The 208,317-nt window shown below is 42.2% G+C and overlaps 4 protein-coding genes across 6 annotated transcripts; 1 reads left to right on the forward strand and 3 right to left on the reverse strand.

Moving 5' to 3' along the window:
• Positions 1–3,076: 3,076 nt before the first annotated feature.
• On the reverse strand, positions 3,077–15,991 carry LOC132897536 (cytochrome c oxidase subunit NDUFA4). Its single transcript, XM_060938798.1, has 4 exons — positions 15,822–15,991; positions 11,688–11,776; positions 10,947–11,007; positions 3,077–3,433 (listed from the first exon to the last, which is right to left on the reverse strand). Exons 1-4 carry the CDS (start codon positions 15,861–15,863, stop codon positions 3,377–3,379), a joined length of 249 nt encoding a protein of 82 aa, XP_060794781.1. The 5' UTR covers positions 15,864–15,991; the 3' UTR covers positions 3,077–3,376.
• A 3,425-nt stretch (positions 15,992–19,416) lies between these two features.
• rundc3ab (RUN domain containing 3Ab) lies at positions 19,417–61,072 on the reverse strand. 3 transcript variants are annotated; one of them, XR_009656342.1, is made up of 12 exons: positions 60,924–61,072; positions 35,538–35,653; positions 35,302–35,429; positions 35,079–35,164; positions 34,164–34,253; positions 31,732–31,812; positions 28,392–28,557; positions 27,331–27,488; positions 27,026–27,145; positions 26,815–26,924; positions 23,960–24,173; positions 19,417–19,632 (listed from the first exon to the last, which is right to left on the reverse strand). XR_009656342.1 is itself a non-coding variant. In XM_060938799.1 (11 exons), exons 1-11 carry the CDS (start codon positions 61,001–61,003, stop codon positions 24,031–24,033), a joined length of 1,278 nt encoding a protein of 425 aa, XP_060794782.1. In that variant the 5' UTR covers positions 61,004–61,072; the 3' UTR covers positions 23,163–24,030. The 3 variants fall into 3 exon arrangements, 1 of the variants encoding a protein (XP_060794782.1); XR_009656343.1 differs by lacking the exon at positions 19,417–19,632 and adding an exon at positions 19,755–19,881; XM_060938799.1 differs by lacking the exon at positions 19,417–19,632 and having other exon boundaries at positions 23,163–24,173.
• A 25,302-nt stretch (positions 61,073–86,374) lies between these two features.
• On the reverse strand, positions 86,375–189,333 carry pth3r (parathyroid hormone 3 receptor). The gene is made up of 15 exons (XM_060939512.1): positions 189,138–189,333; positions 188,829–188,993; positions 154,217–154,403; positions 137,745–137,850; positions 128,266–128,376; positions 107,337–107,461; positions 105,968–106,062; positions 101,156–101,306; positions 100,274–100,427; positions 99,946–100,006; positions 97,197–97,263; positions 96,989–97,083; positions 90,327–90,468; positions 89,966–90,007; positions 86,375–87,166 (listed from the first exon to the last, which is right to left on the reverse strand). Exons 3-15 carry the CDS (start codon positions 154,280–154,282, stop codon positions 86,723–86,725), a joined length of 1,659 nt encoding a protein of 552 aa, XP_060795495.1. The 5' UTR covers positions 154,283–154,403; positions 188,829–188,993; positions 189,138–189,333; the 3' UTR covers positions 86,375–86,722.
• On the forward strand, positions 177,079–202,138 carry LOC132898117 (translational activator of cytochrome c oxidase 1). The gene is made up of 6 exons (XM_060939513.1): positions 177,079–177,162; positions 177,448–177,687; positions 192,405–192,511; positions 193,210–193,343; positions 193,432–193,594; positions 201,768–202,138. The coding sequence occupies exons 2-6, from the start codon at positions 177,453–177,455 to the stop codon at positions 201,975–201,977; spliced, it is 849 nt and encodes a 282-aa protein (XP_060795496.1). The 5' UTR covers positions 177,079–177,162; positions 177,448–177,452; the 3' UTR covers positions 201,978–202,138.
• Positions 202,139–208,317: the final 6,179 nt, after the last annotated feature.

A 208,317-nucleotide genomic window follows, 5' to 3' on the forward strand; every position in this document is an offset into this window, starting at 1 on the left:
ACATACTGCTAAAGCTACACTGGAGTGGTTTAAAGGGAAACATTTAAATGTCTTGGAATGGCCTAATCAAAGCCCAGACCTCAATCCATTTGAGAATCTGTGGCATAACTTGAAGATTGCTGTACACCAATGCAACCCATCTAACTTGAAGGAGTTGAAGCAATTTTGCTTTGAGGAATGGGCAAAAATCCCAATGGCTAGATGTGCTAAGCTAATAGAGACATACCCCAAGAGACTTGCAGCTGTAATTGCAGCAAAAGGTGACTCTACAAAGTATTGACTTTGGGGGGTGAATAACAATGCACACTCCAGATTTCTTTATTTTTTCATCTTAATTATTGTTTGTGTCACAATAAAACAACAATTTGCACCTTTAAAGTTGTAGGCATGTTGTGTAAATCAAACAGTGTTAACCCCCCAAAAATCCATTTTAATTCCAGCTTGTAATATGACAAAACAGGACAAACACCAAGGGGGATGAATACTTTTGCAAGACACTGTACACTGGTTAAGACAAGGAACGTGTGAGAAACTCAAGATGGCCATGTAATAATTTTCTAAGGTGCGATCTCAAGACATCATAACACAACATATTTCATATCGCAAGATGAAAGTTAAATTTTTGGCTATTATCCTACTTCTGGTGCACAAGAAGTACTCTAGCAAGAGTGAATGATTCTCACGTTCATGTTCGTTAGTTGCAATCTGATTCCTTCAGTTCACCATTCACCAAAATTATGAGCACGTTCAATGAATGGTGCTCATTTAGTGTATCCATGCACAATACTGGCTGTAGTGATCTGTCTCATGGTTAAGAGGAAAACAATGGCATTCTGACAGCAGAGTGTGCATCATTGCAAAGAAAGATTGCAATGTAGGCTGAAACATTATCATTGTTATCCCTGTGTAATGAAAATTTGTAGCTTTTCTGGATGACAAAAGTCATCTAACCTCAGTCCTGTCACAGGCTAGCATGCAAATAAATAAATTAATCTCATGCCAAAATGTTTGTTCAATGATTTTGGTCAATGTGCGCTTATATGATGTGGCTAGAACATTTTATTCAATTACACACATACTCCACATTCAAATGCTAAGTGCACAGCAAACAAAAATACCAATTCTTGTATAACTGGGCTTTAAAGTGCATATTCTGGACCAATTTCGTGTTTTTTTTTTATACATATGAAAGTATGTCCCTTACACACTCATCCAGAAGGGTAATTTTGCACAAGACCATCTGTCTACAGCAGAAAAAAATAAAATAATAAAACGTGTCTGGAAAAATCCCAAGGGAGTCTGGAGCCAGATTCATGACGTTACCTGTGGAAGCGCCAGCAGGCTGCGTGAGCTTTGTACGGTTTCAGTGCACAGCCTGTGTAGACCAAGTGCTCCCATTTCTCTCTCATTGGAAAACGATGAGTACTAATCCCATCAAGATTGGTGTTGCTACACCCTCCGACGATTCATCTGTTAACCATTTTAATAATTACGTGATAACATTGAAGAAATTTGCAGAAAACCACCAGGTCGTTTTCTCATAAACAAACCAGCACTGACGGAGGACTCAGAAGGAGACGTCCCGCACACGACGTCACGAAAATCAATGTTTGCCGGGAAATCCAAACGCCAAGTTTTTTCAGAGGTGGACCAATTCGCCTCAAATGGCTTGATTTCAACTGAATTTTTCTGGTATTGTGCGAGGTAAAAAAAATTGCAGAGAATGCAGAATGTTACAGATATTTGACCAAAGTTTAGGAGAATTACATTGATCTTGCTCCTGAATTTACCCATGATATGCACTTTAAAGGAGACATGTTATTTAAAACCCATTCTTTCAGTGCTTGCATGCATCCATTTGGGTATCTGGAGTGCCTACCAACCCACAAATTCTGAAATAAGTCAACCCAGTCAATTTCTTTTCGGCTGCCTATTTCAAAAACCATGTGCTCCATCCATCTTGTCCGATTTGGCTCCTCTTTCACTCAGTACATTTACATGCACATCCAAATCGAGCTGCTGTCGGTAATCGAGCTAAGGGTCCCAGCAGGGGTGCCAGAGAAATCCAATCCTACATGCACACAAGGAAATCGAGCTATTGTGTGAGGTACATTGTGCACCTGAGCCACAGGTGGCGCTACACGCCCCATCGTGTTGGTACACTTCCGGTTGTCATCATGAAGAAGAGCTATTCAAGAGTGTAAACAAAGTTATGAGCTCCGTGTTCTCCATTGCGCGTTTTTCTCCCGTCCATGAATTTTAATATATTCAACTCCTTAAGCTGAATGAGCATGAACTCTGTCTCCTCATTGCTCCAGAAGTGCACGTTTCTGCTCGCCATTTTCTCTTCTTCGTTTGTTCCTCCTGACCTCTTCTGCTGCTCGCTACTACTGTTGTCATGCCGACCGAGGCTGTCGTGTTTCCCGCTTGTGGTCTCGTCACTCGTCACTTCCGGAAGGGGCAGTGCTGAAGTAAGTAGCTCGACTACGTAGCTCGATAGGGTATACATGCACTAAGTAGCTCAGCAAAAATCGCATAATCTAGGTCGTGTAGCTCAATTACGAGAAATCAAGTTCGGTTCAATTTCAGCCTAGCTAAGGTGTTTCCATGGCATTTAGAACTTCGATTTCAGTCGAGCAACGGCAGAAATTCGATTTTTTCTATGTGCAGGTAAACGCACTGAATGTCACAAATGGAGCTCATTAGAATGATGCCGCCCCCCTCATCTGAGTATCTCCACTCATGGCTTGAGAACTGTCTTTGTGAATGAATATTCATGAGGAGAGTGCTACCTGATTGGCCGTCGGAAGAGGGGTAAACAGTAACATCATTTAAAGGAACAGGCACTCAAATCGGCTGTTTTGAACAGGGCTGTTTAGACAGGGTGAGAAGGGAGCTGTAGTGCTTTTTACTTGTGGCATTTTGACCAAAGCATGTCACAGACATTTCATTAAGCCCTTAGAGAACTGTGTCAACTTGTGGAAAAGGGGTATAATACTTCACCTTTAAAAATTAATTGAACACAACCCAGATATACATGTTGTTGTTTTTTAAAATTATTTATTTCTGGTGTTAATTAAGAGACTGTGGAAGCCTGGCTAATACAAACTGAAAATAAACACGAAATCATTTTGGGAAAACAATATCAACCAGTATCATTTTAACATACCTTTTCCGTGATTCTAGGAATCATACATATTTTATACAGTATATTTCCTGACCAAACCATTTCTGGTTAAGAAAGCAGGTTGAAGTGTTTTCTTCTGTATGAATGTGTACAGCGTGTATGAAAGCATCGTGAATGCGTTCTTTCTTTTCTCAGAAATGGCAGCTCTTGGATTTCATACTGTGCCATTTATATAAACCTAGAGCAGGTTTAGAAGTCAGGTCTGTCCTTCTTCAGCTTGGAGTAGTCCATGTTCACTGTGAAGAACTGTGGAAAGAAAAATATAATACATGCTCCATCATTAAGCATAAGTTCATATCGTGAAGTGACAACCAACTTGCATTTTTTTTGTGACTGATATTGAACCAGGAACCGCATTACAGAAACACTGAAACTGTTCAGTAACCAGGAAAACTACAGTTACATTTACAGTTACATACAGTAAGTATTACATTTAGGAAAGGGCTATTACAGAATAGGAATCCCCTAGTATTTTGCCAAGCAGTGTAGGGAAGAATGAAACAAAGGAGATGCCAAAATGGTGTATAACAAAGGAACCTTCTTTATTAAACAGTAAAAAGATAAAATAACAAAAAGTGTCCTGAAACTTACAACTCGGGGGTAGTTTATATATAATATCAGAGATATTTTAATCTTTTATGATTTAGAGTTGCCTCAATTCCGTTCACTCCAGTGGATTTTTTTTTTTACAGCAATGGCAAACTGTTCTGGAAGAGTTGCAACAGAATAGACTGTGTGTATTGCAATTTTATAGGGTAAAACATTTTAGGAATCGGATTGTATATTAGGGGGCAGCACAGTGGTGTAGTGGTTAGCACTGTCGCCTCACAGCAAGAAGGTCCGGGTTCGAGCCCTGTGGCCGGCGAGGGCCTTTCTGTGTGGAGTTTGCATGTTCTCCCCGTGTCTGCGTGGGTTTCCTCTGGGTGCTCCGGTTTCCCCCACAGTCCAAAGACATGCAGGTTAGGTTAACTGGTGACTCTAAATTGACCGTAGGTGTGAATGTGAGTGTGAACAGTTGTTTGTTTCTATGTGTCGGCCCTGTGATGATCTGGCGACTTGTCCAGGGTGTACCCCGCCTTTCGCCCGTAGTCAGCTGGGATAGACTCCAGCTTGCCTGCGACCTTGCACAGGATAAGCGGCTACGGATAATGGATGGATGGATGGGTTGTATATTATCAGCATATCTGACTGAAATTAGCTTGTGCATTAAAACATGTTAATTAATTATCCCCCGTGAACTTGGGAGATTTAGGGAATGTTAACAGATGACAAAGTAGACTAATAAAGATTGTCTTTTCCAATTATATAAGATTTAATTTAACCTAATTAGAGATTACTAGATGTATTATCCCATTTTTCAGTTCATGTAATAATAAACATTTCTTTATTTGTTGATACTTATTCCTTAGTTTTCAACTTTTCATCTCATCTCATTATCTGTAGCCGCTTTATCCTGTTCTACAGGGTCACAGGCAAGCTGGAGCCTATCCCAGCTGACTACGGGCGAAAGGTGGGGTACACCCTGGACAAGTCGCCAGGTCATCACAGGGCTGACACATAGACACAGACAACCATTCACACCTACGGTCAATTTAGAGTCACCAGTTAACCTAACCTGCATGTCTTTGGACTGTGGGGGAAACCGGAGCACCCAGAGGAAACCCACGCGGACACGGGGAGAACATGCAAACTCCACACAGAAAGGCCCTCGCCGGCCACGGGGCTCGAACCCGGACCTTCTTGCTGTGAGGCGACAGTGCTAACCACTACACCACCGTGCCACCCAAATTAAAATCATGTTACTAATTTTGACTGGCAGCGTACATATAAAACAATTTGTGTAAAAAAATAAAATAAAATAAAAAATCTAAGACCTGAAGTCAGATTTTTCTATTTATAATTATTTATGATCAAAGTTGATGCCAAAATATATTTAATCTTTCAATAATGTTGTTAATGTGATTTCAGTGAGTGCAATTAAAAGCTTTTCTCTCTTTAAAAAAAAAAAAAACTCCTAAAGAGAGTGGAGCATGTGGTATCTAAAGTTGTCTGAAATATCCCATGTAGGATGAGTAAAGATATTGGGTTAATATTTTACTTTTCACTTCCACATTAATATTAATACAGTACACAGGAAGGTGGAGCTCTTAAACCCTTCATTTAGCTTTACATTCTGTTCTGTCGGAATTATTCAATAATGCTAATAAACATACAACCCCAAATCAGAAAAAAGTTGGGATGGTAAGTAAAATACAAATTAAAAAAAAGAAATCGGTATTTTCTAATTATAATTTGACTTGTATTTCATTGCAGACAGAATGAACCCAAGATATTTCATGTTTTTTTGGTCAGCTTCATTTCATTTGTTAATATACATCCATCCCTGCATTTCAAGCCTGTTACACATTTCAAAAAAGTTGGGACAGGGTAATTTAGGGCTAGTAATGAGGTAAAACAATTAAATAATGATGTGATTTGAAACAGCTGATGTCAGAAGGTGATTGTAAATCATGATTTGGTACAAAATCAGTATCCAGGAAAGGCCTAGTCTTTGAGGAGTAAAGATGGGCCGACGATCTCCAGTTTGTCAACAAATGTGTGAGAAAATGATTCAAATGTTTAACAACAATGTTGCGCAAAGAAATATACAAAAGGATTTAGACATTTCACCCTCTATGGTGCATAATATCATTAAACGATTCAAGGAATCTTGAAGAATTTTGGTACATAAAGGGCAAGGGCACAAGCCTAATCTGAACACCTGTGATCTCCGATCCCTCAGAAGATACCTTCTGCATCAAGAACCATCATTCATTTATAGCTGATATAACCACATGGGCTCGGGATTACTTTGGCAAACCTTTGTCAAGCTCTACAATATGGAGTTACATCCACAAATACCAGTTAAAACTTTACTGGGCAAAAAGGAGGCCTAATGTTAACTGTGTCCAGAAGCACCGTCAACTTCTCTGGGCTTGGATGCATATGGGATGGACCATCACACAGTGGAAATGTGTATTGTGGCCAGATGAATCAATATTCCAAGTCTTTTTTTTTTTAAGAAATGGATGCCATGTGCTCTGGACCAGAGATGAAAAGGACCATCCAGACTGTTACCAGCAACAAGTCCAAAAGCCAGGGTCTGTCATGGTATGGGGTTGTGTCAGTGCCCTTGGCAAAGGTAACTTTCACTTCTGTGATGAAGCATTAATGCAGAAAAGTACATTGAGATTTTGGAGCAACATATGCTGCCTTCAAGATGACATCTTTTCCAGGGAGATTTCAACAAGACAATCCAAAATCATATTCTGCACACATTACAAAGGCATGGCTGTGGAAGAAGAGGGTGCCTGTTCCCAACAGAGAATGTGTGGAGAATTTTGAAATGAAAAAAAAAATGACAACAGCGACCCTGTACCGTTGAACACCTTAAGACCTGTTTGCAGGAAGAATGGGACAAAATAACACCTGAAACACTTCATCACTTTGTGTCTTCAGTCCCTAAACATCTTTTAAGTGTTGTGAGAAGGAATGGCAACATTGTAAAGTGGTAAATGCTTTACTGTCCCAACTTTTTAAATTGTGTTCCATGAATCAAACTTGAAATGTGTTTATTTTGAAAAAAACTATAAATTTCATGAGGTAAAACATGAAATAATGTGCTGTTGTATTGTTTTGAGCGCAAAACAGGTCAAAGATTATTTACAAATCATTGTTTTCAGTTTCAACATACCATCGCAACTTTTTCTGATCCAGGGTTGTAAATAGCAATAATAATAATAATAATCTCATCATCTCTAGCCGCTTTATCCTTCTACAGGGTCGCAGGCAAGCTGGAGCCTATCCCAGCTGACTATGGGCAAAAGGCAGGGTACACCCTGGACAAGTCGCCAGGTCATCACAGGGCTGACACATAGACACAGACAACCATTCACACTCACATTCACACCTACGCTCAATTTAGAGTCACCAGTTAACCTAACCTGCATGTCTTTGGGGGAAACCAGAGCACCCAGAGGAAACCTACACGGACACGGGGAGAACATGCAAACTCCACACAGAAAGGCCCTCGCCGGCCCCGGGGCTCGAACCCAGGACCTTCTTGTTGTGAGGCGACAGCGCTAACCACTACACCACCGTGCCGCCCCAATAATAATAATAATAATAATAATAATAATTGTAACCTACAAAGCAAGTAAGGCTACCTGTTCACTCTAATTCTCAAATAGTACTGATTTTTACTTAAAAAAACAAAAACATTTATACACGTCAGTGTGCAATGTAAATATTGTAAATCAGTGTATTTTTGACTATTAACGCCCAAAAATTACAGTTCTTTCTCTCTGTGTTTATGCACTCAATTTGACCACCAACAGCTTCCTGAACCTACCTGAAGTCGACATGAATCATGTGACCATCAAGCATTTTGGACACCAATTGATGTGACTCTCCCTGTGTCTGAAATCACTCACTTGTTCACTACTCACTACTCGCTATATAGGGAATTACTATATAGAGGACTATATAGTGAGCTCATTGGTAAAATGAAAAAACACCTTCGGACACGACTCCACCGTGCTTTTATTAACATCATTACTGTAGCGCAATTAAAACGTGCCAGATCGGTCGGCTGGTGGGTTTTCAAAATAATAAATACATGCATGTATTTTTGTCATAAATTCATATTATACTGAGTGTATTTCCTACATTAATAAATACAGAGTACTTTGTGTCTGCAGCATCTTTCAGTTCTTTTAAGTCAAGGCTGAATACTTTCTTCTTTGATAAGTCTTTATTGTCATTGTCACTTTTTCAAAGGTACAGTGAAATTGAAGGTGCTGTTGAATCATGAGTTATAGAAAAAAAATAAAAACAAATAAAGTATAAAAATAAATAGTAAAGTATACAGAATTGCACTGGTAAAATAGTATAAACAGAATGTAAACAGAATTGTATTGTATTGGTTCTGTGTGTACACAGATTGCACTGATAAGAAAAAAAATACACACACACACACACACACACATATATGCCGCTGCGTTTTATTAAATCAAATTTGAGGCGTTTGATTAATTCCTTGCTCTGCACTGTAACTTTTATTTTTATATTTTATCTGTCTTATTACCTCCGCCAAGGAGGTTATGTTTTCGGTAGCGTTGGTTTGTTTGTCTGTTAGCAACATTACGGAAAAAGTTATGAACGGATTGCTCTGAAGTTTTTTCCAGAGGTGTGACTGGGCACAAGTAACAATCCATTACATTTTGGCGGTGATCCGGATCACCTTCTGGATCCTGGAATTTTTTAAAGGATTCTTGGCGGAGGTCTGCACTCTCCGAGTGCTTTTCTAGTTTAGCTTATTTCTGTTCTCTTGCCATTTTTAATTGTACTTGAATGTCCGTTAATAATGTGTTTCTCTTCCATCCATTCACCCCAACACCCTTTTTTTTTCAGCACAACTGCAATGCATGATGCTTGGTTAGTGACCATCAGTTGTACACTACTTTTCATGATGCATTGTGGGATACTTTGAGTGCACTATATAGGGTGTAATAATTCTCACTATACATTCGGACAGCACTACAAAATGGTGAACTCACTATATAGTGACTAGTGAGTGATTTCTGACACAGAGCCTGTTTCTACATGGCTCTGCTACAAAGGTGCAGTGACCAGCTGCTTCCTCGCCAGGCCTTAAAAATCCTGTGTGACAGGTGCATGCAGTCCAAATTAATCAGCCTGGAGGATTCTGGGCAACTGAGTTTTTCTGAATGACTGCTCTGACAGCGCACCTCTGCTGCCCACTGCTGGCTGTCAGCTGTATAGCATGGCCTCTTACAAAAGTGTTATGGTTTCACTAGTAATAGCTCTACTACTAGTAATAGTAAGAGTAGTAGGAAATAATGTCTTTTTTTTTGTCAGTTTTACAAACACCAGTTATTCTTTTATTACCACTCTCATTAGCTCTAACACTCTGAACTGTACCTGTGGAATAGAAATGTTTTATGTTAATTAGAAACAAAGCATCAAGCTAAGAACATAAAGACTTAACATTGGAAAATTATTTTAATGGCTATTCTATTTTTACTGAAGTTTTAAACTTGTCATATTTGTCATATTTGCTCAGGAAATTACAGTGGTGCTTGAAAGTTGTGAACCCTTTAGAATTTTTTATATTTCTGCATAAATAGGACCTAAAACATCATCAGATATTCACACAAGTCCTAAAATTACATAAAGAGAGCCCAGTTAAACAAATGAAGCAAAAATATTATACTTGGTCATTTATTTATTGAGGAAAATGATCCAATATTACATATCTGTGAGTGGCAAAAGTATGTGAACCTCTAGGATTAGCAGTTAATTTGAAGGTGAAATTAGAGTCAGGTGTTTTCCATCAATGGGATGACAATCAGGTGTGAGTGGGCACCCTGTTTTATTTAAAGAACAGGGATCTATCAAAGTCTGATCTTCACAACACATGTTTGTGGAAGTGTATCATGGCACGAACAAAGGAGATTTCTGAGGACCTCAGAAAAAGCGTTGTTGATGCTCATCGGGCTGGAAAAGGTTACAAAACCATCTCTAAAGAGTTTAGACTCCACCAATACACAGTCAGACAGATTGTGTACAAATGGAGGAAATTCAAGACCATTGTTACCCTCCCCAGGAGTGGACGACCAACAAAGATCACTCCAAGAGCAAGGCGTGTAATAGTTGGCAAGGTCACAAAGGACCCCAGGGTAACTTCTAAGCAACTGAAGGCCTCTCTCACATTGGCTAATGTTAATGTTCATGAGTCCACCTTCAGGAGAACACTGAACAGCAGTGGTGTGCATGGCAGGGTTGCAAGGAGAAAGCCAATGCTCTCCAAAAAGATCATTGCTGCTCATCTGCAGTTTGCTAAAGATCATGTGGACAAGCCAGAAGGCTATTGGAAAAATGTTTTGTGGACGGATGAGACCAAAATAGAACTTTTTGGTTGAAATGAGAAGTGTTATGTTTGGAGAAAGGAAAACACTGCATTCCAGCATAAGAACCTTATCCCATCTGTGAAACATGGTGGTGGTAGTATCATGGTTTGGGCCTGTTTTGCTGCATCTGGGCCAGGATGGCTTGCCATCATTGATGGAACAATGAATTCTGAATTATACCAGCCAATTCTAAAGGAAAATGTCAGGACATCTGTCCATGAACTGAATATCAAGAGAAGGTGGGTTATGCAGCAAGACAACGACCCTAAACACACACGTCATTCTACCAAAGAATGGTTAAAGAAGAATAAAGTTAATGTTTTGGAATGACCAAGTCAAAGTCCTGACCTTAATCCAATTGAAATGTTGTGGAAGGACCTGAAGCGAGCAGTTCATGTGAGGAAACCCACCAACATCCCAGAGTTGAAGCTGTTCTGTACAGAGGAATGGGCTAAAATTCCTCCAAACCGGTGTGCAGGACTGATCAACAGTTACCGCAAACGTTTAGTTGCAGTTATTGCTGCACAAGGGGGTCACACCAGATACTGAAAACTAAGGTTCACATAATTTTGCCACTCACAGATATGTAATATTGGATCATTTTCCTCAATAAATAAATGACCAACTATAATATTTCTGTCTCATTTGTTTAACTGGGTTCTCTTTATCTACTTTTAGGACTTGTGTGAAAATCTGATGATGTTTTAGGTCATATTTATGCAGAAGTATAGAAAATTCTAAAGGGTTCACAAACTTTCAAGCACCACTGTAAACATTTTATTCCTCACCTTGTATTGGTCATTAGGGCCAAGTTTGTTCCAGGGTTCAGGGTTATTTTTGCGATCCCACCTGTGGTGCACATTGTGTGGTTAAAAACTTGAAGTTATGAAGCATTATAGACAAAACTAAAATGTACACAATGCAAATCAGATGTCTGAAGTATAATGGAACTATCATGCTAATATTGCTAACAAGTAATGGAAGCTTATGGCCTCCAGTTAAGTATTATGCACAAAATTTGCATGCGTAAATCATCACGAAGCCACTTTCTGCCTCAGCACAGATTTAGGTGTCATACTTATTTGTCAGGTAGGAGGCATGGCCTCCTGATTTGCTCGATGAAATGCTTCATATTGCCTTGTATTTTGAATACAATTTTAATAATGTTTAATACACCGTGACTGGGCTAGTGATGAAACTGAACTAAAACATCAAATTCGATTGTTCATGTCGTGTCAATGCCACAATCAGAGATGGACTCCATTTCCCATGATGCTCCAGTCTACGACTCCAAAAGGACATGCTTTGCTCCTCTGACTTCTGATTGTACGTACCCGATTACAGTCACTACCCATGATAAAAAACTGATTTCAATATTGATAATAGGCATGATATCTAATAAAATTAGATCAAGACGTTTTATCACAATACTGGTATTAGATCGTCATATCACCCAGCACTAGCTATCGTCTTTCATTACTCCATAACTCTATAGAAGCAAGCTTTTGTTTTACTTTTAAAGCACTCACGAGCAGTCCGGGTTCTTGAGGGCCAGTCGGCCGAGATAGAGCACCGACATGGTTGCTCCGCCCCCGATGAATACAAACAGAGGGATCAACTACAACAAAAACAGAATGAGCATTTTTTTTTTTGCCATATTACATTACAGGCATTTAGCAGACGCTCTTATCCAGAGCGGCATACAACAAGAGAGTACATGACAGTGCTCCTGAAGCATTGGGCCTTGCTCAAGGGCCCGATAACCTTCAGATCAGTAACACAGAGCCATAACCGTTAAACCATCACTGCCCCCCTGCCATAATTTATGAAATGATGTAATTACTGAAACATTGTAAAAGGCAATTAAATAGTTCATTTTCTCTGGACTTTTTTTTTTTTAAAGAAGGATTCCAGTGAGCCTTAAGTGGATATGTGTGTTCATGTAGCCTTTTTTGAACGTTTCTACACCAAAATCATGATGCCAGATCATGTTGATGACCTTGTGTTGATGGGTATAATTTAATTTCTCAAATCTGATTGGTCAGAAGGCATTGCTTAATGTCCTTAATGGGTTCATTTTCAATAAAAGTTTTGGGGTAAAACAGCACATCTTGAAGCGCTTTATTCCTTAGCAGAGCAAATAGTAGCTGTAACAGCGGCTTTTTTATTTTCATTTTTTAATCCACTTTTTTTCTATGATTTGCATGTGCTGTCTCAAATAAGTAATAATCAAAACTGTAACTGTAATCAAACTCAGATGGCTACTGCCTTTTGAGTTTGACCTCCGCATCCTTGCACTACCTCATCTCATCTCATTATCTCTAGCCGCTTTATCCTGTTCTACAGGGTCGCAGGCAAGCTGGAGCCTATCCCAGCTGACTACGGGCGAAAGGCGGGGTACACCCTGGACAAGTCGCCAGGTCATCACAGGGCTGACACATAGACACAGACAACCATTCACACTCACATTCACACCTACGGTCAATTTAGAGTCACCAGTTAACCTAACCTGCATGTCTTTGGACTGTGGGGGAAACCGGAGCACCCGGAGGAAACCCACACGGCCACGGGGAGAACATGCAAACTCCACACAGAAAGGCCCTCGCCGGCCACGGGGCTCGAACCCGGACCTTCTTGCTGTGAGGCAACAGCACTAACCACTACACCACCGTGCCGCCCCGTACTACCTGCCTTTCATAAATATTAATGACAGAATTCTCGATCAGAAATATCTGTAGGCAAGTTAGGGAAGTTTACAGGTCTGAGGCACAATCCCAATCATCGCCCTACTACTTCCATATAGTGTGCTAAGCAGGCTGTGGAAGTTATTATTTCATATAATTAATACATTTAAATACACATTTATACATATACAATGAATACATTTAAAAAAAACAGCATGTCTTTGTCCTTCACTTTCCTTTTCTTCTGCTGAAACTTTGATTCATGCTTTCATCACATCCCGATTACACTACTGCAACAGCATCCTCTATGGTGCATCATTCAAAGTCCTCAATAAACTCCAATACATTCAGAACTCTACTGCACGCCTGCTCACTTACTCCTGCTCCTGTTATCACATCGACCCTGTCCTCCAAAAACTCCACTGGCTGCCTGTACCACAACAAATTCAATTCAAAATTCTTCTCTTCACCTCCAAAGCCATTCATAAGCAGGTCCCCTCCTATATCAGTGATCTGCTTCACCATCTTACTCCCTCCAGCACCCGCCATTCTTCTGATGCCAAACCCCTCTCAGGACTAAATACCAGACTTGGGGCGGTGGACCCTTCTCCATTGCTGCCCCTTCCCTCTAGAATTCCTTCCCCAAACACATTCGTCACTGCACCCACCTGTCTAGTTTCAAATCATCTTTAAAAACTCATCTCTTCAGAACTGCATATAATCCATCCATCCATTATCTGTAGCCGCTTTATCCTGTTCTACAGGGTCGCAGGCAAGCTGGAGCCTATCCCAGCTGACTACGGGCGAAAGGCGGGGTACACCCTGGACAAGTCGCCAGGTCATCACAGGGCTGACACATAGACACAGACAACCATTCACACTCACATTCACACCTACGGTCAATTTAGAGTCACCAGTTAACCTAACCTGCATGTCTTTGGACTGTGGGGGAAACCGGAGCACCCGGAGGAAACCCACGCGGACATGGGGAGAACATGCAAACTCCACACAGAAAGATAAGTCTTTATTGTCATTGTCACTTTCTCAAAGGTACAGCGAAACTGAAGGTGCTGTTGACTCATGAGTTATAGAAAAAATAAAACAAATAAAGTATATATATATACACTGTAAAAAATGTCCGTAGAATTAACAGTGAATTTATGTAAAATCATGACATAAAAAAAACTGTAAATACAAAAACAATGAAGCAGTGTGTAATTTACATCAATATACTGTAAAACTCCTAACCAAATACCACTGTTAATTTAACAGTAAGAATATGTTGAATTGATCATATTTTTTTGTATAATTTACAAATTGTTGTAGTTTAAACACAGACAAACTGTAATACTAAAACAGAATGTGATAGTTAAAATTACATCATTGCCCTGTTAAAAAAACAAAAACATGCCCACCATTGTGGCTCAGTCAATTAAGGCGTCATACAATGAATCTGGGGACCTGGGTTCAATTCCGACCTGAGGTCATTTCCCGATCCCTCCCCGTCTCTCTTTCCAGCTCATTTCCTGTCTCTGCACTGTCCTATCCAATAAAGGTGAAAAAAGCCCAAAAAAATTCTAAAAAAAAATATATATCTGTCTAGTAGATCATTGCTTGTAACCATCATTTTGAATCATTGTTTATTGTACAATGAATATCCGTAAAATTAACAGTTATGTACTGATTATTGTACATTGAATACCTGTAAAATTGAACATTTTCAAACTGTTGTTTTTACAAGTGTTGATATACCTTACCGTAAAGCCATATACACTGTCACTGTATTTTTTACGGTGAAAAAATGGCAACCACAGCTGCCAGTTTTTCACTGTAAATTTGACAAGATTTTTTTTTACAGTGAGGGCAGCACGGTGGTGTAGTGGTTAGTGCTGTCACCTCACAGCAAGAAGGTCCGGGTTTGAGCCCTGTGGCCGGTGAGGACCTTTCTGTGTGGAGTTTGCATGTTGTCCGCGTGGGTTTCCTCCGGGTGCTCTGGTTTCCCCCAAAGACATGCAGGTTAGGTTAACTGGTGACTCTAAATTGACCGTAGGTGTGAATGGTTGTCTGTGTCTATGTGTCAGCCCTGTGATGACCTGGCGACTTGTCCAGGGTGTACCCCGCCTTTCGCCCGTAGTCAGCTGGGATAGGCTCCAGCTTGCCTGCGACCCTGTAGAAGGATAAAGCGGCTAGAGATAATGAGATGAGATGAGATATATATATATATATATATACACACAAATTGGGGATGGGGCCAAGAATAGTTCTATTGCACATTTGAGTTTAAAGCCATGATTGCTTTGGGATAGAAACTGTTTTTTAGGCGGTTTGTCCTGGTTTTCATTGCTCTGTATCTCTTGCCTGATAGCAAAAGCTGGAAGAGACAGTGACCAGGGTGTGAAGAGTCTTTTGAAATGTTCATTGCTTTCCTGTGGCATCTGGAGGTGTAAATCTGTTCCAGGGTGGGGAGGGGGCAGCCTATTGTTTTCTCTGCTGCCCTAACGACCCTGTCAGCCGCTGGGCTCGAACCCAGGACCTTCTTGCTGTGAGGCGACAGTGCTAACCACTACACCACCATGCCTCCCATTATTATTATTATTATTATTACTATTAATTGATAGTCCACTTACTGTAATATTATGAGGATCATCGAGCTGCATCAAAACGTCTCTCCATTGGGGAAATTGTGCACTAGGTAGGCCACTATTTCTAGGCCCTTATACAGTATAGGGTGTACAGTACATTTGTGGCACAGCCCTCTGCTGTTCTGCATTGCAGCTCATACCGTTATACACATGAGAATAAATAGATAATAAATGTGACTGGTTCGTTCGATCTAACATATTTAGTTATTGAATATCAAAATGAAAATTGGTTTCATTCATTATTTCAAATCAGATCAAAGACTACTTGAGACGTTTCAATGTCAAAAGGTTGAATGAAAAATATCCCCAAAAAGCAAATAGAATGAAATGTACTTACAGCCGGGTGGCTCTTCAGCTGTTTTACTACCAGTTTTAGCATCTTGTCTTAATTTATGCACACACACGCACACAGGGGTCTACAGCCTGCCGCCTGGACTAACACTAAATTATGTCTTCAGGCTGTGATGTGCGCGTGAGGCGAGCTGTTTCCGGCGCGCTGCGACAGGAGTACGGAGTCGACTCATAGCGAACCGATTCTTTGAATCTTACAGACAACGTTTCAGCATCTAACTCCCTGGAGTCGACTCTTCATTTCACTCGTTTATTCATCAAGGGCATGCAAACACATTGTGGGTTTTTTTCTACGATAAATACATGCGTCTCGAGCCCATCACCTTTTTTTTTTTTTTACTTTTCACATTTTTTTTAAATTAACAAGTTTTATTAGCCTTACAGAAAAATCATGTATATTACAGTCAGTGGTTAAATTGGCTTTTGTAAGGATGGGGAGCCCTTCTTCACCCACAGTGGGCAATACCTCTCAAAACATTTTTATTTATCGCACCATCGGTTTAATACATATTTGATCAACTTATTAAGCCTACATTTCACCATCAATCTACACTGCAATTTGTAAAACTTATTCACAATATACACCACCAATTCACATATTAGCAATAGTTATTTACACGTCATCAATCTACACTATTATTTGCATTACTTGTTTACATCTCACACCATCAATTCACATATTAGCAATAGTTATTTACACGTCATCAATCTACACTATTATTTGCATTACTTGTTTACATCTCACACCATCAATTCACATATTAGCAATAGTTATTTACATGTCATCAATCTACACTATTATTTGCATTACTTGTTTACATCTCACACCATCAATTCACATATTAGCAATAGTTATTTACATGTCATCAATCTACACTATTATTTGCATTACTTGTTTACATCTCACACCATCAATTCACATATTAGCAATAGTTATTTACATGTCATCAATCTACACTATTACTTATACAGCATTACTTGTTTACATCTCACACCATCAATTCACATATTAGCAATAGTTATTTACACGTCATCAATCTACACTATTATTTGCATTACTTGTTTACATCTCACACCATTAATTCACATATTAGCAATAGTTATTTACACGTCATCAATCTACACTATTATTTGCATTACTTGTTTACATCACACCATCAATTCACATATTAGCAATAGTTATTTACACGTCATCAATCTACACTATTATTTGCATTACTTGTTTACATCTCATACCATCAATTCACATATTAGCAATAGTTATTTACACGTCATCAATCTACACTATTATTTGCATTACTTGTTTACATCTCACACCATTAATTCACATATTAGCAATAGTTATTTACACGTCATCAATCTACACTATTATTTGCATTACTTGTTTACATCTCACACCATCAATTCACATATTAGCAATAGTTATTTACACGTCATCAATCTACACTATTATTTGCATTACTTGTTTACATCACACCATTAATTCACATATTAGCAATAGTTATTTACACGTCATCAATCTACACTATTATTTGCATTACTTGTTTACATCTCATACCATCAATTCACATATTAGCAATAGTTATTTACACGTCATCAATCTACACTATTATTTGCATTACTTGTTTACATCACACCATCAATTCACATATTAGCAATAGTTATTTACACGTCATCAATCTACACTATTATTTGCATTACTTGTTTACATCACACCATCAATTCACATATTAGCAATAGTTATTTACACGTCATCAATCTACACTATTATTTGCATTACTTGTTTACATCTCACACCATCAATTCACATATTAGCAATAGTTATTTACACGTCATCAATCTACACTATTATTTGCATTACTTGTTTACATCTCACACCATTAATTCACATATTAGCAATAGTTATTTACATGTCATCAATCTACACTATTATTTGCATTACTTGTTTACATCACACCATTAATTCACATATTAGCAATAGTTATTTACGTCATCAATCTACACTATTATTTGCATTACTTGTTTACATCTCATACCATCAATTCACATATTAGCAATAGTTATTTACATGTCATCAATCTACACTATTATTTGCATTACTTGTTTACATCACACCATTAATTCACATATTAGCAATAGTTATTTACGTCATCAATCTACACTATTATTTGCATTACTTGTTTACATCTCACACCATCAATTCAGATATTAGCAATAGTTATTTACATGTCATCAATCTACACTATTATTTGCATTACTTGTTTACATCTCACACCATTAATTCACATATTAGCAATAGTTATTTACATGTCATCAATCTACACTATTATTTGCATTACTTGTTTACATCACACCATTAATTCACATATTAGCAATAGTTATTTACGTCATCAATCTACACTATTATTTGCATTACTTGTTTACATCTCATACCATCAATTCACATATTAGCAATAGTTATTTACATGTCATCAATCTACACTATTATTTGCATTACTTGTTTACATCACACCATTAATTCACATATTAGCAATAGTTATTTACGTCATCAATCTACACTATTATTTGCATTACTTGTTTACATCTCACACCATCAATTCAGATATTAGCAATAGTTATTTACATGTCATCAATCTACACTATTATTTGCATTACTTGTTTACATCTCACACCATCAATCTACATCAATCAAATCAATTGTTTGCTAAACTTACTTACATGTCACAACATCAAACCACATATCAGCAATAGCCAGTCATTACAATTTAATTTACAACTTTCCAAATAGGACTTAGATCAAGTTTGCCTTTCCTGTCTCTGTCTACATGCTCCCGGGGAGACTCCCAGAGCGTCCAGGAGACTTGGGATGTCTGAATCGTTTAATTGTGTTCTTTAGTCTAGTCTTCGTACCCCCACAACAACCTCATAACTTTGGCCGACCAACGCAACATTGGATTGGGAGTGGAGCGCGCCAGCCAATGGAAAAGTCCAGGCTGCCAGTTCTCACTATCATGAGGGCGGTTTGCTGATGTTCCATGTGCAAAGATAGGTTAGCAGGCATCCATTAAATTAGCTGACTCAATTTTCTGATATTTACCTAAAAGCTAAAAACACAGAAAACAGCTACAACTCAGTAAATGAAGATAAAATATGACAGAACTACAGACAAAAAGATCTGAACTTCAGCAAATGGAGGCGTGAATTTTTTGACTAACATTCTATGTCTGTCAATGTTAGCTAACGTTACTTATGTCATCTGCTGCACTAGTATATTTTTCCTGAGAAAGTTTCTCAACTCAAGACAAAATAAACAAAAGAACCATGACTTACCTCTGTCTACTTCGCTAAGGCATCGTGTTTAGCAGATAGTTACAACTTCGTACGACATATAGTTAGGTCCATATATATATTTGGACACTGACACAAATTTTGTTTTTTTTACCTGTTTACTGAAACATATTCAAGTTATAGTTATATAATGGACATGGACATAAAGTCCAGACTTTCAGCTTTCATTTGAGGGTATCCACATTAAAATTGGATGAAGGGTTTAGGAGTTTCAGCTCCTTAACATGTGCCACCCTGTTTTTAAAGGGACCAAAAGTAATTGGACAATTGACTCAAAGGCTATTTCATGGGCAGGTGTGGGAAATTCCTTCGTTATGTCATTCTCAATTAAGCAGATAAAAGGCCTGGAGTTGATTTGAGGTGTGGTGCTTGCATTTGGAAGATTTTGCTGTGAAGAAAACATGCGGTCAAAGGAGCTCTCCATGCAGGTGAAACAAGCCATCCTTAAGCTGTGAAAACAGAAAAAACCATCTGAGAAATTGCTACAATATTAGGAGTGTCAAAATCTACAGTTTGGTACATCCTGAGAAAGAAAGAAAGCACTGGTGAACTCATCAATGCAAAAAGACCTGGACGCTCACAGAAGACAACAGTAGTGGATGATCGCAGAATAATTTCCATGGTGAAGAGAAACCCCTTCACAACAGCCAACCAAGTGAACAACACTCTCCAGGAGGTAGGCGTATCAATATCCAAATCTACCATAAAGAGAAGACTGCATGAAAGTAAATACAGAGGGTTCACTGCACGGTGCAAGCCACTCATAAGCCTCAAGAATAAAAAGGCTAGATTGGACTTTGCTAAAAAACATCTAAAAAAGCCAGCACAGTTCTGGAAGAACATTCTTTGGACAGATGAAACCAAGATCAACCTCTACCAGAATGATGGAAAGAAAAAAAAGTTTGCCGTGGTACAGCTCATGATCCAAAGCATACCACATCATCTGTAAAACACGGCAGAGGCAGTGTGATGGCTTGGGCATGCATGGCTGCCAGTGGCACTGGGTCACTAGTGTTTATTGATGATGTGACACAGGACAGAAGCAGCCGGATGAATTCTGAGGTATTCAGAGACATACTGTGTGCTCAAATCCAGCCAAACTGATTGGTCGGCGTTTCATAATACAGATGGACAATGACCCAAAACATAAAGCCAAAGCAACCCAGGAGTTTATTAAAGCAAAGAAGTGGAATATTCTTGAATGGCCAAGTCAGTCACCTGATCTCAACCCAATTGAGCATGCATTTCACTTGTTAAAGACTAAACTTCAGACAGAAAGGCCCACAAACAAACAGCAACTGAAAACCGCTGCAGTAAAGGCCTGGCAGAGCATTAAAAAGGAGGAAACACAGCGTCTGGTGATGTCCATGAGTTCAAGACTTCAGGCAGTCATTGCCAACAAAGGGTTTTCAACCAAGTATTAGAAATGAACATTTTATTTACAATTATTTAATTTGTCCAATTACTTTTGAGCCCCTGAAATGAAGGGATTGTGGTTAAAAAATGCTTTAGTTCCTCACATTTTTATGCAATCATTTTGTTCAACCCACTGAATTAAAGCTGAAAGTCTGAACTTCAACTGCATCTGAATTGTTTTGTTCACAATTCATTGTGGTAATGTACAGAACCAAAATTAGAAAAATGTTGCCTCTGTCCAAATATTTATGGACCTAACTGTAAATCCTCATAAAATATAAAGTATGACGGACTGATAGAAAACAGTGGCGGCAATTTCTCAAGCTGAAGTCCATCAACGTTAACATTAAACGTATGATGATGCTGTGCGATGTCACGCATTCTCGCAGCGCATGCGCATTCAATGATAATTCCAATGAAAATGTTTTTTTAAAAATTGATGGGTGTAATTCACTTTAGCTTGTTTTTTTGTTGTCTAAATCATTATTGACAAACTCTCATATTGATGGTGTTTTTAGAATAGATGAAAATGAATAAAAGTATTATATTATTATAAACACTGAAGCAGAGGGAGCTCAGCTCCTGCTGGCTGTGCTGCCGAGGCGAGGAGGCGGAGCTGAGCTCTGGCTCAATTTAAGCTCTGATTACAGTAGTGGTGATTATGTATGGATGTCCCATTCAGCCACAAGAGCATTAGTGAGATCAAACACTGATGTTTGTGTTCCAGTTCATCCCAAAGGTGTTCAGGGGGGTTGAGGCGCAGGAGTGCAGGATACTCTAGTTTTTCCACTCCAGCCTTGGCAACTCAATCTTCATGGAGCTTGCTTTGTGCACAGGGGCATTGTCATGGTTTGGGCCTTTTCGTTCTATCCATCCATCCATTATCTGTAGCCGCTTATCCTGTACAGGGTCGCGGGCAAGCTGGAGCCTATCCCAGCTGACTACGGGCGAAAGGCGGGGTACACCCTGGACAAGTCGCCAGATCATCACAGGGCTGACACATAGACACAGACAACCATTCACACTCACATTCACACCTACGGTCAATTTAGAGTCACCAGTTAGCCTAACCTGCATGTCTTTGGACTGTGGGGGAAACCGGAGCACCCGGAGGAAACCCACGCGGACACAGGGAGAACATGCAAACTCCACACAGAAAGGCCCTCGCCGGCCACGGGGCTCGAACCCGGACCTTCTTGCTGTGAGGCGACAGTGCTAACCACTATGCCGCCCCTTTTCGTTCTAGTGAAGAGAAATGTTAATGCTGCAGTCTTTCATTTGAAACGCATGTTAATGATATTACAATGATGGCCTTCTTTCATCTCAGAAATATTGCTAAGATATATGATGCAGAAAAACTAGTTCATGCTTTTGTTACCTCCAGGTTGGATTATTGTAATGCCTTACTGTCTGGATGCTCCAGTAAGTGCATAAACAAGCTCCAGTTAGTTCAAAATGTAACAGCAAGAGTCCTTACTAGAACTAGAAGATATGACCACAACACCCCGTCTTATCTACACTGCATTGGCTCCCAATCAAATTTCGTATTGATTATAAAATACTACCATTGACCTATAAAGCACTGAATGGTCTCACGCCACAGTACCTAAGTTAACTTCTGGTCCTTTATGACCTGCTGAGATCAAAAGGTGCAGGCTATCTGTTGGTACCTCATATAGTGAAGGCAACATCAGGGGCAGAACCTTTTCTTACAAAGCCCCACAGGTATGGAACAGCCTTCCAAGTAGTGCCTGGGACTTGGACACAGTTTCAGCATTTAAGTCTAGGCTGAAAACATATCTGTTCAGTCAAGCCTTTTGCTAATAGCTTTTTATTAGGTAAAGGAGAAGATCTGGAGAGTCCTCAGGCATAGAGTGCTTTTGTAAACTGGGATGTATGGATGCTCTAACTTGTTCTAAAATGTTCTAACTTGAGTACTTGTGTTATGTGTTGTGTGTACACTACCGTTCAAAAGTTTGGGGTCACTTTGAAATGTCCTTATTTTTGAAAGAAAAGCACTGTTCTTTTCAATGAAGATCACTTTAAACTAATCAGAAATCCACTCTATACATTGCTAATGTGGTAAATGACTATTCTAGCTGCAAATGTCTGGTTTTTGGTACAATATCTCCATAGGTGTATAGAGGCCCATTTCCAGCAACTCTCACTCCAGTGTTCTAATGGTACAATGTGTTTGCTCATTGCCTCAGAAGGCTAATGGATGATTAGAAAACCCTTGTACAATCATGTTAGCACAGCTGAAAACAGTTTAGCTCTTTAGAGAAGCTATAAAACTGACCTTCCTTTGAGCAGATTGAGTTTCTGGAGCATCACATTTGTGGGGTCGATTAAATGCTCAAAATGGCCAGAAAAATGTCTTGACTATATTTTCTATTCATTTTACAACTTATGGTGGTAAATAAAAGTGTGACTTTTCATGGAAAACACAAAATTGTCTGGGTGACCCCAAACTTTTGAACGGTAGTGTATAAGCAACTGTAAATGAGGAGATACAACAATGTACACCTGGCACAAGGGGAAAAAAAGGGGAAGGGGAGGGGGGTTGTCCAAAACGAGGCAGTTATTTTATTGCAGTTAGAACAGGAACAGCCAGATTTCCAGTAGTGTCATAAACATGACTTTGCAACGTTAAAATGAATAAGAATTACAACTGAAACGACTGTCTAATGACAACCTCAGCCTCAATCACACAACAAAGGTTTAATTAGACTTTTTAATCCAATAAACTCCAAGTGTTCATAAGGAGGTTAGAACAGATTCTGATGGCACTAACGCAAAAAGACAACTGGCAGTTACATGTACAGTAGATTATATATGTACTGGTCTGTAAGAGTACAGATATACATATTTATTTTCAGTATGCATCTTTTTACGTGGCACCGAAATGGCTGTTAAATAATATTACCATCTTTTGGCAGTTCGGTTCATCTTCAGACAAAAATGGAACTAATTAAACGAGGCAAAAGGCAGCTATTCTAGTTATGACCACTTCTCAAAATGATGCTATAACCATACATTATATCCTTGTGCACTTTTTTTTTTTGCAGAAGACTCACTGATTAATTAAAGGGAAAAAACAAACATGGCAGGTGCTAAGAAAACATGAACTGTTTAGCTCGAGGTGTGTGTCAGGTGGTTAGGCAGTCGGTGCATAGTCCACAGTGGAGGAAAAGTGTATGGCAAAGACACCCAGAGACACGACAGCAAACAGTCAAACAGGAGAAAGGAAATAGTAAGTAGCAGAAATTAGGAGAGAGTGTGAAATCCTGTGCCAATAATTGGTTTCTGGAATATACTACACACACAATTTGCATTGAACACTGAAAATGGGAAAATTACCAGCCGCTGTGTCTTTGGGTGCCTTTGCTGATTAAAAAAAAAAAGTTTGGTTTGTGTGTTTGCGTGTGGCTCTAGCTGGGCGTGAGAGCAGGACTTGGCTCTGCGCTAATGTTCACCAGGCACTCTGTGGACCTCAGGCTGGGCAGAGACTTACAGCTGGGTAACGAGTTCAGGGAACCACAAAGCCCTAAGATGGAGGGCGTGAAGTCTTTATCTGTGGAAGACAAGAAAAACAAACATGATGTTCATCACTCCTATTCTAAGTGATGTGTGTTTCATTTAGATTTCCCTTCATTTAACTCGCCATCTTTTTATTGTTTGAGTTATCTGCTGAGCAGCCTTGTAGTACTTGAGTCCGACTCGTGACTCGACTTGGACTCGAGCACTGATGACTTGGACCCAGACTCGTGCATTAACTGCATTAGGACTCGGAAAATGGAGACGAGGACTTCGATTTTTTCATAACATGCCATCATAATTTGGCATAAGATATTTATATCCACATTAATTTTGTACCAATTTCGTGTAAGAGTGTCACACCTGTGCACCTTGGTGTGTGCATCAGATAGACTCTCAGGCGTGCTCTGGACAGCGCGCGCACGCCAAGCGGACTCTCACATGCGCCATAAACAACTCGCACCTGTGCAGGATTAAGGCGCAAACAGCGCGCCTCTATAAAAACTGTGAAAACACACTTACTTTGCGAAGTATTGAGTCGTGTTGCTGACACACTAACAAGCCTTATTTCCTTGTTTGGTTTCCTGAGCCCTGATTTCCTGTTTCTCGTCTTTGATTCTGCCGAGTCCACGATAGCCTGTTTGTGCGTCACTCGGTCTATTGCCTGTTTCACTGTTTTATGATTTTGCCTGCCGTTCTGGATTGTTTACGTGTCTTCACTTGTATTAACAGGGCTCTACATTAACTTTTGAAACCACTTGTCCTGTCGGGCAAGTTGAAAGGAAATTTACTTGTCCAAATGTGAAGTTGACTTGTCCGAAGAAAAATTTGAGAAAAAAACACAAAAATTATTTGTAATAAACTAATTTCACCAGAATTACCTTAACACAATCTATTCACTGCAGAAAAAAATTGGACTCCATCAATCATTAATTTATTTATGAGAAATTGAAAACCAGAAAATTAAAATTATACAGTATATTTTCATTTTTAAATTATTAACTTTGAATATATATCCTCCACTGATTAATTGTTGCTGTCTAATTATTCATTGTGGTTCCTGTATGGTATTTAATGGTTGCGATGAAAGTTGCGGTGTTTTTTAGGTTTTTGTTGCGATTACATTGCGGGAAGAAGTGAAAGTTGCGAGGAATTGTTGCGATTTTCTCTTTTTGTTTTTAAAATTGAGTGATATGTTAAATATTAAGTTATTACTGAAAAACTATTGATTAAAAAAACAGACACTGAGAAATGGTCCTATAAACAACTTTACCAATATAAAAGATTACCAGGACTACAAAAATGCAGAAAAATAGGCTTTACTTATCCAAATGCACCTGTTGGTTCAAAAGTTAAAGTGCATAGAACCTCACAGCACAACATGAAGTTACCTTAAAATAGAATATAAATGCCTCAGCTTTCATGTAAGAAAAAAAAAACCATTAATACTAGTACTGTGTGCAGGCAGTCTCTCCTGAAGACTAAATTAAACAATAATTATAAACTAATAAAATAAATGGCTCAGGCTTCATAGAAGAAAAAAACAATTTGAACAGAATCTCACAGTATGATGCTGAAGCTGCCTAAACAATGGAAAATAAAATACCATTTTGGCAAAAATGTTGGCATCCATTAATTTCTTGTATTAAGTAAAAAAAATAATGTAAAGTGCACACAGTCCTTCACTGTAAACATAACACACTTTCAGTAACAGAATTTAAGCCTACATAAACACTGACTCGCACATGCAGTGTTGCCAGATACTGCTGACGTTTTCCAGCCCAAAATATGTTCAAAAGCCGCCAAAATGCACTTAAAACCGCCCAATCTGGCAACACTGCGCACATGCTGCTTCTCTTGAACGTATACACGGAAGTAAGGCGGAAGGTAGTTTGTCGACGTCACCTCAAGACGACGCCAACGATTGGTCAAATTTGCAGGAAAGTTGCAGTGATTGGATATAATTGCAACACTGCCCTAAATTCGCGGGGATTGGTTGAATTTGCGTTGAAGTTGCAAATCACAACATCGTGAAATCCTGGAGGGTCTGGTAAATGACCGTTTACTTTTCAGCTCAAATACACGAAGCAGTATTGGCCGGTTTCACAAGTGGAATATTGCGCATGCGCACATCGCTCTTTCCGAAGAGAAACATCCGGCGATTCATCAAAACAATATGTCGAGTGAGATGCTTCGGAAATCATGTGAATAAACTGATAAATTTGATATGTAACCCGAATATCGGCGTATTTTGGCACTTGTCCGATCGGACAAGTAACTGAGACGATGAACTTGTCCGACATAAAGGATCACTTGTCTCGGACAAGCGTTAATGTCGAGCCCTGATTAATAAACACACCTTCTGCACTTACATCCGTCTCCCAACCATCTCTGACAGAATACTTCACACTCCCTGAAGCACATTCACCTGTTCATACGCCATGTTCAGGAACAAACTAATGTTAATGGCGCTAAAACAGCCACCGACAAATGGTGCGGTTGGAGTGTTGGACTCGACTCAAATTTTTTATTTTTTTTAAAATGATTTGGACTTGACTCGGACTTGAACACTGGGGACATGGACTCGAGGTTTAGTGACTCGACTACAACACTACTGCTGAGCAAAAAAAGCAGGAGGACTATCGTTTCCAAGTGAAATCATTCCTTTCAGGTTTTACCTGCTCTGCACCAAGGCTGGCCATTTGGCTTCCCCTCAGCCTTCTGGGAATCTGAGTCCAAGCTGATGTGTGCTGAGAGAAGCTCAGGACTCTGGAAGCTTCCACTGTGGCTTAAAGACAAAGAACAACGTTTAGTAAAGATGGAAACTGACAAATTGTAGGTACATTGGACGTATTGTCATCGTCAGTGCTGCAGATGTCAGTATCTTACCTGCAGTAGAGCTGGCTTTCTTCCTGGTTGTTGTAGGTGTGGAGTGATGGCCACTGGTTTACAAGAGGAATAGACATATCCTTAGACAAAGGATGAGCTTCACCTGGAATCAGACTTGTCCTGAGAAATAAAAGCACTAAAAATCAGCATATCGCATTATCTGTTCCCAGCTTCGCATTTTCACCAAGGACCCCCTGAATCCACTACTGCACTACTGTCGGAGCTGCCGTTACAGAAAAGTAATCAGCACCTTCGGATCAGTCAGAATCCTGAATATATAGACAAAAAGACTGTGTGGGTCTTACAGCTGCTCCTGGAGCTCCAATACAACAGACTCCAATTCTCTTTTCTCTTGATGGCTCTGAAGCTGAATTTCCTCCAGTTTCTTGTTTAGTTTCTTGTTTTCCATCTCCAAATTCTTCAGCTGCGACTCCCGCAATCGCACAAGCTCCTCCAGGTAGCCCTACACACACACCTCTGCAAGTTACTCCACGGCATCTTCAAATTTTTATTGCTTTGAAAGAACATGAATTCGTACAAAACTAGCACGACTGTGCATTTTTTTAATATTCCTGTTTAAATTGTACTTCACCTCCCCCTACTGGTGTAATGTAGTTCAGCGTTTGCCTGCTTAGTTTTGCCACTGTTCATCCATCCATTACCCGTAGCTGCTTATCCTGTGCAGGGTCGCAGGCGAGCTGGAGCCTATCCCAGCTGACTATGGGCGAGAGGCGGGGTACACCCTGGACAAGTCACCAGATCATCGCAGAGATGACACACAGAGACAAGCAACCATTCACACTCACATTCACAACTATTGCCAATTTAGAGCCACCAATTAACCTAACCTGCATCTCTTTGGACTGTGGGGGAAACCAGAGCAAACATGGAAAGAACATGAAAACTCCAAAGAGAAAGGCCCTCGTTGGCTGCTGGGTTCGAACCCAGAACCTTCTTGCTGTGAGGCGACAGTGCTAACCACTACACCACCATGCCGCCCGCCACTGTTCATAATAATGAGAATTCCAGAGCAATGTGCTTGGTTCACCAATAAGAGTTGACTCTTTCAGTTCCCAAATGACGCATTGCGATTTTGTTCTTGACCAGGCAAAAATATTTTGAATAAATTTACATTGCAAGTCCTAGGTTTCAGTGTTATATAAAAGTTCAAAGTTAAACATTGGTAAAAGAAGTTTTATTGGATTTAGTACTTTTAATCAGTGTAATCACTGGTAAATTGCTGGACAGGAAGAAAACATTCCCAATGTGCAGTTATGAGAAAAGAATTGACTTCCAGATGGGAACAGTAATTCTACTTCATTGTGTTCATTATTTTACGATAAACAACATGACTCTCTCTGCTCACCTTCTGGGCACTGACGATCTTGAACCTCTGCTCCATCCTGCGACATTTGTTCCTCCAGCTATCTTCGTCCGTGACCAGCGGGATGTAGGGATGCTCAGGAATGCTGTCGTCACTGTTACTGCTATCCACGCTGCAGCAGTCATCGTCATCGCTCAGGTAGTCATAGCTGAACAGATGTTTTTTATTAAAAATTTAAAAAGCATGAACAATACTTGAAGGTGAGCTGTACAGTGGTGCTTGAAAGTTTGTGAACCCTTTAGAATTTTCTATATTTCTGCACAAATTATCATAGTCATTATCTTTTCTCCGTGCTCTCACGGAAGGCGGTCACATTTCCCTGCCTCTCATCTCCCTTATCTTCCCTGCTTTGCTCCTCTTGTCTCGTCTGTCTACTGTCTATACTTTTGAGAGACTCTCTCTGCACTGCTCTCTAAACTAAAAAAATCATGGAATTGATAAACTGGTCTCTTAACGCAATTGACACAATTTTCTCGACGAGAAGCCTGGGTTTGGGGGAACCGGCCTGTCCTGCAGCTGGCTACATGATGGACGCGTGGGAGAAGTGGCGGGTCGTGTGCCTGGCGGTTCTTTCTGTGGAGGACATTGAAGACATCTACCTATTCGGAACCATGATTACAGGACTTTTGCTGATTGGATTAGGCATTGCCCTGGTTTATCGAGGAAATCAGAAAATGGTGACAGCTGTACAAAGCCCCATAAAGCTGCCCAACATGATTGAAGCGGTGGGCAGAGCTGTCGGCACTCAGACTGTGGCTATTCAGAACTTGAACCGCAACATGGATGACCTCATGGAGAAGCTTTTGGCTTTGCAAAGGAAATGGATCAATTCGGAGACCAGAATGGATAAACAGAGTAGTCGTGTAAAAGAATGCGTCTACTCGCCCCAAGACCAAACAATCCCAATCTTACCTGCTTTCGGCTCCCTCAGACAGCACTGGCCTCGGTCAAGGCCGTTGCTGGGACAACAACTCCCCCTGAAGATCACTGCAGTGAGACGCTCTTGCATTCCTTCCCCCACTTCCCACGGTCGCCGCTTTTACCCTCAGTGTGACAAGCGGGTGCGCGACCAGCGCCGTCATGGCTGCAGGAACGGACGGCTGCTTGCTTGCGCTGGGTTACCTCTACCTCCCCCCCTCAAGTCCCGAGTTTTCATGTTGTAAAGTGTACTTGTGTTATTTTGTGCTTATGTGCTGAGGTGTTTCCTAATGTTCCCACACTGTACTCCTCACAGGAGCATAGTGTGGGGGTTGCTTTTTTCTCCTCCCCTCCCTTCATGTTACTCTGTATTTTTTCTTTTCATCCCTGTCTTCCTGTCCTGTCTACTCCCCCTCTGTCAATTGTATGTATGTGTATATGTACGGACGGGTTGATGGTCAATTTCGCTGGTACTTGTGACTAGTGACAAAGGGTTGGTTCATTCATTCATTCATTCATTCATTCAAATATGACCTAAAAACATCATCAGATTTTCACACAAGTCCTAAAAGTAGATAAAGAGAACCCAGTTAAACAAATGAGACAAAAATATTATACTTGGTCATTTATTTATTGAGGAAAATGATCCAAATATTACATATCTGTGAGTGGCAAAAGTATGTGAACCTTTGCTTTCAGTATCTGGTGTGACCCCCTTGTGCAGCAATAACTGCAACTAAACATTTGCGGTAACTGTTGATCAGTCCTGCACACCGGCTTGGAGGAATTTTAGCCCATTCCTCCGTACAGAACAGCTTCAACTCTGGGATGTTGGTGGGTTTCCTCACATGAACTGCTCGCTTCAGGTCCTTCCACAACATTTCGATTGGATTAAGGTCAGGACTCTGACTTGACCATTCCAAAACATTAACTTTATTCTTCTTTAACCATTCTTTGGTAGAACGACTTGTGTGCTTAGGGTCGTTGTCTTGCTGCATGACCCACCTTCTCTTGAGATTCAGTTCATGGACAGGTGTCCTGACATTTTCCTTTAGAATTTGCTGGTATAATTCAGAATTCATTGTTCCATCAATGATGTCAAGCCGTCCTGGCCCAGATGCAGCAAAACGGGCCCAAACCATGATAATACCACCACCATGTTTCACAGATGGGATAAGGTTCTTATGCTGGAATGCAGTGTTTTCCTCTCTCCAAACATAACGCTTCTCATTTAAACCAAAAAGTTCTATTTTGGTCTCATCCATCCACAAAACATTTTTCCAATAGCCTTCTGGCTTGTCCACATGATCTTTAGCAAACTGTAGATGAGCAGCAATGTTCTTTTTGGAGAGCAGTGGCTTCCTCCTTGCAACCCTTCCATGCACACCATTGTTGTTCAGTGTTCTCCTGATGGTAGACTCATGAACATTAACATTAGCCAATGTGAGAGAGGCCTTCAGTTGCTTAGAAGTTACCCTGGGTTCCTTTGTGACCTCGCCGACCATTGTTACCCTTCCCAGGAGTGGTCGACCAACAAAGATCCTTGCTCTTGGAGTGATCTTGGTTGGTCGACCGACCACTCCTAGGGAGGGTAACAATGGTCTTGAATTTCCTCCATTTGTACACAATCTGTCTGACTGTGGATTGGTGGAGTCCAAACTCTTCAGAGATGGTTTTGTAACCTTTTCCAGCCTGATGAGCATCAACAGCACTTTTTCTGAGGTCCTTAGAAATCTCCTTGGTTAGTGCCATGATACACTTCCACAAACATGTGTTGTGAAGATCAGACTTTGATAGATCCCTGTTCTTTAAATAAAACAGGATGTCCACTCACACCTGATTGTCATTCCATTGATTGAAAACACCTGACTCTAATTTCACCTTCAAATTAACTGCTAATCCTAGAGGTTCACATACTTTTGCCACTCACAGATATGTAATATTGGATCATTTTCCTCAATAAATAAATGACCAAGTATAATATTTTTGTCTCATTTGTTTAACTGGGTTCTCTTTATCTACTTTTAGGACTTGTGTGAAAATCTGATGATGTTTTAGGTCATATTTATGCAGGAATATAGAAAATTCTAAAGGGTTCACAAACTTTCAAGCAATAATGATGGGAAAATGCATTTAAAAATCACACAGCAGTAAAGAGAGTATGAAATCTGCAAATATTATACTTGAATTATTATACTGAACTTGAATAAGTGCTGCATAACTATTTGTAATGTATAATGTACTGTACATTTTCCCATCATTCCCACCAAATAATAATAATAATAATAATAATAATAATAATAATAATTAGGTACTGAATGGACATTTGATTAAAAACTAAAGGATGCCATCCTGACTTTTGGACAGTTCTGTATATTTACTACTGGCGTAAACCTGAGCGCACCTCTGAGTGAACTTGAGATATGGCGTATAGTCAATCACCGCCTCCGTTTTTCCATCCAGAGCCTCTCCCTTTAAACAGAAACTGAGAAGACAATACAACTCAGCATCAAATATTCTCAACACACAATCAACCTGTCCCACCTTTCCTTCAAAGGTAGGATGAATTCAGTCTAATGTAACGTGCTATACTTACAGTGCTATACTCGCTGCTGTTGAATTCTGATTGGCCAGATGATGTTCATTAATTTTCTATAACAACAGCTCTGACAATAGCGTAGCTGCAAATCTTGGGTTTGTACTAATGCACTTATTCTTATACTGTATGTTGCTTTCATTTATGGAAGAAGTCTCCAGCAGTGGCGGCGCGGGGGTGGGGGGCAACCGCCCCCCCCCCCCCCTAAAATTATGTTGGGGGGGGCGGCTGTGCCCCACCAAGTTACGATGGGAGTCTTTTGAGTATTTACAAGGAAGAAAAGAGTAGTATGAATAAACAGCCCACTGTGCGCCTTTGTTTCCCCTTATTAAATCCCGCTGTGTCCCTTCATCCCGGCGGCATCCCTTTGTACTGTAGGTTGATAGCACCCATTCGCACTAAAACTGATGCAAATTAGCCTGGCCCTGACGTCACCGATTTCCTCCGCTTTCCAGGATTTTCCTTATTTGGCTTACGCAGAACTGCAAAACCCATCACTTTTAGTAGACAAGCTGATTTATGAATATTTTGTGGACTAACTAACCCATTGCTGTGGCAACTGTCTAGACATATCTGGTCTCCTTGGGTCCTCGCGCCAAAGCAGGGTCCCTGTGACAGCAAGGCTATGACAGTGTTGCTGCATTTGTATCTGACTGATAACTTGTGTCCTGTCCGGATGGCTACATCGCGTTCACGAGGCGTACAAGCAGTTTTGGGCGCCCAAAAACTTGATGCTGCTCTAGATCTACATGAATTCGCTTGCTGCCCTGACCAAACCCATTGTAAGAGGGTGTTATCCTGTCAATGATACTAAGTAGACGTAATTATGTGATAGTATCATTGGTTCTGTTTAAACTTCGCTTTACTCCACCAAAATTTGCCTCTCAAAATGTGGAAAATAGTGTTTTAGAGGGTTAAAAATTCCAAATTTCCCCAGGGGTGCATGCCCCCGGACCCCCCTAGATTTGGCATGCCTTTGACATGTGACACATCACACCCCCCCCATCCAAAACTTCCTGCCGCCACCTCTGTCCAGTGTCAGCTCTTTGCAGCAGTCAGAGGTAAAGCTAGAACTTTACATTTTCCAACATCTTCAGTAAAGAGGAGTTGATGTGTTTTGGTTTCTTGGTGACATGACAAGCTGTCTTATTAATTCTATAGAAAATAAGAGGTTGGTGAGGACTGCTATAATGTAAATAAAAGAATATTTAACTTGTTTTAAAGACACTCCACTTGAAACTAATTGCAATTACTCCTACATATATTAACCCTAATCAGTACACATGAGGTCCGTGCGGACCCCAGCACTACGTATTTTGTAATATATTTTATGTTACCAAATGTTTTTGCCTGCTATATTAGGTAGTTGTCACTCACCAGGTTGCCACTCTACACACTACAGATTATTACGTTGCACGCATTTATAGAGTTTCTATAAAATGGTGGACCCCAGCCGGACTCTCTAATTTTCAGCCACACTTTATTCAAACAATATACTCACCAACATTAACAGGATTCATTTCGCTATTTTTGTATAGTTTGTTGCAGATACCAAGGAGGTTTAAAAAAAAAAAAACTAGTGCTCAATAGGGTAATTTTGACAAATCAGCCAAATATATGCTTTACCTGTACTGTACATCTTTATTATATTTTCTTCTGCCTTATTATTACAGTACCACTAGGATATGACAACACCCTTCATGTAGCACAAAAATTTGTGGAAAAAGTAAAAAATATTGTGCATTTCTTTTTTCCTTGAATAAAACCACTATAACCAGCAAAAAAATTCTGTTTTCGCCGTGGATTTACAAGTTCACACATCATTCAAACAAATTTTGAGGCAGTTGTATCCTGAATATAGATACAGAGTACATTAAATAAATAGTGTTGGGGTCCCTGTGGACCCCAGGTGTATAGATTAATCAGTCTGGGCATATGTACCGGTGAGGATTAAATATAAACAGGTAAATATATTGTACCATTCTTTAATTAATTAAAAAAAAAAGAATTGGAATTGTTGGCTAATTGCTGTGGTATATGAAGAATAAACCACGTCGGGACGTGCTGTTACAGAAAAAAATATAATAATCAATATCAAGGACCTAGAACCAGAGAAGTGAAGAAAAAACAGTGATGATTATTCTGTGATACTCTATTTTATGATTGGCTAACCGAATTGACCATAAACCCTGGCCTTTTCGATCCAGTGACATCTGTTATTCTGTCAAATCTCATCTCACCTGAAGTCGATTGCTCCGAGTCCAATTAACATTCCTGTAAGAACGCTGGCTTCTTCTCTTAACATTATGGCCCCTTCGTCATAGAACCTCCTGTACACACACGACACACAAAATAAAGAATACTGAAGCATGCACATTAATTTCTTTTCTTTTTATTTTTTTTAAATGAGAACATTTTTGTCCCAAGAAACATACTTACTGCATGGCTTTTCTTTATCTTCAAAAAACTGTGTAATAATCTCATCCCATTATCTGTAGCCGCTTTATCCTGTTCTACAGGGTCGCAGGCGAGCTGGAGCCTATCCCAGCTGACTACGGGCGAAAGGCGGGGTACACCCTGGACAAGTCGCCAGGTCATCACAGGGCTGACACATAGACACAGACAACCATTCACACTCACATTCACACCTACGGTCAATTTAGAGCCACCAGTTAACCTAACCTGCATGTCTTTGGACTGTGGGGGAAACCGAAGCACCCGGAGGAAACCCACGCGGACACGGGGAGAACATGCAAACTCCACACAGAAAGGCCCTCGCCGGCCACGGGGCTCGAACCCGGACCTTCTTGCTGTGAGGCAACAGCGCTAACCACTACACCACCGTGCCGCCCTTGTATAATAATAATAATAATAATAATAATAATAATAACAACAACTTTATTTCTTAAAAAACGCATTTCAAAAAAAACAAAACGCTTTTTACAAAAACTACTGCATATAATAATGAAAAGTTGAAAAAACAAAAAAAGCTGCTTCTGAAGTGAAGTACAAGATGTTATTTTGCTTAAAGTTGATATTTTTCTTAGTTTATAACGGTGTCTGGGGCTTATTATGTGCCATATCAGATACTTTTCCTATAGTTAACTGCGTGTATGTCTGTGAAATTTCGATATTTGGTCAAATATTATTCAGACCTGGTGGTGCGGCTGTCTCTCAGCGCTGTGGCGATGTATTCGGACAGACGTTTTTCCATCAGTGCAACTCTTATCCAAGCTCTGCCCTACATACCGTACAACAACAGCAGCAGCAATTAAAAAAAAAAGAAACCAGCAAAAATAATAAGATTTACACCTATTTTCGTGAATAAAAACTTTGATACTTTGAGAATTCTTTACCGCTGGAACTCCTGACCCTCACCTTCGCTCGAGACGAGCTGATGTTCTCCATGTTCTCGATGCTGCCGATGCAGCTGTTCTGCACTTTACTGCAGGCCAGGCGGATGAAGTCCCAGAAACTGCGCTGGCCATCGAACCAGCTCCCTGCTCCTATCACAGAAGAAAACAAAATGTGTACAACAATACATTTCCACACTTATTGGTTCCACTGATGTAACTGCAAAGAAGAATGCTTTCGTCTTTATTTATTTATTTTACCTTTAAAGCGGTGGCTGAGGATGTGCTCGAGAATGGAGGCAAAATTGATGAATTCCTCTGAGGAGTCGTCGATTGGTTCTGCCGTATACTTCTCCAGCAAGGTCTTCACCGAAAACCTGCTTCGCAAAAAGACACCATGACAATTTCGCACACTGTTAGATGAGAGTATATTTATGTCCTATGACCAGCATCGCTGTATGTGTGTTACAACAGCAGCCTGATGGACAAGGAATAAAACCCTTGAATATGTGCGCCCTGAAGTTGATCGTTTTCCTATAACAGCACGTGTAGATGATCACACGTTTTTATTAGTTAAAGAACAACACATCGTGCAATTTATCCATTGACAGTAATATTTAGTATTGGAGTATATTCACAAACAAGCTCCTGTTATCCTGGAATCGTTTCCTCACCAGCCTCACGGTTTTTCTCCGCAGCTTGTCAAGTTACAGAGAAACCAAAAAGTGTAAACTCCTCTGTCCTGACGAGATTTCCATCTCTGAAAACCTTTTGTTATGAAGCACTAACACTGAGGCATCTTTTCATAAACGTTCGCATAAATGTCTCCTTCACTAGATCAATAATTACACACAATTTTAGTCCATTTATTCTGAGCATCTACCACACAAGTCCTTGTTGAGGCCATCCTTAAAAAAAAGTCCGTTTCCTGTCCACCGGGTGAGCAAAAAATATTTTCGGGAGGGAGGGAGGGATTTTTATATATATATATATATATATATATATATATATATATATATTAGATAGATGGATAAGAAATCGCAATGCTGTGTTTGCTTTTTCTTTCAGTACTTTTTTAATTACAAAAGCAGACACATTTAATAAAATATGACAGTTTAATCAACTGAAACTTGTACAAAAACTTTAAGTTAGCATTTTAAATGCTGACTGCAACATTTGCAAAACTTTTACAAAGGTACTTAAAATGTCCGACACTCCGGATCTCCTTCCTTCATGGTGGCTGCCATTTTTTTGTGCCGCACGGTGCATGCACAGAGCTGATTCAATTCTATATTCTGCGCGGAATGCAGGGCTTTCCACAAGCGCCGGCTGCTGGCCACACAATTAAGTCCAGCCGGCTCCTTTAATGACTTATTTTTGTAGCCCACAGGCTCTAAATATTAATTTTCGATTTTAATAAAATTAAATGTTTATCTAACGGACTGACAATAATGTCAAACTGAACCGCACTCATTTAAGTTGTGATTCGCGCTGTTTGTAATGATAATAACCACAAATTCCCCGCCGACTTCGTTGATCAAGGGAGAGTAACTCATCCGCGGTCCCGACATGCGGTGTGTGCGCGCACTCAGCGGAGGCAGTAGTGTGTCGGAGGGAACAGAAGCAGAGATGACACTTATTTTGTCTCCGGTAAACCAGTCTTCTCTCGTTCAATTACGTGCTGGCATCAAAAGACACCGTTGGTTGTAAATGAAACCAAACTGAGTCGTTGGAGTGTATTTTCACACACAAATGGAGAAATGTTCACTGAGTGTTTAATTGTGTAGCCACCACTGCAGACCGTTGTCGGTGTTAATTCATAGCATGCTCAGCTGCGTGAATGTGTCATGCACCGAAAATAAGAGATTTACAAGCCAGGAACGCCTCATGATGCAATACGCAAGAAAAGAAAGAAGATTTACTGCCATTTTACTTTGTATTTGAGTAAAGTGAATAAATAAATGGTCTGTGGAAAATACATTTAATCCTGGGAACTGCGTGCACAGGAGTTTATTTTGTGTTTACTCCCCCCGGCTGGCTACTTATTTGTCATGGCTGGCTAGTATGAGCCTTAGTGGAAAGCCCTGGGAACGCGTAAATGTCAAGTTCGATTTTAGATTTACGAACCTGAAAAAAATGTCGAAAAACCGGCGTTAAAAAAAAAAAATTTTCAACCGCACAAACGGCACTCACCCGGCCGGTGGACCGGAAACAGAACATGTTTTAATAATGGCCTGATATTTTTTCTATCTACGATAGAAATGATAATGTCTTAAAACAAGCACATTAATATCATTCGTGCAGATGGAACTACTTTCCGAAACGTGCGGTTATAGAAAATTAATATTAATATGAATAAAATCTTGGGAGATATTAATCGCCATATATGGTGCAGTACGTGGCTGTGAATCATTTGTAAATATTCGTTTCAAATCCAGTAACAGAAACTGAGAAAAGGACAGAAATCTGATACTGTGCTCCTGAGTGGCGTAATAGAAACTCACAATCCAAAGTGACACTAGGGATTTGTGGGTATGTTGTAGTTCATGTACGCTGAGGAGCGCAGATAGTGCTTTCCTTCAAGTGTCCTGTGACCCAGTATGAACAGTTGTTTGCAAAGATGTGTTTCAAAAGAAGGGCTAGCCTTCACCCTTCCTGCTTCGTAGCTGTGGTATAGAGATCTTGCAGTCACGTGACCGGAAAGTACACAGCCGCCATTTTGTCGGTAAAAAACACCGCTGAATACTGCTGCACTCATGTACAAAATGGATCAATTTCAACCGACGGACTACACGGCTCATTTTTCTAATGAACAGATAATTAGATATATGTCTAAAATAAACGACCTACGGATTAGTGACCCTTATGGCTTACCGGACGGAGTTTTCACGACCGTATCAGTGGATATGGAACTGCCAGAGGTGGAATACCCAGATGTGTATAATTACCTCAAACTTTCCCTCGCTGTTCAGTGGTGAAGCACTGTGTGCTTATAAATCTCTGGACAGTTATCTTTACAGAAATTCAGGATTTGTCAGCGACTCAGATGTGGCATCTTGCAAACAAGAAAATAACAATCCTCATTGGATGGGTAAGTCACTTAAGTATTGAGTACTAGTGCTGATACTAGATATATCAGTAGTATCCTAAAAGTATAAAATTATTTTACATCTAGAGACTACATTGAATGTCACACCACTAAAAGACCCAATCCACCCCCCCGCCCCAACCCTTTTCTCAGGTTCCCACTTCCCGTAATTTTTTATTAGAGCAAGTCATAAACTTATGTTGCGAATAACTACATGGATATACTGAAATAAATACATGGCAAACCTGAGATGAAATGCACAGGCGCCAGTGATCGTTCTTTCCAGTCGGTTCCCATGCCTTGTTCTTGTTGTTTGCATCGGCCCGGCTGATAGCAGCAATCCACTTTGCACGCCTGTCAGGGTCCCGTGGCAGCCTATGAAACTTTCTTCCTGATTTCTGACCTCTCCTGTTGTGGCATTTATATGCCATACAACTCTCCGGCATTGTGGTACGGTAATATTTGAAGATTTGGGCGAAAAAAAAAAAGAAAGTCAGTGTCGGTTAGATGGCGGAAATATGGCGTTTTACCGACAAGATGGCGACTGCTTACAATCTGGAGCGGATGTGACGTCACATACAAGTGCTCCATAATAGGGGAAAGTTGGGATAGGTGATCAAATTAGGAAGAAAAATTGAGAAAAAACATTTAAACCAAGATCAACTGTGAGCTACTGCTTACTTGCGTATCCCCCCACTCTCGCTTATATCAGAACGCAAGGAATAGGACACTTATTATGAATTTTGACTTCAACAAATTATTAACCCTGAAACAAGGAAGTAAAGAGCAGTGTCTCTCCCCAGGGATTCCAAACAGCATCCTGCTAAACTGTCATTTTGAAATAGCATTTTGCTTCTTGAAATAGCGTCAAAATCCACCCTATATGTTTTGTAAATACATTCAGTCGGTAAACAGGAAGTCGATGTGTGACACATCTGAAAACGGTGTACATGGTATAGAACCCCAAGCTGAAGCTCGGTACCAAATATCAAGCAGGTGTGATTTGTAGTTGCTGAGAAAAATGTTAGGAAATTTTGTAAATCCACGCGATACATTTAGTCGGTAAACAGGAAGTCGATGTGCGACAGACCTGAAAACGATACACACGGTAAAGAACCCCAAACTGAAGCTCGATACCAAATATCAAGCAGTTGTGATTTGTAGTTGCTGAGAAAAATGTTACAAAAATGTTGTAAATCCACGCTATATGTTTCATAAATACATTCAGTCGGTAAACAGGAAGTCGATGTGCGACAGACCCGAAAACGGTACACACGAAATAGAACCCCAAGCGCCAATGATTTGTGGTTGCTGAGACAAAGGGTGTTTCGGACGGACGGAGAGAGGTAAACCAGTACACACCTCCCCCCTTCAGAGCGGGAGAATAATAATAATAATAATAATAATAATAATAATAATAATAAAGAAAAGGGGAAGGGGAGAAATCTGATACTGCAAAGCCAAGCCATGACTCTGGCATAGCTTATTCTGAAAGAACGTGGCACTGATGTCACCTTCAGCCGTCTCCTGGAACAACAATGCCCCCTTGAGCACCACACAGGACTGTACCAAATGAGAAAAACAAACCAGCTGTGACATTCATTCGGCCTTTCAAATCTGCCAGACGTCAGTCACTGCTTCAGTGAAAATTCCAGATGACTCCCTGCACCTTATACAGCGCCCTCCACAATTATTGGCACCCCTCGGTAAGATATGTTCTTAGGCTTCTAATAAATTCTTTTTTTTTTTAAATAATATAGGACAACAATGCAAAAAAAAAAAAGAGAAAAATCCAACCTTTAATTCAAGTGCATTTATTCAGTGGGAAAAAAATCCCACATTAAGAAATAATTATTTTACATGAAATCATGTGTGCCACAATTATTGGCACCCCTGATGTTAATACTTTGTACAACTCCCTTTTGCCAACAAGACAGCACTTAATATTCTCCTATAACATTTCACAAGATGGGAGAATACAGAGAGAGGGATCTTCGACCATTCCTCTTTGCATGATCTCTCTAAATCATCCCGGGTCCTCTCCTATGCACTCTCCTCTTCAGCTCACCCCACAGGTTTTCAATTGGGTTGAGGTCTGGGGACTGAGATGGTCATGCGAGGAGCTTGATTTTGTGTCTGGTGAACCATTTTTGTGTAGATTTGGCCACATGTTTAGGGTCATTATCTTGCTGAAAGACCCAGTGATGACCCATCTTCAGCTTTCGGGCAGAGGCCACCAGATTTTGATTTAAAATGTCCTGGTATTTCAAAGAGTTCATGGTGCCATGCACCCTAACAAGGTTCCTGGGGCCTTTGGAAGAGAAACAGGCCCACAGCATCACCGATCCTCCCCCATACTTCACAGTGGGCATGAGGTGCTTTTCCGCATACTCATCTTTTGTGATTTATTAGTGTTTGTTGCCAAAAAGCTCTATCTTGGTCTCATCTGAGCAAAGCACACGGTCCCAATTGAAGTCCCAGTACCGCTTAGCGAACTCCAGATGTTTACGTTTATGCTTGCAAGTGAGAAAAGGCTTTTTCCGTGCATGCCTCCCTAACAGCTTGTTGGCATGTCGATAGCGACTGATGGTTGTTATGGAGACTTTGTGACCCCAAGATGCTACTCTTTGATGCAATTCTCTAACAGTGAGCTTTGGAGAACTTTTTACTTCTCTTACTATCCTCCTCACTGTGCGTGGTGGCAAGATAAATTTGCATCCTCGTCCAGGCTTGTTTGCCACTGTTCCAGTTGTTTTAAACTTCTTGATGATTCCTCTGACTGTAGATATGGGCAGGTGTAGGCGAGCGGCTATTTTCTTGTAGCCATTGCCTGACTTATGAAGGTCTGCCTTACTTGAATGGTGTGTTCGCTTGTCTTTCCCATGTTGAAGAGTGGATAAGAGAAATAGGCCTCTGTGTCACATCATATTTATACCCCAGGGAAACAGGATGTGATGAATTACTAATTAAAAGGTTCCTAGATACTCTGATCAACTTTATAAACTACAGTAGAAATGACAGAAATGCTTCAATTACATTTATTTTCTAGGAATTGTTATGGGTGCCAATAATTGTGGAACAGGTGATTTTATGAAAAATAATTATTTCTTGTCAGGGATTTTTTTTAAATTCACTTGAGTTAAGGGTTACATTTTTCTACAATTTTCAGTGTGAGATTATGCTTCTGCAATAAAAACTGAATTTATTTTAAAGCTTTTAACACATCTTAACCAGGGGTGCCAATAATTGTGGAGGGCGCTGTTTAAGTGCACTAGATAAGGCACGGGGGAGTTTAAGAGTCATTCAAGATTCAGAATGAAACACTGGCGTTTTCTTCCTCTGGAGAACAGCTTGTGATTCACAAAGGGTGAAATAATAGTGTTAATGCAGCACTATGTCCAATATTGAGCCACTGACAGCTTGCGATTCCCTACATAAGTGAAAACCACCCAATATGTCGGCTTCTACACCCTGTGTAGTGCACTGTATTCAAGAGATTCAAGATCGCTTTGTCATTGTGTAAGATACACAACAAAATTCAGTGCACTGCCTTACAAAACGGTCCTCAATATACTAGTGCATCTCAAAAAATTAGAATACCATGAAAAAGTTCCTTTTTTTTTCATAATTTAATTCAAAAAGGTAAACTTTCATATATTCTATATTCATTACATGTAAAGTGAAATATTTAAAGCCTTTTTTGTTTTAATTTTGATGACTATGGCTTATAGCTCATGAAAATCAGAAATCCAGTATCTCAAATTATTAGAATATTCCCTAAGATCAATCAAAAAAAAAGGATTTACAATACAGAAATGTCCAACTTCTGAAAAGTATATTCATTTATACACTCAATACTTGGTTGGGGCTCCTTTACCATGAATTACTGTATCAATGCGGTGTGGCATGGAGGTGATCAGTCTGTGGCACTGCTGAGGTGTTATTGAAGCCCAGGTTGCTTTGATAGTGGCCTTCAGCGTATCTGTATTTTTGGGTCGGGTGTTTCTCATCTTCCTCTTGACAATACCCCATAGATTATCTATGGGTTTCAGGTCAGGCAAGTTGGCTGGCCAATCAAACACAGTAATATCATGGTCAGCAAACCATTTGGTAGTAGTTTTGGCACTGTGGGTAGGTGCCAAGTCCTGCTGGAAAAGGAAATCAGCATCTCCAAAAAGCTCGTCAGCAGATGGAAGGATGAAGTGCTCTAAAATCTCCTGGTAGATGGCTGTGTTGACTTTGGACTTGATAAAATACAGTGGACCAACACCAGCAGATGACATGGCACCCCAAATCATCACAGACTGTGGAAACTTCACACTGGGCTTCAAACACCTTGGATTCTGTGCCTCTCCACTCTTCCTCCAGACTCTAGAACTGTGATTTCCAAATTAAATGCAAAATGTACTTTCATCTGAAAACAGGAATTTGGACCACTGAGCAACAGTCCATTTCTTTCTCTCCTTAGCCCAGATAAGACACTTCTGACATTGTCTCTGGCTCACGAATAGCTTGATATTACCGTAGGAATGCGAAAGTTGTATCCCGTTTCTTGAAGATGTCTGTTCGTGATGGGTCTTGATACACTGACACCAGCCTCAGTCCACTCCTTGTGAAGCTCTCCCAAGTTCTTGAATCAACTTTTCTTGACAATCCTTTCAAGACTGCAGCCATCCCTGTTGCTTGTGCACCTTTTTCAGCCACCCTTTTCAGCAATGACCTTTTGTGGCTTATCCTCCTTGTGGAGGGCATCAGTGATCATCTTCTGGACAACAGTCAAGTCAGCAGTCTTCCCCATGATTGTGGTTGTGTGTACTGAACTAGACTGAGAGATACACTGTGTTCATACTGTTTTACTCAAACTCGAAATGAAATATTCTAATATTTTGAGATTTTTTTTTGTTTTTGTACTGTATGCCATACTGATTAAAATTGAAATAGAAAAATGCTTGAAACATTTTAGTTTATGTGTAATGAGTCTATAATATATAACATTTTCACTTTCTTAAATAACTGATGGAAAATCTCATCTCATCTCATTATCTCTAGCCGCTTTATCCTGTTCTACAGGGTCGCAGGCAAGCCGGAGCCTATCCCAGCTGACTACGGGCGAGAGGCAGGGTACACCCTGGACAAGTCGCCAGGTCATCACAGGGCTGACACATAGACACAGACAACCATTCACACTCACATTCACACCTACGGTCAATTTAGAGTCACCAGTTAACCTAACCTGCATGTCTTTGGACTGTGGGGGAAACCGGAGCACCCGGAGGAAACCCACGCGGACACGGGGAGAACATGCAAACTCCACACAGAAAGGCCCTCGCCGGCCACGGGGCTCGAACCCGGACCTTCTTGCTGTGAGGCGACAGCGCTAACCACTACACCACCGTGCCGCCCCCTGATGGAAAATATTGAACTTTTTCACAATATTCTAATTTTTTGAGATGCACTAGTATACATAAAAGATACAAGATTTACAAACATGAAGATGTACAGGTATAAGGGTTTTCAAATTTATAAGATATGGACAACATTTACAAACAAGAAAGATATACTAATGTACAGACATTCACTGAGCACTTGTGAAGGGTATTGCACTAAAGTCCTTCCCGCACCGTATGGCGCATTAGGCGGAGCCAAGCTCCGTTTCTGTAGCCCTCAGCCTCTCGCCTATTACATAGCTAGGGTTACGGTGGGGGGCGGGTCCTCTGGTAACCACAAGAGTTTGATTCCCCGCTCACATCCGTATTGCAGCGTGCCTTGCCAGACGGCAGTAGGTACCATTTTTATGATGGTCTTTAGTATGACCCGACCGTGAGTAGGACTCGCGATCTCCCAACCGAGAGGCGGACACACTAACCACTAGGCCAACTCGCGGAATTGCACAATAGAGGATAATGCACTTGATAACAGATAAATAGCCAGAAGTATAAATATTGCACAAGACATGGGTCGATTGACACATTATTGATTGTGGTGTGTGTGTGACTTCAGAGCAGAGTTCAGTGTGGTGATAGATTTGACATAGAAACTGTTTTTGAATCTTGTGGTGCATGCTTTGATTGTTCTGTAACGCTTGCCTGAGGACAGACATTCGAACAGCTGATGGGCAGGGTGGGACGAGTCCTTTAGGACGCAGTGTGTTTTCTGCGGGCAGCGGGACATGTATGTCCTCAAGAGCAGGTAGCTGCTTGTTGATGATTTTTTCTGCAGTCTTTAGGACTCTTCGCAGTGCCTTCTTATCTGCTGCAGAGCTGTTATCATACCATATCAAGATGCCGTTTGTGAGGACACTCTCAATGGTACAGCGGTAGAAGGACATCAGCAGCTGTAGGGAAAGGTTGATTTTCCTGAGAGTTCTCAGGAAATATACAGTGGTGCTTCAAAGTTTGTGAACCCTGTAGAATTTTCGATATTTCTGGAAAAATATGACCTAAAACAACATCAGATTTTCACACAAGTCCTAAAAGTAGATAAAGAGAACCCAGTTAAACAAATGAGACAAAATTATTATACTTGGTTATTTATTTATTGAGGAAAATGATCCAATATTACTTATCTGTGAGTGGCAAAAGTATGTGAACCTTTGCTTTCAGTATCTGGTGTGACCCCCTTGTGCAGCAATAACTGCAACTAAACGTTTGCGGTAACTGTTGATCAGTTCTGCACACCAGCTTGGAGGAATTTTAGCCCATTCCTCTGTACAGAACAGCTTCAACTCTGGGATGTTGGTGGGTTTCCTCACATGAACTGCTCGCTTCAGGTCCTTCCACAGCATTGCGATTGGATTAAGGTCAGGACTTTGACTTGGCCATTCCAAAACATTAACTTTATTCTTCATTGACCATTCTTTGGTAGAACGACTTGTGTGCTTAGGGTCGTTGTCTTGCTGCATAACCTACCTTCTCTTGAGATTCAGTTCATGGACAGATGTCCTGACATTTTCCTTTAGAATTCGCTGGTATAATTCAGAATTTATGGTTCCATCAATGATGGCAAGCCGTCCTGGCCCAGATGCAGCAAAACAGGCCCAACCCATGATACTACCACCACCACCGCCATGTTTCACAGATGGGAGAAGGTTCTTATGCTGGAATGCAGTGTTCTCCTTTCTCCAAGCATAACGCTTCTCATTTCAACCAAAAAGTTCTATTTTCGTCTCAGCCGTCCACAAAACATTTTTCTAATAGCCATCTGGCTTGTCCACGTGATCTTTAGCAAACTGCAGACAAACAGCAATGTTCTTTTTGGAGAGCAGTGGCTTTCTCCTTGCAACCCTGCCAAGCACACCATTGTTGTTCAGTGTTCTCCTGATGGTGGACTCATGAACATTAATATTAGCCAATGTGAGAGAGGCCTTCAGTTGCTTAGAAGTTACCCTGGGGTCCTTTGTGACTTCGCCGACTATTACATGCCTTGCTCTTGGAGTGATCTTTGTTGGTTGACCACTCCTGGGGAGGGTAACAATGGTCTTGAATTGCGTCCATTTGTACACAATCTGTCTGACTGCGGATTGGTGGAGTCCAAACTCTTTAGAGATGGTTTTGTAACCTTTTCCAGCCTGATGAGCATCGACAACGATTTTTCTGAGGTCCTCAGAAATCTCCTTTGTTCGTGCCATGATGCACTTCCACAAACGTGTTGTGAAGATCAGACTTTGATAGATCCCTGTTCTTTAAATAAAACAGGGTGCCCACTCACACCTGATTGTCATCCCATTGATTGAAAACACCTGACTCTAATTTCACCTTCAAATTAACTACTAATCCTAGAGGTTCACATACTTTTGCCACTCACAGATATGTAATATTGGATCATTTTCCTCAATAAATAAATGACCAAGTATAATATTTTTGTTTCATTTGTTTAACTGGGTTCTCTTTATCTACTTTTAGGACTTGTATGAAAATATGATGTTTTAGGTCATATTTATGCAGAAATATAGAAAATTCTAAAGGTTTCACAAACTTTCAAGCACCACTGTAGTCTTTGTTGTATGTCCATGTCGGGCCTTCAGACATCAGCGTCACCAGACCCATTTTACTGGGGCACGTGCCCCAGTATACATCTGCTGTGCCCCAGTTAAATTTCCTGATCACATTTCAGAAACAGTAATGTCTTTGGCACTGCGGAATAACCGTATACGACCAATGCGTCCAAACCGCACCCATTCGTCTCTATTAAACTGCTTGCGGAATACTCATCATACAATTAACACACGTATATCACGTGAAACCACACGGCTTGAGCTTCCCAGCGGTGCCACCCACTAATTGCTGTGATAAACGGTTTGTGATAAAATTAAGATCAATGAATTCACATCAAATTTAATCACATTCTGCATCCAGCTCTGCGTCCATCTCCACACCCGTTCTTGTCAGCGCAATACCTCACTAACTCCTGAGTTTACACGACAAACCATAAATCAAAATAAACAGCAGTCCCTATCATTTCGAATGGTAGAAAGTATTCATCCATGCTTTTCACCTTTCTCAAGTAATCCGGTTTTGAAATTACAGCAACAGAAAATTACAGCAACAATTTGTCTCCAACTTCGGACTGATATTCTAATGTAGCTTACATTAGGCCATTATTAAAAAATGTTCTGTTTCCGGTCCACCGGCCGGGTGAGTGCCGTTTGTGCGGTTGAAATTTTTTTTTAACGCCGGTTTTTCGACATTTTTTTTTTTAAAGATATTTTTGGGGCTTTTTTCACCTTTATTGGATAGGACAGTGTAGAGACAGGAAATGAGCAGGAGAGAGAGACGGGGAGGGATCGGGAAACGACCTCGGGTCGGAATCGAACCCGGGTCCCCGGATTTATGGTGTGGTGCCTTATCCACCTGAGCCACGACGCCCCCAGATTTTTTGACATTTTTTCGGGTTCATAAATCTAAAATCGAACTTGACATTTACGCATTCCCAGGGCTTTCCACTAAGGCTCATACTAGCCAGCCATGACAAATAAGTAGCCAGCCGGGGGGAGTAAACACAAAATAAACTCCTGTGCACGCAGTTCCCAGGATTAAATGTATTTTCCACAGACCATTTATTTATTCACTTTACTCAAATACAAAGTAAAATGGCAGTAAATCTTCTTTCTTTTCTTGCGTATTGCATCATGAGGCGTTCCTGGCTTGTAAATCTCTTATTTTCGGTGCATGACACATTCACGCAGCTGAGCATGCTATGAATTAACAACGACAACGGTCTGCAGTGGGGCTACACAATTAAACACTCAGCCAACATTTCTCCATTTGTGTATGAAAATACACTCCAACCACTCAGTTTGGTTTCATTTACAACCAACGGTGTCTTTTGATGCCAGCACATAATTGAACGAGAGAAGACTGGTTTACCGGAGACAAAATAAGCGTCATCTCTGCTTCTGTTCCCTCCGACGGCCCCGACACACTACTGCCTCCGCCGAGTGCGCACGCACACACCGCATGTCGGGGCCGCAGATGAGTTACTCTCCCTTGATCAACGAAGTTGGCGGGGAATTTGTGGTTATTATCGGTACAAACAGCGCGAATCACAACTTAAATGAGTGCAGTTCAGTTTGACATTGTCAGTCCGTTAGATAAACCATTTAATTTTATTAAAATCGAAAATTAATATTTAGAGCCTGTGGGCTACAAAAATAGTCATTAAAGTAGCCGGCTGGACTTAATTGTGTAGTCGGCTGTATGGCCGGCAGCCGGCGCTTGTGGAAAGCCCTGCATTCCGCGTAGAATATAGAATTGAATCAGCTCTGCGCATGCGCCGTGCGGCACAAAAAAATGGCAGCCACCATGAAGGAAGGAGATCCGGAGTTTTCAAACATTTGCTTAAGTGTGAAATCGCAAAATGGTATTCTAGCGAACAACAAAATAGTAAAGATTCAGAAAAACAAATCATTCAGTGATCATTTTAATAGGGTAATTTCATCCGAACTAGGCCTAACGGCCGATTTAGAACTACAGAAAGTCCGTGTGTTGGACATTTTAAGTACCTTTGTAAAAGTTTTGCAAATGTTGCAGTCAGCATTTTAAATGCCAACTCAAAGTTTTTGTACAAGTTCCAGTTGATTAAACTGTCATTTTATTAAATGTGTCTGCTTTTGTAATAAAAAAAAAGTACTGAAAGAAAAAGCAAACACAGCATTGCGATTTCTAGTGGGGCGGTTTAGCTCGAATATTCAAAAGGATTGTGCATTTTGTGATACAAGCATCAAATTTGGCACAAATGTACATTGATATATGGTGAACATTTTCAGATATTGAGCCACTCGGAATTCTCCCTTCATGTCCGCCATATTGGAATTCAAAATGGCCGCCATTTGAAATCTACATTTTCGATTATCTTTGGGTCTAATGCTGCTATTGACTCGATTCTGGTGTCTAAATGTATGTTTTGGGGGGCAAGGAATCCAATGGTAACAATCTGCATTGCATATTTTGTACCAATGAGCCGCCATATTGGATTTCAAAATGGCCATTGTTTGAAATCTACATTTTCGATTATCTTTGGGTCTAATGCTGCTATTGACTCGATTCTGGTGTCCAAATGTATGTTTTGGGAGGAAAGGAATCCGATGGTTACAATCTGCATTGTGTATCTTTATAAATTAGCCAACATATTGGATTTCAAAATGGCCGCCACTTGAATTCTACATGTGTGATTACCTCTGGGTCAAATATTTTTATAGTACATGACAATATTTGCTGGTATCCATTTTTCAAAATGACATACTTTATTACAGTACTCCACTTAATTCATGAGAGATGAATATTCATCATCATGTATTTTTGACAAGACAACATTTTACTCAAAGTCTGTGAAGTAAAAATTGTTTTGACAAGTTTGCGTTATTGATTAGATTCTGTGTTGTTCTAGGTTTGATATGGAACCCGAAGGAGTTCCAACAGTTAAGCAATAGGCTAATTATCCTAAAGTAGGTGAAGGTGACGGGCAGCACGGTGGTGTAGTGGTTAGCACTGTCGCCTCACAGCAAGAAGGTCCTGGGTTTGAGCCCAGCAGCTGACGAGGGCCTTTCTGTGTGGAGTTTGCATGTTCTCCTCATGTCTACATGGGTTTCCTCCGGGTGCTCCAGTTTCCCCCACAGTCCAAAGGCATGCAGGTTAGGTTAACTGGTGACTCTAAATTGACCGTAGGTGTGAATGTGAGTGTGAATGGTTGTCTGTGTCTATGTGTCAGCCCTGTGATGACCTGGCGACTTGTCCAGGGTGTACCCCGCCTTTCGCCCGTAGTCAGCTGGGATAGGCTCCAGCTTGCCTGCGACCCTGTAGAAGGATAAAGCGGCTTGAGATAATGAGATGAGATGAAACCCTAATTGACACTTTTTCAGAACCTTGTCCTGCATGTGTTTTCATAGGTTATTGGTTTTCATGATGCTGTTTGCTTAAGTATGCTCTCTAATAAACCCTGGAGCTTTCTACAATCAAATCACTGTCTTTAGAATGGAAATCACCTCATAGTTTCTGGAAACTTTCAGCTCATTTAACCATAACTAATTTAGGGGTTTTACACCAATGGAGGGTGAATAGTTGACAAATTAATTTTTTTATTTGTAAATAATTTTGCAAACTATACTGATCAATCCATTTCTCAATAATATGGGCTATTTTGTGTAGAGACATGACATACAGCTCTGGAAAAAAAAGAAATAAGAGACCACTTAAATCTTTTCTTAAATCAGCATCTCTGTGTACGGCAGCCATTTCATTCCAGTGTCTGTGCTGGGATTCTAACACATCTCATTTTACTTAATGAGGTATTGATTAGGTCATCACCTGCACCAAATATTATTTAATGAGGAAAAGTATAAAATCCACTGATGTGGTCATCACTATCCTCTTGCAATAGGACCAGTCTGGATTGCAAACACAGTGCTAGTATTACCTTAAATTTAATTGGAATATAAAAATATCTATTCTTCATGTAACAGTCCACAGAATGGAAACAACAGGGAAGTGAAGTTTAGGTCAGATAAGCGCAAATGTAGATTTCAAATGGTGGCCATTTTGAATTCCAATATGGCGGACATGAAGAGAAAATTCCGAGTGGCTCAATATCTGAAAATGTTCGCCATATGTCAATGTACATTTGTGCCAAATTTGGTGCTTGTATCACAAAATGCACAATAGGTTAGCTATGCTGCCCCACTATTCTTATCCATATATATATATATATATATATATATATATATATATATATATATCCCTCCCTCCCGACTGAATTTTTTTGCTCACCCGGTGGACAGGAAACGGATTTTTTTTTAAGGATGGCCTTACATGGTTATGTCGGTACATGATATATTTTTATAAATTATTGCTAAGACATACAGTAGGCTGTCCCACTATCATGATATTTATGTTGCCAGATTCCAGACAATCCACACAAAAGTATAAAAAGATATTTCGGTTGCCATGCTTCCTATAGTGGCGTACATTCAAGAACATGGAAAATTCATCAACGCAAAATGTTTTTCCTTGATAGAAAAGCCTAATGTAATTATGCAAATATTATCATAACCTAGAATGTCCTGAAAAAAAAAAAAAAAACACAAACATAGATTATATCATTATCGCCTGTAGACAGATGGTCCTTATAATGACCATGAGCTTAAAAGTAAAGATAGTATAACCTGAAAATAGCCTATGGTTAATTAGATTGATAATATCAGGAATAGAGTGGATGTTTTTCTGCTTCAAGGTGCATCAACGTAGGCAACTTTCTGTCCCTAAATATAAGGCACACATTCTGTGCATCTGTGGTTGCTATTATTTGCATGCACATTTGCTTTACTTTGTTAAACCTGTTGAGGTTCATGTTTATTTAAATAAATATTCTCATATGTTCATGAATGTATCTTTGCATTTTTACCTTGACCAGTATGAGTATGGCAGTGACAATAATAATGAGCAAAGCGATGGAAGCTGGTTAAGCACATAGCCTACAATAGCACATTTCATATGCAGCAAGCTTTAAAAAACAAACAAAACCAAAAAAAAAAAAAACGATAGGGGTATAGGGATGGGTGGCACGGTGGTGTAGTGGTTAGCGCTGTCGCCTCACAGCAAGAAGGTCCGGGTTCGAGCCCCGTGGCCAGCGGGGGCCTTTCTGTGCGGAGTTTGCATGTTCTCCCCGTGTCCGCGTGGGTTTCCTCCGGGTGCTCCGGTTTCCCCCACAGTCCAAAGACATCCAGGTTAGGTTAACTGGTGACTCTAAATTGACCGTAGGTGTGAATGTGAGTGTGAATGGTTGTCTGTGTCTATGTGTCAGCCCTGTGATGACCTGGCGACTTGTCCAGGGTGTACCCCGCCTTTCGCCCGTAGTCAGCTGGGATAGGCTCCAGCTTGCCTGCGACCCTGTAGAACAGGATAAAGCAGCTAGATATAATGAGATGAGATGGGTATAGGGGGCCTGTGCTCCAGTAGAGTTTTATGTCTAGCAACGCCTCTGTCCTCCGATGTGTGTGTACCCAGAAATCTGAACCTGGAAACTCTCTCCATTTCTTCTCCATTTATGTTCAGTGGCAGATCGAACAGAATAGAATGCCTTTATTGTCACTGCACAAATGTACAATGAAATTTAGTTCATCATAGGAGAGCAAAGCCGGTGCATACATGTGCGCCGCCACTCTTGGGCACTTCAGCCCAATGTTAACCTAACCTGCATGTCTTTGGACTGTGGGGGAAAACGGAACACCCGCAGGAAACCCTTGCAGACACGGGGCGAACATGCAAACTCTACACAGAAAGGCCCCCATCGGCCGCTGGGCTCGAACCCAGAACCTTCTTGCTGTGAGGCAACAGTGCTAACCACTAGGGCTGCAACGATTCACCACGGTGCACCAAAAATCGAGTTCATACCCGCCATACCGATTATCGATCCATGTAGCTGTATTTTCGGCTCGATTCGGCGACATTTTTTTATTTCAATTTTTACTGATTTATAAATGCACTTTTACCGCGCAACAATTACACTTACATTGTTAAATCGATGCGAGAAAGCGATCAGCCAGAGCTTTGCTTCAAAATAAAATGTGCAATTTGATTGGTTTGGGTCCTTGCTCTTGTCCAATCAGAGTAGCCTATACTTTACATGGCAACGCCGTTGCTGGGCACCAAAATGGCGGAAGCCAAGTTTAAAGATTCTTCGTCTCATCTTAAATCGAAAGTTTGGCTACGTTTTGGGTTTCGAGAACACACGAAGGACATTGCAACGTTCCGCACATGTTATGTTGATGTGAAGTATAAGGGAGGGTCAACTACAAACCTCGCAAATCATTTAAAGTGAAAACGCAACTTGGATATAAATGAAGCAAGTCCCGCCGAATTGAAAACTGAAAGTGTTACGAAAGTAGTAAAACCAGGTATGTGTGGACAGTTAAAACTGACTGATGTGATTTACTTTACCTGTTACCAGTTAAAGTTTAGAGCCGAAGTTACAAAACAGTTTTACACGTTGCTGAGTTACGACTGTTCCTTGTACTAGTGTACTCACAGTACACTATGCATAAATATTAAATAACTCTCTTTGAAGAGGAAAGTGTTTGTGAGTGAGAGTACACTGCAAAAAATGGCCTTTCAAAAATAAGAAATAAAAGATTAAAACAAAGCATATTTGCTTGAATCAGGTGAAAAAAAATCTGCCAATGGAATTAGTCAAATTTGACTTGGTAAGATTTCTTAAAGTAAGATGAAAAATCTAACCTGTTTTTAGATGAAATAATTCCAAAATAAGATTGGGGAACTTATTATGCGAGATCTGATTAACTCAAAATAATCAAAATAGTTCTTATAACAAGATCGTACTTCTTACATTTAGCCATTCAAGTCATTTTTATTTATTTCATTTTAAGGGTATTTCACTTAAATTCATGACAAAGTCTTAGCAGTAAAAACTGAATTTAAGATAAATACAGTGGTGCTTGAAAGTTTGTGAACCCTTTAGAATTTTCTATATTTCTGCATAAATATGACCTAAAACATCATCAGATTTTTACACAAGTCCTAAAGGTAGATAAAGAGAACCCAGTTAAACAAATGAGACAAAAATATTATACTTGGTCATTTATTTATTGAGGAAAATGATCCAATATTACATATCTGTGAGTGGCAAAAGTATGTGAACCTCTAGGATTAGCAGTTAATTTGAAGGTGAAATTAGAGTCAGGTGTTTTCAATCAATGGGATGACAATCAGGTGTGAGTGGGCACCCTGTTTTATTTAAAGAACAGGGATCTATCAAAGTCTGATCTTCACAACGCATGTTTGTGGAAGTGTATCATGGCACGAACAAAGGAGATTTCTGAGGACCTCAGAAAAAGTGTTGCTGATGCTCATCAGGCTGGAAAACATTACAAAACCATCTCTAAAGAGTTTGGACTCCACCAATCCACAGACACAGATTGTGTACAAATGGAGGAAACTCAAGACCATTGTTACCCTCCCCAGGAGTGGGCGACCAACAAAGATCACTCCAAGAGCAAGGCGTGTAATAGTCGGCGAGGTCACAAAGGACCCCAGGGTAACTTCTAAGCAACTGAAGGCCTCTCTCACATTGGCTAATGTTAATGTTCATGAGTCCACCATCAGGAAAACACTGAACAACAATGGTGTGCATGGCAGGGCTGCAAGGAGAAAGCCACTGCTCTCCAAAAAGAACGTTGCTGCTTGTCTACAGTCTGCTAAAGATCATGTGGACAAGCCAGAAGGCTATTGGACAAATGTTTTGTGGACGGATGAGACCAAAATAGAACTTTTTGGTTTAAATGAGAAGCGTTATGTTTGGAGAAAGGAAAACACTGCATTCCAGCATAAGACCCTTATCCCATCTGTGAAACATGGTGGTGGTAGTATCATGGTTTGGGCCTGTTTTGCTGCATCTGGGCCAGGATGGCTTGCCATCATTGATGGAACAATGAATTCTGAATTATACCAGCGAATTCTAAAGGAAAATGTCAAGACATCTGTCCATGAACTGAATCTCAAGAGAAGGTGGGCCATGCAGCAAGACAACGGCCCTAAGCACACAAGTCGTTCTACCAAAGAATGGTTAAAGAAGAATAAAGTTAATGTTTTGGAATGGCCAAGTCAAAGTCCTGACTTTAATCCAATCGAAATGTTGTGGAAGGACCTGAAGTGAGTAGTTCATGTGAGGAAACCCACCAGCATCCCAGAGTTGAAGCTGTTCTGTATGAAGGAATGGGCTAAAATTCCTCCAAGCCGGTGTGCAGGACTGATCAACAGTTACCGCAAACATTTAGTTGCAGTTATCGCTGCACAAGGGGGTCACACCAGATACTAAAAGCAAAGGTTCACATACTTTTGCCACTCACAGATATGTAATATTGGATAATTTTCTTCAATAAATAAATGAGCAAGTATAATATTTCTGTCTCATTTGTTTAACTGGGTTCTCTTTCTCTACTTTTAGGACTTGTGTGAAAATCCGATGATGTTTTAGGTCATATTTATGCAGAAATATAGAAAATTCTAAAGGGTTCACAAACTTTCAAGCACCACTGTATACTAATATTAGGATTGTTAAATTCTACAACTAAGCATTGCTAGCTTAAAAGATTCTCCTTTTGTGACCTGTAATTAGTAAAATACTCTAGATATGAGACCAGAGACTATCTTGAATGAAGTTGACGACACGTGTAGCATTGCAACAAGTTTATTTTTTTCCCATTTCAACATTCAAACATTAAAACATCTCTTAAGATTCCACTTCCCCAGGACCTCAGGCACCAAAAAAAAAATAAATAAAAATAATAATAATAATAATAAAAAGTCTACGCATTTTGACTTACAGTGCTTACACAACGCCAAAGCAACAGTGCATTTTGGGGGCGCTGACTATTCATGTGTACGAGGGGTTTACGATCAGGCACAAAAAAAAAAACAACCAACCAACCAACCAACCAAACAAACAAACAAACACTGAACTTAACTCACAGCATTCCAAAAAGACCTCACTAAAATGCCCTCCACTCACTCATAGCCTTTTTGAAGGCACTTGTCTGGTCTAGAGTCTGTACAGCATCTAGAAGGAGCTCACTCTGAATGACTGAGAAAACAGTCGCAGTAAACTTAGGATATGTAAGGTGGAGTTGAATTGTAATGAAAGATTCAAAGATTTCAGTAAAGTTCATTTATTCCCAAAACAAGCATACTTTGTTTTTTTTCTTGAAACAAGATGAACCGCATTTGACAAATGTCCAAAATGTACTTGCTTGTTTTAAAAAAAACTTGTTTTATTTTCAAAGGTGCTCCAAATAAGACTTTTTCAAGACATTTTGTCTATTCAAGATTTAAGATGGACTGTCTAAAAACTAGCCTTTCTAGCTAAATGAGGTTTTGCTTGTTGGGCAATAATGTCTTATAATAAGGGTGGCTAGATGTTTTGACTTGAAAATAGACAAATAAACTTCCTAAGATTTTTATTTTTTGCAGTGTAACTGATACTTACTGCTCTGTGCTCAGGAATTCATCAATTCAAGTTGCCAAAATATCCTTATTTTATATATTTTGTTTTAAACATTTTACATGTACATATCAGAGACAGAAGAAGTTATAAGAATGTTTAATGACTGGAGAAGAAAGATGGAAAGGCGAGGTATGAAGGTAAACCTAGGAAAGACAAAGGAGGAGGTTGAGCTCAGTGATCAAGGAAGATATCCATGCAGTGTTTGTGGAAAGGGAGTAGGCGCCTACTCTACACCATGTACAGAATGCAGGAAGTGGTGCCACATGAGATGTTCTGGACTAAGGAGAGTAAATCAAGCAGGCGAAAACTTTGTCTGCTCTGCCTGTACAAGAAGAGGGGAAAGAAGAGAACAAGGTGCCGAGATAAGGAGACGTGACAGAATAAGGGTTGATGATGGCACCATCGAAGAAGTTGAAAGCTTCTGTTACCTAGGCGACACTATTGACTGCAGTCAAGGTGCAGAAAGAGCAGTTCGAACCAGAATATCAGCTGCTTGGTCAAAATGGAGACAGATATCTAGTCTTTTGACGAATCAAGGAAGTCCCCTAAAAAGTAGAGTACAAATGTACTGTGCATGTACTGTGTACTTATAGTATATATGGAGCAGAAACATGGCCGCTGACTAGGAACCTTGAAAACATGGTGAAGAGATGTGATTGCTGGATGCTCTGATATATGGCAAATATACATTGGGAAGACGGAATATCAAGTGAAGAAGCGATAGAGAGATGTCAGGTGGAAAGCATACGGAATTTAATGAGAAGACAAAGTTTGAGAGGCGGCACGGTGGTGTAGTGGTTAGCACTGTTGCTTCACAGCAAGAAGGTCCTGGGTTGGAGCCCAGTGGCCAGCGAGGCCTTTCTGTGCGGAGTTTGCGTGTTCTCCCCATGTCCACGTGGGTTTCCTCCCAGTGCTCCGGTTTCCCCCACAGTCCAAAGACATGCAGGTTAGGTTAACTGGTGACTCTAAATTGACCGTAGGTGTGAATGTGAGTGTGAATGGTTGTCTGTGTCTATGTGTCAACCCTGCGATGACCTGGTGACTTGTCCAGGGTGTACCCCGCCTCTCGCCCATAGTCAGCTGGGATAGGCTCCAGCTTGCCTGCAACCCTGTAGGACAGGATAAGCAGCTACAGATAATGGATGGATGGATGGATGGATGGATGGATGGATGGACAACGTTTGAGATGGTTCGGGCATATCAAAAGAAAAGAAGAGAGTAGTGTGGTACAGAGAGCAGCAGAAGCTGTAATTGATGGAAGACGCCCCTGAAAACATGGAAGAAGTGTATAGAGGAAGATCTGAGGGAACTTAACCTCGAAGAAGAGATAGTTTAGAACAGACTGAGATGGAGAACGCTCATAGCTCGACCAACCCCATGAAATATGGGAACAAAAGGACGTTAAACGAAGATGATGATATCCTGTTCTCATTTGGAAAGTTTTCATCTATGCAGACAAATTTCAATGGGATTTTGTTAATTAAAGTTTAAAATATGAGGTTTGTTTGCCCTTTATACTTGGTTGCAGAATCGAATCGAAGGGTCTGAATTGTGAATCGAACTGAATCGGTCTCTTAGTGAATCATTGCAGCCCTACTAACCACTACACCACCATGCTGCCCCCTGATGCCTTCTGAAATCAACCATCAGCTCCTGGGTCTTTTTGGTATTCAGAGCCATGGCCGTAGCCAGCTATAAGGCCACTGAGGTCCGGACCTCTGTCATTTTTAAGAGCTGAAAATACATCTCATCTCATTATTTCTATCTGCTTTATCCTGTTCTACAGGGTCGCAGGCAAGCTGGAGCCTATCCCAGGTGACTACGGGCAAAAGACGGGGTACACCCTGGACAAGTCGCCAGGTCATCACAGGGCTGACACATAGACACAGACAACCATTCACACTCACACCTACGGTCAATTTAGAGTCACCAGTTAATCTAACCTGCATGTCTTTGGACTGTGGGGGAAACCGGAGCACCCGTAGGAAACCCACGCGGACACAGGGAGAACATGCAAACTCCACACAGAAAGGCCCTCGCCGGTCACGGGCTCAAACCCGGACCTTCTTGCTGTGAGGCGACAGCGCTAAACACTACACCACCGTGCCGCCCTGAAAATACATTTGTACGCTGGATTCAACTGGATAAAAAAATAAAGAATAACATTAAAATGTCTCCGTAAAAAGTGCATTGTTAGTTATGTTAAACGTTGATTCTGTCTCCTGTGTCTGTTTCATGCGTGCGGCTCTGAGACCAAGAACACAAAAACGAATGAGTGTGCGACTCGGGGGAGGAACGCAGTGCAGTAGACACATTTTTTTCATGGTAACCATCAGCGCACTTTCATGAAGCTGTTAAATTTACATTTTCAAAGCAGCGCAGTTGTAGCCTGACTTGTTTGTGATTTTAAAAATAAATCATCCGATAAGCCAAAGCAACAGAGTAGAAAGTTTCAACTTATGTTTGCCTTGGATAACTTTGCCTTGTGATATGAGAGAGGGTAAGAGGATCTTGGTGGGATTGGGCCCTCTGCGTCTGTATCTTGCATGCGTCAGACTACATGGTTAGGGTATCTTTTGTCCTCATTGCTTGGGCCAGATCAAACCATTAAACAAGCTTAAATTATTCTTACTCTTGCGACATACATGTTTTTTTTTTTTTTCAAAACTGATGATATTCAGTTCAAACACCATTAAAAGTAATTTCAGTTATAGATCTCTTGTGTGGGCAGCACGGTGGTGTAGTGGTTAGCGCTGTCGCCTCACAGCAAGAAGGTTCGGGTTCGAGCCCCGTGGCCGGCGAGGGCCTTTCTGTGCGGAGTTTGCATGTTCTCCCCGTGTCCGTGTGGGTTTCCTCCGGGTGCTCTGGTTTCCCCCACAGTCCAAAGACACGCAGGTTAGGTTAACTGGTGACTCTAAATTGACCGTAGGTGTGAATGTGAGTGTGAATGGTTGTCTGTGTCTATGTGTCAGCCCTGTCATGACCTAGCGACTTGTCCAGGGTGTACCCCACCTTTCGCCCGTAGTCAGCTGGGATAGGCTCCAGCTTGCCTGCGACCCTGTAGAACAGGATAAAGTGGCTAGAGATAATGAGATGAGATGAGATCTCTTGTGTGACGTGTAATTCACCCCTCTCATTTAAATATGTCGAAAATTTTTCGGCGCGCGCTTTGGGCACGCATCACGGACCTCGGTGATTTTAAAATGTTGGCTACGGCCCTGTTCAGAGCCAAGTTCTTCTCAGCACACCAGTCTGTCAGCTTCTGAATCTCCTCCTCTCTGTAGGCAGACCATTCTTCAATACTGGGGCATTCAGAGCTCAATACTGCCTCGTAAATTGTACCCCGTCCTGTATATAGCTGCTCCTCCCTATGGAGTGCCTTTTGTCTCATTTAATCTCATTATCTGTAGCCGCTTTATCCTGTTCTACAGGGTCGCAGGCAAGCTGGAGCCTATCCCAGCTGACTACGGGTGAAAGGCGGGGTACACACTGGACAAGTCGCCAGGTCATCACAGGGCTGACACATAGACACAGACAACCATTCACACTCACACCTACGGTCAATTTAGAGTCACCAGTTAACCTAACCTGCATGTCTTTGGACTGTGGGGGAAACCGGAGCACCTGGAGGAAACCCACGGGGAGAACATGCAAACTCCGCATAGAAAGGCCCTCGCCAGCCACGGGGCTCGAACCCAGATCTTCTTGCTGTGAGGCGACAGCGCTAACCACTACACCACCATGCCGCCCAGTGCCTTTTGTGCTTTGCATAAAATGTACCTGTTAGCATTTTAGCCTGACTCAAGAACAAAGTGTTGAATGGGGGAGACAGGAAGGGGTTTGTCCTTTTTTTTTTTTTGAAACACATTATTATTATTATTATTATTATTATTGGGCGGCACGGTGGTGTAGTGGTTAGCGCTGTCGCCTCACAGCAAGAAGGTCCTGGGTTCGAGCCCCGGGGCCGGCGAGGGCCTTTCTGTGTGGAGTTTGCATGTTCTCCCCGTGTCCGCGTGGGTTTCCTCCGGGTGCTCCGGTTTCCCCCACAGTCCAAAGACATGCAGGTTAGGTTAACTGGTGACTCTAAATTGACCGTAGGTGTGAATGTGAGTGTGAATGGTTGTCTGTGTCTATGTGTCAGCCCTGTGATGACCTGGTGACTTGTCCAGGGTGTACCCCGCCTTTCGCCCGTAGTCAGCTGGGATAGGCTCCAGCTTGCCTGCGACCCTGTAGAAGGATAAAGCGGCTAGAGATAATGAGATGAGATGAGATTATTATTATTTGAAATTCATGAATAAATTATTAACAAATAAGAAAAAACAAGCCAGAATGATATTTTTATGACGTGTTTATTTTTGAAATAATTATTAAAACCCCGCTACAGGAAGCCACAGCTTTCTCTCAGCTGGTACCGACGGCTCCTCGCGCGCCTTTCACCCTGACGGAAGGTTGTCGTCATGGCAACGACCTCATCCGGGAACTATCATCAATCACGTCACCAAAAATAAATAAATAAAAAGAAAATAAATAATGCTCTTTTTTAAATAAAACAAAACAAATCAAACCCAAACAGAACTACGAAAAACCTTGTGAAAAAAAATTCTGTTTTTTATAAAATATACATATTTTTATATTTTTATATTAGCCTCTGTAGGCTAACGCCGAGGTCTGGTGCTACAATAAATTAGCTAATTAGCTATTATTATTATTGTTGCTGCTTGTAAAAAGAAATGTCTCTAGCGGACCATTTAAAAATGCGAGTTGTCGAATTACAAGTCGAAATAGCGTCGTAAGCATGACGTAAACCAGGTGATGCGGTCACTATGGTGATTTATTTATTTATTTATTTATTTAGGTTTGCTTTACTGTCCTCCAGATCACAGTATCTCAATTTATCTAAATGGAAACCGGAAGTCGCGCGAATACAGCCCGGGGGCGTTTGGGCGGGTTATGATGCTATTTTTTCTTGGTGCTTTGATTAAACCGGGAATCCCGACTCGAGGCGCACACAGTGAACAGTGTAGGGGGTTTAATAAAGTTTATTACCGCACCTGCAGACGGTGATCAGGTTCTTCCGTTCCACTGCTACGCTCCTCGAGCCTCCTTTCTTCGCGTGTGCGCCCATCGCCATCGCGGTGTGAGCGCGTGCGTTGCGGGAAGAGGACGGCGGCACCGGGCGCCGCTGTCCGTTCAGCACCACGGCCGGCCGCGGAACCGGAAGCGGAAAAAAACTCCTCCCTTCCGCGCTGCGTCACAGACTCGACACTCAACAAACCCTCACCAAACTGCGCCGGAGTCATGAGGTGGATTTATCTGTCAGATTGCATAAAAAAAAATTATGAAATTTCGGTTTTGTTTGTATTCAGAAGCAAAAGCTTGAGAAGAGAAAACGCCCATTCTTTTCTACTCACTAGGGCCAACACTTATGTACACAGTTTAAAATTGTGTAAAGATGATTATTTATAGCAGGGGTTTCCAAAGTGTGGGAGAGTCAGCCCCCCCGCCCCCTCAGAGAGCAAAGAAACAACAGCCCCCCCCCCCCCCCCCACACACACACACACACACAAGTTTTGTTGTTGCTATACTTAATGTTCCATTCGTATTTTTAAAAAATGGTTGTTGTACACATTTTTATTTTTTTCTTTTACACATTTTAAACATCTGTGCTTTTTGAAAAACATCTTTTTTTTACACATTTAAAACATATGAGCTTTATTAAAACATCTTTTTTTCACATCTTTTTGACATATGAGCTTTATTAAAACATCTTTTTTTACACATTTAAAACATATGAGCTTTATTAAAACATCTTTTTTTTACACATTTAAAACATATGAGCTTTATTAAAACATCTTTTTTTTTACACATTTAAAACATATGAGCTTTATTAAAACATCTTTTTTTCACACATTTTTGACATATGAGCTTTATTAAAACATCTTTTTTTACACATTTAAAACATATGAGCTTTATTAAAACATCTTTTTTTCACACATTTTTGACATATGAGCTTTATTAAAACATCTTTTTTTACACATTTTAAACATCTGTGCTTTTTGAAAACATCTTTTTTACACATTTAAAACATATGAGCTTTATTAAAACATCTTTTTTACACATTTTAAACATCTGTGCTTTTTGAAAACATCTTTTTTACACATTTAAAACATATGAGCTTTATTAAAACGTTTTTTTACACATTTAAAACATATGAGCTTTATTAAAACATCTTTTTTTACACATTTAAAACATATGAGCTTTATTAAAACATCTTTTTTACACATTTTAAACATCTGTGCTTTTTTAAAACATATTTTTTACACATTTTAAACATCTGTGCTTTTTGAAAACATCTTTTTTTACACATTTTAAACATATGTGCTTTTTTAAACATCTTTTTTTTACACATTTTAAACATATGAGCTTTATTAAAATATACTACGACAGATTTGGAGTCAAGGAAGGAAAGCCTGATAAACAGCCATCAGGCCCCAGCAGAAGGCAGTGGCGAATTGCCGAAATGCGCCAAGACCTGCAAGCATTTAAGAAGAGGTGGCGGAGGGCAGAACACCAGGAGAAGGAAGCACTGAGCGAGCTAAGCTCAGAGGTGCGGAGAAACCTACTCCAGTTACAAAGGGCAGAGGCAATTCGGAGAAGACAGAAAGAGAAGTGCCAGCAGCGGAAATCATTCTTTAACAATCCATTCCGCTATACATCTGACCTCCTTGGCCAGCCAAAAAGCGGAAGACTGGCATGTTCCAAGGAGGAAGTGGAAGATGCCGTCAAGGCAGAGCATAGTGACCCCAGCAGGGATCTACCACTGGGAGAGTGCCCCTTCCCAATTCCAAAGCTCAATCCAAGCACCCCTTTCAACATGGCAGACTTCACTTTTGAAGAAGTGAGCTCAGTGGTGAGACGGGCTCGTGCGGGATCGGCTCCTGGTCCATCAGGGACTTCTTATAAGATCTATAAGAACTGCCCGCAACTGCTAAGGAGGCTGGCCTCACTCCTGTGCACACTGTGGAAGAAGAAGCAGGAACCCTGGCTGTGGACACTTGCTGAGGGATGTTTCATTCCTAAAGAGCTAAATTCATCGAGCCTTGACCAGTTCAGGGAGATTTCCCTGCTGGATGTGGAGGGGAAGGTCTTCTGGGCAATTATTGCTAGAAGGTTAACCTCGTACTTACTTAACAACGGCTATGTTGACGCAAGTGTCCAGAAAGGAGGAGTACCGGGTTACTCTGGATGCCTGGAGCACACGTCGGTAATCAGCCAGATCATCAAGGAAGCGAAGAGGAACAAGAAGACCCTCTCAGTGGTCTGGCTAGATCTTGCCAAGGCTTACCCAAACATACCACACCAGCTCATCTGCAAGGCATTGGAGCATTACCAAGTACCACCAGAGGTCGTCAAGCTGGTGATGTCTCATATGGACTCATTGCAGATGAGGTTTAGCGTCCGGGATTTTACTACCAAGTGGCAGAGGCTTGAAAAGGGGATCATGGCTGGCTGCACAATATCGGTTTCCTTGTTTGTGGCAGCTATGAACCTGCTACTCAAAGCAGGAGAGTCACAGTGCAAAGGACCGATGGCAGGTGATGGGACAAGGCATCCAACCTGCAGAGCCTTCATGGACAACATCACTGTGATGACCCCATCCATTCTCGGGACACGATGGGTCCTGAGTTCATTGGAGAAGATGGCCACCTGGGCCCACATGCAGTTCAAGTCTGGCAAATCCAGGAGCTTGTGCCTCCTGAATGGGAGTCTGTCGGAAAACACCTTCAGCATCCAGGGGTTGGAGATTCCAACCATTCAGGAGGAGCGAATCTGGTGCTTGGGGAAGAGTTATGACAGTACCCTGAAGGATAGAGGGAACCTCGAGGACACCTCAGCCCAACTACAGGAGTGGCTGAGGAGAATCGACAAGAGTTTGCTGCTGGGCAGGTTCAAGGTGTGGTGCTTCCAGTATGGCATCATACCAAGACTCCAGTGGCCATTTCTGCTTTATGACTTCCCACTAACCAGAGTAGAAGCAATGGAGAGAGTCTGTAGTAGGTTTATCCGGAAATGGCTGGGTGTCCCTCCAGCGTTTAGCTCAGTCAACCTCTACAGCAAGTCATCAGTACTCCGTTTACCATGCTCCTCCATCGTCGAAGAATTCAAGGTAACCAAGGCAAGGGCAGCGTGCACGCTTTTACTCTCCAAGGATACAAAAGTCAGGCATGCAAGCACCGCTATCAGTTGCGGCAGGAAGTGGAAACCCCTGGAAGCGGTGAAGGAAGCAGAAGCCTACTGGAGGCATCAGGAAATTGTGGGCACTGTGTGTCGGGGACGTCTAGGGCTCGGCAACTACAGCGTCAAGAGCTGGGCGAAAAACAGCACACCAGATAGAAGGGACTTGGTGGTGCAAAGGGTCTGGGAGACAGCCGAAGAAGACCGTCGTATTAAAGCGGCGGGGCTGGGCTCCCAGGCGCGTTGGATGCAGTGGGAAGAGGTGCTCGAGAGGCCATTGTCTTGGAAAGAGCTGTGGCATACTGACCAAGGCAAGCTGAACTTCCTGCTGCGTGCTGTGGCCGATCTCCTACCCACACCAAGCAATTTGAAGATTTGGGGCAAGGAGCAGGAGGCATCCTGCAGTCAGTGCGGTGCCAGCCTCTGCACACTGAACCACATTTTGACCAGCTGCCCAAAAGCTCTCGCGGATGGGCGCTACAGGTGGAGACACGACAAAGTCCTCACCGAGGTCGCCAAGTGGGTCGAACTGCAGAGAGGTAACGTCAACAAACAGCCGCCAGCACCACCAAGATTCACAGGCTTCCATCTAGAGGGCAGCAAGGTTCCAAAGGGAAAAAGACCCAACAACCTACCATCTCTGCTGCACCGTGCAATAGATTGGGAGCTGCATGTGGATCTCAAGAAGAAGCTGGTCTTTCCTCAGGAGGTCGTGGCAACTACCCTCCGACCGGATATGATCCTTCTTTCTAGGAGTTCAAAGTCCATCATTCTAGCCGAACTCACTGTTCCCTGGGAAGACAGGCTAGCCATATCCCATCAGGCAAAGAAGGCTAAGTACCAGGACATAGTGGAAGAGGCGAGCCTTGCTGGGTAGCATGCCACCCTCTATCCAATCGAGGTCGGCGCTCGGGGTTTCCCTGCAACGTCGTCGCACAGTTTCCTGCAGAAGATTGGGCTTGATTCCAAGCAACTGCGGAAGGCTATCAGGGAGATAGCCACAGTAGCCGAAACCAGTTCCAGGTGGCTGTGGCTGTCAAGGAATCATAGCTGGACCCCTTCTGCAGGTGAAGGCTAACTCAGCCTTTGCTGCCCCACTCAGGAGAGGTGTACAGGTTAAGGGGCGAAACACCTGTGACCCTGAGATGCCTGCTGAGGATGCAGAAGGGGTCCCTAGGAACACCACAACACTTCACCAGTTCGATCTTTAACTTCCACATCCTTAGTTGCTCCTGCAGTCTCTGCTCGTAGCAAAGCATCTTCGGTGTTTATTTCATCTTAAAACATCTTTTTTACACATTTTAAACATCTGTGCTTTTTAAAACATTTTTTTACACATTTTAAACATCTGTGCTTTTTAAAACATTTTTTACACATTTTAAACATCTGTGCTTTTTGAAAACATCTTTTTTTACATATTAACATCTGTGCTTTTTTAAAACATCGTTTTTTTACACATTTTAAACATCTGTGCTTTTTTAAAAACATTTTTTACACATTTTAAACATCTGTGCTTTTTATAAACATCTTTTTTTACACATTTTAAACATCTGAGCTTTTTAAAACATTTTTTTACACATTTTAAACATCTGTGCTTTTTAAAACATCTTTTTTACACATTTTAAACATCTGTACTTTTTTTAAAACATCTTTTTTACACATTTTAAACATCTGTGCTTTTTTAAAACATCTTTTTTTACACATTTTAAACATCTCATAGCATCGTTAGCTAGCACCTCTTGGCAGACAACACACTGTGGCAGTGGAGCATCTTCAGATCCAGTCCATGAAAATCCAAACTTTAAAAAATCGTGGTCATACTTCCTTCTTTTTTTGCTTGGCCCAGACTCTGTCTCCTCACTCACTGTAGCTTTAGGTACTAAAAATCGATCCATTTTGTCTCTGGCAAAGGCTAGCTGAAGTTCGCTAAATGTCCGCAATAGTAACTTATTCTGGTTTATTTTTCCTCGCGTTGCGCCCCCTAGGGGAGGCACGCCCCACACTTTGAAAAGCCCTGATTTATAGCATAACAGTGTTTTGTTCCTCGAGCTTTATACAGTGGTGCTTGAAAGTTTGTGAACCCTTTAGAATTTTCTATATTTCTGCATAAATAGGACCTAAAACATCATCAGATTTTCACACAAGTCCTAAAAGTAGATAAAGAGAACCCAGTTAAACAAATGAGACAAAAATATTATACTTGGTCATTTATTTATTGAGGAAAATGATCCAATATTACATATCTATGAGTGGCAAAAGTATGTGAACCTCTAGGATTAGCAGTTAATTTGAAGGTGAAATTCGGGTCAGGTGTTTTCAATCAATGGGATGACAATCAGGTGTGAGTGGGCACCCTGTTTTATTTAAAGAACAGGGATCTATCAAAGTCTGATCTTCACAACACGTTTGTGGAAGTGTATCATGGCACGAACAAAGGAGATTTCTGAGGACCTCAGAAAAAGCGTCATCAGGCTGGAAAAGGTTACAAAACCATTTCTAAAGAGTTTGGACTCCACCGATCCACAGTCAGACAGATTGTGTACAAATGGAGGAAATTCAAGACCATTGTTACCCTCCCAAGGAGTGGTCGACCAACAAAGATCACTCCAAGAGCAAGGCATGTAATAGTCGGCGAGGTCACAAAGGACCCCAGGGTAACTTCTAAGCAACTGAAGGCCTCTCTCACATTGGCTAATGTTAATGTTCATGAGTCCACCATCAGGAGAACATGGAACAACAATGGTGTGCATGGCAGGGTTGCAAGGAGAAAGCCACTGCTCTCCAAAAAGAACATAGCTGTTCATCTGCAGTTTGCTAAAGATCACATGGACAAGCCAGAAGGCTATTGGAAAAATGTTTTATGGATGGATGAGACCAAAATAGATAAGAACCTTATCCCATCTGTGAAACATGGTGGTGGTAGTATCATGGTTTGGGCCTGTTTTGCTGCATCTGGGCCAGGACGGCTTGCCATCATTGATGGAACAATGAATTCTGAATTATACCAGCAAATTCTAAAGGAAAATGTCAGGACATCTGTCCATGAACTGAATCTCAAGAGAAGGTGGGTCATGCAGCAAGACACCGACCCTAAGCACACAAATCATTCTAGTCAAGTCAAAGAATGGTTAAAGAATAAAGTTAATGTTTTGGAATGGCCAAGTCAAAGTCCTGACCTTAATCCAATTGAAATGTTGTGGAAGCAGTTCATGCGAGGAAACCCACCAACATCCCAGAGTTGAAGCTGTTCTGTACAGAGGAATGGGATAAAATTCCTCCAAGCCGGTGTGCAAGACTGATCAACAGTTACCGGAAATGTTTAGTTGCAGTTATTGCTGCACAAGGGGGTCACACCAGATACTGAAAGCAAAGGTTCATATACTTTTGCCACTCACAGATATGTAATATTGGATCATTTTCCTCAATAAATAAATAACCAAGTATAATATTTTTGTCTCATTTGTTTAACTGGGTTCCCTTTGTCTACTTTTAGGACTTGTGTGAAAATCTGATGATGTTTTAGGTCCTATTTATGCAGAAATATAGAAAATTCTAAAGGGTTCACAAACTTTCAAGCACCACTGTATGTGATTTTAAGCATAAATTCATCTCATCTCATTATCTCTAGCCGCTTTATCCTGTTCTACAGGGTCGCAGGCAAGCTGGAGCCTATCCCAGCTGACTACGGGCGAAAGGTGGGGTACACCCTGGACAAGTCGCCAGGTCATCACAGGGCTGACACATAGACACAGACAACCATTCACACTCACACCTACGGTCAATTTAGAGTCACCAGTTAACCTAACCTGCATGTCTTTGGACTGTGGGGGAAACCGGAGCACCCGGAGGAAACCCACGCGGACAACATGCAAACTCCACACAGAAAGGCCCTCGCTGGCCACGGGGCTTGAACCCGGATCTTCTTGCTGTGAGGCGACAGCGCTAACCACTACACCACCGTGCCGCCCTTAAGCATAAATTAATTAAGGAAAATTATTTATTCAGTCAAACTTGTTTACTCATCCTACTTCACCCTGTATCCATCTAATTATTTTAAACTTGATTTTAAACTGTATTAAAATTTTATGTGAATACCCAAATTATCTGTTTACTTCTGCCTGCCGGGGCGCTGGCCAAATTATTGTGTATGTGGCTAGACAAACTTCTGGAGATCAGGTGACCTGAGGCTGCACTTTAATTGGCAGATTCAACATTTGGCCTGGGGTGCAGCAAAGTGTGCCCCAGACACACCTTCTTTTATTAGCAGCCAATTGGATCTGTTTTTAAGGGATTTTTCATGTGATTGGACAGTTTTCTATGGATATTTGTGGCTGTCACTCACTGCTGCTCGGGAGATCGGAGCTTTCACAAGATGGCAAATTCAAGTGGACCCGAGGAGAAACAAAATTCTGTTATTTCATTACAGAAACATCCTTTTGCATGGTGTACACTGGAAGAAAAAAGAGAATAAAGGAGCTTGTACCATCCATTATCTGTAGCCACTTATCCTGGGTCGCAGGCAAGCTGTAGCCTATCCCACTGACTATGGGCGAGAGGCGGGGTACACCCTGGACAAGTCACCAGGTCATCGTAGGGCTGACCCATAGAGACAAACAACCATTCACACTCACGTTAGAGCCACCAATTAGCCTAACCTTCATGTCTTTGGGGGAAACTGGAGCACCCAGAGGAAACCCACTCAGACACAAGGAGAACATGCAAACTCCACACAGAAAGGCCCTAGTCAGCCACTGGGATCGAACCCAGGACCTTCTTGCTGTGAGGCGACTGTGCTAATCACTATACCACCGTGCCACCTGGAGCTTGTACCAGACCAGCCCAATTTAAACATTAAGCAGCAGGCAGGTGATCGAGGACAGGCTTACACTCAAGACTTCTCCCACTCTTGTTATGACAAACATTGCTGACTGGCTAGCTGGATGCGGTGTGAGTAATGCCTTTTATTGCTTTTCCTGTTTGCTTTTTCAAAGTGTTGGCACCTAAACATTGTGGAAGACGACAAGTGTGACCTTAAACACCTTTCTGAAAAGTGCAAACAGCATGAAAGTAGCAGCAGCCAGAGCCATCTTGACAACTGTTTGAAGTTAAGTTTCTTTGGCAGGTTTAGTATTGCTGAGCAGTTAGATGCAGGAGAGGCTGAACGCATTGACCATGCTATCAATAGAAAAGAGAGTTACTCAGGCCAAGTTTACATTAGACTGTATCTGTCTCGTTTTCTTCGCGGATGCACTGTCCGTTTACATTAAACCGCCTGGAAACGCCGGGAAACGGGAATCCGCCAGGGTCCACGTATTCAATCCAGATCGTGTCTGGTCCGGTGCTGTGTAAACATTGAGAATACGCGGATACGCTGTGCTGAGCTCTAGCTGGCGTCTCATTGGACAACGTCACTGTGACATCCACCTTCCTGATTCGCTGGCGTTGGTCATGTGACGCGACAGCTGAAAAACGGCGCGGACTTCCGCCTTGTATCACCTTTCATTAAAGAGTATAAAAGTATGAAAATACTGCAAATACTGATGCAAATACTGCCCATTGTGTAGTTATGATTGTCTTTAGGCTTGCCATCCTTCCACTTGCAAGTGGTAAGTGATATGCGCTGGGATCACACACACAGCGGCTCAGTCCCGAATCACTGCTTGTGCACTCCACTCGCGCGCTCTGTGAGCTGCGCAGGGCCGGAGTGCGCACCCTCCAGAGGGCACTCGCTGTTCAGGGTGGAGTGATTTGGAGCGCAGGATGCCTGCGGAGCCGAGCGTATCCGTGTATTGGTGTTGCTGTGTGCACGCAAATCGTGTATTGGCGTTGCTGTGTGCACACTAATCGTTTTAAAAACGTTAACCTGATGATCCGCTGATACGGTCTAATGTAAACATGGGCTCAGATTAGTGACTTTAACCCGAAGGTCATTAAAAAAATTTGCAGGTCAGAATGAAAGGAGCGAAAAATTTATGTTCAAGTAGTGCTTGTTTTTAAACCTAAATATTGGCATCTGGCAGCACGGTGGTGTAGTGGTTAGCACTGTTGCCTCACAGCAAGAAGGTCCGGGTTCGAGCCCCGTGGCCAACGAGGGCCTTTCTGTGTGGGGTTTGCATGTTCTCCCCGTGTCTGCGTGGGTTTCCTCCAGGTGCTCCGGTTTCCCCCACAGTCCAAAGGCATGCAGGTTAGGTTAACTGGTGACTCTAAATTGACCGTAGGTGTGAATGGTTGTCTGTGTCTATGTGTCAGCCCTGTGATGACCTGGCGACTTGTCCAGGGTGTACCCCGCCTTTCGCCCGTAGTCAGCTGTGATAGGCTCCAGCTTGCCTGCGACCCTGTAGAACAGGATAAAATGGCTAGAGATAATGAGATGAGATGAGATATTGGCATCTTCTGTGTACTCGCTCTGATCAGTAAGAATTTACTTTGATTACATTAGTAACCACCGTGAGCTGGCCTTGTGGTTAATGTGTCCACCTCTCGACTGGGAGATCACGAGTTCTACTCACAGTTGGGTCATACCAAAGACTGATATCAAAATGGCACCTACTGCCATCTGACGAGGCATGCTGTAATGTGGATGCAAGTAGGAAGTCAAACTTTCATGGTTACCAGAGGACCAGTCCCCCACTGTAACCCCAGCTATGTAATAGGTAAGAGGCTGAGACCTACTGAAATGGAGATTGGCGCTGCCCAATGCACCTCAAGGGCCTGGTTAGTATTGGGACAGGAGACTGCCTGGGAAGACTAGGTCCTGGCACAGGAAGGGACTTTGAACTTTTTGATATTATCAATAGTTGATATTGATATTATCAATACTTTCTTTCTTTCTTTCTTTCTTTCTTTCTTTCTTTCTTTCTTTCTTTCTTTCTTTTATCTTCTGCTTGTACTTTGAGGTGTTGCAGGGAGTTGGAGATGCTGATCAAGGGCTTGGTGGGCAGCTTCTGTAGCAGACAGGTCATAGGTTCTGAGGGTTTCCTTCATGCCATCAATCCAGCATTTGTGAGGCTGCCGTCAAGCTTGGGTCTCTGAGCTTCTTTTGTTGTAGGCTATCAAAGCAGGATGATGGATTGACATCCTATTGAGATGGTCAGACTTCACTCTTTACGTTACTTTAATTTGTGTGTTTACACTTAACATCTTTCACACTGTTAACTGCTTGTTGGCTGTCGAATTGGACTCCATGCATTCTGTATGCTGCTGTTGCAGGGTTTCTGGACAGTGCTTGGGCAACATTAGTGTCTTGTTGTTTTTTTTAAAATAGTTTTTAAGGCGTATAATATGGGACCTTTTAATAAACAACAATTTTTTAGATCATATTTAATGGCATGCAGTCATTCATCCTACCTGTTTTGGCTTCTTTAGATAAAGGTTTTCCTCGTAACGTGAATATCTCTTAATACAAACTAAATAAAAAGTCAACTAAAACTAGCTCTTAATTGATCAAAATTAAAGACTAAACTGAAACTACATATGCACTTCTTCAACTAGACTGAGATGAAAAACCAAATTGAAAGACTCTATGATAAAAACTAATGAAAATTTCAAAACTACAATAACTCTGCCCCCAATACTGCACTCCCACCCAATTTTTTTTTTTTTTTTAGCACCAGCCACCACTGGGTTGTACATCCATCCATTATCCATTATTATGCATTATCCTGTGCAGGGTCACGGGCAAGCTGGAGCTTATCCCAGCTGACTATAGGCGAGAGGCGGGGTACACCCTGGACAAGTCGTCAGATCATCACAGAGCTGACACACTTAGAGCCACCAATTAGCCTAACCTGCATGTCTTTGGACTGTGGGGGAAACCAGAGCAAACCCACACAGACATGGGGAGAACATGCAAACTCCACACAGAAAGGCCTCCGTTGGCCACTGGACTCGAACCTAGAACCTTCTTGCTGTGAGGCAACTAGTGCTAACCACTACACCACCGTGCTGCCCCACTGGGTTGTACAAATTATTAAATGCAGGGGTGCTAGTAATAGTGGAGGGCACTGTATAGTGAGATGTATGGATGGATAAGGAAATAAGAATAACTATGACAGTAATGAACACTAGATGGCGAGCTACTCTGCTTGTTTGTTTTTTAATCACTGAAGCTCTTCAGACCCTCTGTGTGCTACAAGATAGATCATGTTTGCTTTTTTCTTTTTCATTTTCAGTATAAACCCAACAGCAGCCCCTTTCACTGCCCTTGAAACAAAACTTAGGAGGACTTTTAGTGAGAGGGCAGCAGTCACAGAGATTTCACCACATCTGTGTTTTTATGAAGAGTCCAAAATAACTAGATAGAACTCGACGCCAACGGCGTCGATGGGGATGCCTCCGCCTGGTAGACTACATGCCTTATTAAGTTGTGATTTGGGGATGGACATTTGACCTCACAGTAATCTTAACCTGTGACCTTTTAACCTCAAAATCTAATCAGTTCATGTTTGTCCCAAAGCGCACAAATGGTGAAAGTTTGGTGAAATTCCTTTCATTTCCTTGGAGATATTGTGTTCACAAGGTTTTCGGACAGACATTTGACCTCACAGTGACCTTGACCTTAGACCTTTTGATCTCAAAATCTAATCATTTCATCTTTGTCCCCAAATGCACAAATGGTGAAAGTTTGGTGAAATTCCTTTCATTTGCCTTGGAGATATTGTTTTCACAAGGTTTTCGGACAGACATTTGACCTCACAGTGACCTTGACCTTAAATTTTGAGATCAAAAGGTCTAATCAGTTCAGGTTTGTCCCAAAGTGCACAAATGGTGAAAGTTTGGTGAAATTCCTTTCATTAGCCTTTTTTGAGATATCGTGTTCACAAGGTTTCGGGAAGGACGGACGCACGGACAGACGGACAACCCGAAAACATAATGCCTCCTGCACCTTAAGGTGGCGGAGGCATAAAAAGCGCAAAGTCAAAATTCCTACTGTCTCTGCAACTCGTCAGCTAGCCACAGTTGATAGTAATCAGTGGTTGGTAGAAGAGAGCAACTGGACTTGCTTGAAGATTCTTGAAGACGTTTCGCCTCTCATCTGAAAGGCATCCTCAGTTCTGTCTGACTCTGTTCAGTGACGGCCGTTCCAGGTTGACAAAAATGAACGATCCTCTCTGGCTAAGATGTCTGCCAGTTTTCTGGAAGTCCTCTCATACTCCCGCACCAGTCGGGAGCAAGTCCAGTTGCTCTCTTCTACCAACCACTGATTACTATGTACCTGGATGACTGAGTATCCTCACAGATATGTTTCTACGCACTTTGGGATGAGATCCCTTCGACTGGTGCGGGAGTATGAGAGGACTTCCAGAAAACTGGCAGACATCTTAGCCAGAGAGGATCGTTCATTTTTGTCAACCTGGAACGGCCGTCACTGAACAGAGTAAGACAGAACTGAGGATGCCTTTCAGATGAGAGGCGAAACGTCTTCAAGAATCTTCAAGCAAGTCCAGTTGCTCTCTTCTACCAACCACTGATTACTATGTACCTGGATGACTGAGTATCTTCACAGATATGTTGATAGTAAATCACACTTATATTTATTAATGAACAATATGTCACACATTTTATCCATATATAGTTGCATTTAATGTTGTTGAACATCCACAAGTCACTTCCTTTTGTCACTTAGGTCATAGCAGCTATAAACAGCTGTTTCCTCACCATCCTCCCTTTTTTTTAACCTCACTTGTCATTAAAAAGACAAAACAGCAGCTTGTCATGTTACCAAGAAACCGCAAAGTGTAAACTCCTCTGTCCTGAACATGCCAGAAAAATTTCCAGCTTTGACGGTGATGCCAGTGATAACACTGGAGGCTGTTTCCATAAAATGTTGAAAATGTTGAATAAAAATCTCATCACAGGAAACTTATATCAACCATATCAACAAGTATGCATATTTTTGATCCTTTTATTGTGGACTGTTCATTGGTCCAGTTCCTATAAATGAGTTTTTATTATTAATCTTCTGATCAATCAGAATCTAGAATTACACTGAGCCTGTTACATTTGACACTTTACTTGGGTATTTGTGATATTGATCTGTTTAGTATAATCATGTTATGTTAGGTGTGTGTGTGTGTGTGTGTGTGTGTGTGTGTGTGTGTGTGTGTGTGTGTAAAACTGCTCTGTGAAATTCCAGACTGCAGTGAGAGGCAGCAGAAGAAAGGAAGAGCGCAAAAGGAGCTAAAGTTGGCATCATGCTCACTAGAGGGAGGAGCTGAGGATAAATCCTCAAAGAAAAAAAAAGAGATGTGCCATTTTCGAGATGCTCAGACTCATTCATCGAGCCATCATAATTCGGCCCTTTAGTTTAGGATCTGGCTTAGACATGTATGCACGTAATTTAGGAGAGGATAACTCAACTGTTATACTGTAGGCTAATTTGACCCCAAGGAATAACTTGGGATTTGTGCCAAAAATCGCTATCCGGGGCGAACAGCCTGAAAATTACCAATCCAAGATGTCCAGCGGGGGTGGCACGGTACGGTGGTGTAGTGGTTAGCGCTGTCGCCTCACAGCAAGAAGGTCCGGGTTTGAGCCCAGCGGCTGGCGAGGGCCTTTCTGTGTGGAGTTTGCATGTTCTCCCCGTGTCCGCGTGGGTTTCCTACGGGTGCTCCGGTTTCCCCCACAGTCCAAAGACATGCAGGTTAGGTTAACTGGTGACTCTAAATTGACCGTTTGTTTGTCCCTGTGTCAGCCCTGTGATGACCTGGTGACTTGTCCAGGGTGTACCCCAACTCTCACCCGTAGTCAGCTGGGATAGGCTCCAGCTTGCCTGCGACCCTGTAGAACAGGATAAGCGGCTACAGATGATGGATGGAAGATGTCCACCAGTATTATGGTATTATTATTATTATTGTGTTACTCTTCATGTTCCTGACCCTGGTTTATGTGACACATAAACAGTAATAATGTGATGTTAAAAGTTGTATTGTTGGCTGTTAAACATTTAGGTTCTCAAGATATCGCTGTCTACTAAAGTAATAAGTTTTGTATTTTTCACTTTAAGTTAACATTCCATTGATCATAATAGTCTCATCTCATCTCATTATCTCTAGCCGCTTTATCCTGTTCTACAGGGTCGCAGGCAAGCTGGAGCCTATCCCAGCTGACTACGGGCGAAAGGCAGGGTACACCCTGGACAAGTCGCCAGGTCATCACAGGGCTGACGCATAGACACAGACAACCATTCACACTCACATTCGGTCAATTTAGAGTCACCAGTTAACCTAACCTGCATGTCTTTGGACTGTGGGGAAAACCGGAGCACCCGGAGGAAACCCACGCGGACACAGGGAGAACATGCAAACTCCACACAGAAAGGCCCTCGCCGGCCACGGGTCTCAAACCTGGACCTTCTGGCTGTGAGGCGACAGCGCTAACCACTACACCACCGTGCCGCCCTGATCATAATAGTATGATTGAAAATACAATTTCTTTATATTAATCAAATGCTTGCTTTCTTATACTCTCCTAAATTATGTGCGTAGGTCTTCCAAGTCCATGATTTCATGTTTGAGGTAGGGTTATTCTGTTTTTCTCATGTTTTCTGTGAAGCTGCAATTTTGGCCAATTTTTGGTGTTTTTTTTTTTTTTACCTTGCCCTTGGCCATAGCTTGTTCCCTTTTCCCTCAGTCATGAAAATGATGTCACTAATGGAGTCCCTATACCCAAAAACCCATAAAATGAGGTATTGCATATACTTCTGTGGTGATTGGTTCAAAAATTTATATTTTCAATATGGCTACCGGCAGCCATCTTGGATTGGTAATTTTCGGCCTGTTCGCCCAAGATAGCGATTTTGGCACACATCCCAAGTTGTTCCTTGGGTTCAAATTAGCCTATAACAGTTGAGTTATCCTCTCCTAAATTATGTGCATACTGTACATATCTAACCCAGGTCCTCTACTACTTGTCAAAGTCACTCAGATCCTTACGCTTGCCCATTTTTCCTGCTTCCAACATGTCACCTTCAAGAACTGACTGTTCTCTTGCTGCCTAATGTATCCCACCACTTGACAGGTGCCATTGTAATGAGATAATCAACGTTATTCACTAAACCTCTCGGTGGTTTTAATATTATGGCTGATCGGTGTATTTTTATATCAGTTACATGCATGTCCTGTCAGTGTTGCCTGTTTTAAAAACATTTTTGTGAGTGATGAAGAAATTTTACATTTCTGAAATCATACATTTCGACCTCAGGGAATTGTGTCTAAGACAATTTCTGGAGAAAGTACTCAAAAATATTGTTTGGTTTTGTCTAGGTTGTGATGTACAGTTCATCTGCATTCATTTGAAGTATTCTATAGTGTCAGTTGGTGGCACGGTGGTGTAGTGGTCCTGGGTTTGAGTCCAGCGGTTGATGAGGCCACTTCTGTGTGAAGTTTGCATATTCTCCCCATGTCCGTGTGGGTTTCCTCCAAAGACATGCAGGTTAAGCTAATCGGTGGCTCTAAATTGGCCGTAGGTGTGAATGTGAGTGTGAATGGTTGTTTGTCTCTATGTGTCAGCCCTGTGATGACCTGGTGACTTGTCCAGGGTGTACCCCGCCTCTCGTCCATAGTCAGCTGGGATAGGCTCCAGCTTACCCGCAACCCTGTAGGTCAGGATAAGTGGCTACAGATAATGGATGGATATAGTGTCAATCATTTTGATGAAGTTTTGAATGAAAACGAGGCATTCTTCTGAGAATAATTTTTGTTAGAAATCTGTCATTTGTATTTCAAACTATTTGAGTGGAAAAATTTGAAGTTTGATCCAATTTAAAAGTATGCACTCTTCTTCACTATTCTTCATGGATGGATGGAACAACATTGAAAAGGGGAGAAAAGACAAACATGAGTTAAATTTAAAAAAAAAAAAAACTTTTCCGCTTTCTGCTGTTAGCAGAGTGAGGCAAATATTTATCCAGGATCTTCACAAGAATGCTGGGATGTCATTTGCAGTATGAGTGAGTATCATAGGAAAAGGAAAGGAATTCTGAAGAGAAGGAATAGTGTGTGTAAAGGGAAAGAATTTATTTGACCCGTTATCAAAAATGAATACAGTTTTTGTACATTTCAAATGAAATTGCATCATTCTTCAGTAACACTGTATAAGTTTAAAAAGTATGTTCTTATCAACTGGGCAAAGGTTAATACCTTGACTGGGACATCACAATTGTGTGTGAACAGGAAATTCTGATATTTCCTATGAGGATTTCAGATGAATTTTCTGTCCAACTTGTTTTTTTTTCTACACCATACATAAATGACAGAATAGAGATTCCCATACACTGTACGTATCTACATTACAGATGTAAGCAAATACAAATATATTATTCAGAAGCAACAGGAAATGTGTTCTACCGTACATGCATACAGACACATCAAGACTGGAAAGGTGAAGGACCCAAGAATGCAATGTGAGCAGGTACAGACAAAAATAATAACTATAATAAGTGACTGGGATTAAATAAACGGTTTCTAGTTAAGAGCAATGATGTAGAAGAACTGTCAGAGCCAGAATTCACACACCATGCTGACAATGCTAATATTTCTACCTCTGGGGTTTCATTCAATTAATTAAAGAAAAAAAACTTCTGGTTGAAGGACGGATGCAAGGATACGAAATGCTACAGGGTAGGCTATGCAAGCTTGTAATCTCACAAAAATGGTTTGATTTTCATGCAACCTTTGCAGGATTTCCTAGTATGCTCTTTTCATATTAGACTTTTTTCTCTCCTCAACTTCCAACACAGCTTATAAACACGGTTTAAACAATTGTTTTTAAAATTGTTTCTTTGGTCACAGTAGAACTTCCAAAGTTGAAAACGTTCAAATATTCAGAAGAGCACTGACCGACGAGCGTATATACACTACAGTACTGTGCAAAAGTCTTAGGCACATGTAAAGAAATGCTGTTGACCAAAAATGGCTGAAAAATAATGAAATGAAATGTTTCAACATTAAAAAAATACTATAAGCAGTAATCAGTAAGCCATAATAAATGAAACAAAGTCAATATTTGGTGTGAGATGACCCTTTGCTTTAAAAAAAAAATAGTACTCTCAGGTATAATGAGTGCAGTTTTATGTGGAAATGAGCTGTAGGTTTTACTGAGCATCTTACAGAACCAGCTACAGTTCTTCTGGACACTTTGACTGTCACACTCGCTTCTTCGTTTTGCACCAAAACCCAGCAGCCTTCATTATGTTTTCTTTTTTCACCTGAAAAGTGCTCTCTTATGGAATATGCTGCTCAGATACAAACTTTTTTTCTGTAACATTTAATTTTGTGCTGGAAAATGAATGTTTGGAACTCTAAAATGTTTTTGTACTGACTCAGTAATGTAGAAGTCCATCCATCCATTATCTGTAGCTGCTTATCCTGTACAGGGTCACAGGCAAGCTGGAGCCTATCCCAAATGACTATGAGCGAGAGGCGGGGTACACCCTGGACAAGTCACCAGAGCTAACACATAGAGACAAACAACCGTTCACACCTACGGTCAATTTAGAGCCACCAATTAGCCTAACCTGCATATATCTGGACTGTGGAGGAAACCAGAGTACCCGGAGGAAACCCATGCAGACACGGTGAGAACATACAAACTCCACGCAGAAAGGCCCTTGTCAGCCACTGGGCTTGAACTCAGAACCTTCTTGCTGTGAGGCGACAGTAACCACTACACCACCCTAATGTAAAAGTCATAAAATAGAAATCTACAACAAAGTTTGTATGAAAAAAATCGGGTGCCTAAGACTTTTGCACAATACTGTATCATCCAACCAAACATAACATCTAGGACAAACTGGAGGTGAAAAAATTAGTAAATGAAAAAGTTGCATGAGGAGCCATTTTGAAAAATAGCAGCATGTTTATTTTCGCGACATTCACTGGTGAGTGATGTGATGTCCTACTTTAACTGGGGCTACAGCAAATTCTCTCGATTTCCTGCCTCTACAGTGAAGGTACAGCGAAGGCAAACAATCTCCTCATCTTCATGACTGAATGTAATACATCTAACACAGCAACTAGGCTAGTTATTTAGCTGATACTAGCTTGGACTGGTAATGGCGTTGTTATGATTAAAGTGTGCACATCGTATGGCCCATAATTTTCCGGTTTAAAAAAAAAAAATCACCAAGTATATAATTTGTTGGTTGGTTTGTATGTGTGTGTGCTTGCATTTGTCCTTTTAAAATCGAAAAAATATATACTGTATATAAAAATAACTACACATTCTGTATTTACTAAAGCACCAATTGGGGGAAGTCATAGCCTAAAGGTTAGAGAAGCTGCTTTAGGAGTAAAAGGTTGTTGGTTCAATTCCCTGGACTGGAAGGAATGGCTGAAGTGCCCTTGAGTGAGGTATCGAACCCTCAACTGACACCCAGGCTGCTCTAGGTAGGTTGCATGTTGCTCTGGATAAGGCAACAGTGTCTGCTAAAGGGTCCAAGACATATTCACAGCAAAAAAAGGTGGAACTGAGTCATCTCTTTAGTCCTTAAATACTGAAACTGCACACATGGAGAGATGATGTCCTTTTATCACCCTCTAGTCATTTCTCTCTCCATTTACAGAGTCTGGAACTCTACACAACTCACTTCCTGTATTCCTCAGACCAGGTTCGATTTTCCTGCTCTGATTCCCAGCAGCGTTTGTTTGGAGAGCAGAAGTTCAAGATCAATGGTGGTTTGAGTAAGCGTGTGTAATGTGTGTGTGTGTGTGTGTGCGTGCTTTCAAAGCCGCCTTTGATTTTCACACTAAGTGAAAGGGTAAGTAAAACTGTCTCAGTGCTGTGTCCTGAATGATATAGTGCTTGTCTTGTCTTCTCAGGTTTAACTTCACATCAGGCTTCCTGTCCTGTTCCTTTCCTAAAATGCACAGCCTGCCAGTAGATTGGAGGAAATTGGAATCATTTGGTCATTTGCTTTGCATTGAATACTTAAATTCTCAGTTAATATACTGTATAAATAAAGAGAGAATGAAAAGAGTAAACTGGGAGAGCAGAATACCAAACAAATATAATACTCCATGAGCAGCATAGTTAGCAGTGTACACATTACATTCGTGATATTGATCTGTTGTTGAAGGTGATGGAATGAACAAAACGAAAAGGGACCTCTACAGTATGTTATAATCATTTACAAAAAAAAGAATATATATACATACACAGTGTGTGTATATATATATATATATATATATATATATATATATATATATATATATATATACACAACCCAGTGCAAATTGTAAAAAAAAAATGGAATGCAATAATTTACAAATCTCAAAAACTGATATTGTATTCACAGTAGAACACAGACAACATATCAAATGTCGAAAGTGAGACATTTTGAAATTTCATGCCAAATATTGGCTCATTTGAAATTTCATGACAGCACCACATCTCAAAAAAGTTGGGACAGGGGCAATAAGAGGCTGTAAAAGTTAAAGGTACAAAAAAGGAACAGCTGGAGAACCAAATTGCAACTCATTAGGTCAATTGGCAATAGGTCATTAACATGACTGGGTATAAAAAGAGCATCTTGGAGTGGCAGCGGCTCTCAGAAGTAAAGATGGGAAGAGGATCACCAATCCCCCTAATTCTGCGCCGACAAATAGTGGAGCAATATCAGAAAGGAGTTCGACAGTGTAAAATTGCAAAGAGTTTGAACATATCATCATCTACAGTGCATAATATCATCAAAAGATTCAGAGAATCTGGAAGAATCTCTGTGCGTAAGGGTCAAGGCCGGAAAACCATACCGGGTGCCCGTGATCTTCGGGCCCTTAGACGGCACTGCATCACATACAGGCATGCTTCTGTATTGGAAATCACAAAATGGGCTCAGGAATATTTCCAGAGAACATTATCTGTAAACACAATTCACCATGCCATCCGCCGTTGCCAGCTAAAACTCTATAGTTCAAAGAAGAAGCCGTATCTAAACATGATCCAGAAGCGCAGACGTCTTCTCTGGGCCAAGGCTCATTTAAAATGGACTGTGGCAAAGTGGAAAACTGTTCTGTGGTCAGACGAATCAAAATTTGAAGTTCTTTATGGAAATCAGGGACGCCGTGTCATTCGGACTAAAGAGGAGAAGGACGACCCAAGTTGTTATCAGCGCTCAGTTCAGAAGCCTGCATCTCTGATGGTATGGGGTTGCATTAGTGCGTGTGGCATGGGCAGCTTACACATCTGGAAAGACACCATCAATGCTGAAAGGTATATCCAGGTTCTAGAGCAACATATGCTCCCATCCAGACGACGTCTCTTTCAGGGAAGACCTTGCATTTTCCAACATGACAATGCCAAACCACATACTGCATCAATTACAGCATCATGGCTGCGTAGAAGAAGGGTCCGGGTACTGAACTGGCCAGCCTGCAGTCCAGATCTTTCACCCATACAAAACATTTGGCGCATCATAAAATGGAAGATACGACAAAAAAGACCTAAGACAGTTGAGCAACTAGAATCCTACATTAGACAAGAATGGGTTAACATTCCTATCCCTAAACTTGAGCAACTTGTCTCCTCAGTCCCCAGACGTTTACAGACTGTTGTAAAGAGAAAAGGGGATGTCTCACAGTGGTAAACATGGCCTTGTCCCAACTTTTTTGAGATGTGTTGTTGTCATGAAATTTAAAATCACCTAATTTTTCTCTTTAAAGATGCATTTTCTCAGTTTAAACATTTGATATGTCATCTATGTTCTATTCTGAATAAAATATGGAATTTTGAAACTTCCACATCATTGCATTCCGTTTTTATTTACAATTTGTACTTTGTCCCAACTTTTTTTGGAATCGGGGTTGTGTGTGTGTATGTATATATATATATATATATATATATATATATATATATATATATATATATATGTGTGTGTGTGTGTGTGTGTGTGTGTGTATATATATATATATATATATATATATATATATACATACATATATATATATATATATATATATATATATATATATATACATATACACACACACACACCAGCCTACTTTATTAGGAACACCCATCCACCTGCTGTTTTATGCAGTTCTCTAATCAGCCAATCCCCTGACAACAGCACAATGCATCAAATCATGCAGATACAAATCAAGAGCTTCAGTTAATCTTCATTTCAAACATCACAATTGGAAAAATCGCGATCTCTGTGACTTTCAGTGTAGCATGGGTGTTGGTTTGAGCCAGATGGACTGGTTTGAGTATTTCAGAAACTGCTGATCTCCTGGGATTTTCACACACAACAGTCTCTAGAGTTTACACAGAATGGTGTGAAAAACAAAAAAAAATTTTGAGTGAGCGACAGTTCTGTGGGTGGAAACAAACACCTTGTTGAGAAGAAAGGTCAGAGGAAAATGGACAGTTTGGTTTGAGCTGCCAGGAAGGATCTAGTAACTCATATAATCACTCTTTACAACCGTAATGAGCAGAAAAGCATTTCAGCATGCAACAGCAAAAGAACACATTGGGTTCCGCTCCTGTAGCCAAGAACAGGAATCTTAGAATTAACAAGAAGTTCCTTTTAAAGTGGCCGGTGAGTGTATGCAAGAAGTTATAAAAAGGAAACATGAGCATTTCCTGCAAAAAGGCAATCTAAATTCTAAAGCAAAAATATTTTGAGACTAGATTCTGCTGATTTGAAGAAGGGAAATTTCAGTTTTTAGCAGAGTTGAAACAAATAATAATAATATTTATATTTATAAAACATTCATATTGCATACAGAAAACCATTTTTAACCTATGTTTTATCTAAGGGTGCACAAACTTTTGGACTTGACTGTACAACAGGTTCCAATAAAATTAAAGTAGTGTGATAGCTATACATGACAATGTAGGTGCAGCTAAACAGCGTCTGGTTAAATGGGTTGTTGTAAAAGAAGTTATATAAAATTGCATCTAATATTAACAGCTAGTAAATTAAACAGATCTGTTTCGTGTCGACAGCACAACATTCTATAAAAAAATTAAACAATACACTATAAATGATAAAACAATTATATTATATCCTCACTGTGTGTTGCTTTAGGGATTTTCAGTTGGGAAAAGTCGTTAAAGCGAACCAGCAACGTTATTCCTACCAGGACCATTGCCATATCTTCAGCACATTATACTGCGAGGTACATTTAAGAATGATGACTTCATGCAGATACTTAAATATATGATTTTTTTCAGTCTCGATGAAAAATGTTTTGTGCTCATGATCTAGCATTGTTTAAAAAATAACTAGCAAAAATAAATAAATAAAGCCACCTACATATTTCTGTCTTGCAAGATCATTACCATGATTTTAGTTGTATTTTGTTTGACTTTTTGTGATCCTAAAAATGAAATATTTACAATGTCTTACACCAGTGGCGGCTGGTAGTCTTTCAAACAGGGGAGGCTGGTCAGTTACGATATTTCCAGATTTTAAAAGAAAAAAGAAAAAACACATCAATTTTGCCCATACTCTTACCTCTGATCTGGCTGATTGTTGGCAGGGTCACAAACTGTGAAATAACAGGTTCTTTTGGCCCATTAGCCTACTGTCCAATATACATGATGGTGGTGTTGGGGGGGGGGGGGGTATATTTTAACATTTTATATTTTAAAATTGTGGCATGTTGTTTAAAAATTGATCATTATTGAAAGCAGCTCTTTGTCAGGAACCTCAGCAGTAACAGCAGAGTGTTCTGGAATAGGCACAAGCACTGACCTTGGGGAGCCAAACATAGAGCTGGGTGCCACACATTTCATTCAATGACACTTTCCCTATATTTTACTTATTTTGACTGAGAAATGTTTTATTGACAATTTTGACAACGCTTCACTTTTAATCCAGGTCTGTAGTGTGAAATGTTCTCGGCTGTGTTTTTGTTTAAAAATGTTTTCCAAATTGTAGCTGTGTTTAATTCATATCCAGAAAAATATATATTCCAATATAATATACTCATTTTAAATAGATTCTATATTTTTGGTCCATCCATGACATATTACTAAAGTAGCCTATTTACTGTTGTTGATGTGGGTCACTTGCTGTTAGCCAATTCACTTTCTCGTACCAGGAGAGCTGAAAGGAACGAGTATTATTCCCTACCTTTTTCACCAAGTCAATTTGAGGCGTTGGTCTACCCTGCTCTTTAATTTTAATTTTTTCCTTGAAAGGAAGACTGGCAAATGGCTTCGCCAAAATTAAATCAGCAATGCTTGGCATCCGTGCGCAGCTTTCTTGCTAGCTGACTAGCCCCCTCAAGTTCAAGTTCAGTCACTCAGATAAACGAAATTTCTGGAACTAAGATAGCAAGCTTGACAACACTATATTTACACTTTATTTACAATGAAAATATATACAAACTAAAAAAGCTGGTAGAAACTGTATGTAATGAATGAAATCGAAATGTAAGCTGATCTCTTACAATACACCACAGCGCTTGCGAATCCGCATGGGACTGAACTGAGATTCACCGCTGCCTGTCTATATTTGAAACGAGCTGTCAATCAAAGAATATATCCGGCCGCTTTCACCAATCACCAGTCTCCTCGCGGAAAGCTTTGCCATGTCCCTCCCACTGTGAGGCTTGGAGTCCGTGGGCGGGCATTTTCGCAGTATTTGTCCAATAACCGTCTTGCATTTTGAGATTGAAAAGTGCATAGCTCCCAAATGCCATTGAAGTCCACTGAGGCTGGGAGTCCGGTGGGCGGGCGGTTTCGCAGTATTTGTCCAATAATCGTCTTGCATTTTGAGATTGAAAAGCGCAGAGCTCCCAAATTCCATTGAAGTCCACTGAGGCTGGGCTGCATCGCGCTGTCACGAGGGGGAAAAACTCACGCACACATTAGGCGAACTGGGGAAAGTTATAACGGAATGATTTCGCACTGTAGTTGGGTTGAGCACATATATTTCTATGATTCTGGATCTGAAATAGCAATGTTATAAGGTCGGCTATAACATAAGCCTAGCGCAATTCATCCTACACGATGTTCGTCATTTTTAGAGGAGGCTGAGCCTCCCTCATTGTCTTAGAGCAATCGCCCGTGTCTTACACAAATATGGAATGGAAATGGATTAAACTGGGATTGTACATTATAAAGCTGCACAGTAATTCCCATAATGTTGAAGATTGAAGTATTGAAGTGAGGGCAAAAATCAATATGGTTTGAAAAATAATTTACAAATTAAAAAAAAAAAAAAGTACCAGCTGCCACCAGAAGTCAAATAATTACATGAATGGAGTCGACCTGTGTGCAATTAAAGTGACATATGATCTCAATATAAATGCACCTGTTCCTGGAAGAATCCAGAATTTGTTAGAGAACATATCTAAACAAATAGCGTCATGAAGACCAAGGAGAAATCACAAGAAATCTGGGACAAAATTGTGGAAAAGACTCACGTAGAGTTTGGTTATTAAAAAACAAACAAACAAACAAACGAACAAACAAACAAACAAACAAACAAACAAGCAAAAAAAAAACCCCAAACTTTGAAAATCCCACAGCATGCCGTTAAATCTGTTAATACAAAAAGAGAAAGAAAATGGTATAACCATGACTCTTTGCCTAGAGGAGTTAGCTAGACCAAGGGTATATCTGACATAGCTGAAAAGATCCACTGCTCAAATTGCAGAAACGTTTTACAGGACCACAGCCCAGACATATCACAATGCTGGACTTTATAGAAGAGTGGTGAGAAGAAAGCTGTTATTTAAAACATTTGGAGACTCAGGAACTAGGTGGGAAAAGGTTCTTTTGTTTGATTAGACCAATTTACTTTTTGGAACAAAGTGCTCAATTTGGTGAAAATCCAACACTGCTGTTTCACTGACAAAAACTTTCCTATGGTGAAGCATGGTGGTGGTAGCATCATTTTGTGCAGATGCTTTTCATCAGCACGGACTGAGAAAGTGGTCAGGATTGGGGGTAAGCTTGATGGAACCAAATACAAGAAAACGTAATCCGGTCTGCAAGAGACTTGAGCAGCACTTCACTTTCCATACTTTCCAACAGGACACTAACTCTAAGCATTCTGCCAAAGCTACACTGGAGTGGTTTAAAACCAAGAAACTGAAAGTGTTAGCATCTCCTAGTCCTCAAACCTATTGAGAATCTGAAGCAAGACTGTTGTTCACCAATGGTCTGCATCCAATCTGACAGTGCTGGAGCTATTCTGCCAAGAAGAAGAGGCAAAAATATCAGGATCCCGATGCAAAGCTGATAGAGATCCAAGAAGACAAAGCTGCGATTGCAGCTAAAAATATAATTCTGCTTATTTATTTAATTAGCCTTTTGTGTCACAATCAAAATATTTTGCATGTTTGAATGTTAGACATACAGTATTGTGCAAATCAAATGGTAAAATACCAATTAAGTCCATTTCGGTTCCGGATTATAACACTACAAAATGAAGAAATGTTAACGGTGGGTTTGTTACTGTCAATGCTTTCAATTAGTTATGACTAATCTTCATATAAATATTCATAACTAAATACAAATGCTGGTCACTTTTCAGTAGTTTTGACTAAGTAAATAATAAAAAGATGATATACATTAGTTCCAGACATTTAACATCACAATTGCTAGAGAAAACAAAACCTGCTCGCCAGCCAAGGTTTAATAACATATCACACAAAGTTTTTCAGAGAATCGTTTCCAAATCTTTCAGCGACACCAAGCCGGAATGATCTTCAGCTATAAAGTATAGCGATGGCTCTTTCTCTAATTCCTCCTCCACTTCTTGAGGTCCTACAATTTTTTGCCCATTCTGATCATACAGTGCCCCCATGCTGTCAGCACTTCTGAGCTCTGACTGCTGAACTCTGGGTAATATGGTCTCTGGAGTCTCACTGGGTGTGTACCCTGGCAAGTTAGCAATGTGTGATTGGCCTCTGACTCCTACAGTCACACCCCGAGCCAGGACTGGTCCATGGGCGCCAAGGCAGATGCTCTGAGTGGTGGTGTGTGATGTCATGCCGCCATAGTAACAGCTCCCACCCCCGGTGCTGCTGACTACACGTGCCTTTTGCTTGATATCCAGAGCGAGGCTCCGCCGTAGCCACACCTTTTTCACCTCTGCCTGCACCTGTGATCAACAAATACAGTTCTAGTACTTTTCTCAAGATGTTACTGATGAATGAATGAAAGAGTTTTATCAGGATGCTTTGAGCTACGACACACCCCTTGATGTCTTTTGCTTTTGATTTGTTTAATTACATGCAATGAGAAACCAAATCAAATGAAACAGCAAAGGAATGAAAAGGATAAAAGCGCACTAGGTCAGATCAAAATCAAATATACATCCGAAGTTCCAGTTTACACTTTTTTCCCCCCATTGTTCACTGTCTTACTGGGAAACGTCTGCTTATCAGGTCGTTAGTGACACTGACTTGATGACACTTTAAGAGGTTATCAAATGAACTTTAGTTAATCCAGACTAATGGTACAGCCCTTTCTATACAATTTCACATTTCCTTACCTTCCGTTCTGACCTAACCTCTGAATGACATCGTATTTGATTTTAAAGTTAAGAAAATGGCTTTTAAAAGGATTTTAAAAGTTCAATTGGATGCAGAACAATATTAGAACATCTCATCTCATCTCATCTCATTATCTGTAGCCGCTTTATCCTGTTCTACAGGGTCGCAGGCAAGCTGGAGCCTATCCCAACTGACTACGGGCGAGAGGTGGGGTACACCCTGGACAAGTCGCCAGGTCATCACAGGGTGGACACATATGCCGCTTTTCCACTACCAACGCGGCTGAGCCGTGCCGTGCTGAGTTGGGCTGAGTCAAGCTGAGCGGGGCTGTTGGAGTTGCATTTCGACTACAACCGCGCTGAGCCGTGCTGGCTGGAAGTGGGTGGACACATTGGGTGGAGTTAGCGAAAGTGGGTGGACGTTACGTGATGTCGTTAGGCGGCGCAAACAGTGACATCAGTGACCTTTTAAGTGGTAGTCTCATGACCCGGAGAGTAAACAATAAACATGGAGGACATGGAGTTGTTAGTGTTGCTGGTCTTGGTGCTGTGGCTTGTTGTCACCAACAACGCCAACAGATACTGGCAAGAGTGTATAGATGAGGCGAGGCGCATAAGGCTTCAGAAATTCTCGTAATTCGTAATTCTTCTTCTTCCGGGTTTACGGTGTTTACAGATCCCAGCGTGCTCGCGGGGCGTGTGTGGGCATGTGAGGACACTCCTCCTCACCAATCAGTGCACAGGGGAGTGTCTCCTCACGCCCCTAGCCCCACTCGGCTCGGTTTGGCTTGCTTCAGCCCTACTCCAAAACCGTGCGAGTTTTGGGTGCTGAGTAAGGCTGAAGCGAGCTGAGTCGCGCCACTCTGAGGTAGTCGAAACGCGAGCCGTGTCGGGCTGAAAAAGGGTAGTGGAAAAGGGCCAATAGAGACAGACAACCATTCACAGTCAATTTAGAGTCACCAGTTAACCTAACCTGCATGTCTTTGGACTGTGGGGGAAACCGGAGCACCCAGAGGAAACCCACGTGGACAACATGCAAACTCCACACAGAAAGGCCCTCACCGGCCACGGGGCTTGAACCTGGACCTTCTTGCTGTGAGGCGACAGCACTACACCACCATGCCGCCCATATATTAGAACATATGTACATCATTTTTACCCTTAACTGTCAACATGGTGGAAGTTGCAAACAAGGCAAAAAAATCTAATAAGATCTGTCTATGGAAAAGTAGGCGTGTCACTGAGTTGATAAACACCGATCAGCCATAACGTTATGACCACTGACAGCTGAAGTGGATAACATTGATTATCTCATTACAGCGGCATCTGTCAAGGGTTGGGATATATTAGGCAGCAAGAGAACAGTCAGTTCTCAAAGTTAATGTGTTGGAAGCAGGAAAAATGGGCAAGCATAAGGATCTGAGTGACTTTGACAAGGGCCAAATTGTGATCGCTAGATGACTGGATCTGAACATCTCCAAAATGGCACATCTTGTGGGATTATAGAGCTACTGTAGCACAACCTGCTGAAAAAGTTAATTCTGGCTAAAACAGAAAGGTGCCAGCATTAACTTTTGCAGCAGCTTGTGCTACAGTAGCTCTTCTGTGGGATTGGACCATATGGGCTAGCCTTCGTGACAATGGCCAAATTGTGATGGCTAGATGATTGGATCTGAGCATTTCCAAAATGGCACATCTTGTGGGGTGTTCCTGGTATGCAGTGATTAGTACCTACCAAAAGTGGTCCAAGGAAGGACACTGGCGAACTGGTGACAGGGTCATGGGTGTCGAAGGCTCATTGATTCACATGGGGTACGAAGGCTAGCCCATATGGTCCAATCCCACAGAAGAGCTTCTATAGCACAAACTGCTGCAAAAGTTAATGCTGGCACCTTTCTGTTTTAGCCAGCACGAACTTTTTCAGCAGGTTGTGCTACAGTAGCTCTGTAACCCCACAAGATGTGCCATTTTGGAGATGCTCAGACCCAGTCATCTGGCCATCACAGTTTGGCCCTTGTCAAAGTCGCTCAGATCCTTACGCTTGCCCATTTTTCCTGCTTCCAACACGTCAACTTCAAGAACTGACTGTTCTCTTGCTGTCTAATATATCCCACCCTTTGACAGGTGCCATTGTAATGAGATAATCAATGTAATTCACTTCACCTCTCAGTGGTCATAATGTTATGTCTGATTGGTGTATGATGAGGTGCTTTTAGAAATGAACATTTTAAGGCAGCCTGAAACCAACCTCAAGAGGCAAAAATAACAACATTTTTGATTTCAAGCAAATATTTGAATACGTAAAAGGATGGAAAAAAAAAAAACAAGTCATGCATGCACTTGGATTTCCATAAAATCAATATTACTTTTAATTAGAATTTCTGGTTTTTTAAGCATTTATAGTACCTCTCCATTGCAGAAACAGTAGATGAAGGCCACAAAAAAGCCCTTAAAGGAAGAAAAATAAAACCATCAATCCAATTATGTTTGAAACATGAATACAATATCAATAAATTTGCTTCCATGTACAAACTGATTTTCAGTAATAACTGCTTACTAACATGTACATAGGCACATGCTTAATTTTATTTTGCCAAGTAAAATATGTAATGTACCAAACCCTGATTATTGGGCTCTTCCAGCAAGTTAACCTTCATCTTAACTCAAGATGTAAAGTCCTTTGTAGTGTTTTCTGCCTTTTTGTATATTATAGCAAAAAATAACTTTTTTTGTAGTGTGTGGTAAAGAGCATGGGGTCAGGTTTTACCTGTAACGAATTGAAGAATATCTCATAGTGCATCTGGATCTGCCAAAGCAGCCCGGTGACCTCGGTGTAAGGAAGACCCATAAACACCATGTAGTGCACCCCAAAGAGTGGCATCAGCACCAGCGTCGACTTCAACAGCTTCCTGCACAAAAAAAACCCTCGTAATAACAGTCTGTACTTTCACCTTGTTTCTATTTTACGTGAGTACGTTTTCATACTTTCACCTTGTTTTAGGGTGACCAGATTTCCCTAGTCTGAAACCGGGACACTTTTGCGCGCGACCATGCTCGTGCACGCACACCTTTTTTTTAACGTAAACGTGACACTCAGAGAGGTGCTCTTATCATTTTGTTGAAGCTCACATTTATCAACATCTCACATGAAATAAAACAAACAGGCATTTTGTTATCTAGTAGCATAGTGGTATACAGATCAGTTAAATTATGGTCAGACAACAGATTTTGTAATGGCTGAGAATAGGCCAGGCTATGTCCATAGGCCAAATTTAAACTGATTTATTTCACCTGTTTGTGAGAACGCCAAGAAGAATGCATATGCACATGTAGGCTATATCTCTACAATTGTATGCACTATAGCATGAACTTAAAGTAGATATGTGACCTCAACATAGCCTAGGCCAGAATCAACCTTACTAACCATTCCCCACAACTGAATGAATAAAGCAAGAAGATGTGTACAAAAGTGAACACTTTAATGGAAGGTGCAACAAGCTGTTCAACACAGCAATATGGCCAAACTGTCAGAATGGTATGTTAAACAGAAACAAAAAAGAGACAAGTGATTTGAGAACAGTGGCGGCTGGTAGTCTTTCAAACAGGGGAGGCTGGTCGGTTACGATATTTCCAGATTTTAAAAGAAAAAACACATCAATTTTGCCCATACTCTTGCCTCTGATCTGGCTGATTGTTGGCAGGGTCACGAACTGTGAACTAACAGGTTCTTTTGGCCCATTAGCCTACTGTCCAATATACATGATGGTGGTGTTGGGGGGGGGGGGGGGGGGGGTATTTTAACATTTTATATTTTAAAATTGTGGCATGTTGTTTAAAAATTGACCTCGGCTGTGTTTTTGTTTAAAAATGTTTTCCAAATTGTAGCTGTGTTTACTTCATATCCAGAGAAATATATATTCCAATATAATATACTCAGCATAAACATTTTAAATAGATTCTATATTTTTGGTCCATCCATGACATACTACTAAAGTAGCCTATTTACTGTTGTTGATGTGGGTCACTTGCTGTTAGCCAATTCACTTTCTCGTACCAGGAGAGCCGAAAGGAACAAGTATTATTCCCTACCTTTTTCACCAAGTCAATTTGAGGCGTTGGTCTACCCTGCTCTTTAATTTTAATTTTTTCCTCGAAAGGAAGACTGGCAAATGGCTTCGCCAAAATTAAATCAGCAATGCTTGGCATCCGTGCGCAGCTTTCTTGCTAGCTGACTAGCCCCCTCAAGTTCAAGTTCAGTCACTCAAATAAACAAAATTTCAGGAACTAAGATAGCAAACTTGACAACACTATATTTACACTTTATTTACAATGAAAATATATACAAACTAAAAAAGCTGGTAGAAACCATATGTAATGAATGAAATCGAAATGTAAGCTGATCTCTTACAATACACCACAGCACTTGCGAATCCGCATGGGACTGAACTGATGTTGCCAGATATTGCTGACATTATCCAGCCCAAAATATGTTCAAACCCGCCAAAATGCACTTAAAACCGCCCAATCTGGCAACACTGTTGCCTGTCTATAGTTGAAACAAGCTGTCAATCAAAGAAAATATCCGGCCGCTTTCACCAATCACCAGTCTCCTCGCGGAAACTGCCATGTCCCTCCCATGTGAGGCTGGGAGTCTGGTGGGCGGGCGTTTTCGCAGTATTTGTCCAATAACCGTCTTGTATTTTGAGATTGAAAAGCGCATAGCTCCCAAATGCCGTTGAAGTCCACTGAGGCTGGGAGTCCGTGGGACTCCGTGGGCGGGCATTTTAGCAGTATTTGTCCAATAATCGTCTTGCATTTTGAGATTGACAAGCACATAGCTCCCAATCCACTGAGGCTGGGCTGCATCGCGCTGTCACGAGGGGGGAAAACTCACGCACACATTAGGCGAACTGGGGAAAGTTATAACGGAATGATTTCACACTGTAGTGGGTTGAGCACATATATTTCTATGATTCTGGATCTGAAATAGCAATGTTATAAGGTCGGCTATAACATAAGCCTAGCGCAATTCATCCTACACGATGTTCATCATTTTTAGAGGAGGCTGAGCCTCCCTCGTTGTCTTAGAGCAATCGCCTGTGTTTGAGAATATATACTACGGAAGCCGAGAGAGGCCCTTTATATAATCCTTTTTTTTATTCACCTTGTTATCCCGAGATAACGACATAATTAATTCAGGATCTCGAGAAAACAACACAACTAATTCGAGATCTCGAGAAAACAAAACAATTATTCCGTGATCTCGAGAAAACAAAATTATTTCTAGGGCTGTCAAACGATTAAAAATTTTAATTGCGATTAATCTCATAAAATTATGTAGTTAATTGCGATTAATCGCAAAAAAATCTTTAAAGGACCCAAGGCATGGTGGTTTGTTGATGCTTTAAATGGGCTCGTGGAGGTTTCCGGATGTTATATCCGCAGCCTTTCTCGAAATGAACCCTCAGCACGTAGATATAGCCTCCTGGGAGAAAGCCCCATTTCAGCCCTTTTCCCAGTGCGTCGTTTTGCTAATGAGAAGCATGGAGGCGGGGAAGGGTAGAGGGTGAGGGCGGGCCATGGGGGGAGGGGGAGGGGCTTGACCAAGCTGCGCATACACATACTCACTGCTATCAGCGCCTGTAGCCACGCTGCTAAGACAAAACCCCGTTCTCCCTCGGACTCCTTTCGTAAACTCAACGTGACACAGAGAACAGAGAGTGAGAGTGTTCGGAGTGGTAGTTTACAAACGTATAATACCCTAGGCTTGAACACGCACTCCATAACCAAAGAGGATAGAAGCAGCAACTACAGCAACATATCGCTTATCCAACAGAAGACATGCATTGCGGAGCAATAGTCAAACATAAGCTCATAAGTTACAGTCAATTTCCAGACTAAACTCAGTTTAAAAGAGCATGCTGCATGCTTTTTGGTTTTGTAGCGCAGAGTACCTGGCTAACTGCAGGAAGCGGTTAGCTGCACAGCTAATGTAGCCATTGCTAGGCTAACGCACCGATTTTAAAACACAGTAAAACGACTTAACAGTTATATACTTACTTGTTCGGTGTTTGTGGCTGATGTGGCAGGGATGCTTGGTACGGACCCAGACTTCAGTGACAGTTGATGTGCAAAACCTGCCCTGTACTGTCCCAAGTTGTGGAAACATTCATCAGGAAAATGCTTCCGACAAACATACACCGTCTTAGGTAGACTCGACGGCGTATTATTGGAGTAAATAAAATTAAGCCACTGCGTCTTCAGGGGCTCTCCCGTCGGCAGTAAAAACAGACTCTTTTCTGTGTTGTCACATCCATGTACAGCGCAATTTCCATGTTTCGCTCGCTTAGGTGATGCCATGTTGTTGTGTCCTCTATGGTCTCCTCACTACAAAATTGAAGTGACGTATCTATGGTGGCAACTTTTGAGCTGAGCGGGCAATCCATACAGTGGGTGGGAATCCAGAAGGGGGGCGTGGGGATCATCTCCCTTGCTGACGTAGTAAAGGGAAGAGCTTATCAACGCGCCATTTTGACACGCCATTCTCAAATGTTGACAAAGGGTGGGCATAGTTTGGTTTACACATTATGACATTTCTAGCCACTGGGGTGACTTAAGAAGGTCAGAGGAACTCATTTTAACGTTAAAAAACCTCAGAAAGTGAAAATTTCATGCTATGGGACCTTTAAACATCTGTTTAAATTGTACTCAAATACATTTCTACATCAGAGCAAACATTTGAATATATGCTCTGATGCTCCATGTCAATTATAAGGCTCATCTTCTTTATGATAGACAATATATCGGCCTAATGCACAAATATTTGGCATTCGGGTTTTGATATTAGATCTAGGCATGCAGCATATTCTTTCCAGTGTAGCCTATCAGACATCTGTTGGGCATACTGTAGGCTATGTGCAAAATACAATTTGGAGAAATAACAGACTGTATTTTTTTTCTCAACTGTAATGGCTGCAAGCTACACTTCGAAGAGCAAAGAGGAAGTAGTTTGACTCCTGCAAGTTCATTCAAGTGAAGCAGTAGGCTATTTGGAAATCGCTAGAATACCTACAATCTACAGGTGGAGAAAAGGGAATGTGCGCATTCCCGATCGTAGCCCGTCAGATATCAACACATTTCACCCGATAAAGTGAAAGTAAACGGAACTCGCACCGCATCGCATATGCAGACTACAATTTAACTGACCATGTTGCGGGTTTATTTGACAAGTTGTAGAGCTACGTTTTACCACAAAGTTAATGTTATAACTAGCTTTATTTTGCATGCTAGTCACCCGCGAAAATCTGCATTGTTCCTTACCAAGATGAACCCAATTCACTGTACCCTCCAATAACGCGTCATTTTTTTTAATCGCAATCAAATTAAATTGCGTTAACGCACTAATAACGCGTTAACTTCGACAGCCCTAATTATTTCATGATCTCGAGTAAACAGCTGAGAAATGGTTCATTCAGGTGCGCCAAGAGACTTGTGATATGCTGACTTTGGGGCTATTTCTCATTCTGTATAGATGCAACTTTGGTCATTAGAATGTCTGGAATAATCGATCACCTAATAAGGCAATATTTTGATCAGGGGTTGACACAGGGAGAGATTGCATTAAGTCTTTTAATAAGGGATAATTTCAAAATTAGTCCGCGGCACCTCCGCAGAAGACTGGCCCGGCTTCGTCTCTACCCACGGAGATACAGTGATCCAGCTGAGATCATGAAATAATTGTTTTGTTTTCTCGAGATCACGGAATAATTGTTTTGTTTTCTCGAGATCTCGGAATAACGGTTTTGTTTTCTCGAGATCTCGGAATAACGGTTTTGTTTTCTCGAGATCTCGAATTAATTATGTCATTATCTCGGGATAACAAGGTGAATAAAAAAAGATTATATGAAGGGCCTCTCTCTGCTTCCGTAAATATACACTCAAACAAAACAGCAGTAAAGGAGGAGAGGGGCGACAGCCCGAGGAAAGCCCCCACAGGAGCGCACAGCATTTGCAGCATAGGCTACCCAACTCAGTACAGGAACAAAGCACTTACAGTGTGTGCAGTAGGCTTCGTGCGCATTGTTCTGCGCCTCTCGGAGGAAGGGGTAGGTGCCCTGTAAATCTTTGGAAAAGGTACATTTTCTTTTCGGCATAATTGTTGCGGCATTACTGCTGCTAGACAAAGAACATTCGCGCCAGTTAATGTTTATTTTATTGTTGCATGGCAACACGTTCTGTTGTCTGGAATAATGTGACTAAATAAACACCCATGCCACAGGGCCAGGGGGCAGTAACCAGGAAAGTTTGCGATTCCTGTCAATTCATCAAAATAGTAAATGCAGGCATTTCTCCGCTAATGATTCCCACACTGCTCAGTCGCAAACGTCGCAAGTGGCGAAAACCGGGACATATCCGTGTCCCGACAGACTTTTGTCGGGACTCGGGACACACAACCCCAAATCGGGACTGTCCCGGTAAAACCGGGACGTCTGGTCACCCTACCTTGTTTACCAAATTTATGTGATTGATTTTTGCATGCCTTCAACTAGTTTACAATTCTGCATTGGTAATGTTTTCTTACATGCATGCATTGTTCATTATTGTGTAGGTCATTTTTTCTTATTGTCACCTTGCTTACTGATACTGTTCACGTTGACTGTTCACTGTTTTGTGTTCACTCATGTTTATTATTTTGGTGTTACGTACTTAGCAATCTTAGCCTTACAGCTCTGACACCAAACACATCTCGGTCCCTTAACTACATTTCAGCTGCATGGGAAATTGCATGTAAGTCTTTTGAATTAAAGCTTTAAGATTACATCAAACTGTCCCCATCGTGGTAAATCATATACACTTAGTGGCCACTTTATTAGGAATACCCATCCACCTGCTGTTTTATGCAGTTCTCTAATCAGCCGATCCCTTGACAGCAGCACAATGCATCAAATCATGCAGATACAAATCAAGAGCTTCAGTTAATGTTCACTTCATATGTCAGGAAAATTGTGATCTCTGTGACTTTAACTGTGGCATGGGTGTTGGTGCCAGATGGACTGGTTTGAGTATTTCAGAAACTGCTGATCTCCTGGGGTTTTCACACACAACAGTCTGTAGAGTTTACACAGAATGGTGCGGGGGGGAAAAAAACTGAGTGAGCGACAGTTGCTGAAAACACCTTGCTGATAAGAGAGGTCAGAGAAAAATGGCCAGATTGGTTCGAGCTGCCAAGAAGGATATAGTAACTCATATAATCACTGTTTACAACCATGGCAGGCAGAAAAGCATCTCAGCATGCAACAGCAGAAAACCACACTGGTTTTCACTCTTGCAGCCAAGAACAAGAATCTTAGAATCAACAACAAGTTCCTATTAAAGTGGCCGGTGAGTGTATTTTGTTTTCGGTATGTTTCTGGAATGATAGTGTTTGACCTGTACTGCTGCCTTGGGTCTAGTTTCCCCGTGTTAGTCTCCCACAGCTTTGATGCCAAAACCCTGATGATGTTGAGGAAAAGAAAGAAGTTGACCTGGAGAGTAAGAGAGAAATGCAACACAGTAAAAGGTTATGATATAGAATTGTGACAGCTTCAAAAAAAAAAAAGCAGAATATTGATTGAATAAGGAGCAATGGTTTGCTTACAGCGATGGCTGCAAGGATTGGAACTTGAAAAATCCATTTCACATTCCCTGCACTTATATCCCAACATCTGAAAGACCAACAATGACATTAATTCATGCAATCATGGGTGCAGATCCCGGGGGGGACATGCCCCCCCCCATTTCTGAAAAACATGAATTGTCCCCCCCCAATAAAAATCCCCTAAATTATTAAAAATTGCACAAACAAATGTATTTTCAGACTTCACATTCTAGATAGAAATGGTGAAACAAATAATCTCATCTCATTATCTCTAGCCACTTTATCCTGTTCTACGGGGTCGCAGGCAAGCTGGAGCCTATCCCAGCTGACTACGGGCGAAAGGCAGGGTACACCCTGGACAAGTCGCCAGGTCATCACAGGGCTGACACATAGACACAGACAACCATTCACACTCACATTCACACCTACGGTCAATTTAGAGTCACCAGTTAACCTAACCTGCATGTCTTTGGACTGTGGGGGAAACCGGAGCACCCGGAGGAAACCCACGCGGACACGGGGAGAACATGCAAACTCCACACAGAAAGGCCCTCGCCGGCCACGGGGCTCGAATCCGGACCTTCTTGCTGTGAGGCGACAGCGCTAACCACTACACCACCGTGCCGCCCATGGAACAAATAATATTTGACAAATACAGTGGTGCTTGAAAGTTTGTGAACCCTTTAGAATTTTCTATATTTCTGCATAAATATGACCTAAAACATCATCAGATTTTCACACAAGTCCTAAAAGTAGATAAAGAGAACCCAGTTAAACAAATGAGAGAAAAATATTATACTTGGTCATTTATTTATTGAGGAAAATGATCCAATATTACATATCTGTGAGTGGCAAAAGTATGTGAACCTTTGCTTTCAGTATCTGGTGTGACCCCCTTGTGCAGCAATAACTGCAACTAAACGTTTGCGGTAACTGTTGATCAGTCCTGCACACCGGCTTGGAGGAATTTTAGCCCATTCCTCCGTACAGAACAGCTTCAACTCTGGGATGTTGGTGGGTTTCCTCACATGACCTGCTCGCTTCAGGTCCTTCCACAACATTTTGATTGGATTAAGGTCAGGACTTTGACTTGGCCATTCCAAAACATTAACTTTATTCTTCTTTAACCATTCTTTGGTAGAACGACTTGTGTGCTGAGGGTCGTTGTCTTGCTGCATGACCCACCTTCTCTTGAGATTCAGTTCATGGACAGATGTCCTGACGTTTTCCTTTAGAATTCGCTGGTATAATTCAGAATTCACTGTTCCATCAATGATGGCAAGCTGTCCTGGCCCAGATGCACCAAAACAGGTCCAAACCATGATACTACCACCACCATGTTTCACAGATGGGATAAGGTTCTTATGCTGGAATGCAGTGTTTTCCTTTCTCCAAACATAACGCTTCTCATTTAAACCAAAAAGTTCTATTTTGGTCTCAGCCATCCACAAAACATTTTTCCAATAGCCTTCTGGCTTGTCCACATGATCTTTAGCAAGCTGCAGACGAGCAGCAATGTTCTTTTTGGAGAACAGTGGCTTTCTCCTTGCAACCCTGCCATGCACACCATTGTTGTTCAGTGTTCTCCTGATGGTGGACTCATGAACATTAACATTAGCCAATGTGAGAGAGGCCTTCAGTTGCTTAGAAGTTACCCTGGGGTCCTTTGTGACCTCGCCGACTATTACACGCCTTGGTCTTGGAGTGATCTTTGTTGGTCGACCACTCCTGGGGAGGGTAACGATAGTCTTGAATTTCCTCCATTTGTGCACAATCTGTCTGACTGTGGATTGGTGGAGTCCAAACTCTTTAGAGATGGTTTTGTAACCTTTTCCAGCCTGATGAGCATCAACAACACTTTTTCTGAGGTCCTCAGAAATCTCCTTTGCTCGTGCCATGATACACTTCCACAAACATGTGTTGTGAAGATCAGACTTTGATAGATCCCTGTTCTTTAAATAAAACAGGGTGCCCACTCACACCTGATTGTCATCCCATTGATTGAAAACGCCTGACTCTAATTTTGCCTTCAAATTAACTGCTAATCCTAGAGGTTCACATACTTTTGCCACTCACAGATATGTAATATTAGATCATTTTCCTCAATAAATAAATGACCAAGTACAATATTTTTGTCTCATTTGTTTAACTGGGTTCTCTTTATCTACTTTTAGGACTTGTGTGAAAATCTGATGATGTTTTAGGTCATATTTATGCAGAAATATAGAAAATTCTAAAGGGTTCACAAACTTTCAAGCACCACTGTATATTTCTGACTCTGGACAAATAAACAAGAAAGGTAAGCACAAATGATTCCCTGTGCAGTACTTTTTGAATGATGTGGTGAGCCTCTACGAAGTTGTGATTTATGGTTGCATAGTATGAGTTGCATACGGGCAAAAAAAAAAAAAAATCACTTTTGTGTCCCCCCCCAATCCTGACATCGGATCTGCACCCGAGCATGCAATGTCTATAAAAAAAATGACTCTCCACTTAACCCACTCCACATGACCTAGAATTTAGATTACAACATTACATTTCTTATATAAGAAAAATAATAAAGTGTCCTCACTGAAAATGTTACCATATCAATGATTACACAGATTTTTTTTCATCTGTTTCAGTAACGCATCTGTGGTACAAGTCCCTGTGAATGAGTTATTATTATACAAACATTATGTTCATTTCTGATGTACAGAGTCTGCATGTGAGGAGGTTTGAAATAGAAAACAGTTGGGTTTAAACTTACTGTGTATCAGCCAATGAGGCTCGAACACTGACCCAAATCGAGACAAACACAGCAGGAACACCTGCAGCAAAGAAAAGGTGGAAAATTGATAACTCTTCTGCTCAGCATGTGATGAAAAGTGATGACCAAAATATAACCCACCATTTTTATTTCTGGATATTTCTATGCATGTTTTACCAACCCAAGCATATTAAGTAAGCATGAAATGCTTGCGATGGGCAACAGTAACTTTAAGAAGCATAAGGAAATGCAGGATGTCTCAATTTTTCCTCTATATGTAGATCAACTCTGACCACAAAACCGATTTGATGAAAAGTAGGCAGCTCACCCCAACCTATGATGGTTAGAGCCCACAGGTAATTTTTATCAGACAGGAAAGCCATGAAGATCAGACTATGCAGGTACAGGCCCTCCACCAGGATCCAGTAGTGATTGGTCGCCAGGAAATAATGGAAAAAGGTCACGGCCACTTTACAGCCCACCTGATCCCAAGCCATACAAGTATGGAAAAAAAAGTTAGAAAACAAGTTGGCAAAAACTGAAAGTTTTTTTATTGTTGTTGTTGTTGTTGTTGTTGAGAAAATACAAATTCATATAGATTTTCCAATAACGTCAAACGCTGTTGTTGTTCAGTCAAAGTCAAACCGTTTGTTTCTTTAGTTTTAGCACAGGAGTTAGACTAATTCGCAAAGATAAGGATGTTTATGACCAGGGTCATCTTCCATGGATTTTTTTTTTGTTACTTCCACTTCAGTAATCATTTTATCATTTTGTTTTGAGTAATTTTTGAAATTACTCAACTTTTTTGCCTTTTGTCTGGGTAATTTTTCTTACTTTTGCCTATCGGTTGTTTTTATTACTTTCATTTTTTATTCTTTTACATGAGAAAATTGTGTTAATTTCACCTTCTTTGGCATTTTCTATGGGTGCGTTTTGTATCTTCTACCATTGTACATGTGTAATTTTACTTATTTATGCCTGATTTATTGTTTTCTATGAGTAACTTTTGTTACTGCCCAATTAAATAGCCTATGGAATCAGAATATATAAATAACTGCAATGTTTTTTAATTCACTTGCATTTATATCTTTTTTTTTACACAATATTTTAACATTTTGATCAGTTACTTATCCCCACTAATAGAGTCATAATGTGTGTGTGTGTGTGTGTGTGTGTGTGTGTGTGTGTGTGTGTGTGTGTGTGTGTATACCATCTGAGCATGGGTTCCCACTTCTCCGTACTCTGCTTCGGGGTCTTCCCCTGTGTACAGCACAGCGTCTTTCACGAAGATGCTGACTGCTCGGCATATGAAGGAGGTGAACAGGTGGGTGTGGATGTAGTTACGAGTGCAGTGTAAACGTCTACAACAAAGGTTAAGAATGTGTTAAACTGTGCAAATCATCACACATCATGTGGTTATGGGTGGAAGGTAAATACAGTACTATGCAAAAGTTGTAGGTCCCCTATTTTTTTCATGCAAACTTTGTTATAGATTTCTATTTTATGACTTCTACATTATCGAGTCAGTACAAAAACATTTTAGAGCTCCAAATGTTTGTTTTCCAGCACAAAATTAAATGTTACAGAAAAAAAAGTTTGTATCTGAGCAGCATGTGACATAAGAGAGCACTTTTCAGATGAAAAAAGAAAACACAATGAAGACTACTGGGTTTGGGTGCAATATTAAGAAGCAAGTGTGACAGTTAAAAGTGTCCAGAAGAACCGTGGCTGGTTCTGCAAGATGCTCAGTAAAACCTAGAGCTCATTTCCTTACTGTACTCACTGTTCTGGAGACTACTATTTTTTTTTTAAAGCAAATGGTCATCTCACACCAAATATTAAGCCACAGCATTTCATTACATGTGCCAAAGACTTTTGCACAGTACTGCATATTCCTGAATTTGCACCCACAAGGGAAATATATGGCATGGAGAAACCAATCTCATCTCATCTCATCTCATCATCTCTAGCCGCTTTATCCTGTTCTACAGGGTCGCAGGCAAGCTGGAGCCTATCCCAGCTGACTACGGGCGAAAGGTCATCACAGGGCTGACACATAGACACAGACAACCATTCACACTCACATTCACACCTACGGTCAATTTAGAGTCACCAGTTAACCTAACCTGCATGTCTTTGGACTGTGGGGGAAACCGGAGCACCCGGAGGAAACCCACATGGACACGGGGAGAACATGCAAACTCCACACAGAAAGGCCCTCGCCGGCCACGGGGCTCGAACCCGGACCTTCTTGCTGTGAGGCAACAGCGCTAACCACTACGCCACCGTACCGCCGGAGAAACCAATGGAACCAATAATTTTTTTCTCATTGTTTGGAGTAATTACTGTTACTTCCACCTCAAAAAGTATTTTTTGTTTATCATTTGGCCTGGTTAATTTTGTTATATTTGATGTTGATATGCATGGGTAATTGTCATTTTTATTACTTTATTATCTGTTTCTTATGTCAGTTTTGTGACTTCAGTTTTGGTTATCATTTAATGTGGGCAATTTTTTGCTACAGTAGTAGTTTATTGTTTGGTGTATATAAGTGTAGTATGGCTCTGACATGGGAGGAATGCTGAAGCATGGACAGGCAGAAAATGGTGTCAATACAGATTTTATTTTTACTATTATTGCTTTTTAGCTTTACTAAACTTATTTTCTCTCTCTCTCTCTGTCTCTCTCTCACACACACACACACACACACACACACACAGGTGCTCTGGTTGGGAGAGCCCTCGCCTCTTTGCTCTCTCTCTCCTTTTCTCTGCTCCGTCATGACTGCAACAAACACACACACGCAACATTAATTAACAACAGGTATAATGACTTTGCCACTCACCTTCCCTGACCCCACCCTCAATTCACAAACTGACACTTGACCATGCCCCCATTGCCACATACCCCCACCGCCTGACTCAGGCCCGGGAGCCATCTGGCCTGCAGTGGACTTCTCCCCGATGGGACAGAAAGTCCGCCACCACCATCTGCGCCCCCGGCCTGTGGACCACCTCAAATTTAAAAGGCTGGAGGGCTAAGTACCAACGGGTGATCTGCACATTGGCATCTTTCATACAGTGGAGCCACTGGAGCAGTGCATGGTCCGAACAGAGGGTGAAAGGGCACCCCAGCAGGTAGTACCGGAGGGTGAGGACCGCCCACCTGATGGCCAGGCACACTTTCTCGATGGTGCTGTATTTACTTTCTCACATCGAGAGCTTGTGACTGATGTACAGCACTGGACATTCCTTGCCCTTCACCTTCTGGGATAAAATGGACCCCAGCCCTCTGTCCGACTTGTCTGTCTGTAAAATAAAAGGGAGAGAGAAATCAGGGGAGTGTAAAAGTGGCCCCCCACACAGTGCAGTTTTTACCTTGATGAAGGCCTGTTGGCACTGCTCTGTCCACTGGACCGGATCTGGTGCTCCCATTTTTGTGAGATCAGTCAGCAGGCTGGTGACATCTGAATAGTTAGGTATGAACCTGTGATAGTAGCCAGCCAGCCCCAAGAACTGTCTCACCCACTTTCTGGTCTTGGGCTTCGGGCAGGCCGCAATTGCTGCAGTCTTACCAATTTGGGGACGCACCTGCCCATGACCCTAGTGGAAACCCAGCTACCATACTTCCACCCACCCAATCGCACACTTTTTTGAGTTAGCCATAAGACCCACACGCCTCAGTAACTCCAGGACAGCCCTAAGGTGTTCTAGGTGCTGCGGCCAATATGATATATAATGATTTTGTCTAAGTAGGCCACAGCATAGGCGGCATGGGGGTGGAGGATTTTGTCCAGGAGCCACTGGAACATAGCGGGAGTGCCAAATACTCCGAAAGGAAGCATGACGAATTGATCTAAGCTAAACGGTGTGGAAAAGGCCATTTCCTCTTGGGATAGAGGAGTCAAGGGGATCTGCCAATATCCCTTTGTCAAATCCAGTGTTGAATAAAAGCGAGCAATGCCTAATCGATCAAGCAGCTCATCAATGTGAGGCATTGGGTACGTGTCGAATTTAGACGCTGCGTTGACTTTTCTATAGTCCACACAGAACTGGACCGACCCATCGGTCTTGGGGACCAGGACCACCAGGCTGCTCCAATCACTATAGGACTCCTCAATTATTCCGAATTTGAGCATGGCCTTGAGTTCACCCCGAACCAATGTTTTTTCGTGTTCGGGCAAGCGGTATGTGCGGCTACACACCACCACCCCTGGGGGCATCTCAGTGTGGTGTTCTGTGAGGTGAGTGTGGCTCGGAAGGGGCGAGAACATGTCAGAAAATTACATTTGTAACCTGGTAACCTCCGTGAGTTAAGCCAATGAAAGGTGGTCTCCACAGGGCACTGAAGTGTCTTGAGTAGTTACTTTCGTTTTTAACTCCAAATCCAGCTCCACCCTTTCTGGAACTACCGACACCAATGCCACAAGGACCCCCTTGTGGGGGTTGAGGTGGTAGATTTATAGCACCCACCCCTATCCGTTCACCTCACCTCAGTCGACGTCCCGATTCACCATGTGACCTCAAAGGGCCTGTCGTAAGTCCCTGATGTGGGTGGAATACTAAAGCACAGCAGGTGGGAGATGATGTTCACACAACTTTTATTTTTTTAATTTTGCTGCTTTTCAGCTTCACTAAGCTTGTTTACACACACAGATACACGTACACACACGTGTTCTGGTCGGGAGAGATCCTCTCTCATCGCTCTCTCCCTCCTTTTCTCTGCTCCATCGTTACTGCAATACACATACGGTACACACACACACACGCGCGCATGCACACACACACACACAACATTAATTGACAACAGGTGTAATGACTTTGCCACTCACCTTCCCTGGCCCCGCCCTTGATTCACAAACTGACGCTTGACCACACCCCTGCTGCCACAATAAGTATTATTTATGTGAGCCATTCTTGTTATTTCAGCCTCATTTTATCTTTTAACAGGGATCATTCTTGTTATTTTCCTCTCATTTATCATCTGACATGGGTCATTCTTGTTATATCATTCCTCAATTTATCTTTTTGCAGGGGTCAAGCTCATTATTTTACTCTCATTTATCATTGGACATGGGTAATTCTTGATATTTTTGCCACATTTATTATCTGACATGGGTCATTCTTGTTGTATCCGTCTTGTTTCTCATTGGACATGGTTCATTATTGTTAGTTTAGTTTCATGTCTCATTTGACATGGGTCATTTGTGTTATTTCAGCCTCTTTTATCATTTGACATTGGTCATTCTTGTTACTGCTGCCTTGTTTTTCATGTGACATGGATCATTCATGTTATTTCAGCATCATTTTGTCTTATTTCAAGGGTCATTCCTGTTCTTTCAGCCTCATTTCTCATTTGACAGAGGTAGTTTTTTTTATGTCAGCTTCATTTATAATTGGACATGGGTCATTCCTGTTATTTCAGCCTCATTTACAAGTGGACAATGGTCATTTCTGTTATTTCAGTCCCATTTATAATTGGACAATGGGCCATTCCTATTATTTCAGCCTCATTTATAATTTGATAGGGGTAGTTTTTATGTCAGCTTAATTTATAATTGGACATGGGTCATTTTTGTTATTTCAGTCTCATTTTATCTTTTTATGGGGTAATTCGTAATATTACAGCCTCATTTTTCATCTGACATGGTTTGTTCTTGATATTTCAGCCTTATTTATCATTTAACATGGATCTGTTTTATTAATTTTACATCATTCATTATTTAGCATGAGTAATTATGATTACGTTAGCCTTGCTTATTGTTTAAGATGGGTCATGTTTTTATTTTAGCCTCATTTATCATGGGTCACTTTTGTGGTAAAGGTCACAGTAGTGGGAGTGTTTAAAAAATAGGATGCCTGTGATGAATGTCATCATATCTAAACCTCTCATATCTCAGAACATACAACAGATGGAAATAGCAATCTTATAATTACACTGGGATAATGCTAGTGTTAAAATGATAAACGTATGAGCGTGGACCAAGTGTGAAAAACCTCAAACATTTACGTGCTAAACATACTTGAAGTAGCAGAGGATGAAGACAGCCACCAGTAATGAGGTCAAAGAGATGGAGTAACCTGTAGTGTACATCACGTGAAGCCGCCTGAACACCTCCTGATGATGAACAAATACACAGTGGAATTCCCAATGTGTTAAAACATCGTGAGATTGTTATCATTTACACCATGAAATTTTCTTAATTGATTTGCTTGGCAAGGATAATTGTTAATAACTGTTATTTTGTCTTCGTTTATTACTGTATTTTCATCTCAGTTTAGATTTTTCAAGACATATTTCCATCTCACATCACTGTTGAATTCTGTATTCTGTATTCTGAGGGCGTATTCACACCTACGTTGTTTGGTCCGGACCAAACGACCAAACGAACCAAATTTCCCTTGGTCCGGACCTTTTGGGTTGGTCTGAATACAAACCACCGAACTCTGGTCCGGACCAAACAAGCGGACCGAGACCGAGCTGCAAGGTCGGACTCGGTCCAGACCAAAGGAACCCTGGTGCGGACCTTTTGGAGGTGTGAAAGCAGACCGGACCTAATCCGACAATTTTGCTTTTTTTGTACCTCGGGAGCTTCCGTCGTTTGTCGAGCATTATGGGAAACAGAGTCTTGACACTCCACCGCAAAGCGCAACACTGTTTCGGTTGTCAAGGGAACCTTACAACAGTCGTTCAGTCATTCAGGCTAGACTACAGAGTACAAAAAATGAGTAGGGGGCAAACGTGGGCCGAGGAAGAAACGCGTACCCTTGTGGATATATGGGCAGATGTCCACATATCTGAGCTTTTGGAGAGAACACACAAAAATGCCGACGTGTTTGCTGTATTCAGTGAGAAAATGAAGGAGAAGGGGTTCACGCGCTCCCCAGAACAATGTCGGCTAAAAGTGAAGAAACTCCGTCAGACCTACATTAAAATCAGGGACATTCTTTCAAAAAGTGGCGGTACTAGCGACTTGCGTGAAGAGCCAGAACTGTCACAACATGATGTGCGCTCATCAGCGCTATCCTCCGTGACTACTTTTGAACTTAACGCTTTGTGCGTGCGTCGTCTCTGACCAATAGCTGAACGACCTCAGGGCGCGTGGGTTTGTTGACAGATTTTGGTCCGCTTACTAAAATGTACAGTGTGAAAGCGAACCGCACCAAAATGAAAAAATAAAAAAAACATTTGGTTCGGACCAAAGCAAGTGAACTATCGAACTATCCTGGTCTGAATACACCCTGAGTTTGATTAATTTTCAATAACAGCAGCTCTGACAGGAGTGCAGTTGCAAATCACAGGTTTTTATTAATATGCTTCAATTAATAATTGATTACACACACACACACACACACACACACACACACACACACACACACACACACACACACCTCCTCATTCCTGCCGTGGTTAGACTGCAGCTTTGTCGTGCACTCAGAATAATCAGCCCAGGTACGGTTGATGGTGGGAACCTGCTCCCAGTTCCCTGATGCATCGCAGTTACGGTACGCATGACCTTCACAAATCAGAATTTTTGTTGAAAAAATTGCATAAATAATTAAAACAGCAAACAAACATATGACCATATTATCGCACATACATTATAAAACAAGAAATGTCTTGCATGTTAAAGCTCCCAGAGAAAATATTTACTACACAAAAATCTTTGGATAGAAATTACTACAATAATAAATAACATTTTAACACCTCTACTTGAAGAACACATAAATGTCACCAGAGTGATGTGGAAATGCTTTGTCTTGGTGTCTATCTGCAAATATCACACTGTGTAAGGAGCCAGTTTAACAAAGGCAGTGGTCAAAAATCTCAGTCTGACTCACCGACTGTATAAAAAATGGACAGCGCATCATCTCTGTAAAGCGAAGCCACCACAGGTATAGCACCCCTACTAACTGGTCGCAATACAATAGCTAGCCCCATCCATTTCCGTGTGTTTCGATTAAAAAACAGCGTTTTTGTCACTTTCCTTGTCTAAACTGTCTTTCCATCTAGAGTGCCTCATTCAAATAATTAGTTTTCTCTATGCTGATATCCCCATATTTTTTATTTCCCCCAGAAATTAGCAAAACATTATTCTCTTATAAAGTAAGCAGGTGTGGATATACTCGGGAATGAAGTGATTGACAGATTTCGTGGATAGAGACCAGCTATAGCCAGCCAGGTAACTTCATCACAGAATTCACCACCATATTCCTACTTATTTGAACTTTTCTGGAACTGTCCTTTGAACTGTCCTTATTAGACGAATCCGTGTAAATAAAATATCTCCAGCTGAAACAAGTTAATCTTTCTGGATAGATGTAAGGTTGATTACTACCATGAACACATTCTGCAATGCGTTGGAAGGGGGCGGAGCTACCAAAGGATTGGGGTGTACCTCATTTTGCCTCTCATCTGAACTGCTTCTTTGCCCAATTTGTGAAAGGACCGGACAATGTAGCTTCACCCCAGCTGGACACTGCTGACCACCCGCTTACCCTGCAGACACAAGAGGTTAAGCGAATCCTGAGAACTGTTAACATCAAGAAGGCAGCAGGTCCGGATGGGGATTCCAGGCAGGGTGCTCAGGGACTGTGCTCATCAGCTTGCAGAAGTTTTCACCAACATTTTTAACCTCTCCCTGGCACGTGCTACTGTACCAGCCTGTCTGAAATCTGCCACAATTATTCCAGTGCCCAAACAGACCAACATTGGCTCCCTCAATGACTACAGACCAGTTGTACTCACACCCATCATATCCAAGTGCTTCGAAAAACTAGTTTTGCGGCATTTCAAAATCACCCTTTCCCCTACTTTAGATCAGCACCAGTATGCATATAGGCCAAATAGATCCACATAGGATGCCATAAACACAGCTCTCCACACCCACCTGGAGCAGAAGGGGACATATGTAAGAATACTTTTTGTTGATTACAGCTCTGCATTCAATACTATTGTACCCAGCAGACTGGTCTGCAAACTGCTGGACTTGGGCCTTGGCAACAAACTGTGTTTATGGATCAAGGACTTTCTGAACAACTGCCCACAGATGGTGAGACTTGGTCCTTATGTCTCCCCAAGTCTCACCGTCAGCACCGGAGCACCACAAGGGTGTGTGCTAAGTCCCCTCCTCTACTCCCTCTACATGCATGACTGCACTTCCATTCACCCCACAAATACAATTATAAAATTTGCTGACGACACAACAGTTGTGGGACTGATCTCTAATGGTGATGAGACAGCTTATAGGGATGAGGTCTGCAAGCTGACTGAATGGTGTGCAGATAACAACCTGTCACTAAACATCAAAAAGAAAAAGGAGCTTCTTCTAGACTTCAGATGGCATCAGGACGAGCCCCTGCCACTAGAAATAAGGGTAGAGGAGGTGGAGAGAGTCTCCAGTTTTAAGTTTCTGGGTACCCACATCAGTGAGGATCTCAAGTGGACAGCTAACTCCACTGCTCTAGTCAAAAAGGCTCAACAAAGACTATACTTCCTAAGGACTCTGAGGAAGACCAACCTCTCTGCAAAGCTGTTGGAGTCATTCTACCACTGCTCGGTCAAGCGCATACTGACATACTGCATAATGGCCTGGTATGGAAATTGTTCAGCAGCAGACAGAGCAGCTCTTCAGAGGGTTATTAATATGGCACAAAAAAAAAATCATCTGACTCTGTAGGTGCGAAAGAAGGCAACTGGACTTGCTTGAAATTCTTGAAGACATTTCACCTCTCATCCAAAAGATTTCTTCAGTTCTGTCTGACTAGTGGAGAGTCCCAGGTATTTATCCTCTAAGGAGACTTGTTGAGGTCACATGGGTCATTGACCCTCTCATACCCCTTTTCCACCAAATCAGTTCCAGGGCTGGTTCAGGGCCAGTGCTGGTGCTGGTTCACAACTCGTTCAACTTGCAAGCCAGCTGAGAACCAGTTTGCTTTTCGATAGCTCGTGGTGCTAAGGGGAGACACATCATTACGTGCTTAGTGCTTAGTTTGGAACTGGGTTTTCTGTTTCCACTGACAAAGAACTGGCTTTGTTACAGTTGATAGAGAGACAAAGAACTGGCTCAGTTACGTCGCTGTATACGTCATTACGTCGCTGTATACGTCAGTTACGTCACTACGTTTGCATAAATCTTGGCACGAATATCGAAGCAAAAACAACACGGAAGAAGCAGCAGCAGCAACAACAATAATAATGGATGACTTCATGTTTGTACAGCTGCTGCTTCTCATCGCTTAAAAATGGTGATCTTTCACGGTCTTGTTATTGTTGTTGATCTTAACAACTCCACCCCCCCGCTGACGTAAGTGGTTCTTTCCTCTGGCCCAGCAGAGAGTTGGTGCTAGCCTGGAACTGGTTTTTCTGGCCCCAGAGCCAGTTCTTTGTCAGTGGAAACAGAAAACCCAGTTCCAAACTAAGCACTGGCCCCGAACCAGCCCTGGAACTGCTTTGGTGGAAAAGGGGCATCAGTCATCCTGTAAGTAGTTAGGCTCCCTGGAGGCCGGGTGTGAATGATGTTAGCAGCCTAGCGTTAGGGTGACCTGTGGGTCATTGGCTCTCTCTGCCATCATGTAAGTCATTGAAGACAGCTGAGACTTGATGTGGATGTGTATTGAGTTTTGAAGAAACTGTCTTGCTGTCTTGAAGAAGTGGTTTCCTAACCAGTTTGACTATTTCTGTGGTGGGAATGCAGGTGAAAAGAGAAATGATTTCATAGGGAACCATGGTTTCAATGCAGTGAGAAATGCACAGATCTGTACATTGGGGAAACAAAACAACTGTTTCACAAGTGCATGGCTCAACATAGGAGAGCCAGTTCCTCAGGCCAGGACTCTGCAGTCTATCTTCATCTCAATAACAAAGGACACTCATTTCAGGACTGCAATATACGCATTTTCGCCAGAGAAGACCAGTGGTTTGAAAGAGGGGTAAAAGAAGCCATCTTTATCATCCTGGAATGACCATCACTGAACAGAGGAGGTGGTCTGAGACACCACTTATCAGTCACCGACAATGCAGTCCTTGGCACACTTCCCAGAAAACTGAATACGCATCCACACCAAGACTCGGCTGTCTTCAATGATTCACATGATGATAGAGAGAGAGAGCCAACGACCCACAGATCACCCTAATGACCTTCTAGGCTGCTAACACCATTCACACCCAGCCTCCAGTGACTCTAACACCTACAGGATGACTGAGAGGGTCAACGACCTATGTGACCTCAATGACTCTCCTTAGGGTTGCTTTTGGTCCACTAGAGGTTAAATACCTGGAACTGCCCACTAGTCAGACAGAACTGAAGAAGCCTTTCAGATGAGAGGTGAAATGTCTTCAAGAATTTCAAGCAAGTCCAGTTGCCTTCTTTAGCACCTACGGTTCACAGTTCACAGTTCACCTGGATGACGGAGGACCTTCACAGACAATTATCAGTCTCCTCCCCGGAGGACATCTACAGATCTCGCTGCCTCAGTAGAGCCTGCAACATCATTAAGGACAATACACATCCCTTTCATCACTTGTTCTCACTACTGTCATCTGGAAGACACTACAGAGCCTTAAAGGCCCGCACTTCCAGATTCAGCAACAGCTTCTACCCAACAGCTATCAGTGAACTGAACTCACACCCGTCCACTGCCACCACAACAACATTACCTCAATTGCAATCATAATGCACTAATGTGCAGTAACTGCATAATTCACTTTAAATTGTTATATATATACTTTAAATTATTTTATATTCTATTTATATTATATTTTTAGTTATTATTATTATTATTCAATCGATAGTTTCTTTTAATGTGTGTACAAGTGAGTGAATGGACTGATGAGTAGAGTGAATGGGGTACAGTTTTCCTTTGTTTTAAGAGAGACAGCAAATTTCGTTGTATGTTAATATACAATGACAATAAAGGGCATTCTGATTCTGATCTCTACTGTGCAAACCTGAGAAGGAGAAAATCTCTACTGTGCAGATTCTGGTTGGAAATTTGACAACACGGTGGAGAGATTTTAGTCTCATTTCTATAGAATGGGAGTGAATGGGAGTGTGCCATCCATTTTTTATACAGTCGATGGTCTTCTAACAATGTCTAAAACCTTGCTAGCTAAGTGTTCTTTTCTAAAAGAGAAACTCTTGGAACAAGGCAGATGAGGAACGGAGGAGGTAGAGAGGTTATCGACATTTACTGAACAAAAATATTATGATGGTGGGCCAAACTCCTATTCGCATCTACTGGATACTTTATTAAAGTGGAAAAGTATAGAAGAAAGAATAAAAATTTTATTCAAACCATAAGACCTGAAGAAATTAATAAACAAATGCAAAAACAATTTAAATGATGGATTCACTAATAAATTCTACAAAGAATCAATTACTTTCCTTTAATTAGAAGGATATACTGTAATAACTATGCACTGAAACTGTAACTTGGGCAAACTTGGGAAACAAGAACATGGAATTACAAAATACTGCATATGGAAATGTGGGATGTATGATACACAGCACAGTAAAAAAAAAAAAACACTGCTTTTCTCATGATTTGATCAAGTTTTTGGAATTTATATACCATAAATAAATGGAATCGATTCAGTGAGCAATCTGATAGCAGCTGTCAAAATGTTCAGAACATCATCAGAACAGAGAAACTGCTTAAACTGTCTGTTCAGAAGACAGCACACAAAGTTGTGATATGTTTAACTGACCTAATAAAAGGCATTCGTAACAAGAAATTGATCCAGCACAACAGAAGTGAGTGAATGACTCATTGATTATTTCCCCACAGATGTTAGTGTAAACAGAAATCAATGGAGTGAAGAGACGATGATTAGGCTCATTTTAAAATGCCATGACCTTTATGCCAGGTGATAAGACACAGCCTGATGAAGATGATAACTAATATGAGAACTCATTTCCTGTCATAAACATACCTATAATTCTGCACAGTTTGGCAGTAATGCTACTTTTCTATCAGTAGATTAGGTTATAAATGTAGACAGAGGTGCCATGGTTTTCAGTCCAATTAAATATTTATAACTTCTCCTCTTTCACTTTGGGGGAAAATGTTGGAACTTTACTTGTGGTTGAAAAACATACGAAAGAGAAACTTTTTTCATTTCTGTCAGGAGTAACCCCTCCCCCCACGAGGAGCTCTTTTTCTTGGTCAACCCTGTGGGGCAAGGAGCTGGTTTGTCTGGGTGATTGGTGTGGAAATTAAGACAGAACAGTTATGCCGCTTTTCCACTACAAACGTGGCTGAGTTGGGCTGAGCCGTGCCGTGCTGAGTTGGGCTGAGTCGAGCTGAGTGGGGCTGTTGGAGTTGCATTTCGACTACAACTGCGCTGAACCGTGCTGGCTGGAAGTGGGTGGACACATTGGGTGGAGTTAGCGAAAGTGGGTGGACGTCACATGATGTCGTTAGGCGGCGCAAACAGTGACATCATTGATCTTTTAAGCGGTAGTCTCACGACCCAGATAGTAAACAATAAACATGGAGGACATGGAGTCATTAGTGTTGCTGGTCTTGGTGCTGTGGCTTGTTGTCACTGACAACGCCAACAGATACTGGCAAGAGCATATAGATGAGGCGAGGCGCATAAGGCTTCAGAAATTCTCGTAATTCTTCTTCTTCCGGGTTTACGGTGTTTACAGATCCCAGCGTGCTCGCGGGGCGTGTGTGGGCATGTGAGGACACTCCTCCTCACCAATCAGTGTACAGGGGAGTGTCTGCTCACGCCCCTAGCCCCACTCGGCTCGGTTTGGTTCGCTTCAGCCCTACTCCAAAACCGTGCAAGTTTTGGGTGCTAAGCAGGGCTGAAGCGAGCTGAGTCATGCTGCTCTGAGGTAGTCAAAACGAGAGCCGTGTCGGGCTGAAGTGAGCTGAAAAAGGGTAGTGGAAAAGGGCCATTAGTCTAAGATGTCCTTAGCTGGGACCCAACTATGTTCCTCGGGGCCATAGCCCTCCCACTCCACTAGATATTCCAGTGTACCTCCTTTGCAGTGAGAGTTGATGATACTGTGGACTATGTAAGTGGGTGCCCATCCAGGGTGAGAAGTGCAGGTGATGAAGTGGATGGGAGATTTGTGGTTAGAGGACCAGGGTTGGCGAGTTTCAGACATATGTGAAATTTGGGTGAGAGGCAGTTGTGTTGGGGAAGGTCAAGCTTGTAGGTGATGTCACTGACCCTTTGTAATATTTTGAAGGGACCACACTGCAAAAACCCGGCTTACAGAAACAAGAAAAAAAAGTAATAAAATTAGGAATATTTTACTTAAAATAAGCAAAATTATCTGCCAACAGAACAAGAAAATTTGACTTGGCAAGATTTTTAAAAACAAGTAAATATATCTAGCTTTAGAAACCCCACAGATGTCTTAAAACTAGTGTATTTATACTAAAAACAAGTAAAGTTGTACTACTCATTTTAACATGCTAGATACTTTGTCCCCCAACCAACAGTTTGACTATTTCATCTGGGCGTATTGGTGTGCTCTGTTTAAGTAAGTGTTTATACCAACTGAGACCGCCAAATAAATCAAAATCAAAACAACAAACCAATCCATTTTGTAGCCTATTTTTGTTGCCAGATTGACAATACAACAATTCATTTCATTTAGTTATCTGTTTTGTGTTAAGAGATTAAAAGAAAGGATAAGATGCTTGAAATAAGAAATTCTGACTTTGACAAACTTGTCATGGTTAATATAACACCGATGAAATTATGGTAATTCTCATTTTAAGACAGAACTTACTCATAACCAGTAATAAAATCTCAATAACAAGTTATAATACCTTATTAAGATAACTGAGGGAAAAAAATGCTTAAAGTAAGTGAAATACTCTTACACAAAACCTGCCTGGAAAGGAGAATTATCTTGGCAGACAAATAACAAGCATATTTTGTCTTGATTTAAGATATTTAATCTTGGTTAGATTTTACTTTTTGCAGTGCAATGAACTTGGCACTGTGCTTTTTGCAGGTTTGAGGATCTTTGATGTCTTTGGTAGACAGCCACGCTCTGTTGCCTGGATTATATTGGGGGGTTTCTCCTCTGTGACAGTCAGCAAATTGCTTATATCTTTGCATCACTTGCTCTAGGTGCTGGTGGACACTTTCCCACACCTGTTCACTGCATTTAACCCAGTCGTTGACTGTGGGTACATTAGTGGGAGAGTTGTTTCATGGGAAAAGGGGAGGTTGATAGCTACATATGTATTGGAATGGTGTGAGTTGGATAGCAGAATGGCTTAGCGAGTTCTGGACATATTCAGTCTATGACAGGAACTGAGCCCAGTCCTTCTGGTTCTCAGAGCAGAATACCTGAAGGAAGCATCCAATCTCCTGGGTGGCTTTTTCCACCTGGCCATTTGACTGAGGGTAGTAGCCAGAAGTTAAGCTCACTGACACTCCCAATTTGTCCCTAAATTTCACCCAGAGTCATGATGTGAACTGGTCCCTCAATCACTGTCTATGTCCTCGGGGATGCCCAAGTACCGGAAAACAATTTCAAAGGCTGTGGAGAGACCTGCTAAGGGGATGAGTCTTAAGGATTTGGAGAAGCAGTCGATGAAAATGATAACTGTTATTTTGAGGTTTGGGAAGGTCAGTGATAAAGTTGATGGTGATGTGGGACCATAGATGGTGAGGTGTGGGTAATGGCATGAGTCTACCCACTGAGAGGGTCCAGGACACTTTAGCCTGTGCACATGCTGAACATGAGGAAATGAGTTGGTTGATATCCGTGAGCATGTTAGGCCACCAGTACTTTGATTTGGGTAACTGTTAAGTTCCTTGGCTGCCTGGGTGTCCAGTAGTGGGGGTAGTGTTTGCTCAAGTGATAAGTCAGCCTCGAATACGTGGAGGAACATATACATGAGATTGGGAGGGCAGCTTTCAGGAATGTGATATGGTAGGGTCTGCGCAAGTTCTTGACAGTAAACACGGTATAATGCGTCAGCCTTGGTATTTTTGGAGCCAGGTCTGTATGCGATGGTGAATTGGAATCAGGTGAAGAATAGTACCCAGCAAGCTTGACAGGAGTTAATTTTTTTTTGGCTGCTTTGAGATATTCCAAGTTCTTGTGGTCAGTGTATATGGTGAACTTGTAGGTGGCTCCTTTCAGCCAGTCTTGCCACTCCTCTCACTTCAACTTGACTGTAAAAAGTTCTCAGTTACTAATGTCATAGTTCTGTTCTGTGGGTGTGAGTTTTTTTTTTAAAGAATGCCATGGGGTGTAAATTGGGCTTCTCACCAAAATGCTGTGATAGTACTGCTTCCACCCCAACTCAGAAGCATCCACTTCAACAATGAAGGGTTTCGTGGGATGAGGGTGTTTCAGGATGGGAGCAGAAATGAAGGCTGTTTTGATCTGGCTAAAGGCTTTGTTAGCCTCAGAGTTCCACTGTAAGCATTTTGGCCTTTTTTCAGTAGGGTCGTCAGTGGGGAGGCAATGGAGCAATGATAAATCAGCAATAGAAATTGACGAATCCCAGGAAATGTTGGAGTTACTTAAAAGTGGTGGGGATTAGCCAGGTAGTGACTGCTGTGACCTTGTCTTGGTCCATGGTGACTCCCTGCATGCTGACAATGTAGCCCAGAAAGGAGATTTGAGTGATGTGGAACTCACACTTTTCTGCTTTGACGAATGGGTGATTGTCCAACAGTTTGGCCAAGACTTCCTTGACATGGGCCTCATGACTTGACATGGGTCTCATGAAGTCCAGAGAGTAAATGAGGATATAGTTGATATATACAATGACAAACTTGCCTGGCATTTCCCTCAAGATATCATTAATTAGGCACTGGAACACACTTGGTGTACATATGTGTGGCAGCGGGGGCGTGGCCAAGCATCAGTCTGTGACAGGAGGGCGGAGTCAGGGAAGGTAAGTGGCAAAATCACTACACCTGATGTCAATTAACCTGTGTTTGTGTGTCTTCCCAGTGACCGCGCCCTATATAAAGAGAGAGAGAGCAGAGGAAGGCAGCTCTCTCTGGAACCAGTCAACTGGTGTGTGTGGTGTGACTGGAGAGATTTGTGTCTGAAAAGAACGAATAAAAGAGCATTATGGAACTTTATTCTGGCCTGCCGTCTTTCTGTGCTCCTCCCCCTCCTACGAACTGCCACAGTGGTGCCGAAACCCGGGACGGAGCACAGGAAAAGAACAGCCCCATGGAGCCCTCCACCTTCGCGGACCTGGTCCACGCCCTCACCACGGCCCAGCAGAGCCAGCACCAGGCGCTAATCACCCTCCGGAAGGAGCAAGAGCGCCGGTTCGAGGCCCTGGTGCTGGCGCAGCAGGAAGATCGTCAGGCGTTCCGGCACCTCCTCGCGTCGGCGGGGTCCACCAGCGCTCCCACCGCGGGCCCGTCCCCCCCCATCCTAACCAAGATGGGCCCGCAAGACGACCCCGAGGCATTCATCACGCTCTTCGAGCAAGTCGCGGAGACCTCGGGGTGGCCGATGGAGCAGCGCGCGGCGCGCCTTCTCCCCCTGCTAACAGGAGAGGCGCAGCTGGCCGCGCTACAGCTCCCCGCTGACCGCCGGCTGGCCTACGCGGACCTTCGCCGGGCCGTCCTCCAGCGGGTGGGGCGCACCCCCGAACAACAACGACGGCGCTTCCGCGCTCTGCGGCTGGAGGAAGTCGGCCGGCCGTTCGCGTTTGGCCAGCAGCTCCGGGACGCCTGCTGGCGGTGGTTGAGGGCCAACAACTGCGACGCCGAGGGAATTCTCGATCAGGTGGTGCTGGAGCAGTTCATCGGCCGCCTGCCAGAGGGAACCGCGGAGTGGGTCCAGTGCCACCGCCCGGCGTCGCTGGATCAGGCCATCGAGTTGGCGGAGGACCATTTGGCGGCTGTTCCGACGGCAGGACAGCGAACATCCTCTTCTCTCCTCTCCTCTCTCTCTCTCCCCCTCTCTCCTCCTGTGTCTCGTCCTCACCCTGTTCCCCCACCGCGGAGGCGGGGGCTGGCCCCACCCCAGCCGGCCCGTCGCACCCGCAGTGTCCTCCCGTTTTTCCCTTCCGTGTCTGTCTCTTCCCCCCCTCAGGTGAGTGAGCCCCGGGGCGCCAGTGCAGAGAGGAAGCCCGGGCTGGTTTTCTGGCGCTGCGGGGAGCCGGGCCACCTCCAACAGCAGTGTTCGGCAATGGAAGTGGGCGCGGTGGTTCGGATCCCCGACGCGCCAGGAGCTGCCCTCGATCGGGCCGGAGCGTATCGCATACCGGTGAGTATCCAAGGGGATACATATCAGGCATTGGTGGATTCCGGTTGTAATCAGACCTCAATCCACCAAAGCCTGGTGCAAGACGAGGCATTGGGGGGAGCACAGGGGGTGAAGGTGTTGTGTGTGCACGGGGATGTTCACAGCTACCCATTGGTGTCGGTCCACATTTTGTTCCGAGGGGAAAAATTTATAGTAAAGGCGGCGGTTAATCCTCGCCTCACCCACTCGATAATTTTGGGGACGGATTGGCCGGGATTCGGGGAGTTGATGAGTCATCTAGTGAAGAGTGGGTCCTGCCATAGGTCAGCAGGGGGAGGTCCCGGTGTCGCTTTGGCGGGGGCAGCTGTCGCAGAGCCGTCCACGTCATCTTCGCGTCAGAGTGAGGAGCCGCAGGCTCCTCCTCCCTCTCTCGGGGAATCCCTTGCGGATTTCCCGTTAGAGCAGTCGCGAGACGAGACTCTGCGGCATGCGTTTGACCAAGTGAGAGTAATCGATGGTCAAACGCTCCAGCCAAACGCCACCCCGTCCTTCCCCTATTTTTCTATTATGAGAGATAGATTATACCGAGTGACGCAGGACACTCAGACGAAAGAGCAAATCACCCAGCTTTTGATTCCAAAAAGCCGCCGGGAATTGGTATTCCAGGCGGCTCACTTTAATCCCATGGCTGGACACTTAGGGCAGGATAAGACACTAGCCCGAATAATGGCCCGATTCTATTGGCCGGGGATTCGCGGCGATGTCCGTAAGTGGTGTACGGCATGCCGCGAATGCCAGTTAGTAAATCCAGCGGCCATTCCAAAAGCGCCTTTGCGCCCCCTACCATTAATCGAGACCCCGTTCGAAAGGGTTGGGATGGATCTCGTCGGGCCATTAGATCGGTCAACACGAGGGTACCACTTTATATTAGTTCTGGTGGACTATGCAACGCGATACCCGGAAGCGGTGCCTCTTCGCAATATCTCAGCACGCAGTATTGCGGAGGCACTCTTCCGCATCATCTCCCGAGTTGGAATCCCGAAAGAGATTCTGACTGACCAAGGCACCTCGTTTATGTCACGAACACTGAGCGAACTGTATAGACTATTAGGTATTAAGCCGATCCGCACCAGCGTGTATCACTCACAAACGGACGGTTTAGTTGAACGGTTCAATCGCGCCCTCAAGAATATAATTAAAAAATTCGTAAGTGAGGACGCACGTAACTGGGATAAATGGCTCGAACCCTTGTTATTTGCAGTGCGAGAGGTCCCCCAAGCCTCCACGGGGTTCTCCCCGTTTGAATTGTTATACGGGCGTAAGCCGCGCGGCATTTTAGACGTGCTGCAAGAAAATTGGGAGGAGGGACCTTCACCCAGTAAAAATGAAATTCAATACGTTATTGACCTGCGCGCAAAACTCCACACGCTCACACACCTAACCCAGGAGAATTTGCGGCAGGCCCAAGAACGGCAAACCCGCCTGTATGACAGGGGTACGCGCCTTAGGGAGTTCGCACCGGGAGATAAAGTACTCGTACTGTTGCCCACATCGAGCTCCAAATTGATCGCCAGGTGGCAAGGACCCTTTGAGGTCACACGGCGAGTCGGGGACGTCGACTATGAGGTGAGGCGAACGGACAGAGGTGGGGCACTACAGATTTACCACCTCAATCTACTCAAACTCTGGAACGAGGAGGTCCCCGTAGCGTTGGTGTCGGTGGTTCCGGAGAAGGCGGAGCTGGGGCCGGAGGTTCAAAAGGGCACATTGGCATCGCATACCTCTCCGGTCCCCTGTGGAGACCACCTCTCCCCGACCCAACTCGCAGAGGTCGCCCAGTTGCAGACCGAGTTTTCGGACGTGTTCTCGCCTCTGCCCGGCCGCACCGACCTCATAGAGCACCACATTGAGACGCCCCCGGGGGTGGTAGTGCGTAGCCGCCCTTACAGGCTGCCCGAACACAAGAAAAAAGTGGTTCGGGAAGAACTCGAGGCCATGCTCGAGATGGGCATCGTCGAGGAGTCCCACAGTGACTGGAGCAGCCCAGTGGTCTTGGTTCCCAAGGCCGATGGGTCGGTCCGGTTCTGTGTGGACTACCGAAAAGTCAACGCGGTGTCTAAATTCGACGCGTACCCAATGCCTCGTATTGACGAGTTGCTCGATCGGCTAGGCACGGCTCGCTTTTACTCGACACTGGATTTGACAAAGGGTTATTGGCAGATCCCCTTGACTCCATTATCCCGAGAAAAAACGGCCTTTTCCACACCGTTCGGCTTACACCAGTTTGTCACACTTCCTTTTGGGCTGTTTGGGGCGCCCGCTACATTTCAGCGGCTGATGGACAGGGTCCTCCGCCCCCACGCCACTTATGCAGCCGCATACCTCGACGATATCATTATTTATAGTAATGACTGGCAGCGGCACTTACAACACCTGAGGGCCGTCCTTAAGTCGCTGAGGCGAGCGGGTCTCACAGCCAACCCAAAGAAGTGTGCGATTGGGCGGGTGGAAGTACGGTATCTGGGCTTCCACTTGGGCAACGGGCAGGTGCGTCCCCAAATTAACAAGACAGCAGCAATTGCGGCCTGCCCGAGGCCCAAGACCAAAAAGGGGGTGAGACAGTTCCTGGGGCTGGCTGGCTACTATCGTAGGTTTATACCTAACTATTCGGACGTCACCAGCCCGCTGACTGATCTCACTAAAAAGGGGGCACCAGATCCGGTCCAGTGGACGGAGCAATGCCAGCGGGCTTTCTCTGAGGTAAAGGCTGCACTGTGCGGGGGGCCACTATTACACTCCCCTGACTTTTCTCTCCCTTTTATGTTACAGACGGATGCGTCGGACAGAGGGCTGGGGGCCGTGTTGTCCCAGGAGGTGGAGGGGGAGGATCGTCCCGTGCTGTACATCAGCAGAAAGCTGTCGGTACGCGAGGGGCGCTACAGCACGATAGAGAAGGAGTGCCTCGCGATCAAGTGGGCGGTCCTCGCCCTCCGCTACTACCTGCTGGGACGCCCTTTCACCCTCTGTTCGGACCACGCGCCCCTCCAGTGGCTCCACCGCATGAAGGATGCCAACGCGCGGATCACCCGTTGGTATCTGGCACTCCAACCCTTTAATTTCAAGGTGATCCACAGGCCGGGGGCGCAGATGGTTGTGGCGGACTTTCTCTCCCGTCAAGGGGGGGGGGGGAGTCGGCTGCAGGCCGGACGGCCGCCCGGCCTGAGTCGGGCGGTGGGGGTATGTGGCAGCGGGGGCGTGGCCAAGCATCAGTCTGTGACAGGAGGGCGGAGTCAGGGAAGGTAAGTGGCAAAATCACTACACCTGATGTCAATTAACCTGTGTTTGTGTGTCTTCCCAGTGACCGCGCCCTATATAAAGAGAGAGAGAGCAGAGGAAGGCAGCTCTCTCTGGAACCAGTCAACTGGTGTGTGTGGTGTGACTGGAGAGATTTGTGTCTGAAAAGAACGAATAAAAGAGCATTATGGAACTTTATTCTGGCCTGCCGTCTTTCTGTGCTCCTCCCCCTCCTACGAACTGCCACAATATGGTATGACACAGTACTCATAGTGGCCAGAGGTGGGGCTAAATGCCATCTTCCACTCATTGCTTTCATGTATGTGTACCAGGTTGTAGATGCTACGAAGGTCCAGCTTGTTGAATATCTTGGTCGAGTGAAGTTGTTCCAGGGCTGATAGAACTAGAGGCAAGGGATACGGGTATTTCACCATGATCTGATTAAGGCCATGGTAGTTGATGGATGGCCTCAGACCCTCTCCTTTCTTCTGCACAAAGAAGAATCCTGCAGAGGCAGGTGACGTGGATGGATGGCTATACCCCTTTTGTCGAGCCTCCTGTAGATAATCCTCCATAGCTTTTTGCTCTGAGATTGTCAGAGTGTAGATTCAGCAGCGAGGAGGCATAGTGCCAGGAAGAAGCTTAATGGCAGAGCCATAGGGACGATGAGGAGGGAGCCCACTGGCTTTGCCCTTGCTGAAGACTTCCATATGTCCCCAGTAGAATTCAGGTATGTGGGCCGTGGTGGTGACTTCAGGACTTTCCACAGTGGTGGAAGCAACTGTGAGGTTTAAGAGATGGAGACAGTGTTGTATGCAAGATGTGAGTCACTGTCCTGCCAGGAGATCGGAGGATTGTGTGGCTGTAGCCAGTGGAACCCCAAGATGATGGCCTCATTCTGGGTCTTGGTGAGCAGGAAGGAGACGGTTTCCTGATGTAGAGCACTGACTTGTAGAGTGAGGGATTGTGTGTGGTTATGAGCCCCATGGGCCCACTATTGATGGTCCTGATACTCAGTGGCTGCTGGAGTTTTTGTGTGGGCACCTACAGCTTCTGAGCAATCTTGCTGTCCATGAAGATGTCCACGGCCTCTGAGTCTATTAGTAGGCATATCAGGTGAAAATTCAAATTCAATCCAAGTTGCTTGAAACAGATTTCATTGCATTCAGAATTGAATGCAGAATATCATACTTTTTTACTGAATTAAAATGTTTATCCATTCCTGAGATATTACAAATCAAAGCTTGAAAAAGCAGCTTAATTTTTAGAAAACTGATGTAATATTATGTATGAGGATAACATGGTCCAAAATGAGCCTAATTAACAAATGAGATCAAATGTTTTTTCATAATAACTTTTCTAGTTTTCAAGATATTTACATGAAAATTGGCAGGCACATAGATGATTGTATACTGAATACAAAGTTTGAGAAATTAGTAAAAACGAATTATGCTAATTAGTGTTTAATTAGTATTAATTATGCTAATTAGGTTTAAAAACAGTTAAATTGGTACACTCAATAAAAAAGTAATAAAAGATTATTTCTAATACCCTCTTTGTGCTCTGTAGGCCTTTGTTTTTCTCAAAAGTAGGGCCTACTAGTGTTTATATTAAAGAATATAAATGATAATATTCACAGCTTTCAAGGCTAACCTCAAAAAAACTGTGTGAGCCACATCCAATAAACAGTTCCAATTGACTGAATTGAAATTGACACACGTTTCTGACTTCCATTTTTTTAAAATATAATAATAACCACCAAGATCTCAATATTTTTCATCAAAACAACTACAGTTGTATTCTAAAATAGTTATTTATTTGCATGAATCAGTTTTATTTTTATGGGTGGCATGGTGGTGTAGTGGTTAGCACGGTCGCCTCACAGCAAGAAGGTTCTGGGTTCGAAGCCGGCGAGGGCCTTTCTGTGTGGAGTTTGCATGTTCTCCCCGTGTCTGCATGGGTTTCCTCTGGGTGCTCCAGTTTCCCCCACAGTCCAAAGACATGCAGATAGGTTAACATGGGGCGGCCTTGGGCTGAGGTGCCCTTGAGCAAGGTACCTGACCCCTGACTGCTCCCCGGGCGCTGTAGTGTGGCTGCCCACTGCTCTGGGTGTGTGTGCGTGCGTGTGTTCACTGCTTCAGATGGGTTAAATGCAGAGGATGAATTTCACTGTGCTTGAAGTGTGCATGTGACAAATAAAAGTTTCTTCTTCTTCTATTTGAAAAAATAAATCAATAAAGCTATGAAAGCTCACTTCAAAGTCTCCCATAAATCATAACATCAAAACTAACTGATGGAAATTTTTGCTGAATACTTCATCAGAAACAGTGAGAGCGAGAGAACATCCTTATAAAAGTTATCTGATTGATATTCATGAGTAATCCAGTCAGAAACCAAACAGAAGGGAGCCTGACTGCTTTCCCATGACTCAAAAAGCACCGGCAGTTTCCCAACGTCACGCGAGCAGAGAGTCTACTCTGTTGTATGAACTTCAACCTGCTGTTACTCCCAAAGTACTGAACAGATCTTAACAAGATACGTTTCTTTGGAAAGCAGAAATTATAAGCTTTTTAATGATGGTATTCACGATAGAAAATATTCAAGAATTAAGCAATGACACATTTGGAAATTTAGATGAGCGTCTGCATGCACAATTTTCACAGCACGGCCAGCGAGCGTCTGATATGCCTACTATTAGGGCAGAGAGAACGTGGGCCGACTCTGACAGCTTTATCAGTACATCAATCTTGAATGACTTGAAAGAGAGATGTTTAGAGGGACTCACCGAGAGAGGGGAAGTGGTGCTCAGATCTCTCTCGGCTCCGTGAATGTCTTTGAGCCTTTTGAACAAGAAGGGCAGTGTGCCAGAAGATGTGTGGCCTCCTCATAGTAGAAACACAGTCCCTCCTTACATCTCTGTTTGCATTCTGAGTGGGCCACTCTGGTGTGAGAGATGTCCATGGGCACTGAGGTTTCAGTGACAGGGGTTTCAGATGTGGAGCCTAGCAATGATGATCGGTTTTGAAGAACGTTATCGAGGCAGCTGGACATGTCAATGAGTGAGTCTAATGTGCCTTGCTCATCTCGACATGCTAGTTCCGTGAGGATGTGAGGGTAAAGCTTTTGACAGAAGGATTGCTTTAAGGGCTGGTTCATTCCATTCACTTCCAGCTGCGAGTGTGCAGAACTCCAGCACATATTCTGCCACTCATCAATTCCCCTGCTTAATGGTGAGGAGTTTTTCACTGATCTCCACGCCTTCAGGACTATGTTCAAAAACCCGGCGAAACATTTCTATAAAGTGGTCATAGGATGTTGTAGGTTTGCAGCCTTTCTCCCACACTGCAGTTGCCCATTTGAGTGCCTTCACAGTGACCAAGTTGATAAACTGGTCTCTCTTCTGTTGATCGGTGATGTGATCCCTGTTTGAGCTGTGAAATACAGGGATCACTGCAGCAGGAATGCCTTGCAGTCTGACACTCCTCTTGAAAACTTATCAGGTTGAGGGATGAGCGAGTTGGAGCTCATGACAGGCACTGGGAATGTTAAGAGCACTTGCAAAACAGCAGCGGTCAGCTGGGAAATGCAGGCTTCCATTTCACTGATACGCTGCTGTTGTTCTCCCAGAAAATGCCCCTATGCGGAAAACTCAGCCTGCCTTCTCTCGTCTGCTGCATCCATGGTGCTGGCGAAGCATTCTGTCAGGAGTGCAGGCGACAGATGGATGTAAATGCAGCAGAGAATTTATTAAAGCACGCTGGCAAACAAATCCAAATCGTGACGCAATGTCAACGTCAAAGAACAGGCAATGGTTAAGCAAGGCACAGAGCATCAGAGGCACAGACAAAGGGCAAAACCCAAAGTACAACCCCGATTCCAAAAAAGTTGGGACAAAGTACAAATTGTAAATAAAAACGGAATGCAATGATGTGGAAGTTTCAAAATTCCATATTTTATTCAGAATAGAACATAGATGACATATCAAATGTTTAAACTGAGAAAATGTATCATTTAAAGAGAAAAATTAGGTGATTTTAAATTTCATGACAACAACACATCTCAAAAAAGTTGGGACAAGGCCATGTTTCCCACTGTGAGACATCCCCTTTTCTCTTTACAACAGTCTGTAAACGTCTGGGGACTGAGGAGACAAGTTGCTCAAGTTTAGGGATAGGAATGTTAACCCATTTTTGTCTAATGTAGGATTCTAGTTGCTCAACTGTCTTAGGTCTTTTTTGTCTTATCTTCCGTTTTATGATGCACCAAATGTTTTCTATGGGTGAAAGATCTGGACTGCAGGCTGGCCAGTTCAGTACCCGGACCCTTCTTCTACGCAGCCATGATGCTGTAATTGATGCAGTATGTGGTTTGGCATTGTCATGTTGGAAAATGCAAGGTCTTCCCTGAAAGAGACGTCGTCTGGATGGGAGCATATGTTGCTCTGGAACCTGGATATACCTTTCAGCATTGATGGTGTCTTTCCAGATGTGCAAGCTGCCCATGCCACACGCACTAATGCAACCCCATACCATCAGAGATGCAGGCTTCTGAACTGAGCACTGATAACAACTTGGGTCGTCCTTCTCCTCTTTAGTCCGAATGACACGGCGTCCCTGATTTCCATAAAGAACTTCAAATTTTGATTCGTCTGACCACAGAACAGTTTTCCACTTTGCCACAGTCCATTTTAAATGAGCCTTGGCCCAGAGAAGACGTCTGTGCTTCTGGATCATGTTTAGATACGGCTTCTTCTTTGAACTATAGAGTTTTAGCTGGCAACGGCGGATGGCACGGTGAATTGTGTTCACAGATAATGTTCTCTGGAAATATTCCTGAGCCCATTTTGTGATTTCCAATACAGAAGCATGCCTGTATGTGATGCAGTGCCGTTCAAGGGCCCGAAGATCACGGGCACCCAGTATGGTTTTCCGGCCTTGACCCATACGCACAGAGATTCTTCCAGATTCTCTGAATCTTTTGATATTATGCACTGTAGATGATGATATGTTCAAACTCTTTGCAATTTTACACTGTCGAACTCCTTTCTGATATTGCTCCACTATTTGTCGGTGCAGAATTAGGGGGATTGGTGATCCTCTTCCCATCTTTACTTCTGAGAGCCGCTGCCACTCCAAGATGCTCTTTTTATACCCAGTCATGTTAATGACCTATTGCCAATTGACCTAATGAGTTGCAATTTGGTCCCCCAGCTGTTCCTTTTTTGTACCTTTAACTTTTCCAGCCTCTTATTGCCCCTGTCCCAACTTTTTTGAGATGTGTTGCTGTCATGAAATTTCAAATGAGCCAGTATTTGGCATGAAATTTCAAAATGTCTCACTTTCAACATTTGATATGTTGTCTATGTTCTATTGTGAATACAATATCAGTTTTTGAGATTTGTAAATTATTGCATTCCGTTTTTATTTACAATTTGTACTTTGTCCCAACTTTTTTGGAATCGGGGTTGTACAAAATAAAGTCAGAAAACCAGAAAAGCAATGCAATAACAAATGGCTTGGTAAAATCAAACACAAGTAACTGAGTGTATACTTTGCACTGTGTGTGTGTGTGTGTGTGTACTGAGAGCCATTATATACTGCACATTAATGAGGCTGTGATATGGAACAGGTGTGTGATAATCAGTACTCTGGAGACTGAGAGTGGTGTGCGGTGGCCATGTTTGAAGGCCACTGTGAAATCTGGAAAGTGGAGTCTTGAGTGCGAGCAGGTGCAGATGTGACAATTTCAGGAGAACTTATATTTTTCAGATCTACTCATAGGTGGAAATATAAATAAACTTATTCTGACACAAATAACATGGCAAATGTAGTAATAATAATAATAATATTATTATTATTATTATTTCTCATCTCATTATCTCTAGCCGCTTTATCCTGTTCTACAGGGTCGCGGGCAAGCTGGAGCCTATCCCAGCTGACTACGGGCGAAAGGCGGGGTACACCCTGGACAAGTTGCCAGGTCATCACAGGGCTGACACATAGACACAGACAACATTCACACTCACATTCACACCTACGGTCAATTTAGAGTCACCAGTTAACCTAACCTGCATGTCTTTGGACTGTGGGGGAAACCGGAGCACCCGGAGGAAACCCACGGGGAGAACATGCAAACTCCACACAGAAAGGCCCTCGCCGGCCCCGGGGCTCGAACCCGGACCTTCTTGCTGTGAGGCACCAGCGCTAACCACTACACCACCGTGCCGCCCTATTATTATTATTATTATTATTATTATTCAAATTTGCTCAGTACTATTGCTTTCACTGCAGGCTGGAATATTTTGTACATCTTCAAACATCTTGACCTTACAGCTTACTTACTATAGCGGGAATTCCTAACAAACGCTAACCCCAAACTTTTTTATTCTTTTTTTAACACTATTTTTACCTCCGCCAAGCGGGTTATGTTTTCGGTAGTGTTGGTTTGTTTGTTGGTTTGTCCATTAGCAACATTAAGGAAAAAGTAATGAACGGATTGCTCTGAAATTTTTTTCCAGAGGTGTGACTGGGCACAAGTAACAATCCCATTAAATTTTGGCGGTGATCCGGATCACCTTCTGGATCCCGGATTTTTTTAAAGGATTCTTGGCAGAGGTCTGCACTCTCCGAGTGCTTTTCTAGTTACTCTTACAACCAATTATTGCTGTTAATATGAGCCCTATGAAGGCTACCACCACCACATCACTCCAGAGCCAATCATAACTTTACACATCAGTTCCAACCTAGCATTTATTTTAACTGAGCAGCTATTTGGTCATGTCAGCATTACAGAGTGTTTTTGGATTTGTCAGATATACAGACCTCTGTGGTCGAAATCGTAAACATACTCAGGGCAAGTCACAGCTACGAGTTGATTGCGCTTCCCTCTTGGCCAGCATATGATACCATCCCACTCCGGCATGCAGTCACTTTCTGAGAAAATAAAAAAAAAAAAATATATATATATATATATATATATATATATATATATATATATATATATATATAAATAACAATTGTGATTTTACAATATAACACTTAAAAAGTGTTTTATTCAATGAATACCACAGTAATTTCCCATTTGTATTACAAATATTTCATATTTTTTATACATGTATAGATGCATTTCTTGTTATGGAATGTTCTATAACTGCAGTTCTGACGGTACTGCAGCTGTAAAGCACAGGATTAAATTACAGTCACTGGCCACTTTATTAGGAACACAATGACAGCAGCACAATGTATAAAATCATGCAGATACAAATCAAGAGCTTCAGGTAATGTTCACTTCAAACATCAGAGTGGGAAAAATTGTGATCTCAAAGTGTGACTTTCACTGTGTGCCAGACGGACCAGTTTGAGTATTTCAGAAACTGCTGATCTCCTGGGGTTTTCACACACAACAGACTCTAGAGTTTACACAGAATGGTGCAAAAACCAAAAAAACGTTGAGTGAGCAACAGTGCTGTGGGTGGAAACAAACGCCTTGTTGATAAGAGAGGTCAGAGGAAAATGGACAGAATGGTTTGAGCTGCCAATAAGGATACAGTAACTCATATAATCACTCTTTACAACCATGCTGAGCAGAAAAGCATCTCAGCATGCAACAGCAGAAGACCACATTGGGTTTCACCCCTGCAGCCAAGAACAGGAATCTTAGAATCAAGAACATGTTCCTAGTAAAGTGGCCGGTGAATGTATTAATGCACTCATTCCAATATGTTATCGTTTTAAAGTGTCATTGTCCCACTTTATCAGCAGACACAGATGCAAATGCTGTTTCAGTTCTTTTAATAAACAATAACCAGGCAGACAGTAATCAGAAATCATATCACAAAATAGGCAAGGGAAAGGCGATCTGCAAACTGTGATTTCAGAGTTGATCCAAAACACTAGATACAGGGACGTAGCAAAAAGCTCAGAAAACCAGAAGAACTAGACAAGTAGAATAACAGGCTTGGTATGTCAGGTACTAGAGACACTGAGCAAATCTTTCACAGTGTGCAAGGTCCTTAAGTAGTGTGTCACCTTAATCCAATCGAAATGTTGTGGAAGGACCTGAAGCGAGCAGTTCATGTGAGGAAACCCATCAACATCCCAGAGTTGAAGCTGTTCTGTACGGAGGAACGGGATAAAATTCCTCCAAGCCGGTGTGCAGGACTGATCAACAGTTACCGGAAATATTTAGTTGCAGTTATTGCTGCACAAGGGGGTCACACCAGATACTGAAAGCAAAGGTTCACATACTTTTGCCACTCACAGATATGTAATATTGGATCATTTTCCTCAATAAATAAATGACCAAGTATAATATTTTTGTCTCATTCATTTAACTGGGTTCTCTTTATCTACTTTTAGGGCTTGTGTGAAAATCTGATGATGTTTTAGGTCATATTTATGCAGGAATATAGAAAATTCTAAAGGGTTCAAAAACTTTCAAGCACCACTGTAGTTATAGCTTCACCTGTGAATTTTACAAAGCACTGACACTGGAGACTCCTTCCATAAATGCTAAGTAAAGATCTACTCAGAGAAAACTTCACCATGTCAAAGTTTACACGTTTTTTAAAAATCCGTTTATGTAGAGCGTCTGCCAGCCAAATCCGTCTGAATGAGTTGTTATGAGAGAAGTATTAAATTAAAATCAATATAAACCTGTGATTTGCAGCTGCGCTACTGTCAGAGATGCTGTTATAGAAAATGAATCAACACCAATCAGAATCCAGAATTCAACAGCACTGTGGTACAAGTAATGAAAACACACAATGCTCGGTAACAATGCAGGAGCGATTACATCAGCATCTCTCAGTAGGGAATACCACAATGGGAACTGAATGCACATTCATATTGTACAAGATCAATACAGAAATAAATCTGATCAGAGATAAGCATCCAAACCTGGGACTCTTTATCGTTTAATTTCCTGGATTTATGGATGCTGTTGTGTGCAGGGAATTAGATCAGAGGACCTTTGCAAAAAGACAGGTGCTACATCAGTGTGTTTATGATGCCTAACTGAATTTCACTAATGAATGAAAGCAAGAAAGTGCTTTCTTTAAGACTCAGCTCTGAAAAGAACACCAGGAGATGAGTCGAAATAAAATGTGAAATTTTGAAGGGTCTGTGCTTTTGTTGTATGCATTTATCTACCTGAGAGTTAAATGCAGATCAGCAATTAATTGTCTGCACTGTAAACCCGAATAAGTTGAGTTTACTTAAAAAAATTGAGGAAAGTGGTTGCCTTAAAAAAAATAAGTAATTATTAATGATTGAATTGAGTACCTTAAACTTACAATCTTCTGGTAAGTTTAAGGTACTCAATTCAATCATTAATAATTACTTATTTTTTTTAAGGCAACCACTTTCCTCAATTTTTTTAAGTAAACTCAACTTATTCGGGTTTACAGTGTGTATTTCTTAAAGTAATCAGTGGTACTGTATAATTAACCCTTTTTGTGTATGTAAGTGGACTTTGGTGAAGGGTGCTGAGTAGGAGGGGACTTTAGTGCGTAGGATGTGGAAGGATGCTCATTGAGGGGTTGTTAGCTTGTGTAACTGTCTCTACAACCAGTACACTCGTATAAAGGATGTGTTAAAACTGATACAAACTGTATTAAATTCTTACCTATCAATGGGTGAGTTTGGGGACAACGCTTATTGGGTTAATTCTGATATAATCACTGTGTAAATGATTTTAACAAGGAAGGTTAACACAAAGATGTGTAGACGTGTAATATTAACACATTATGTCTTGTCCTTGGCTACACACATTGTGTTAAAAAAAAAGCCTAAAACCCAACACAAAAAAGTGTTATTTGACACAGAATGAGTTAATGACAATAGTACACCATTTATAACTTCAACACATTTATTATCATGGGTGGCACGGTGGTGTAGTGGTTAGCGCTGTCGCCTCACAGCAAGAAGGTCCGGGTTCGAGCCGCGTGGCCGACGAGGGCCTTTCTGTGCGGAATTTGCATGTTCTCCCCGTGTCCGCGTGGGTTTCCTCCGGGTGCTCCGGTTTCCCCCACAGTCCAAAGACATGCAGGTTAGGTTAACTGGTGACTCTAAATTGACCGTAGGTGTGAATGTGAGTGTGAATGGTTGTCTGTGTCTATGTGTCAGTCCTGTGATGACCTGGCGACTTGTCCAGGGTGTACCCCGCCTTTCGCCCGTAGTCAGCTGGGATAGGCTCCAGCTTGCCTGCGACCCTGTAGAACAGGATAAAGCGGCTAGAGATAATGAGATGAGATGAATGACATTTATTATCATGAAGTATTAACAATAAGATTCCATCTATCCATTATGTATAGCCGCTTATCTTGTTCTACAGGGTCGCAGGCAAGCTGGAGCCTACCCCAGCTGACTATGGGTGAAAGGCGGGGTACACCCTGGACAAGTCGCCAGGTGAGACAAACAACCATTCACACCTATGGTCCATTTAGAGCCATACTGCTCTAAAACTGCTCGCTTCAGGTCCTTCCAGAACATTTCGATTGGATTAAGGTCAGGACTTTGACTTGGCCATTCCAAAACATTAGCTTTATTCTTCTTTAACCATTCTTTGGTAGAACGACTTGTGTGCTTAGGGCCGGTGTCTTGCTGCATGACCCACCTTCTCTTGAGATTCAGTTCATGGACAGATGTCCTGATATTTTCCTTTAGAATTCGCTGGTATAATTCAGAATTCATTGTTCCATCAATGATGGCAAGCCGTCCTGGCCCAGATGCAGCAAAACAGGCCCAAACCATGATACTACCACCACCATGTTTCACAGATGGGATAAGGTTCTTATGCTGGAATGCAGTGTTTTCCTTTCTCCAAACATAACGCTTCTCATTTAAACCAAAAAGTTCTATATTGGTCTCATCCGTCCAACAAAACATTTTTCCAATCGCCTTCTGGCTTGTCCACGTGATCTTTAGCAAACTGCAAACAAGCAGCAATGTTCTTTTTGGAGAGCAGTGGCTTTCTCCTTGCAACCATGCCATGCACACCATTGTTGTTCAGTGTTCTCCTGATGGAGAACCAATTAACCTAACCTGCATGTCTTTGGACTGTGAGGGAAACCAGAGCACCTGGAGGAAACCCACGCAGACACGGGGAGAGCATGCAAACTCCACACAGTGCCGCCCAACAATAAGATTCACGGAAATCAAACTGTAGAATACAACAATACAAATTCATACAACAGAATTTCAGCAGTAATAAGGGAAATGTCCGACATAGGACAAAATAGTTCATTTTCCAATTTCATTACACAACACAACACATGACATATAACCACATCTTCTACATTTCACTTATTTCAAATCTTCGTACTGATGTAGATCGGATCATCCAAGGACCCAGGAATCACTGGCTGAGGATGATCTTCAGATTGATCCATTAGCTGCAGAATAAATGGTAACATTTAGACAGATGATGCAGTGTCCACTTTTTTTTTTTACAATATTTGTGCACAAATCATTAGCTGATATCACAGCTCATTTCCTGTTTCCCCAACATAAAATCTATACATTTAATGTTAAGTAACATGAAGCGGCAGCTACACATTAGTCATACACCAACATTCTGACTGATCTGAACTACATTCACTGGCCACTTTATTAGGTACAACCATACACCTGGTGTTTTATGCAGGCATTGTATCTAATCAGCCGATCCCTTGACAGCAGCACAATGCATAAAAGCATGCAGATACAAATCAAGAGCTTTTATTTTTAACAGGGAGGTCGGTTGAGAGCAAGCTGTCTTTTTCAATTCTCTCTGTCATTGTTTTTTCAAACATAAATTTTTTTCAAATATATATATTTTTGAGACATTTCGGTACATAAAACAGCCCTCGGGCCCTGACTCTCGGGGGGGCCCTGACTCTCAGGGGGCCCCTGGGCCAGGGGGCCCCAAGAAGTTGCCTGCCTTGCCTGTTCACAAGCTGCGCGCCTGGTTATCTCATCTCATCTCATTATCTCTAGCCGCTTTATCCTGTTCTACAGGGTCGCAGGCAAGCTGGAGCCTATCCCAGCTGACTATGGGCGAAAGGCGGGATACACCCTGGACAAGTCGCCAGGTCATCACAGGGCTGACACATAGACACAGACAACCATTCACACTCACATTCACACCTACGGTCAATTTAGAGTCACCAGTTAACCTAACCTGCATGTCTTTGGACTGTGGGGGAAACCGGAGCACCCGGAGGAAACCCACGCGGACACGGGGAGAACATGCAAACTCCACACAGAAAGGCTCTCACCGGCCACGGGGCTTGAACCCGGACCTTCTTGCTGTGAGGCGACAGCGCTAACCACTACACCACCGTGCTGCCTGCCAGAGGGACTGGTTTGAGTATTTCAGAAACTGCTGATCTCCTGGGGTTTTCACACACAACAGTCTCTGGAGTTTACACAGAATGGTGTGAAAAACAAAAAACACTGAGTGAGAGATAGTTCTGTGGGTGGAAACAAATGGTAAGAGAGGTCAGAGGAAAATGGCCAAATTGGTTTTAGCTGCCAGGAAGGATACAATAACTCATATAATCACTCTTTACAACCATGCTGAGCAGAAAAGCATCTCAGCATGCAACAGCAGAAGACCACATTGGGTTCCACTCCTGCAGCCAAGAACAGGAATCTTAGAATCAACAACAAGTTCCTAGTAAAGTGGCCGGTGAATGTTATTTTCTTAAAATTATTTCTATTCAAAGGACTGCCGTCATGAGAAAAAACTGGATTAAGCCATTGCTTGCTATGGTTATATGCAGAGGCGATTCTAGAGTCTGTTGTGGGCCCAACCAAAAATTTCCAGGGGGCCCTTCTGACCAGTGTTCATCACCAATCTGTTATAAATAATCTGACACCAACAAAAAATGTATGAAACCAAAGTTTTTTAAATTCCAAATGTGAAAATACAATGGTAACGAACAATAAAAAACAAAATAAATAACTAAATAACAAGGTTGTTACAGTACATTGTAAATAATTTGGCATCATATAAATATAAAATAAAAATATAAATAAAATAAAATAAATAACTTGAAAATAGTTAGCTAACATTCGCGCAAGTTAGCGTTAGTTTTATGCAGTGGTCACGTTCTGAAGCTAATGTTAGCACAGGTCGGTCTCACACAAAGTAACACCATTTGTTCAATAACAGCAGTCATTTACTGTTAATGTTATACTAATATCATTATTTGCTCCACTTACCACTGTCTTTCTTTCTTTTTTCTTCATTCTCTTTTTTCTTCCTCTTCTCACTACCAGATGGATAACTCCTCTTCATTTTCCCTCAGCTTCTTTTCAATTGCAGTCCGTTAACATCACACAGGTTAACGTGAGGTGGGATTGACGTGGGGCCCCGTTCGGGAGGTTTCCTACTGAGATGATGTCATTGCAAATCGCCCATTGTTGTTTATTTGATTTAACCTTTATTTTTAACAGGGAGGTCGGTTGAGAGTAAGCTCATCTCATCTCATTATCTCTAGCTGCTTTATCCTTCTACAGGGTCGCAGGCAAGCTGGAGCCTATCCCAGCTGACTACGGGCGAAAGGCGGGGTACACCCTGGACAAGTCACCAGGTCATCACAGGGCTGACACATAGACACAGACAACCATTCACACTCACATTCACACCTACGGTCAATTTAGAGTCACCAGTTAACCTAACCTGCATGTCTTTGGACTGTGGGGGAAACCGGAGCACCCGGAGGAAACCCACGCGGACACGGGGAGAACATGCAAACTCCACACAGAAAGGCCCTCGCCGGCCATGGGGCTCGAACCCGGACCTTCTTGCTGTGAGGCGACAGCGCTAACCACTACACCACCGTGCCGCCCCGGCACTCAAGTTTGTACATAAAATACCTGACAAGTTAAATTTCCGTCTTGCAAGCTGAGCAACAATACTTAAAAAAAAATTATAATAAAATAATTTTTTAAAATCTCATTGCTGTATTTGTGCCATGTAAATGAGCTGCCTGTGCCATTTTGATATTAATGTTAGCAAATTTGTCTAAATGTCTAGCATAAAATAATATAGAGCAAAATACAGTCTAGCAGTTCTGCTCAGTTCTATTAAATAAACTAAACGATTATTAAAAATAACAGCAGCAAAAGATATAATTTTTGCATGTAAATATGCATAAAGATTTCAAGATGTTTTGAACTTACCTCATGAATTTTGCTCTAGCTGTCACCGGTGAGAATCCTCTCCCGGTCAAAATGGCGGGTTTGACATTTTACAACTCCCATGATGCTTATCAAACACTCCGAAAAAAGTCACTGGAAGTTAGCGTTACCCAGTGACACTATGCACAAAACACACACTTGCCAAACCAAACCTATTAACTACTACAGTAACTAGAACATAAACCAGCCTTTGCCCACTTCAAGGGCACATCAAATATAGTTGTTAAAAATAAGTAGCAAGCTAACGTTAACATTCAAACTGAAGATAGAGAGCACCAGCGTTAATGTAACACCATTGAGTATCGCCATTAGTTAAAATTCCTCCCTGAAATCCCTCACTTGAGTTACTATCATCATTCCACCAATTTCCAGGGGTTTGCAAGCAGGGTCTGCAAACTTGTCCTCAATTAGTATTATATTGTGAGTAGTAAGGAAGTCTTGACTCAGTGTTAGCATCGTCTCTGAGAAATGGAAAGGATGTTCAGAGGCGTTCAATCACCCCTGAGCTGTGCATGTATTCTCTTGATTCACATAGTGAAGTGATTATAATATAAAATGTGATATTTTATGTACACTACCGTTCAAAAGTTTGGGGTCACTTTGAAATTTCCTTATTTTTGAAAGAAAAGCACTGTTCTTTTCAATGAAGATCACTTTAAGGCCAAGTTTACATTAGACCGTATCTGTCTCGTTTTCTTCGCGGATGCACTGTCCGTTTACATTAAAACGCCTGGAAACGCCGGGAAACGGGAATCTGCCAGGGTCCACGTATTCAATCTAGATCGTGTCTGGTCCGGTGCTGTGTAAACATTGAGAATACGCGGATACGCTGTGCTGAGCTCTAGCTGGCGTCGTCATTGGACAACGTCACTGTGACATCCACCTTCCTGATTCGCTGGCATTGGTCATGTGACGCGACTGCTGAAAAACGGCGCGGACTTCCGCCTTGTATCACCTTTCACTAAAGAGTATAAAAGTATGAAAATACTGCAAATACTGCTGCAAATACTGCCCATTGTGTAGTTATGATTGTCTTTAGGCTTGCCATCCTTCCACTTGCAAGTGGTAAGTGATATGCGCTGGGATCACACACACAGCGGCTCAGTCCCGAATCACTGCTTGTGCACTTCACTCGCGCGCTCTGTGAGCTGCGCAGGGCCGGAGTGCGCACCCTCCAGAGGGCACTCGCTGTTCAGGGCGGAGTGATTTGGAGCGCAGGATGCCTGCGGAGCGTATCCGTGTATTGGTGTTGCTGTGTGCACGCGAATCGTGTATTGGTGTTGCTGTGTGCACACTAATCATTTTAAAAACGTTAATCTGATGATCCGCCGATACGGTCTAATGTAAACCCCACCTAACCTAATCAGAAATCCACTCTATACATTGCTAATGTGGTAAATGACTATTCTAGCTGCAAATGTCTGGTTTTTGGTGCAATATCTCCATAGGTGTATAGAGGCCCATTTCCAGCAACTCTCACTCCAGTGTTCTAATGGTACAATGTGTTTGCTCATTGCCTCAGAAGGCTAATGGATGATTAGAAAACCCTTGTACAATCATGTTAGCACAGCTGAAAACAGTTGAGCTCTTTAGAGAAGCTATAAAACTGACCTTCCTTTGAGCAGATTGAGTTTCTGGAGCATCACATTTGTGGGGTCGATTAAATGCTCAAAATGGCCAGAAAAATGTCTTGACTATATTTTCTATTCATTTTACAACTTATGGTGGGAAATAAAAGTGTGACTTTTCATGGAAAACACAAAATTGTCTGGGTGACCCCAAACTTTTGAACGGTAGTGTACAACAGTATCAATAAAATGAAAACGAAATGACAAGTCGATTCATTATCAGACTCCGGGTGGCTAATGTTCAGCAAACTCAAACAGCTCATGTATTAAAAACCTGACACTGAGTTTGTGTAGAGCAGATCAGTCGACACATGTTGTGAACAAATTCACAGGTTGTGTTCATCTTCAAACTACGCACAACTGCATGCGATGCACGGAAGAATACCATGTGTGTATTCTCATCTCTCCAGCCATAAAATTTCAATTTTATCTGGCATAGATCTCACCTTCTGTATACTGATTTACTAAATTTCTTCCACAACATACCTCGTGTCTTGCTCAGCCGGGCTCGAATGCTTCTCTCACACCTTGCCTGTGCGCGAATCAGGATGAAAATTTGCTCATCCCGAGTAATGACATCATCAGAGTCGATCTGTGACAAGAGCAAATGAAAAGAATTGAGTCAGAATGACATCATCTCTGACCATCTCATTTCTTCTGATAGCTTGAGATAGATATTCAGCAAACTATTTTTGTTGAAATTGAAATTATTTTAATTTCACTCAAAATAGTGAATTGATAGTGTGATAAAAATTATATCCTATGCACACATTATGATTTCATGACTACAATGAAATGCAAAATGATACAATTTGCTGGATCAAGTGCTATTTTTTAAGCTGCTGAATAATGAAAGTGGAAGCCATATTGTGTGGGGTTTTGTTTGTTTGTTTGTTTGTTGGTTGGTTGGTTGGTTGGTTGGTTGGTTGTATGTTGCCTGCTTTGTGGAGATTTTTGTTTCCTATGGTAAGTGATTTTACATGTGCCCAAACTCATACCCTAGGGAAGCAGGACGCGGTAAAAGGCAACAACTGAGTTCCTGAGGACTGAGATCAAATCAGAAAAGAAACTGTTTGCATTTATGTAAAATATTCCTATGGACTGTTAATAAATTTGGGACAATAATTATAGTCTTTTGAAAAGTATTGTGTTTTTATTTTTTTTTTTGCTTTAATAAAGGGTGCCAATATTTCTGGAAGACACGGAACAGCATCTCATCATCAATGTCTTTCTGTCTGTGTTTGGAAGAAACCTTCCAGAAGAAGCTTGCTGTTGTGAAATACTTTCACCGTACTGTGATATGTGGCAGTCCTGCTTTAGCTGCTTTAACCTTTTTGTGTCGTCTCACTCTCTCAATCCCTCTTTCCATTTCTCTCTTTCCTTTGGCTCTTATCTGTCTTTGTGCTGTAAAGGTGAAGAGTTGAACACAAGAGGCTTTGTGCCTGAAATACATTTCACAACCGCAAAGCAAAAGTAGCAGAGGCAAGCCGTGTGTGTGTGTGTGTGTGTGTGTGTGTGTGTGTGTGTGTGTGTGTGTGTGTGTGGTCCCATCCAAAAATATTGGAACAAATCTAATAAAAATAATAAGTTCAATTTATATAGCACCTTTCTCACACCCAAGGTTGCTTTACAATTAGGGAAGGAAGGAAAGGGGAAAAAAAGGTCCACCAAAAGAGGGTCAGGATGTAATTCCAATAGCATAGCTACCACAGTCCCACCAAAAGGCGCACGAAGATAAATCCCACACTGCCTGCACAGCCACTGCAACGCCACCGGGCAACATTGCTCGGAACACCGCACCATGGTCCCACAAAGCGAGCACAGAAGCACCATCACACAGAGCATTGGTATGTCCCAAACCACCTGCACAGCCACCGTGACACCACCGGGCAACATCGCCCGGAATACCACACCAAGCACAGAAGCACTGCCGCACAGAGCGCTGGACAACCCTGATGTTAAAAGAGCAACGAGCTCACTGCAGTCCATAGCAAAGAGCACAGGCATCACCCATGGCAGACCAAGGTCGGAAGGAAACTGATGCCCAAAACTGGGTCCAGAGCTACACCACAACCGGTGGACAAAACACTCAAACAAAAAACAAACATCAAACTACACAAACACAAACAGAAAAAGAAAGGGAAGGAAAAAATAAATAAAAAGCTCTGGTGAGAAGTGGCAGCCAAAATGCACACAGCGTACTCTCAACCAGAAATGGAAATGTTACCTCCTTGAGCAAGGCACCTGCAAAAATCTAACTGAAGGAAGGAACTTCATCATGCAGCAAAAGAATGGCCCAAAACACACCACCAACACAACAAAGGACTTCATCATGGGGAAAAAAGTGGAAGGTTTTAGACTGGACAAGTCTTTTAGATTGGGCAACACGGTGGTGTAGTGGTTAGCACTGTCACCTCACAGCAAGAAGGTTCTGGGTTCAAGCCTGGCGGCTGATGAGGGCCTTTCTGTCTGGAGTTTGCACGTTCTCGCCGTGTCTGCGTGGGTTTCCTCCAGGTGCTCCAGTTTCCCCCGTAGTTCAAAGACACGAGGCTAGGTTAACATGGGGTGGCCTTGGGCTGAAGTGCCCTTGAGCAAGGCACCTAACCCCCAACTGCTCCCCGGGCGCTGTAGCATAGCTGCCCACTGCTCTGAGTATGTGTGTGTGCCCATTGCTCACTTGTGTGTGTGCATGTGTGTGTTTACTGCTTCAGATGGGTTAAATGCAAAGGACGAATTTCACTGTGCCTGAGTGTGCATGTGACAAATAAAGACTTCTTCTTCTAATCACCAAAACTTAACTCAACTGAGCATCATGTCACCACTGAAGGGAGAAACCACGCAAAACAAAACACAACTGAAAGAAGTTGTGATACCAGCCTCTAAAAGCATTACACAAACAGAATGCAACAGTTTGGTGATGTTAATGGGTCTCCGGCTGGATGCAGTTATTGCAAGCAAGCCATATGCAACCAAAAATTGTGTTCTCATCTCATCTCATTATCTGTAGCCGCTTTATCCTGTTCTACAGGGTCGCAGGCAAGCTGGAGCCTATCCCAGCTGACTACGGGCGAAAGGCAGGGTACACCCTGGACAAGTCGCCAGGTCATCACAGGGCTGACACATAGACACAGACAACCATTCACACTCACATTCACACCTACGGTCAATTTAGAGTCACCAGTTAACCTAACCTGCATGTCTTTGGACTGTGGGGGAAACCGGAGCACCCGGAGGAAACCCACGCGGACACGGGGAGAACATGCAAACTCCACACAGAAAGGCCCTCGCCGGCCACGGGGCTCGAACCCGGACCTTCTTGCTGTGAGGTGACAACGCTAACCACTACACCACCGTGCCGCCCCCAAAAATTATGTTGTTTATTTTAATTTACTTAAGACAATCTGTACCAATACTTTTGCTCACATAAAAATTGCCACCAAAGGTGCCATGTTCCAAGTTGTTTAACACATCTAGATGTAAAGATCGGGAAACGAAAGCTGAAATTCTGATCTATTGTCTTATATTTATCTTTTGATCTCAAACCCAAATGTCTTCAGTGTACAGCAGAAACAAAAGAATTGGCCTTGCTGTTCCAGTACTTTCAGAAGGGATAATATTTGTTCATAAGATACTTAAAAAATTAAGAGAAAACAGAGGATGAGACATTCGTGATGAGGTGATAAAAACAAGGTGAACAAAATTAAAGCCATTTACTGTAAACCCTCAAGCACGGCCTTTATCTGAATCAGTGTTGTTTGTAAAGATCACAGTAAGCGTCATCAGGATAATCATGGCTGTATCTCAGCAGTACAACAAGTCACAGCCAGATTTGTCCCTGTACCAACTAGTGTCTCAGCTCCTCAGATCATTATCCATCCTAAATCATTCTGCCTTCATGCACAATGTTTAATTTAGGCATTATCATCTGTGATTCATTTCATCCATTCAAGTCCAGCGAGCTTGAATGGATGGAAATAGCGTCTAGGTGTCGAAGCAGAGTGTGCCTGTGTTTGTTTTATTGCTTTACAAATTAAATTAGCAATTGTGATGTACATAAATTATTCTGAATGATATTTCTCCCTCATTGACTACACTGTAAAATGTAAAAAAAAAAAAACCTGAAGAAGATTTTATGGAAATACACCACTCAAACCACCCTGTCAAAAAGTGCTTTGTCTTGCTTGCAGTGGATCCAGAGTCTATCCCCAGAACACCGAGCGTGAGGAGGGAATACAACTGGGATGGGATGCCGTTTATTTCTAAAATTGCAAACATCTTCTAAAAGCCAGACTAAACATCTACTAAAGGACAGACTAAAAGTGTATGATATGATAGACTAGTCATTTAATAAAGGCTAGCTTTAATGTTTAAAAGACATACTAAACAGCTAGTAAAGGACAAACAATGTCTACTAAGGCAGGGGTTCTCAACCTTTTCTGCCTTGAGGCCCACCTATTCATACTTGTACTGAGTCGGGGCCCATTAAAAAAGATCCCCAATTATTTTGACTCATCTATTCTATTAGAATTTAATAATCTATTGTAAAGTGTATTAATGGTATGCAACATCACTCCCTGTTACAGATGGGAATTAAATAAATCTCATCTCATCTCATTATCTGTAGCCACTTTATCCTGTTCTACAGGGTCGCAGGCAAGCTGGAGCCTATCCCAGCTGACTACGGGCAAAAGGCGGGGTACACCCTGGACAAGTCACCAGGTCATCACAGGGCTGACACATAGACACAGACAACCATTCACACTCACATCTACGGTCAATTTAGAGTCACCAGTTAACCTAACCTGCATGTCTTTGGACTGTGGGGGAAACCGGAGCACCCGGAGGAAACCCACGCGGACACGGGGAGAACATGCAAACTCTGCATAGAAAGGCCCTCGCCGGCCACGGGGCTCGAACCCGGACCTTCTTGCTGTGAGGCGACAGCGCTAACCACTACACCACCGTGCCACCCGAATTAAATAAATGCAATAAAAATTTTTTAGATGGTAGGTATTGTATTTAAAACGGTATGGATGTGCCAGACGCCAAACCATGCATGCAGGGCATTCTCAGCCGAAAGGGATTAATGATCCAAAAGTGGAGTCTGGTCCATTAACACAAGAACTTATTGCCATATTTGTGTTCAGCAAACAAGCAAGTTATTAAAACCAAGACGTACACTCAAAAGAAGTGGCTATAGCAACCACTCAATGGGGATAGATCCTTACACGCTAACAAAGAAGGATTTTTCCTACGAAAGAAAAGTTTACTAGCTAAATTTGACATTAATAGAATAAAATTTGATCATATTGTAGCCGTAACTAAATACAAAGACAATAGTTATGCATAGTATTAATTAACTTAATATGAAGATAATTAGACTTGTCCAGGGTGTACCCCACCTTTCGCCCGTAGTCAGCTGGGATAGGCTCCAGCTTGCCTGCGACCCTGTAGAGCAGGATAAAGCGGCTAGAGATAAAGAGATGAGATGAGATGAAGATAATTAACAGATAATCAACAGAATTTAATGTTTTTTTAAAAGATTGTGTATATTTTTAGTCTTTTGTATTTGTAATTATTTGTATATGTACATACACGACCCCACCAGCTCTGCTGATCAACTTATCATGTTTAAATAAAGTTATTCATTTGTTATAAGTTGGAAAATTATCCATCTGTTGAGTTCCCCGACATCTCAAACTATCTGGTGCTGCAGACATCGTTCTACACGGACAAACAGATGAAAACCTGAAAAAGCATGGAGGAGTACAGCTTTTTATATGTGGCTGGGTTAAAGATCTGGGGATCAGGACACTACAAGATAAATCCTGCATCATTTTTGTCCAGGTAAATAGGAGTTTCTGGGCTTTTTGTATGCATCTTTGCGATGGTTGGTATGATGCTACAAGTTTTGGTATCGGGTGTAAACAAACGACAGCTGCTCAAGTCCCAATCCTCACTGCTCTTCTCTTCCAGCAGGCATCACAGATCCATAGAATTTACCCACAAACGTATTTATTTATAGCTCTCTCTCTCTCTCTCTCTCTCTCTCTCTGTGTGCGAGTGCCCGCGCGTGCGCCCGTGGGTTAAATGCAGAGGAGGAATGTGACAAAATAAAGGCTTGTTCATCTTAATGTACCCACAAATGTATTTATTCCACTTGAAAAGTGTTCAGCAAACCAGCTACCGGATTTGGGACACAACAACATCCTGAACTGTTTAGTATTTGGCTTCAAACTTGAAAAAAATTCGTGGCCCACTAATGGGCCATGGCCCAGTGGTTGACAAACACTGTACTAAAGGACAGAGTAATGATCTAAAAGGGACAGATTAAGGCCCTGTCCACACGGCAATGGATTCAGGTGAATCTGATAAAAATTTTTATCGTTTCGGCCTGGCGTCCACACGGCACCAGCGTTTTGAGTGCCCCAAAATGATATTTTTTGAGAACGGGTTCCAGAGTGGAAAAATCTGGCAACGGCGCCATTGCGAAGTCGTCTGGATGAGTAGAACGGATTTGTTTACGATGACGTCACAACCACATGACTAGAACAAGCAGCACTCTCGCTGTTTTGTATGAACCACTGCATTGCATTCACTTTTGTATACAGCTTTTCTTTTAAATAAACAAGTAACTGAACTATTTCTTGAATTTCTTTTTTTATTGGATAAGACTGCTTTTAAGAATGTTCACACACAATATAAAAAGTCATATAAATTATATAAAAATGCTTTTCAAAATGTTCACACACAATAAGAAAATTAAGTTACATAAAACTATGCACACTAATAAAACTAATTTGTACACACAGAAGGCACGATTTCCTCGCGTAGTCGCAGCCATCTTTTTCTTGTTGTTGTGTGTTCCTGTGAGTGCTTCACGCCGGGTAGAAGAAGGGGTTTATGCGCATGCGTCCTACTTCTTCTATTGTTCTAGTGTCTCCGATGGGACCGTCTTACAGCGCACGTAGAGGTGTGGCATGGTATTGCATCGTTTTCAGCAAGCCTTGCGTTGCCATATGTACCTGATATTTTGCTGATCCGTTACCCATGTGGACGCGATATTTTTTTAAATAAAATCTCGTTGCCGTTGTCGTGTGGATGTAGGCTAAATGTCTACTAAAAGACAGACTAAAGCTCTACTAAAGGACAGATTAAACGTCTACTAAAGGACAGACTAAACATCTCATACAGGACAGATTAAATGTCTACTAAATGACAGACTAAAAATCTAATAAAGGACAGACTAAACATCTATTAAAGGACAAACTAAACATCTAATAAAGGACAGATTAAATGTCTATGAAAAGACAGACTCAAGATCTAATAAAGGACAGATTAAATGCCTATTAAAGAACAAACTAAAACTCTACTAAAGAACAGGTTAAATGTCTACCAAAGGACAGACTAAACAGCTAATAAAGGACAGATTAAATGTCTACTAAATAACAGATTAAATGTTTTCTAAAGGACAGACTAAAGATTTAATAAAAGACAAAACATCTACAAGACATACTAAAGATCTCATAAAGGGACAGATTAAATGTCTACTAAAGGACAGACTAAAGATCTAAAAAGGGGAGCCCTTTCTGCTGTACCATGTTGTGCAACACAGCACATGCCTTCATAATGTGGCAGACTTTTTCAGGTTGGTATAGCAGTCACCCACTTGGTGCATCCAGACAATACCTTCACCATTTAAGCAGGCCAATGGTCTGCTCCACAACTGAAGATGTGAGAGAACAGTGCCTGAGGGGGTAACTACTGTCACCTGCAGGACGTAAGGTTGCTATGATATGATGAGTAAGACACACACACAAGGAATTTTGCAAATAGCTTAATTGATAACTTACCAAGAAGACAGCCATTTCAAACAGCCTGAGTTTCAACTCTATTTCCAACACTGCTGTGTCTCAGAATGGAAAGGAATCATGTTTTGAACATGCTTCATCAAGCAACCACATTGACTAAAGTCACCGTGGCATCACAAATTACATGTACTAGTGCATTTAAACAAGTAGAATATCACAAAGAAGCTCAATTCTTCATAATTGAATTCAAAAATGTAAACTTTCATAGATTCTGTATTCATTACACAAAGTGAAATATTTCAAGCCTTTTTTGCTTTAATTTTGATTATTATGGTTTATAGCTCATGAAAATCAGAACTCTAGTATCTCAAATTATTAGAATATTTCCTACAATCAATCAAAAAAGGATTTACAATACAGAAATGTCCAACTTCTGAAAAGTGTGTTCATTTATACTCAATACTTGGTTACAGCTCCTTTATCATGAATGACTACATCAATGTGGTGTGGCATGGAGGCGATCAGCCTGTGGCACTGCTGAAGTGTTATTGAAGCCCAGGTTGCTTTGATAGAGGCCTTCAGCTCGTCTGTATTTCTAGGTCAGGTGTTTCTCATCTTCCTCTTGACAATACCCCATAGATTCTTTATGGGGTTCAGGTCAGGCGAGTTGACTGGCCAAATCAAGCACAGTAATATCATGGTCAGCAAACCATTTGGTAGTAGTTTTGGCACTGTGGGCAGGTGCTAAGTCCTGCTGGAAAAGGAAATCGGCATCTCCATAAAGCTTGTCAGCAGATAGAAGCATGAAGTATTCTAAAATCTCCTGGTAGATGGCTGTGTTGACTTTGGACTTGATAAAACACAGTGGACCAACACCAGCAGATGACATGGCACCCCAAATCATCACAGACTGTGGAAACTTCACACTGAGCTTCAAACACCTTGAATTCTGTGCCTCTCCACTCTTCCTCCAGACTCTAGGACCTTGATTTCCAAACGAATTGCAAAATTTACTTTCATCTGAAAAGAGGGCTTTGGACCACTGAGCAACAGTCCAGTTCTTTCTTTCCTTAGCCCAAGTAAGACACTTCTGACACTATCTCTGGTTCAGGAGTGGCTTGATATTACAGTAGGAATGCAACAGTTGTAGCCCTTTTCCTGAAGACATTTGTGCATGGTGGCTCTTGATGCACTGACACCAGCCTCAGTCCACTTCTTGTGAAGCTCTCCTAAGTTCTTGAATCAACTTTTCTTGGCAATTCTCTCAAGGCTGTGGTCATCCCTGTTGCTTGTGCACCTTTTCCAGCCATCCTTTTCAGCAATGACCTTCTGTGACTTACCCTCCTTTTGGAGGGTGTTGATGATTGTCTTCTGGACAGCTGTCAAGTCAGAAGTCTTCCCCATGATTGTGGTTGTGTGTACTGAACTGGACCAAGAGATACAAGGTATTTGTTCTGTTTTACTCAAACTCGAAATGAAATATTCTAATATTTTGAGATTTTTTTTTTATTCTTTGTGCTGTAGGCCATAATTATCAATATTAGAATAGAAAAATGCTTGAAACATTTTAGTTTACATGTAATGAGTCTAGAATATATTATATTTTCACTTTTTTAAATAACTGATGGAAAATATTGAACTTTTTCATGATATTCTAATTGTTTGAGATGCGCTAGTACAGTTATTATTGAGCTGGATAATGAAGTATAATCCATGAGAGCAGTGATTTGTTTCTTAAATGTTGCATATGGCTCTACACATGTGTCAAAGCTTCTGTAAATATATGCCCAATTTCCCTCAAAATATTTATTTATAAATATTGATTTCTGCATGGGAGGTTGCATATACATGTGCCACACTGATTTTTGTGTGTACAACCATTTATAAATGATGCCCCAGACATGATGGATTTCCTGCTGAATTTTAGAAACACTTATGGCAGCAAATTTTGCCCCAATTTATAAATGTCATACTGGGAGTTAAACAAAAATCTATCCTACCTCCACATAATCAACACTGCTCTTATAGCAGTACTATTTAAACCTGAAAAGCGCACAACTCTGCTTTCTAGTTACTGGCTTTTATCACTCATCAATACTGACCAGAAATATAATTCATCCTGACCAAACTATTTTGTAAAAGGAAGATATTCATCAACAACACACACAAACTGCATAACGTAATACCATATCTCAAATTTTAAAAATCACGCAAGAGTCTATAATCAGTTGGCACGGTGGTGTAGTGGTTAGCGCTGTCGCCTCATAGCAAGAAGGTCCTGGGTTCGAGCCCCGTGGCCGGCGAGGGCCTTTCTGTGCGGAGTTTGCATGTTCTCCCCATGTCCGCGTGGGTTTCCTCCAGGTGCTCCGGTTTCCCCCACAGTCCAAAGACATGCAGCTTAGGTTAACTGGTGACTCTAAATTGACCATAGGTGTGAATGTGAGTGTGAATGGTTGTCTGTGTCTATGTGTCAGCCCTGTGATGACCTGGTGACTTGTCCAGGGTGTACCCTGCCTTTCACCCATAGTCAGCTGGGATAGGCTCCAGCTTGCCTGCGACCCTGTAGAACAGGATAAAGCAACTAGAGATAATGAGATGAGATGAGATGAGTCTATAATCACTTCTCTACATGCAGAAGAGGCATCAACATTTCCCACAAGCTCTTAGATCTATTCTATCTCAATTTCACACCCCTGTTAAAAACAATTAATGATCTGCAGTAGTAGATGAACCCACCAATCACCTTTATTGGCAGAGTAACAACTATAAAAATGTCGATATTACCCAATGTTAATTATCTGTTCTCAATGATATCAATTCAACCCTCCATCAACTGGTTTAATTTCATTAGACTGAATCACAAACAAGCCCTGCAATAGATTAGTGACTTCCCCAGGGTGTACCCTGCCTCTCGCCCAAAGTCAGCTGGGATTGGTTCCAGTTTTCCCTGCCACCTTGGCAGATAAGCAGTATAGATAATAGATGAATCACAAACAAACTTCACTAGAAAAAGAAGAAACCAATCATCAAACTAGCCACCTCAGAAAAGCAAAGCTCAAGAAGGTTTAGAGGCACCCAATTTGCAAACACATCACTGTGCAAACTAAATGCAATATAACATCAAATGGACCCATCCAGACCAATGATATCTGAACAACCCTTATCACTATGTTACCTGCCGTTTCTCACTCAATAAAACAACACTGCTGCTTCACTAATACTGCAGTCTTAACAGCTTTTCAAGCTTGATGGAAATTATTCAAAATGGAAAGACCACAGTAAAGATCTACTAAAGAACAGACTAAATGTCTACTATAGACCAGACTAAACATCTACTAAATACCAGACTAAGCCCATGTTTACATTAGACCGTATCAGCGGATCATCAGATTAACGTTTTTAAAACGATTAGTGTGCACACTGCAACACCAATACACGATTTGCATGCACACAGCAACACCAATACATGGATATGCTCGGCTCCGCAGGCATCCTGCGCTCCAAATCACTCCGCCCTGAACAGCGAGTGCCCTCTGGAGGGTGCGCACTCCGGCCCTGCGCAGCTCACAGAGCGCGCGAGTGAAGTGCACGAGCCATGATTCAGGACTGAGCCACTGTGTGTGTGATCCCAGCGCATATCACTTACCACTTGCAAGTGGAAGGATGGCAAGCCTAAAGACCATCATAACTACACAATGGGCAGTATTTGCATCAGTATTTGCAGTATTTTCATACTTTTATACTCTTTAATGAAAGGTGATACAAGGCGGAAGTCCGCGCCATTTTTCAGCAGTCGCGTCACATGACCAACGCCAGCGAATCAGGAAGGTGGATGTCACAGTGACATTGTCCAATGACGACGCCAGCTAGAGCTCAGCATAGCGTATCCGCGTATCTCAATGTTTACACAGCACCGGAGCTGACACGATCTGGATTGAATACGTGGACCCTGGCGGATTCCCGTTTCTCGGCGTTTCCAGGTGGTTTAATGTAAACGGACAGTGCATCCGTGAAGAAAACGAGACAGATACGGTCTAATGTAAACTTGGCCTAAATGTCAACTAAAGACCAGACTAAATGTCTACTATAGACCAGACTAAACATTTACGAAAGGACATACTAAACATCTACTGAAGACCAGACTAAACGTCTACTAAAGACCAGACTAAATGTCTATTCAGAGGCAAACAAAATGTCTACTAAAGGCCAGAATAAACATCTACTAAAGACCATGCAAAATGTCTACTCAGAGGCAAACAAAATGTCTACTAAAGACCAGACTAAACATCTACTAAAGATCAGACTAAAGGCCTGTCCACACGGCAACGGATTCAGGTGACTCCGATACAATTGCTTATCGTTTAGGCCTGGCGTCCACACGGCACCGGCGTTTTGGGTGCCCAAAACGCAATCTTTTTGAGAACGGGTTCCAGAGTGGAAAGATCTGGCAACGTTGCCGTTGTGAAGTCGTCTGGATGAGTAAAACGGATTTGTTTACGATGACGTCACAACCACATGACTGTGAGTGCTTCACGCCGGGTAGAAGTGTAACGGATATCACCAGGAAAAAGCCTTACAGAGCACTAGTGAGAGTGAAACACGAGCTTGGATATTATTATTATTATTATTATTATTATGTTCAGTGTTAGTTCACAGTAGTAATGCAAGAAGCAGAATAGTGACAGTAATAGTGAAGCAAAAACATGCAATTGTACAAACACTGCAGCTCTACAGCAAAATATTCATTTATGAAATGGTCTGATTCTTAACACCAGTAGTGCCAATGATCTTCTCATTGCGATGCGAGTTGTCAACAAATCCTATAACTTGGTTCATGAAACGCGCTTACAAAATATTTTCACTGTGAATATTTATTGTGTAATGGTGCAAAGTGAGAGAGAGAGAGTCAATCCCGCCAGCAAAAATAGAGAAAAAAAGAGCAATCTCACCTCTTCAGATGTGGGTTTAAGTCCTACAATACATTCCTCAAAAAGGGCGTAGAGGAGCAAATTAATCATTATTTAATTAGCATTCAATTTATTCCGGACCATTAAAGACACCGCCTTCCGTGTAGAATCATAGGTCATCCTCGCCGCCATTTTGGAGAGGTCAAAGCGGAGAATAAAGATTAGCTGCGTTTAACTGTACCAACAGGTTTGCCATCCAAACGAGATCACATGGGATTACCTTTCACAGGTGAGACTGGAAAAATACTTTTCATTGTATTTGGTCATTATAATGTAATTTTACAAACAGATTTTCCTGACTTTGTGGCTAATATGCATCCTTACTTCTTCTATTGTTCTGGTGTCTCCGAAGGGACCGTCTTACAGCGCCCCTAGAGGTGTGGCATGTGTATTGCATCATTTTCAGCAAGCGTTGCGTTGCCATATGGACCTGATATTTTACTGATTGTTGCCCATTTGGACGCGATATATTTTTAAATAACATCTCGTTGCCGTTGTCGTGTGGATGTAGCCTAAATGTCTACTCAGAGGCAAACAAAATGTCTACTAAAGGCCAAACTAAACATCTACTAAAGACCATACAAAATGTCTACTATAGACCAGACTAAACATTTATGAAAGGACAGACTAAATATCTACTGAAGACCAGACTAAAGGTCTATTCAGAGGCAAACAAAATGTTTACTAAAGGCCAAACTAAACATCTACTAAAGACCATACAAAATGTCTACTATAGACCAGACTCAACATTTACAAAAGGAAAGACTAAATATCTACTGAAGACCAGACTAAAGGTCTATTCAGAGGCAAATAAAATGTCTACTAAACGACAGACTAAATGTTTACTCAGAGGCAAACAAAATGTCTAATAAAGGCCAAACTAAACATCTACTAAAGACCATACAAAATGTCTACTCAGAGGCAAACAAAATGTCTACTAAAGATCAGACTAAATGTCTACTAAAGACCAGAATAAATGTCTACTCACAGTCAAACAAAAGTAAAGGGCAGACTAAATAGCTCCTAATGTACAGACTAAATGTCTACTGAAGGACAGACTAAGCATCTACTAAAGACCAGACTAAACGTCTACTAAAGACCAGACTGAATGTCTACTCACAGGCAAACAAAACATCTACTAAAGGGCAGACTAAACATCTACTAATGACCAGACTAAACATCTCCAAAAGGCCAGTCGAAATGTTTACTAAAGGTAGCAGAGACTTAATATACAGTGTAAAGAAATCATTCACTCTGTCGTTAATCTAATTTGCAGTTTATTGCTGAAGCTCTGTTTGAATCATGGGGTTACGATGAAAGTTGGGGTAATTGACTTTCCATTGTTCTCCACTAGAGAGTGATTTTCTGCTCCACTGAACAGAGACAACATGCATGCGGACAGCAATATCAAAGGGAGATCAGGCCCTCCTAGCATCCAGCACAGGAAGAGGTTTAGATCGCTGTCATACTGTAGGTATCATGATATCTGAACAACCCTTGGTATCAATCTATCCCACACCAGACCAACAACACACCAGTAAGACATGCCAACATAAAATAAGATAGACTCCACTCGTATGTACTGTATAGCAAAATGCTGTTTTTGCAGATAGCAGTACCCTACTTTATGCTGAGAGTTTACTAAAGGTGATGACACCTGTGGGCCATTTCTAAATCTGTATTTCTTCAAGGTACAATTAAAACATTCTGAGACCATTCTTCTTGCGAATGAACAGTGTGTGGCAAGGTCATGTGTGTGAAGCAGGAATGAGCAGTAACTCTTGTGAGTCAGTATGCTGCATGACATCGCTCTGTCAACATGTGTTATACATGTATGTGATAACGTTGCGTTTTTACTAAGGGCCACAGAGCGAACATCAAATTCTGTGTCAAATTCGGAGAATCAGCGACAGAGACCTTGGAAATGTTTCAGCAAGCCTACGGCAATGTGAGGTGTATGAGTGGCATTCATGTGTCAAGACGGGCAGAACATCGTCCTCCAGTGGCATCATGCCTTTCTTGAAATGTGTTCTTCTCTTGTCCCACCCAGATGCCTGACTTCTCCATATGATAACTGGATGATCTTTCAAGGGGGCTGAACTTCATAACCAACTACCAATCATTAAAAAGGTAATAAATGTGATTGACATATGGGATAAACATGTTGGCACTAGTCAGACTTGTCTGACAGAGAGCTCAGAGCTGCCATAGGGGTCAGTAGCATAATCCATAAGAGTTTTACATAACTTGATATTATAATTTTTGCAATTTGGAAATAAATTGTAAGTATAATGTTATATAATGTAATGCATTCACTCTGGAAATATATTGCTTATTTATAGGTGTAGCTATCTATCCCTGGCTTCTTCTGTGAAATTTAGGATGCTAAATACAGCATGGGGTGGCATGGTGGTGTAGTGGTTAGCACTGTTGCCTCACAGCAAGAAGGTCCGGGTTCGAGCCCTGTGGCCGGCGAGGGACCTTTCTGTGTGGAGTTTGCATGTTCTCCCCATGTCTGTGTGGGTTTCCTCCGGGTGCTCCGGTTTCCCCCACAGTCCAAAGACATGCAGGTTAGATTAACTGGTGACTCTAAATTGACCGTAGGTGTGAATGTGAGTGTGAATGGTTGTCTGTGTCTATGTGTCAGCCCTGTGATGACCTGGCGACTCGTCCAGGGTGTACCCTGCCTTTCGCCCGTAGTCAGCTGGGATAGGCTCCAGCTTGCCTGCGACCCTGTAGAACAGGATAAAGTGGCTAGAGATAATGAGATGAATACAGCATGACATAGCAAACACTACAAAAGCTACCTGATTTTGGAAAGGATATGCACTTACTGTATGAGCAGAGGCTGAGAATTAAACAGGAGCAGAGCATTTTTTAACATAGTTACTGGGAGACCAAATGGTCTCCCAGTGGCCAGATTTGGTATCCTAGTCAATGCCAAACCAGCTTCACTGGGAGACCAAATTTTAAACCAAGTTATGTCTTATCATTTGGTTCAATCAGTTGCAATTAATTAACCAAGTACCATGTAATATACATTTAACAAGGAAAACAAAGATCTATGTTATAAGATATACACACAAGATCATGTTGGTTAAGAAAAACAAAACTAAAATCTGGTTACTGAGATGGCTGATGTCAGAATCCGATGTCATTACTGTGTAACTTTGAGTGTCTTTGACATAACATTTGTGCTTGGTAATTGCTCTTGATAGCTGTGTAGTCACTGTAATGTGTTTGTCTGTATGGTGATTGGTGAACCATTTTGCATCACAGAATATGCCGCAGCGGTGCAGCCGCATGGACTCTGGGGCCTGTGATTGTATTGCCCAGACCAGTTAGTCTCCTAGTGGAAAATCCTTAAAAATGCTCTGAACAGGAGGCCAAAAAAAATTGATTTAATTTCAATGTCAGGTAGCAAAAGCAGGCTCTTTAAGATTTCTTGGTACAGGGGAATAAAGGGAACAATTTTGACTTCCTCTGTGATCTTATCAAGGACAGTGGTTACAATCAGAGCAACTGTATGGAATGGGATGTCCATGTGGGGGGGAAAGCACAGCTGTCTGTTATTAAAGTACATATCTGTATACTGTACTGTACTTCACAGCTGTGGTTTGGTTCCAAAACCAAAAGCCACCATGGGAACAGAACAGATTCATTTTCTGATCCACACTTTTTTTCTTTTTTTTTTTGAGACGCGTCTCAGTGTCTTAAATATGCAGTACACTTAAGACATTTCGATTTCTTTTCGTGAATGTAATGTCTTTCATGTGTGTTCAGGAATCAGCTTTCTTTCAAACGCAGGTTAAAAGCTGAAACAATCCAGTAAAATAATGAAAGGTGTATCAACTTATAAATTCTTCTGTCTCACTGTCTCTCTGTCTTGTTTCTCTCACTGTTTGTCTTTACCTTTCTGTCATTCTCTGTCTAGGTCTGTCTTATTTATATGGTTTTCTTTTTTTTTTGAAGGACTCACACAAATATGACAAAATATCAAAAAAGCAAAACGATGACTTTGACAGAAAACTTTGCACGTGTAATAATCACAAGATTCACTTCAGAAACATATACATTTGGATTTTAGGCACATCATACTGTGTGTTTAGGATGGAGCCACAGGTGAAATGCTCGTGACGTATGGTGATATCCAGGACCGAGCTGAAGGTCAGTTACTCACCAGTGCCTTCGCTGTCATTAACACACTGAAGAGCACGAATGCTGTAGAAAACTCCATCAGCCCCATGCTTCCTGGGTCTTCAGCCTCGCCTGGTTCTCCGTCTGAAGCACATTTCTTGGTGGAGAACAGTGAGGTGTACTCCAGGTGCTCAGATGTGTTCGTCCATCATGAAGACATCACCAGTTCTCTGCAGTGCCCACACACAAGAACAGAGTCGGAATCTAATGGGAGTCGCAGGTTCTCGCACTACAGAAGAGCAACGGTCATGTCCCTGCTGATCTCCTGCTTCACAGCTCAGTGTGTGTGTGAGTGAGTGTGTGAGAGAGAGAGATGGACCTTCTGCCCCCTGTTAACCCCTCACTGCCTGGCAAAGAAAGCTCTCTTTCTTTTTCTCTCTCTTTGTGTTTCTGTCTTTCTATCTCTGTCTATTTTTTCTCTCTTTCTGTCTCTTGCTTTCTGTTTCTGCATCTCTCATTGTCTTAGTCTCTGCTTCTTTCTTTCTTTTTCTCTCTCAACCACTCTCATTTTAAAAATAGTTGATTCTCTCAAAAACAAGTGGTAAAATTATTGCCACCACATAGACCATTTTAATTAGACAGAAATGATCCTCTTTTTTTTTTTTTGCCTTTGACCATGTTTTGTTTCTCGAGGTATAAATATGAGGTTGCAGAAACAAAATCCCTTCATCACTTATCACAGATCAGCTAATGGATATAAAAATACATCAACAGTTAAAATATGATTTAAAACATTTTGGGGCCATTATTTAAAAAAAAAAATCTGTCAGGAACCTTTCAGTTTCTTCTTTGGAATGTGTTTCATCTGAGTAGTTGTTTGTTTGTTTGTTTGTTTGTTTGTTTGTTTGTTTGGGTGCTATAATTGATTTTTCATATCTTACTTTTACAAATAACCTGAAAAGTATGTCGAGCATTAAAAAAATGTTTATGCTGAAAATTGTCTTGGAGTCCAGAATTGTGTGTGTGTGTGTGTGTGTGAGAGAGAGAGAGAGAGAGAGAGAGAGAGAGAGAGAGAGAGAGAGAGATAGACCTTCTGCCCCTGTTAACCCCTCACTGCCTGGCAAAGAAATCTCTCTCTCTCTCTCTCTGTCTGTTTCTGTCTCTCTAGTTTTCTCTCTTTCTATCTCTTTTCTTTCTCTCATTCTGTCTTAGTTTCTGCTTCTTTCTTTCTTTCTTTCTTTCTTTCTCTCTCAACCATTCTCATTTTAAAAATAGTTGACTCTCAAAAACAAGTGGTAAAATTATTGGCACCCCATAGACCATTTTAATTAGACAGAAATGATTCCTTTTTTTTTTGCCTTTGACCATGTTTTGTTTCTCAAAGTATAAATATGAGGTTGCAGACACAAAATCCCTTCGTCACTCATCACAGATCAGCTAATGGATATAAAAAATTCATTAACAGTTAAAATATGATTTAAAAACATTTTGGGCCCATTATAAAAAAAAAAGTTTGTGTCAGGAACCTGTCAAGTCAAGTCAAGTTTATTTTTATAGCACTTTTAACAATAGACCTTGTCGCAAAGCAGCTTTACAGAATTTTAGTGACTTTAAACATGAGCTAATTTTATCCCTAATCTATCCCCAGTGAGCAAGCCTGTGGCGATGGCGGCAAGGAAAAACTCCCTCAGACAACATGAGGAAGAAACCTTGAGAGAAACCGGACTCAAAAGGGAACCCATCCTCATTTGGGTGATAACAGATGGCGTGATTATAACATTTTTAACAGTTTTAATATGAAGTCTTTTTTGTTGATTTTATAAACTGTTTATTGATGGAAACTTGAGTGCAAAACTGTTCATGACAACTGCAGTCCTAAAGTTAGCAAGTCAACTGTAGTCCTCAGCCATAAAAGCATTACTGTAAGAGTCCAAAGTGTCTTCCAAGTGTGACTTTCAACTGTTCATATGGGGCCGTCCTCAACAGGAGGTGATGTGATGAGACTCCAGCCAGACATCGGGCATCAGGATGGATCAGGCAGGTCTGAGGAGCAGAAGAGGTCAGCATCTCTTTCAGTTTCTTCTTTGGAATGTGTTTCATCTGAGTAGTTTGTTTGTTGTGCTATAATTGATTTTTCATATCTTACTTTTACAAATAACCTGAAAAGTATGTCAAACATTAAAAAAATGCTTATGCCGAAAATTTGAAAATTGTCTTAGAGTCCAGAATTTTGTGAGTGTGTGTGTGTGTGTGTGTGTGTGTGTGTGTATTTGGATGGGCCTCCTAATTATTTCATAGACACGCCCACAATGCCCCTTCATACTGTCCATATGTCAGTCTGTCCGGAAAGAAAAAAAATGGTGAAATCAGCAAAATGTGTGCTTGAAAGTGATGTCATAAAAGTCCTTGCTAATGCTTGCTCTAGTAAGCATGCTAACTCCAGGGGTGGAGCTTTGTGTACATAGGCCGGAATGGGGAACTGTGCTCAAAGAAGAAATAAAAATCATTCAGATGTTCTTGAACCCACTTGTCTACCCATTTGAGAATCTAATCATGACTGAATTAGATTAGATTAGATTAGATTAGATTAGATTAGATTAGATTAGATTAGATTTGCCATTTGTGCATAAACCAACAGTTCAGCCACATTGGAATTTTTGTGCAGGGCTCTCTCAGAGTCAACAGTTTAGGAAATAAAACACTATTTATATATTTTTTTTTAAATGTTAGGAAATAGAACATTATAATAAAAATATAAAATATAAAGCACTATACAAAAAGGTGGTAATATTTACAAAATTAGAAAAAATACAAGTATTAAATAAAAGGAGAGGGCAAATGTTAAATAACAGTAATATAATAATAATAATAATAATAATAATAATAATAAATCTTACCAAATGCTCCTTTTATTCTGAATCTCATCGTTACACTTTATTTAGGACGATTATATAATGACGTGAGACCATTTTAGGAGGTTGGTGTAACTCAATGTGGGGAATCTGTGTTAAAAACATACAATATTACCTTGAATATTACAATACACAGATATCTATCTGTCCATCTATCTATCAACCTACAGTTGCAGTCAGAATTTTACAAACATGGACATGAACATCATTGTCAGTAAGGGCGTTGAGAGCAACAGCTCTAACCAAACTACAAACATGGCTTCTTAGAGCTACAACACCCATGAACCACAGCGCTCCCTGTGACCAGCTTATTGAGGTATTTCACTCACGTGACCAAGTCATGTGATGCTGCCATTTTGGACGGCATGGCTCGAATCAGTTTGAATGCGAGGAAGGCGACAAACGAAAAACATAAAAGAAAAAGGAGTGAGATGCAGAAAACACCTTCACTATCCAGCGACGTAGGGCATTTACAGGGCGAGCAGAGGGAGAGGTATTTGCAAAAATTGAGGTTAGCAGGCTTAGAGAACGACGTTTACCTGCTTCCACCAGGATTGTTCACTGACATATGGAAGTACACGAAGCCCTCGTCTTTACCTGACTTTGGCCCACATGATCTGTATACCTATGTCGTTAAAAACCCATCGCCATACACAGGTATTGATCTGAAAGCGTATAAGAGTTTGGATACCTACAGATATTTTGTGTCAGGCTGGGTAACATGCCTACATCAGCGGGTCGTCCCTGGAGCCGGTGGTTGCCATCTTATTACAGCTAAGGTTTGTTCACATTTTCATTTACTTTCGGTCCTCAGGATAAACAAAATGTTATTAAATGTCATTGAAATAACTTCTTAGTCTGTTGAGACATGGCCCGTTATAAATTTGCTGTTACCAGGCAATGATGAAGAACTGTATTATTAGGGTCGGTGTAGTTGTAGCAGTGTATTAGCAACTAGCTGTTAGCACTAGCTAATGTCAACAACATCATAGCTAGTATGTTACTGTAGCAATGTTTACGTTCAGTCATTTGGATGACTGTTAAAACCTTTCAGTCTCAAGTTTTTCCTTTACTGGATTTACTAGTTTACTGAGCTAGCGCGCTCGGGCAAGCTGGGAGCTAGCGCGCACGCTAGCCTGCCGGCCAGCCGGCCGGCACGCACTAGCTCAGTAAACTAGTAAATCCAGTAAAGGAAAAACTTGAGACTGAAAGGTTTTAACAGTCATCCAAATGACTGAACGTAAACATTGCTACAGTAACATACTAGCTACTGTTGTTGACATTAGCTAGCTTGACGTTCAAAATGGCGGACACCGGGGCATCACGTGACCCTGTGACGTCAGGTGAAATACCTCAATTGAGTACAGCTGTTTCTCATTCACGCACAATCAGCCACACTACTTAAAGGAGATATGCAAAACCATGGCCTCACTTTTTGTTTATAAATGCCTTGAGACCTCAAGAATGGCACAGGAATAGTTTTAAGTGAAAACTTGTAGAAAACTACAAGGAAAGGAAAGTAAGTTCAGTTGCACCAGTTCTCCCAGAGTGTGAGCTGAGCAGTAATGGCAGAGTAGTACTCAGTATGGAGAAAATGGAGAATGAGTGGACCATTCATCAGATTTCTCCACTGAATATGCTTTTTTTCCCCTGCTGGATATGCTTGCCTCAGCAGCAATATCTCGCCCTTATGTGGAAGAAGCGAATGAACAAAGAACTGAACGAAGAACTGAAAGTCACATTGTTTCAAAACAATCGACCACAGGATCAGCCTTCAAGAAGCGAGAACACAGAGGGGTAAGATGCGACTCTCATTTGTTTACCTGCATTTAGATTAATACATGTAACTTGTATTGTGTGTTTAAGTTACCAGTAAAAGATTATTTAATTTGCTTCAGAATGTGATTGTCTCAGTTCATCTGGTTATTTAATTAGCCTTTTACTTTTTATCAGTGAAAATGGGGTGGCACGGTGGTGTAGTGGTTAGCGCTGTTGCCTCACAGCAAGAAGGTCCGGGTTCGAGCCCCGTGGCCGGCGAGGGCCTTTCTGTGTGGGGTTTGCATGTTCTCCCTGTGTCCACGTGGGTTTCCTCTGGGTGCTCTGGTTTCCCCCACAGTCCAAAGACATGCAGGTTAGGTTAACTGGTGACTCTAAATTGACCGTAAATGTGAGTGTGACTGGTTGTCTGTGTCTATGTGTCAGCCCTGTGATGACCTGGCAACTTGTTCAGGGTGTACCCCGCCTTTCACCCGTAGTCAGCTGGGATAGGCTCCAGCTTGCCTGCGACCCTGTAGAACAGGATAAAGCGGCTAGAGATGATATCAGTGAAAATGCATGCATGTACAAGTATGTTGCATAAGTTATAATGCCTTGTAGTGAATCCCTGATGTGGGTGGAGTACTGAAGCACAGCAGGCGGGAACTGAAGTTCGTGCAAACTTTATTTTTAGAGATATGTATATAGCTTTCCAGCTTCACTCACTCCCACACACACATATGCATTCTGGTCGGGAGCCAGCTCTTCTCTGCTTTCCCCCTCCTTTTATGCTCCATCCCTGCAACAAGCGCACACACACACACACACACACATACATACATTAATTGACACCAGGTGTAATGACTTAGCCACTTACCTTCCCTGACCCCGCCCTCCATTCACAAACTGCTGCTTGGCCACGCCCCCATTGCCACATACTCCTACCGCCCGACTCAAGCCAGGGAGCCGTCCGGCCTGAAGCAGACTCTCCCCCCCCGGATGGGACAGGAAGTCCGCCACCACCATCTGTGCCCCCGGCCTGTGGATCACCTCAAACTTAAATGGCTGGAGGGCAAGATACCAACAGGTGATCCATGCATTGGCATCCTTCATGCAGTGGAGCCACTGGAGGGGGGCGTGGTCCAAACGGAGAGTGAAAGGGCGCCCCAGCAGGTAGTATCGGAGGGCGAGGACCACCCAGTTGATGGCAAGATACTCTTTCTTGATGGTGCTGTACTTGCTTTCACGCATCAAGAGTTTAGAACTGATGTACAGCACGGAGCCCTCCTCACCCTCCACCTTCTGGGACAAAACAGCCCCCAGCCCTCTGTCCGATGCATCAGTCTGCAAAATAAAGAGGAGAGAGAAGTCAGGGGAGTGCAAGAGTGGCCCCACACACAGTGCAGCTTTTACCTCTGAGAAAGCCTGTTGGCACTGCTCTGTCCACTGGACAGGATCTGGAGCCCCCTTTTTAGTGAGGTCGGTTAACGGGCTGGTGACATCCGAATAATTAGGTATAAGCCTACGATCATAGCCAACCAGCCCCAGGAACTGTCTCACCTCCTTTTTGGTCTTGGGCCTTGAGCAGGCCGCAATCGCTGCAGTCTTGTTAATTTGGGGACGCACCTGCCCATGACCCAAGTGGAACCCCAGATACCGTACTTCCACCCACCCAATTGCACACTTTTTTGGGTTAGCTATGAGGCCCACATGCCTCAGCGACTTTAGAACGGCCCTCAGATGTTCCAAGTGCTGCAGCCAATCATGGCTGTAGATTATTATATCATTGAGATATGTGGCCGCGTAGGCAGCGTGAGGGCGGAGGGCCCTGTCCATGAGCCGCTGGAACGTAGCGGGTGCCCCAAATAACCCAAAAGGGAGCGTGACAAATTGGTGTAATCCAAACGGTGTGGAAAAGGCCATTTTCTCTTGGCATAGAGGAGTCAAGGGGATCTGCCAATATCCCTTTGTTAGAGCCAGTGTCGAATAAAAGCGAGCAGTGCCTAACCAGTCAAGCAACTCATCAATGCGAGGCATTGGGTATGCATCAAATTTAGACACTCCGTTGACCTTTCTATAGTCCACACAGAACCGGACCGACCAGTCGGTCTTGGGAACCAGGACCACTGGGCTGCTCCAGTCACTGTGGGACTCCTCGATTATGCCCATTTCGAGCATGGCCTTGAGTTCGTCCCGAACCACCTTTTTCTTGTGTTCGGGCAAGCAGTAAGGGCGGCTACGCACTACCACCCCTGGGGGCGTTTCAATGTGGTGCTCTATGAGGTGGATGCGACCGGGAAGGGGTGAGAACACGTCGGAAAATTCCTTTTGCAACTTGACCACCTCTGTGAGTTGGACCAGTGAGAGGTGGTCTCCATAAGGAACTGGAGTGGTTCAGATGTTATCTTTTTTGCCTCCGGCCCCAGCTCTACTTTCTCCGGGACTACCAACACCAACGCCACACAGACCCCCTCATTCCAGTGTTTTAAAAGGTTGAGGTGGTAGATTTGCAATGCTCCGCCCCTATCCATTTGCCTCACCTCATAGTCAACGTCCACGACTCGCCGTGTGACCTCGAAGGGCCCTTGCCACTTGGCGACTAATTTAGAACTAGACTTGGGCAATAATACGAGCACTTTGTCTCTCGGCATGAACTCTGTAAGGTGCGTGCCCCTGTCATACAGCCAGATTTGACGTTCTTGTGCCTGCCGCAAATTCTCCTGGGTTAGGTGGTGAGTGTGTGGAGTTTTGTGCGCAAGTCAAGAATGTACTGAATTTCGTTTTTGCTAGGCGAAGGTCCCTCCTCCCAGTTTTCTCATAGCATGTCCAAAATGCCACATGGCTTACGCCCATATAATAATTCAAATGGAGAAAACCCCGTGGAGGCTTGCAGGACCTCTCGTACTGCAAATAACAGGGGCTCGAGCCACTTATCCCAATTATGTGCATTTTCACTTATGAATTTCCGGATTATGTTTTTGAGGGTTTGGTTAAAATGCTCCACTAAGCCATCCATTTGTGGGTGATAGACACTAGTGCGGATAGACTTAATACCCAGTCACCCATACAGCTCGCACAGTGTGCGTGACATAAATGTAGTGCCTTGGTCTGTGAGGATTTCTTTTGGAATCCCGACCCGGGAGATAATACGGAAGAACGCTTCCGCAATACTGCGTGCTGAGATATTGCGGAGAGGCACTGCTTCCAGATATTGTGTTGCATAGTCCACCAGAACTAAAATAAAGTGATATCCTCGTGCTGACCGATCTAATGGCCCAATGAGATACATCTCAATTTGCTCAAACAGGGTCTCGATTAGAGGGAGAGGGCACAAAGGTGCTTTTGGCGTGGCAGCGGGATTTACTAATTGGCATTCATGGCATGCTGCACACCACTGACGGACATCCCCACAAATCCCTGGCCAATAGAACCAGGCCATTATTTGGGCTAGTGTTTTATCTTGCCCTAAGTGTCCAGCCATGGAATTAAAGTGAGCCGCATGGAATGCAAGTTCCCTACGGCTCTTTGGGATTAATAATTGGGTTATTTGTTCACCAGTTTGAGTGTCCTGTGTCACTTGGTACAATCTATCTTTAATAATAGCAAAATAAGGGAAGGCCGTTGTCGCGCTTGGCTGAAGAGTTTGACCATCGATTACTCTCACTTGGTCAAAAGCATGCCGCAGAATCTCGTCTCACGACTGCTCTAATGGGAAATCCTCAAGGGAATCCTCGAGAGAGGGAGGAGGAGTGGACTGCTCCTCACTCTGACGCGGTGCTGATGTAGACAGCTCTGTGACAGCTTCCCCAGTCAATGCCACACCAGGATCTTCCCGTGACCTACCGTACTAGTGCAGGACACACTATGTGTTAAATATTCCATCAGCTTTTTAAACCCTGGCCAATCAGTACCCAAAATCAATGAGTGGGTGAGACGAGGATTAACCGCCGCCTTTATTCTATGCATTTGGCCCTGGAATAGAATACGGACAGATACTAAGGGATAATTGTGAACATCCCCGTGCACACACAACACTTTCACCACTTGTGCTCTCCCCAATGCCTCACCTTGCACCAGGTGTTGGTGAATTGAGGTCTGATTACAACCAGAATCCACCAAAGCGTGATATGTATCCCCTTGAACACTTACCGGTATGCAGAGGTGGAAAAACCCAGGTGCAGAAAGTAAAAACCCTGCCACATTTTTGCTCCAGCCAATTCAATGAACCAGCTGATCCTAATTACCACATCCCCTAAGCCAGGTTGATGAGCTAATTGGTGAAATCACCTGTGTTGAGAGCACAGGCAGAAGGAAAACCTAAGCAGGACTTTTACTTTGTCAATCCAGTTTTTCCACCTCTGCCGGTATGCGATATGTTCCGGCCCGATCGGGGGCGGTCTCTGGTGTGTCGGGGATCCGGATCATGGCCTCCACTTCCCTTGCAGAGCCCTGATTCTGGAGATGCTCCGGCTCCCCACCGCGCCAGCATATCGGCCCAGGCTTTCCCTCTGTTATGGACGTCACTCACCTGAGGGGGGAAGGACACAGACACAGAAGAGGGAGATGGGAGGACACCTCGGATGTGACGGGCTGGCTGGGGAGGAGTCAGCCCCCGCCTCCACGGTGGGGGAATGGGGCGAGGGAGAGAGAGAGGAGACAGAGAGGGGGAGAGAAGAGAAATGAGGAGAAGCGCCTTTGCCTCATCTGCCTGTCGTCAGAACCACTGCCATATGGTCCTCTGCCAACTCGATGGCTCGCTGGAGCGACGCCAGGCGGTAACACTGGACCAATTCCGCTATTCCTTCCAGAACCCGAGAGATGAACTGTTCCAGTGCCACCAGGTCGATGATCCTGTCGGCATCGCCGTTTTCTGCCCTCAGCCACTGCCGGCAGGCGTCCCAGACTTGTTGGCCAAATGCGAACATTTGGCCAACCTCCTCCAGTGTCAGCTTCCGTAACTGCTGGTGATGTTCCAGGGAGCGGCTGACCAGCTGGAAAATGGCCCTCTTGAGGTCAGAGTAGTTGAGCCAGCTGTCAGCAGGGAGCTGCTATGCTGTGAGCTGTGCCTTGCCTGTCAGGAGCGGGAGAAGGCGAGCTGCACGCTGCTCAATTGGCCACCCCCATGCTTGGGCTGCTTGCTCGAAGAGAGCGATGAAGGCTTCGGGCTCGTCATGCAGGCCCATCTTCATGAGGGTGACGTGAGCGGAGTCCATTGGTGATAATGGTGGACACCCCTGCCAACGCCAGCAGATGCCGGAACGCCTGGTGATCTTCCCACTGGGCCAGCATCAAGGCTTCAAAGCGTTGTTCTTGGTCCTTCCGGAAGGCAGTCAGTGCTTGATGCTGGTTCTGCTGGGCAGCAGCGAGGACATGGACAAGCTCCATAATTGGGGAGGACTCAATGGGGTGGTTCCCTTCCATACTCGCTCCTGGGTTTCGGCACCACTGAAGTGAATCCCTGATGTGGGTGGAGTACAGAAGCACGGCAGGCAGGAACTGATGTTCGTGTAAACTTTATTTTTAGAGATATGTATATAGCTTTCCAGCTTCATTCACTCCCACACATACACATGCATTCTGGTCAGGAATCAGCTCTTTTCGGCTTTCCCCCTCCTTTTATGCTCCATCCCTGCAACAAAACACACACACACACACACACACACACATTAATTGACAGCAGGTGTAATGACTTAGCCACTTACCTTCCCTGACCCCGCCCTCCATTCACAAACTGCTGCTTGGCCACGCCCCCATTGCCACATACCCCCACCGCCCGACTCAAGCTGGGGAGCCGTCCGGCCTGAAGCAGACACCCCCCCCCCGACAGGACAGGAAGTCCGCCACCACCATCTGCACCCCCGGCCTGTGGACCACCTCAAACTTAAACGGCTGGAGGGCAAGATACCAACGGGTGATCCGCGCATTAGCATCCTTCATGCAGTGGAGCCACTGGAGGGGAGCGTGGTCCAAACAGAGAGTGAAAGGGCACCCCAGCAGGTAGTATCAGAGGGTGAGGACCACCCACTTGATGGCAAGATACTCTTTCTCGATGGTGCTGTACTTGCTTTCACGCATCAAGAGTTTACAGCTGATGTACAGCATGGGGTGCTCCTCACCCTCCACCTTCTGGGACAAAACAGCCCCCAGCCCTCTCTCCGATGCGTCAGTCTGCAAAATAAAGGGGAGAGAGAAGTCAGGGGAGTGCAAAAGTGGCCCCACACACAGTGCAGCTTTTACCACAGAGAAAGCCTGTTGGCACTGCTCAGTCCACTGGACTGGATCTGGAGCCCCCTTTTTAGTGAGGTCGGTTAACAGGCTGGTGACATCCGAATAATTAGGTATAAACCTATGATCATAGCTAGCCAGCCCCAGGAACCATCTCACCTCCTTTTTGGTCTTGGGCCTCGGGCAGGCCGCAATCGCTGCAGTCTTGTTAATTTGGGGATGTACCTGCCCATGACCCAAGTGGAACCCCAGATACCATACTTCCACCCACTCAATTGCACACTTTTTCGGGTTAGCTGTGAGGCCCGCATGCCTCAGCGACTTTAGAATGACCCTCAGATGTTCCAAGTGCTGCAGCCAATCATGGCTATAGATTATTATATCATTGAGATATGCGGTCGCGTAGGCAGTGTGAGGGCGGAGGACCCTGTCCATGAGCCGCTGGAACGTAGTGGGCGCCCCAAATAACCCAAAAGGGAGCGTGACACATTGGTGTAATCCAAACAGTGTGGAAGAGGCCATTTTCTATCCCTTTGTTAGATCCAGTGTCGAATAAAAGCAAGCAACGCCTAACCGATCAAGCAACTCATCAATGCGAGGCATTGGGTATGCGTCAAATTTAGACACTGCATTGACCTTTCTATAGTCCATACAGAACCGGACCGACCCATCGGTCTTGGGAACCAGGACCACTGTGCTACTCCAGTCACTGTGGGACTCCTTGATTATGCCTGTTTCGAGCATGGCCTTGAGTTTGTCCCGAACCACCTTTTTCTTGTGTTCGGGCAAGCAGTAAGGGCAGCTATGCACTACCACCCCTGGGGGCATTTCAATGTGGTGTTCTATGAGGTGGGTACGACCAGGAAGGGGCGAGAACAAGTCGGAAAATTCCTTTTGCAACTTGGCCACCTCTGTGAGTTGGGCCGGTGAGAGGTGGTCTCCACAAGGGAAGGTAATGGCTTAGCCACTTAATTGACAATTGACAAGTCAAGAATCCTGAGCGATCCTGTACAATCATTGTGGAAATGAAACAAAAAGGATATTTCCTCGCTTAGAGTAGGCTATAAATAGTATAATGCTTGTATTACTACAGTATTAGTAATATATTATATTAGCAATATAAACAAATCCACATTATATTATAGGGATTGTGTGTGCCCGTGTGGTTTAATTATTCTTCAAAAGGGCTCTTATTTAATATTACGATGAAAGTAAGAATTTATAACTACCAGGATAAATTGTTTGGGCGTGAGTCTCGTTGAGGTCTGGGGTCACCGCGATCAGAGTCAGCCGAATCGCTGTCCGATTCCAAGGCTGCATGGTCAAACCAGTGAGCCACATTCTCCGATTGCTTCGCAATGGCCATAGGTTCATACATATATGGTTTCACCTCTCAATATTCAATTTGGAGACTTCCTACTTCAAAATCGCTTTTTTTTTTACACATTGCTGACATTTTACACAACCTCTCACGACCAAAGTCCATACACATGTACTCAGTTCGCAAGTAAACACAGAACTGCTCCCAGTCTGTTTGCCTTGAATGACGTCATGATGACTGTCCCCTGGCAGTAAAAGTGCGCATAAGTGAGATGTAAACAAACCTTTGGAACTTGCACACACCAGTATATTTTAACCATTTTATTCAATTTTAGGGTGCAAATTAGACACCAGGAAGATTGAATTTGCTTTTTGGGTCATTCTTCTAGAAAATAAAGTTGATATTCTACATTCCACCTTCAACCCTTGCCTATGACCTTTAAGGGACTCCGACCTTGTACAGACTTTAGGGTACTCAATCAGATCTCTGTCAAATACCCCTATCCTCTTCCACTGGTCCCCTCAGCTTTAGAACAACTTCGTACTGCCAAGCTCTTCTCCAAACTTGACCTGCACAGTGCCTACAACCTGGTCAGAATCAAGGAGGGCGAGGAATGGAAGACTGCCTTCAGCACTACTGCTGGCCATTTTGAGTACAGGGTAATGCCTCATGGCCTTCCAACATTTCTTAAGTTTCACCAACTTCTATCATCACTTTATTAGAGGTTTCAGTACCATTGCTTCTCCCCTAATGGCCTTGCTCAAAAAAGGACCCAAGCGCCTCCACTGGAACCCTTCAGCAGAGGAAGCCTTCAATCGACTCAAGAATGCCTTCACTTCAGCGCCGATTCTGCAACACCCTGACCCAACCAAGCCATTCACGGTCGAGGTAGATGCCTCTGAGACAAGAGTAGGAGGGATTCTGTCTCAGCGTTTCGGCAAGAGACCCAAACTACACCCAGTGGCATTTTTCTCAAGAAAACTCATGTTAGCAGAGAGAAACTATGATGTCAGGAATAGAGAATTACTAGCCATCAAGCTTGCCCTTGAGGAGTGGAGACATTGGCTGAAGGGAGCCATACATCCCTTCGTGATATTGACCAACCGACTATAAGAACCTAGAATATCTCAAGAAAGCCAAGAGACTTAATCCACGCCAAGCCAGATGGGCACTCTTCTTCACACATTTCATTTTCACAATCTCCTTTCGTCCTGGTTCCAAGGATACCAAGGCTGATGCCCTATCCCGAACCTTCAACTCATCAAGTCATAGTCCCAAATCTCACCCCATTCTCTCACCCAACTGTTTCATCCAGACCATTACTTGGGACTTAGATCAAGAAATAATGAAATCTCAACCTCGGGAGGGCCCAGTAAACTGTCTGCCAGGCCTTCTTTATGTCCCAAAGCACCTCTGAGGTAGACTCATCACATGGGCACATTTGTCCCCCACCACAGGTCATCCAAGCAGCCAACGAACGTACCAATTGTTGAAGCACAAGTACTGGTAAGAGAACATGCAGAGGTCAACCAGTTCATCATTTCCTGTTCTGAGTATGCCCAGGCTAAAGTTCCATGAACCCCTCCCACGGATAAGCTCTGTCCCCTCCCTGTACCTCAAAGACCCTGGTCCCACCTGACCATTGATTTCATTATGGATCTACCACCATCTCAAGATAACACCACCATCATGGTAACTGTAGACAGATTTTCTAAAGCTCCAAGACTCATTCTGCTACCTAGTATCCCCACTGCATTTCAAACAGCTGAATTACTATTTCAGTATGTATTCAGGTACTTTGACATCCCAGAGGAGATAGTCAGCGACCATGGTCCCCAGTTCATCTCATGATTATGGGCCTGTTTCTTGGAATGACTAGGAGTCTCAGTAAGCCTCACATCTGGATATCACCCCCAGTCCAATGGCCAGGTGGAATGAGCTCACTAGGAGATTGGGTGTTTTCTAAGGATTTTCTGCATGAGGAACAAGGGGGATTGGTCCCGATTCATTCCATGAGCAGAGTATGCACAGAACTCACTCAAGCACTCTGCTACCCAACTAACACCGTTTTAGTGCATGCTCGGCTACCAACTGCCCTGTTCCCATGGAGCGAAGCCAAGCAATGTGGGAGGAGGTTCACCAATGCATTGAGTCTGTAAATGCCAAGTATAAAGAGTACGCCAACAAATACAGAAGTAGCAACCCAGAATTTTCTTCAGGCGATAGAGTATTGGTCTCCATGAGAAACTTCAAGGAACCCAACACATGCAGAAAGCTACAGGCACGCTACATCAGTCCATACAAGGTACCATACTAAGATGTATCAATGAAATTTCTTACAGACTAGAGTTCCCACTGCACAGCCAGACAGCCCCCACTTTTCATGTTTCCTGCCTGAAACCTGCTATCCAGGGTCCTCTGGCAGAAAATACTCCCATCCAAGATTACCCACCTTTAAGCCTAGAAGGACAGCCCATCTACCAGGTAAACAGAATACTTGATTCCAGATGCAGAAGAGGTCAAATTGAGTATCTGGTAGACTGGGAGGGCTATGGACCAGAGGAATGAAGTTGGGTGGGAGCCAAAGACATTCTGGAATCAAGAGTTCCACACACAATACCCTGACAAGCCTGCACCTAGAGGTAAAATGTAGCTCTCAGAGGGAGCTCCTGGAGGGGGAGGGGTTTCTGTCAGTAAGGGCATTGAGAGTGACAGCTCTAACCAAACTACAAACATGGCTTCTCAGAACTATAATGCCCAAGAACCACAGTGCCCTGTCACTGGCTTATTGAGTACAGCTGTTTCTCACTCACGCACAATGAGCCATGCTACTTAAGCCTCCCTCACTCTCACTGTCATTGTGAAGTATTGTTTTGAGTTTACCCAGTTATACCAAGCCTTTCTATCTCTGTCTACCTCTAGTTTTCCTGGCCCTCGCTATCTCTTTACTTCTATGCCTCTTGTCTCCTCTATATTGTCCTGTTTGTTGATTGGCCAACCCTTGCTTGCTTTTTGACTATGATTCTAGTTTTGTGATTTGGCTATGTTTCCTGTTTGCTACCCCGCTCCCCCCTGCACATACATCTGTAAGTGCCTGCACCCTGACAGTCATGACAATATGATCTCTTTAAACTGTTCTTTTTCAAAATAAATTGTGGCAGAATGATTGCACAACATACATCTTTAATAATGAAAAAAAAAGAATTTGGTGCACAAGTTGTTTTCAATTATTTTGGGTTTTCTGCAATCAGCACAAGGCAGCATGGTTGTATGAATCTACAACTTCTCCAACCAGAAAAAAGTACACAGGAAATTTGCCTGAGTAAAATTTACTCAAATTGAAGAAAATTTTACTCTATGCCAGATAACATTTGGTCCCTCTCTAGAGTAAGAGTTACTCTTTTGATAGAGCTGTTTCTCCAGAGTCAGTTCCCCTCAATTCAGTGTTAATATTTTACTCTTTTTGGTGCTATTTGACTTTATTCAGTGTGTCCTGAAATTAACTCTTGTACTATTTTACTCAGTTCAGAGCCACAACCAACTTTGTTACTTTGTTACACAATTCCTCTGTAATTTTGCTCCCACTCCAAATTTTACTCTCTAAACTCAAAATAGAGCAAAATTAACTATTTTTGAGGAAAATACTTTTAACTCTGGAAATATTGCTCAGTCAGGGCAGCATGGTGGTGTAGTGGTTAGCACTGTTGCCTCACAGCAAGAAAGTTCTGGGTTTGAGCCCAGTGGCCAACGGGGGCCTTTCTGTGTGGAGTTTGCATGTTCTTCCCATGTCTGTGTGGGTTTCCTCTGGGTGCTCCGGTTTCCCCCACAGTTCAAAGACCTGCAGGTTAGGCTAATTGGTGGCTCTAAATTGGCCATGGGTGTGAATGTGAGTGTGAATTGCTGTTTGTCTCTATGTGTCAGCCCTGCAATGATCTGATGACTTGTCCAGGGTGTACCCTGCCTCTCACCCATAGTCAGCTGGGATAGGCTCCAGCTTGCCTGCGACCCTGCACAGGATAAGTGGTTGTGGATAATGGATGGATGAAATCAACACAGGGTCAAAATTATATATACAGCACACTTAACTCTTTACCCCTTAAAGCAGTTGCTACAGCCACCCTTGTATATGTATATACTGTTCACCCTTAGAACATATTTACAAGAAAAAAAAAGTCTAAAGACAAGGTTTTTTTAGTGCTTTTGACACAATCCGGCCGGCTCTGCTGGGTGAGAAGTTGACAGCGATGCAGCAGGGGCGATTTCTCAGAGACAACAAGGGAAGCCGAACTTCCCCTAAAATTCTCTCCCCAAACTGCGGCATCTACAACGTTGAATTCTCATTAAAACAATAACTTGCATAACATAATATATGCCCAAGATTGTATTTACGTTCATAACTATCCCTATGTCATCCTGTAACTTATTTGAGTGATGTCTGACGAACTTGCAGTTCGCTACGAGAATCACCTTTGTTGGCAGCCGGGTATCCGTTGCAGTCTACGAGACGGCTCTGAACAGCCAATTTCGGCTAGTTGTTATTGGTTAAAATCGACAAAATCGTCACTTCCAGGGAAGCCGGGTATCTCTGGGGGTAAACGGGACATGGGAGGGCCAAGAAGCCGGGTTGATAAAGGATTATTGGAGGTGGTGTTTGAAAGACATGAGGAGGGCGGTCGCTGTACTTCGGTGTTGGCGAGGAACACGGTAAGCATTATCAGTCAGTCCCTAGCGGATGTCGAGAAAGTGTAGTCGTGTGCCAAAGTGCTGTCCGAATTTCTTTTCATATAAATGTTTCTTCTCATTGATGTCTCTGTACATTACTCTGTAAATAAATGTAAATATTATTCGTTGTGCTCCGTTAACTTTCATCCATTCTATCAGTTTGATCATTTGTGAATTCACTCGTTTATTTCATTTATAGTTCAATCAACGTGGTTGTAGGCTAGCTTGAGCCTTATTGGGATCTGCAGTGCTAGCTGCTAACAGCTGATATCTATCTGCTATAATGGCAAACATCGTGGACATGCTTTTGTCAAAACGTTTTGACACTCTGCCATATGAGGAGAAAGTGAGAATTAAAGAGCAAGGCAGACCAAAGCCCAAGCTTAATCTCATTCAAAAATCAGCAGGTCATAACAGGTCTTTTCAGGTGTCTTGGTATGAAAATGTGAACTGGTTGACTGGGTCTCCTGTGACTAATAAAATGTACTGTTGGCCATGTCTTTTGATGAAGCCTTCTCAGGGAAATTTAGTTTGGTCAAAAGATGGGTTTGGGGACCTGGTGAATTTCAAAAGGGCTTGCAAAAGGCATGAAACGAGCAATGAGCATGTCACTTCATGTGCAAGACTTAGCTGTCTGGGGAGGGTCAGGGTGGAACATGCCATTGATGAAGATGCTCGTAGAAGCACAACCAGCTGGTATGACAGGGTCACAGACCATTTTCTGGAAAAGGAGCGGAGGGCAGAATTTGTGTATAAATAGTGTGCATCATATAATGTTCATGAATCTGACGTGTGTATATTGTTCAGTAATGTTAAGAGAATGGTGGGCTCTGTGTTATAGGTTATACCTGGGTATAATATTCAAGGTTCTGTGTGTTGCATAGCCTACCTGGTTATGAATTTCCAGACTGTGTTGCAGAAGTTGTTCAAGGATGTGTTGCACAGCTGGGTGTTGTGTTAAAGACTCTGTGTTGCATATCAGGGTATGATGTTCAAGGCTCTTCGTTGAATAGCCAGTGATTTTTGGATGTTTGATATTTTTTATTAAAGGGCTGATGACACGAACATGACTCTATGCAATTTCTTAAATAAACTATACAACATGGCAAACGTTAGATTTCTGTTATAATTACTTGAAAAGAAGCTGTTGTTACGCAAATATCCAACTTTTAATTGCACAGCGCAAGAAAACTGGGTCCGTGGCTCGCGGCCATGTTGTGACGTCAGCGGGAGAACACGCTGCGGTTCACTGGCTGTTCTACTCTGGTTCTACTCAATGGAAATGGCGCATGAAAACGCCGGTGAACTCTGTAGTGCTAGCTCTTCCTCTTCTGGGAGTCTAGAATTGTGTTGATCTCTTCCGAATAGAATCTATGATAGCCTACCCTCTTTACCCTTTGCCTCTCATTGCTAGGCGGCAGTTACATGAAAGCCGCAAGCTTTCACAAGCAAATACATGACTGATATCACGCCGACTTTATGATTACATTTATGATTATCATGTAGAATCTATAGCTCTACGTACCTTTATCTTATGTCATTTCACAACACATGTTCTGACAGGAGGACTGTCTTTGGATCCAGCATAGCTACTAGTAGACCCCCTCCGGAATACTGGCAGTGTTGCCAGATTGGGAGGAATCCCGCCCAGTTGGGCGGTTTCAAGTGCATTTTGGTGGGTTTTGAACATATTTTGGGCTGGAAAACTTCAGCAGTATCTGGCAACAGATACTGCTGACGTTTTCCAGCCCAAAATATGTTCAAAACCCACCAAAATACACTTGAAACCGCTCAACTGGGCGGGAAACCTCCCAATCTGGCAACACTGTGTAGGCACTGCTGATGGTAGTAACACACGTTTGTGCTGAACTGAACACCCAAGAGATTCTTTTAAGCTGGGAAGGGTGTCAAAACAATCCAAATTGAAGTGTTCAGAGCACAGGACGGATGTTGGTGAGGGCTCCCACTTGTCACGAGTGCGCCTGACTTGCTTCACCCACTTTGCATGCAGCTCGGGATCTCTGGGAAACTTGAATAAACTTACCCCATCCCTGTAGGTTTTAGAGCAAAAGCCGGCAACACAACGCGAAGGCATAATAACTAATATATATATAAAATAATGTATAATAATAATACTAATAATGACAAACTGAACACCTGTCGCATCAACAACAAACTGGTAAGTTAGGAGGAAGGTTCTTTCGCTGACGTCATATAGCTCCTCCTCCTCTTTCATCTCCTGGGTGCTGCAGCCCTGTCAAATTTGCCCAAATAGCCGCATTTTTTATCATAACTTGTAAAATAGGCGCCTTCGTGAATTAATATATGGATCATCGGGAATTACATTTTATGTTATAAAACATCGCCAAAGATGTCAAAAACGTGTCATCAGCACTTTAAGGATATGAGGCACTAGCCTGGTAAGCCAGACTATAACATGAAATGTACAAGCAAAAATACTTTCTGCCACTAGGTGGGGTTGTCTAGTTCACTATGCTAATAGGGTACACCTTTCTATGCTTTGATATCCGGCCTACAGGTTTTACAATGAATGCGTAAAATGGGCTTCCCCTGTTTTAAAAACCAGCAGCTGCCACTGCGATGCAGGTGGATGCCCTACTGGTGTCCTGGATTGTAGATTATTTGACTGGCAGACCAGTACGTGCACTTGCAGTGCTGTATGTCGGACAGAGTGATCAGCAACACCGGGGCTCCGCAAGGGACTGTCCTTTCTCCTTTCCTTTTCACTCTCTACACCACTGATTTCAACTACTGCATGGAGACCTGCCATCTCCAGAAATTTTCTGATGACTCTGCAGTGGTTGGACATATTACTGGTGGTGAGAGCGAGTACAGGATGGTGGTGGACAATTTTGTCATGTGGAGCAGGAAGAACCACCTACAGCTCAACGTGACGAAGACAAAAGAACTGGTGGTAGATCTGAAGAGAATCAGGGCTCTGGTGAACCCTGTTAACATCCAAGGGGTCAGTGTGGACGTGGTAGAGGAATATAAGTACCTGGGGGTGTACTTGGATAATAAACTGGACTGGTCCAAAAACGTGGACACTGTATACAAACAAGGCCAGCGCCGTCTCTATTTTCTGAGACGGCTGAGGTCCTTCAACATCTGCCGAATGATGCTGCAGATGTTCTATGAGTCTGTGGTGGCCAGCGCCATCCTGTACGCTGTCGTCTGCTGGGGCAGCGGCTTGAAGGTGAAGGACACTAACAGACTCAATAAGATCAGGAAGGCCGGTCATGTTGTAGGCGTGGAACTGGACTCTCTGACAGTGGTGTTGGAGAAGAGGACACTGTCCAAAATAAAAACAATCTTAGACTGTCCTTCCCACCCTCTACATGAGGAGCTGATCAGCCACAGGAGCACATTCAGTAAACGGCTGATTCTTCCACGCTGCACAACTGAGAGACACAGGAAATCATTCCTACCTGTTGCTGTCAAGCTGTACAATGCCACTGTATAACTGTGGTACACTGTCTTACCATGTATCCTTAACTCAGGTGCAATATATGTATATATGTAGGAATCATTGTATATAAAATCACTTGATTTTGCTTTTACTTAAGTTATTGAACTTATTTAAATTTATTTTATCTTTATTTATTTTTATTATTTATTTTTTAAGACTATTTTATCTTCTATTTTTAGACATGTTTACTTCTTCTTTGATTCAGGAGCTTGGTTGCAAATTTGAATTTCCCTCCAGGGATTAATAAAGTATTTCTGATTCTGATTTTGACAAGGTTTTAAATAAGGCGTCATATGTCGTCATTATGGGACATACACAGGATCGTCATATGTCATCATTAAGGGGTAAAACGTTAATACTTGGTTAAATGTCCCTTAACAAATTTCACCCTCACCAGATGCTTTTGGTAGCCATCAACAAGCTTCTGGCAGGACTCTGGTTGGATATTTGACCACTCTTATGGCAGAACTGGTAGAATTCAATTAAATGTTTTGGTTTCCTGGAACAGACCCAGCTTTTAAGCACAGGCCACATATTTTCGATAGGGTTGAGATCAGGACTTTGGGAAGGCCATTCCAGAAGCTTAACATTAGTCTGTTTTATCCTCTGTAACCAGCTTTGATGCATGTTTGGGGTCATTGTCCTGTGGGAACACCAAGTTGTGTTCATGATGGTTTGAGGTTATGTTGAAAAATTCTAAGGTAGTCCTACTTCTTCGTTATTCGACCCACTTTGTGCAATGCACCAATTCCACTGGCAGCCCCAGAACATGATGCTACTACCACCATGCTTCCCAGTTGGTACAGTGTTCCTCTGTACCTCTGATCATTGTGGTCAAACAACTCAACTGTGTCTCATCTGATCATAAAACTTTCCTCCAGAAGGCTTTTTCCTTTGTCCATGTGTTCAACTTCAAACTTTAGTTGAGCTTGAAGGTATGGCTTTTGGAGGAAGGACTTCTTTCTCTGATGGCAGCCTCTCAGTCCATGCCAATGTAAAACTTGCTTGACTATAGTGTGTTCCAATGGCTTCCAGTTCATGGTAGGCTTGTGCCCTTGTGGTTTCTGGGTTATTCCTGACCATCCAAACCAATTTCCTCTCAGCTGAGGGGGACAGTTTGGATCTTCTTCCAGCAAAGTGGCTCCACCTCCCAATCACCTATACTTACATACAGTTGTTTGAACTGATGATCTTGGAATCTGCAGTTGTTTAGAAATGGCTCCAAGAGACATTCCTGAGTTGTATAAATCATTACATTGTGTGCTGGTCAATCCAATTAGTGTCAAACAAACCCTACCAGCTGGAGTCAATAATCATCACTAACAGTTAAGAGGCCTTGGCAAGTGAAAAGACATTTTGGAAATTTTGGCACTATTGAATTAATTACTTAAGTGGGTGTATGCATCATTATGACCCTGTGTTCATTTCAGAAAACACACAATAAATGAAAACTTGTGCACTAAATTCTTGGGTTTTTTTTCCTATTAAAGATGTTTGTTGTACAATCATTCTGCCACAGAAAAAAAATACTCTCTTAAAACCCCGTAATTGCAAACAATTGAATTTGTTTGATATGATTTGAGGCGGGGCGGCACGGTGGTGTAGTGGTTAGCGCTGTCGCCTCACAGCAAGAAGGTCCGGGTTCGAGCCCCGTGGCTGGCGAGGGCCTTTCTGTGCGGAGTTTGCATGTTCTCCCCGTGTCCGCGTGGGTTTCCTCCGGGTGCTCCGGTTTCCCCCACAGTCCAAAGACATGCAGGTTAGGTTAACTGGTGACTCTAAATTGACCGTAGGTGTGAATGTGAGTGTGAATGGTTGTCTGTGTCTATGTGTCAGCCCTGTGATGACCTGGCGACTTGTCCAGGGTGTACCCCGCCTTTCGCCCGTAGTCAGCTGGGATAGGCTCCAGCTTGCCTGCGACCCTGTAGAACAGGATAAAGCGGCTACAGATAATGAGAGGAGTATGATTTCAGATTTTCCACTCTGAGCTCTCTCATGCCTGATACATGAATCCCATAACCTAGAGTAACTGATAGAACAATATCAAAAACTCTTTAATTGTATAAATTTCAAATGGTTTGCAATTCATTGGGATCCACTGTTTTTATCATTTCAACCAATTGAAGATGTCGTTCACGCGCTTTTCTCCCACATGAGAATTTTGAAAAGTTGGCAAGTATGTTGTAGCCCTTTGTTTTTTCAGAGCGACGACACTTTTTGGTTGTGGGTCTGACAAACTTCACCCATCTCTAACTTGAGCATTCAGCAAACCATCTCAACAAAATGGCGGCCTAAGCTGCACACTGAAAGGTCACGTGCTGCCATTCAATGGTCACTGTCTTCCGCGAAAGAGTTACGCTTTATTACATCAAATATTTGTTCGGTTTGTTAAGCGTGACAACAGTATTGTATTTATATAAATATATAAATGTTTTTTTTTTTTTGACATGCGTAAACGAAACGGAAATGACGTAGAGTGTTGCTCTCGAGAGGGCTCGGGTGGGACGGTCCTTCGTAATATCCGTGAGGATTAATATTCTCGCTGGGAAATGTAGCGTGATAATTTCGTAAGTATAGCAAAAAAAAAATCTTATTTTTTCATTTCAGATATTAAAACAGATACAGTGTTTAAATCGATAGTTATCATTATATGATTTGTTTTCGGCGTACAGATGGTATAAGCTAACTTAGCCTGTCCCAAGTTGCTCAGCTGTTATACAGTTTAGTCCAAAAAAAAAAAAACTTCACTTATTTACATATTACTCTACAACGTCTTCGTGCGACTGCCTGTATATAAATAATTACATTTTATTAATCAGTTTCTGTGCTTTGTTTCTCATTTCTGAACTCAGGGACAATGGCAGCCGGAGCGGTGTTGCGTCTTTTCCTGTCCGGCTGCTGCGCGCCGAAACTGTCGAAGGTTCCGCAGCTCAGCGCGCTCCCGGTCTGCGTCAGGACGATGCACGTGAGTCCGGTTTTGCGCGCGGGCCACAACAAATGGTCCAAAGTGAAAGACATCAAGATCCCGAAAGATGCAGCTCGCGCGAGGATGATCGCCAAATACGCGATGTTGATCAGGGTGGCAGTGAGAGGTGCGGCAAAAATAACGGGTCACGTGACACTGATTATTATTATAATAATAATCTAAGATAACTTTTCATACACATGGTAACAACAGGGCCGTAACCAGGATTTTTCAAATACCGAGGTCAAACATTGCGATACATCTTATTTGCCAAAAAAAAAAACGTCCTAATATGGTGACTTTTCATACATTTTGGAAACGAGTCAAAATCACAAGCCCAACAAGGAGATGAACATGTAGGTGAACATGTTTATTTTAACAATTTCAAAACTGCACGATGGCGGCACGGTGGTGTAGCGGTTAGCGCTGTCGCCTCACAGCAAGAAGGTCCTGGGTTCGAGCCCCGTGGCCGGCGAGGGCCTTTCTGTGCGGAGTTTGCATGTTCTCCCCGTGTCCGCGTGGGTTTCCTCCGGGTGCTCCGGTTTCCCCCACAGTCCAAAGACATGCAGGTTAGGTTAACTGGTGACTCTAAATTGACCGTAGGTGTGAATGTGAGTGTGAATGGTTGTCTGTGTCTATGTGTCAGCCCTGTGATGACCTGGCGACTTGTCCAGGGTGTATCCCGCCTTTCGCCCGTAGTCAGCTGGGATAGGCTCCAGCTTGCCTGCGACCCTGTAGAAGGATAAAGTGGCTAGAGATAATGAGATGAGATGAGAAAACTGCACGATCACAACAATATGCAGCATCCTCAGATGGAGAGTACCGTAGCCAGGGGTGTTTTTTTTTTCCCACTCAGCACTATATCTCAGAAGCCTTTTCCCAAATTGACGCTGGGGGTATTTATACTGGTCCCTACTCCATCTACCCTGAAGAATGTTCTTTTTCTCCTCATCTGTGTAGGAACTTTTGTTTTCATAGCTTGCCGGATCATGGATGGACAAACTTGTACTTGGAGTTTCTTGATCTTCACCTGTTATTTCCCTATCTTTATCTCCTGATTCTGTTATCTCTTCCTCTCATGACTCAGTTCTTCCCTTTTCTTCCTCTACTGGCTCTGCTCTTCCCTTCTCTTCCTCTCCTGGCTCAGTTCTTCCCTTCTCTTCCTCTCCTGTCTCTCTCTCTTCAACTCGCTGATCCTCACCCTCTCCAGTGTCCTCTATTTGATTTTAAAGCATTATTATTATTATTATTATTATTATTATTATTATTATCATCATTATTACTACTATTACTATTATTGGTGATCGGAGGAGGAGCTGTGAACGCAGCTGGGCTGTTCATGATTGACAGAAAGCAGTCAGAGGTGGTACATCATGTTGTAAATAAAATGTGAACATAAGTTTGCTACCCGTTTTCATTTCCGTTCGAAAATACAACCAATGATCAAAACATCTTGTGTTCACGTTAGCCTATAGTCTGGTAAGTTAGCAAAATAGCTCAAGTCTCATCAGTACAATAACTTCATAAACAACAGGTCACGACTGTCCAGCCTTTTCTGATCTGAAACGCACCAAATCAAATCGAGATGAGAGAGAATAAAAGAGTTTGTGCCGCCTGGAAAACGAAAATCCTATCTATAAGTGGCTTCGACTGTTGTTGCTTGAAATGCTAATTAAAATTGCACTGTTAATGATCATAAGCATTCCGGCACATAACTGTCAGTGACTGGCAAAATTAACTCCCCTTCTTCCCTCTTTCTTTTTCTCTCACTTGTTGACTTTCCAAAGCTGAGTTTGGTTTGTTTTAGTGTAGTAGACTTCTTCATCTTATGTCAATTTTCAGATTCCACGACTAATTGACAAACTGACTGGCTGCGGAGTCGGACCATGATGAGAACAATTCTCAACTCTTGTATATCCCGTGGTGCTTAGCTGACTAATATGAAATGTTTCCAATGTCGGATATTTCAGCTTCATTTAAAAATGATTATGTGGACTTTATTTTTAGACAAACAAATGAGAACAGGGGGATGCAAGCTGAATTTAGAATTTTCCACCGATCAAAGTCAGAACGATTTTCATCATATATTAATTTCACATTTCTGAGTGAAAAAAAAAATACCGTGGGGAAAAAAATGCCGAGGACATGACCTCGGTGTCCTCAATGGTAGTTACGGCCCTGGGTAACAAAGTGCTACACAATCAAGTATTCAGAATTCAGTGATAAAGTAATGTAACGGGATAAAATATGAAGTGGAAATACAAGTTTTAAAAAAAAAAGAAGCATCCTGAGGGTAAAGGTACACAAATAAATGACTTGCAACCACGTGATCAAAATGTGTTACGTCATGAGCATACAAAGCGACTAGGATGGCAGCTGCTGAAAGCGTGTCTCGAAACAATGCCAAATTTTCTCCAGGGTTCCCGCGGGGTCTAAAAAAGTCTAAAATTCATAAAGTTAAATTTTAGGCCTTAAAATGTCTAAAAAACACACATTTTCATCCTAGGTCTAAAATTTAATTTATCCAAGTCTAAAATTCTTACATCCGCTCAGTCCGTTCCTAGAAATGCCTGCAAAACATTAATAAAAAATGTGCCGGTTGCGTTGTTGTCTGCCTGCTAAAAAACTTCAATCACCGATGATCGCGGCAAGTATGCAACGGTCCAGTTTGTCCACTACGCCTACCGTAGTCCTACCTTCTAAGTTCCCGCCGAGTTTATGCAGTCTGTGGCAGTCAGAGAAGGTTAGCGGTTGTGTTGGCAGTGCGATGAAGAGTGTGGATACTAGCGCGTCGAATAATAGTGAGTAAAATGGGAAAGTGTCAGTTTAATGAAGCTTGGCTTGAACGTGAAGAATTTCGAAACTGGTTAGAAGCCGCAGCAGGTGATAGGTATGCGGCTCGCTCCAAAGTCTGCAGGAAATGAAAGCACTTGAAGCTGAGATCAGTGCTAAAGGAGAGGAGCTCAGATATATGGTTGTATAGGTTGTATGTATCACTAGAAATTGTCTTCTACTTGATTGTCAGTTTGACATTTACAGACGCAATACAAAATTACATTGTTTTTGAGATTTTAACTGATTTTTTGGTAGTTTTTTTTTTTGGGGGGGGGGGGGGGGGCTGTAATCCTCCAGGTTGGTCAATCCGAGGAACTTGGATATTGTATAGATTGTATGCATCACTCTATTGTCTTGTACTTTTGTTGCTATGTGACATAATGTACTAATGTTGTACTAATGTTGCCATATGACATAAATAAGCACACAATCAGTTTGTATCCCTGATAGTCAGTTTACCAATACAAATGACTTTGTTTTGAGAATTGAACTCGATTGTCTTTTTTTGGGAAGGGCGGGGGTAGGGCAGGTTGTAATGCTTCGTGTTGGTCTAAAAAATTTTTCATAATGGTCTTAAAAAGTCTAAAAAAGGTCTAAAATTTAACTTGCTGAATCCTGCAAGAACCCTGTTCTCACTATTACCACAATTTCAACGCTCGAGCAAAGATTTGATACAAAGAGAAGATAGATTCAAGTTTCAAATTTATCCTTTTAAAAAAGGAAATTACCGGCTAGTGGCTTAGTGGTAGTGTGTCCACCTCTCGAGCGGGAGATTGTGAGTTCTACTCACGGTCGGGTCATACCAAAGACCATCATAAAAATGGTACCTACTACCATATGGCAAGGCATGCTGCAATACAGATGCGAGTGGGGAGTTAAACTCTCATGGTTACCAGAGGACCTGCCCCCCACTGTAACCCTAGCTATGTAATAGGCGAGAGGCCGAGGGCTGCGGAAACAGAGGTCGGTGCCGCCCGATGCGCCACATGGCGTGGGAAGGACTTTAACTTTAAAAAAGGAAATTTGGTGTGCAGCAGGTATTCAGAGAACATACACTGAGTGCAGAATTATTAGGCAAGTGAGTATTTTGACCACAACATCCTTTTAATGCATGTTGTCCCACTCCAAGCTGTTTAGGCTTGAAAGCCTATTACCAATTAAGTATATCAGGTGCTGTGCATCTGTGTAATGAGAGGGGGTGTGGTCTAATGACATCAACACCCTATATCAGGTGTGCATAATTATTAGGCAACCTCTTTTCCTCTGGCAAAATGGGTCAGAAGAGAGATCTGACAGACTTTGAAAAGTATAAAATTGTGAGATGTCTTGCAGACGGATGCAGCACTCTTGAAATTGCGAAGATGTTGAAACGTGATCACCGAACAATCAAGCGTTTCATTGCAAATAGTCAACAGGGTCGAAAGAAGCGTGTGGGGAAAAAAAAGGCGCAAAATAACTGCACATGATCTGCGGAAAATCAAGCGTGAAGCTAACAAGCAGCCATTAGCATCCAGTTCTGCCATATTCCAGAGTTGTAACATTCCTGGAGTGTCAAAGAGTACAAGGTGTGCAATACTGAGGGACATGGCCAAGGTAAGGAAGGCTGAAAAACGACCACCACTGAGTAAGGCACACAAGATAAAACGTCAAGACTGGGCCAAGAAATATCTTAAGACTGATTTTTCTAAGGTGCTGTGGTCTGATGAGATGAGAGTGACTCTTGATGGGCCAGATGGATGGGCCTGTGGCTGGATCAGTAATGGGCACAGAGCTCCACTCCGACTCGGACGCCAGCAAGGTGGAGGTGGAGTACTGCTATGGGCTGGTATCATCAAAGACGAGCTTGTTGGACCTTTTCGAGTTGAGGATGGACTCAAACTCAACTCCCAGACCTACTGCCAGTTCCTGGAAGAAACCTTCAAGCAGTGGTATAGGAAAAAGTCAGCATCTTTCAAGAAGAACATGATTTTCATGCAGGATAACGCTCCATCTCATGCGTCCAAATACTCCACTGCGTGGCTAGCCAGTAAAGGTCTGAAAGGTGAAAAAAATAATGACATGGCCCCCTTGTTCACCTGACCTAAACCCCATAGAGAACCTGTGGTCCATTATAAAACGTGAGGTCTACAAAGAGGGAAAACAGTACACCTCTCTGAACAGCGTCTGGGAGGCCGTGGTTGCTGCTGCACACAATGTTGGTCGTGAACAGATAAAGAAATTGACAGAATCTATGGATGGAAGGCTTTTGAGCGTCCTCATGAAGAAGGGTGGCTATATTGGTCACTGATTTGTTTTTGTTTTGTGTTTGAATGTCAGATATGTTTATTTGCAAATCTGGAGTTGTCATATCAGTGTACCTGGTGAAAATAAATAAGTGAAATGGCGACATATTTGGTTTTTATTAAGTTGCCTAATAATTCTGCACAGTGAAAGTTACCTGAACACATGCATATTCTCCTAAAATGGCCAAAACTAAAAACACCCCACTCTAACTTCCATACATATTCAGCTTTGATATTTATGAGTCTTTTTGTTTGATTGAGAACATAGTTGTTGTTCAATAATAAAACTAATCCTCAAAAATACAACTTGCCTAATAATTCTGCACTCTGTGTAAGAAGACATGGACATGGACCACACAGACACATTCCTAAATATATTTACACACAAACACATTACTCAAATGGATATACTCACCAGCACACACCCCCACCCAACCCATGACTGTCACTATTAGTTATTGCCACTAAACCATGACAATAACAGTAATTACAGAAAAAATAATAAGATAAGAAACCTTTATTCGTCACATGCACACTTCAAGCACAGTGAAATTCATCCTCTGCATTTAACCCATCTGAAGCAGTGAACACACACGCACACCCAGAGCAGTGGGCAGCCATACTACAGCGCCCGGGGAGCAGTCAGGGGTTAGGTACCTTGCTCAAGGGCACCTCAGCCCAAGGCCGCCCCACGTCAACCTAACTGCATGTCTTTGGACTGTGGGGGAAACCGGAGCACCCGGAGGAAACCCACGCAGACACGGGGAGAACATGCAAACTCCACACAGAAAGGCCCTCGCCGACCGCTGGGCTTGAACCCGGAACCTTCTTGCTGTGAGGCGACCGAGCTAACCACTACACCACCGTGCCAAATTAAGGGTCCTAATAGCCACTAAAATAAAAGAATCTTTGGCACGCCTTGTCCTTACAGCAGGAATTCTAAAACGGCGGCCTGAGGGGAGCAGACTAAATTCCCCAAAAAGTGGGTGGTCGGGGTATTTTAGAATTTGTTGTGCCTTACTCGTGACCCGTTTTACATACATATCTTGCAGCTGGGTAAAATGAACCCCAACCACCTTTGCTGCCACATTAACTAGCTTTGATAACCTGCCCTTACTGGTCAGTGGCAAACCACCATACCACACAACAATACAAAAGGACAAAACAGATTCAATAAAACTTTGATAAAATAAAGTCATCAAGGTCCTACACACATTAAACAGACCCTCCAGGATTTCGCGATGTTGCGATTTGCAACTTCAACGCAAATTCAACCAATCCCCACGAATTCAATCACCGCAACTTTCCCGCAAATTTGACCAATCGTTGGCGTCGTCTTGAGGCGACGTCAACAAACTACCTTCCGCCTTACTTCCGTGTATACGTTCAATAGAAGCAGCATGTGTGAGTCAGTGTTTATGTCGGCTTAAATTCTGTTACTGAAAGTGTGTTATGTTTACAGTGAAGCACTGTGTGCACTTTATTTTTTTTTTACTTAATACAAGAAATTAATGGATGCCAACATTTTTGCCAAAATGGGATTTTATTTTCCATTGTTTAGGCAGCTTCAGCATCATACTGTGAGATTCTGTTCAAATTGTTTTTTTTTTCTTCTATGAAGCCTGAGCCATTTATTTTATTAGTTTATAATTATTGTTTAATTTAGTCTTCAGGAGAGACTGCCTGCACACAGTACTAGTATTAAGTTTTTTTTTTTCTTACATGAAAGCTGAGGCATTTATATTATATTTTAAGGGAACTTCATCAGCGCTCGAAACTAATGGTGTCCCGACGTCCCGGGGACCATAAAAAATGTCATCGGGACACAAAATTATCATATCTGGGACAATCCCGGGACAATGGAAAAAAAACAGATCTAGAAAAAAAGTTCTACATTAATATTATTTACAAAGCCGTAACACATACGTAGACATTCACCTAATTTGTCAATTTTAATTTTAAAACGTTAACAGCGAAAAATACATAGTAGCTACACTTTCGATGCACCTGCATCCGTAGGCTACAGAGCAGCGCATTCTGTTCTAGAATCTTCGGCCGGAGTCCGCATTATATGGACTTGGAATGGAATTGCTACCGCACACGCTGCGCCGACTCTTGCCAGAACAAAAATGCTGAAGTGGTTGAAGCGGACCGACCGCGGGGAAGAAACTGAAAGCCCAGACATAACGTCTCCGGGACCTTCAGGATCCAAAGTGTCATCGCCTGGTCTGCAGGCAACGCTAGCAACTGAATGAACTTAATGAACACTGTTAGACACGTTATAAAATACAACAGGAATGATGTGGATGATATTGACGGAAGATACCGTTCAACAGAATAAGTGAGTTTTCTTGGTGTCTTTCTAGTTCAGAAAGTTTAGTCAGTCAGCAGCACAACTAGGCTCGGACCTGCCACTATGCTGATGTTGCTAACATTTGCACCCGGCAGCGAAAGTTCATAAAATGGATAACGGAAAGTTCATAAAATGGATAACGGAAAGTTCATAAAAATGGATAACGGAAAGTTCATAAAATGGATAACGGAAAGTTCATAAAATGGATAACGGAAAGTTCATAAAAATGGATAACGGAAAGTTCATAAAAATGGATAACGGAAAGTTCATAAAATGGATAACGGAAAGTTCATAAAAATGGATAACGGAAAGTTCATAAAAATGGATAACGGAAAGTTCATAAAAATGGATAACGGAAAGTTCATAAAAATGGATAACGGTAATGGTGAAAATGATAAGTTGGCCTTATAAGTACCAACAGATATTCAAGGTATAAGTAGATGAAATGAACATGAAAGGGGTCTTATTTTCAGCTAAAGTGTACTGCAGATGTAGGGAGTTGAAACATTTTCTGAATGAGCTAGTTGGCCCCTTTAAATAAACGGGTATCTATTCATACAGTGAGATCGCCAAAGTTTAATAAACTGAAAATGCAATAACTGTAATTTTGAAGTAGATGATGTATAGGACATGTGTCGCTTGTGTCTTGTGACTTATTGTAAAAATGATATAAAGGGTTCAAAATTGCATAGTTACAAATATAATAGTAACTTCATATGATGGGCGGCACAGTGGTGTAGTGGTTAGCGCTGTCGCCTCACAGCAAGAAGGTCCTGGGTTCGAGCCCCGGGGCCGGCGAGGGCCTTTCTGTGTGGAGTTTGCATGTTCTCCCCATGTCCGTGTGGGTTTCCTCCGGGTGCTCCGGTTTCCCCCACAGTCCAAAGACATGCAGGTTAGGTTAACTGGTGACTCTAAATTGACCGTAGGTGTGAATGTGAGTGTGAATGGTTGTCTGTGTCTATGTGTCAGCCCTGTGATGACCTGGCGACTTGTCCAGGGTGTACCCTGCCTTTCGCCCGTAGTCAGCTGGGATAGGCTCCAGCTTGCCTGCGACCCTGTAGAAGGATAAAGCGGCTAGAGATAATGAGATGAGATGAGACTTCATATGATAATATTAACCACTGGTTATTTCAGAGAGGAAAAAAATGGGGACACTATTGCTTCCGTTCGGGACAATACAACACAGAATTCGGGACCACTGGGGGACACAAAGAAAAAAAGTTAATTTCGAGCCCTGAACTTCATGTTGTGCTGTGAGGTTCTCTGCACTTTAACTTTTGAACCAACAGGTGCATTTGGATAAGTAAAGCCTATTTTTCTGCATTTTTGTAGTCCTGGTAATCTTTTATATTGGTAAAGTTGTTTATAGGACCATTTCTCAGTGTCTGTTTTTTTAATCAATAGTTTTTCAGTAGTAACTTAATATTTAACATATCACTCAATTTTAATCACAAAAAGAGAAAATCGCAACAATTTCTCGCAACTTTCACTTCCTCCCGCAATGTAATCACAACAAAAACCTAAAAAAACACCGCAACTTTCATCGCAATTTTTTGGAAACACCCCCCCCCCCCCCCCCCCCCCCGCAACATCAGACATTTTAGCCCGCAACAATCACAAAATAGGCCCGCGAAATCCTGGGGGGACTGATTAAAAGACTTCATCTTCCTTAAAAAGAAAAGCCACTGTTGGGCCTTTTTACACATAGCATCAGCGTTACTCTCAAATGACAATTTGTTGTCAATAATGGTTCCCAACTATCTGTATTCTGTGACATCAACATTTTCGTTTTGAATAACAGTGTGTGTAAAAGATTTCTGAGACCTGCGAAAATCAATCATCATATCTTTGGTCTTGGCTACATTAATAGATAAGTAAAACTCTTTACACCAAGCAATAAAATCATCAACAACAGAACCATGTCGCTTCTCATCATTGTTTAAAAGGCTAACTATGACTGTGTCATCAGCAAACTTCAAAAAATGTCTATTCACGTAATTACTCCTGCAATCATCTGTATAGCAGGAAGAGAAGGGGGGAGAGCACCCCCCTTCTGTGGTTATCTGTGATATCTGTGGTTTTAACCTGTATTATTTTAAAAAGTCAGACTTTTCTGAAGATAAGATGCTTCTACTGACCATCAAGTGCCCAGATATCGTGTTCTATCTGGTTTGGTTGCTGAAGAATCAAGTCTGAACTTGGACGAAGGATAGCCCATTCTCTGAGTGGGTGCCCAGTCTGGATGGTTTCTATTGTATAATAAGGAGGCTCTTCTACAAACACAACGTTCCGGTACATTTCAGACCCTGAAGCAGAAACTGGTCCGCCCTAAGGACAGAATAGCCAGACGCAAACAGGACAACGTAGTGTATGCAATTCAGTGCAGTGAGGTATGCACAAACTCGTATATTGGGGAAACAAAACAATCACTTCACAGGCGCATGGCTCAACACAGGAGAGCCAGTTCCTCAGGCCAGGACTCTGCTGTCTATCTTCATCTTAACAACAAAGGACACTCATTTCAGGATTGCAAAGTACGCATTTTAGCCAGAGAGGATCGTTGGTATGAGCGAGGAATTAAAGAAGCCATTTTTGTCAACCTGGAACGGCCATCACTGAACAGAGGTGGGGGTCTAAGACATCATTTATCAGCCACCTACAATGCAGTCCTTGGCACACTTCCCAGACAACTGAGGCCCTGTCCACACGGCAACGGATTCAGGTGAATCTGATAAAATTTTTTATCATTTCGGCCTGGCGTCCACACGGCACCGGCGTTTTGGGTGCCCCAAAACGAAATCTTTTGAGAACGGGTTCCAGAGTGGAAAAATCTGGCAACGGCCCCGTTGCGAAGTCGTCTGGATGAGTAGAATGGATTTGTTTACGATTACGTCACAACCACATGACTGTGAGTGCTTCATGCCGGGTAGAAGTGTAACGAACTCGATGCAAGTTGTCAACAAATCCTATAACTTGGTTCATGAAACGCGCTTACAAAATATTTTCACTGTGAATATTTATTGTGTAATGGTGCAAAGTGAGAGAGAGCGAGAGAGTGAGAGAATAGCCCTTAGGGCAGAGTCAATCCTGCCAGCAAAAATAGGGGGAAAAAAGGAGCGATCTCACCTCTTCAGATGTTGGTTTAAGTCCAACAGTACATTCCTCAAAAAGGGCGTAGAAGAACAAAGTAATCCATCAACGTGTAGCATTCAATTTATTCCGGATCATTAAAGAATTCTGGAGGATATCAGAATGTTGGCGTACCAGCTTCCATCTACCCCCGTTCATTCCTCTTTCCGCGTCTCCATTCAAAAAACGAGCACGTGATTTAAAGGGACTATAGCCATAGGATAGGGAGTGAGAAAGTGTGTGCGTGTGACAGTGACAGGGATGGTCACTGTGCGCATGCGCAGTTATGCGCATGCGTCTACTTCTATTGTTCTGGTGTCTCCGATGGGACCGTCTTACAGCGCACGTAGTGGTGTGGCATGTGTATTGCATCGTTTTCAGCAAGCATTGCGTTGCCATATGAACCTGATATTTTACTGATCCGTTGCCCATGTGGACGCGATATTTAAAAAAAAAAAAATCTCGTTGCCGTTGTCGTGTGGATGTAGCCTAAATGCACACCAAAACCCAGCTGTTTTCAGTGACTCACAGGAGAACAGAGAGAACCAACAACCATTGATGACCCCAACGACTCTCTAGGCCGTTCACACCCAGCCCCAAGTGACCCACACCAACAGGATGACTCGACGACACCTTAGGATTGCTTTTCATCCATGAGAGGATAAATACCTGATACTCTCTAGTCAGACAGAACTGAAGAAGCCTTTTGGATGAGAGATGAAACGTCTTCAAGAATCTTCAAGCAAGTCCAGTTGCTCTCTTTTACCACCCACAGTTACTATGACCTGGATGACTGAGAATCTTCACAGACATCATATAATTTTGCTGGCGCTCCTAGAATTGAAATGGTAATACACGTGTTAAAATTATAACAACGACCGAGTGAACCACAACAAGAGAACGCTCATTTTATAGCAAAATTCTGTCAACATGAAATAAAATTCTTCCATGATGTTATTGAGAGCTTTTGAATCTCACCGGAGATAAAACGATTACTGCAAACACGAGCTGTTTTGGTTTTAGTCTCCGTTAGATCAGCCCTGCCGATGTTGTTCAGCCGTGCTCGTCTCTTCTCCGTACTCAGCCTCAGAGTTTCCTCGCCCTCTTCCTGAATCACAGACGGAATTCTAAAAAATCCGAACGTGCCATGGTCACGAGTACTGTTGTGACCACAACCATGTACAGCACAAAGGTATGGCAGAGCTAAAAGAACGCTTAAAGCAGTGGAAAAACAAAGAGAGTTGCGCACGTGTGACTGTTTTGTATGCAATGTCGCTTGACCCCGCATTTGTATCTCCACCAACATGGCCAACATCCGGGTTTCTATTTTGCTTTGGTGTCACTTGCAAGTCAAGGATACAAAATGAAATGAAACGTATATGGGAAGTCACCTGATTTTTATAGCACATTTTAAAGACCGTAAGAATTGGCCAGAGTGCTGTACAGTAAGATCAGATTCATCAGCTTGTACCATGAAATACAATTAAATCAATCAATAATTTACCAAAAAAGAAATTGAAGACATGCTAGGCCTCCTACCAGGGCTCGAAATTAACTTTTTTTCTTTGTGTCCCCCAGTGGTCCCGAATTCTGTGTTGTATTGTCCCGAATGGAAGCAATAGTGTCCCCATTTTTTTCCTCTCTGAAATAACCAGTGGTTAATATTATCATATGAAGTTACTATTATATTTGTAACTTTGCGATTTTGAACCCTTTATATCATTTTTACAATAAGTCACAAGACACAAGCGACACATGTCCTATACATCATCTACTTCAAAATTACAGTTATTGCATTTTCAGTTTATTAAACTTTGGCGATCTCACTGTATGAATAGATACCCGTTTATTTAAAGGGGCCAACTAGCTCATTCAGAAAATGTTTCAACTCCCTACATCTGCAGTACACTTTAGCTGAAAATAAGACCCCTTTCATGTTCATTTCATCTACTTATACCTTGAATATCTGTTGGCACTTATAAGGCCAACTTATAATTTTCACCATTACCGTTATCCATTTTTATGAACTTTCCGTTAGCCATTACCGTTATCCATTTTTATGAACTTTCCGTTATCCATTTTATGAATTTTCGCTGCCAAAACATGGGTGCAAATGTTAGCAACATCAGCATAGTGGCAGGTCCGAGCCTAGCTGTGCTGCTGACTGACTAAACTTTCTGAACGAGAAAGACACCAAGAAAACTCACTTATTCTGTTGAACGGTATCTTCCGTCAATATCATCCACATCATTCCTGTTGTATTTTATAACGTGTCTAACAGTGTTCATTAAGTTCATTCAGTTGCTAGCGTTGCCTGCAGACCAGGCGATGACACTTTGGATCCTGAAGGTCCCGGAGACGTTATGTCTGGGCTTTCAGTTTCTTCCCCGCGGTCGGTCCGCTTCAACCACTTCAGCATTTTTGTTCTGGCAAGAGTCGGCGCAGCGTGTGCGGTAGCAATTCCATTCCAAGTCCATATAATGCGGACACCGGCCGAAGATTCTAGAACAGAATGCGCTGCTCTGTAGCCTACGGATGCAGGTGCATCGAAAGTGTAGCTACTATGTATTTTTCGCTGTTAACGTTTTAAAATTAAAATTGACAAATTAGGTGAATGTCTACGTATGTGTTACGGCTTTGTAAATAATATTAATGTAGAACTTTTTTTCTAGATCTATTTTTTTCCATTGTCCTGGGATTGTCCCAGATATGATAATTTTGTGTCCTGATGACATTTTTTATGGTCCCCGGGACGTCGGGACACCGTTAGTTTCGAGCGCTGCCTCCTACTGATTAAAACGATTCAAGTGTATGGGATAATAAATACTTTTTTTTTTTTTTTAAAGTGAATTTAAAATGTCCAGAAAGTGTAAGATGTTCCATAATCTCAGCGCTGTTAGTTTATATTATAAAAATGAGTAAATTAGTTCAAAGAATTTTTAAAATGATGACATAGTATTAAGTTCCATTCAAATAAAATGGAGCTATTATTACCAAATACTTTCAATTCGAGGTGTACAGAGCTTTACTGCTTAATGCAAAGTGCAGTTGAGTTTCGAAGCATGAGAACGGATAATGGTACATTTCCAAGTCTGGGGATGTTAACGTAAAAAATGTAAATCTTTTGCAATTTAAATGTCATGCTAATTCTGTCAGTGATGTGTGTCTGAGATTAAACAGACTTAGGCCCTGTCCACACGGCAACGGATTCAGGTGAATCTGATAAAATTGTTTATCGTTTCGGCCTGGCGTCCACACGGCACCGGCGTTTTGGGTGCCCCAAAACGAAATCTTTTGAGAACGGGTTCCAGAGTGAAAAAATCTGGCAACAGAGCCGTTGCGAAGTCGTCTGGATGAGTAGAACGGATTTGTTTATGATGACGTCACAACCACATGACTGTGAGTGCTTCACACCGGGTAGAAGTGTAACGAACTCGACGCGAGTTGTCAACAAATCCTATAACTTGGTTCATGAAACGTGCTTACAAAATATTTTCACTGTGAATATTTATTGTGTAAGGGTGCAAAGTGAGAGAGAGAGAGAGAGAATAGCCCTTAGGGCAGAGTCTTTAGTCCAAATACTGCGGAAGCAGTACCAAACCGCGCACTGCCCGTGCGCTTTCCAAAAACAAAAACAATCCCGCCAGCAAAAATAGAAAAAAAAAAAAGGAGCGATCTCACCTCTTCAGATGTTGGTTTAAGTCCGACAATACATTCCTCAAAAAGGGCGTAGAAGAACAAAGTAATCCATCAACGTGTAGCATTCTATTTATTCCGGACCATTAAAGAATTCTGGAGGATCTCAGAATGTTGGCGTACCGGCTTCCATTCATTCCTCTTTCCGCGTCTTTCGTTTTACGCTACTGATTAATAATCAAAACTTTATGTGGCTGATGCTACAGAAGAAGGGGTTTATGCGCATGCGTCTACTTCTATTGTTCTGGTGTCTCCGATGGGACCGTCTTACAGCGCACGTAGAGGTGTGGCATGTGTATTGCATCGTTTTCAGCAAGCGTTGCGTTGCCATATGGACCTGATATTTTACTGATCCGTTGCCCATATGGATGCGATATTTTTTAAAAAAATCTCGTTGCCGTTGTCGTGTGGATGTAGCCTAAAAGGAAGTCTGTTGGGACCTCGTAAAAAAAAAAATCACAAAAAATGACACTATATCCTGTGTAAAATAAAAATGGAAATGGATTGTGATATAAATAAATTAAAGTTTGTTTGTGTGTGTGTGTTTAGAAGGAGGACCAAACCCGGAGTATAATGTCACTTTGGCTCAGCTTATAGAGCAGTGCAGAAATAAAAATCTACCCAAAACCACCATCGAGGCTGCTATTAAAGGAGCGGTAAGGGAAAAAATAATGCAATTAAATTAAAAAGTTCTGAGGTAAGTACTGAGATATGGTTCAGCTTGGAATATTATGTAAGGTATAAAACACGACCGTGTTGTGTTTTAGGCAAATAATCAACAACAGGGTGGTGTGATGGAGTTATTACCCTGAAGTTGATTATTTTCCGAAAGCAGCGTGTCTTGAAGTTTTATTCCTCATATCCCACAGCACAGCTTACACATTTATTTATCAAAGAATGAAAAGTCAAACTTTGTACTTAGGATAATACAGTAATATTGTTGGAATGGAGTTATAGCTATAAACAGTCATTTCCTCACAACATCTCTCTCTCTCTCTCTCTCTCTCTCTCTCTCATAGTCAATAATAAGGCAACAAAAATTGCAGCCTGATAATGTTAAAAAAAAAGTTACAGCTTTACATCTGACTGTTAAAAAGCACTGACAGTGGAGATTCCTTTCGTCAATGTTGAATAAACGTCTCCTTACAAAAACCTGTGCTATAGAAATGACAACGTATTAAATTGAACTACGCTGCTGGTATAGAAAATGAAGCAACACCTTCGGACCAATCAGAATCCAGAATTCACAGTGTCGTGGTATAAGGTGTAATAAAGACTGTACTGAAAAGGACTATAAACGTAACAAAGGTAGTTTAAATGTCTGTCTTATTATTTTTCTCTTTCTGTCCTGCAGGAAAAGTCAAAAGCTGCAACTCAGTACCTGTACGAGGCGCGAGGGCCCGGAGGTTCCATGCTGCTCATCGAGGTTCTGACCGACAACAGCACACGCTCACACCAAGCCATCAAACACCTCTTAATGAAAAATGGGTCAGTGTGTGGAGGCTCTCGTAAATCAAACACACGCTGGATAAATGTACTGCGTTTTTAGTGGATTCAAATCTCTGCTTGCCCACAGGGGGACGATGTGTGAAGGAGCCCGGCATTGTTTTGACAGAAAAGGTGTCATCGTGGTGGCCCAAGACCAAGTTTCGACTGAAAAAGCTCTGGAGCTGGCAATAGAGTCGGGGGCTGAAGATGTGCACGAAGCCGAGGATGATGAGGAGAAGCCGATTTTACAGGTTACACGCCAAGCTGAATACCAATCCCAATAAACACAGAGATACAGTTTTGGTCATTAAAAAATAATCTACATAATAACAATAATGAAAATTCATTTTTTTATCCCCCGCTGGCCGAAAGGCCCGAAGGGGGATTATGTCGTGGCGATGTCCGTCCATCCGTCCCAGGAAGGGTGCTCTCCTTCTGAAATCAACTCCTCTTACAATTTTTTTCGAGGAATTTCACGAAACTTGACAGGCTTCTTTGTTATATGTCAGTAATACACATATTGTAATTTCGTTAAATTGGGTCACATTTTACCAGAGTTACAGCCCTTGATTAACAAAATTATACTTTGACAATTTCATATGCATGTTTTTTTCCTTCTGAAATCAACTCCTCTCACAAATTTTGGAGGAATTTCACCAAACCTGGTAGAAGGCCTTGTTATATGTCGGTAGTACGCACATTGTTATTTTGTTCAATTCGGTCGTATTTTACCAGAGTTGTGGCGCTTGATTAACAACCTTGTACTTTCACAATTTCATGAAGGTCTGCTTGCTTTCTGACATCATCAACTGTTCTTACAATTTTTGGACAAATTTCTCGAAGTTTGGCAAAACGCCTTGGTATGTGACGGTAATACGCGTACTGCAATTTAAATTTATTTATGAAAATTTTCCCAGAGTTTTGACTCTTGATTAAATAACTTGTACTTTGGCAATTTCACGAGGGTGTACGTTCTTCTGAAATCAACTCCTCTCACAATTTGTGGAGGAATTTCACCAAACTTGGTAGAAGGCTTTGTTATATGACAGTTATACGCAGATTGAAATTTCATTTAATTTGGGCAGATTTTACCCGAGTTATGCCCTTGATTATTAACAAACTTGTACTTTGGGAATTTCATCAAGGTGTGCTCGCTTTCTGAAATCAACTTCCTTCACAATTTTTATCCCCCGCTGGCCGAAAGGCCCAAAGAGAGATTATGTCGTGGCAATGTCCGTCTGTCTGTCCATCCGTCCCGGGAAGGGTACTCACCTTCTGAAATCAACCCCTCTCACAATTTTTGGAGGACTTTCCCGAAACTTGGTAGAAGGCTTTGTTATATGACAGTTATACGCAGATTGAAATTTCATTTAATTTGGGCAGATTTTACCCGAGTTATGCCCTTGATTATTAACAAACTTGTACTTTGGGAATTTCATCAAGGTGTGCTCGCTTTCTGAAATCAACTTCCTTCACAATTTTTATCCCCCACTGGCCGAAAGGCCCAAAGAGAGATTATGTCGTGGCAATGTCCGTCTGTCTGTCCATCCGTCCCGGGAAGGGTACTCACCTTCTGAAATCAACCCCTCTCACAATTTTTGGAGGACTTTCCCGAAACTTGACAGGATTCTTTGTTATATGTCGGTAATGCACATATTGCAATTCTGTTCAATTCGGTCGCATTTTACCAGAGTTATGATATAGTTGCCAGCGGGGGATACTGTGCTCTCACAGCACTCTTGTTAAAAAAGAGCTGTAAAAATATTGTATTCAGAGTCTTTATTCAGTACTTTATAGAAGATATTTGGCAGCAGTTACAGTTCTTCAGAGTCTTCTTGGCTAATTCTCTATCCAGTTTCTCCTTCAAGTCTGGACTTTGGCTGGGACACTCAAAGACTTGTCCTGAAGGCACTCCAGCATTTTTCCTGGCTGTAATGCCATGCTGAAAGGTGAACCTTCACCCCAGTCTGAGGTCATGTGCACTCTGGAGCAGGTTTCCTTCAAGGACCTTTCTGGTTTTGGCTGCATTTATCCTTCCTTCCTTCAGTTCTAATCAGTCTCCCTGTCCCTGCCATGGAGAAGCACCCTATAACATGGTGCTGCCACCAGCATGCTTCATCATAGGGTTGATATTAACCAGTTGATGAATAATACCTGATTTTTACCGGATGTTCAGCTCAAAAACATTACAGGCATTTAGCAGACGCTCTTGTCTTATCCAGAGTGACTTACAACATGCCCAGAGCAGCTGGGGGCACTTCAGCCATTTCTGCTGGTCCAGGGAATCGAACTAGCAACCTTTTGGTCCCAAAGCTGCATCTCTAACCTTTAGGCCATGGTTTCCTCAAAACCAACAATTTTTGTCTCATCAGATCAAAGAACCTTTTTCCTCATGCTTTCAGAGTCCTTTAAGTGCCATCCATCTAGACATACTTTTACCATAAAGGCTCGATTGATGGAGATGGTTCTTCTTCCAGCAGGTTTTCCTATCTCAATGGAGGACATCTGAACCTCTTTTTGAGTGGCCATTGGGTTCTTGGTCACCTCCCGGACCAGTGCCCTTCTAGCCTGGTTACTGAGACTGGTCGGATGGCCAGCTTTAGGAAAGCTACTGATAGTTCGTACCAAACTTCATAATGATGGAGCTCACGGTGCTCCTGGGAACGTCCAAAACTTTAGAAATGGTTTGATGTCCTTGATCCAAGATCCATTTCTTGACACAATTTGGTTGCTGAGGTTTACAGAGAGTTCCTCAGACTTCATGGCTGCTTGGTATTTGGGTTAACATTCACTGTGAGTTGTAGGATCTTCTACACACTGGTGCATCTTTCCAGACCATTTCCAATTGGTTTCATCAAATTCTAGAGAGATTTCAAGCTAATCAAACAGGATGCACCTGAGCATAATTGGAGTATGTTAGACAACTATCTGAAGACTTATCTGAATTTCAGTTTTTGATTGATAATACAGGGCGGCACGGTGGTGTAGTGGTTAGCGCTGTCGCCTCACAGCAAGAAGGTCCTGGGTTCGAGCCCCGTGGCCGGCGAGGGCCTTTCTGTGTGGAGTTTGCATGTTCTCCCCGTGTCCGCGTGGGTTTCCTCCGGGTACTCCGGTTTCCCCCACAGTCCAAAGACATGCAGGTTAGGTTAACTGGTGACTCTAAATTGACCGTAGGTGTGAGTGTGAATAGTTGTCTGTGTCTATGTGTCAGCCCTGTGATGACCTGGCGACTTGTCCAGGGTGTACCCCGCCTTTCGCCCGTAGTCAGCTGGGATAGGCTCCAGCTTGCCTGCAACCCTGTAGAAGGATAAAGCGGCTAGAGATAATGAGATGAGATGAGATGAGATGAGATTGATAATACATTCCTAAAAATGTTTCCTCTTTGTCAATAACAAGTATTGTGGATAGGTTAATGTCCATAAAAGGTCATTTTAAAAAAAAATGCGTCTATAATATAAAATTGTGCAAAAAGTGAAATTGTGCAGAAATCTTCACCATATCAATGACACAATTTTAATCTGTTTTGCAGAGAATCCGCTAGCCAAGTGAGCTGTTGCTATAGAAACACTACCATATTAGAACGAGGCTGTTCTTATAATCCTGCGACTCTGAAGCTACGCTACTCTCCGAACTGCTGTTATAGAAAATGAATCAATACATTCTGCCCAATCGGAATCCATAATTCAACAGTGCTGTGGTGTAAAAACAGAGTCGAATTTATTCTGCAGTTTATTCGTACATCGCCGCCTTATGTTTTATGGCTTTCATTACAAATACGAAATCGCAAATGGTGCATCGATTTGTTTACTTCTCCAAAGACATGTTTATTGAGGTTCAATATTTTCTACTTGATTTATAAAGGAACAGTTATAACCAAGTGCCCCCCACACACACAGTCTTGTGGCAAATATGATGATTTTTATCCAGTGAGAGAAACTATAATGTAATATTTACACCATTGTTGATAAATGTATTAATTTATTATAATAGTTTGCAAATTCTTCAGGATTAAAATTCACCTACTGTAGATGCAGTTTGTTTTTTTGTCATCTTCCATCCCTTTTTTGGCATGCATATATTTCTCACCTCATCTCATTATCTGTAGCTGCTTTATCCTGTTCTACAGGGTCGCAGGCAAGCTGGAGCCTATCCCAGCTGACTACGGGCGAAAGGCGGGGTACACCCTGGACAAGTCGCCAGGTCATCACAGGGCTGACACATAGACACAGACAACCATTCACACTCACATTCACACCTACGGTCAATTTAGAGTCACCAGTTAACCTAACCTGCATGTCTTTGGACTGTGGGGGAAACCGGAGCACCCGGAGGAAACCCACGCGGACACGGGGAGAACATGCAAACTCTGCACAGAAAGGCCCTCGCCGGCCCCGGGGCTCGAACCCGGACCTTCTTGCTGTGAGGCGACAGTGCTAACCACTACACCACCGTGCCGCCATGCATATACATATGTAAAAATTTTCTGTTAAATATTTCTTCACACCATTTCTTTACCCCTCACAGATGACAAGTAATAAGGGGAAATTATGGGGTTAAAACTGGCAACTTTCACATCGTGTTTAGTCTGTTTGAATGGACCCTGGTGTGTTGTTCTCCTCAGTGTGTTTCTGTGAACTTGAAGCTGAACTCTAGTGAGAAAATGATTCAGCTCTGAATCAGCCTGACTACAGGAAGTGAATCCTAACTAGTTTTGAAACTAGTTATTTATATCCTGTCTATTTATACCAGCTCCATGATCTCCATGCTCGGGCTGATTTTTATTATTATTATTATTTTTTTTAAGTTTGCTTAACTTTTGTTGGTCGTTGCATTTTAAATAAATGAACCATACAGATTTATGAGGATGTTTTCAGCCCTACACAACCCTCAGAGCACAGTTTTTATCCCCCACTGGCCGAAAGGCCCGAAGGGGGATTATGTCATGGTGCTTTTCGTGCGTCCCTCCCAGGAAAGGGATCTACTGAAATCAACTCCTCTCACAATTTTTGAAGGAATTTCACGAAACTTGACAGGATTCTTTGTTATATATCGGTAATACGCATATTGAAATTTCGTTCAATTCAGTCACATTTTACCAGAGTTATGGCACAGTTGCCAGCGAGGGATATTATGCTGTCAGAGCACTCTTGTTTTCCTTTTAATTCTATGCCGTGTTCGGCGAATCCAAAGAATCAGTTTCATTCTGATTCAGACTTGACAAAATGACAAATGCATGTGAACGCTTCATAATCTAATCAACAGCTTTTACGTAACCTAAGTGCTAACAGCAGGGCCGCGTTAAAGGAACAGTCCACCGTACTTCCATAATGAAATATGCTCTTATCTGAATTGAGACGAGCTGCTCCGTACCTCTCCGAGCTTTGCGCGACCTCCCAGTCAGTCAGACGCAGTCAGACGCGCTGTCACTCCTGTTAGCAATGTAGCTAGGCTCAGCATGGCCAACGGTATTTTTTGGGGCTGTAGTTAGATGTGACCAAACTCTTCCGCGTTTTTCCTGTTTACATAGGTTTATATGACCAGTGACATGAAACAAGTTCAGTTACACAAATTGAAACGTAGCGATTTTCTATGCTATGGAAAGTCCGCACTATAATGACAGGCGTACTAACAGCTTCTGCGCGCTTCGGCAGCGCATTGATACGGAGCTCAGATATCAATGCGCTGTCGAAGCGCGCAGAAGGTGTTAGTACGCCTGTCATTATAGTGCGGACTTTCCATAGCATAGAAAATCGCTACGTTTCAATTTGTGTAACTGAACTTGTTTCATGTCACTGGTCATATAAACCTATGTAAACAGGAAAAACGCGGAAGAGTTTGGTCGCATCTAACTACAGCCCCAAAAAATACCGTTGGCCATGCTGAGCCTAGCTACATTGCTAACAGGAGTGACAGCGCGTCTGACTGCGTCTGACTGACTGGGAGGTCGCGCAAAGCTCAGAGAGGTACGGAGCAGCTCGTCTCAATTCAGATAAGAGCATATTTCATTATGGAAGTATGGTGGACTGTTCCTTTAACCCTTGCTGAGGCCCCACCCCCCGCCTGTTGTCAACTGCGCTCAGCAAATTCACCCCCTCAGATGTGCCTGTCTAACTAGACAGAAACTTAAATAATGCCAGCGGCACAATTAGAAATACTATTGAACGATAAAACTTTATATCCATCAACACCTATTTAATCGAGAAAAAGCAATGGTGAAATAGGCAACTGCGTGGTGAAAAAATCCATCAGACATCACGGTTAACAAGTCTGGTGAACTAAAGTTTAGCCTCAAGAAGCCTTTGAATGAGTGAGTCAATGAACAACATGTCAAGAACATAACCGAGGCCTACAACAGTTTCTTTAGTATTCAGAACAAGAGCATTCATTTGGTATATAACCGTTCGTTTTCATTTTGGAATCCAGGCGACTTTTAACTTGTGAAAACAAAAAGCGATAACAAAGAAAAATATCTTGCTTCTCAGAAATAAATCTCAAAATGTTCGGCTATGTGAAACATTTCATCCTTTCACACACGTAATGTCCCAAACAGCAGTGGCACACAGCTTTGCGCATTCAGTTTGACAGCCATGGGTCAACTTACAAGGGCACTTTCCTACTTTTCTGGAACGCGAAGTCATTAATTAAATCATCGAACTCAAGCTGGCGTAGCGTGTGAAGACATGGTGGACAGTGATCATATTGACAATGACGGGTGATTTATGCGACGGGACAAGGTGGGCTTCCTTACGGGTGGCAAAATGCATCAAAAATGTTATCAATATGATCAAAACTTCTGAAAATATCGTTTCATATTTTCCGATCTCGCTACCTCCGAGGCCCCCTAGTGGCCGAGGCCCTGGGCAGCTGCCCATGAAGCCCATTAGGATAACGCGTCCTTGGCTAACAGTGCAATAAGACGATTGATTTTAATCAATAAAACGATGAATTGAAAGTGCATCTGCTCCGTGAAATGCATGGATTAAAGTTTTCCGTCGTGTGACGGATTTCCGTCAACTGAACTCTCCCAAGGCCAAATGTGAGGTCGGTGCTGATCCGAGGAGAATTAAAATGACGGGTGGTTGGGTAGAGATTGGGTTATAACACTGATGTGTTGCAACACCATCAACTATCAGCAGGGTTTATTTAACTTTTTTGTTTTTGAGCCATGCTTTGTGTCGTTCATTTCCTATGTTTGATCATGTTTAAACATTCGCTGTCTACAGTGCGGCATTAAAAAAACATGCACTGTCAAAATTGTCAAAATACATTCCCATGTGCTTGGCGTGCTTGTGTCTGACCATTTCTGTTTTGTATTAAATTAAATCTTACCAAAATGACTTAGTTCAAACCTGGACATATAGAAATAGAGCATGTTAAAAAAAATAGACCTAATTAGACCTAAATTTATAGCTAACAAATCAGCAGACGCCCCAACGATTATTATTTTCGTTAGGCCAGTGTGTAAGGTATGTTAGATCCGTGCCTTATAGCCTACGTTATATCACAATTTAAAGGACGTTTGAGGAGTTGGAGGCTGTGAGCGCAATGATGTTCCGACATGCGCTAAACTTTATTCCCTGAAAATCATACACCAGCGTTCAATGCCCCAAACAGTCAAAATGTCTAGAAGACTACGGTTAAATAATAATCATAGCCTACTAAGTTAAATTACATCAAAACATCTGTTTCTGGCCTATGAAATGATGGAGGAAAATGAGAACGAACGCAAAGTAGATAGCAGCCAACTTCACACGATCTTTTAGGTAACTTAACATTCGTGTTGGCCACAATATTTCTCTTAATAAAATCTTGAATTGTTTTTGAAGTCGTATTCAACACAAAAAGGTCAAATTTTAATTTTAATGTAAGAGAAGATCCAAACTTTTTTCTATATTGACGTCGAGCACAGAGGAGCATGTCATTCTGCTTTTGGTTTCGGCAGCATAGATGCGCTTTACATGAAAGAAGGCACTGATGTGTCTGCCATCGATAAAGGTGTAAAAAACAAGTGGAGGTGGGCTTGGCTGTATGAAATAGGTGAAAACGGAAAGCCATTTAGTTCATGGTGCAAAAAACTAAACATTCCAGGCGCTTGCATTTGTGTGGTTTGCCACAAAAAATAATATACGGAAGCAATGGAAAGAAAGTGCAATAAATTGAATATATTAATCCATTAATTAATTGATAATAAAGTTATCAGTTCTAAGTTAATCATTCTCAGAATTTCATTGAAATCCACCCATAACCCCCCCCCGTAGAATTTCATCGAAATCCACCCATAACCCCCCCCACCCCCCGTAAATTTTCAGTCAAATAATTTTTTTTTGCTTTAATCCATGGAAATGTGCATTTGTTGTGAATTAGTCTTAAAAAGACATTGTAAAATTAAAAAAAAGTCTCAATCTTTTTCCATTTCTTCCTCAGTTCATCTGTGACATGAACTCGATTAAAGCAGTGCGGACAGCGCTGGAAGCTCTCGGGGTTCACACTCTGTCAGCAGGGATGGAGTACATCTCCAACACTCCTGCTGCTCTACCACAGGACCAGCTGGACACCAGCGCCACCCTGCTCGAGGCTCTCAACGATTACCCAGACGTGGTCAGAGTGTGGGACAACATTCAAGCGCTGGAGTAAGACGGAAAGGACGATGACGCTGAATGTTTTATGAGATACAGTACAACAAAGGACTGAAGCTTCATGAGCAATCACAAGCTCTACATCTCAGTATCTTCTATAAAATGTGTGTATTTGTGGAAATTCACAAATTATGCTCAATAAAGTTATATTTCTGTTTACATGAACGTTTGCAATAATATTTTGTGGAAAAAAAATGCAGATGGGGCTTCATCTTGAAGCTAAATCACTATTTCTCAATACAGTTTGGGGTCACACTTGGGTAAGGGGCATGGCTTACAATCTGAAGGCGGAGCTTGTGCAGTTCATGAGTGAATGTATTTCATGAAAATAAAAAGTACAGACTAATTTATTTGTGAATAAGTTATGAACCTGCTTGTGTCCATCTATGTGTTCTGAAATTAGTGTATTATTATTATTATTTGTATGATGCGAAACTAGAAGATATAACCTTACATTCTTTCTTACCGACATTAGCTTCATAGTTTGTCCGCTGAGGGTCGGCGATCCAGGAAGCCGTCAGCTAGATTCCATGGGTGATTATAGCACACCAGAGGGACCTTAACTCTCATCTGGTGGCAGGTACACATTCATACCTATGGGGCGTAGCCAGTTGAACTAATCTGCATGTTTTTGGACTGTGGGAGGAAACCAGAGCACTCTGAGGAAACCCACACAGGCAAGAGGAGAACACAGAAACCCCCGTCAGCCACTGAGCTCGAACCCAGAACCTTCTTGCTGTGAGGCGACAGTGCTAACCAGTGCACCACCAGCTTTATAGATATATAGATGAATATTCAAATGCAACACAATCAGGCTATGTTTTGCAGTCACTGAATTGGATAGTAGTTGTTTTTTTAACAGTAAATGTTAGGTGTCTGGAAGCTTTCATTCATTCATTTTCTATACCACGGATTGTGTGTGAACTGGAGCCAATCCCAGCTGACACTGGGTGAGAGGCGTGGTACAGCCTGGACAGGTCAATAATCTCTCGTAGGGTTAACACGGTGAGACAGAGCTGTTCACACTCACAATTCACACCTATGGGCAAATTTCGAGTAGACCTAATCCTCATGTGTTTGGACTGTGGGAGGAAACCCACGCAGGCACAAGGAGAACATGTAAAACCCCACACAGAAACTCCCCTCCCCACCCCAGTCAGCTGGCAGGTTCAAACCCAGAACCTTCTTGTCTTGTGCCAACCACTGCACCACCCTGGAGACTTACAGTATCGATCAAAAGCTTCTTTTCTTTACAGAAGCACAAAATGAGCTCCTTCCTACTTAACATCTTCTACAACCCCGACTCCAAAAAAGTTGGGACAAAGTACAAATTGTAAATAAAAACAGAATGCAATAATTTACAAATCTCAAAAACTGATATTGTATTCACAATAGAACATAGACAACATATCAAATGTCAAAAGTGAGACATTTTGAAATTTCATGACAGCAACACATCTCAAAAAAGTTGGGACAGGGGCAATAAGAGGCTGGAAAAGTTAAAGGTACAAAAAAGGAACAGCTGGAGGACCAAATTGCAACTCATTAGGTCAATTGGCAATAGGTCATTAGCATGACTGGGTATAAAAAGAGCATCTTGGAGTGGCAGCGGCTCTCAGAAGTAAAGATGGGAAGAGGATCACCAATCCCCCTAATTCTGCGCCGACAAATAGTGGAGCAATATCAGAAAGGAGTTCGACAGTGTAAAATTGCAAAGAGTTTGAACATATCATCATCTACAGTGCATAATATCATCAAAAGATTCAGAGAATCTGGAAGAATCTCTGTGCGTAAGGGTCAAGGCCGGAAAACCATACTGGGTGCCCATGATCTTCGGGCCCTTAGACGGCACTGCATCACATACAGGCATGCTTCTGGATTGGAAATCACAAAATGGGCTCAGGAATATTTCCAGAGAACATTATCTGTGAACACAATTCACCGTGCCATCCACCGTTGCCAGCTAAAACTCTATAGTTCAAAGAAGAAGCCGTATCTAAACATGATCCAGAAGTGCAGACGTCTTCTCTGGGCCAAGGCTCATTTAAAATGGACTGTGGCAAAGTGGAAAACTGTTCTGTGGTCAGACGAATCAAAATTTGAAGTTCTTTATGGAAATCAGGGACGGCATGTCATTCGGACTAAAGAGGAGAAGGACGACCCAAGTTGTTATCAGCGCTCAGTTCAGAAGCCTGCATCTCTGATGGTATGGGGTTGCATTAGTGCGTGTGGCATGGGCAGCTTACACATCTGGAAAGACACCATCAATGCTGAAAGGTATATCCAGGTTCTAGAGCAACATATGCTCCCATCCAGACGACGTCTCTTTCAGGGAAGACCTTGCATTTTCCAACATGACAATGCCAAACCACATACTGCATCAATTACAGCATCATGGCTGCGTAGAAGAAGGGTCCGGGTACTGAACTGGCCAGCCTGCAGTCCAGATCTTTCACCCATAGAAAACATTTGGAGCATCATAAAACGCAAGATACGACAAAAAAGACCTAAGACAGTTGAGCAACTAGAATCCTACATTAGACAAGAATGGGTTAACATTCCTATCCCTAAACTTGAGCAACTTGTCTCCTCAGTCCCCAGACGTTTACAGACTGTTGTAAAGAGAAAAGGGGATGTCTCACAGTGGTAAGCATGGCCTTGGCCCAACTTTTTTGAGATGTGTTGTTGTCATGAAATTTAAAATCACCTAATTTTTCTCTTTAAATGATACATTTTCTCAGTTTAAACATTTGATATGTCATCTATGTTTATGTTTATGTCATCTGATTGTCAGTGATTTTAATATCCATGTGTGTTGTCCAGAAAACCCCCTTGCGAGTGATTTTTTAAATATAATTGACTCTTTTAATCTTGTACAGTCTGTACCGGGCCTGACGCATGTACAGGGACAGACACTTGATCTCGTATTATTATATGGTTTGCCTGTTTTTAACTTGGAGGTCTGTGAAGCGTTTTTCTCTGATCATATGCCTGTTGTTTTTTTGTTTTTTTTTAAGATTTTCTTTGGGCTTTTTGCACCTTTATTGGATAGGACAGTGTTGAGACAGGAAATGAGTGGGAGAGAGAGACGGGGAGGGATCGGGAAATGACCTCGGGCCAGAATCGAACCTGGGTCCCCGGATTTATGGTATGGCGCCTTATCCACCTGAGCCACGATGCCCCCATGCCTGTTGTTTTTGAAGCCGCTGTGTGCTGTAACCCAGTTCAAACTTGCGCTCCTGCTCGTAAATGCCAGGTTATTAACCCTTCCACTGCGGCTCGCTTTTCATCCGCCTTCAGTCAAAACTGTGTCCCTCCTGATCCTGTGTGCAATGATACAGAGGCTCTTAGCGCACAGTTTCTTGACACTTGTCAAATTGCTATGGACTTTGCTGCCCCATTAAAGAGCAGGCAGCGTAAAGTTAAATCTGAGCCTTGGTTGAATGAAACAACTCGCACGGCCAGACAGGATTGTCGGAGAGCCGAGCGTAAATGGAAAAAGGATAAACTGGAAGTGTCTTTTCAAATGCTGAAGGATTGTTGGCGTTGTTATCAGTCCTCTGTGAAATAGGCTAAAAGAAAATATTTTTCTGATATTATTGTTTTAAACTGTCACAAACCTCGTGTGCTGTTTAAAGTGATTGCTCTGAATGCACCACAGACTGTGGGAATTGAGCCCTCCCCTTCTGTGTGTGAAAGCTTTTTGCAATTCTTTACTGCTAAAGTCACCTCTACTAGAGCACTTATTTCACTTCCTGCTTATGACCCCTCAGTGTTTGTACCCTGTTCTGCTACTTTTGATTCATTTGAACCAGTTACCCTGCGGTTTGTGCAGGAGACTACGGGACATTTAAAGCCATCAGGCTCGCCCAGTGACCCTGTTCCTCCTCAACTTTTTAAAGGACATGGGACATGGATTTTTTTCTGGGTATAATTATGTATAAAGGAAATGCCATCTAAATCACTGCAGAGCGTCAAAAATGTGAAAATCATCACATTATTCAACTTTTTTATACATCAGCGTAAAACAATGATTCGTTAATTAGCTATGTGGTCACGTGACCCGTGACGTCACAAAAACTTTCCAAGGACCCAGCACTTGGGTATCTAATGTAAACAGGTTACCATAATGGACACCATCGACAGTGACATTCCCGATGTTTCACAGAGATGTGAAGTTAGACCCTATCAATTCGAACCGATAGCTGGAAATTCACATGAACATAGATCTTGTCTTTACTCTGACGGGTCAGATGATTCTGAGAGTGAGAGTTCATTCAATCCCCATGAAACTGAAAGTGGTCGGCTCGATAACACATCCTGGTAAGTTACAAACAATTCTGCTCAAAGGCTAATGATCTGTTGAAAGAAGTATTATTTTTGTATCATACATTGAAAGTTCATCATAGATCTAGCTAAAGTCCGTTGCAAGCTAGGTTTTTTTTGCTGATATTTTTCGAGATTGATTGAGATACAATGCTTCCAGAGTCCGAGATGAAAACATTCAAAATGGTGAAACGAGTCAGAATTATGATAATCAATAATTGATACACCCAAAATTATAATACTAATCCTTACCGCATGAGGCCCATGGTAAAACCACACTTCCAGGAGGGGCTGCCGTCTGCCTCCCAAGCCGGCCGAGAGCGCTCCTCGTTGGGCATGGCCAGGCGGGCGAATGCCCTGGTCCGTCCGCCCTGTCTAAAAAATAATGGTACAACTCCGAGTGAAGGTATCAATGCGCTGTCGAAGCGCGCACAAGGTGTTAGTACGCCTGTCATTATAGTGCGGACTTTCCATAGCATAGAAAACCGCCACGTTTCAATTTGTGTAACTGAACTTTGTTTCATGTCACTGGTCATATAAACCTATGTAAACAGGAAAAACGTGGAAGAGTTTGATCGCATCTAACTACAGCCCCCAAGAATACCATTGGCCATGCTGAGCCTAGCTACATTGCTAACAGGAGTAACAGCGCGTCTGACTGACTGGGAGGTCGCAATACACCATGATGTTCAATGTACGTTAAACACTCTAAAAACGAAACAATTTTCTTGTCATCCAAGACACAAAAACTATTTTGTCGCATTCATCATCATCACGATTCACACTTCTCCATATTCATCTACCCGCTTGTGCTGTACCCGAAAGTTTTTGTGACGTATGATCACGTGACAGCGGCTCTTCCGGTTGTAAAATATGCATATTGGAGCTCGAGCAGAAATGCCATATAATCATCACGAATATAACGATTTTGCTGAATTTAATAGATAATTTTGTATTTGTTGATGCAATTATTTCATATTTTTAATGGAAAGAAACTGATATAGCGTGCATTTATGTTTCATGTCCCATGTCCTTTAAGGAGGTTTTCCTCACTGCGGGGCTATATTTACACAGCATCATTAACAGCAGTCTATCCTCAGGAGTGGTTCCTGTACATTTCAAACATGCAGTTGTGCAGCCACTGATTAAAAAACCCGGACTGGATCCTGCTGTTATGGCTAATTTTAGGCCAATTTCTAAACTGTCCTTCTTTTCAAAAATCTTAGGGCCCGTTTACACGAGGACTCTGTCGGGTAAAAACGACTAAATATTTTATCGGAAGTGCCTTTCGTCTACACGGGGACGGCGTTTCCGAGGCTGAAAAACGGAAAAAATTGAAAACGCCTTCCAGAGTGGATAAGTTAAAAACAGCCCCCGTTGCATATCCGTCTAAACTACCCAATACGCGAAACTCTGCTCGGATCTGCTCACGTCGGGTACGCGTTTACGTCATACATATGTCATATACTGTACATGCCAGCCCGGGAAGTAAGAAAGTAAGTAAAAAAGTAAGAGCATGTCTGATTACATCGATCCAACGGACCTTCAAGCTGCTCTGGCAGCTTTAATAAACATCCAGGAGTCCTTTGAACATCTATACCGAATCTGTTAATGAACAGAGGCGGGTATAGTATGCTCTTACTTACTTTCTTACTTACCATAGCCAGAGTAGTCAAAGTTTTCGCGGTGCAGATCAGACAAGACGGAAGACGTTGCGCATGCGTGCAGACATAGCGGAGGTCTTTCACAGCACCACCTAGCCGCCTGGCATGCACATCCAATTGAATTCCACACATTTATGCGTCACCGTATAGACACAGATTTCCTCCTTGAAAACGATCATGTAGACGCGTAAAAAAGTGAGAACGAAAACGGACTTTTGCGTTTTTGTTTCAGACTGTCCCCGTGTAAAGTGGGCCTTAGAGAAGATTGTCTACTCTCAGCTCATGGACTTTTTAAATGAACAAAATGTTCTTGAAATTTTCCAATCTGGTTTTAAAACACTGCATAGC

This window comes from Neoarius graeffei, chromosome 14 (genome assembly GCF_027579695.1).
Source record: "Neoarius graeffei isolate fNeoGra1 chromosome 14, fNeoGra1.pri, whole genome shotgun sequence".
Lineage (NCBI taxonomy): Eukaryota > Metazoa > Chordata > Actinopteri > Siluriformes > Ariidae > Neoarius > Neoarius graeffei.

What these genes read in the sequence shown, in the direction of transcription:
- LOC132897536 (XM_060938798.1), bottom strand. Translation starts at nt 15,863, where the DNA reads ATGCTAAAACTGGTAGTAAAACAGCTGAAGAGCCACCCGGCT. An exon ending in CTCAAGAACCCGGACTGCTC is followed by an intron (nt 11,008 to 11,687) that starts GTGAGTGCTTTA and finishes TGTGCACCACAG; the next exon opens with GTGGGATCGCAAAAATAACC. An exon ending in GCCCTAATGACCAATACAAG is followed by an intron (nt 3,434 to 10,946) that starts GTGAGGAATAAA and finishes TTCTTTCCACAG; the next exon opens with TTCTTCACAGTGAACATGGA.
- rundc3ab (XM_060938799.1), bottom strand. Translation starts at nt 61,003, where the DNA reads ATGGCGATGGGCGCACACGCGAAGAAAGGAGGCTCGAGGAGCGTAGCA. An exon ending in AGAGACAGCCGCACCACCAG is followed by an intron (nt 34,254 to 35,078) that starts GTCTGAATAATA and finishes GTGTGTGTACAG; the next exon opens with GAGGTTCTATGACGAAGGGG. An exon ending in TTGGAGCTCCAGGAGCAGCT is followed by an intron (nt 27,146 to 27,330) that starts GTAAGACCCACA and finishes TTTATTTCTCAG; the next exon opens with GACAAGTCTGATTCCAGGTG.
- pth3r (XM_060939512.1), bottom strand. Translation starts at nt 154,282, where the DNA reads ATGGGGCTGATGGAGTTTTCTACAGCATTCGTGCTCTTCAGTGTGTTA. An exon ending in CCGGCTGAGCAAGACACGAG is followed by an intron (nt 128,377 to 137,744) that starts GTATGTTGTGGA and finishes TTATTTTCTCAG; the next exon opens with AAAGTGACTGCATGCCGGAG. An exon ending in TATTCTTCAATTCGTTACAG is followed by an intron (nt 90,008 to 90,326) that starts GTAAAACCTGAC and finishes TCTTCCTTTAAG; the next exon opens with GGCTTTTTTGTGGCCTTCAT.
- LOC132898117 (XM_060939513.1), top strand. Translation starts at nt 177,453, where the DNA reads ATGGCAGCCGGAGCGGTGTTGCGTCTTTTCCTGTCCGGCTGCTGCGCG. An exon ending in AGGCTGCTATTAAAGGAGCG is followed by an intron (nt 192,512 to 193,209) that starts GTAAGGGAAAAA and finishes TCTGTCCTGCAG; the next exon opens with GAAAAGTCAAAAGCTGCAAC. An exon ending in AGGAGAAGCCGATTTTACAG is followed by an intron (nt 193,595 to 201,767) that starts GTTACACGCCAA and finishes TTTCTTCCTCAG; the next exon opens with TTCATCTGTGACATGAACTC.